Source organism: Bos taurus, chromosome 7, assembly GCF_002263795.3.
Source record: "Bos taurus isolate L1 Dominette 01449 registration number 42190680 breed Hereford chromosome 7, ARS-UCD2.0, whole genome shotgun sequence".
Classification (NCBI taxonomy): domain Eukaryota; kingdom Metazoa; phylum Chordata; class Mammalia; order Artiodactyla; family Bovidae; genus Bos; species Bos taurus.
Window position 1 is genome coordinate 1,133,990 of NC_037334.1, and position 226,456 is coordinate 1,360,445.

Here is a 226,456-nt window from a genome sequence, read left to right on the forward strand (position 1 = left end):
ACCATGTTGAAGATGCACTGATGCATCCTGGCCAGCTCCTGACCACATCAGGCCTCTCAGAGTCCAGACCCGGCTCAGCTGGGACTGGCCTCAGCTGTCTTGGCAGTGTGGCCTTTGGTCCCACCTTGGGGACAAGCAGAGACAAGACAACCAACACCCCAGACGCCTCCCCCAACTCAAAGAACTCTGCCTGATGAACCCAGGACCTCAGCAAGGATCCTGCAGCCTAAAGAGGCATGGGAGTGTGCCTGTTCAACTTGAATGGAATCTGCTCTACTCGAGACCAGCCTACCCCTGTCCATCCGAGACCCCACAGAAGCTGAGGAGTACAGCGGGTAGCAGAGACGATCTGGGTTTCAGTCAGGCCCAGGCTCCCACCCTGTCTCACACCATATCTAAGCTCTCCACAGGGGTGGAGGTGGCGATATGGGGCCAAACCCAAGGGTTCCTGGGGGTCCCAGAAGCTAACTAGAAGCACTTCCTGATCCCCTCAGGCCTGCCCAGCACACTCTCGGTGTCTGGCATCCCCTGGGGCAACACTAGACCAGACTCCTAAAGCCATCAGCAGGGACCATGCATGCGCCCCAGTCGCGCAGAGCACTGCCTGTTGGAGGTCAGGGCAGGTGCACAGAGTGGGTTAGTGGCCTGGAGATGCGATGGCAGGTCCAGGGCTGAGGCCTGGGAAGCTCCAGGAGGCCTCCCCAGGTTATCTCCTTCCCTCCTCCCCAGCCACAGGGAGGCAGGACATGCTAGACGGGGCCCCCAGTTCCACAGGCCCAGGCCTTGCCAGTCACCTGACTCCAGCTCCCTATTCTTGAGCAGCTCAGCTCAGGAGCCTGTGAGGAAACCCCAGAATACTGAGCTTCAGGAAGCAGCAGGAGGTCAAGGAGGCGGGGGCAGCTGGCCACAGTGTGTTTTCTGCCTCATGCAATCCTTCAGCTGGGCCCAGGATTCCAGACCCCAAATTCCTCCCCTCAGCCACACCCCTCAGAGTCCTCTCCATCTCCTACCAGAGGACCACAGCTCCTCCAGGCTGTGGGGAACATGAGGAAAGGATGCTGGAGAAGTAGTACAGGCCTGGAGGTGGAACTCTGGAGGTCAGCTGTGAGGCAGGTCAAGAATGTCACTGCTCATAAAGCCCTGAGGCTGTCTCCTATTTCCTGGTTCTGTGGCCTTGCACTGGGTGTTCCCACCACCCGGCATGCTGTAGCTCAGTTTGTCAATCTAGTAAGAGCTGCAACCTCAGACACTGCGGTCCCCCTTCCGGGGAGGGCCCCTGACGTGCAGCACTCACATCCACAGCTGCTCCCTCCAGCCTGCCAGTCCCTTTGGCCCAGGGCAGAATAAGTGTCAGCTGAGGATGGTGAGGTGAGGCCTGGGCTCATCCCCATCTCGAAGAAATTCCAGGCAATGAGGAGGCAGCCAGCCCCACAGAGAACACACGGCCAAGGGACTCAAGCTGAGGCACTTGTATCTCGGATTTATCCAGGGACCCTGCTCCCTACCTCTGTGAGCAGCTGCTTGATACCAAGCCCCCAATGCCCAGGCCAGGAGGAAGACCTTGACTCAGTAGCTCCACAGGTGGGGATCATTGTACACCTTCTCAAGTGCAGCCTCAGGGCCCAGGGAGGATTGGTACCTGGCTCATGGCCTGTAGATGGTTCCTTCATCACATCCAGGACTCATGGCCCCTCCCTGCAGAGGCCCTGCTGTCCGCCTGTTCTCCTAGCCTCAGTCCCCGTGGCCAGGTCAGATGGCTTACCTGGTGGGGGCAGCAGATGGAGCCCAGGCCTATGGACCAGGTGTCAGCAGCACAGGTGGTGCCCAAGCGTGATGCCCAGAGGCCCAATCTGGTGACGGATGACACAGCTCCCTGCCACACAGCAGGTCTGTGGCACCCAGCTCAGCACACTGCAGGCACCAGGACGCAGGGCTCAGGGGCGACCTTCATCCCCACTGTGCCCAGGAGGCCAGCAAAGGGCAGGGGCTGTGCTCATTCTTTGCGGTCTTGTACTTTTTCTTTAGTCTTCCCCATTCTATTGTTTTCCTCTATTTCTTTGCACTGATCACTAAGACGGGCTTTCTTATATTTCCTCGCTATTCTTTGGAACTCTGCAGTCCTCAGGGATCAGTGCAAAGAAACAGAGGAAAACAATAGAATGGGAAAGACTAGAGATCTCTTTGAGAAAATCAGAGATACCAAGGGAACATTTCATGCAAAGATGAGCACAATAAAGGACAGAAATGGTATGGACCTAACAGAAGCAGAAGATATTAAGAAGAGGTGGCAAGAATACACAGAAGAACTGTACAAAAAAGATCTTCATGACACAGATAATCATGATGGTGTGATCACTCACCTAGAACCAGACATCCTGGAGTGTAAAGTCAAGTGGGCCTTAGAAAGCATCACTACGAACAAAGCCAGTGGAGATGATGGAATTCCAGTTGAGCTATTTCAAATCCTGAAAGATGATGCTGTCAAAGTGCTGCAACTCAATATACCAGCAAATTTGGAAAACTCAGCAGTGACAACAGGACTGGAAAAGGTCAGTTTTCATTCCAGTCCCAAAGGAAGGCAATGCCAAAGAATGCTCAAACTACCACACAATTGCACTCATCTCACATGCTAGTAAAATAATGCTCAAAATTCTCCAAGCCAGGCTTCAGCAATATGTGAACTGTGAACTTCCAGATATTCAAGCTGGATTTAGAAAAGGCAGAGGAACCAGAGATCAAATTGCCAACATCTGTTAGATCATCGAAAAAGCAAGAGAATTCCAGAAAAATATCTATTTCTTCTTTACTGACTATGCCAAAGTCTTTGACTGTGTGGATCACAAAAAAGTGTGAAAAATTCTGAAAGAGATGGGAATACCAAACCACCTGACCTGCCTCTTGAGAAATCTGTGTGCAGGTCAGGAAGCAACAGTTAGAAATGGACATGGAACAACAGACTGGTTCATGGCTATATATTGTCACCCTGCTTATTTAACTTACACGCAGAGTACATCATGAGAAATGCTGGACTGGATGAAGCACAAGCTGGAATCAAGATTGCCAGGAGAATTATCAATAACCTCAGCTATGCAGATGACACCACCCTTACGGCAGAGAGCGAAGAACAAAAGGGCCTCTTGATGAAAGTGAAAGAGGAGAGTGAAAGAGTTGGCTTAAAACTCAACATTCAGAAAACTAAGATCATGTCATCCAGTCCCATCACTTCATGGCAAATGGATGGGGAAACAATGAAAACAGTGACATACTTTATTTTGGGGGGCTCCAAAATCACTGCAGGTTGTAACTGCGGCCATGAAATTAAAAGACACTTATTCCTTGGCAGGAACGTTATCAGCAGCCTAGACAGCATATTAAAAAGCAGAGACATTACTTTGCCAACAAAGGTCCGTCTAGTCAAAGCTATGGTTTTTCCAGTAAGTCATGTCTGGATGTGAGTTGGACTATAAAGAAAGCTGAGCACCGAAGAATTGATGCTTTTAAACTGTGGTGTTGGAGGAGGCTCTTGGGAGTCCCTTGGACTGCAAGGAGATCAAACCAGCCCATCTTAAAGGAGATCAGTCCTGAATATTCATTGGAAGGACTGATGTTGAAGCTGAAACTCCAACACTTTGACCACCTGATGCAAATAGCTGACTCATTTGAAAAAACCCTGATGCTGGGAAAGCTTGAAAGTGGGAGGAGAAGGGGATGACAGAGGATAAGTTGGTTGGGTGGCATCACCGACTCAATAGACATGAGTTTGAGTAAACTCCAGGGATTGGTGATGGACAGGGAGGCCTGGTGTGCTGCAGTCTGTGGGATTGCACAGAGTCGGACACAACTGAGCGACTGAACTGAAGTCAACTTTTTCTCTGAGCCCTCCAGAGAAGGAACAGGGATGTTCGGACGGGAAGACATTCCTGACTGGGGTTTGCCTCAAAGACCCCTGGGCCTGGCTGGGGTTCAGAATCAATTCATCTCATACGGCTAATCCATGGGGGTCCCTGAAACCCCTGCCTCCTCCATTGCTTCCCTACCCACCTAGTTTCTTGGGGCAGGTGACACCACCATGGCCAGTGACTTACCCCAGGAACTCTACCACATCCAGGCTCCTGTGGAGGCCCGTCTATCCCCTGACAGCTCTCCAGGGCAGGACCTCAGAAAATCCCAGGGTGGTTCTCAAAGTTGTGTCCAAAGTTATCCCAGGGGACACCACAGGCCATTTCCCTAACAACCAGAGACAGACAGCCACAAGCGTGACCCCTCGTCCTTCAGATGCCTCAGGCAGGTATCAGACCTAGGGGCACTGCATCCCCTGTGCTGCAGGGCTTATGTGAGTTTCCCAAGGAAGGGGCACCCCACCCACAGAAGCCCCCCAAGCAGTGCCCTTCCCAGTCTCTAACTCCTGACCACTGATATACCCCATCCTTGAGTCAAGGGGGCATGGAGTCAGATAACTCAGTCAAGAGCCACAGTCAGGGTGCGCCTCAACTGGAAGTTCCATTTCACCCCAAAACTCAAATGCTTACAGGCTTTATACACAGCCTAACAAACCCCATGACATGGGTGCTATCACCATCCACCTTGGCAAGTGACAAAATGTGGGCTCAGAAAGGCAAAGCCATTGGCCAAGGACACTGAGCATGCAGGGACAGAGCCTGGCCCCAGTAGAGTCCACCAGGGCTCTGTTGCTAACGGTGCGGAGAAGCCAAGAGGAGTTCTGACTGGTCTCTGGCTCTTCCTACAAGCACAAACACAGTGACACGCATCTTTCCTCCACTCTTGCCCCTTCCTCTTTGGAGGGTTGCTGAGTTCCGCAGTATCCCCTGGGGTTTCAGGTGAGCCTCTACTGTCTCAAGCCTGTGCAAGACAAAACCTCCCAGCTCCCCTACTGCACACACCCCTCTGTGGGCCCTGCTGGGCATAGTCAGGCCACCTCCCTAGCAGCAGAAAACTTCAGGCTTCACTGCATCCCCATCACACTACCGTTTGTCCCCTCATCCACACTGTAAGGTTAACATCCCACTACACAATGTTTTCAGTGAAAATGGCTTCATTTTTCACTTCTAGGATTCAAATGGGAACCCTAGATCCCTAGCCCAGGGTCAGATCCAACAGGGAGACATTGAAACACACACACAAGATGCTTCTCAGCAGAAGCAGGCCCTTGACCTCAGGCTGAGCACAGAGGCTGGCACTGCCTTCGACATCCAACCCTGGGCCCAGGCAGGACCAGAAGGTGGGAAGATTAACTGGGGATGACTAGACCTGAGGCCTAAGCTAGAGCCCCCATTGCTGACCAACAGACCTCCACCAAGCAAGCAAGCAAGCTGGGAGAACAGTTCAGCAGAGAGAGAGGAGACAGGAATTTATCGTGTTGGGGCAGAGTGCAATGGCAGGCAAGACTCTCAGAGGCCAGATTGTGAAAGACCAACACCCCTCCACTGGGACGGGGGAGACCAAGGAGCTTCGAGTTTACCCTGAAGCTCTGGGTTGGGGCAAGAGGGACCCTGAAGAGTTTCAGGAGATGATGTAATTGTTAATTTTATGTGTCAGCTTGACAGGACCACAGGGTCCCCAGATGTTTAATCATGTGAGGGTACTTCTGAGTGAAATTAACCTTTGAGTCCGTGTGCAGTCAGCCATGTCCGACTCTTTGCAACCCCATGGACTGCAGCCCATGAGGCTCCTCTGCCCATGGAATTTTCCAGGCAAGAACACGAGTGGGCTGCCACTTTCTACTCCAGGGGATCTTCCTGACCCAATCTCCTACACTGGCAGGCGGGTTCTTTACCACTGGCACCACCCGGGAAGCCCCTTTGAATCAGTGGACTCGGTAAATCAGATTGTCCTCCCCAACGTGAGGGGGCCGCATCCAATCAGTTGGAGGCCGGAATAGAACAAAAAAATAGAGAAATTGCTGGCTCTCTACTTCCGACCCTGGGACACAATTCTCCTGCATTTGGCCTGAAATTCATACCACTGGCTCTCCTGACTCTCCAGCTTGCGCACAGCAGATCTTGGGACTCTCAGCCACCACAGTTACTTAAACCAATTCCTTATCATCTATCTATCTACAATCCATCTTCTATCACCCATCTATCTGCCATCTCTCTGTCTCTCTTTATCTCTCCTCTTGGTTTCTCTGGAGAACCCAGACTAATACAGGAGGTAACATGGTCAATTTTAGAATGATTTCTTTGATACCTTTGGACACAATCATTCTAATTTTGTAATTTATCTTAAGGAAAACAACTTGACTAGCACAGTATTTGCATAATAGAGAAGTAACTAATGGTTACATTGGTCCTGTTCCTATGACAGCAGGTAGACTGGGCTCCCCAGCCCAGCCCAGAACTAGAAAACCCGCTCTTGCTCAAGAGGCATGGCGGAACCTCTTGGAGCCGCAGTGGGAGACTGGTGCTCCAAGCCTGGCTCTGCTTGCACGCTGATGGGCTGTCTGTGAGGGGCTGAGTCCGCGATAAGGTCAGCACAGCAATACAGAAAGCTCTGCAGCCGGTTTACTTACTCTTACTGCTTTTGTAGACAGTTACATCCCATTTATTTCAATAGTTATTTGTCTTTTTGCATTAAAACATAAATAAAATACACCAGGATAGAGCACAGTTTGGTTTAAATTAAGATCTCTTAACACTTACATATACAACACCTCTGTCTAGGTCTGGCTTTGCAGTTAATCACCGGACCTCACACACTCGGGCATTTTGCAAAGAGACCTGCTAGGAGGCCCTGACAGGACACAGGTGAGAGAAGAAGGGAGGCTCAGCCAGAGCGTGGCAGTGGAGATAGAAAACATGGCCAGGTTTGGGATACATTTTGAAGGTAAAAATTTCAAAAGGTTTACTGATGGCGTATAAGTTTAATGTGAAAGAAAAATAAAGGCCAAAACTGACTCCAAGGTTTTGGGGCCTTAGCAAATAGAGGAATGACACTGCCACTTCCTGAGCTATGGGAAGACTGGGAGAGGAATAGGATTATAGAGGAAAATAAGGAATTTGATTAGAGGAAAACCCATGCTCAGTTTTTATAGGCTTGGTGGGCTGCCGTCTCTGGGGTCGCACAGGGTCGGACACGACTGAAGCGACTTAGCAGCAGGTAGCACTAGTGGGAAAGAACTTGCCTGCCAATGCAGGAGACATAAGAGACATGGGTTTGAACCCTGGGTCGGGAAGATATTCCCTGGAAAAGGGAAGGGCAACCCACTCCAGTATCATTGCCTGGAGAATCCCATGGAGAGAGGAACCTGGGGGGCTATGGTCCATAGGGTTGCAAAGAGTCAGACATGACTGAGTGACTTATCTCACATGCATGCTCAGTTTGAGATGTCCATTAGGCAGCCCTGTGAATATGTCGAGTACAGATTAGACTGACATGATTCTGGGGTTCTGAGGGCAAGTCTGGCCTGTGTATATAAATCTAGGGGGCTTCCTGTGCAGGCTGGTTTACAACCAGGGGCCCAGATAAAGCATATAGAGAGTAGGGCAACTGAGCCCTTTGGGGCATATGAATGCTTAGAGGAAGGGGAAATAAAGCAGATCCAACAAAGGACATTGAGAAAGAGTGCCTAGAAGTTAAGAGGAAAACCAAAGAATAGACAAAAGCTGATAAAGATTCAAGAAGGAAGGAGTGATCAGCTGTGTCCTGTGCTACTGAAAAGTCAAAGACAAGAATCGAGAGCTAACCTTCACAGTGGGCAGCAGAGGTAAACAGCAAAAGGAGGTAACCTCAAAAGGAGGGGTTTCAGGGAAATGCTGGAGGTGAAAAAAAGTGAAAGTTAGTCGAATAGTCGTGTCTGACCCTTTGCAACCCCATGGACTGTAGCCCACCAGGCTCCTCTGTCCATGGAATTTTCCAGGCAAGAATACTGGAGTGGGTTGCCATTTCCTTCTCCAGGGTATCTTCCCAACCCAGGGATCAAACCCAGGTCTCCTATGAAAGTTTGAAGACAATTCAGAAGAAAATGGAAAAACTGACCCTCCAATAGAAAAATGGGCTGAAGATATGAACAGTTTCATAGAAGAAGAAATGCAAATGACTCAAACTTATGAAAAGATGCTTATGGATGACAGAAATATTCAACCTCACTCAAAGAGGACCACATTGGTACGCTGTTTTCACTGCTTAGATTGATAGAAAAATCATTGCAAATTGTGTGGGCAAAACTGGGGAAACAGACACTCCCATGTTGCTCTTCGTGTGTGTCCGTGCTTAGTCGCTATTGTGCCTGACTCTTTGCTACCCCATGGGCTGTAGCCTGCCAGGCTCCTCTGTCCATGGGGATTCAGTAGGTTGCCATGCCCTCCTCCAGGGGATCTTCTCAACCCAGGGATCGAACCCAGGTCTCCTGCATTGCAGGTGGATTCTTTACCACTGAGCCACCAGGGAAGCCCATGTTGCCGCATCTAGTTAATTCCGTTCTATGGAAGTGAATTTGGCGATTTTCATCACATTTGCAAATATGTATCTGCCGTCACATGGTAATTCCATCTCTTGCAATTTATCTTACCATCATGCTTGTACTCCTCCAAATGAATAAGCCTGCATACAGCTAGTCATTGCAGCACCATTTGACAGCAAAAGACTGAAACTAACCCAAATGTCAATAAGTAGGAAATTGGTTAAATCAATCACTGCACAGCTCTACCATAGAATACCATGCAGCTGTAATGAGGATGCTCTTTAGGTATTGATATGAAAAATTATCCACTATATGATACAGGTATATAAAAGCATGTATAATATGTTATCATTTGTGTAAAAAAGGATGAAAAAATATATATTTACATTTGCTTATATTAAATAAAATCTCTTAAAATTTTAAAACATTTTAAAATTCACAAAAGTCTAATAATAGTTAATTTTAGGGACATGTAGGCTGTTGATAGAAAAAGACTTTTTGCTTTTGAACTAAGCAATTCCTGGATTACTAGACAGGATATATATACTATTCATTTCAAAGAATATTGCAATATTACTTTCCAGAATATTTACCAGTCTATACTCCCACCAACAGGATTTAGGAGGCCTCCAAATCCTTGCCAACAGTTAATAGCATCAGAATATGTTCCTGCTGCAAGATATGTATACAAAATAAGGAATCAAATTAGAAAGATGATGAGTGTCAGCAATCATAGGCTACAACACAAGGGGAGAGAACCAGACAGTGTCCAGAGAACACGCAGACCAGACTGGAGTAAGTAAGAGGGCGCGGGTTCCAGGAAAAGCCTGCACTTAGAGGTGGGTGGCAGATGTGGCCATCCTAACTGCCAGTGCTCCTGGGGAGCGGAAGAAGAGATGGGCAATGAAAAAAAGTCAGGATAACTGACCTTTATTACATGCCCTTTAACACTATAAATTATTTTCATGTAGTACTTTGATTTTTTTAATTAACTTTAAAAATAATTTCTAAAGCCAAATTATAAAGTCCCATTCAAGCATTATACAGCAAAAAAATTACAATAAATCACTGTAGAAGGTAGAATGAGGCTCCTAAACCTGAGAGGACTTGTGTACCTAGCATAATGAGCAAAGAAATGAGCAAGAGCAGGGACAGCAAAAGATGGGTTTGTCTCTCAAAGGTTATCTCTTTCCAAAGTAACATGATTCCAAACACATAGAGCTACCAGAGGAGGAAATACCTGGGCATGGGGGATTGCAGGGCCTATTTTGCCAAAAGTTTTAATTTTGTTTCAGGTTCAAAGGACTTGTTAACAAAAGAAAGCACTTGTTAGACACAAACAATTTCAACATTTAGTAGAGGATTTTTTAACTTAATTTCAATGTATAATCATTAAAAGAGAAAGAAGAGTAGCAAAGCAGAACATACATCACTAAATTGAGCTAACAACTGGGCCGACCAACATCCAAACTTAAACAGCACTGGGAAGTCCCTCGTTAACAGCAATCTGGAGTCTCAACTGGGAAAGGGTCCTGGGCAGTGTATCCACTCCATGAGTGAGACCTCAAGCTGTAGTTTCAGGGGCTCCCGCTTATAATTCCAGGTCACAAACTGATATCATCATCAGTTTGTGTGCAAAAATGTGGCTCTGGTTTTACTTTGACCTTTCTACAACAGTGTTCATTTCACCTTGTGAGTTATAGGATTTTGTTAGACTCCAGGAGGTTCTGCCTGACCCTCTGATTGCAGGCAGCCATGGAATCCAGGCAGAATCCAGGCAAGCCAGAAGCAAGGTCAGAGGTCTGCTCTCCTGCTTCTGAAGCTTGAACAAGACTTTCTCCTTTTTATTTCCCTAAAAGGACCAGAAAAGTTTCTCAGGGCAGTGATGATAAAAAGTCTCTTTCGAGCATCAGAAGCAGAAATATCAAAGAGATATTTACTTCTAGAATGGTCATGTAAGGCGGTCCAGGGACCCACTTCCTAGAAAAACAAGCATAAGTGGGTTTTTTAAGTTTCTATAAATTGTCTTAAGAACATAAATAAAATAAATAAATAAATAAAATAAGTGAAAAAATATTTTAAAAGATCTACTGAAACTCAGTAAGAACAATGAAAGTCTGTGGTGTTTGAACCATGACCCACTTCCTCACTCTTAACTCTCAGCTCAACATGATGGACACTACACTCCAGGCAGGTGCAGCCAAGAACACACAGGGCTCCCTCTCCCCCCAGATCCTGGTCAAGGGTCACCCTATCCCTCCAAGGGGGGCATCCTGCCAGTTTGTATCACCCCATCTCCCAGTTCCATGCTGTGCATGTGTGTGCCAAGTCTCTTCAGTCACATCAGATTCTTTGCAACCCCATGGACTGTAGCCCACCAGGCTCCTCTATCCATGGGGTTCTCCAGGCAAGAATACTGGAGAAGGTTGCCATGCCCTTCTGCAGGGTATCTTCCTGACCCAGGGATCAAACCCATGTCTCTTGTGTCTCCTGCATTGACGGGCAGGTTCTTTACCACTCGTGCCACCTGGGAAGCCCCAGTTACATCTTGTAAAGGCTAAATCCTGAGTGAGTATGGATGAGAGGTCAGAGGCTCCCTTCCTCCACCAGCCCCTATTCATACAGTGCAAACTCTACCTCAGGTGCTTTAGTCAGAGAATATTGGAAACCTGATTACCCGCACTCCAGTTCCCTTGTGTGGTGAAGTTTCCATGCTGAGAGAGGCAAGCCAAGAAGACCAAAGGCTATAGCCCCTACCCAGTGCTGTGCTCATAAAGGAAAGATATCACTCTAAGAAATCAGGTCACTGTCCCCATCACCCACGGTGGAACTTTACCCAGAAGAGACAGGCAAGCCGTCAGAACAGAGAACTCTCAAACTTTACCCAGAGGAAATTAGTTTATTTGGAATGTAATGTAGCAAAGTTCAAGCCTAAGGGCACTCTCAAAAACAATAGAGATTTTGGTAGTAAGCAATTAGTAGGAGATTACTAGCTTCATAAGAACTATAAGCTAAACCATGAAAGAGCTAGGTCACCAGAAAGATATGCAGATACACAGATGACATCACCCTTATGGCAGAAAGTGAAGAACCAAAGAGCCTCTTGATGAAAGTAAAACAGGAGAGTGAAAAATTTGACTTAAAGCTCAACATTCAGAAAATTATGATCATGGCATCCAGTCCCATCACTTCATGGCAAATAGATGGGGAAACAATGGAAACAGTGACAGACTTTATTTTCTTGCGCTCCAAAATCATTGCAGATGGTGACTGTGGCCATGAAATTAAAAAGACGCTTGCTCCTTGGAAGAAAAGCTATGATCAACCTAGACAGCATATTAAAAAGCAGAGACATTACTTTGCCAACAGAAGTCCGTCTAGTCAAAGCTACGGTTTTCCAGTAGTCATGTACAGATGTGAGAGTTGGACTATAAAGAAAGCTGAGTGCTGAAGAATTGATGCTTTTGAACTGTGGTGTTGGAGAAGACTCTTGAGAGTCCCTTGGACTGCAAGGAGATTCAACCTGTACATCCTAAAGGAAATCAGTCCTGAATATTCATTGGAAGGACTGATGCCGAAGCTGAAACTCCAATACTTTGGCCACCTGATGCAAAGAGCTGACTCATTTGAAAAGCCCCTGATGCTGCGAAAGATTGAGGACAGGAGGAGAAGGGGACGACAGAGGATGAGATGCTTGGATGGCATCACTGGCTTAATGGACATGAGTTTGAGAAAGCTCTGGGAGTTGGTGATGGACAGGGAGGCCTGGCATGCTGCAGTCCATAGGGTTGCAAAGAGTCGGACATGACTGAACAACTGAAATGAACTGAACTGAACCAGAAAGAACCATGAAAAAAGGCAATAATGAAGAATGAAGGGTCAGAACAAAACTCAAAAATTGGCCTTTAAAAATACCCCTGAACCTAGAGGGGTGGAATGAGGAGGGAGATGTGAGAGAGAGGTTCAAGAGTGAGGGGATGTACTATGGGCTGGTTCATATTGAGGTTTGACAGAAAACAACAAAATTCTGTAAAGCAATTATCCTTCAATTAAAAAATAAATAAATTTTTTTTAAAACTACCCCTGAAAGGGCAGTTGCATTTGATTGGGTCAGACTGTAGAACAGTTTATGTCCCAGGAAATTGTCAAAAACAATAGAAAAATCATCCAAGAATTAGTGGAGCTTAGCAGAGGGTGTGATACCAACAAAGACAGACAGGTAACAGAGAGATAAGGGAAAGAGACAGTCAAAAAGAACCCTGCCAAAGCCACTGTCACCCCAGGGTGACTGTGGACATGCCCAAGACGGCACACTCTGGGGAAAAACATCAAAGGCTTCACACTGCCATCAAAACAGATACGCTTCTCTAAAACAGTCCAGCTAAGTCACCAAACAAATGAACAAGCGAACAACGATTAGCCTGAGGGGGGGTGAAAACCAGTATCCAGATTCACTAACAGATATTTTCTAAAATTTCTAGTTTCCGACAAAAAATTTTAAGATGTGAAAAGAAGCAGGGACATCTGCCCATATATAAGAGGGGGGAAAAAAAAAACAAGCAATGCAAGCCAACTTTGAGAGGACCCTGACGTCTGATGTAATACACAAAAGCTTCAAAGCAGACCATTGTAAATATGTTCTAAGAACCAAAGGAAACAATGCTTAAAGAAATAAAGGATGAAATGAGGGCAATGTTTCATCAGGTAGAGAATATAAGAGATATAAATTACAAGAAGGAAGAAAATGGATATCTGAGGTTGAAAGCATAGTAATTCAAGTAAAGACAATTACTAGAATGGCTCAAGAGTATATCTGAACTGGCATAAGAAAGAAATAGCAAACTAGAAGATATGTTGATACAGATTATTCAACTTGAAGAATAAAGGGAAAAAAATTTTTTTTGAATCTGACTCTATTAATCTCACAAACATATGCATAATGAGAAGATTAGAAGGAGAGGAAAGAGAGAAAGAAACAGAAAAATGTGTTTGAAAAATAATACCTAAAAATTTGTCAAATTTGATGAAAAATATTAATCTATATATCCAAGAAGTTCAATAAACTCCAACCAGGATAAACTCAGACACCCACATACAGACAAATCATAGTAAAAATGCTAAAAGACAACAGAAGAATGTCTGAAAATCTTTGAAGCAGCAAAAGCACACAGCCCATCATGTATAAGAGAACACCATCAGAGACAAAGGTAAGCAGGGAGATGATGTAGTCAAAGTGCTGGAAAAAAAATATGTCAACCAAGTATCTTATCTAGCACAGCTATCTTTCAAAGGATAGGCTGAGCTCTTAGAAGTCTTGTGATTAAATGACAGATATATGAGTGGGGACAGAAAGCAAGCAAAAGGTGGCTAATGTACAGAGGTGGCTAATGCACAGAGAGTTAAGGCTTTTACTCCATAACTCCTTGGGGTTCAAGGGCCACAGTCCCTGACAGGGTCACATTGTTTTCCAGAAATGTGGTCATATAGTCAATGTGCTAGTTGGAAAAGGATTCAGCTGAGGACAAAGAGCCCAGAAAAGAATAGAGAAAGACCATAAGAAGTGAGGGAGAAAAATGTGGCTGGATGAATAATGGGATGGAGCAGAAGTGAGGGGGACAGACAGTGCTAAAGAAGTAGACTGGAGGGAACATGGGAATTGCTTGATTGTGAGGTGGTACTGAGAGAATAGGATGCTGAAGACCAGAGCATGGAGACAATAATAAAGATAGAGCAGAAATAAATAAAATAGAGATAAGAAAAAAAAATAGAAAAGATCAATGAAACCAAAAGTTGGGTTTTTTTGGGAAACATAAAATTAATAAGCCTTTAGCCTGGCTCATTAAGAAAAAGAGAGAGAGGATGCAAAAAAACAAAATAAGAAAGGTAAAAGGAAAAATCACAACAAATAACACATAGATACAATCATAAGAGAAAGCTATGGATGGTTATTTGCCAACAAATTGGCAACCTAGAAGAAATGAAAATTTTTCTAGAAACATATAATCTTCCAAAACTAGATCTGGGAGAAATAGATAACCTGAACAGACCAATGACTAGCTTTGAAATCAAATCAGCAATCAAAAAACACCAAACAAACAAAAGTCCAGGGCCAGATAGCCTCACAGGAGAATTCTACCAAATATATGAAGAAGAGTTAATACCGATCCTCCCCAAACTATTCCAAAAAATCTAAGAGGAAGAAACACTCTCAGATTTGGTCTACAAGACTATCATTGCCCCAATATCAAAACCAGATAAAGACACTGCTGCTGCTGCTGCTAAGCTGCTTTAGTCGTGTCCGACTCTGTGCGACCCCATAGACCGCAGCCCACCAGGCTCTGCCGTCCCTGGGATTCTCCAGGCAAGAACACTGGAGTGGGTTGCCATTTCCTTCTCCAATGCATGAAAGTGAAAAGTGAAAGTGAAGTCGCTCAGTCGTGTCCGACTCTTAGTGACCCCATGGACTGCAGCCCACCAGGCTCCTCCGTCCATGGGATTGTCCAGGCAAGAGTACTGGAGTGGGTTGCCATTGCCTTCTCTGAGATAAAGACACTACAAAAAAATAATAAAATTACAGGCCAATATCTTTGATGAATGTAGATATACAAAAATCCTCAACCAAATACCAGCAAAACTGAATTCAACAATATAGAAAAAAGGATCGTACATAATAAAACCCAGTGGGATTTATTGCAGGAATGCAAGAATGATTCAATATCTGCAACTCAATCAATAGGATATACCACATTAAAACAAAGGATAAAATCACATGATCATTTCAATAGATGCATAAAAATGCTTTTGACAAAATTCAACATTCATTTATGATAAAAAAAAAAAAACCCTCAAAAAGTTGGTATAGAGGGAATATATCTTAGCATAATAAAGGCCGTTTATGCCAAACCTACAGCTAACATCATACTAAGTAGTGAAAAGTGAAAGCTTTTCCCCTAAATTCAGGAACAGGAAAAGGATGCCCACTTTCACCACTTCTATTTAAAATAATATTGGAAGTCCTAGCCACAGCAACCAAACAAGTAAAAGAAATAAAATGCATCCAAATTGGAAGGGAAGAAGTAAACTGTCGCTATTTGCAAATGGCATCACCGACGCAATGGACATGAGTTTGAGTAGGCTCTGGGAGTTGGTGATGGACAGGGAAGCCTGATGTGCTGTAGTCCATGGGGTCACAAAGAGTTGGACATGACTGAGCATCTGAACTGACTGACTAACTGATTTGCAAATGACATGATATATATACAGAAAACTCTAAAGTCTCCACAAAAAACTAGTAAGGTAAATGAATTCAGTAAAGTTGCAGGATACAACTTGTAAGATACAAAGTTGCAAGATTTACAAACAGAAATCTGTTACTATTCCACACACAAAAACAAACTATCAGAAAAAGAAACAAAGAAAACAATCCCATTTATCAGTTCAGTTCAGTTCAGTGGCTCAGTCCTGTCCAGCTCTTTGCTACCCCATGAATCGCAGCACGCCAGGCCTCCCTGTCCATCACCAACACCCAGAGTTCACTCAAACTCATGTCCATCGAGTCGGTGATGCCATCCAGCCATCTCATCCTCTGTCGTCCCCTTCTCCTCCTGCCCCCAATCCCTCCCAGCATCAGAGTCTTTTCCAATGAGTCAACTCTTCTCACGCCAAATAGAATAAAATAACTAGGAATAAACTCAACCAAGGAGGTAAAAGGTCTATACTCTGAAAACTATATTGATGAAGGAAATTGAAGATGTTTCAAATAAATGGAAAGATACCCCATGTTCACGTATTGAAAGAAGTAATATTGTTAAAATGTCCAAACTACCCAAAGCAATCCCTAGATTTAATGCAACCCTTCTGAAAATATCCATGACCTTACAAAACTAGAACAAATTATGCTAAAATTTGTGTGGAACCACAAAAAGCAAACAAGCAAAAACAAATAGCCAAAGGAATCTAGAGGGGGAAAAAAAAAGAATAAAGCTGAAGGTATCAGACTCCTTGACTTCACACTATTCCAAAGCTACAACAATCAAAATAGTATGTTCAGTTCAGTCTCCCAGTCATGTCCGACTCTTTGCAACTGCAGCATGCCAGGCTTCCCTGTCCATCACCAACTCCCAGAGCATGCTCAAACTCGTATCTATCAAGTCAGTGATGCCATCCGACCATCTCATCTTCTGTTATCCCCTTCCCCTCCTACCTTCAATATTTCCCAGCATCAGGGTCTTCTCTAAGGAGTCATTTCTTCATATCAGGTGGCCAAAGTATTGGAGTTTCAATTCAGCATCAGTCCTTCCAATGAATATTCAGGACTGATTTCCTTTAGGATGGACAGGTTGAATCTCGTTGCAGTCCAAGGGACTCTCAAGAATCTTCTCCAACACCACAGTTCAAAAGCATCAATTCTTCAATGCTCAGCTTTTTTATAGTCCAACTCTCACATCCGTACATGACTACTGGAAAAACTATAGCTTTGACTAGATGGACCTTTGTTGGAAAGGTGATGTCTCTGCTTTTTAATATGTTGTCTACATTCACCATAGCTTTTTTCCCAAGGAGCAAGCGTCTTTTAATTTCATGGCTGCAGTCACCATCTGCAGTGATTTTGGAGCCCAAGAAAATAGTCTGTCATTGTTTCCATTGTTTTCCCATCTATTTTCCATGAAGTGATGGGACCAGATGCCATGATCTCAGATTTTTGAATGTTGAGTTTTTAAGCCAGCTTTTTCATTCTCCTCTTTCACCCTCATAAAGAGGTTCTTTAGTTCCTCTCTGCTTTCTGCCACTAGAGTGGTGTCATCTGCATATCTGAGGTAATTATTTCTCCCAGCAATCTTGATTCCAGGTTGTGCTTCATGCAGCCTGGCATTTTGCATGATGTACTCTGCATATAAGTTAAATAAGCAGGGTGACAATATACAGCCATGACATACTTCTTTCCCAATTTGGAACCAGTCCATTGTTCCATGTCTGGTTCTAACTGTTGCTTCTTGATCTGCAGACAGGTTTCTCAGGAGGCAGGTAAGGTGGTCTGGTATTCACATCTCTTCAAGAATTTTCCAGTTTGTTCTGATCTACACAAACACTTTAGAGTAGTCAATGAAGCAGAAGCAGATGTTTTTCTGGAATTCCCTGGCTTTTTCTATGGTCCAATGGATGTTGACAATTTATAGATAATGCTTAATAATCATTAGGACCAGGTAGCCTCTATGCCCCCAAACAAAGATGAAAAGCATCACTGACATATTCCTAGTGCCCATGAGACGATTCACCCATCCACAAATCTTGACTTAGGAATGTATCTCCTTATCCCAGTTGCCCCTTGGTGATATGCTGTGCAACTATAAATACTTCCAACTGTCATCCCTCAATCCCACCCAGTTATAAGCTACCCTAAAGCAAGCTGATCCATGGATTATGTGGAGATATCTGCCTCCTTTTTTGGTCTCCAGATGCCTTCCTTCTCAATTCAGTGGGCACTTTTCATTCCTTCCGTCCTCTAACAAGAATAAAATCCTAAGTCCTACTAGAAATACTGGCTGGACAATAGACCTGGGGCTGAATTCATTTACTCATTTTTTCAGTCAACTTTCACCGAGTATTGAAACCAGTGATCTAAATGAAAGCACAAACAGGGCCTACAGGGCACACAGCGATGACAGGTGGCGAAGGAAGCATACCGTACTTTAGCGTGTTTGGTGTTTCCTTGAATTAGCGGCCTTAACTACAGTCACAAGTCTATACATTAGATCCTCAGAACTTATTTGTCTTATAACTGGAAATTTGTACCCTTTGACCAAAATGTCTTCATTTACTCCACCTCCCACACAGCCATGAGTTCAGCTTTTTTAGATTCCATATAGACAGCCAAACCTCAGAGACATTGTGGGTTTAGTCCTAGACCACCACAGTAAAGCAAGCATTACAATAAAGCAAGTTACACACAATTGTTTTGTTTCTCGGCCCATAAAAAAGTTATATTTACACTATACTGTAGTCTATTAAGTTTGCAATAGCATTAGTCTAAAAAAAAGTGAATATCTTAATTTAAGATGCTGTATTACTAAGAAATGCAAACCATCATCTGAGCCTTCCACAAGTCGTAGCAGCAACATTTTATTATACTGTAAAAATATAATAATAATGAAAAAGCAAAATATTGCAAGAATTACCAAAGTAGGACACAGAGACAACACTGATTAACTTGCCTGATACAGGGTTGCCACAAACCTCTAATTTGTAAAAACTGCAGTATCTGCAAAGTATGGTAAAGAGAAGCATAATAAAACAAGATAAGCCTTTAAATGAGATGATGTGATTTTCCTCTGACTTATTCCATTTAACATAATGCTTTCAAAAGCATCCATGTTGTTCAATAAGGCAAGATTTCCTTCTTTCTATGGTTGAATAATATTCCACTTTTGGTATTGAGTTATATGACTTCCTTATATACTTTGGATACTAACCCTTTATCAGATACACAATTTACAAATATTTTATTCCATTTCATAGGCTGTCTATTCATTTGTTGATTGTTTCTTTTGCTGCACAGAGCTTTTTAATTTGATGGAGACCCACTTGTTTATTTGAGCTTTTGTTACTTGCATTTTTGGTGTCATATCCAACAAATTGTTGCCAAGACCAATATCAAGAAGGCTTTTCCCTTATATTTTCTTCTAGAAGTTTTACAGTTTCAGGTCTTATGTTGAGGTGTTGAATCCATTTTGTGTTAATTTTTGTGAATGCTGTAGGACAGAGGTCCAATTTCATTCTTTTGCATAAGAATTTCCAGTTTACTTTTCCCCCATTGAATATTCTCCCTTGTCATACATTCAGTTCAGTTCAGTTCAGTTCAGTCACTCAGAGTTGTGTCCGACTCTTTGCAACCCCATGAATCACAGCACACCAGGCCTCCCTGTCCATCACCAACTCCTGGAGTTCACTCACACTCACATCCATCGAGTCAGTGATGCCATCCAGCCATCTCATCCTCTGTCATCCCCTTCTCCTCCTGCCCCCAATCCCTCCCAGCATCAGAGTCTTTTCCAATGAGTCAACTCTTCGCATGAGGTGGCCAAAGTACTGGAGTTTCAGCTTTAGCATCATTCCTTCCAAAGAAATCCCGGGGCTGATCTCCTTCAGAATGGACTGGTTGGATCTCCTTGCAGTCCAAGGGACTCTCAAGAGTCTTCTCCAACACCACAGTTCAAAAGCATCAATTCTTCAGCACTCAGCCTTCTCCACAGTCCAACTCTCACATCCATACATGACCACTGGAAAAACCATAGCCTTGACAGGAAGGACCTTTGTTGGCAATGTCTCTGCTTTTTAATATGCTATTTAAGTTGGTCATAACTTTCCTCCCAAGGAGTAAGTGTCTTAATTTCATGGCTGTAATCACCATCTGCAGTGATTTTGGAACCCAAAAACATAAACTCTGACACTGTTTCCACTGTTTCCCCATCTATTTCCCATGAAGTGATGGGACCAGATGCCATGATCTTCGTTTTCTGAATGTTGAGTTTTAAGCCAACTTTTTCACTCTCCTCTTTCACTTTGATCAAGAGGCTCTGTAGTTCCTCTTGCTTTCTGCCATAAGGGTGGTGTCATCTTCATTATCTGAGGTTGTTGATATTTCTCCCGGCAATTTTGATTCCAGCTTGTGCTTCTTCCAGCCCAGCGTTTCTCATGATGTACTCTGCATATAAGTTAAATAAGCAGGGTGACAATGTACAGCCTTGACATACTCCCTTTCCTATTTGGAACCAGTCTGTTGTTCCATGTCCAGTTCTAACTGTTGCTTCCTGACCTGCATATAGGTTTCTCAAGAGGCAGGTCAGGTGGTCTGGTATTCTCATCTCTTTCAGAATTTTCCACAGTATATTGTTATCCACACAGTCAAAGGCTTTGGCATAGTCAATAAAACAGAAATCGATATTTTTCTGGAACTCTCTTGCTCTTTCAATGATCCAGCAGATGTTAGCAATTTGATCTCTGGTTCCTCTGCCTTTTCTAAAACCAGCTTGAACATCTGGAAGTTCATGGTTCATGTACTGCTGAAGCCTGGCTTGGAGAATTTTGAGAATTACTTTACTAGCGTGTGAGATGAGTGCAATTGTGTGGTAGTTTGAGCATTCTTTGGCATTGCCTTTCTTTGGGATTGAAGTGAAAACTGACCTTTTCCAGTCCTGTGGCCACTGCTGAGTTTTCCAAATTTGCTGGCATATTGAGTGCAGCACTTTGACAGCATCATTTTTCAGGATTTGAAATAGCTCAGCTGGAATCCTATCACCTCCACTACTAGCTTTGTTCGTAGTGATGCTTTCTAAGACCCACTTGACTTCACATTCCAGGATGTCTGGCTCTAGGTCAGTGATCACACTATCATGATTATCTGGGTCATGAAGATCTTTTTTGTACAGTTCTTCTGTATATTCTTGCCACCAATTCTTAATTTCTTCTGCTTCTGTTAGATCCATACCATTTCTGTCCTTTATCGAGCCCATCTTTGCATGAAATGTTCCCTTGGTATCTCTAATTTTCTTGAAGAGATCTCTAGTCTTTCCCATTCTGTTATTTTCCTCCATTTCTTTGCACTGATTGCTGAAGAAGGCTTTCTTATCTCTCCTTGCTATTCTTTGGAACTCTGCATTCAGATGTTTATATCTTTCCTTTTCTCCTTTACCTTTCACTTCTCTTCTTTTCACAGCTATTTGTAAGGCTTCCCCAGATAGCCATTTTGCTTTTTTACATTTCTTTTCCATGGGGTTGGTCTTGATCCCTGTCTCCTGGTCACGAACCTCTGTCCATAGTTCATCAGGCATTCTATCAGATCTAGTCCCTTAAATCTATTTCTCATTTCCAGTGTATAATCATAAGGGATTTGATTTAGGTCATAACTGAATGGTCTAGTGGTTTTCCCTACTTTCTTCAATTTAATTCTGAATTTGGCAATAAGGAGTTCATGATCTGAGCCACAGTCAGCTCCCAGGTTTTTTTCGCTGACTGTATAGAGCTTCTCCATCTTTGGCTGCAATGAATATAATCAATCTGATTTTGGTTTCGACCATCTGATGATGTCCATGTGTAGAGTCTTCTCTTGTGTTGTTGGAAGAGGGTGTTTGCTATGACCAGTGCGTTTTCTTGGCAAAACTCTATTAGCCTTTGCCCTGCTTCATTCTGTACTCCAAGGCCAAATTTGCCTGTTACTCCAGGTGTTTCATGACTTCCTTCTTTTGCATTCCAGTCCGCTGTAATGAAAAGGACTTCTTTTTTGGGTGTTAGTTCTAAAAGGTCATACTTATTTGACCATATAAGAGAGATTTTGTTTCAGGGTTTCTTGATTCTGTTCCATTGGTCTGTGTGTCTGTTTTTATGTGTATCATATTGCTTTGATTACTACAGTTTTGTAATATAGTTTGAAATAAGAAATGTGATGCCCCCAGCTTTGTTCTTTTTCAGGACTGCTTAGTCTATTAGAGCTCTTTTGTGGTCCCACACAAATTTTAAAATTGGTGTTACTTTTGCTATGAAAAATCTCATTGGAATTTAGATAGAGATTGTTTGAATATATATATGGCTATATTAGCCATACTTTGGCTAGTATGGACATTTTAACTATATTAGTTCTTCTAATGCATGAAGACAGCATTCAAAGTTTATTCTTATCTTTAGTTTTTATTAGCTTGATTATAACATGTTTTCCTTTGAGTGTGATTTTCTTTGAGTTTATCCTTGAGATTTTACAGATTTTCTTGAATTTGGAAATGTTTGCCTTTCATCAAATTTAGGGATTTTTCAGCCATTATTTCTTTTCTTTTTTTTCCCTATACTAGTCACTTTTTCCTCTCTTTGTGAGACTCCAATGAGTCATAAACATTTTGATATTTTCCCATGATCTCTGAACTCTTCATTTTTTCCACATTTTGTTTGTATTTTTTAAATTGGATAATTTCTAGTGCTCTACCATCATGTCAACTATTTCCTCTGTCATCTCCATTTTCCTATATATCCCATCTCTTGCCTGGAAAATCCCATGGGCAGAGGAGCCTGGTAGGCTACAGTCCATGGGGTCGTAAAGAGTCGGACACGACTGAGCGACTTCACTTTCACTCTTTACTTCCATGCATTGGAGAAGGAAATGGCAACCCACTCCAGTGTTCTTGCCTGGAGAATCCCGGGGATGGTGGAGCCTGGTGGGCTGCCATCTATGGGGTCGCACAGAGTCGGACATGACTAAAGTGACTTAGCAGCAGCAGCCATCCAAGGAATTTTTATTTCAAATATTGGGAAGGGTTATTGTTCTAAAACTTACATTTGTTTGTTTCTATTTCTATGCTGAGAATATTTATCTTTCTTTTTCTTTTAAGAGTGTTACTTTTACCTCCAGAAACATAATTATAATAGCTGCTTCAACATTTGGGTTATCTGGGAGTTGGGATCTTTGTTGATTGTCTTTTTCCCTTAAGAATTAGTCACATTTTCTATATTATTGGTACTTCAAGTAATTTTGGATTCTATCCTAGACATTTTGAATATCATGCTGTGAGGTTTGGAGTATCATTAAAATTTTCTGGAGAATTGATCTTTTTGTTCTTGTGGTGGTTTTAGCAATCAATCAGTCCTGATGAGGTTCAGACTATAAATTCTGTCTTATCTTCTATCTTATCTATCTTATCTTCTATCTGTCTTAGGTCCAATGTCACCTTAGTTTCCAAAGGCTTCGTTTGGCAGAAATGTAAAGTGGCTCCGCTGCTCTGGAAGATATTTTGGCAGTTCCTTATAAACTAGACGTGCACTCACCATGAGACTCAAGAATTTCCCACTTGGGCATTTATATCAGAGAAATTAAAACTTACATTCACACAAAACCTGTCTATGGATGTTCATAGCAATAATAGCTTTATTTATAATAGCCCCAAACTGGAAACAACTCAAATGTCCTTCATCGGGTAAATGGTCAAATGAAGTCTGGCACAACCAACCACACAGTGGAATACTGCTCAATGATAGAAAGGAACAAGCTACTGATACACATCACAACCCGGATGCATCTCATAGGAACTGTGTTAGTGGAGAAAGCCTGTGTCTTCATTTCTATAACATTCTCAAAATGAAGAAACTACGTAAATGGATACCAGGGTAGTGGTCGCCAGAGGACAGGGAGTGGGTGGGTACCACTGCCAAAGGGCAACAGGAGGGGTCTGTTTGGGGGCTGGAGCAGTGCTGTCTTGACTGCGGTTGTTACACAGATCCATACAAAGGATAAGACTGCATAGAACTACACACACACACACACACACACACACATATACAAGAACATATAAAAGCTGATGAAATCTAAACAAATCCTGTATCTAGTTGAAACAATCACAGCAATGTCAGCTTCCTGGTTTTGATGTTGCACGTGTAAGTTATATAAAATGTCTCTGTTGGGGAGATGGGTGAAGGGTACATAGAATTTTTAACCTCCTATGGATTTATGCAAGTGAAAGTCACTCAGTCATGTCCGACTCTTTGCGACCCCATGGACTATACAGTTCATGGAATTCTCCAGGCCAGAATACTGGAGTGGGTAGACTTTCCATTCACCATTGGGTCTTCCCGACCCAGGAATCGAACCAGGGTCTCCTGCAATGCAGGCAGATTCTTTACCAACTGAGCTATCAGGGAAGAATGGATTTATAATTATTTCAAAATGAAATAACTTTTAAGACTTTGCTATGCTACTTTGGGTCTGCTCTGTGCAGGTTGGAGGTGAGCCAGTTCATCCACAGAATTAGGGATTCTTCCTTCAGCTCTAGCCTCTCTGGGATTGCCCTACACTCTGGCTCACATGAGTTTCCCCTTGACGTTTAGGTATTTACACTGCTAGCACAGTAGTGCAGCTTTGCAACTAAGGCTGTCCTCAGGGCAGGAACAGGGTAGGAAAAAAATGGGAAAAATAAAGTGAGCCCAAGGATTTTCCCATACACACTTCATCTTGCAGAGGGCCCTTTCCTAGTTCTCTGGCTAGAGGGATAGTTCCTCTGCACGGTTCTATACTGGCACTGACCTCAATTCAAAACTGGAAAATGAGAGAGGAAAAGACTCTGGGAATTTTGTCCCCATTATGGGTTATTCTTCAAGTTTCAGCTCTTGTCTCCAATTTGCCTGTCATTGCTAACATGTTTAGAGTTATTGTAACTGATGAGATTGATAGAATTCAGTGGTTTTACTCTATCTGGCCAGCTTCAGAACCCTAATGTAAAGTTTAATATTCCAAGTTATTGTGTGAGATCAATATTAATTCTATTTTAAAGATAAAGAAACTGAAAGTGTTAGTTGTTCAGTCAAGTCCAACTCTTTGCCACCCCATGGACTGTAGCCTGCCAGGCTCCTCTGTCCATGGAATTCTCCAGGCAAGAATATCGGAGTGGGTTGCCATTTCTTTCTCCAGGGGATCTTCCCAACCCAGGAATCAAACCCAGGTCCCCTGCATTGTAGGCAGATTCTTTACCGTCTGAGTCACCAGGGAAGCCCTAAACATAAAGAACTTGAGGGTTAATGAGATATAATCTTCTGCCCAAACCCATAGAGTCCATGCTAAGGTGAAATGTATAAACAATTAAAATTAGCTCATGAAATAGGCTGTCGAGTGGAGTCAGAAAGCAGGAGAGGGCAAAAAAAGAAAGATACCATGTTAGAACAGAGTGGTGGGGAGATTAAGGGTGAAAAGGGACGGAAGGAAGGGAGAGAGTAGTGGAGGCAAGGAGGTCTTTTCCTGGTTGCTCAGGGCTGTACCAGGCAACAGCTGCTCTGCATTGAGGGTACTTACCCCAGACTTACCATCTTTACTTGCACCTCCATGGATTTCTTGTGAGCAAACAGGCCAGTCTAAGCAATGATATAATCCTATTCCCTTTCCGGTCAGGGCCCAGGCTTAATCCCAATGCCTTGGCATTTCTTTGTTGACCCCCTCTGTCCAGGGGCACTTAGGCAGGTCACCACAATTGGCTAACGGTGAGGTTTTCATTCTACAGGTGAGAGAAGTCTTTCTCTCTTCCCACCCAACAAGAACAGGGAACTATGGCATACGTCTGCAGCTGGGATAGAAGACAGGCTTGGACAAAGCCCATGCAAGACAGCCTGCCTGGAACATCTGCTTCCTCTAGATTTCCTAACCAAATGTTACTTGCACCCTGAAACATACAAACTGACCCCTCCCAACCTGAGCCACTCCTGGACATGTTCCAGGAGCCACTTAACCCTAGGCTGGTGCTGGAGAACTGGCTGACTCTGAACCCAGGACAAGAGCAAGCCTGCCTCTGAACACAGGTTGGGACTTGAAGTGCACCTCTTAATGTCCCTACCAAGATCTATGTCCTGTAAGCTTGCAAGTGCATCCATGGGGAACCACTCTGCTTTTTTTTTTTTTTTTTTCAATACCAATAACCAACTCTTCAACTGTCCAGACACCAGCCAATTCTGACAACAACTGCGTGTCCTGTAATCCAACTGAACTCTGATACTAACTACTTGGAGTTAACATCAGACTCCACAAGTTAAGGGTTCAGTGCTGCAAGACTGTGGGATGCCAGTTACAAGTGTCAGATATCCAGGTAACCCGTACTTCCGTGCAGCTTGGCCACAAAGCCTAGAGTCCCTACCATGCACACCCTACCACGTGCATGTCCCAAATTTGATGGAATGATTCATACGAGTCAGTAAAAAGATTATTATTACCAGTTCATTATAAAGGATATAAAGGATACAACTCAGGAACAGCCAAATGGAAGAAAAGTATAGGACAAGATATGGGGAAGGAGGGTGGGTGGAGCTTCCATGCCCTCTTAGGGGATGCCACCCTTCCAGTACCTTGATGTGTTCACCAACCTGAGGACTCTCCAAACTCTGTGGTTTAGTAGTCTTGTGGAGGTTCCAATACATATGTATGACTGATGAACTTGATGGCCACTGGTGATTAACTCAATCTCCTCACTGGAGACTGGGGGATGGGGCTAAATATCCCAATCCTCTAATCATGCCTTGGTCTTTCTGGCAATCAGCCTCTATTCCTAAAGCTACCTAAGGACCCCCAGCCATCTCATCTCCTTAGCACACAAAAGACACTATCACTCTGTAGATGGCAGTGGTTTTAGTGGCTATGTGACAGGAACCAGGGACAAATACCAAGTACTTATTTTTACTATACCATACCCCCCATCCTCAGTCTATGGGGCTGGGTCAAGGGGATTCCATGTCTGCCTCCCTGCATGAGCATGTGGTAAGGTTTGGCCAATCAGAACATTTATCCATTTGGTCATAATGGTCATCTTGGTGGTGAACTCATAAAGACAAACCAATAAGACTCAGAATATTGAATGGAAAGTCCATTGAGAAAGAAAAGCACTTTCTCTCCTGCTATGCTCTTCTAGGATTCTGAAAGAACAGAATGTACCCCCCTGGGCCTGCTGGAGCTCATCTCACAGCCACATGGAGAGAGCTTACTTGAGAATGAATGAAGGCAACAAAGAAGAGAGAAAGGCTGAGAGAGCGTCACCAGAGCCCAGCTCTGATGACATCATCTGACCTCTTGATTCACTGGTGCCTAAGCTTACACCATGCCCAGACTTTTCATAAGCGGTCACAAAAAATCTCCTCCACATTGAGCTGGATTTCTGGTATTGCAACTAGAATGGCCCGTTAGTACACACCACCCCATATCCACAGGGCCACCAGTCTGTTTCTGGGCCCCCCCACTCCCCTCTCCCAAAATCCCCACTCCTTCTTCATTCTCACAGATGAGCGCCTTCAGTCAGGAGACCTAATATGAGCATCTTCTAAAATGAACAGAGCAGGGAAGATTTATCTTCAGATGTTAAGACACCCAGAGGCTAGGCATAGAGATTTTATGTGCGCCCACTTTCTCTGTTTATATCAGTCAGGGCTGCTTTCAGATACAAATAATGGGAAGTCTTCTACACAGCATTTTAAACAAATGAGCACGAAAGAGTACAGAAGGACCCAGGCCCCTTTACCCTTGCTTCTCCACCACCTTCACTGTATCGTTTCCATCCTCATGATCCCATGTAGGCAGAAAAAAGGGTAAGATGTGGCAGACCTTCCCTCCCAAGACACTAGCCAGAAATGCATCTTGGCTAGAATGTGTCCTGAGGGAGGGGATCCTTATTTGCTTATATATTCCAAATTCTTAGAACTGCTGCTCAATGGGGGACCTGAATGAATGAGTGAATGGATGAATGAATGGATGGATGTCTGTGCAGGAAAACTGAGTTTTTACCTCCTATAGCCCCTACAGTGGAATCAGGTAAGATGGGAGGGGCTGGAATAACCACTGAGTTATAATAACTCGGTTATAATATAACTGAGTTATAATAACTCACAGCACCTGCCACTCATTCTTCAAGCTGGTGTGCAGTCTCCTGGCATACCCCATGGGTCTTCATCCTCTACCAATAGGATCTGATCTGGATGCCCCACCCCAAACTTTCCTAGGAGGTTCTTACCCACAATGGGGCATACGCTTCACTGGCAGATGTGTTCTCCACCTATTGGTAACTTTTCCCAGGACAAAAAATGATTGGCAGGAAGGACATTCAATTGTGACTCCAGCAGGGTAATGAGCTGATCCACTCCGCCTTCAGCAACAACATTAAAAACCAAACTGGCACAATTCTTGAATAAGGACTTACAGAAATATAGCTTGTATTCATATACCGTGTGGTGCAATCATGTGAGATTTATCTTCAGTAAAGATGCAGAGTCAATAGACCAAAGTTATGTCTATTTTTAAGAGCTGGGTAAAGAATCATTAACTATTTGGACAATATTAAGCCTGTGTAGGAGAATTTGACTGAGGGTCACTGGGAGCCACCAGCCCACAATTCCACCAGCCTAACTTTGTACAATCTCCTTAAACTTGGCTCCACAATCCTTCTTCTAGTAGGTTCCTCAGTGGTCTCATGATGGGTCATAAGAGATAGCTTTTTTTATAATTGCAAAAAGAACACAATGTTTTGAAAACAGAAAAAATGTAAAGTAAAAACAATTACCCATAATCCTCCCAAATAAATCAAACTATTTTCACTTTGCTTTAGCTGAGAGTCAAAGAATTGATGCTTTTGAACTGTGGTGTTGGAGAAGACTCTTGAGAGTCCCTTGGACGTGAGATCCAACCAGTCCATCCTAAAGGAGATCAGTCCTGGGTGTTCACTGGAAGAACTGATGTTGAAGTTGAAACTCCAATACTTTGGCCACCTGATGCAAAGAGTTGACTCATTGGAAAAGACCCTGATGCTGGGAAGATTGAAGGCAGGAGGAGAAGGGGACGCCAGAGGATGAGATGGCTGGATGGCATCACCAACTCGATGGCCATGAGTTTGAGTAAACTCTGGGAGTTGTTGATGGACAGGGAGGCATAGCATGCTGCAGTCCATGGGGTCACAAAGAGTCGGACATGACTGAGGAACTGAACTGGACTGAACTAAACTTTCCTTCTTGGCCATGTTTGCATACATGGACTTAGTCTACAGAGTGACCACTAGAGATTTATTTCGTATTCTGTGTCTGGACTCAACATTACATCATAAGTGTTTATCCCATTACTACAACTTGTTCGATATTGTAATAGCTAAATAGTCATCCTCAAATTTGTACCATAACTTGCTTAATAAATAAATGAGTGTATTTCCAACTTTTTCCCCTATAATAAATCCTGCAATAAACATCCTTGTGTACATAGTTTTAGTTTTCTTGTGTTTCCTGTTGGTTTAAAAGTAGCGTGAAGGGCTGGTGTCAGCTCTGGGCTGACAGTCTGCTTCCACCACTCCACCTTTGGGCTTCCCTGGTGGCTCAGATGGTAAAGTGTCTGCCTGCAGTGCGGGAGACCCGGGTTCAGTCCCTGGGTTGGGAAGATCCCCTGGAGAAGGAAATGGCAACCCACTCCAGTACTCTTGCCTGGAAAATTCCATGGACTGAGGAGGCCTGGTGGGCTACAGTCCATGGGGTCACAAAGAGTCAGACACGACTGAGCGACTTCACTCACTCACTCCACCTAAATCCTCAGGTCAGAGAAAAGCTGATGAGACTCTAATACTAGTCTTGCAGCCAATCACCAAAAAAAAAAAAAAAAGGAAGCAGCATGGCCTCCAGCTGGATGACGCGTGAAGAGACGGACTCCGAACTGCACCTCTGCTTCTGGAAGAGACCAGCGGCATCCACCGGGCAGGAAATGGGACAAGCCTGTGTGGTTTTCCTGTGGCAGACAGAGCCGCCCTGTCTCCTGTGTGTGGCTGTGCCTCCTGTACCTTGTCTCCTTGTCTCCAGTGGCGCTGGGCTATGCCACTCTGGGGGCTATTTCTCCCCCAGTCATGTTCCCTCAGCAGACTGACATAAAGCCACCTTGCGTTTCTAGGATCAAGTGATTCTAGACAAGTCAGATGCTTGATTCCCTGAGGAATGCAATGTTAACTTCGTCCAACAGCTGTGCCTTGATGAAGCCACCTACTCTATTCCCACTGCCCAGGTCTCCAGGGCCGCTGGGTGCTGTCCTTTCTGAGACTGGTCCTGCTGCCTTGCCTTCACCAGACAGCTTTCTAAAACCCTCTCTGTACACATCTCTCCAGCCTGTGAACAGAGAGCCCTTCCAGATACAGCAAAGCACTGTGGCAGGGGACCCTAGGAATTCCAGGGACCACCGCCCAAGGCCAGCCTAAGGACCAGCAGACGCGAGGGCTGCTCTTCCCAAACAAGCTTAGCCCAGCAGGCGTCTCCTTTCTTAGCTCCTGCTGGCACAGTCGTTCATCACTCTGACTAAATGAATCTTGACAAAGGACTTGGCGATGCCTTCGATTCTGCTAAAAAGCTCCCACTCCAGCAGCCTGTGCCCACTCAGCATCGGCCCCAGGCCCCACCCAAATTCCTGGAGAGAGCCTCTGGCTTCCTGGCCTGGGCCAAGTTCAATCAAATCCAGGCATTGTCTGAATCCTTAACCTGGCACTGACCTGCAGGAGTGAAATGAGTGAGGGTCGTGGAGCCAGCCAGGACTGGGCTCCACCCAGGGATATCACCTCATTACCACCGGGGGCAAGGTCACTGCAAAAAAGCTCACTTCTCTGAGCTGGTTCCCTCATATGCAGAATGGCATACAATCCCCATATTTGAGAGTCCTCAGGAAAATCAAATTCCAGCCCAGGACCATGGCCGGTTGCAAATCTGAGCCATTCTGTCTCTCATCAAAGTCCTCCGTCTACAGAGATTTTCACAATAACCACTTGGCCCAACATCAGGCCCACCCTTATGGAGGTGGCCTGTGAACACTGCTGGGCTCAGAGGACCTCCACTGTAGCAGGCCTCCTCGCTCCACGTCCTGCCATTACTTCCCTAATGCCACCCAACCAGGAAAGGGAGAAGGGGCAGCCTTTCCCTTCCTCTGGTGGCCCTTTTGGAGGTGAGAGGACCCTGGGTCACTTCCATTTTTTTGAGGTTTCTGGTATGCTAAAAATGAGGAAAGTTGCAGTCACTGTGGTATAATTTAAGTGTCTACACATAAAAGTATGACACAACAGTATTCACACTATTGACAAGACGATCACAGAAAATGCAATGCATTTTCTGGCGAACTCCAAGTGGTGTATCTCGGGTAGGATACAAGCTCAGGTCTGCAGGACAGTCTTCTGTTTCTTATGATCTGCTGGAACTGGGCCTGTAACCTAAAAGCCTGAATTTTTAGTAAAAGACATAATCAAACCCAGTGCAGAAACTTCATTGGATCCCATTCAAAGAAAACAGTGGGGTGGGGTGGCATTTTTGGATGCTTGGGAACATTTGAATAGGGTAAGATATGGATTATTTTACAGAATTACTACTTAATGTTTTGGTCATAGTAATATAGAAGAACAGGCCAAAGGATCAGAAAAACAATTTTAAAATAAAAGCAATAGATAAAATAAACAAATGTTTAAAAAGGTTGAACCCAAATGATGATATACAAGGGCTTCACTGTGCCAACTCCCAACTTTGTCTTATAACTTGAAGTCTTTAGTTAAGAAAGATTAAGAGTTTTGGACTACCAACATAAATATAGTTAACATTTTTCTAAATAAAATGCTGTTACCTTGTGTCCCTGCTAGCAGTGGGGCTCTGGGTGCCTGAGAATGCAGGACACTGACCAGCCAAGGAACTGTCCATTCAGGACAGTCTGTTCTGATTAATGCTTGTAAGGAGGGCAGAGCTGCAGTCCTCACCTAGGCAGCTATGCGAATCCTGCACAAGTCCCTGTGCCTGTCTGTCTCTGAAGCCCCTTCTCTTTTGTCAGCATTTCCCTCACTTTGATTTTTGCACATCACTTTTACATCACATCCTTGTTCTACCTTATATTTTCTCCCCCCGAGCTGAGAGGTTCGCCAAATCCTAGTTCCTTGCTCAGACACTGAACCCATGCCCCCTGCAGAGGAAGCACAAAGTCCTAACCACTGGACCACCAGGGAATTCTCCTGTTTTTTGTTAAATACTCTTCTCTAAGATACCTCAGTTTTTAAAGACAGGTGATATTACTACCATCGAAAGTGAAATCACTTGCTATAAAAAAGAAGGTAATGTTAAAATGAACATTTAATTGTTAAATCAAAACTGTTCTTTGCACTTGCCCTTTCTGTGTGCTGGTCCAAGTAACCCAGAGGCTACACTCTGGGAAAACGGGGCTTCTCCGCCTGCCCTCTGGAAAGGAGCCTGGCACGTCACTGGGTCTTCCAAAAGGAAGAGGTAGCAAATGTGATGTGAATGTAAAAATGCTCAGACAGTATCCAGAATTGTGTCTTGTACAGTCTTAATGTCTCCACAGGGCTCTTCATCTGCTGCATCTCTTGGGATTTAGGATCGATGAGGAACGCATTGTGAACAGCTTCTCCAGGATGGTCTGTCCCATGGGGATTACACTAGGTTTCCACAATCATCTCACCCATGGCCACAGTTTAGCAGGGGGAGCATGTGATACTCAGCAGCAACAGCAGGGGAAGCTGACATTGACCAAGACCTTGAAGGGACAGAGCCCCAGGCGAGAAACAGAAAAGAAGCTGAGACTAAGAATGAGGGAAATTGAGAGAAGCTTAGAAAAATAGTGCTAGTATCCACCAAAGCTAAATACACGCTTACCCTATGGTGCAGCCATTCCATTCCACAGTGTATACTCTCAGAGAGGCCTACACACGTCCACCAAATGACACAGAGTCTTCGTAACAGCTGTGTTCATAAAAGCCCCAAATGGAAACCAATACAGATGCCTATCAACAACAACAACAACAATAAAACAAATCCACTGTGAAATAGTATACTGCAAAGAAAAAGTAAACTACTTCACTAAATGCAAAAAAAGAAGAGAATCTCAAAGATATACTTTTAGGAAAAAGAAACCAGACACCAAAGAGTACGTATTATACGGTTCTATTTCTATAAAGTTCAAAACAGGCAAACTAATCCCTGGTAACAGAATCAGAACAGTGGGATGCTACTGACTAAGAAGTCCAGGAAGCCCCTGAGGGTGCTAGTAATGTTCTCTATCCCGATCTTGATGGTGGCCACAAAGGTGTTTTCACTTATTAAACATCTGTTGAGCTATACACTAAGATTTGTTCGCATTTTAGTACAAATATGTTGTATTTCAATATAAAATTTAATGTATAAATGTAAGAAACAGGAAAAAACTCTAGCATAATGCTGAGTTAAGAGAGTGAAAAACAGAATGACCCCTATAACCACTACTGTTTAATAATTAAGAAGTGCATATACACTAAAATAACACCACCATTTTGCAAGAACACCAAAGATACATATTAAACATTGCAATGGTTGCCTGTAGGGTAAAGAATGAGAGTGCAGGGTAGTGATAAAAGGGAGCACATAAATTATAGCACTGGGGTCTTGTTAGGACCAGAGAGGATCATGTGCCATTTAAGAAAGAATGGAAGAGAAGAAGGGTGAAGAGGAGGAGGACTGAGATTTTTTCACAATCCTTTCAGGTTTCCAACATTGCCCAGGGAACCCAGCTTGGGCTAGGATCCCTGGAGCATCTCCACAAATATAGTACACACAGGATACCTTTGTTCAGAGGCCTGGGAAGGCAGTTCTGAAGGACTTGAAGCTGGAAGGCTGGCAACTGGGCCCACTGGATCTCTGCAGAGAAGGAGAATTTCAGTTTGGGCTTCCAGGTGACCTGGATCTTATTGCAAAAGCAGGGGTGAGTTATATGTGGTAGAGTCAGAGAAACGGCCCCATAGAGGAGGGAGGCTCATGGGCAGCTCATTCCCAGGCCAGCATGGGCCTGAGTCAGACTTCAGAACGTGTCCTTCACAAAATCTGTGATAGCCAAGTACCACTTGTGCTTTTAATCAACTTACTTCTTTTAATCAACTCACTCTTTTTTTCACTTGAATAAATATTTCAAAGGGTCAGTTCAGTTCAATTCAGTCGCTCAGTCGTGTCCGACTCTTTGCGACCCCATGAATTGCAGCACACCAGGCCTCCCTGTCCATCACCAACTCCAGGAGTTCACCCAAACTCATGTCTATCGAGTCGGTGATGCCATCCAGTCATCTCATCCTCTGTCGTCCCCTTCTCCTCCTGCCCCCAATCCCTCCCAGCATCAGAGTCTTTTCCAATGAGTCAACTCTTCGCATGAGGTGGCCAAAGTACTGGAGTTTCAGCTTTAGCATCATTCCTTCTAAAGAAATCCCAGGGCTGATCTCCTTCAGAATGGACTGCTTGGATCTCCTAGCAGTCCAAGGGACTCTCAAGAGTCTTCTCCAACACCACAGTTCAAAAGCATCAATTCTTCGATGCTCAGCCTTCTTCACAGTCCAACTCTCACATCCATACATGACCACTGGAAAAACCATAGCCTTGACTAGATGGACCTTTGTTGGCAAAGTAATGTCTCTGCTTTTGAATATGCTATCTAGGTTGGTCATAACTTTCCTTCCAAGGAGTAAGTGTCTTTTAATTTCATGGCTGCAATCACCATCTGCAGTGATTTTGGAGCCCCAAAAACTAAACTCTGACACTGTTTCCCCATCTATTTCCCATGAAGTGATGGGACCAGATGCCATGATCTTCATTTTCTGAATGTTGAGCTTTAAGCCAACTTTTTCACTCTCCTCTTTCACTTTCATCAAGAGGCTCTGTAGTTCCTCTTCACTTTCTGCCATAAAGGTGGTGTCATCTGCATATCTTAGGTTATTGATATTTCTCCCAAAAATCTTGATTCCAGCTTGTGCTTCTTCCAGCCCAGCATTTCTCATGATGTACTCTGTATATTAGTTAAATAAGCAGGGTGACAGTATACAGCCTTGACGTACTCCTTCTCCTATTTGAAACCAGTCTGTTGTTCCATGTTCAGTTCTAACTGTTGCTTCCTGACCTGCATATAGGTTTCTCAAGAGGCATTTCAAAGGGTAATTTTGTCCAAAGTGTTGGTGTGAGTGTGGATAAATAGGAAAACTTGTGCATGGTTGGTGGGAATGTAAAATGGTATAGATGCCATGGAAAAGAATATAGCAGTTCCTTAAAAAAAAAAATAGAACTACCGTATGACCTAGCAATCCCAATTCTGGATATCCATGCAAAAGAATGAAAATAAGGATCTCAAAGAGGTATTTGTACTCCATGTTCATTGAAGCATCATTCACAACAGCCAAAAGATGGGAATCAATTCAAGTGGCCATTGACAAACTGATAAACAAAGTATGGTATATACATACAAAGGAATATTATTCATCCTTAAGAAGGAAAGACTCAAAGACACATGCTACAACATGGATGAAGCTAAAAGACATTTTTGTTGTTTAGATGCTAAGTCATGTCCCACTATTCATGACCCCATGGATTGCAGCATGCCAGGCTTCCTGGTCCTTCATGCTCTCCAGGAATTTGCTCAAACTCATGTCCATTGAGTTGCTGATGCTATCTAACCATTTCATCCTCTGTTTCCCTCTTCTCCTTTTGCTTTCAATCTTTCACAGCATCAGGGTCTTTACCAATGAGTTGGCTCTTCACATCAGGTAGCCAAAGTATTGGAGCTTCAGCTTCAGCATCAGTTCTTCCAATGAATATTGAGGACTAATTTCCTTTATAACTGACTGGTTTGATCTCCTTGCTATCTAAGGAACTCTCAAAAGTCTTCTCCAGCACCACAGTTCGAAGGCATCAATTCTTCAGCACTCAGTCTTCTTTATGGTCCAATTCTCACATCCATACATGACTACTGAAAAAACCACAGCTTTGATTATACAGACCTTTGTCGGCAAGGTGATATCTCTACTTTTTAATACACTGTCTGGGTTTGTTACGGTTTTCTTTCCAAGGAGGAAGCATCTTTTAATTTCATGGCTGCAGTCACTGTCACAGTGATTTTTGGAGCCTAAGAAAATAAAATCTGTCACTGTTTCCACTTTTCCCCCTTCTATTTGCCATGAAATGATAGAGACAGATGCCATGATCTTAGTTTTTTGAATGTTGAGTTTTAAGCCAGCTTTTACATTTTCCTCTTTCATCCTCATCAAGAGGCTCTTTAGTTTCTTTTCACTTTCTGCCATCAGAACGGTATCATCTGCATATCAGAGGTTGCTTCTATTTTTCCCAGCACTTTTTCTTTTTTTTACTTTACAATATTGTAGTGGTTTTTGCCATACATCAACATGCATCCGCCACGGGTGTACACATGTTCCCCATCCTGAACCCCCCTCCCACCTCCCTCCCTATACTATCCCTCTGGGTCATCCCAGTGCACCAACCCCAAGCTTCCTGTATCCTGCATCCAACCTGGACTGGTGATTCATTTCTTATATGATATTATACATGTTTTAATGCCATTCTCTCAGCAATCTTGATTCCAGCTTGTGATTCATCCAGCCTGGAATTTTGCATGGTGTACTCTGTATATAAGTTAAATAAGCAGGGTGACAATACAGCCTTTTCCTACTCATTTCCCAATTTTGAACCAATCAGTTGTTTCATGTCTGGCTCTATCTGTTGTTTCTTGACCTGCATACTGATTTCTCAAAAGACAGGTAACATGGTCGGTACTCCCAACACTTTAAGAATTTTCCACAGTTTACTGTGATCCACACAAAGTCTTTAGCTCAGTCAACGAAGCAGATGTTTTCTAGAACTCCCTTGCTTTCTCCATGACCCAGTGAATGTTGGCAATTTGACCTCTGGTTCCTCTACCTTTACTAAACTCAGCTTGTACACCTGGAAGTTCTCAGTTCACATGGTGCTGAAGCCTAGCTTGAAGGATTTAGAGCATAGCTTTGGTAGTATGTGTAATGAGTGCAACTGTACAGTAGTTAGAACATTCTTTGGCATTGCCCTTCTTTGGGATTGGAATGAAAACTGACCTTTTTCATTCCTGTGGCCATTGCTGAGTTTTCCAAATTTGCTGACATATTGGGTGCAGCACTTTAACAGCAGCATCTTTTAGGATTTTAAATCTCAGCTGAAATTCCACCACCTCCACTAGCTTTGTTCATAGTAATGCTTCCTAAGGTCCACTTGACTTCATACTCCAGGACGTCTGGCTCTAGGTAAGTGACCACACCATTGTAGCTATCTGGGTCATTAAGACTTTCTTGTATAGTTATTTTGTGTATTTTTGCCACCTCTTCTTAATCTCTTCTGCTTCTGTTAGATCCTTACCACTTCTGTTCTTTATTGTGCCCTTCCTTGCATGAAATGTTCCCTTGATATCCCCAACTTTCTTGAAGAGATTTCCAGTCTTTCCCATTCCACTGTTTTCCTCTATTTCTTTGCATTGTTCACATTAGAAGGCTTTCTTATGTCTCCTTGCTATTCTCTGGAACTTTGCATTCAGTTGGGTATATCTTTTCCTTTCTCCTTTGCCTTCACTTCTCTTCTTTCTCAGCTAGTTTTTAAACCCTCCTTAGACAACCATTTTGCCTTCCTGCATTTCCTTTTCTTTGGGATGGTTTTGGTCACCACCTCTTGTACAGTGTTGTAAACCTCTGTCCATAGTTCTTCAGGCACTCTCTGCCAGATCTCATCCCTTGAATCTTTTCATCACCTTAATTGCATAATCATAAAGGATTTGATTTAGGTCATACCTGAAAGGCCAACTGGTTTTCCCTACTGTTTTGAACTTAAGCCTGAATTTTGAAATGAGGAGCTGATGATTTGAGCCACAGTCACCTTCAGGTCTTGTTTTTGCTGACTGTATAGAGCTTCTTCATCTTCAGCTGCAAAGAATATAATCAATTTGGTTTTGTTATTGACCATCTGGTGATGTCCATGTGTAGAGTTGTCTCTTGTCTTGTTGGATGAGGCTGTTTGCTATGACCAGTGTGTTCTCTTGACAAAACTGTGTTAGCCTTTGCCTTCTTCATTTTGTACTCCAAGACCAACTTGCCTGTTACTCCAGGTATCTCTTGACTTCCTACTTTTGCATTCCAATCCTCTATGATGAAAAGGACATATTTTGGGGATGTTATTTCCAGGTCTTGTAGGTCTTCATAGAAACAGTCAACTTCAGCTTTTTTGACAATAGTGGTTTGGACAGAGTTGGATTACTGTGATGCTAAAAAACATTATGCTAAGTGATATAAGCTAGTCACAGAAGGACAAATACTGTATTTGTTGCACTTATATGAGTGGAATAGTGAAATTAGTAGAAACAGAAAATAGAATGGTGGGCCCAGGGGCTGGGGGAGGGGGACGTTATTGTTTAATGGGTACAGGGTCTCAGTTTTACAAGATGATAAGAGACTGGAGGTGGATGGTGAAAACGGTTGCACAATAATGTGAGTGTAAACCCCTTGTAGTAGAAGTGGCTAAAGTCACTTGTACCATGCATATATATATATATATATATATATATATGTATATATCTGTTGGGCACCAAAAAAAAAAATGTGAGTGTATTTGATATCACTGAAATGTGCACTTAAAATGGTTAAGATGATAAATTTTATGTTCGGTGTATTTTACAACAATTTCTTAAAAAGATAGCTTTGCATCACTACTTATAAATGAAAAACCTTGGGGGGGGGGGGTGGCGGTCCTAAGATGGTGGAGAAATAGGACAGGGAAACCACTTTCTCACCCATAAATTCATCAAAAGATCATTTGAATGCTAAGGACCTTCCACAAAACAATTTCTGTACGCTGGTGGACACCAGGCACCCAGAAAAGCAGCCCATTCTCTTCGAAAGGAGGTAGGACAAAATACAAAAGACAAAAGAGAGACAAAAGAGCTAAGGATGGAGACCCGTCCTGGGGAGGGAGTCATGAGGGAGAAGTTTCCAAACGGCAGGAAACCCTCTCACCGGTGGGTCTGTGGGGAGTTTTGGAATCTCAGAGGGAAACATAACCAGGAGGAAAAAAAAAAAAAACCCACGGAATACGCGCCTAACCACAACGCCCAGTGAAGAAGTAGCCCAGACGCTCATGTCCCCCACCAGCGAGCAGGGGCTGGACAGGGAGGCGCGGGCTGCATACTTAGGGTAAGGACCAGGCCTGAATGCACTCAGGACAATCTGAGGGACCTAACAGGAGATAGCAACCCAAACTGTGGGATAGCCAGAGAGAGAAAAAAATAAAAGAAGTTTCCTGTGAAAAGCTCTAACCTAAAGTGCAATCCGGTACTCTCACACAACAAAGGATTGAGCAAACACCAAAGGAGAGCTAGCTGGCTGCAGACCAGCCCCTCCCCTCCACCAGAGGCAGACAGGCAGGCATGCGACAGCCAGAGCCAGAAGGCAAAGGGCAATCTCAGCCCCAGAGACAGCGGGCTCCCAGTTGCTAACCAAGTCTTCCTGGGATCCTGGATGGTTGATATCTGCCAGGAGGATCACAGCCTGAGATCAGCTCCCCAGAGGAGACACAGCACACCTGAGACAGTGCTCTCACGGCGCACCCAGGAAATTGAGCTGCCGGGACTGGGGAGGTGATTAAGAAACACGGGATACCTGGGACAGTGTGCTCACCAAGCACCTGGTCGCCTGAGCTGCTTGGAGCTGGGAAGGGCACAAAATGTATGCTCAACCGAGTCTGTGCCTTTGTGGAGTACCCAAGAACCTGAACCCGGGCAGCTTAGACCTGGGAAGTGCACAAAACGCAGTGCCCGCTTTGGACACTATCCCTGCAGAGCAACCTGAAGCCTGAGCAGTGTAGCCCAGGAAAGCACACGTCGCTGTAAGCTGGGGCAAACCCAGTGTGGTCCATATACTGCAAGCACTCCCCACACATGCCAGCGATATTTGTTTGCAGTGTTCCTCCCTCTTCACAACACAACTGAACAAGTGAGCCTAAATAAGTGACCACCTTCACCCCCTTGTGTCAGGGCGGAAATCAGACACTGAAGAGACTTGTAAGCAGAGGAAGTGACAGGTGCTCTGGAAGTGACAGGTGCAACAAAATAAAAGTCTGTAGTTAACACTGACTAAGCATTGGAAGGGGCCTATAGACCTTGAGATGGAGAAGGTGATGGCACCCCACTCAAGTACTCTTGCCTTGGAAAATCCCATGGACGGAGGAGCCTGGTAGGCTGCAGTCCATGGGGTCGCGAAGAGTTGGACACAACTGAGTGACTTCCCTTTCACTTTTCACTTTCATGCACTGGAGAATGAAATGGCAACCCACTCCAGTGCTCTTGCCTGGAGAATCCCAGGGACGGGAGAACCTAGTGGGCTGCCGTCCATGGGGTCACACAGAGTTGGACACGACTGAAGTGACTTAGCAGCAGCAGCAGCAGCATAGACCTTGAGAAGAAGTACAAGCTGGAACAAGGAAGTTTCTGAAACTGAACTGACCCCACACTGCCCACAACAACTCCAGAGAAATTCCTAGATATATTTTTACTACTATCATTTATTTTTTAATTTTTTTTATTTTTAAGTTCTTTATTACTCCTTTAATTTTTATTTTTATAACCTACTATTACCTTGCAAAAAAAAAAGATCCTATTTTTAAAGCAAATTTCATATACATATATATATACTTATAATCTTTGTGATTCGTTTTGTTTTGTATTTTTAATATTGTATTTTGAGAGTCTAACCTCTACTCTAGATTTTTAATCTTTGCTTTTTGGTATTTGTTATCAATTTTGTACCTTTAAGAATCTAATATTCAGTACCCATTTTTACTTAGGAGTGTGATTACTGGCTTGATTACCCTCTCCCCTTTTGACTCTCCCTTTCCTCCCCCAGGTCACCTCTATCTCCTCCTTCCCCTTTCTCTATTTAACTCCACAAACCTCTCTGGGTGTTCCAGACTGTGGAGAGCACATAGGGAATTGATTATTGGCTAAATTGCTCTCTCCCCTTTTGACACCCTCTCTTCTCCTCCTGGTCACCTCTATCTCCCTTCTCCCTCTTCTCTTCTCCATGTAACTCTGTGAACCTCTCTAGGTGTCCCTCGCTATGGAGAATCTTTTCACCGTTAACCTAGATGTTTTATCATCTGTGCTGTATGGATGGAGAAGTCTTGAGGCTACTGAAAGAATAAGACTGAAAGCCAGAGGCAGGAGGCTTAAATCCAAAACTTGGGAACACCAGAAAACTCCTGACTGCAGGGAACATTAATTGACAAGACCTCATCCAAAAGCCTCCATACCTACACTGAAACCAAGCTCCACTCAAGAGCCAATAAGTTCCAGAGCAAGACATACCACACTGATTCTCCAGCAAAGCAGGGACATAGCCCTGAGCATTAAAATACAGGCTGTCCAAAGTCACACCAAACCCATGGACTTCAAAACTCATTACTGGACACTTCATTTCACTCCATGAGAGTGAAATGAAGAGAGAAGACATCCAGCTCCACCCACCAGAACATAGATGCAAGCTTCCCTAATTAAGAAACCTTCACAAGCCACCCATCCAACCCTACCCACAGGGAGCAACCTCCATAATAAAGAGGAACCACGAACTTCCAGCCAGCAGAAATGCCACCCCAAACACAGCAATCTAAACAAAATGAAAAGGCAGAGAAACATTCACAGGTAAAGGAACATGATAAATCCCCACCAAACCAAACCAAAGAGGAGGAGATAGGGAATCTGCCTGAAAAAGAATTCAAAATAATGATAGTAAAGATGATCCAAAATCTTGAAAACAAAATGAAGTTACAGATAAATAGACAAGAGACAAGGATTGAGAAGATGCAAGAAATGTTTAACAAGGACCTAGAAGAAATAAAAAAGAGTTAATCAATAATGAATAATGCAATAACTGAGATCAAAAGCACTCTGGAGGGAACCAACAGTAGAATAACTGAGGCAGAAGATAAGTGAGATAAGTGAGGTGGGAAATAGAATGGTGGAAATAAACGAAGCAGAGAGGAAAAAAGAATTAAAAGAAATGAGGACAACCTCAGAGACCTCTGGGACAATGTTAAATGCCCCAACATTCGAATCATAAGAGTACCAGAAGAAAAAGACAAAAAGAAAGTCCATGAGAAAATACTTGAGGAGATAATAGTTGAAAACTTCCCTAAAATAGGGAAGGAAATAGCCACCCAAGTCCAAGAAAACCAGAGAGTCCCAAACAGGATAAACCCAAGGCAAAACACCCTAAGACACATATTAATCAAATTAACAAAGATCAAACACAAAGAGCAAAATATTAAAAGCAGCAAGGGAAAAGCAACACATAACACACAAGGGGATTCCCATAAGGATAACAGCTGATCTTTCAATAGAAACTCTTCAGGCCAGAAGGGAATTGCAGGACATACTTAAAGGGATGAAAGAGGAAAATGTACAACCCAGATTACTATACCCAGAAAGGATCTCATTCAAATATGAAGGAGAAATCAAAAGCTTTACAGACAAGCAGAAGCTGAGAGAATTCAACACCACCAAATCAGCTCTTCAACAAGTGCTAAAGGATCTTCTCTAAACAGGAAACACAGAAAAGGTTTATAAACTCGTATCCAAAACAACAAAGTAAATGGCAATGGGATCATAGTAGTAGTAGCACTTCAGTCGCTCAGTTGTGTCCAACTCTCTGCGACCCCATGAACCGCAGCAGGCCAGGCTTCCCTGTCCATCACTAATTCCTAGAGTTTACCCAAACTCATGTCCATTGAGTTGGTGATGCCATCCAACCATCTCATCCTCTGTTATCTCCTTCTCCTCCTGCTTTCAATCTTCCCCAACATCAAGGTCTTTTCAAATGAGTCAGCTCTTCACATCAGGTGGCCAAAATATTGGAGTTTCAGCTTCAACATCAGTCCTTCCAATGAACACCCAGGACTGATCTCCTTTAGGATGGACTGGTTGGATCTCCTTGCAGTCCAAGGGACTCTCAAGAGTCTTCTCCAACACCACAGTTCAAAAGCATCAATTCTGCGCTCAGCTTTCTTTATAATCCAACTCTCTTTTTTTTTTTTTTTTTGCCATTCTCCCAAATCTTCCCACCCTCTCCCTCTCCCACAGAGTCCATAAGACTGTTCTATACGTCAGTGTCTCTTTTGCTGTCTCGTATACAGGGTTATCGTTACCATCTTTCTAAATTCCATATATATGCGTTAGTATACTGTATTGGTGTTTTTCCTTCTGGCTTACTTCACTCTGTATAATAGGCTCCAGTTTCATCCACCTCATTAGAACTGATTCAAATGTATTCTTTTTAATGGCTGAGTACTACTCCATTGTGTATATGTACCACTGCTTTCTTATCCATTCATCTGCTGATGGACATCTAGGTTGCTTCCATGTCCTGGCTATTATAAACAGTGCTGCGATGAACACTGGGGTACATGTGTCTCTTTCCCTTCTGGTTTCCTCAGTGTGTATGCCCAGCAGTGGGATTGCTGGATCATAAGGCAGTTCTATTTCCAGTTTTTTAAGGAATCTCCACACTGTTCTCCATAGTGGCTGTACTAGTTTGCATTCCCACCAACAGTGTAAGAGGGTTCCCTTTTCTCCACACCCTCTCCAGCATTTATTATTTGTAGACTTTTGGATTGCAGCCATTCTGACTGGTGTGAAATGGTACCTCATAGTGGTTTTGATTTGCATTTCTCTGATAATGAGTGATGTTGAGCATCTTTTCATGTGTTTGTTAGCCATCTGTATGTCTTCTTTGGAGAAATGTCTATTTAGTTCTTTGGCCCATTTTTTGATTGGGTCATTTATTTTTCTGGAGTTGAGCTGTAGGAGTTGCTTGTATATTTTTGAGATTAGTTGTTTGTCGGTTGCTTCATTTGCTATTATTTTCTCCCATTCTGAAGGCTGTCTTTTCACCTTGCTAATAGTTTCCTTTGATGTGCAGAAGCTTTTAAGTTTAATTAGGTCCCATTTGTTTATTTTTGCTTTTATTTCCAATATTCTGGGAGGTGGGTCATAGAGGATCCTGCTGTGGTGTATGTCAGAGCAACTCTCACATCCATATATAACTACTGGAAAAACCATAGCCTTGACTAGATGGACCTTTGTTGACAAAGTAATGTCTCTGCTTTTTAATATGCTGTCTAGGTTGGTCATAACCTTCCTTCCAAGGTGTAAGTGTCTTTTAATTTCATGGCTGCAATCACCATCTGCAGGGCTTTTGGAGCCCCCAAAATAAAGTCAGTCACTGTTTCCACCTGTTCCCCATCTATTTGCCATGAAGTGATGGGATCATACTTATCAATAATTACCTTAAACATAAATGTGTTGAATGACCTAACCAAAAGACAAAGACTTTGGCTGAATGGATAAAAAAACAAGACCCCTATATATGCTGTCTAGAAGAGACCCACCTCAAACCAAGGTACACGTACAGACTGAAAGTGAAGGGCTGGGAAAAGATATTTCATGCAAATGGAGGCCAAAAGAAAGCAGGAGTAGCAATACTCATATCAGATAAAATAGACTTTGAAACACAGGCTTTGAAAAGAGACAAAGAAGGACACTACATAATGATCAAAGGATCAATCCAAGAAGAAGATATAACAATTATAAATATATATGCACTCAACATAAGAGCACCACAATATGTAAGGCAAATGTTAACAAATATGAAAGGGGAAATTAACAGTAACACAATAATAGTGGGGACTTTAATACCCCACTCACACCTATGGATAGATCAACCAAACAGAAAATTAGCAAGGTAACACAAACTTTAAATGATACAATGGACCAGTAAGACCTAATTGATATTTGTAGGACATTTCACCCCAAAACAATGAATTTCACCATTTTCTCAAGTGCACACAGAACATCCTCCAGGATAGATCACATCCTGGGCCATTAATCAAGCCTCGGTAAATTTTTTTAAAAATTGAAATAATTTCAAGCATCTTTTCTGATCACAATGCAGTAAGATTAGATGTCAACTACAGGAAAAAAAAAACTATTAAAAATATAAACATAAGGAGGCTAAACAACACACTTCTGTATAACCAACAAATCACAGAAGAAATAAAAAAAGAAATAATCATATCCATAGAAACAAATGAAAATGAAAACAGAACAATCCAAAACCTATGGGATTCGGTAAAAGCAGTGCTAAGGGGAAGGTTCATAGCAATACAAGCTTACCTCAAGAAATAAGAGAAAAATCAAATAAGCTAACTGTACACCTAAAGCAACTAGAAAAAGAAGGAATGAAGAACCCCAGGGTTAGTAGAAGGAAAGAAATCATAAAAATTAGGGCAGAAATAAATTAAAAAGAAACAAAGAAGACTACAGCAAAGAACAACAAAACTAAAAGCTGGTTCTTTAAGAAGATATATAAAATAGACAAACCATTAGCCAGACTAATCAAGAAAAAAAGGGAGAAGAATCAAATCAACAGAATTAGAAATGAAAATGGAGAGATCACAACAGACAATACAGAAATACAAAGGATCAAAAGAGACTACCTTCAGCAACTATACGCCAATAAAATGGACAACTGAGAAAAAATGGACAAATTCTTAGAAAAGTATAACCTTCCAAAACTGAACCAGGAAGAAATGGAAATCTTAACAGACTCATCAAAAGCATGGAAATTGAAATTGTAATCAAGAATCTTCCAACAAACAAAATCCCAGGACCAGATGGCTTCACAGGTGAATTCTACCAAAAATTTAGAGAACAGCTAACACCTATCCTACTCAAACTCTTCCAGAAAATTGCAGAGGAAGGTAAACTGCCAAAATCATTCTACGAGGCCACCATCACCCTAATACCAAAACCAGACAAAGATGCCACAAAAAAGGAAACTACAGGCCAATATCACTGATGAACACAGATGTAAAAATCCTCAACAAAATTCTAGCAAACAGAATCCAATGACATGTTAAAAAAATACATCATGACCAAGCGGGCTTTATCTCAGGGATGCAAGGATTCTTCAATATTCACAAATCAATCAATGTGATACACCATATTAACAAATTCAAAGATAAAAAACCATATGATTATCTCAATAGATGCAGGAAAGCTTTTAACAAAATTCAACATCAATTTATGATTAAAAAACAGAAAGCAGGCATAAAAGGAACATATCTCAACATAATAAAAGCCATATATAATAAACCCACAGCAAACATTATCCTTAATTGTGAAAAATTGAAAGTATTTCCTCTAAAGTCAGGAACAAGACAAGGGTGCCCATTCTCACCACTACTATTCAACTTAGTTTTGGAAGTTTTAGCCACAGCAATCAGAGAAGAAAAAGGAATAAAATGAATCCAGATTGAAAAAGAAGAAATAAACCTCTCACTGTTTGCAGATGACATGATCCTCTATATAGAAAACCCTAAATATACCACCAGAAAATTACTAGAGCTAATCAATGAATATAGTAAAGTTGCAGGATATAAAATTAACACACAGAAATCCCTTGCATTCCTATACACTAACAACAAGAAAACAGAAAGAGAAATTAAGGAAACAATTCCATTCACCATTGCAACAAAAAGACTAAAATACTTAGGAATAAATCTACCTAAAGAAACAAAAGAACTATATATAGAGAACTATAAAACACTGATGAAAGAAATCAAAGAGGACACAAATAGATGGAGAAATATACCTTGTTCATGGATCAGAAGAATCAATATAGTGAAAATAAGTATACTACCCAAAGCAATTTATAGATTCAATGCAATCCCTATCAAGCTACCAACAGTATTTGTCACAGAACTAGAACAAATAATTTCACAATTTGTATGGAATTACAAAAAGCCTTGAATAGCCAAAGAAATCTTGAGAAAGAAGACTGGAACTGGAGGAATCAACCTGCCTGACTTCAGATTACACTGCAAAGCTACAGTCATCAAGACAGCATGGTACTGGCACAAAGACAAATACAGATCAATGGAACAAAATAGAAAGCCCAGAGATAAATCCACACACCTATGGACATCTTATCCTTGACAAAGGAGGCAAGAATATACAATGGAGAAAAGACAATCTCTTTAACAAGTGGTGCTGGGAAAACTAGTCAACCACTTTTAAAAGAATGAAACTAGAACACTTTCTAACACCATACACAAAAATAAAGTCAAAATGGATTGAAGTTCTACATGTAAGGCCAGAAACTATAAAACTTCTAGAGGAAAACATAGGCAAAACACTCTCTGACATAAATCACAGAAGGATCCTCTATGACCCGCCTCCCAGAGTAATGGAAATAAAAGCAAAAATAAACAAATGGGACCTAATTAAACTTAAAGTTTTTGCACTATGAAGGAAACTATGAGCAAGGTGAAAAGACTGCCTTCAGAATGGGAGGAAACAATAGCAAATGAAGCAACTTACAAAGAATTAAATCTCAAAAATATACAAGCAGCTCATGTAGCTCAATACCAAAAAAAAAAAAAAGACCCAATCAAAAAATGGGCCAAAGAACTAAATAGACATTTCTCCAAAGAAGTCATACAGATGGCTAACAAACACATGAAAAGATGCTCAACATCACTCATTATCAGAGAAATGCAAATCAAAACCACAATGAGGTACCATCTCACACCAGTCAGAATGGCTGCTATCAAAAAGTCTACAAACATTAACTGCTGGAGAGGGTGTGGAGAAAAGGGAACCCTCTTACACTGTTGGTGGGAATGCAAACTAGTACAGCCACTATGGAGAACAATGTGGAGATTCCTTAAAAAACTGGAAATAGAACTGCCATATGACCCAGCAATCCCAATGATGGGCATACACACTGAGGAAACCAGAATTGAAAGAGACACATGTACCCCAGTGTTCATCGCAGCACTGTTTATAATAGCCAGGACATGGAAGCAACCTAGATGTCCATCAGCAGATGAATGGATAAGAAAGCTGTAGTACATATACACAATGGAATATTACTCAGTTATTAAAAAGAATGCATTTGAATCCATTCTAATGAGGTGGATGAAACTGGAGCCTATTATACAGAGTGAAGTAAGTCAGAAAGAAAAACACCAATACAGTATACTAATGCATACATATGGAATTTAGAAAGATGACCACAATGACCCAATAAGTGATACAGCAAAAGAGACACAGAGATAAAGAACAGACTTTTGGACTCTGTGGAAGAAGGCGAGGGTAGGATGATTTGCTAGAATAGTATTTAAACATGTATATTACCATATATGAAATAGATCGTCAGTGCATGAGACAGGCCGCTCAGGGCCGGTGCACTCGGATGACCCTGAGGGATGGTATGGGGAAGGAGGTAGGAGGGGTGTTCAGGATGGGGGACACATGTACACCCATAGCTGATTCATGTCAATGTATGGCAAAAACCACTACAATATTGCAATTAGCCTCAGGTTAAAATAAATTAGTTTTTTAAAAAATGAAAAAACTCTAACTGAAAAGTTTCCATTAAATTAAAGACAATTACACCCCAAATGCAGGTTGTTTTTAATACTGTTCTAGATGCTGGTTCCTGCTATGGTTGTGTGCAGACCTAATCCCACTTTGTTTGAAAGAGGGATTACGAAGTGCCGGAGAAGTGTTAAAAGCACTTTAGACCCAACTTTCTCCTTGACAAATTTAGAAGGATGGGCCCAAAGAGAGCTTTAAAGAGATGCACTTCTCTCCAACTGATTTAATACGGTGGTTCTGGGTCTCTATAATCATTTCTTGTGCCAGGGGGCATAGGTACCTTACACTTTGAAAGACCTTTGTAAGGACAAGTGAGTAAGGGGCATGAGTTTCTCAAGCAGGGCAGGGCAGGGCAGGGCAGGTTAAGAGACAAGAGCAGAGTAAGAAAACCCTCACTAGAGAAGAGCTCTACCATGTAGGCCCTAAGTGGTCCAGGGCTGTTTGGAAAGGGAATCCTGGCTCTCAGTGCCTGAGCAGGGGTACTTTCAGTCCAAGGACTCCTTGCCCTATGAGAGGGGTCCAGCTGTGAGAGTCTCTTTAAATACAGGGCCTAGGATTGTGACCTGGTTACTTAATTTGTTGTTGTTGGTCAGCTGCTAAGCTCTTTGGGAGCCTTTGGACTGAAGCACACCAGACTTCCCTGTCCTTCACTATCTGCTGGAGTTTGCTCAGATTCATATTCATTGAGTCAGTGATGCCATCTAACCGTCTCATCCTCTGCTGCCTTCTTCTCCTTTCGGCTTCAATCTTTCCCAGCATCAGGGTCTTTCCCAATGAGTCAGTTCTTCCCATCAGGTGGCCAAAGTATTGGAGCTTCAGGTTCAGCATCAGTCCTTTCAATGAATATTCAGGGTTGATTTCCTTTAGGACTGACTGGTTTGATCTCCTTGCAGTTAATTACTGTATGCAAGTAAATAAAATGCAGTCTCAAGACAGAGCATGTACTCGACAAACAAACCTGGTGGGGATGGAAGGGAAGGAACTGGAGGAAGAACTTGTTAAGAATGTTGATAAGGCAGCACCAGTGGACATCTGATGTGTTGGCCTGAACTGCATCTATACCCTTTCACTGGAAACAGCAGCTCACCTTTCCTTTCAGAAGTAGCCTCTCTCTCTGATTCTCAGTACTTTTGGTTGTGCAAGGCTGACTGCATCCCCTTTCCACCATAGGACGCAGGAGATCCAAGCTTGGCTAGTCAGAAGATACCATCCTTCCCGTGCTCAGTTGTGTCTGACTCTTCGTGAGCCCACGGAGTGTAGACCACCAGGCTCCTCTGTGCATGGGCTTTTCCTGGCAAGAATACTGGAGTGGCTTGCCATTGTCTCCTACAGGATCTTCCCAACTCAGGGATCGACTGGCATCTCCTGTGTCTCCTGCACTGGCAGGCATAGTCTTTATCACTGAGCCACCTGGGAATTTCCCTTCTTCTCCACTTCATCGAAATGATGAGCATACTGCCCACTAACATATAAACTCCTGAATTCAGCTGCACCTGAAGCTAGAATCCCCCTTTCTCTTTCATTTACACTTTAGAAAAGTCCATAGCTTAACTGACACGGACTGACAACAGGGTGTGTATCTGTGTGTGTGTGTGTGTAGTGTGTGTGCTGGGGGAGAGGGGGTGGAGGGAGGAGGGAGCCTCACCACAATGCCTGTCTTGTCCAGTGCCTCTGGAGATTTCATCTAGTCTGTAGATGTCCTTTGCAAATAACCCAGATATCCTTAAAGATCCGGGTCTAGTGAGCCCCCGTACTCTTATTGCACAGAAGCATTCCCCACCCTCTCCCGAGATGCCGATTACATGACTTGGAGGTGACCAGCTGAAATGTGAAATCCCATAGACATTTAATTTTAAAAATAGTTTTAAAGTTTTAGCTATTTTTCTTTTGTATCCTCATCTCAAACTCTTCCACAGGCCCTTGGAAAGCCCCCAGACTCCGAGCCAGACGCGCATCCGGCCTGCCGTTCAAACATGGCCGGGTACGCGGCAAGCAGCGATGGGGATTGCAGGGCCCTCGTGCCGGCGGGCGGGAGCTGACAGGGGCTCGTACGCATGCGCAGGGAGGTGGGGCTGAGTCCCAGGCCTGCGCCATGCCACTCCACAGGCAGGGGGCGGGGCGGCGGGGAGCGCGCGCCTGAGGCGGCTGCCGGGCGTTGAGGAGTTGGTGCTCCAGAGACCTTCCTTCGGGTGCATCTTCCCCGCTGGGTGCGTCCTCACGAGGCGCCCCCACTCGGCGGGACCGGGCCAGGGGATGGAGTGGGCCCGCCGACACGGCAGTGGAGGGACCCAGAGGAGACGACCGCGCGAGCCCTGACCCGCTGTCCTCGCCGAAGCGCCCATGGGCGCCTCCCTGCGGGCGGGCCGCGGCTCTGAGGGTGGCGAGCGGCGGGGCCGCGGCGCCGAGGAGGGCTGCGCTCGTGCCCGGCCGCGCACAGGCCGCGCGCGTGCGCTCGCGCTGCAGGGCCGGCCGCGCCCGCCCCTCCTCTCGGCGCCGGCCCGGGAGCCCGGTCCGCGAGCGGCGGCGGCCGGAGGGACGATGAGCGGCGCGGCGCGGGCGGGCCCGGCCCGGCTCGCCGCGTTCGCTCTGCTGACCTGCAGCCTGTGGCCGGCGCGGGCGGACAACGCGAGCCAGGAGTACTACACTGCGCTCATCAACGTGACGGTGCAGGAGCCCGGCCGCGGCGCCCCGCTTACATTCCGCATCGACCGCGGGCGCTACGGACTCGACTCGCCCAAGGCCGAGGTCCGCGGCCAGGTTCTGGCGCCGCTGCCTATCCATGGAGGTGAGTGCCTGGCAGGGAAGAGAGGAGCCGTGGAAGGCGGAGGGGGGCAGGGTTGGTCCTCATCCCCCAGGAGCCACAACCTGGGCACGGAGGCGGCGGATGCGGCGCCCCCACCCCGCCCGGATTGATGCGCCGCTCGGCGGGCGGCCCCAGGGTCGAGGTTCCCGTCGTGTCCTCCCCCGCCTGTTCGCTGCTGGGAATGAGGCTTCAGACGCGTTATTGGGTTCTTCTCTTCTTTTTAAAAAGGCTTTTTTCCCCTGGGTTCAGTTAGCTTGTTTACAGGAAGGCATTGAACTGCGAGTTTGCAGGGACAGCTCAGACAAAGGAGGTGGTGGAAGAGTGCAAAACTAGTTCATGATGGATGAAGTCTCAACCTGTATTTCGGAATCCGCACAGGTTCCTTCCCGAAATCACAGACTGCGCTGTATTGAATCTAGAAGGATGAGGCCCTTTCTACCGTAAAAACGTGCCATTTTTCTTATGTGACAAGTGGAAGGAGAGTGGAGGAGGAAAATGGGCATCTTCCGTGTTGCTTTTGGCTCTTATAGTGCCCTACCAGTTTTACTGTAATTTGACGCCTGAACATCTGACGTTACGACGAATCCGATACCAATTGGAACCTGTAGCCAAGTCTTCAGGTCATGAGAGTCTGCCAGAGGGGAAATAGGTAAAATTTTTGAGAGTTGTCTTTGAAGCCATTTGGCTTAATCTTACGTCTTCCTATCATTTGCTCTTTAATAATTTAGTATAAAGCATATATTTGTACAAATTTCTGGTAGTGTTTAAAAGAAACTTTCCCCACACTGTGGAGTATGGTTTTGTTTTTGGCCCACAGCAGACTTCTTGGAAAAATGTCTACTATCTTCTCCATCTCTACCTACTCTCACCCTGAGAATGCTGAGAGGGGAACTTTTTTTAAAGCTTCTTTTCATGTTAAGATGACCTAAACTAGGCAACCTACACAAGGTGTTTGTTTTTATACTCTATAAACTATTAGAACATCACGCCACTTCTGAGATATGTGTTTGCGAACATGCTAAGCTGTTTTTTTCTTTGAGGCAATCTAGCTAGGGAAGAAGAATCAGGAAGGGCTTTCACCAGCCTTTCCTCAGTTTACACCTTCCTTTCAAACGTTCATTTTTACATCAATAATCGGTTGCTTAGTATGCACTTCTCATCTCCACTTTGTTAAAAAAAAGGCAGTTAGGGTCCTGCCTTGCCCATAGAACAACTTTGGCCTTTGGTTCATTCAGTAAATATTTGCTTGCTTGTTCTGTGCCAGTCACTGTGTTTGGGACACAAAATGTTTCCAAACTGTGGCACTGACAATGGTAGTCTGTTTTCTGGGGTTGAGATCTGTGAGGGTCACGTGGAAGGGGAGGAAGAGGGAGAGGCAAACTGTTCTGGAACAAGAACTGGCCCTGTGCAGTATTTTGAAATCTGTGGTTTGTCTTTAGGTTCCTCTAGGCACCTCGAATCCATGATCCTCACTTTAGATACTTGCCTCATAAGTGATCTGTGTTCTGAAACTACTTGTTTCTTGCTCATCATTCCAAGCAAAGGCCCCATCTTTAGAAAACTTGTTGTAGGTGTTTGTATAGAAGGGTATTGGATACTGATGGGTGGTAAAGGCTGGTCTTGTTCCTCTGTCAGTGGGGAGGTTTCAGTTGTGCTGTTCATAAGCCTTATGTCACTGGCGAAGTACTGTGTGAGTTTAGGAAAGTAATTTGGCCTTTTAGCCTCAATTTTGTCTGCAAAAGGGAATGGTGAAATAGTTATACCTTAAGTTTATTGAGGGGCTTCCCTGGTGGCTTAGATGGTAAAGAATCTGCCTGCAATATGGGGGACATGGGTTCAATTCCTAGATTGGGAAGATCCCCTGGAGGAGGGCATAACAACCCATTCCAGTATTCTGGCCTGGAGAATCCCCATGGACAGAGGAGCCTGGCAATTTGCAAAGGGTTGGACTCGACTGAGCGACTAAGCACAGCACAATACAAGGTTATTGAGAGGCTTAAATGGTGCCTGCGTTCTTACAAGAGGAGATTTGTTAACCTAAATGAATCTCTATAAATTGGTGAAGTTTCAGACATGGCATCAATGTGAATACATTGGAGCAGTCTTGGAAACTTGAGTCTGCAGTCAGTTCCCCTGGGTGTCTATCTTCTCTTCATTTCCTCTGTTCTATAGTGGCTCATTTTGTATCCGAACATCATGAGATTGCTCAAGGTTTTTTCGTGGCTTCGGTGGTGGAATCCTGCAGGTAGTTTGGGTCTAGCTTTCTACTAAGGGATCTGCACACATAGGTTCTTTCAATCCAGCAAATACTAATTGAAAACCTGCTGGTCCCAGCCACCATCCAAGGTACTAGGGAAGAGGGATGGGCCCCAGAAATAAGCAAAACAAATTCTTTCTCTTCTTCCTGAAGCTCAGGGTCTAGTGGCATTTTTATGTCAGTTTACCTATAAACTATTTCTAAGTCAGTGGACTAACATGAAATCTAAGAAGTTTTTGTGCTTTCTCAGCAGGAATTTAGGAATATATTTTGTTTCTTTGTTTTTGTTTCTTCGCTGCTCTATCATTAGCGTGCAGAATCTTTAGTTCCCCCAAACAGGGATCTGGCCCACACCCCCACAGTGGAAATGCAAAGTTCCAACCACTGGACCGCCAGGGAAGTCCTAGGAATGTATTTTAAAAAACAAGAATGGTGATAGAAATCTGTTAAAATTTTTCATTTTTAAGAAAATGGCTTTTATCTATTATGTCAGTGTACTCTAATCACTCAGTCGTGCCTGGATATTTGCAACCACATGGACTGTAGCCCACCAGGCTCCTCTGTCAATGAGATTTCCCAGGCAAAAATACTGGAATGGGTTGCCATTTCCTCCTCCAGGGGATCTTCCTCAGCCAGGGATGGAACATGGGCCTCCTGCATTGCAGGCAGATTCTTTACCATCTGAGCCACCAGGGAAGCCCTTATGTCTATCATACCTCAATTTAAAAAAAGAAAGTAGCTTAAAATTTGAATATTTGGTTATTTCACATTATGATATTCTCGATTTAGTCTCAAATTTTAGTGCTTTTAGGAAAAATAATATATTCTGACTCTTGTGTGCTTGTAATTTTAAGTTGAAGAGAATTCTTAATGTGTTTATTGAAGATTTACTGAGTGTTGACACTAAACAAAGTGATGTTCAAATTACAAAAAAAATTGTTATGAAACAGAATTACTGGCAAAAAAAGAACCAGCTGTGGTCAATAGACGGGAAGTTAATAAAAATTTTGAGGACAAGTGTTTGGTGAATATAAAGACAAAAGTAGTTTTCCTAGAGCTTAACATGATAACTCGTTTTAATTCTTTTACTTGGTTGTGAAAGTAAAAACCTTTCTAATTATTTTGCATTCAGTTCAGTTCAGTTCAGTCATGTCCGACTCTTCGCGACCCCATGAATTGCAGCACGCCAGGCCTCCCTGTCCATCACCAACTCCTGCAGCTCACTCAAACTCATGTCCATCGAGTCAGTGATGCCATCCAGCCATCTCATCCTCTGTCATCCCCTTTTCCTCCTGCCCCCAATCCCTCCCAGCATCAGAGTCTTTTCCAATGAGTCATTATTTCTGTAAATTAGGCATGTATGAATTACTGGACAAGATTTATTTGTCCTATATCTTTAAAGAGCAATTTGGCAATTTCTTCCTAAATGCTTTGGTATTTTAGAAGTACATTTTGGAAAATGTTAAACTTTATAAAATATTTCATAAACAAGTGTTGTACTTTGAAAATACATTCTTTATCATTAGAGTCCATTTTAAATGGAGATTTATTTGGTGATAACAAATTTCATATTTTAACTGTAAAGAATTTATTTTTTGAAGTGAACTTTTGTAGGAACATGCCTTATATTTATTCACAGATACTGGTTGTTGTTCATGGTTGCTTTCTTGTTACTTACTCAAAGGGTGAGCTTAGATCTAGAAACAAATGTAAAATCTAGCTAGCATTTACTGTGGAACAGACGTTGTAGATGTGCTTTGTGTGTGTGCACACTAACTTTTTGTTTGAGCCTGGAGGTGGGGGTTGGGGGAGAGGCCCTGTTGTTGATGATGTCATTTTGTATGCAAATATGCTGGTGGGAAGAATTTGGTAATAGTCATTTTGCATAGAAATTTTCAGAATTGGATGTTTAAGCCTTGGAGAACAATTTTACCAAGTAATAAAATTTTTTGGTCATCTAGTTGACTAAAGGGATGCCATAACATTAAAAAAACCCCCTTAGATTCTTATGTTTTATATATGTGATTTTGTTGGATGAATCCATTAAACCTAAACTTGGTTTTCAAAATTCTGATTTTAGAGTGAAGGCAATCAATGTGGAAACAAGATCTTAGATGAAAAGGGCCATGAAAAGGCAGGGGCTACTGGATATAGAGATTTCCAAAATATTCAGAAGAAAAGTAGGTGTTATCCTGGAATCAGAGACCCTGAAAGGAAAGAGAATTCAGAAGGAGCTGGAGCCTCTAAAAACCAAATTTTGACCTAAAATAGATAACCAAGCAATATATGATAAATTGTATTTGTATTAAATTTTAACAATTTAGAAAATATTTTTACATTTTGTACTTTTCCTTTGCTTTTTGGATGATTCATTAGCATATAAAATTTGAGTATATATTTTTAAACCACCACACCAAATATATACATCCTTCCTCCGTTCCATCTTTCTGTTTCTCTTTATAGCAAAGTGTTGTCTGTACTTTCTGCCTCAGAGTTTTCATCTTGCTGTTCCTCACATTGTGAAGGTCTTTGTTGTGCCAGTGATTTGATAAAGACGTGACATATTTACCTGAAATATTGGACGGCAGGATCCTCAGGATCTCAATGTATGGAATGGTGGGCTGAAACTAAGAGAAAAGTTAATAGAAATTATTGTATAGTCTTGAATTTGGATAAAAAAAAATTAGCTGCAGTGAAAGGAGTTGAGGGGAAATAAGGCTTCAAGCTGCATTTTATAGGACAAAGCCTCTGTTCACTCATTGACCAGCCCATTCTAATCTTGCATGCATTTGAGCATCGTATCCTGGTAACACAGGTCCCACTTCATTATAGGCCAGGCACACTTTTAGCGCATGTTCGTTTCTGAATATGAGTTTTAAGAGATGAACAAACTACAAAGCATTGTTTTGAATATTATAAAAGGGAAATCCTTCATTTGAAGGAGCATTAGATTAGATGGCTTGTAAGATCCCTCCATCTTGAACAAGGTGTAACTGTAAAATAGTAAGACGAACCTTGTTAAACAAAGTGCCAGATATACCCATTAAGAATACTGTTCTTTTAATGCCAGTCACATGGGCGTGTATGTGTTTCTATGTATACATGCATATTTTGCAACAATGAAAAATTTAAACACTTTCAGAATTTGTTTTGTGAGGTTATCTTTTTGATAGAACCATTTGGAAAATACATACAGTTTATCAAATGTCTGTCTTTTCTGAGTAGATTTTAATTTTGATAATTGAAAATTATTTTTGAGGCAGTCTTTTAATGTGCTTGTGAATTCTCTCTTTAGATAATTCTCAAAGAAGTCTGGTAGTGTTTTGGACCATGTCCACACCTCTGGGGTGCATTTCCACCTACCAAATCTTAGAGGCAAACCTTAAAAGGATGAGATTTATTCGAAGTACCTAATCGAACCAATCCTCAGAGTTGGTTCTTTTAAGTAAATAGCAACCTTGACTTATTTACAAAATGAATTAAGTTTTCAGGATCATCATTTGTTTGTTTTATCATCCTTAGAGTATTTTATGCACTAAACATTGATTTCTTTTCCATAAGTCATAGTAAGTGTAGCTTTTTTTTACTGTTGGAAGCAGTTTTGAACAAAATAAAGGGATCCCTTCAAATGCCAAATGAAAGAAATTAAAAAGTCCTTAATAAACTCCTCTGAGCTTGCATTATGCAAGTTCTGTGGTGTGTGTGTGGAAGATATGGTATGCAGTTGCTGCCTAAGAGAACTTGTCGGGATGGCACAAATAGGACATGCCACTGTGGATGGTGCAGGCTGTCTGCAGACACCAGCAAGGGCACCGGCTGCATGTTATTGTAAACAGAGTTTGTTGGAATACAGCCCTGTCCATTCATTCACGTGTCTGTGGCTCTGTGGTGTACTGACAGAGGTGAGCAGTTATTACAGGAGCCTGTATGACTTCCAAGTCTAAACTGCTTGTTCCCTAGCCCTTTAAGAAAACTTTTGACAAGCCACAATCCATGTTCTAAAGTTTCATTTATACCTTAGTTTTTCCCATTAAAACTATGTTATGGATTTATGGGTGAGAAGTTGATTCCTAAGTTGTCCCAGACTGTGAGCTCTTGGAACTTAGGGACAGCGTCTTCTTTGTTTTAACCAAATACCTCAAACTGTGCCTGGCACTAGCAAGCCACTGTAATATGTGGTTGCATTTAACCCTGTGGTGCTTGGTCTGGTAGTGAAACTAATGGCAGGTGTTGCTGGAATCTGTATGATGGGATGGGGATGGTGGGGTGTTGATAGACAAAGTATACTGTAGGGCCTCTGTTACTATGCTAGATCAGTGAATGGTACAAAGATCAGAGAAATGAAAAACTATTTGGACTTGTAGTCTAGAGAGGTTTCATTGAAAATGAGGAAGTTGAAATTAAACTTGATTAGTTCTTCCTCTAGCCATAATGGAACACTAGGCTTACCTTGCCACCTCAAGTGACTGGAAAACCTGACAGTTATGAGACAGCAGTTTTAGAAATAGGTCAGAAAACAGCACAGGACAATGATCCCTGAGAGGAAGGAAATAAACAACAGAGTTCTGTGACTGCCTCAGCTTACCACCTGGAGAGTTTCTAAACTGAAGCTCAGGGAAGGGGGACCCAGAAAGAATCTAGTGGTCTTCCTGAGTTGATGAGACAGAGTTCAGAGCTGAGAGAGGTGAAGGCAGCTTGAGTAGGCTTGAATGCGTGAGGAGCTCAGGTACAGGAGAGGAGGGAGCTGCAAGGGGTTCGTTCACTCAAGCCTTTGATCAAGTACTGTTCTGCTCGTTTTATGGAGACCTGTCAGAAATTAGCAGGTGGAAGAATTCTTGGAGTTCACACAAGGCTGGGAATAGTTCATATTCTCACTAATCAAAGTAGAAAGACCTAATGGATGAGGCATGGAGTAAGGCCCTGGAGAAAAGCCTGTTCTGGACCCACCTACCAAATCTTAGAGGCAAACCTTAAAAGGATGAGATTTATTTGAAGTACCTAATCATGAACAAACCCTAACAATATCTGAAGGGATTACAACAAAGTCCAGCTCCCAAAAACATGAAATCCAATACCAGCATCCAATAAAAAATGTGCAGACAAGCCACGTAGAGAAAATATGACCCATAACCAGACAGAAAAGTCAGCAGAAACAGTCCCAGAAGTGGGACAAATGATGGAATTGCAAATAAAAGTGTTGAAAGAGCTATTATACTCAGTTTGTTCACGAAGGTAAAAGGAAACTTGAACATGACGAGGAGAGAAATGGATCTAAAAATAGACCCACATCAAACTATGAGCAAGGTGAAAAGACAGTCCTCAGAATGGGAGAAAATAATAGCAAATGAAACAACTGACAAAGGATTCATTCCCAAAATATACAAGCAGCTCATACAACTCAATACCAGGAAAACAAACAACCCAATCAAAAAGTGGGGAAAAGACCTAAACAGACATTTCTCCAAAGAAGACATACAGATGGCTAGCAAACACATGAGAAGATGCTCAACATCGCTCATTATTAGAGAAATGCAAATCAAAACTACAATGAGATATCACCTCACACTGGTCAGAATGGCAACATCAAAAAGTCTATAAACAATAAATGCTGGCGAGGGTGTGGAGAAAAGGGAGCCCTCTTGCACTGTTGGTGGGAATGTAAATTGATACAACCACTATGGAAGACAGTATGGAGATTCCTTAAAAAACTAGGAATAAAATCACCATATGACCCAGCAATCCCACTCCTAGGCATATACCCTGAGGAAACCAAAATTGAAAAAGACACATGTATCCCATTGTTCATTGTAGCACTGTTTACAATAGTAGAACATGGAAGCAATCTAGATGTCCATTGACAGATGAATGGATAAAGAATTTGTGGTACATATACACAATGGAATATTACTCAGCCATAAAAAAGAACGCCTTTGAGTCAGTTCTAAGGAGGTGGATGAACCTAGAATCTATTATACAGAGTGAAGTGAGAAAGAGAAAGATAAATACCATATTCTAACACATATATATGGAATCTAGAAAGTGGTACTAAAGATATTTACAGGACAGCAATGGAGAAACAGACATGGAGAATAGACTTATGGATAGAGGGAGAGGGGAGAAGAGGGTGAGATGTATGGAGAGAGTAACATGGAAACTTAAGTGAGTTCAGTTCAGTTCAGTCGCTCAGTCGTGTCCGACTCTTTGAGACCCCACGAACCACAGCACGCCAGGCCTCCCTGTCCATCACCAACTCCTGGAGTCCACCCAAACCCATGTCCATTGAGTTGGAAACTTACTTTACTATATGTAAAATAGGTAGCCAACAGGAATTTGATATATGGCTCAGGAAACTCAAACAAGAGCTCTGTATCAACATAGGGGGTGGGATGGGGAGAGAGGTTCAAAAGGAAGGGGGTATATGTATACCTATGGCTGATTCATGTTGAAGTTTGACAGAAAATAGCAAAATTCTGTAAAGCAATTATCCTTCAATAAAGTAAATAAATTTTTAAAAAGTAGACCCACATCAAACTTCTAGCAGTAAACTCAAACCTGAAAAAGTGTAAGATTTATATTGATAGAGAAAAGAAGAAAGTGTGTACTGAGAGGATGATATTTCCTGCTTTGGTGATCTCTCTTTATCCCAAACAGTGATATAGTTAACATATACTGGGTACATACTCTCTGCCAAGAATGGTGCCAAGTATTGTACATGGAGTATCATTGAATTCTTATAACAGCTCTAGGTGGTACAATATCCTCATTCTGTGGATGGGAATTCAAGGCACTCCAGTCTCTTAGTGTTTTTTATTTTTTCTTTATAGCACTTAATATGGTTGGAAATTGTGTATCTATCTTATTTGCTTCTGAAGGCAGAGATCCTGGTGTCCACTTTTGTATACTCAGTGCTCAGTGTTGAGCCTGGAACATAGGAGGGTGGTACTGGTAATTAGTGATGGACAAATTAAAGTGAGTGAGGTAATCCACCAGCTGAATCCTGTGGTGATTCAGCAGAGTGGATTTGATGTAGGTCTGTCTGACTACAGAGCTCATACTTCCAGCATGTCTTGTACCACTTCTAAAGTGAGTTTAGTAAATTATGAATGATCTACTTCGTGGAATGTTACACAGCCATTAAAGGGGATCATGTGAAAGTTAGGTATATCCTACAAAAGTAATATCTTTACAGTGGACAGGGACTCAATATGCAAAAATAAAAATGGCTGTGTTGTATCTGTTGGGTCATGGGTAACATTTCTCATTTTCTTTTTTCTCATTTTTTTGAAGTTATTTTTAATACAAAACCTTCTTCACAGAGGGAAAGTCATACTCTAAAGGGAACAAGTAAGTGTCTAAAGTTGATTTTTTTTTTTTTTGTAAAGTTTATTCCCTAGCTTCAAGAAAAATTGAGTTAATTCCAAACCATGGTTAGAATGAGTAGAAAACTGAGAGATGACTAGAAATATGCTGAAAAGTGCATGTTTTTCCCCAATAAGAAGAGAGTTAAGACCAAGTATTCTTGTCTTAACAGGAATCAAGCTAAAATGTGGCATCGTTTTTGTTTATTTTTAATTGAAGGATAATTGCTTTACAGTATTGTGTTGGTGTCTGCCATACATCAACATGAATCAGCCATAGGTATACACACGTCCCCTCCCTATTGAACCTCCCTCCCACCTCCCACCCCATCCCACTCTTCATTGGGTTTGAGCTCCCTGAGTCATGCAGCAAATTCCCACTGGCTATCTCTTTTACATACGGTAATGTGTATTCTTCCATACTACTCTTTCCATTTGTCTTACCCTCTCCTTTGCCCCGTGTCCAGAAGTCTGTTCTCTGTGTCTGAGTCTCCATTGCTGCCCTGCAAATAGGTTCATCAGTGCCATCTTGCTAGATTCCATATATATGTGTTAACATACGACACTTGTTCTTCTCTTTTTGACTTACTTTACTCTGTATCATAAGCTCTAGTTCATCTACCTCATTAGAACTGACTCAGATATGTTCCTTTTTTTTGCTGAGTAATATTCCGTTGTATATATGTACCACAACTTTATCCATTCATCTGTCAGTGGACATCTGGGTTGCTTCCATGTCCTAGCTATTATAAATACTGCTGCAATGAACACTGGGGTACATGTGTCTTTTTTCAGTTATGGTTTTCTCAGGGTATATGTGTGGCATCATTGTGGCATCATTTTGAGCAGTTAATGAATCCTAGAAAGGGACAGGACTTTTCTATAATATTTTTATTATGATGATATTAATGCTTTTATTTTATTTTGGTTTTCCCTATTTAAAATCAGTCTGTATTTAAAGCATGAAGACTTAACTATGGGTAATCTCCACTTTTCGAAAGTTCATCTTATGCCATTTTGCTTTTATGAAAGACCTACATTAGTACCTATTTTTGGTAACCAAACGAAACCTCAAGAGGATTTTTGCTTTTAGCAGAAAAAAGGCCAGAATCAAAAATAGCATTCAGCGTTTGTTTTGTAGCAAGGCGAGAGCCATTGTAGAGGCGGCCGCACTGGGAGCAGTGAGAGCAGCCTCCCCAAAGCTCCTTCCCCTGGAACAACACTCAGCATCTAAACATTGAGCTGCCATAGTTGTAAAACATGTCTCTGAGCATCTGTGCTCTCTCTTGATTCATTTTGCAGGTCCATTAGCAAGATGTGTCCTCCAATAATTGTTTCTTCCTTTTTTGACATTTTGGTTTACAGTAAGCTTTTCCTCTTTCCATTTCTCCTGTCACTTCTTCCTATGTCTTTACTTTTAGCCTAGTCTTCTCTGAGCTCTGGATTCATATATTCAACTGCCTACTTGCTATTTTTAACTTAAATTTCCCAAGAACATCTCCAGATTGATAAATGGAGCTTTTGATGTGTGTGTGTGTATATACACACACACACACACACACACACACACACATATATATTCTGTCTACTACCACTGTTTTCAGGGCTTCCCTGGTGGCTCAAATGGCGAAGAATCTGCCTGCAATGCAGGAGACCCAGGTTCAATCCCTGGGTTGGAAAGATCCCCTGGAGAAGGGAATGACTACCCACTCGAGTATTCTTGCCTGGAGAATTCCATGGACAGAGGAGCCTAGTGGGCTGCAGTCCATGGGGTTGCAAAGAGTTGGACACAACTGAGTGACTAATACCTGTTTTCTAGTCTTCCCCATCTCAGCAAATGACATGGCGGTCCACTCTTGTTATTTAAACAAATTTAAGAGTCATCCTAGCTTCTTTTTCTCACATTCCACTTCTGATTTACCCTTCACATTTTACTGTCAGTGTGTATCATATTTATCTGTTGTTTGCCATTTTCACTCCTGTCATCTTAGTACAGACAGTTGCCATCTCTCTGGTCTTCCTGCTTCTTAACTTCTGTCAGTCGTTTCTCCCCAGTAGCCACAGTGATCTTGAAACTTCACCCAGTCTTGTCACTGCTTGCTTAAATTACCCCTCAGTGGCTTCTTCTTATCCTTAGACTGGAAATCTGAACTCCTTACTGTAGTATACAAGGCACCTCCTGATTGGTCTGGTCCCAGCCTTTCCCTCCCTCAGGCCATTCATCTCTCCCTTGCTCACCATGCTGAAGCTACCTGTATTTTGATACTCTCATTCCTAGGGCCTCTATGTTTTCTTTACAATGTGTGCCTTCTTGCTGGTATCCCACTCACCTCTACCTCTTGCTCTTCACATGGTGTTTGCTGTATTAATAGAGCTTTATGATTCTTTGATTTTGTATGCTGCTGCTGCTAAGTCACTTCAGTCGTGTCCGACTCTGTGTGACCCCATAGACGGCAGCCCACCAGGCTCCTCTGTCCCTGGGGTTCTCCAGGCAAGAACACTGGAGTGGGTTCCTATTTCCTTCTCCAATGCATGAAAGTGAAATCGCTCAGTTGTGTCCTACTCTTCGTGACCCCATGGACTACACCCTACCAGGCTGCTTGGTCCATGGGATTTTCCAGGCAAGACTACTGGCATGGGTTGCCATTGCCTTCTCCTTGATTCTGTATAATGGCCAGTTAAAAGGGCCATGGAGATGGAGACATGGGGAAGGAATTGTAGAATCTAAGAACTTAATGGTCATCTGTAATCGTCAAGTCTAGCCACTCATCTGAGGCCTCAGCATTCCTGTCCAGTGGTTTTACAGCTCACACTTGAACAAATGAGTGATGGAAATCTACCACATTCATCTCTGGAAACCAGAATGTTAGAAAGTCTTTTTTTCATCTGCAGAAGAAAAATTGGTTCAAAATTTGTAGACAGTTAATTTCCTCGTCTGATTCAAGTCCTCTAACGCTTAGACTTCATGTTCTTATTTCTGTTCTTAAGAATATAGTATTTTAAACCACAGAATGTGGCATTCCACTTAAAGGATACAGTGAGTTCAGTAAAGTCCCACAAAAATTCATGTCCACCTGGCACTTCAGAATGTGATCTTATTTGCAAATAAGATCTTTGCAGATGTAAGTAGTTAAGGATCAAGATAAGATCATACTAGTTTACTGCTGCTGCTACTGCAGCTGCTGCTACTGCTAAGTCACTTCAGTCGTGTCCGAATCTGTGCAACTCCATAGACGGCAGCCCACCAGGCTCCCCCATCCCTGGGATTCTCCAGGCAAGAGTACTGGAGTGGGGTGCCATTGCCTTCTCCGATACTAGTTTATGGTGGACCCCAAATCCAGTGACTTATAAGGAGAAGAGAGAATACAGAGAAACACACAAAGATAAAGGCCATGGGAAGATAGAAGTTGAAATAGGAGTTATGCTGCCACAGCTAGGGAGTGCCAAGGATTGCTGGCAACCACTGGAGGCTAGGAGAGAAGCATAGGACTGTTTTTCCCTTGGAGTCTCCAGAAGGAGCCAACTGTACCGACACCTTGATCTTGACTTCTGCCCTCCTGAATTAGGAGGAAATACATTTATGTTGTTTTAAGCCACACATGGACAGATGGTCAATACCGAAATGAGACTGATTATATTCTTTGCAGCCAAAGATGGAGAAGCTCTATACAGTCAGCAAAAACAAGACCAGGAGCTGACTGTGGCTCAGATCATGAACTCTTTATTGCCAAGTTCAGACTTAAGTTGAAGAAAGTAGGGGAAACCACTAGACCATTCAGGTATGACCTAAATCAAATCCCTTATGATTATAGAGTGGAAGTGAGAAATAGATTCAAAGAATTAGATCTGACAGAGTGACTGAAGAACTATGGATGGAGGTTCGTGACATTGTACAAGAGACAGGGATCATGACCATCCTCAAGAAAAAGAACTGCAAAAAAGCAAAATGGCTGTCTGAGGAGGTGTTACAAATAGCTGAGAAAAGAAGAGAAGTGAAAAGCAAAGGAGAAAAGGAAAGATACACCCATTTGAATGCAGAGTTCCAAAGAATAGCAAGGAGAGATAAGAAAGCCCTCCTCAGTGATCAGTGCAGAGAAATAGAGGAAAAATATAGAATGGGAAAGACTAAAGATCTTTTCAAGAGAATTAGAGATACCAGGGGAACATTTCATGAAAACATGGGCTCAAAAAAGGACAGAAATGATATGCACCTAACAGAAAAAGATATTAAGAAGAGGTGGCAAGAATACACAGAAGAACTGTACAAAAAAGATCTTCACAACCCAGATAATCATGATGGTGTGATCACTCACCTAGAGCCAGACATCCTGGAATGCAAAGTCAAGTGGGCCTTAGAAAGCATCATTATGAACAAAGTTAGTGGAGGTGATAGAACTCCAGTTGAGCTATTTCAAATCCTGAAAGATGATGCTGTGAAAGTGCTGCACTCAATATGCCAGCAAACTTGGAAAGCTCAGCAGTGGCCACAGGACTGGAAAAGGTCAGTTTTCATTCCAATCCCAAAGAAAGGCAATGCCAAAGAATGCTCAAACTACTGCACAGTTGCACTCATTTCACATGCTAGTAAAGTAATGCTCAAAATTCTCCAAGCCAGGCTTCAGCAGTACATGAACCATGAATTTCCAGATGTTCAAGCTGGATTTTGAAAAGGCAAAGGAACCAGAGATCAAACTGCCAACATCTGTTAGATCATTGAAAAAGCAAGAGAGTTCCAGAAAAACATCTATTTCTGCTTTATTGACTATGCCAAAGCCTTTGACTGTGTGGATCAAAACAAACTCTGGAAAATTCTGAAAGAGGTGGGAATACCAGACCACCTAACCTGCCTCTTGAGAAATCTGTATGCAGGTCAAGAAGCAACAGTTACAGCTGAACATGGAACAACACACTGGTTCCAAATAGGGAAAGGAGTGCGTCAGGCTGTATATTGTCACCCTGCTTATTTAACTTTTATGCAGAGTACATCATGAGAAATGTCAGGCTGGATGAAGCACAAGCTGGAATCAAGATTGCCAGGAGAAATATCAATAACCTCAGATGTGCAGATAATACCACCCTTATGGCAGAAAGCAAAGAACTAAAGAGCCTCTTGATGAAAATAAAAGAGGAGAGTGAAAAAGTTGGCTTAAAACTCAACATTCAGAAAACGAAGATCATGGCATCTGGTCCCATCACTTCATGGCAAGTAGATGTGGAAACAGTGACAGACTTTATTTTGGGGGGCTCCAAAATCACTGCAGATGGTTACTGCAGCCATGAAATTAAAAGACACTTACTCCTTGGGAAAAAAGTTATGACCAACATAGATAACATATTAAAAAGCAGAGACATTACTTTGCCAACAAAGGTCTGTATAGTCAAAGCTATGATTTTTCCAGTAGTCATGTATGGATGTGAGAGTTGGACTATAAAGAAAGCTGAGTGCCAAAGAATTGATGCTTTTGAACTGTGGTGTTGGAGAAGACCTTTGAGAGTCCCTTGGACTGCAAGGAGATCCAACCAGTCCATTGTGAAGGAAATCAGTCCTGAATATTCATTGCAAGGACTGATGCTGAAGCTGAAACTCCAATACTTTGGCCACCTCATGTGAAGAACTGATTCATGTGAAAAGCCCCTGATGCTGGGAAAGATTGAAGGCAGGAGGAGAAGGGAATGACAGAGGATGAGATGGTTGGATGGCATCACTGACTCAATGGACATGAGTTTGAGTAAATTCTTGGAGTTGGTGATGGACAGGGAGGCCTGGTGTGCTGCAGTCCACGGGGTTGCAAAGAGTTGGACGCATCTAAGCGACTGAACTGAACTGACGTAAGCCACAAGGTTTGTAGTCATTTGATATGGCAGCCAGAAGAAATTAATGCAAAGAGAAAGCAAAATTGGACAGCACTGCACTTTGGTTTCACCAGTACAGAAGAGAGGACAACTTTCTTCCTCATCATTCTGAACACATGCCTAGAGTCATATAAGGTTATTTTGGTAGCCTTAACCACTGACTCATACTGAGATTACTGCTGATTAGACTTTCTAGGACTTTTTCATGAGGTCGCCCTAAATCGAGTGATTTTATCTTTTCTGGATTTAGGCTGGTCATCAGCCTTTCATGATACTTTTTGAATCCTGATCTTTACTCTTCGTAGCAGCTGTGTGTCAGCCATGAATGTGATGAGCATACTTTCTGTATCTTCACATAAGTGGTTCTTAACCTTCTGTGGTTGTGGATTCAAGACTTTAATGAAAGCTGTGGACCTTTCTGATGAAAAGTACTTATTTATGTATATATACACCGAGTTTTCAGTAAGAATTAGGATGTTCAGATGCCTCTTGAAGCCTCAAGTGTGGTCCATAGACCCAAAGTTAAGAATACTGATGTAGGTTATTGATAAAAGCATCAAATATCAAAGAGTGTGAATGAACAGACCCTTGTAGTGTGTTCCTAAAAACCTTCTAAGATGGTTGACCTTACTCCATTACTCAACACTTCTGGGGAGTGGAGTGGGCATTTCATAGTTTACTAATTTATTTTACTGACTTTGCATTTAGTATTGTACATATTTCTTTGTCTTATGTCGTAAAAGCCAATCAAGTTCTTTGATTAAAAAAATATATATATATTGTATTTACTTTGTTCCTGATTTGCTGGGAAGGAGAAGAAGTCTTTATGGCTTAACCATAGTATGTTATTTTCTTGTTGCCCCTGTGATCAGTTATCTCAAACCAGGTGACATAAAATAACATAGATTTATTACCTTACAGTTCTGGGAGTAAGAAGTCCTAAATGGGTCTCACTGGGCTAAAATCAAGGTGTTGGGCAAAACTGCATTCCTTATGGAAGGTCTGATGGAGAATCCATTTCCTTGTTTTTTTCTAGCTTCTAGAGACTGCCTCGGAGAGGGCAATGGCACCCCACTCCAATACTCTTGCCTGGAAAATCCCATGGGCAGAGGAGCCTGGTAGGCTACAGTCCATGGGGTCGCTAAGAGCTGGACACAACTGAGCGACTTCACTTTCACTTTTCATTTTCATGCATTGGAGAAGGAAATGGCAACCCACTCCAGTGTTCTTGCCTGGAGAGTCCCAGGGACGGGGGAGCTTGGTGGGCTGCCGTCTATGGGGTCGCACAGAGTCGGACACGACTGAAGTGACTTAGCAGAGACTGCCTGCATTCATTAGCTCATGGCCCCTTCCTCTTCAGAATCAGTAGTGAGCTTTTTTCAGAGCTTTCTGTGACTCTCATCTTCTACCTCTCTTCTACACTTAAGACCCTGTGATCACGTTGGGCCCACCCACATGTAATCTTACATGTGGGCTTCCATGGTGGCTCAGACAGTAAAGGATCTGCCTGTAATGCAGGAGACCTGGGTTCGATTCCTGGGTGGGGAAGTTACCCTGGAGAAGGGAATGGCAACCCACTCCAGTGTTCCAGCCTGGAGAAGTCCTTGGGCAGAGGAGCCTGGTGGGCTACAGTCCATAGGGTGGCAAAAAGTTGGTAATGACTGAGCGATAATCACTTTCACCCACATAATCCAAGGTAATCTCTTTATTTTAAGGTCAGCTAATTACCAACCTTAATTCCCTCTTGTCATGTAACCTAACGTATTCACAGGTCCCAGGGATCAAGATGAAGACATCTCGGGATGGAGAGCATTACTCATCCTTCTGCACATAGTGAACCTGTGTAGGAATCCCATGATTTAAGTGTCTACACGTTATTCCTTTAGTAATTATTTCTGACATTTGCTAAGGATTAATAGGACCCTAAGGAACTCATAACTTCCACAGCCCTTGTTTATCAGTTTATAAACAATGAAATGCTATTTACACAGGTTAGTTTTCTGATACCTTTCTTCTATGATTCCTCAAAGTTCCTTCAGTGATGCAGTTTCTTTTTTGAATGTTGTCACCAGACTGTAGTTCATCTGGATCAGAAATCCCAAACTCATGTGGGATAGCTGCTTCAAATACTCATTCAGCAAATAATTATTAAACACCTAGTATATACCGGGCTTCAAATACCTCAGCAGCGGCCGTGGTGCTGCTGGCGCAGGATGCCCACTGCTGAGGGGTGGCTGGAGCGGAGTCTCTGCGGGGCTAGGCCACTGGACGCTGCAGCCAGTGGTTGGGACTGCGGGCTGCGGCCAGGGCCCTGGCGCGCGGCGATGCGAGGAGGAGCACGTGTTTCTGGAGCAGAGATGGCCACCACGGGATGACATGGTTGTGGCTGCCTGAAGAGGCATTGCTGGCTTGGGAAGCAGCTTCAGAAAGATGAGCCCAGAGACGGAGGTGGGAGTTGGGCAGTGACCAGTGCCCCCAGTTACATGTGTGGAGCCAGGGGTGGTGGCAGATTGGCCCCAGGGTGACCACAGCAGCGGAAAGCTTGGGGTACCCTTGGCCCCTGGTTGGCAGACAGGCTCCGTGACAGACAGCAGCTCCAGGGTGGCCACTGCAGTGGTGAAGCTGGGGTGCCCTCAGCTCCTGGGCCTCATCCTATGTCAGCTTCATGCACTCATTTCACATACCAGCAAATTATGCTCAAAATCCTTCAAGCTAGAAATCAGCAGTATGTGAGCAGTATGTGACCTTCCAGATGTACAAGCTGGGTTTAGAAAAGGCAGAGGAACCAGACATCAAATGCCAACGAATGCTAGATCAGAAAAAACAAGGCAATTCAAAAAAAAAAGAAATGTGCTTCACTGACTAAGCTAAAGCCTTTGACTGTGTGGGTCACAACAAACTGGAAAATTCTCAAGGAAATGGGAATACCAGACCACCTTACCTGCCTCCAGAGAAACCTGTATGCAGGAGAAGAAACAACAGTTAGAACCAGACATGAAACAAACCGATTCAGAATTGGGAAAGGAGTACATCAAGGCTGTATATTGTCACCCTGCTTTATTTAACTTATATGCAGAGTACATCATACGAAATCCCAGAATCAAGATTGCCAGGAGAAATATCAATAACCTCAGATATGCAGGTGATACCACTTTGATGGCAGAAAGTGAAGAGGAACTAAAGAGCCTCTTGATTAAAGTGAAAGAGGACAATGAAAAACTGGCTTAAAACTCAACATTCAAAAAACTAAGATCATGGCATCCAGTCCTGTCACTTCATGGCAAATAGATGGGGGAAATGTGGAGAAAGTGTCATATTTCATTTTCTTGGGCTCCAAAATCAATGCGAATGGTGACTACAGTTACAAAATTAAAAGATACTTGCTCCTTGGAAAAATACCTATGACAAATCTAGACAGTGTATTACAAAGCAGAGACATCACTTTGCCAACAGAGATCCATCTAGTCAAAGCTATGGTTTTTCTAGTGGTTATGTATGGATGTGAGAGTTGGACCATAAAGAAGGCTGAGTGCTGAAGAATTTATGCTTTCAACTGTGGTGTTGGAGAAGACTCTTGAGAGTCCCTTGGACTGCAAGGAGATCAAGCCAGTCAATCCTAAAGGAAAACAGTCCTGAATATTCATTGGAAGGACTGATGGGGAAGCACCAATACTTCACCCACCTGATGAGAGGGGGGCAAGAGGAGAAGCGGGGCAACAGAGGATGAGATGTCTGGATGGCATTACTGACTCAGTGGACATGAGTAGGAGATAGTGATTTACAGAGAAGCCTGGCATGCTGCGGTGCATGGGGTCATAAAGAGTCAGACATGACTTAGCGACTGAACAACAGGAAGTATATAGCAGGCAGAACAAGAAGTTCCTGCATTCTGTCTGGTGCAAGCAGCAAGGTAAGTCAGCCCCTGTGTATTGTGTCGTGGTGAAAACAGACATTAAATAATAACACAAGAATTATTTAATAATAATTCTTGGGGAAAGGATCAAGATGCTGAGAGAGCATAAATGAGAAGATCAACCCAGTCTAGGTTGGTCAGGGAATACTTCTCTGAAGAAATGATGTTTAAGCTGAGGATAAAGCATGAGCAGATATTAAACAAAGAGGGACATGGAATGGAAGACCAGTTCAGGCTAGGAACATATATGAAAACTGAAAGTGATATTTTAAAAAACGACAGCAACCTTGGAATGCTTGAGTTTAGAGAGTAAGGGGGAGAATGGTATATAGCAGAGATGAAAATGTGGGTCAGTACTTTTTAGGCTGTGTTGCAATTTTTTACTTTATCCCAAGAGGAATAGAAAACTGTTGAAGGGTTGGTTGGTTTAATTTCTTTTGGTTTCCCTGAGTCTTTGTTGCCACACTCGGGCTTTCTCTGGTTGCAGTAAGTGGAGACTGCTCTGCTGCAGTGGTTGGGGTTCTTTCTGCAGTGGTTTCTCTTGGTGCGGCGCACAGGCCCTAGGCTCACGGGCTCTGATAGTTGTGACTCACAGACTCATGAGTTGCGGCTCAGGCTCAGTAACTGTGGTGCATGGGTTTGCTTGGTCTGTGGCATGTGGAATCTTTCCAGCCCAGGGATCAAACCCATGTCCCTGCTTTGGCAGGAGGATTCTTATCCACTGTACCACCAGGGAAGTCTCTTACAAGTATGGTAAAATACACATAACATAAAGTCTACCATCTTAACCAACTTACGTGTGGGATATTTTAGTAGTGTTGCATAGATGCGCATTATTATGCAACCAGTCTCCAGAACTGTTTTCATCTTGAAAAACTGAAACTGCATACCCATTAAACAACTAGAATTTCCTTCTCTCCCTGGCCCCTGGAACCCATCTTTCTACTTTCTGTCTCTATGAATTTGATTGCTCTAGAAACCTCATATAAGTGGAGTCATATAGTATTCATTTGCTATAACACATGGGAAAATGTACAGTCAAAAGTCTGCAACTTGATGAATAACTCTAGCAAACACATTGATGTCACTCTAGCAAACACATTGATGTCACTCTGAACCTTGTCAAGAAGTAGAGCGTTAGCAGCTCCATAGAGCTTCCTGGATATCCCCTTTCAATCACTATTTCTCCTCTCTCTTTCCCCGAAAGTAAATACTATTCTGACTGAACACTAGAGATTATGCCTGTTTTTTAACTTATATACATAGAATCGTGGTATGTATTATTTTTCATCTTATGATTAGTTTCTTTTGCTCACTTCATGTTGGTGAGATAAATTCATGTTGTTGCATATAGCAGTAGTTTGTCAGTGATCCAGTGCATGAATATACTGCATTTTACCTATTTTGCTGTGTGGGATGCCCGCTTTTTAGCAGTTAGAGCCAATGCTGTCATAAAGATTGTGTATGTGTCTTTTGTTACATGTGTATAACATTTTATTGAGTATATGCTTGTTGCTGCTAAGTCGCTTCAGTCGTGTCCGACTCAGTGCGACCCCACAGACGGCAGCCCACCAGGCTCCCTCCATCCGTGGGATTTTCCAGGCAAGAGTACTGGAGTGTGTTGCCATTAGGAGTAGAATTATTCTCTCCCTCTCAGTTTTCTTACAAGCCTGATATGTCTATAACAATTCACCTACATAGCCTGATATGTCTATAACAATTCAATCTTTCCTCCAAAAATCTGTTCCTCCTCCAGTGTTTGCTGTTTCAGTCAGCACAGACTTTTACCCCCATATCTAATTAATTACCAACTCCTGTTGATCCATATTCTTTAACATCTCTAAAACATGTCTCCATTCCTCTCCACATCCACTACAACCTTCTAATCTCTTACCTGAACTGTGGCTTCCTAACTGGCTTCCGGTGTCTGCTGGCACTCTCTCGCTGTAGTACCGGGAGGCACACTTTTTTGGTTGTGTGTGTACATTTATCCCCAATATATGTATTATACTTATAAATGTTAAACCACACTACTGGTTTTCTTTGACATAGTACCTTAAAGTGTAACACTTAGGTTAATAGTTAATAATAGCTATAATACGTCTGTATTTCTCATAGTCTTTGGTGATCATTTCCTATTTGACGGTGTTCTTTTCCAAATTGGATTAGTTGGGGTTTTTTTTAAACCTATTATGGTTAGTGAAAAAGGGCTTGTATAGGAATAGAAATGTCAGCTGTGCCAATTTATTTTTGCTTTATTTTGTAGGGACTTTTTTAAGGCATTTGTCCATTTTATGAGAGACGGTTTAGTTAAAAGTAGAGGGTATCATGTGTAACTTGATATAATTGTATACGCTATTTTGTAATAAACTGAAAAACATGTGTGTGAGGGAGTTATGCATCCACTTTACATTTATGGGATCATTCTTCATTCAGGATATCTCGGAATACCATATAAGGTACACAACCATCTGACGTGGATTAAGGAAAGAAGCCAGTGTTAATCCATAATTAAATGTCATTAATTCGTAATTTCTTATTTATTATCACAGTGATTTTGTTGTTGTTGTTGTTGTTGAAGTAAATTTAGAAAGGTCACTAGATACATACACACACACAGTCAATTGTACTTCTGTCTGCCAGAGCAAACAATTAGAAAATGTATTTTTAATATAATTTAAAATGTTATGGGCCCTGAAAACTAAAAAATATTGTCACAGGAAGTTCCAGAAAACCAAATAAATGGAAAAACATCCATGTTCATGGCTCTAAAAACTTAATACTGGTATAGTGGCAGTACTCCCCCAAACTGACCTACAGAGTCAGTATAATCCTAAGAAAATACCAGCTAGCTTTTTTGCAGAAATTGACAAGCAAAATTTATGTGGACCCAGGATTGTCAAAACAATGTTGAAAAAGAAAAATGAAGTGCTATATTTCCTGATTTCAAAGAAGGAAAGAAAGTGAAGTCGCTCAGTCATGTCTGACTCTTTGCAACCCCATGGACTATAGCCTACCAGGTTCCTCCGTCCATGGGATTTTCCAGGCAAGAGTACTGGAGTGGGTTGCCATTTCCTTCTCCAGGGTTTCTCCCCACCCAGGGATCAAACCCAGGTCTTCCGCATTGTAGCCAGATGCTTTACCATCTGAGCCACCAGGGAAGTCCTGATTTCAAAACATACTATAAATCAATGTGGATTGGCATAGACATTTGCCATAGATAGACATATCTGTGGCATAGAACTGAGAACCAGAAATAAACCCTTAATTTATGATGAATGGATTTTGACAAAGGTGCCAACATTGAGGGAAGGAATAGTCTTTTCATCAGAGAGTGCTGAAGCAACTGGATAGCCAGGAAGACAGTGCGGGAGGAGACCAAAGAAGTTTGTATTATCGCAAAAGTTAAGTAGTTAGGTGCCTCTGACACTGCTGAGGAAGATGGAATGCTGAGGAGTGGAAAGTATTCTTTACATTTGTTGATGTAAAGCTAAGTGACTGGAAAATTTGGAAGAAAGCAACTATAACATTTTTAAGTTTACAAATACTGAGGTCAAAGAAGGCTGGGTAATTGCAAATTATTTTCATGAGATGAGAGATTACTTGAAAAATCAGCATGAATACACAACTATGAAAAGCATTTTTACTGAGATGAACTGGGAGACCTATCTTAAGAATATGTTTGCTTCTTAAGAACTTTGAACCCATTTCCGTTGTGCTTTAGCCTTGCTCTGATCATCTTAGTTCTCAGGTTATTTTCCCTTTATAGGGAAACAAAAGCAAAAAAGGTTTTGAGAAATGTTTTCATCCATTGTTGTGTTGGCCCTGAGCTGTGACCTGTTTCTTCTTTCTTTGAAAAAACTTAAACCTTTTGGAAAGGCCCTTCAACTCTCTCTGGGCTTTTTAGTTTTGGGGATAGATTTTATGTCTGTACTGTCATCCTGCATTTGCCTTTGCTTTGTACTAGTCTTCCTTAAAGTTGAATTTATCTGTGCATTCTTGCTGGTTTCTTCATTTTCTTTCTCATCAAGGTGATTTGTAATTACCCAGCTTCTTTGTCCTGGGCTTTGCATACTATAAAATGATAGGTTGCTTTCTTCCAAGTTATTGGTCATGTCACAATCTGGGGATATGTTAGGTTCTGGGTGGCAGTTTCCTCTGGTTAGTGTTAGTCGCTCAGTTGTGCCCAACTCTTTGCAACCCCGTGGACTGCAGCCCACCAGGGTTCTGTGACCATGAGCTTCTCCAGGCAAGGATACTGAAGTGGGTTACCATTTCCTTCTCCAGGGGGTCTTCCTGGCCCAGGGATTGAACCGGGGTCTCCTGCGCTGCAGGCAGATTCTTTACTGACTGAGCTACAAGGGAAGCATCTTCCTCTGGTTATCCATAGTGTTTATTCTGTGGGAGATGAAATGAATGGTAAAGCAGATCAGGAACTGTTAAGATATCCTGCTTTTAGCCGAAGGAGATTTGAACCCCTTTCAGTACTCTTATCTTGTCTGACACTTTTGTGATCTATAACGAACTTTCATATTACTCCATTTGGCCAGTTGACCTTGGTGTTTTGCCCCCATCAAAGTCTCATTTCTATCTCTCAGACATGTTCTGAGTTCTTCTTTTCACTTGGATTTTCTTCAAGGATGTACTCTATCTTGATATAACTGCTTTTCCTTTTTTCCCTCTGAATAATAGTTTCTTAGGTAAAGTATTCTTTTTTATTATTATCAGCCAGTCTTGAGACCCACTTAAACAAATCTCATCGATTATTTTGTATATTTAGGATAAACTTTAATATTTTTGTCATTGTGCTGTGTGCTTAGTCACTCAGTCTTGTTGGACTCTTTGTGACCCCATGGACTGTAGCCTGTCAAACTCCTCTGTCCGTGGGGATTCTCCAGGCGAGAATACTGGAGTGAGTTGCTATGCCCTCCTCCAGGGGATTTACCCGACCCAGGGATCGAACCCAGGTTTCCCGCATTGCAGGTGTATTCTTTACTGTCTGAGCCACCAGGAAAGCCCACTCACACTAACTGCTGAGGAAGGAGGTAGGAGAAGATGGAAAAAAAAAAAAATCATGAAATCAATCCCTATGGAGGACAATTAGGAAGAAAAGCACCATGGTGAGAAGCTATTCACGTGAGAAAACAAATGAGAGAAGTGTGGAGTTTTCATAACCTGAGGTGTTTGTGAACCAAAGTAATGACAAGTCATTCTTTTGTCATTACTTATATTTTTTGTCATGATTGATTTCATGATTTTTTTTTTCATGTTCTCCTAGGTCCTTCCTCAGAAGTTTTGCTTAAAGCCCTTTGATCAGTGGTCAGTCAGCATCTGGACAAATACTTCTCTTGTTAGTGTGAGACTGTTCCTTGCCCATCATTTTTTTTTTTTTCCCATGAAAATGAATCATTTCTTTTAACTCATCATTAATTCAAGGGATAACAACAATCTCATCATACACTTAGCTAGCTCCTGTGAAATGTAAGGAATAGTGGGAAACTATGTAAATAGAAATTTGCATGAAACGAGGACCCTAGATAATTGAATTGTATGAGTTCTTAATATATTTTGCATATTTACCCCATATCAGATGTATGAACTGCAGATATTTCCTCTCTTTCTTTAGGTTGCCTTTTAATTTTGTTGATGCGATCATTTGTTGAGCAGATGCTTTTTAGTTTGATGTGTTCCCAATTGTGTATTTTTGGTTTTGTTGCCTTTGCTTTGGTGTCAAATCCAAAAACTCATTGCCAAGACTAATGTCAGGGAGCTTACTTCCTGTGTATTCTTCTAGGAGTTTTATGGTTTCAGGTCTTATATTCAGATCTTTAATCCATTTTGACTTATTTTTGTGTATGTTGTAAGATAGTGGTCCAGTTTCGATCTTTTGCATGTAGCTGTCCAGTTTTTCCAAAGCTTTCCTTTCCCTATTGTATATTCTTGTTTGCTTTGCAGTAAATGAATTGACTCTGTATGTGTGATTATTTCTGGGGACTCTATTCTGTTCCATTGATCTGTGTGTCTGTTTTTATGCCAGTATCAGACTATTTTGATTATTATAGCTTTATAATATAGTTTGAAATTAGGAAGCATGGTGTGTCTAGCTTTGTTCTTCTTCAAGATTGCTTTGTCTATTTGGGATATTTTGTGATCCCATACAAATGACAGGATTATTTGTTCTGTTTCTGTGGGATATGTCATTGAACTTTTTATAGAAATCACATTGAATCTGTAGATTGCTTTGGGTAAAATGGACATTTTAACAATATTAAATCTTCCAAACTATGAGCATAGAATATCTTTTCATTTATTTGTGTCTTTTTCAGTTTCTTTCATTGGTGTCTTATAGTTTTCATTGTTTGGGTCTTACACCTCCATGGTTAGTTTTATTCCTAGATATTTAATTCTTTTTGATGCAGCTATAAATGGGACTGCTTTCTTAATTTCTCTTTCTGGTAGCTTGTTATCAATATAGAACACAAACACAACTGATTTACATATATTGATTTTATGTCCTGCAATTTTATTGAATTTATTAGTTCAGACAGTTTTTTGTGGAATCTTTGGGGTTTTCTATAAATACAGTATCATGTTATCTACAGATAGTATCTTTTTGGGCTTCCCTGGTGGCTCTGATGGTACACAGTTTGCCTGCAATGCAGGAGACCCAGGTTCAATCCTTGGATCGGGAAGATCCCCTGGAGGAGGAAATGGCAACCCATTCAGTATTCTTGCCTGGAAAATTCCATGGACAGAAGAACTTGATGGGCTACAGTCCACGGGGTTGCAAAGAGTTGGACACAACTGAACGACTTAACACATACATCTACAAATAGAGACAGTTTTACTTCCTTTCAGACTTGGATGCCTTTTATTTATTTTTCTTGCCTGATTGTTATGGCTAGAATTTCCAGTACCGTGTTACATAAATGTAGCAAAATGGGTATCCTTGTCTTTTCCTAATCTTAGAGGAAGAACTTTTAGGTTTTCACTGTTGAGTATGATGTTAACTGTGGGCTTGTCATTATGTTGAGGTACATTTCCTCTCTACCCATTTTACTTTTTTTTATCATAAATGATGCTGAATTTTATCACATGCTTCTCTGCATCTATGGTGATGATCATATGATTTATATTCTTCTTGTTAATGTGGTATAATCACATTGATTCATGAATGTTGAAGCATCCTTGCATCCCTGGAATAAATCTCACTTGATCACAGTGTATTACTCTTTTAATATGTTGTTGAATGCATGATTATAACATTTGAAAATGTGTTTCAGATAGCCCAGTCTTTTTCAACACTGTCATTTTGTCAGAGCCACTAGTACTAAAAGTATTAGTACTAGAAACAAGAAATGATAAATAAAATAGGAGTGCTCCTGCATCTTTTACTTTTCTGCCCAAGAAGTGATAATGTCCTTCAATGTTGTTTACTTTGAGCTATAAAATGAATGTTTTGGGGAAATCTCATGTATAGCATGGTGACTATAGTTAATAATGCTGCATTGTATACTTGAAATTTGGTAAAATAGTAGGTCATCAGTGTTCTCACCACACACCAAAAAATAAAAGTAACTAACTGTATGAGGTAATGGATATGTTAATTGACTTGACTATAATCATTTCACAGTGTATAGGTGTATCAAATCACCGTCTTAAATATATACTTGCTTTGTCGCTCGGTTGTGTCTAACTCTTTGTGACCCCATGGACTGTAGCCCACCAGGCACCTCTGTCCATGGGAATTCTCCAGACAAGAATACTAGAGTGGGTTGCCATGCCCTCCTCCAGGGGCTCTTCCCAACCCAGGGATCGAACCCAGGTCTTCTGTATTGCAGGCAGATTCTTTACTATACTGAGCCACCAGGGAAGCCCCAAATATATATAGTTTTTATTAATAGTTGTCTTAATTATTTTATTAATCATACCTCAGTAAAGCTGGAGTGGCGAGTCATGCCTTCATACACTCCTTTGGGCCTTCAGTGGTGTTCTTACATCTCTCTGTACATTAGCAGGATTTAGTTACAATGAGGTTGTCTAGCTGGTTCTTGATGGCAGCCAAGAAAATTGAACACTATTGATGGAGTGGGTCTCTTTATAGCCACTTACCTGTTTTCAGGAATGCAATGAAAATTTCCACCTTACATGTTTAAGAGTCTTATTGATGATACTATCAGAAAGGAATTCTATGTAGAATGATCACATTTGATTTGGGAAGAGTTTGAAATACTCTGTATTCATGGAGAAATATCTAGCAAGCAGTTGAAAATTAAAGACTAAAGCTCGAGAGAGATTTAGAATTAAGCATTATCTACATATAGGTGATAGTTGAAGCCATGTGAATGGACCCACTGAGAAAAGGGCCTGGGGCAGAGCCTTAGTGAACACACCCGCTGAGAGACTAGCAATGGAAAAATGCGAAAGAGTGCTCAGAGAGCTGGGAGGAAAATGTGATGGGTAGGAGCTAGCAGAAAAGAAAGCCTCAGAAAGAGTTGTACTCAGTGCTCTAATGCTTTTGTGGAATGGGGAGTGATATGGATAAAATAATTAGCATTTCTGTATGTTGTACTGTGATACCATTATCTTACCTTGCAGTGATTTTTTTGGTTATTTTGATTTACAGCATCTCTCTTGCATGAAGTATTTGTTACATCAGTTGTAATAAAAATTGTTTCTGAACATGACTTTCCAGGTTGATTTGTATTAGCCATCATTTAAAATTACTTTAAGATGCTTTTTATTATGTCATGGAGAACATCCAACAGATATATATATAATTTCTAAGGATGTGAAAAATAATCAAAATCCATTTGAGATCTACAGTAACTAAATAATGATAATGGATGGCTATTGACAAACTTGCTGACTGTTCAGCTATGTATGATCTTTTCTGCAATGCTGATGGATATATCCAGCACTCTAGGTGTGCAGAAGATATTTTATTGTTTTCTTTGCCTTTAAAATTCTATATGAAAAGACTGTAGTTTATAGTAAAAGTTTGTTTCTTCAGAATAAAACCAAAAGTAAAAATTGACAGTTAATAGAAAAATAAGAAACACATCTATTTTGCTTCTTAAAAATACTAGATTTGAAAGTAAAAAGTAGGTGGGTAACATTTGAGAACCTACACGGTTAAAATGTTCTTTTCAGCTCCTCTCAGTATAAGAAGAAGAAGACAGTGGAATATTACCTTTAGTGTGCTAACAGAACAATAAAATCTAGACTTTGTACCTTAATTTATCATTCAAGGATGAGAGAAAGTAAAAGAAGTTTTCAGATATGTAAAGACATGTTTACCATGAAAAGCAAGTTTATCCTTAACAGATCTTCATTGAAAGAACTTCTAAAATATGTAGAATAAGTAAGAAGGAGGAAGCACAGAAGTGAGATACGAATAGTACCGTGGTGGTTAATTTTATGTGTCACCTTCACAGGGCCACAAGGTTCCCAGGTATGTAGTCAACATCATTCTGAGTGTTTCTGTTAGGGTGTTTTTAGGTGAGACAAACATATAAATTGGTAGATTGAATAAGGCAGATTAAAGCAGATTGCCCTCTGTTGTGGTTGGACATCATCCAATCAGTTGAAGGTTTGGATGAAACAAAGGCGGTGATTATCCTTCAAATAAGTAAGTTTCTTCTTGCCTGACTGCCTTCAAACTGGTCGTACTGCCTTCAAACTAGTCGTTGGCTTTTTCCTGCCCTTGGAGTTAAACTGAAACATCAGTGCGTCTTGCCAGCCTTGGACTGGAACTCCACCATCAACTCTCCAACTTACTGACTTACCCTGCAGATCCTGGGACTTGTTCAGTTCAGTTGCTCAGTCATGTCTGATTCTTTGCGATCCCCTGGACTGCAATACGCCAGGCTTCCCTGTCCATCACCAACTCCCAGAGCTCGCTCAAGTCATGTCCATTGAGTTGATGATGCCATCCAACCATCTCATCCTCTGTCGTCCCCTCTTCCTCTTGCCTTCAGTCTTTCCCAGCATCAGGGTCTTTTCTAAGGAGTCAGTTCTTTGCATCAGGTGGCCGAAGTATTGAAGCTTCAGCTTCAGCATTAATCCTTCCAATGAATGTTCAGGACAGATTTCCTTTAGGATGGTTTGATCTCCTTGCTGTCCAAGGGACACTCAAAAGCCTTCTATCAACACCGCAACTCAAAAGCATCAGTTGTTCAGTGCTCCGCTTTCTTTATTGTCCTTGATAGCCTCCTTTATGGGACTCATTAGCCTCCATAATTGCATGAGCCAGTTCCTTACGAAATAAATCTCTTTATATACGCAAATATCTTACTGGTCTGTTTCTCTGGAGAACCTTGACTAATATAAGAACGGACAGGCATCTGTAGGTAAAGTTTAACAAACATTGACTGTATGAAGCACTGACTATTAGAGAGGGGATAATTAAAGCAAGGTGGAACTGTATAGTGGACAGTTATGCATAAGATGAGAAGTGGTGATTGGAGTTGCTTTCTAAAGGCAGGGTGAAAGGTAGTCCCCCAGAAGATACATTCATGTCTGATCCCTGGAACGTGTGAACGTGGAAACATTATTTGGGGGATAAAAAGCCTTTGCAGTTGTCATTAATAAAGATCCTTAGATGAGATCATCCTTGATAGCGTAGATAGGTCCTAAATCCAATGAGAAGTGTGTTTGTAAGAGACAGAAGCGAAGGGACACACACAGAGGAGAAGGCCACGTGAAAGCAAAGGTTGGAGTTGCAGCCGCAAACCAAGGTCACGTGGAGCTGCCAGAAGCTAGAACAGGCAAGGAAGGGTTCTTCACTAGGACCTTCAGTAGAAAGATGGCCCTGCCAGCAACCTTGATTTAACACTTCTGGCCTTCAGAATTGTGAGAGAATAATAAATTCCTGTTGTTTAAACAAACATCAAGTTTATAGTACTTTGTTATAGAAGCCTTTTAAGAGCCTTGTGTTATTTAGGAAGAAGATAGAGACATTGATTAAATGTCTGCATTCACAGATGAAGAAAAAGCCAAATTTCATTTAGTGTTTATAGATGATTTCCCTGGCCTCTTGGATTCTACCTTGGATCCTTAGAGAGATCTCTTGCCCTAGATGTTAATCTTTGGGTAAAGCTCTCCTCTCCTGGATAGTTACCCCTCCTCTCAGGTCAGGGAGGATGGCAAAAGATTGGCATCACAGCTGCCTCTCTGTGTCAAAGGACTTTTCCAGGAAGCTTTCTTCTTAGGTTTGATCTTCTTGATGGGCTTGAGTTGCCAAATGTGGATCCTGGTGGATTAAGAGAGCCCCTCATTGCTGCTTGACTCACATGAGAAATGTGAGTGTTCCAAGTGACAAATTCCTGCTTAAGTTGATTTAAATAAGGAAGACATTAATCCTGTGTCAGAACCAGAAGCTCCAAGGCAGGGCAGCTTTCACAGTCCAGGAATTCAGCACTCAGCAGTGTTCCCAAGGATCTTGTCCCTTTCATTGTCCCTTTGCCATTGTATTAATAACTTTGCTGCTGCTGCTGCTAAGTCACTTCAGTCGTGTCTGACTCTGTGCGACCCCATAGACGGCAGCCCACTAGGCTCCTCTGTCCCTGGGATTCTCCAGGCAAGAACACTGGAGTGGGTTGCCATTGCCTTCTCCGATTAATAGCTTTAACTTTATCCTAAGATTTTCCCTTCTCTATCATAAAATGACTGTCAGCAAAAACTTGACTCATGTGTTCTATTACTCACATCCTGTGGAAAGCAGAGAGAAGTCCTGTCATTCATATGTAATGTAACTTCTGTGTGGTAAATCTTAGATTGTCTGTCTACCTCCCAAAGTTTGGGCTCCAGTAGGTGTCACATAAAGCATGTTACTGTGTAGAGGTGATGACCAAATTAAATTAGGTTTCTGTTTCTGGTTTTCATTTGGTGGTAGGTATTTTTGGCAACTAATAGCATCCATTTGAAACCTCAAAGTGATCCCTTGGCCTTGCCTGAAGCTGGGGCAAAATAGCCTGGAAAGAAATAAATTAAAAAGTGACTGTCCATAGACCTGCCTACAAATGCTCTCCCATGCCTCCTTCCATGTGAACCAGCAAAGACATTCAAGAATGTTAGGTCATCAAGGCAGGACCAGTCTCTGCTTGGAATGAGAGGGAATGAATCTCCTTCCTATGTGTAATTATCCATATTCCTCTTCTGATTCTTAGCATTCTGACTTAGTTGTGTATATTGGGAACTGGATTTGTATAAGTAAAATTTGAAAAATAGTTTCTCAGGAAAGAGCTGATTGGCATGAAATGTTAGTAAGCATTGTTGCTCCAGTAAGAAAAAAGCCTACCAGCAATGTAGAGAGAATTCTAGCTGCAGAGGGTCTTAGACCTCCAAGTGGTTTGAGTGCACACATGGAGGGAGAGGAGTCAGTAAAGAAGGTTAGCAAGGAGGGCTCTGAAAGAAAAGGAGGAAGTGGAGAATCAGGAGGATGGGGGTCTTGAAAGCCAAGAGAGTGTAGAGTGCTCAGCTGGGACACTTGTAGCTGTCAGGTCAGTTTGGAAGAGGATCACACATGTCTTGGGTTTTAGCAATGCTGAGGTTATTGATGCCTTTTCAGAGCACTTTTAGTGGAGTGACTGAATGCAGAGATTAAAATGTCATGAGGAGGGACTTGTCTGGTGGCCCACTGGTTGAGAATCTGCCGTGCAGCGCAGGGTATGTGAGTCCAGTCCCTGGTGCGGGAACTAAGATCTCACATGCTGCGGGGCAGCTAAGCCTGTGCACTGCAGTTACTGAACCTGTGTGCTCCAGAGCCAGCTTGCTGCAACTCCTGAGCCCACGTTCCACAACCAGAGAATCCACACACCACAAGAAGAGATCCCACATGGTGCAACAAAGAGCCGACAGCAGCCAAGTAAATACAGGCTTTTAAAATGTGGTGAGAAGTGGGTGGACACTGAGGAGATGAGAATCACAGGTACAGATAGCTCTTGAGAACAGTAGCAGTAAAGGGGAGTCTTTTCAGATACTGTTCTTTCTTCTCCTTTATTTTTACGATGGAAGAAACAAGCAGGTTTAAATGAGAGGAAAAAAGGCAGGGAATGATCATTGATACAAGGTTCCTGAGAAAACAGGAAAGGCTAGGGTCCAAGTTGTTTCTGCAGGCCATTATGATAACAAATCCTACCAGAAAATATATATATATACAACAGAAGTATTGGGGGAGGGATTTAAAAAACTAGATACAAGATTAAGGCAAAAATTAAAATTTACACGTAAGTTAACAAAAAAGTGAAAGAGTAAGCATTTTCAGTGTTTCAGAGACTAAACAACTGATGAAGACGAGTGATAACAGATGGTGCAGGTTTGACAGGAAACAGCAAACTCTGTAAGGCAATTAGTCTGCAACTGAAAAATAAATTAGATTCGAGTGAAATTAGAAATAGTAAGTTTATCCATGGAAGTAATAAAGGGATGAAAGCTAGCTACTTAAGTCCAGTAGCTAAATGTGTAAAATTAAGAAGTTGGGTGAAAAACAGTCCTGTGGTTACCAAAGGGGAAAGGAGGAGGGATAAATTTGGGATTAACAGGTGACACTGCTGTATACAAAAAAAAAACAACAAGAACTACTGCATAGCACAGGGAACGCTATTCAGTATCTTTTAATAACCTACCAGTTCAGTTCAGTCCCTCAGTCGTGTCCGACTCTTTGCGACCCCATGAACCACAGCACGCCAGGCCTCCTGGTCCATCACCAACTCCCAGAGTCCGCCCAAACCCATGTCCATCAAGTCCGTAATGCCATCCAACTGTCTCATTCTCCATTGTCCCCTTCTCCTCCTGCCGTCAATCTTTCCCAACATGAGGGTCTTTTCAAATGAGTCAGCTCTTCACATCAGGTGGCCAAAGTATTGGAGCCTCAGCTTCAGCATCAGTCCTTCCATTGAATATTCAGGACTGATTTCCTTTAGGATGGGCTGGTTGGATCTCCTAGCAGTCCAAGGAACTCTTAAGAGTCTTTTCCAATACCACAGTTCAAAAGCATCAATTTTTCAGCACTCAGCTTTCTTTATAGTCCAACTCTCACATCCATATATGACTACTGGAAAAACCATAACCTTGACTAGACAGACCTTTGTCGGCAAAGTAATGTCTCTGCTTTTTAAAATGCTGTCTAGGTTGGTCATAACTTTTCTTCCAAGGAGCAAGTGTCTTTTAATTTCATGGCTGCAATCACCATCTGCAGTGATTTTGGATCCCCCCAAAATAGAGTCTGCCACTGTTTCCACTCTTTCCCATCTATTTCCCATGAAGTGATGGGACAGGATGACATGATCTTAGTTTTCTGAGTGTTGAGCTTTAAGTCAACCTTTTCACTCTCCTCTTTCAGTTTCATCAAGAGGCTCTTTAGTTCTTCACTTTCTGCCGTAAGCGTGGTGTCATCTGCATATCTGAGGTTATTGATATTTCTCCCAGAAATCTTGATTCCAGCTTGATTCCCCACACGGCATGGCTTAGTTTCATTGAGTTAGACAAGGCTGTGGTCCATGTGATCAGATTGGGTAGTTGTCTGGGATAGTGGTGTCAGTCTGTCTGCCCTCTGACGCCCTCTCTCAGCGCCTACTGTCTTACTTGGGTTTTTCTTACCTTGGACGTGGAATATCTCTTCATGGCTGCTCCAGCAAAGTGCAGCCACTGCTTCTGACCTTGGACGTGGGGTAGTTCATCTCGGCCGCTGTGCCGTGCAGCTGCCGCTCCTGTGCCACGCATTATTATAACCTTTAGTGGAAAATAATTTATAGAAGAATATATGTATATATATACACATATATACACACACACACACACACACACACACACTCATACATATATCTAACTGAATCACTTTGCTGTACATCTGAAACTAATCCAATTATAAATCAATTACACTTCAATTTTCTAAAAAGTTGGGAACAAAAGTAAAGAATTGTATTTTTTATTTGAATCATAAAATTAAATTCAACATTGAAAATAAAGACAAGAAGTAAAAAATCTAAAGATTAAAGAAATTATAATCTAATGTGAAAATAGTGAAAATGGAAACATCTAAATTTAGGGTAACTAGTTAGGTCCATTTTTATTTTTACTTCTTTTACAGAAAACAACTGACAGAATGTTACCCCTGTCAGAACATTACCACATGAAACAGAGTGGTCTTTGGCACAAGCTTTTTCTTTATATCAGGTCTTGCTTAATCTCCCTCTGTTCTTCTCTTGCTCCCGTCTTGATATGAGTTAAGTGTCTGCTGTATGCCAGAGATACTGAAAAAGATGCTAGATATCACGTTCCAGGAGACTCAGAGTGTGATAAATGCTAAAATAAATGGAATCTCAGGGTACCATGGGAACATGAATAAAACACCCAACTCAGCGTTAGGAAATTGGGAAGGCTTTTCAGAGAAGATACTTTAGCATAGTTCTGAGGCTTAGATGGTGGTCAGCAGAGGAGTAGTGGGATTGGCCTTTAAGGTGGAGGAAACAAGACACGCATTCTCTGGAAGCTAGAGTCTCACCAGGGCACCTGTGCTGTGTGCCTAAGGATTCCAGCAGCTGCCCATCCCTAGGCCCACTTGGCTCTTGCAAGTTCTCGGGATGCAGAAGGAAGCATCACCCACACAACAATGTGGATATCACTACTTGGCAGACGGGGTGGTTGCAGTTTTAAGAAATGGGAGTGAAACTAATCAACGTGGAGAACTTTAGGCCGCTCTGAGGTGGGGAAGAGAGTATTTATTTACTTATCTACTCACAGCCTACTTTAAATATTCAAATATTTAATATCTGCCCTTCAGTATATCATTGAAGGGCAGATATTAGAGTAGCCCCTGCTCTCCGCAGTTTGAGAGAATTTGTGCACAATTTGTGTTCCCATGCACACCAGCAACGAAGACCCAGTGCAGCCAAAAATAAATAAAATTTGTTTGATTTTCACAAGAAGTTTAAAAGACAGTCTTTGTTCTGTATGTTTATGCTGGTCGCTTGTGCCCCTCCCCTTTCTGCTTGAACAGTTTTCAAGTGTTTTAGCTTCCAACTTCCACTAAACTTAGACCATTATGTTGCTCTTTTCCTTTCCTAAATTTGTAAGCTCTCTGCGTTGGCATTTTTAACTACTTTGTTGATATTTAATTTCTGTGCCAGGCATGCATCTTCAATCCATTTAGTGGTGCTTTAACATTAAAGACCAAGGTGTTTGGTTCTGTTGTATTTCTCTCTGGTATTTAGTATGTTACTGAGCATTTAAGTTAATATTCGTTGAAGTGAGTATTCCATAATTGTTTCTGTCCAGAATTGTTTGGTTCTTGTTAAGGGATAATTAGTCTCATTACTATTTCTGGGCTCAACAGGAAAGTCCATACAGAAAAAAAATTGAAGTTAAGTTTCTCAATAATGTAAAAATGTTTTCCAAATTTACTGAGATATATTTGACAAATAAAATTGTAAAATACTTTATCATTTTATATCACCTATTATTTCACATTTTCATTATGATTTTTAGTGGAAGTAAATTTAGTGATTCATAGATATTTTATGCCATACTACTGCTTGTCTTTACTTAATAAATTACTTCAAGTATAAATAACTGGGATTAAATTCTGGAGTAGTGCCAGTCAGTCATCAGTCCTCTTGAGAAGTTGTGTTGTAGAGCTGTTGACATTATTTTCATTGTTCATTTGTTAATTAAAGCCAAGCATAGATAAGCATACCATGGTACTAAGTGATTATAAAAATCCCTTATTTTTTTTTTTCTGAACTTCCTTGAATAAGAACGTGAATTTAGGGACTTCCCTGGTGGCTCAGCTGGTAAAGAATCCGCCTGCAATGTGGGAGACCTGGGTTTGATCCGTGTGTTGGGAAGATCTCCAGAGAAGGGAAAGGCTACCCACTCCAGTATTCTGGCCTGGAGAATTCCATGGACTGTATAGTCCATGGGGTCGCAAAGAGTTGGACATGACTGAGCAACTTTCACTTCATTGGTAGTCCAGTGGTTAAGAATCCCCCTGCCAATGCAGAGGACATGGGTTTGATCCCTGGTTCAGGAAGATTCCACGTGTCGAGGGGCGGTTAGAGCCTGCATGCTACAACTACTAGAGCCTGTGCTCTGCAACAAGAGGAACCACTGCAGTGAGAAGCCTGCACACCACAACTGGAGAGTAGCCCCCACTCTGCAATTTGAGAAAGTCCGAGCACACCAACAATAGAGACCCAGTGCAGCCAAGAGCAGATAAAATCTGTTAAATAAGAACTTGAATTTCTTACTATATTTTTATTGATATAAAGGTTTTCAAAGACCCTTAGTGAATAATGATTTGGATAAATTTGGGGGAACAGGAAACTTCTTTTCCACATACAATCTGTTGTTGGAATTTGTATTGATGATGGAGTTGTTCATAGAATCTGTTCTTAGTGGGTGAGGATTCCTTAAGAGGATTTTTAATTTTTCCTTCAGTATGTTTCGTAAATTTTGCTCTTTTGTTGTACCCCTTGGTGTGTCTTTTCAGTCTTAGACTTTGTGACTTACTAGAGAACTGCTGTTCTTCTAAGTGGACAATGATACTGTCAAAGCATCAGAGAGAAAGAATGAAATCAAAGTGGTAGGTATTAGGAGCTAGGAAAATGGGGTGGAGGTGTGCTACTGGGTTGTGGATAGACTTCACACACATCTGTGCAGAAAATACCCATGTTTCATAGAAGACAAACATACAGATCTCTAGGTATTCTTGAAAATTTTCCCAAGACAGTGAGGTTATCATAACACATTGACTAAATGCTTATATTTTTAAGCATGATAATTATGAAACAGACATTATTACCAAAAGTAATATCTGTTTCAAAATTTCAGAGTTTCATGATTTTTTGTGTCTTTCAAAAGTTGACTATTAAAATCATGACATAGGGCTTCCCTGGTGGCTCAGGGTGTAAAAATACTGCCTGCAATGCAGGAGACCTGGGTCGGGAAGATTCCCTGGAAAAGGAAACGCCAACCCACTCCAGTATTCTTGCCTGGAGAATCTTATGGACATATGGACAGAGGAGCCTGGTGGGCTATAGTTCATGGGGTCACAAAGAGTCAGACACGACTGAGAAACTTACACAAAATCATGACATAACCTTTTTTTCTCTCTGTTTGACTGAGAAAGGACTTAAGTTTCAGAGTGTAGAAACTGTTTCAGGAAAAGGTGAGTCATAGTTGTCAACAGTGTCAATCACGACAAATTGTGAAATCATCTGTCTCCCACTTTGTAGTAACAAATATGCTCTCGTTGCTGTTCATCACCAGGATAATAAAAGAATTTAGGGAAAGCTATTATTTAAGAGGGAATGATAGATGTAGCATTTCTCTGAAGTTAGTGACATCTCTACATTTTACATTTTCTCTAAGTAGTGTGAACATTTCATTTCTTTTGCTAAGCAGTGTGCTTCCGGGGCATAGACAGCAACCATTTCCCCCCTGGTGTTGTCTTATTGTACACCTCATTTGTTTAATGTTTAATTTTTCATTGTTTATTTCCTTCTAGTGTTACCCATTTGTGCTGCGCTCCTTTCCTTCCCTCCCTCTCAGCCCTCAGAGTACTGGCAGTGCCAATTCCAGGAAGGCTAGGGCACACCGTTCTCTGGCACTGCATGTCTTCAGAATAAATGTTTGTGACTTTCTTCCTCCTTCTGAACTGCCCTTCCCTTTTCATTTTAACCTGCTATAAAAGTAAGGATGAGAATGGAAAGAGCAGCCAGGGACAGCTTTTTAAGATAGGCAGAGTGCCAGAGATATAATTCCCGTGTTTGCAGAATCAAAAATTGATCAACTTCCCCTGACAAATTTAAATGTACTTGAAAAAACTTCCCTCCAAATCTAGGACAATGACCATGTAATTTATGTCCCAGTGGATAGTTTCGGTGTCTTTGTGTATTTTGTTAGACAAGTAGCTATAATAAGTTAATATATGTATCCTAATGTGAAACTATAGAGACATATTTGCCCATAAATATAAATTAGATGAGGCTTTCCTGGTGACACAGCAGTAGAGAATCCACCTACAATGTGGAAGCCACAGAAGACGTGGGTTTGATCCCTGGGTGGAAAAGATTCCCTGGAGAAGGGCACGGCAGCCCACTCCAATATTCTTCCTTGGATAATCCCATGGACCGAGGAGCCTGGCAGGCTACAGTCCTTAGGGTCACACAGAGTTGGACACAACTGAAGTAGCTTAACACAGCACATAAATTACAGGAATATTTATTCTAGTTTCATGTTATTTTCCGTGATAGTTCAGTTGGTAAAGAATCCTCCTGCAGTGCAGGAGACCCTGGTTCCATTCCTGGGTTGGGAAGATCTGCTGGAAGCTACCCACTCCAATATTCTTGGACTTCCCTTGTGGCTCAGCTGGTAAAGAATTCGCCTGCAGTCTGGGAGACCTGAGTTCGATCCCTGGGTTGGGAAGATCCCCTGGAGAAGGGTAAGGCTACCTACTCCAGTATTCTGGCCTGGAGAATTCCATGGACTGTACAGTCCATGGGGTCACAAAGAGTCAGACACAACTGAGCGACTTTCACTTCACATGTTACTTTAACTAATTTAAACTTTCATATGCAGACCTGAACTTTTCTAATTTTCTTTGACACTTACTGAGAAATTTGTTCAAGGATACTTGAATTTTAACAAGACTGTTAGTAACAGAACCGAAGTTTGGCTTTCTCATTTACGCCAAGCAAAATCAGTCTCCTTGTGGTGATGATGGAGATGGGGTTCAGGAGATAAGTAATGCAAAGAAATAGAGGAAGGCAACAGAATGGGAAAGACTGGAGATCTCGTCAAGAAAATTAGAGATACCAAAGGAACATTTCATGCAAAGATGGGCACAATAAAGGACAGAAATAGTATGGACCTAGCAGAAGCAGAAGATATTAAGAGGTGGCAAGAATACCCAGAAGATCTATACAAAAAAAAAGATCTTCATGACCCAGATAACCACAATGGTGTGATCACTCACCTAAAGCCAGATGAAGTCAAGTGGGCCTTGGAAGCATCATTACCAACAAAGCTAGTGGAGGTGATGGAATTCCAGTTGAGCTATTTCAAATCCTAAAAGATGATGCTGTGAGAGTGTTGCACTCAATATACCAGCAAATTTGGAAAACTCAGCAGTGGCCACAGGATTGGAAAAGGTCTGATTTCATTTCAATCCCAAAGAAAGGCAATGCCAAAGAATGCTCAAACTACCACACAATTGCACTCATCTCACATGCTAGTAAAGTAATGCTCAAAATTCTCCAAGCCAGGCTTCAACAGTATGTGAACCGTGAACTTCCAGATGTTCAAGCTGGATTTAGAAAAGGCAGAGGAACCAGAGATCAAATTGCCAACATCTGCTGGATCATCGAAAAAGCAAGAGAGTTCCCAGAAAAACATTTATTTCTCCTTTATTGACTATGCCAAAGTCTTTGACTGTGTGGATCACAACAAACTGTGGAAAATTCTGAAAGAGATGGGAATACCAGACCACCTGACCTGCCTCTTGAGAAATTTGTATGCAGGTCAGGAAGCAACAGTTAGAACCAAACACGGAACAACAGACTGGTTCCAAATTGGGAAAGGAGTAGGTCAAGGCTGTATATTGTCATCCTGCTTATTTAACTTATATGCAGTGTACATCATGTGAAATGCTGGGCTGGATGAAGCACAAGCTGGAATCAAGATTGCTGGGAGAAATATCAATAACCTCAGATATGCAGATGACACCACCCTTCTGGCAGATAGTAAAGAGGAACTACAGAGCCTCTTGATCAAAGTGAAAGAGGAGAGTGAAAAAGTTGGCTTAAAATTCAACATTCAGAAAACTAAGATCATGGCATCTGACCCCATCATTTCATGGCAAACAGATGGGGAAACCGTGGAAACAATGACAGACTTTATTTTTTGGGTTCCAAAATCACCGCAGATGGTGACTGCAGCCATGAAGTTAAAAGACGCTTGCTCCTTGGAAGAAAAGTTATGACCAACCTAGACAGCGTATTAAAAAGCAGAGATATTACTTGGCTGACAAAGGTTCATCTAGTCAAAGCTATGATTTTTCCATTAGTCATGTATGAATGTGAGAGTTGGAGTATAAAGAAAGCTGAGCACAGAAGAATTGATGCTTTTGAACTGTGGTGTTGGAGAAGACTCTTGAGTCCCTTGGACTGCAAGTAGATCAAACCAGTCAATCCAAAAGGAAATCAGTCCTGAATATTCATGGGAAGGACTGATGCTGAAGCTGAAACTCTTGATAGTTTGGCCATCTGATGCAAAGAACTGACTTAATGGACAAGACCCTGATGCTGGGAAAGATTGAAGGCAGGAGGAGAAGGGGACGATAGAGGATGAGATGGTTAGATGGCATCACCAACTTGATGGATGTGAGTTTGAGCAAGCTCCTGGAGTTAGTGAGGGACAGGGAAGCCTGGCATGCTGCAGTTCATGGCATGGCAAAGAGTCAGACAGGACTGAGCAACTGAACTGAACTGCAGTGAATGAGCAGAAGTCAGGGTAGATCCATCCCTTGGATTGCTGGGGGTTCTGTTTGTCATATCTTCCTCCTCTCTTCACCAACCTACATTAGATATGGTCAGTCTTTAATATTTTGTCAATCTGTGAAGTTAAACAGTCTTTCCCTTCTAATTTCCTTTACAGGTAACGTTTTAATGGAGCATCTCTCTCCCTGAACAGATATGGACTCGGATTCATTGCGTTGTCCTTTGTGGATGTATTTATAGCTCTGCTGGGAGCAAGCTGCTTGAAGTGCTGTGGTATCCAGAGAATAGTTAAGCACTTTGATGAAGACTTGATTGATTTTGTTTCCTTGAGGAAAAAGTTAATATCTCTGGTTGTTTTTTTTCCCTCTTCTCATCTGTCTAGTTGCTGATCATCTGGGCTGTGATCCTCAAACACGGTTCTTTGTCCCTCCTAACATCAAACAGTGGATTGCCTTGCTGCAGAGGGGAAATTGCACCTTTAAAGAGAAAATATCACGGGCTGCTTTCCACAATGCAGTTGCTGTAGTCATCTACAATAATAAATCCAAAGAGGAGCCAGTCACCATGACTCATCCAGGTAAACAAAAAAAGGAAGTTGTAGATTTTGTTTTCCCTCTGGCAAATTATTGCTTTATAGGAAGGCATTCTACCTCTTGCTGAAACCATATCATTTCCAACATAATTCTAGGATTATATTTTTCTTTGGTATTGCCCTTTGTTTGTTGAGATACATTTTTTTTCTTTTAGTTGAACTTTTTCTTACATAACGACAGTAAAACACTGTGAGACTTGCACTCATTAAGGAACTGACTGTGACTGAATCCTTAGTCATTTCACATTTCACTTGATAACTTTGAAAAATAGTATCTTAGATTTAGAATCATTCATCCAGATTATGTCATGCCTTTTATCTTATCAAAATGAATGTTGAAACTAACTTAGTAATTACTTTAATTATAGTAGTAACCATATTTATTCAGTTCTGTGGAAACAGGATATTTCTAATGTGCTTGTTTTAATAACAATGGTGCAATTTATTGAGCACTGCTATATATATGGCAGGCACGATATAGCAGTGAATTTTTTGGTTTTTATTAGACTTTACTTTTTAAAGCAATTTTAGGTTCCCAGCAGAATCTGGACATTTTTCAGACTGGCTTTTTTCACTTAGTTATATGCATTTAGGTTTCCTCCATGTCTTTTCATGACTTGATTGCTCATTATTTTTGAGTGCTGAATATTCCGGTTTCTGGGTGTTCCACAGTTTATTTATCAAGTCACTTACTGAAGGACATCTTGGTTGCTTTCAGATTTGAGCAGTTATGAGTGAAGCCACCATAAACATACGTGCAGGTTTTTGTGTGGACATAAGTTTTCAATTCCCTTGGATAAATACTAAGGAGCCTGATTGCTGAGTTGTACAGTAAGAGGATAGTTTTGTAAGAAACCATCAAACTATTTTCCAGAGTGGCTGTACCACTTTATATATTTCCAGCAGCAGAAAATGAAAATTTCCTGTTACTCCACATCCTCACCAGCATGTCGTGCTGTCAGTTTTTTTTTTTTTCCTTCTTTTTGGTCATTGTAATAGGTTGTTTTAAATTTGTGTTTCTCTGGTGACATGATGTAGAGGAGTCTCTTTTTTACGTATTTTCTTAGACAGTCATGGCCTCATGGCCTCATCATGGCCATGTATGTTATAGGTACTCTCCCACTTACAGACCAAGAGATTGAAGCAAGCAAGGGCCAGCAGAAGAGAGGCTTAGACACAGGTGTTTTGGTGTTTACCTTTCGGTTTACCAATCTATTACAACTAGTTGAAACCTAGATAAACTTTAATTCTGCACTTATAAAAAATGTTAAAGATTAATGACTTATTTAAAGAATTAACTCTTTAATCATAATTAATATTTGCATTATCAATTTTAGACAGTTGTCTTGCAAAGACCTCACCTAATTTAAGATCATTGATACTTTTGTGTATATCTTAATAGAATAACGCAGATTAATTTAAATTTTATTGCTCTAACTTGTTTTATTCCCTTCAAATTAAGCATTTTAGAATTAAAATATATATATTTTTTCTTTCTCCAAAAGTAATTTGTGTTTATTGTAGGAAAACTGAAACTTTTTAAGGAAGGTATAAATAAAATCGAATGTGTGATTTTCACTGTCAGAGATCACTAACACAGCATTGTAAATCAGTTATCCTCAAAAAAAAAAAAATGACAGTGGTTTTTCTGCCTAGGTCTCAGAGCAGATGCCAGTTTGCTCTCATCAGCTGTATTAGAGGGAAGAAAAAAACTTCGAAATTTTGGACCTAATCATTCCTTGCTGTTTTCTTCTTACTGAAAACACAAAGAAAAATGGATAGAGAGAAATTCAACTGAGCAGAATGTATTTTTCTTTTTATGTGATGTTATTTTACATATACAAAACCACTAGAGAGGTAGTGAGAATGAGAATCTTTTAAGTATGTAAAGATCTGGGGATTATAAGAGAGGGAATCAAGTTTGTCTTTTTTTTCTCCCTCAATGATTTTTTGTTTAAAAAGGGAGAGAATTCTTTCTAAATTAACATGGATTTTCCATCTGTGTTCCTTGAAATGTTAAGAGTATCCAAAAATGTTCCATAGATGACCCATGGAGGAAAAAAGGTAAATGATGAAATAAGTTTTAGAAAATGCTTGAAAAATATTTCAATTTTAGAAGCTCCTAATAAACATACTGAAGTCTCTGAGAAGTCTTAAAGACTTGTTTTAATTGATTAACCTGCAGTTTCCCAAATTTATTAACCATGTAACTCTTTTATTACATTTTAGCTGATAACACAAATAAGGAAAATTAGATAGAGTTTGAGGATATATTCTTAGGATATAGAACTTCTGTAAGGCAAATGTAATATAAAAGCAATAAGAAATGGCTTTATAGTGCAAAACTATGGCTTTATAATACACAGAAAATTAGAAAGAACGTGAGACAATGCTTCAGAGACAAATTTAGTACCATCTAATACCATTAAAGAACTCAAACATTGTGATCCAGTAATGTCACATCTAGACAGATGCTCTGGGATACTCCTCATATTTTGATGTATATGTGTATCCTCTGGGAATCTTGTTAAAATGGAGATTTTGATTGAGTAGGTCTGGAGTGTAGCCTGAGACTCTGTTTTTAAGAAGTTTATATGTGACACTAATGCCACTGGTCCACAGTCGTGGCTTTGAGAAATAGGTAAAGATAAGAAAGCTAGGTTTCCTTCTCAGATTTTTCACTGACTTCCTCCGCGTGATGTAGGCCACGTTGCCTCCTCTGTAGGAAGACCTCTTTGGTCTCTCAGTCTCTTTCTCTGGAAGGCCATGAGTCCTTGCTGTGGAGGACAGCAGCATAGACAATCTCTGTGCTCTGAGAACCATTGTTCTCCTGGCTCATTAGTGTGCACTGCTTCTCTCTCCTTCACAGAGCCCTTTCTTCCTGTTTCTGTGTAAGGTTCAAGGACCCTTCTGTCAGAGTAACTAGATACCCCTTGTATCTGTACCTGCAAAGATACCTGGAATATACCTGTAGTTCCACATCTCAAGGGGGAGATCCGTGTTTTAGCCCTCCCCTGCTCACATGTCAATTCTATTATCCACCCTTCATTTGAGAAACAGCACTTTGTGCTGTGCATTGTAATATGAACTAATATGAACTGGTGAGAGTTGATAAAAAGAGCCCTGGGCCACACCCTCAGTGAGTTTACTGTCTGAGGCCCCTTCAGTCTTCATAGCGTCTTTTTTGTAGCTCTGGACGGCACTGTCCTTTTGTTTTCTGTTGTCATCATGTGTATACTTGACTGGCGGTAGAGAGAAGACTGTGGGTTTCTTTAAGTTAAAGTTTGTGTCTTTTTATTTTCTGCAATGGTTAGCAAAATATCTTGAACAAAATAAGTATGTGCTGCATTGAAATGATTTCATGAAGATATTTAGCTTTGTTAAGCTTTCATTTCATTTAAGGATATATTTTATAACTAATTTTAAAATTTCACATTGTTAAGTATTTCATTTTCTTGCCATGTTGACAATGTTTCAAGAGCTTATTCCTGTTTGTTCTAATGAATGCCCTTCATCTGGTGGCTGAAGGACATCTTTTCTGGCACAGTGTCCATGACATCATTGACAGGAAAGACCGCTCAATTTGTGGTTTTATTTGTTACCTCTACTTGGCAGAATAAGTTCTTTGTAATGTAGTTAACAAATATGTGGTAGTATAAAGGGGAAGTTATGGGCACTTGCATAGTTTAAAATAATGCACATTTGTATAAAAGTTAAGGATTTATTTTCCTGGCTTTTAAAAATTAATATAGACTTTATTGCTTAACAGTCATAAATTGTGTCAAATTGTTGTCAAGTCAGAGAGCTCTTTGATAGTTTTATTTGTATGTCTGTAAGAATCTGTGAGCATTTTTTCATTTTAATAGGAAGATGAGGTAATTTAGGTAAACGTTTAACCGAATAATTTACTTTTCTATCTTTATGTCAATTAGCAGTATCGAATGCTTCTTTAGTGTTCCTTTAACTGGTTGAATAGAATCAATCAAATAGCTCTTTACCTTTTCTGCATCATATTCTCTTTTTTAAAAAAGATACATAGCTCTATATTATCTAGCAATGAACAGAAAAAATTACTCTGTAAAATATAGAATATTCTCTTTGTGAATAGGAAAAAAATCACACCTTGTGAAAACAAGTAAAGATAAATCACAAATACATTGTAAAATATCTTTAAATATCCATAATTTGGGCCACTTAATGTAAATCTATTCCTTTATTCTAAAAGCCCATCAAGAAAATAAATAATAGTCATACTGTTGCTTTAACTGTTTAGTTTTTAGGGTCTAATTGAATATGAATTTAATTACTTCAGAACAGATTGAGTTTGCATTTTAAATATTCTCTTTGTGAATAGGAAAAAAATCACACCTTGTGAAAACAAGTAAAGATAAATCACAAATACATTGTAAAATATCTTTAAATATCCATAATTTGGGTCACTTAATGTAAATCTATTCCTTTATTCTAAAAGCCCATCAAGAAAATAAATAATAGTCATACTGTTGCTTTAACTGTTTAGTTTTTAGGGTCTAATTGAATATGAATTTAATTACTTCAGGACAGATTGACTTTGCATTTTAAATTTTACTATACTCTTAATTGTGTCTGTGGCCTGAGTTTGCATATATCTCTTCTGTATCTTCCATATGATCCATACACTTTTTTCAGAAATTCATGATTATCAAGAAAAATTTGAAACTAATATGTAAGCAGTAGCTTTTGAAAAAGAACAACTTTTAAAAAATGACTGCTGATGATTGTTTTAAAACATTCCTGTAAGCTCTGAACTTGTCCTTTATTTCCCTGGAAGTGGAGAGCCCCTCCCTCTGCTAGATACTTAAGACAATTTATCTTCTAGTATTCCTAATTCAGACACTGCAGGCTCAGTATCCTGAGTAAATTGATTGGACTCATCACTTGACTTGTGATTTTATCTTGTTTGTACTTATCCTTTCCTCTCCAGCAGTAGAAGAGGAGGAAGCTGAAATAATGTAAACGATCTGCGTGGGGTTTAGAATACTAGCTTAGAAATCAGTTTCACAGGTTACAGGACAGAAGGCATTTTTTACTTGTTAGCTGTTCATATGACGGTGACCTGGATTTACAGGGACAAGCTCAGAGCTAGTGCCGCAGGCACAGCTGCTAAGGAAAATGGTGCAGCCTTGCTCCATGTGTTAGAGGACTGGTAAAGATTCATTGATACCTTACAATGCTCCTCAGTTCGGATTTTTCAGGAGGTAGGATACTGAAAGTTCTTGGCTCTGTAGAACTGTCCTTTGTATTTACAGAGTGTTTAGCCTCCCAGGCACATGCCTACTAAATGCCCAAAGTACCCCTCCATAGTTTTAACTGTAAAATCCTTCCCCAGAGTTTGTAGATGGACTCTCCCTAGGAGGGCTTTTCTGCCCTTGTAAGACTTACTGTCAAACTCTTAAGTCTGTAGAGCCTTTGGAGGAGGAATGAAAAGAAGTCACTTGTTGGTGAGGGTCAGTTCAGTTCAGTTCAGTCGTTCAGTCGTGTCCGACTCTTTGCGACCCCAATGGGAACAAAAAAACTGATGAAGGGAAAAGTGATAGACTTTTATATTATTTACTCATATGTTGCATTTCTGGTGTTCTTTTTTCCTTTGTATAGTCAGAGATATCTAATGTCATTTCCCTTTCAGTCTAGATAATGTTTTAAATCATTTCTTGCAGCACAGATCTGCTGTGACAAATTCTCTCATCATTCATTTACCCTAAAGTGTCTTTTTCTGCTGTCATTTTTTAAGGACATAGATGTAGAATTCTGGGTTTAAGCACTTTAGAAGTGTTGTTTCTTTGTTTTCTAGTCACTGTTTTTTTTTCCAGATAAGTTCCATTTTATGGCATGACTCTTTAAAATAAACCTTTTAGAACAGATTTACATTCACAGAAAAATTGCAAAGATAGTACAGATAATTCCCATAGACACTGTGCCCAGTTTCTCTTATTATTAACATATTACATTAGCATGGTACATTTGTTGCACTTAATGAACCAATATTGGCATGTTATTATTAACAATTATTAATTGTTCATTAATAATTAATGAATCAATATTGGTATATTGCATGCATGTGTGTGTTAAGTCACTTCAGTCCTGTCCCATCCTTGGTGACCCCATGGACTGTAGCCCACCAGGCTCATCTGTCCATGGTATTCTCCAGGCAAGAATACTAGAGTAGGTTGCCCTGCCCTTCTCGAGGGGATCTTCCTGACCCAGGGATCAAACCCATGTCTCTTATGTCTCCTGCAGACAGATTCTTTACCCACTAAGCCACCAGGGAAACTCTTGGTATGTTATTATTAACTAAAGTCCATATTTTATTCAGTTAGGCTTATCCTTGGGCTTCCCTTGTGGCTCAGCTGGTAAAGAATCTGCCTGCAATGTAGGAGACCTGGATTCGATCCCTGGGCTGGGAAGATCCCCTGGAGAAGGGAAAGGCTACCCACTCCAGTATTCTGTCCTGGAGAATCCAATGGACAGAGGAGTCTGGGAGGCTACACTCTAGTCCATGGGGTCGCAAGAGCTGGACATGACTGAGCGACTTTCACTACACTTCCAATTTTATTCCAGTTTCTTTAGTTTTTATCTGATGTCCTTTGGAGTTCCAGGATCCCATCCAGGATATTACATTACTTTTGGTCATTATATCTGCTAGGCTTCTCTTGGCTATGACAGTTTTTTAGGACTCCTGTTCAGGTATTTTGTGTAATGTCCTTCAGTGGGATTTGTTTGCTTTTTCTTCATGATTAGACTGAGGATAAAGGTTTGAGGGAGGAAGGCCGCAGGGGTAAGGTGTCACTCTCATCGCCTGTCATGCTGTACCAGTGTGAGTGATCACTGTTGGTGTTGCCTTGACTGCCTGGCTGTTGATCAGGCTTCTCCATCATAGCGTTCCTCTTTCCCTCTTCTGTACAGCGCTCTGTAGGAGGCCACTGTGCACAGCCCACACTTCAGGCACTGGGGGTTAGGCTTCCCCTCCTTAGGGCAGAGTATCACATATTTACTTGGAATTATTCCATATGATGGTTTGTCTCTTTTCTGTTGATCTATTCAGTCATTTATATGTATCAGAATGGACTTACGGATATTTATTTTGTACTTTGTATTACAATACAATATTTCTTGGCTTATTTTTTGTTCACATTCCAACTTTGGCCATTGGGAGCTCTTTCAGTTGACTCTTGTGTCCTTTGACATGCTTCCATTACTATGAGTGTTGGGGGTTTTTTTGTTTTGTGTTTTGAGCATTTTCTTCTTTTCTGGCGCTTTAAGATGCTCCAGGTTCATCTTGTATATATTTCCTTTCCCATTCCTAGAATCAAGGATTTCTCCAAGGAACCCTAGTTTCCATTTATTGGAAAATAATACTAGAAATCAAGCTCTGGGTATTAGATGTACTTGTTACTATTAAGGTTTTATTGTTTCTGGACCTTCTCAGTTGACAGAGAAAGGAAATATATATATGTGTATACTAATATCTGTATATGCACATAACTAAATATTTCTATATATAACCATTTGTATCTGTATTAAACTAAGAATGAGTTCATACTTAGGTTTCCAACTTTAATCCATTATATTACATGGATCCTTGTGGTTTTCTGCCTTTGCTTATCTGTAAACTCCCACTCCAAAAGTGAGAAACCTGACTGACACCAACCACCATCCATTTTCTTCAGTTCACTGAGCTCTCAGACTTAGAAGTTTTTAAACATAAAAAGCATATTGTAAGGCCTTTGGAGTGCTGGTGCTTGGTATAAAAGCTATCATAAGTTTTCTTCTCAATTTAAATATTCCCTGGCTGGAATGCCTGTGGACTTAACTTTTCTTTCTCCACTCATTAAAATTTTTTTTTTATCAAAAACTTGTACCTAATCAAATTTGCAAGCTTTTGCACAGCAAAGGAAACCATAAACAAAATGAAAAGACAGCCTACAGACTGGGAGAAGATATTTGCAAGTGGTACAACTGACAAGGGCTTACTTTCCAAAATATACAAACAGCTCATATAGTTCAATAACAGAAAAGCAAACAACCCAATAAAAAAATGGGCAGAAGACCTAAATAGAAAGTTCTCCAAAGAAAACATAACAGGTGACCTATAAACAAATGAAAAGATGCTGATCATCACTTATTATTAGAGAAATGCAAAGCAAAACTATAATGAGTTCACCTCACATGGGTCAGAATTCAGTTCAGTCCAGTTGCTCAGTCGTGTCTGACTCTTTGCTACCCCATGAATCGCAGCATGTCAGGCCTCCCTGTCCATCACCAACTCCCGGAGTTCACTCAAACTCACGTCCGTTGAGTCGGTGATGCCATCCAGCCATCTCATCCTCTGTCGTCCCCTTCTCCTCCTGCCCCCAATGCCTACCAGCATTAGAGTCTTTTCCAATGAGTCAAGTCTTTGCATGAGGTGGCCAAAGTACTGGAGTTTCAGCTTTAGCATCATTCCTTCCAAAGAATACCCAGGACTGATCTCCTTTACGATGGACTGGTTGGATCTCCTTGCAGTCCAAGGGACTCTCAAGAGTCTTCTCCAACACCACAGTTCAAAAGCATCAATTCTTTGGCGCTCAGCTTTCTTCACAGTCCCACTCTCACATCCATACATGACCACTGGAAAAACCATAACCTTGACTAGACGGACTTTTGTTGGCAAAGGAATGTCTCTGCTTTTGAATATGCTATCTAGGTTGGTCATAACTTTCCTTCTAAGGAGTAAGCATCTTTTAATCTCATGGCTGCAATCACCATCTGCAGTGATTTTGGAGCCCCCCAAAATAAAGTCATCCACTGTTTCCACTGTTTCCCCATCTATTTGCCATGAAGTGATGGGACCAGATGCCATGATCTTCGTTTTCTGAATGTTGAGCTTTAAGCCAACTTTTTCACTCTCCTCTTTCACTTTCATCAAGAGGCTTTTTAGTTCCTCTTCACTTTCTGCCGTAAGTGTGGTGTCATCTGCATATCTGAGGTTACTGATATTTCTCCTGGCAATCTTGATTCCAGCTTTAGAAAGTCCACAATTATCAGACATTGAACCTTCAGATTTCCAATTATTTCTGTCTTTACAAAATTCTCTTAATAGAAAAAAATTTCAATTTCTTGGAGGATTATAAAAGGCACCTGAAACAGTTCTTTGCTCAAAGAGAAAAAGTTTTGGAAAATGAAATTTTGAAGTTGCCTGAAAAGTGGCAGAAGGTGGTGGAACAAAACAGTGAAAACACTGTTCAATAAAGTTCTCAGTGGAAATGAAAAATGTGTCTTTTATTTTTCCTTAAAAACCAAAGGAACTCTTTGGCCAACCCAATACGGTGGAATATTACTTAGCCATAAAAAAGAATGAAATAATGCCATTTGCAGCAACATTGATGAACCTAGAGATTATCATACTAAGTAAAGTAAGTCAGAAAGAGAAAGACAAACACCATTTGTTATCACTTACGTGTGGAGTCTAAAATATGGCACATATGAACATATCTACAAAACAGATCAGAGAGAGAGAACAGACTTGTGGTTGCCAAGGGACAAGGGATGTGTAGGAGGGAAAGATGGGGAGCTTAGGTTTAGGAGGTTCAAACTAATACATAGGACGGATAAACAACAGGGTCCGACTGTATAGCATGGGGAACTGTAGTCAGTATCCTGTGATAAGTCATAGTGGAAAAGAATGTGAAAAAGAATATATATATGTCTAATTGAGTCACTTTGCAGTACAGCAGCCATTAACACTGTAAATCAACTATACTTAAATAAGATTTTTTAAAAATGAAACTCATAAGCAAACATAAATATAGGTATCTTAACTTGAAAATGGCACAAAACTAGGTGGGTCTTGGAACATATAACAAAGAAAAGAAAGTATTCATTAGGTCAGCCCACAAATGGTGTAAAAAAAATAGAAACTAGGTTTTGTGGAGAAAGTAACAGTTCAAGTTGAGGACAGCTGGGAACAATAATCAATGTAAGTTCAGCATATGCTAAAATGTAGCATGGTTGCTAAAAAATATATTGAAAGCTTGACCTGTATCCCTGTAAGCATACTATTCAGATGAAGGGAGACATTAGTGTCCTGCTGCTCTTGGTATTGAAGTATTATATTCATTCTTAATTGAAAAAGACATTTAAAAATGTCAAAAAAAGAACAGGATGGAAAAGTTTTATGAACACAATTTGGAATTTTAGCATCAAGTTAATAATGATAGTGTTTTAGACCATTAAGTGAAATAATAACTGTGAATTCATACTGATCTAAAAAGTAAAATAAAGTGAAAGTTTGATGAGGAATGGAATGCTTACCTAGTCTCAAAATACCTCCCTACAGAATACTTAACGATTACTAGGGGAAAGAGTCACTGGAAATGCCTGGAGGACATGACTTTTATGAATGATCAAAGTGAACTTCACTAGTAATGGGTTATATCCAAACTGTGCCACCTGGGCGTATTCACCAGAAAGAGCACAGCATCACTTCTGTGATGTTCCTACCAGAGGTGCGTGACCTGAGTCTTGCCACAAGGAACTACCGGACGCATCCAGAATGAGGGACATTCTACAGAATAAAGACATCAAGGGCGTGAGCGTCAGGCAAAGCCTGAGACTGTTAAATGTAATGCGTGGTTGTGGCGTGGACCACTGTAAAGGACCTTATTGGAGAATTGAGTGAATTGAATGGACTCTCAGATTAGAGAGCAGTAATGTATCAGTGTTAATTTCCTGATTTGGGTGACTGTACTATTTATTTATAAGTGTTTTTTGTTTGTTTATAAAATACACACTGAATGTTTAGGGATGATGTGGCATCATGCCAGTAGCTTACTCTTGAATGGTTTGGGGGAGAAGAAGTTTTTATATTTCCAACTTGTAAACGTTAGATTCTTTTAAAAATCTTTTTTAAAAATGAATAATTTGGGACTTTGGGAATAATTAGTTTGGAGAAAAGACTGAGGTGGAGTTCCAGGAAAGATGTCTTTGACTTCTTCCAAGGGAAGAGGAGTTTTCATCAATTCTTGCAGGTGTTTCTTATATTTGATGGCATCTTATGGTTTCACAGGATTTTTTCTTCATGATACATACAGTAATGATGCACTTTACAGTTTATGGTATTTTACACCATCGATAAGTGAAATACAGTTTATTTGTTCACTGATGCTTCTCCAGAGAAGAGAACCAAGAGCCATGAATGGGCATTCAGGAATCAAGAATTTGGTTATTAAAAGGACCTTTCTGTACTAAAAACTGGGCTTCCCTGGTGGCTCAGTGGTAAAGAATGCACCTGCCAGTGCAGGAGGCACAGGTCCCACCCCTGGTCCGGGAGGATTCCAGTTGTGTGGGGCAACGGAGCCTGTATGCACCACCAGTGTTGAGCTTGTGCTCTAGAGCCCGAGAACCACACCTGCTGAAGCCGCGCACGCTAGAGCCCATGCTCTGCAACAAGAGCAGCCTCTGCAGTGAGAATCTGCACCGCAACTGGAGGGTGACCCCTGCTCTCCCTCACTAGAGAAAAGCCCATGCGGCAATGAAGACCCAGCCCAGCCAAAAGTAAATAGAATTTTTTTTAAAGTAATTTATATGGGGTTCCTGTATTATGTTGAAGATGATCTCTAAGAACTCTTCTAACTAAAAGATTGGATGATATTCTTGGTGTCTGGTGCTGTCCTCCTAATTACCCTCCTACTTCTCTGCCTCTCTATATCAAGGGCAAAAGTGGCTTTTTTTTCCATCTGGTCTTTGCTCCTATTTTTTCTTTATTATGATGTAGAAAATGAGAACAGAAATTACCTGATGAGTACGTATAGGCAGGGGATAGCATGAGAAGAAAAGAAATGACATTGGAGTACTGGGCATCGAGCCCCGGCCCTACTTGTTTGCGGAACTTCCTGCTCAAGGAATAAAAGAACAAGGGTTCTGTAGACCCTTGTTCTTTTTGAGGACAAATTATAGCCGAGAATCATCAGGAATTATCCAGCAACTCTGAAATCGCTTGGTGACTCACACATGGAGCTCTCCTGTATGTCAGCTTTTGGGCAGGTGGTTTAGGTTCAGACTTCAGCACAATTTCAGGTTCATCAGTGTTGTGAACCTTGTGGGCATCAGCCGGATATCACTGGTAATGGCATTTTCTTGAAGCAGTACAGCTGCTTTCACACCAGCACACTTCCACGGTAACAGCTTTACCTTTCATTCTCTTGTTCCACACCGTGCGTCCCTCTTGTATCAGTCATTCATCTCCCTGCCTGTCGCTTCTCAGAGGCCCTGACCCCTGACTTACTCACCCATACATATGTAGCCCTGCCATCATCCTGGCCAACTTCAATATCCATGTGGGGAGTGAACGACCAAACCTAAAATTCTTCTCTGAGATCCTTTGACCGTTCCACCTCATTAGGAACCTGGGCCTCATTATCTCCTGGAATTTTTATGTCTTTTGAGTCTCAGTTCCAGCATCCTGTTCTCTGACTGTTGCTTCTTCTCTTTCCCTCCTTCTGTCATTGGGTTTGTTGAAGCTTTCAGTTCTGTGGGCTCTGTTCTCTCAGATTTATCCTCCTCCACACTTCACCCTTGCATACTACTTATATCATGAGCCACTGTTTCAGTCACTTTGGACAAACGATTTCATTTGGTCAATAAGAAGTGTCTACCATCACATGAGCCTACGCATTGGAAAAGACCCTGCTGCTGGGAAAGATTGACGGCAAAAGGAAATGGGGCAGCAGATAATGAGATGGTTAAATAACATCACTGACTCAGTGGACATGATTTGAGCAAACTTTGGGAGATAGTGAAGGACAGGGAAGCCTGGCATGCTGCAGTCCGTGAGGGTGCAAAGAGCTGGACATGACTTAGCGACTGAACAACAACCATTACACAATGCTCAGTTACATTTAGGTCCACTTGTCTCCTGAAATGCCCTGAATGTCATGGAGTTTGAACTTTATTTAGTTGACAGTAGGGATACATGATACCCCACTCCAGTACTCTTGCCTGGAAAATCCCATGGACGGAGGATCCTGGTAGGCTGCAGTCCATGGGGTCGCTAAGAGTCTGACAAGACTGAGCGACTTCACTTTCACTTTTCACTTTCACGCATTGGAGAAGGAAATGGCAACCCACTCTAGTGTTCTTGTCTGAAGATTCCCAGGGACGGGGGAGCCTGGTGGGCTGCCATCTACGGGGTCGCACAGAGTCAGACATGACTAAAGCAACTTAGCAGCAGCAGCAGGGATACATGAAAGGTTTTGAATAGAGGAATGAAATACAAGTATATGTTTTAGAAAAAAACAGTGACAAATCTCAGCAGGAAATCTATAATATAATCTGTCACCCACAGGGGTATTCATTTTGTGAAAGAATGTAGCATATTTTTTCTCCTTTGAATTCTTTTTTTTTTTTTTTCATTTCCTGTCTTACACTTTGATCCCATAAGCCTTTGTTAGAGACCACTCTCTGTGCAGCTCCAAATCGGAGGGCTCCCAAGTCCCTTAAGAGTGTCTCCCCCTGTCCTAGAGAACAGCTTCTTTGGGACACTCAAGGAGTACGTACAGAGGCCTTTCAAAACTGACTTTAAATGCTCATCAGGGCACTGTGTAAAGAGACGAGGGTGGAAGCGTGTTACATGTGAGTGGGGACTGTGGTGCCCTGATAGAGAAGGGACCCACCCATCGGGGCAGCTAGGGTTCCCCACACCCAACCTGGGATAAGAGAACAGAGTAGAGGCCCTCTCTGAAGGGTCCCAGGGCCACCTGGGAGCCAGCCTTCCCTTCGAGGTAGATAACTGGGGAGAGAACAGAAGAGGCGCTCCCGTGGTGGTGGTGGTAAGTGGTCACTTCCTCCAAGATATTGCTGATAGCTGGGGTAACCTGCAGCCAGGGTACACTCAGGGGGAAGGTGGCTGAGCTCCAGGAATGGGGATGCATTGCAGAACTGCTGGGCCCTGTAGTGAGTTTGGAGGATGCCAGCACCCTCGATGAGGGCCAACGAGATGCACCCCAATCATTGCTGAGTCAGACGTGGCCAGTGGCCACTGTGGGCAGCCAGCACAGTGCTGGTCAGTGCTCCAGGGGTGATGGAGCTCTAGGGGTCTTTGTTGCCCACAGCAGCAACAGACCACAGTTGATGGTGGAAAATGTGTCCCCCCACATCACGAAGATGTCTCCAGTCTGAGGGGCTCAGATCCTCACAGCGTTGACACTGCCTGTCAATTGATGCCGAATTCTAACAGAGCCATTACAGAAGCCCTTAATAGCCTGGAAGACTCCATGCTGATAATACCCATAGTGAAGGTTCCACTACAGTCATCCACATAATTCACCAAGGGCAAGGCTCACCAATGTACTCCTCCATGGCAGCCTCACTTGAATTCTTTTTTTTTAATAAATATATTTTATTGAAGTATAATTGAGTTACAGTGTTTCAGGTGCACAGCAAGGTGATTCAGTTATACAAATATATGTAATATTTTTGAAATTATTTTCCATCATAGGTTATTACAAGACATTGACTATAGTTCCCTGTGCTGTACAGTAAACCTTTGTTGCTTGTTACATATCTATTTTTTAATTAGAAATCTAACATTCTATTCATACTAAGTCAAACAAGTGGAATCAAAATGTCACAATTTTTTTAGTTAGGCAAAAACTCATAAGTTTTTTAAATATATATATTACACATATTTATATATATGTATACAAAAGCATTTCTACTATACTTGATAAAGGCTTGAGAAAGAACATCCCCAAAAAAAGAAGAGATGGAGAAATTGGAGAACATAAACTAAATGAAATGGGAGCACTGAATATGAAATAGAAAAAGTGAAACAAACTAGTAAAAGAGCATCATATAGTTCAGTTGTTTTTCAACATGACTGCTCATTAGAAACACATCTGGAGCTTTGGAGAAAAAAATCAATACTTGAGCATTTGTATTTTCCAGAAAATTTCAGGATAGTTCTGAGATGCATCTGGATTTCAAAAAGTTTTTCTATTAGATCCTAGTTTTGGTGCTATAGATTTATGTTATTTTTCTGTTGACCAAGAGACCTCTGGGACAACATTAAACACACCAACATTCACATTATAGGGGTCCCAGAAGGACAAGACCGAGAGAAAGGACCTGAGAAAATATTTGAAGAAATAATAGCTGAAAACTTCCCAAACGTGGGCAAGGTAATAGTTAACCAAGTCCAAGAAGCGCAGAGAGTCCCAGGCAGGATAAACCTGAGGAGGAACACAGAGAGACACATAGTAATCAAACTGACAAAATTTAAAGACAGATAAAATATTAAAGGAAAAATGACAAATAACATACAAGGGAAGTCCCATCAGGTTGTCACCTACAGAAGGGATAGAAACTCTTCAAGCCAGAAGGGAATGAATGGCATGATATAGTTAAGTGTTGACCAATCATGATACAGTAGTAGTAAGTGAGTAATAGTTACATAATCCCAATAGTAAAAGATGTTTATCAGTTTTCACAATTGATAACCTGAAAAAACAAAAGATAATTACAATTGCAAGTCATAATGGGAACATGATTAACTTAACAGTATAAAATAGTTACATATACAATTTGTATATGACATCATATACAAATGATGATGTCAAGCATAGTGATGTCATAAGTGAAAGTGCATACATGCACATGTCTTCATCCACCCAGTCTGTGTCTTTTGATTAGTTTGATTATTTAATCCATTTACATTTAAGGTCATTTTTGATATGTATAATCCTGTTACCATTTTCTTAATTGTTTTGGGTTTATTTTCTGTAGGTCCTTTCCTTGTGTTTCCTGCCTAGAGAAGTTTGTTTAGTATTTGTTGTAAAGCTGGTTTGGTGGTGCTGAATTTTCTTAACTTTTGCTTGTCTGGAAAGCTTTTGATTTCTCCATCAAATCTGAAGGAGAGTCTTGCTGAGTGGTTTTCTTGATGTGTGCAAAAATCCGAATCTCTCTGCTCATGAGATTCATGGAGACACAAGCACACAGGGCTCAGCCAGGATGTGCAATGTGATTGATGGTGCGATGTGACTGATGGGCCAGCACGGAAAACCCCTGACGTACACCTGCCTGTTCCCTCTGCAACAGCCATTCTAGCTAGACCTTTTGTTGTTCATTCGCTAAGTTGTGTCCACTCTTTGTGATCCCATGGACTGCAGCACGCCAGGCTTCCCTACCCTTCATTATCTACCTGAGTTTGCTCAAACTCATGTCCATTGAGTCAGGTAAGGTGGTCTGGTATTCCTATCTCTTTAAGAAAATTCCTCAGTTTGTTGTGACCCACACAGTCAAAGGCTTTAGCATAGTCAGTGAAGCAGAAGTAGATGTTTTTTAGGAATTCCCTTGCTTTTTCTATGATCCAGTGTATGTTGACAATTTGATCTCTGGTCCCTCTGCCTTTTCTAAATCCAGTTTGTACATCTGGAAGTGCACAGTTCACATACCACTGAAACCTAGCTTGAAGGATCTTGAGCGTAATCTTCCTGGCATGTGACATGAGTGCAATCATATGGTAATTTGAACATCCTTTGGGATTGGAATGAAAACTGATTTTTTCCATTCCTGTGGTCACTGCTGAGTTTTCCAAATTGCTGGCATATTGAGTGCGGCACTTTTAACAGCATCATCTTTTAAGATTTGATATAGCTCAACTGGAATTCCATCACTTCATTAGCTTTGTTCATAGTGATGCTTCCTAAGGCCCACTTGACTTCGCACCCCAGGATGTCTGGCTCTAGGTGAGTGATCACACCATCATGGTTATCTGGGTCATTAAGAGTTTTTTTGCATAGGTCTTATGTGTATTCTCAGAGAAGGCAATGGCACCCCACTCCAGTACTCTTGCCTGGAAAATCCCATGGACGGAGGAGCCTGGTAGGCTGCAGTTCATGGGGTTGCTAAGAGTCAGACATAACTGAGTGACTTCACTTTCACTTTTCACTTTCATGCATTAGAGAAGGAAATGGCAACCCACTCCAGTATTCTTGCCTGGAGAATCCCAGGGACAGAGGAGCCTGGTAGGCTGCCATCTATGGGATCGCACAGAGTTGGACACGACTGAAGCGACTTAGCAGCAGCAGCAGCCTGTGTATTCTTGCCACCTCTTCTTAACATATTCTGCTTCTGTTAGGTCCATACCGTTTCTGTCCTTTACTGTGCCCATCTTTTTATGAAATGTTCCCTTGGTATCTCCAATTTTCTTAAAAAGATGTCTAGTCTTTCCCATTCTGTTGTTTTCCTCTATTTCTTTGCATTGGTCACTTAAGAAAGTTTTCTTAATTTTACTTGCTATTCTCCTGAACTCTGCATTCAGATGGATATATCTTTCCCATTCTTCTTGGCTTCTCTTCTTTTCTCAACTATTTGTAAGGCCTCCTCAGAAAACCGGTTTGCCTTCTTGCATTTCTTTTTCTTGGGGATAGTTTTGGTCATCACATCCTGTGCAATGTTATGAACCTCTGTCCATTGTTCTTCAGACATTCTTAACAGATCTAGTCCCTTGAATCTGTTCGTCACTACATAATCATAAGGGATTTGATTTCGGTCATATCTGAATGGCCTAGTGATTTTCCCTACTTTCTTCAATTTGAGCCTGAATTTCACAATAAGGAGCTGATGATGTGAGCCACAATCAGCTCTCGGTCTTGTTTTTACTGACCATATAGAGCTTCTCCATCTTCTGCTGCAAATAATATAATCAGTCTATTTTCAGTACTGACCATCTGGTGATGTCCATGTGTAAAGTCCTCTCTTGTGTTGTTGGAAGAGAGACCTTTAAAGAAATCTTAATCTCTTTCACTTAAAATATCCAGTGTTCTGCTTTACATATAAAGAGGTCATTGAATTCTTTAGGAATAACTGATGTCACTACCAGAAGTTACTAAAGTGTCTTTGCAGACACTTAATATGGGAATGCAACATTCCTCTGAACTCTTTATATGGGAGATTATTTAAGAGCTTTAAAATTCCTTAGAACATTGGCAACTGATTTGAACTTAGCAAACAAGTTCATCTGTTAAGGCAGAAAACCTGTTAAATGGGATTTTGCACAAGGATGCTGTTTTTTTTGTTGTTGTTTTTTTTTTTTAATAAAACAAACAGGTACGCTTACAGAACAAATGTGGAAAAACTTGCAGTGAAAGCACTTTCTGCACTTGGGGCCTAGTGCCTCAAACAGTTCATTTGCCCCTTTCCGTATCTGCCTTTCTATAGTATCAGCTGCCCAGCTGAATTGGTCTTGCCCTGAGATTCATTCCCAGGAGTGGGGTGACGGAGGCTGTTGAGAGAAGGCTGTTGAGTTTGGTGATTTCTGATACTTGCCAACTGCAGGCACTCCCTGAGCTGAAGTTCAGTCCTCTTGGAAGCCAGGAGGTTTGTGTTGGTCAGCAGATAGTTCTGAGTGTTTCCCATAGTTGTAGGAGAAGTTAAAGAGAAGCAACAGGAGTTCCAAAATTTTGTGGTAGGGACTTTTTGGTTTCCTCTACTTTCTGTGAGTAATAATAATACAAGTAGGATAAGCTGAGTAAACTGTAGATATACTTACTGAGCATCTGCCATGATGCCTGCAAGTAATACCATTTTTTTGCTGACCACATAGAGCTTCTCCATCTTCTGCTGCAAATAATATAATCAGAAAGAAGAGATAGAGGTTCAGAGAGGATAAGTATCATGCTGGAATTCGAGCCTAGACATGAGCCCAAAGGAGCTTAGCTTCATTTGTTGGCCCCCAAATATTGATTTTGTAGTCAGGATTATAGCAGCATTAACATATTTTTCCACATACCTTTGTTTCCCAAAGAAGTGCTAGGTGTTGGGGGAAAAGGGACTCTTTTACAGAAAAGATGCCAACCCAGAAGTTCTATTTATTTAGTAGGAAAAAAAGATAGGTAGAATCATATTGATTACAGAACCACTTTGCAAAAAGTAGAAGATATTAGAAAAGTCACCATTTTACAAATGCTGTTGTAGTAACTGATTCAGGTGGGCATTAGTGGGTACATTAAACGAAGACTTACTGGGGAACTGGATATTCTGAAAGCATCATCTTATAGACTGCCTATTAACTAAAAAGACACAAGTATTTGTTCACAGTAGAGAAAATCTGGCTGATACCAGATTGGCCAAGTGATAAAACTTGCCTTCATCAATAAAGGTAAAACCTGACACATGATGTAGCATGCTAGAAGGACATAGCATCACCTGTGTACCATTCCTACCAAAATATTTACTTTGGAGATATAATGGTGGAAAAACTATCAGACAAATCCAGATGGAGGGACATTTTAAAAATATGTTGCCTGGACTCATCAAAAAGGTCAGTGTTGTGAATGTCCCAAAGTGACCCTGAGGGGTCTGCTTTAAAGCAGAGGAGACTGACAAAGAGACAGCTAAGCACAGCGCCCACAAGACCAGATTAGGTCCTGAGTACTCAGCTAAGCTGAAAGGTCATTGGAAGCAGGCAGAAATAGTTGAATATAGACTGTATATTGCAGAGCAGTGTCATATCAGAGTTCAGTTTCTTGAATGTGATAAATGAATTACATCCATGTTCTTAGGAGATAATACTAAAGTATTTAAGAAGGAAATGTCATGGTGTTTGCAACTTACTGTCAATTGGTTCAGCAGAAACATACAGAAAAGGTGAAGTATTACCTCACTTCAGTTGACAGATCTTTAGTTGACAGATCTAAATAAAAAGTGTGTTTAAGTGTTCATATAGTATTGAAACTACTCTGTAGGCTTGAAAATTCTCAAAATGTAAGAATAGAGTTGTTTATCAAAGTAGCCACGCTCAAGCAGGGGAAACATTCACATTAAAAATGACAAGGGAGAAAGTGTTCAATAAAATAGATGAAAGCAGGGATCACAAGGCTTTTACTTAATTGATATCTCTGGTAAATTAATCCTGGCTACTGAGCATGTTGAAATGAATGGGATTCTGAGGCCATATTCATGATTTATAAGCATTGTTTGCCAAGGGCTTTAATGTGAGAGTGGTGATGAATGTTCCAAATATTTGTCATCTTCCGTTGAATGTCTGTATCATTGCAGTCAAATTAGGTACTTTGCTGTTGTTCAGTTGCTCAGTCATGTCTGACTCTTTGTGACCCCATGGGCTGCACCCTCCAGGCTTCCCTGTCCTGCATCTCCCGGAGCTTGCTCCAACTCACGTCCATTGAGTTAGTGATGCCATCCAAAGGTCTGGTTCTCTGTTGCCCCCTTTTCCTCCTGCCTTCAGTTTTTCCCATCATCAGAGTCTTTTCTGATGAGTTGGCTCTTTGCATCAGATGATCAAAGTGTTGGAGCTTCAGCTTCAGCATCAGTCCTTCCAATGAATATTCAGGACTGATTTCCTTTAGGATGGACTGGTTGGATCTCCTTGCAGTCCAACGGACTCTGAACAGTCTTCTCCAGCAGCACAATTCAAAAGCATCAATTCTTCGGCACTCAGCCTTCTTTATGGTCCAACTCTCACATCCATATATGACTACTGGAAAAACTATAGCTTTGACTAGATGGACCTTTGTTAGCAAAGTAATGTCTCTGCTTTTTAATATGCTGTCTAGGTTGGTCATAGCTTTTGTTCCAAGGAGCAAGCATCTTAATTTCATGGCTGGAGTCACCATCTGCAGTGATCCTGTAGCCCAAGAAAATAAAGTCTGTCGCTGTTTCTATTGGGTCCCCATCTATTTGCCATGAAGTGATGGAACTGGATGCCATGATCTTTGTTCTTTGAATGTTGAATTTTAAACCAGCTTTTTCACTCTCCTCTTTCACCTTCATCCTCTTCCCTTTTTGCCATCAGCGTGGTTTCATCTGCATATTTGAGGTTGTTGATGTTTCTCCTGGCAATCTTGATTCCGGCTTGTGCTTCATTCAGCTCTTATCAGTCATTACTTGATCTAACTGTAATTTTATCCTGAGCTTACATTTTTCCTGCACTGATACTCTCCCCCAAACAGAAACTGGCTTCACAAGTCTTTAAAAGACAGCTTCACAAGTCTTTAAAAGTCAAGTGTCTGAGGCAATCCTTAAATTAGGATCTTTGAGCCGAGATCTCATTTATGGGTGGGGCATGAGGAGGTCATGGACCTCTGCTAAAATTAGAAAGGAGTACACTACCATCAGATTCTCTAAGGGATTTATGAGCTAAAATGGTTGAGAGCCTAGTTCCTTTGCTAGTATTCTGATGATCTGCTATAATTATTTTTCACTTTGTTTGACCAGCGTGTTTTAGTCTCCTTTCCTGTCACTCTTTCCAGGCCCCTGCATTATAGTAGTATTTGGCTCCTCTGTCTAGTCCCTTTAAAGATTCTCCATTGCCCTTTGAGAGCAGTTGTAGTTTTCACGTAATCAAGAGCAGGTGTAAAGGAAAAACCTCCCCTGTGTGTGTCTCCTTTACTACTCACGAAGAAAACTTCACTTCTGACGCTTCTTCCTGGTCACCAAATGTTTGTGGGGTTTTCCCTGTACCAAGTGATTTTCAGCAACTCTAGCTGGGTGTCCTGTAATTCAATTTGATTCTGACAGTATCTGCCTGGTGTTAGCATCAGCTCCCACAGGTGAAGAGCTCAGTCCCACAAGACACCCCAGCCCCCTGGTCACCACTTCAGAAGCCAGTTGGTAGTCTAGTGTTGTCACAAGTACTTCTGACCCACCAGTTGTATGTTGTGGTTCCCTCAACCCCTTCCTTCTGTCCAAAAGTTTGTTAGAATGGCTGATAGAACTCCGGGGGAAATGCAACATTTACTGGTTTATTATAAAGATAAAGGGTAAAAGATACACAGGGCAAAGAGTGTGAGCAGGGGCGCTCTGGCATGCTGTCCTCTACCACTTCTGTGTGTTCACTGGCCTGGACACTCGTGGATCCCCATACCTTTGGGTTTTCATGCAGACTTCACATTTCTAGTCCCTCTTCCTTCCCAAAGGACTGAGAGATGGGGCTGAAAGGTCCAAGCTCCTCATCGCAGTTTGGTCTTTCTGGTGACCAGCCAACGATCCTGCTGCTATCCAGGAGCCCACCAAGATTCACCTCATTAGAACAAAAGACACTACCATCATCCAGGGGATTCCAAGGGATTTAGGGACTCTGTCAGGAACCAAGGTGAGAGACCTAATATTAGAACCAAAGATGCCCCTAGTGCTGTTACTTAGGAAATTGCAAGCGTTTAGGAGCTTTGTCCCAGGAACCAGAAACAGAGACCAATATATATCTTTTCTGTTATTTCACAGCAGAATGTTATTTCCATTTTCTTTGGGAAGTAGACATTAAGGAGCCTTGATGATAGTATATAACTCAATAAATATTGTTGAAAGGATGGTTGAAATAATTAAATATTTCTTTTTCCAAACAGCTTTCCATTGAAATTAGGTGGTGCTCACTTAGTGTTGTTTTAATGAATGAAATTACATGGATCAGTTCCCTTGGCTACCTGTGCAGCTTTCCCAGCTCCTTTTCCAGCTTGAGTCTTCAAGAGGGAGCCTCAGAATTGATTTCTAAAACTGTTTGTACCTGGTGTGATTATAAAGCAATGAGACTGATTGTCATGTGTCGTTTGTGGGATCCGTCTCAGTTACTTTATAGCCATACCTGGTATCTTATACCACAGAATATTGCGTGTTGAACAGCATTTTAAAATTACTTAAGGTTTCTAACTGGAAATTTTAAATGGTTTAGCATCATTTTAGATTTTTTTCTAACTTACTGATCAGAACTCTTATATCTGAAAGATAATTAGATGTTAACTTGTTGCTTTAATTTGCAGTTTCCTTTTTGTTTTAGGGATTTTAATCAGTATTCTGATAAACTGCTTATTGAATTTCTTTTCAGTTGTAAATAGTCTTTGTACATTGTACAAGGATAGTCCTTTCAATTGAATATTATAAATGAAACATATAAACTGGGATGAACAAAAAAGGAACCTTCCCCTAGTCCAATCTACACCTAGGACCTAAGATAGTTTCAGCTGTCACTGATTAAAGATACCCCCATTTGGCATTTTGCTGTTGACACTCTATTATCAAATTTCTGTCCTAAGTCAGTGAAATTATAAAACTGTATATCCTGAGCTTCTGCTTTCTGTTCCTTGTGCTAGTTCTACACACAATAGGTGCTCCATAAATGTTTATAAGAAAAGTTAATGCCAACAAGTACCAACTTGTGTGTTATAAATAACAGTGTTTTTCTCCTTTTCATAAGGAATTGGGGCTCTCTAAAGCACATTTAAGATGGAAAAGGTTTTACAGTGAAACCTGCCGTGATTTTTGTCACATTTCTATTGCCGTGTAATACGATTCCCAGGTGGCTCAATGGTCAATAATCCGCCTGCCAATGCAGGAGATGCGGGTTCGATCCCTGGGTCCGGAAGATTCCGTGGAGTAGGAAATGGCAGCCCACTCCAGTATCCTTGCTAGGGAAAGCCCATGGTCAGAGGAGCCTGGCACTTTTCCTGCTTGGCTACAGTCCACAGGGTCATAAAGAGTTGGACACGACTGAGCAACTGAGCATGATTGCTGTATAATACAATGATTTGCACTATCTCTTGTTACATTTGGCCGATTTAATGGTCTGTCTTTCCAATATAGTTGTAAGACAAATTAATACGGCTTTTACCACTACAGTCATTTTTACGCTTTAAGTGTGTTTGTTTAAATCTTAAGTAGTACACATCAAATTTCTTTTCCCACTTGGTACCAGCATACCCAATTAAAACTTCATTTCATTTGAACCTGCAAAACCTTGCCATTAGCAAAAACTGCAGTAGTTTTTCTAAGTAACATTTTTATATATTTGATATTCTGTAAATTTTAAATGTCACTTGAGTATATATATTTATTTTACATTACAGGCACTGGAGATATTATTGCTGTCATGATTACAGAATTGAGGGGTAAAGATATTTTGAGTTATCTGGAGAAAAACATCTCTGTACAAATGACAATAGCTGTTGGAACTCGAATGCCGCCAAAGAACTTCAGCCGTGGTTCTCTAGTCTTCGTGTCAATATCCTTTATTGTTTTGATGATTATTTCTTCAGCCTGGCTCATATTCTACTTCATTCAGAAGATCAGGTATACAAATGCCCGGGACAGGAACCAGGTGAGCTACCAGTACTCTATAGTGATTAATGCTTACTGGCCGTAATTCATAGACATCTGTTGTAATCATACACAATATGAACATTTTTTCATTAAAAAATGGTCAAAAACATATCTATACAAGTTTTTAAGGCTATTTGAAATACCTAAATGGAGAAATTATTAAGTTTATAGTGATCACTTGGAATATTCCAGGTGAGTGGTTAGCTTAATATCAGAGTGTGATATTCCTAATTCTAGTAATTTGAGAAAATATTGCAAAGTTGCATTTTTAAGCTGGTAACATTTGTTGTCAGTAGCAGGGGAGTTGGAAGGATGAAAGACGGAGACTTTTCACTATATATACTTTTGTTCCATGTGAATTTTTTTCCCATGTGAATTATCTGTCCTGTTTAATCTTAGCCACAAGGCGTTGATGAGGTCAGAAAGGACCAACAGAAGAGATGTATCTGTCTAGTCACCCTGGAAATTATATTGACAAGCACAGCCTAAGTACTGAGTATTAAGATGAATAAAGGCACAGGAAAAACAGTATACTGCCCTGTAGTAAAGGACTTGCAGATGGTTTTCTGTCAGTTTGTTACTTATTAATAGTTTGTTTGATGTGCTATATACAGAATATCTGCCCTGGAGCAGGTGTAGGATGTTAGGTCCCAGTCCTAGGTATTTCTAAGAAACTAAGAAGTAAATACTTTGGCCACCTGATGCGAAGAGCTAACTCATTTGAAAAGACCCTGATGCTGGGAAAGATTGAGGGCAGGAGGAGAAGGGGATGACAGAGGATGAGATGGCTGGATGGCATCACCGACTCAATGGACATGAGTTTGGGTAGGCTCTGGCAGTTGGTGATAGATGGGGAGGCCTGGTGTGCTGCAGCTCACGGGGTTGCAAAGAGTTGGACACGACTGAGAGACTGAACTGAACTGAAGAAGTAAATAGTGTGGAGCATGGTTTGAAGCCAGTTTTTTTTATTATTATTTTTGGCTGCATTGGGTCTTTGTTACTGCACATGGGCTTCCCTTTTGTTGCAGTGAACTGGGGCTACTCTGTAGTTGCAGTCCATGGACTTCCCGTTAGAGTGGCTTCTCTTGTTGAAGAGCACAGGCTCTAGGTACATGGGCTACAGATACATGGGCTCATTAGTTGTGATGCATGGACACGGCATGTCCAGGAAGATTTCACATGGCGTGCCCATGCATCACAACTATTGAGCCCATGTGCCTATATGGTACATGTACACAATGGAATATTACTCGCCTATTAAAAATAATGCATTTGAATCAGTTCTAATGAGGTGGATAAAACTGGAGCCTATTATACAGAGTGAAGTAAGTCAGAAAGAAAAACACCAATACAGTATATTAACGCATATATATGGAATTTAGAAAGATGGTAACGATGACCCTGTATGCAAGACAGCAGATGTAAAGAGACACAGATGTAAAGAACAGACTTTTGGACTCTGTGGGAGAAGGCGAGGGCGGGATGATTTGAGAAAATAGCATTGAAACATGTATATTATCATATGTGAAACAGATCGCCAGTCCAGGTTCGATGCATGACAGGGTGCTCAGGGCTGGTATGCTGGGAGGACCCAGAGGGATGGGATGGGGAGGGAGGTGGGGGGGGGGCGGTTCAGGATGGGGAACACATGTACACCTGTGGCAGATTCATGTGAATGTATGGCAAAAACCACCACAATATTGTAAAGTAATTAGTTTCCAATTAAAATTTTAAAATTAAAAAAATTTTTTATATAACATAATTCTCTATTCAGACAGAGCACCTGTAAATCCCTGTAGGGGATGGTGCAAGGTGGGGGTGTGTAAAATTTTCATCCTTCCTCATTCTAGTGAAAAGAAACATAGACTTTGGTATGGAGTTCAAACCCTGACCTTACTGCCAATTTGCCACAGTCCCTCTTGCAGTTTATATAGCTTCTCAACTTGTTTCTGCATCTGAAAGTATGTATAAAACATCTGAAAAGTATAATTTATTGAACATTTGTGTGCCAGGCTCTGTGCAGCATCCTACATCTTTGAAACTTTTATCATGATAATTTTTATTATTTGTGATTTCAGGCCTACGGAAAGTTGTAAAAATAGTATAAAGTATTTTCTTGCCCAAATTGTCCAGCTGTGAACATTTTACCTTGTTTCCTTTTCTATGTGTATCAGTTCAGTTCAGTTCACTTGCTCAGTTGTGTCCAACTTTTTGCAACCCCGTTGACTGAAGCATGCCAGGCTTCCCTGTCCATCACCAACTCCCGGAGATTGCTCAAACTCATGTCCCTCAAGTCGGTGATGCCATCCAACCATCTCATCCTCTGTCATCCCCTTCTCCTCCTGCCTTCAATCTTCCCCAGCATCAGGGTCTTTTCCAGTGAGTCAGTTCTTCACATCAGGTGGTGAAAGTATTGGAGCTTCAGTTTCAGCATCAGTCCTTCCAAAGAATATTCAGAATTGATTTCCTTTAGGATGGACTGGTTGGATCTCCTTGCACTCCAAGGGACTCTCAAGAGTCTTCTGCAACACCACAGTTCAAAAGCATCAATTCTTCATCACTCAGCTTTCTTTATGGTCCAACTCTAATATCCATACACGACTACTGGAAAAACCATAGCTTTGACTAGATGGACCTTTGTTGGCAAAGTGATATCTCTGCTTTTTAACATGCTGTCTAGGTTGGTCATAGCTTTTCTTCCAAGGAGCAAGTGTCTTTTAATTTCATGGCTTCAGTCACCTTCTGCAGTGATTTTGGAGCACAAGAAAATAAAGTCTGTCACTGTATCCATTGTTTTCCCATCTATATATAATTTTTTAAGAACTGAGAGTAAATTTGGGATAAGATGCCCTTTTACACTTAAATACTTCATTGTATATTTTCTAAAAGCAAGAACATTTTCTTATATAGCCACAGTATGATTATCAAGATAATGAAATTAACACTAATATCATTGTCTGATCTATATACCTTTTCTAAGTTTTGTAAAATTGTCTTAATAATGACCTTTATAGAAAAGAAAACCCTGGATTGGTCCAGTCAAACTGTTTGTTGTATTCAGTTGTCATGTCTCTTTTAACCTGTTCATGACATTGACATTATTGAAGATTATAATCCAGTTGTTTTGGATTTGAGCTTGTCTGATGTCTGTTCCTTCATGATTAGGTTCAGGTTATCTATGTTTTTGTCAGAAATACCTCCCAGGCCTTTACATTTATTAATTTTTCATTTTGAGATAGTTGTAACTTCACATACATTTATAAGAAATAATGCAGAGAGATCCCAAACACGCTTCACCCATTTCCCCCTAGATGTAAAATCTTGCCTAACTATAGTAAATATCACAACCAGGATATTGATGTTGATACTGATAGTCAGATTTTTCCAGTTAAACTTGTGCTGGAATGTGTGTAGTTCTTTGCAATTTCAGGTGACCGCCTCCCAGTCCAGATATAGTCCTGTTATCACAAGGACCCTTTGTGCAAATTCTTTGACAGTCAGCCATAGCCACCTCCCTCTCTCCTGCACTGTGCCTAGCCCCTGACTACACTAGTCTGTTTCTCCACTATAGTTTTGTTGTCTCAAAAATGCTATATTAATGGAATCATAGAGTACTTAACTTCTAGAGTTTGGATTTCTTCATCTAATACATTCCCTTGAGATCGTCCCAGATTGTATGTATCAGTAATTTATTTCTTTTGTTGGTGACTAGTATTCTGTATCTTGGATGTACCATGACTTGGTAACCAAGTTATTTCCCATTTTGGCTATTATAAATAAAGTGACTATGAACATTCGTGTACAGGTTTCTGCATGAGCATGAGTTTTCATTTCCCTGGCATAAATGTTCAGTAGTGGAATTTTTGAGTTACTTTGATAGGTACATATTTAATTTTGTAAGAAATTGCCGTTCTTTTCCCAAGCGGCTGTACTGTTTTACATTCCCACTTCTTCTGCATCCTTGCCAGCATTTGGTGTGGTCACTATCTTTCATTGCCGCCATTCTGATGGGTGTACAGTGACATCTCCTCTGTGATGTTAGTCTGCGTCTCCCGAGTGACTGGTGGTGTCGGCCGTCCTTCACCGCCAGACGCCATCTGCATGTCCTCCACAGTGAGACGGTTTCTCTTTTACCCATTTCTACTGCATCATTTCTTACTGTGGAGTTCTGAGTGTTCTTTATATATTCTAAATACAAGTCTTTTGTCAGAATTATGGTCTGCAAATATTTTCTCTGATGGTCTTTTGAAGAGCAAAATTTTTAATTTTGGTGAAGCTTAATTTATCAGTGTTCCCTTTATGAATTGTGCTTTTTCTGACAAGTGTAAAAATTCTTTGCCTTACCCTGGATACCAAAGATTTTCTAATACTTTTCAAAAAGTTTTACATTTTGTATCTGACCCATTTTAAATTACATTTTATATACAGTGTGAGGCTTAGATTGAGGTTCCTTTTTATACTTATGTCTGTCCAATATTGCACCTTTGTCAAAAAACTCGGGCACATTTGTGTGGGTGTATTTCTGGGTTTTCTGTTTGACCCATCCATTGTCTTGTGTTCATACCACACTGTCTTCTTTCTTAAGCTATATATTATGCCTAACTATTGGGTACAGTGATCCATCCCATTTTATTTTCCTTTTCACGATTGTTTTATCTATTCTAGGTCCTAGAGTCTTTTCATACAAATTTTAGAATAAGTTTGTCTCTGTCTCTACCGAAAAAAAAAAAAAAAAAACTTGCTGAAATTTTGATGTGAATGCATTAAACCTATTGATTATTTGAGGAGAATTTATATATTTATCATGTTAAATCTTTCAGTTCATGAACTTTGTTTTTCCATTTTTTTAGGTCTTTTTTCCCCTTTTAATAGCATTTTATTCTTTTCAGCATACAGATCCTCTCATGTTTTGTTAAGTTTATACCTAAGAATTTTGTTTTGTTTGGAATGACTATAAAAAGTAATGTAATGGCAAATGGACTCTACATGTGTTTTTACTTTCAGGTTCCACATGTTTATTTTAAGAATATCAAATATGATTGAATTTTGTATATCAGTTTTGTGTTCTGCAGCCTTGGTAAACTCATTTATTATTATAAATTGCTTGGGGTTTTCTTGTTATCTGCTGTTTTCTTGTTATCTGCTTCTTATCTGCTGTTTTCTTGTTATCTGCTGCTTGTTATCTGCTGTTTTCTTGTTATCTGCTTCTTATCTGCTGTTTTCTTGTTATCTGCGCTTGTTATATGCTGCTTGTTATCTGCTAGACAATCTTGTTATCTGCTGCTACTGCTGCTGTTGCTAAGTCACTTCAGTCGTGTCCGACTCCGTGCGACCCCATAGACAGCAGCCCACTAGGCTCCTCTGTCCCTGGGATTCTCCAGGCAAGAATACTGGAGTGGGTTGCCATTTCCTTCTCCAATGCATGCATGCATACTAAGTTGCTTCAGTTATGTCCGACTGTGTGACCCCACGGACAGCAGCCCACCAGGCTCCTCTGTCCACAGGATTCTCTACGCAAGAATACTGGAGTGGTTTGCCATTTCTTTCTCCAAATGTTATCTGAAAACAGTAACTATTTAAATTGTTCCTTTCCAGTTTCGGTGCTTTATTTCATTTTCTTGCCTTATTGCAATGGCTAGAACTTTCAGAACTATGCTGAGTAACAGTAAAGGAAAGTGTGGGCATCCTTGCCTGTGCCCAATCTTAGAAGGAAGGATTCAGTCTGTTGTTGTTAAGTAAGTTAATATGTGGATAACTGTCATGTTTCTTACCAAGTTGAGGAAGGGTCTCTCTGTTTCTAGTGTGCTGAGAATTTTTATCACCAGTGGGTGCTTGACTTTGTCACATGCTTTTTATGCATCAGTTGATGTGATCATATGATTTTTTTGTTTTCTTCTTTAGCCTGTGGTGGATTGCATTTGTTGATTTTTGAATGTTGAACAAGCCTTGCATACCTGGAATAAACTGTACTTGGTCTAGTCTTATATACCTGGAATAAATCCCACTAGGTTATGGAATATAATTTTTTGTGCATTGCTGGATTTGATTGGCTAGTACTTGGTTGAGGATTTTGGTATCTTAAGTTCATGAGAGATACCGGTTTGTAGTTTTGAGGGAGAAGCTGTAAAAACTTAATGTCTTTAATGGTTAAAAGAATGTTTAGGTTGTGTTTCATCTTTTTTGGGGATTTTGAGAAATTGGCCCTTTTTTTTATATATTGTCATACTTATGAACGTAAAATTGTTCATAGTACTACTCCCTGTTCTTTTAATGACTGCAGTGTCTGTACTGATAGTTCATGCTCATTACTGATTTTAATTATTTGTATCTTCTCTTTTTATCTTCGTCAGTCTTTTGAGAAATTTCTTTTTTAAAAAATTTATTTATTTTAATAGGAGGCTAATTACTTTATCATTCCAATCCCAAAGAAAGGCAATGCCAAAGAATGCTCAAACTACCACACAATTGCACTCATCTCACACGCTAGTAAAGTAATGCTCAAAATTCTCCAAGCCAGACTTCAGCAATACATGAACCACGAACTTCCAGATGTTCAAGCTGGTTTTAGAAAAGGCAGAGGAACCAGAGATCAAATTGCAAACATCCACTGGATCATGGAAAAATGAAGAGAGTTCCAGAAAAACATCTATTTCTGCTTTATTGACTATGCCAAAGCCTTTGACTGTATGGATCACAATAAACTGTGGAAAATTCTGAAAGAGATGGGAATGCCAGACCACCTGACCTGCCTCTTAAGAAACCTATATGCAGGTCAGGAGGCAACAGTTAGAACTGGACATGGAACAACAGACTGGTTCCAAATAGGAAAAGGAGCACGTCAAGGCTGTATATTGTCACCCTGCTTATTTAACTTCTGTGTAGAGTACATCATGAGAAATGCTGGGCTGGAAGAAGCACAAGCTGGAATCAAGATTTCCGGGAGAAATATCAATAACCTCAGATATGCAGATGACACCACCCTTATGGCAGAAAGTGAAGAGGAACTAAAAAGCCTCTTGTTGAAAGTGAAAGAGGAGAGTGAAAAAGTTGGCTTAAAGCTCAACATTTCAGAAAACGAAGATCATGTCATCCGGTCCCATCATTTCATGGGAAACAGATGGGGAAATAGTGGAAACAGTGTCAGACTTTATTATTTTGGGCTCCAAAATCACTGCAGATGGTGATTGCAGCCATGAAATTAAAAGACACTTACTCCTTGGAAGGAAAGTTATGACCAACCTAGATAGCATATTCAAAAGCAGAGACATTACTTTGCCAACAAAGGTCCGTCTAGTCAAGGCTATGGTTTTTCCTGTGGTCATGTATGGATGTGAGAGTTGGACTCTAAAGAAAGTTGAGCGCTAAAGAAAGCTGAATGCCGAAGAATTGATGCTCTTGAACTGTGGTGTTGGAGAATACTCTTGAGAGTCCCTTGGACTGCAAGGAGATCCAACCAGTCCATCCTAAAGGAGATCCGTCGTGGGTGTTCATTGGAAGGACTGATGCTGAAGCTGAAATTCCCAATACTTTGGCCACCTCATGCAAAGAGTTGACTTGTTGAAAAAGACCCTGATGCTTTTAAGGGAGGGATTGGGGGCAGGAGGAGAAGGGGACGCCAGAGGATGAGGTGGCTGGATGGCATCACCAACTCGATGGACATGAGTTTGAGTGAACTCAGGGAGTTGGTGATGGACAGGGAGGGAGGCCTAGCATGCTGTGATTCATGGGGTCCCAAGGAGTTGGACATGACTGAGCGACTGAACTGAATTACTTTATTGTAGTGGTTTTTGCCATACATTGACATGAATCAGCCATGGGTGTACATGTGTTCCCCATCCTGAGCCCCCCTCCCAGCTCCCTCCCCATCTCATCCCTCTGGATCATCCCAGTGCACCAGCCCTGAGCACCCTGTCTCATGCATTGAACCTGGACTGGCGATCTGTTTCACATATGATAATATACATGTTTCAATGCTATTCTCAAATCATCCCACCCTCACCTTCTTAATTTTATTGATTCTTTTTAAAAACAAGTTTCCTTGAATTTTAAAAGATAGGAACTTGGATTATTTATTTGAAAACTTTTCTCTTTCTCTTGTAAGCATGTACTGTTGTTTTCTCTCATCACTATTTTAACTGTGTCCCATATGCTTTGATATCCTTTATATTCATTCAACTTTATGTAATTTTTTTCTTCTGAGACTTCCTCTTTGACCTGTAATACACACTTATTTAGAAGTGTTTTATTGAGTTTTCTCTTGTTTGAAGATTTTGCTACTGTCTTAGTGTTACTGATTTCTAATTAGATTTCATTATGATCAGAGAAATACTCTGTGATTTCAGTTCTTTTAAATTTGTTGAGGTTTGTTTTATGGTCTAAGATCTAGTCAGTTTGGATGAATGTCTGATGGGTGCTTGGGGAAAAAAATGTATATTCTGCTATGGGGTAGAATGTTTTATAGATGTCGATTAGATCAGTACACTCAGCTTGCTTCTAAGAAGTCAGGGAGAGGGAGGTTCACTTTCCCAGTGGATCCTGCTGAAACCATTGTGGGAAGAGAGGTGCAATTTTTCCATTGGTGTTTTGCTAGAGTAAGATGTGTGTAGCCCACTCTTCCTGGTACTTTAGCTTGGGGAAGCAGGCTCTTTTTTTGGACTAGGGTAGGGGAGGGGATCTGTTCCTGTTGGGAGTACCAGATTGGAGGTTTCTGCAGCATCTTGTGTGAGACATATGAGGCCAGGAAACTCATTACACAGCATTCAAGTCTTAAGGCCCCTAGGCAGCTCACCTTCTCTACCTTTCAGAGACTTACTATGCTGATTTGTTGTGTTTTGTCCAGGGCTTTTTAGGTATAGAGGGGTGCACCTTGGAATAATGGGGCCTGTCTGTCGTAGGAGAACTGAGAGTTCCTATAATATCTCACATGATTTTTGACTTGGATATAGGTGATTTGAAGTGATAAAGGGATATTAGATGAAAGGGTTAACTGATCTAAAACTATGACACTTTCATAGAAAAGATTATTAGATATGCATGTATAAAATAAAGTTTACAGCCTTAAAATAGAATGCACCAATTTGCTGAGATTTTTGACAGAATGAATGCATGCTAAGTCACTTTAGTCGTGTCTGACTGTCTGCGACCCCATGGACTGTAGCCCACCAGGTTCCTCTGTCCATGGGATTCTCCAGGCAGTAATAACTGGAGTGGGTTGCCATTCCCTCCTCCAGGGCATCTTCCCGAGCCAGGAAAGTCTCTTATGTCTCCTGCATTGGCAGGCAGGTTCTTTATCACTAGCGCCACCTGAGAAGCCCTTTTGACAAAGTGAATAGCCATAAAATCGAGTTCTGATGAAATGGAGGGATACATAGTCAGATCAGCACTAACAAGTTGACAGCATTTATTTATTTATCTTCAAAGCACCTGGCAAGAAATTCTATCCAGTGATATTTGAAGAAAATAGAAGTCAGCTGAAGCTCTTCAGCTTCTTTGAAGGGCAGAAGCATAGCACTGAAGTGTTCTTTTACCCACCCTCTTTAACCAGTGATGTTACCTTCTTTTTTAAATTGAAAATTTTAACCAATATAATATATGGACCTGAGTTTTAAGAATAAATGGTACTGCAGAGTTTGGTTCCTTGCCTAGTCTTTTCCTCCTTCTAATTCTTGTTTCTCAGCAACAACTCTTTCTCTCAACTCTTTCTCTCTTCCTTCTGTTACTAACCTAACTAACTAGCATGCTGTACTCCTTTTAAAAAATAAATTTAAAGGTGTCTTTTAAATGTATTATTGCCATTATGGAAAACTAAAAGTAAAATGCTCAAGAGTAGTTCTAAAAGGGTGTTCTCTGCAAGCAAGCCCTATATTGTTGGTTTGAAGGTAGTGCTTCTCAAGGACTTTTGAAAAAAGCAGATTGTTTACCCCAGGAGCCTGCTCTTTAGTAGTACTTTAGTTAGCACCCAGCATGTGACCTGTGTGTAATGAAGGAGTCAGCACAGTCACCATCTGGTGTGCACCGCAAACGGAAACTGGCTTTGTGGCTGACTGCACACAGACTTCCTAAGCATTCTTCCCCAGACTGTATAGCGGGGTCTGGTATTCTGACCTTTGTTCCTCCTTCTGTTTTTTCCTAAGGTTGAGAAGCAAATTTGATGATGTTTCATGTGGCTTGAAAAGCTTAGCTTGTTAAAGTTAAACACAAGCAGTGGCGGCAGCACCTCAACTGGTTGAAACCTTTCATTATTTTAAAAGAGAAACCAGAACTGTTAGCAGAGAACAAAAAGTAAGCTTAGCGAGAGCCTCGTTTTCTCCCACAAACTGTCATCGTGAAGCAGTTCTTTCTATAGAATATGCTCTTTTAAAAAGAAGTAGTTAGATTGTTAAGTGAAATATGAACATTATCTTGATTTCCGAATGGATTACTCTCCTCAGTATCATATAAGTATGATGACACCTGGTGCATGGCAAGTTTTGTACATTGTTTTCAATGTGTTATTGTTATTATCTAAATATTATTGGAGAGAACAGGGAAAGCAGATAAAACCAGTATATAAGCTTGTGATTAAAAAAAAAGAATATGCTACCACAGAGAGCCATATGTTGTAAATAACTTTCTAAGCACAGTGCAGTGTACACAGTTGATGCCGTTTTACATGTGAGATAAGAATCTCATGCTTTGGCTTTTTAGATCGCTTCTAGATACCTGTGGTTGCTCTTCCTGAAAATTAGTTAGAATACATCTGAATACAAACAGATCAGATGATGGCTAATGGTAAACTCAAATGTCACCTTATAATAAGACAGTGATAGTTATTTCACATAAGAGGACAGATATGTGGTATGTTTTATTGAAAGGGTACTTAAACTTTTTCACAATTACATAGTTAATACTGTACCCTTAATCTCAAAGTGGTCGAGTTTGACAAACCAGAACAATAAAACTTTTATTTAACTGTTGAGGAATAAGGTAGATATTAGAAAAAAATTCCATAACCTAGGACTACTGAGTTTAGAAGACCTTCTTATGAAACTCCTGGTGAAAATGCATATGGTTTCCAAGGTACTTAAAACTCATTAAAGCTTCTCACCAAAATGTGTATACAGTATTCTTAGACTTCCTACATATCGCAAGGCTACTGAAGGTGAAACATGCTTTTGTTGCCCATTTTTATCTTGGAAGATAGCTAATTGGAAAATGGACTTGTGTGGGAGAATATGGATGTGTATTGAATATTCTTCAGAGGAAGGCTAGTACTTTGCATGCATAATCTTTGAAAATGGTGGGTTTGAAAAGTCTTTCCCATCTAGATTAGAGGGGGAGAAGTTGCATACTGTCAAGGTTTTTCCCATAGGAATAGATTATGTAGTCAAAAGAGACAGATTTCTTCATTATTGGATGGTAGATTGAATTTTATTATGTTTTTTAGGGACTAATAATTCCAGAAGAACTGGAAAAAGGAAAATAGATCTTTGAACTGAGAATGTATTATTTTACCACTTTTTAAATACATTGCAAGTTACTTTAACTTCTTTTTCATGTCCTGCTATTCTGATCAATTTACGTTGATAAATACCACTTTCCATATTCAGAGACTATATACTTTCTAAATGTTATATCAAAGCTTAAGACTTTGTTTTCCTAGCACAAAATATTCTTTTGAGATCAGAGTGTTTCTGAGACATTCAGTTCTACATCCTTGGCATTTAGCATAGGGCCTGGCATGTCACAGTATCTCAGTAAATGGCTTAAATGAATTAAAGAATAAGAGTGCATTCTATTGGAAAGGCAGACATGTGTAATCAAAATACTTTGTGTTTAAGATTTATTCTTTTGGGGCAGAGTGATATTACTAGAGTGATATCACAGAGAAGGTAGTGACATTTGAGCTGAATTTTAAAGGATAAGACTTCATCAGACAGAAAATGGGCAGAAAGGCAAAGGGATTGTTTTCCACAGAGCTGTGGGGAGCTGACAGGAGAGACAGCAGAGTTGAATCACATCAGAAAAAGGGAGGAGACCTAAGACTGAACCTATCCTGGATGAGCACATTGACTGGAAGATGAAGGGCTTGACTCTCGTGCTGAAAGATTCAGACTTTAGTCTAGAAGCAGTAGGAGTCATCAGCGGGTTTTTGTTTTTGTTTTTTTTCTGTTAAGGACAGGCTTAGGGGAAAGAGTTCCTAAAGAGGAAAATATTGAAGAACAAAGGAAAATAATATTAATAAAACAAAGTTATGTACAGAGCCGGGAGAAGAATTAGGCCACAGACAGGTGGTTACCTTGGAAAAGCATTGGGGATGTTTCTTTTCAGAAAAAAAGGGAAAAGGTAATAGTGATGAGAGAATGAATGAAAGAAGGTGCTTTCAGTTACTTTAATCAGGGAAAAATTATATTTACAGCATCTAGATTTCATCAGTGTCTAAAAGAAGAAAATCCAATTATCTGCTAATGCTGACCTAATTCTGAATCTGTGGGAAAGTTCTGATGATTGAAACAGAAACCTGAGATGAGTCTCATTAAAGTGACCTATCATCAGTCCACTGAGAACCGTCTCATTGTGAACAGATTATTCCTGTTAAGTGAAGCAGTATGAGTTGTTTAAATTGTTTTCTACCAATTTAAACCTTTTGGACACACTGAATCCATATGTAGAATACTGTTCACATTATTACTGATGTCTTTACACAAGTGAAATAAGTAATTATAGCCCTTGATGATCAATATCCCTTCATATTTTATAAATGGGAAATCTTAGGCATTTAGGATGGAAAAATGAACTGGGCTGGAAAGTCAGGAGACCAAAGGTTCTGGTCTCAGCACTTTTACTAGCTTTAGGTAAATCACCTCACTTCTCTCTGGCTTTGGATTTTCTCCTTTGTAAAATAATACATCCCTCTGTGGTTTTGTCCCATTCCATAATATTCCGTATGTGATGAGGTGGAAACTTGAGTAACCTTATTACCTAAAGTACAGAGAATATGAGTGAGTGGGTAGAGGGTTATGGGAAATGCTTTGGAGCTAGGGTTGCTATTTTATACTTAGGTTTTGTGTGTGTGCTCAGTTGCCTGACTCATTGCCCACCAGGACTATAAACCCACCAGGCTCCTCTGTACATGGAATTTTCCAGGCTTGAATACTGGAGTGGGTTGCCATTTCCTACGCCAGGGGATCGTCCTGACCCAGAGATCAAATCTGAGTTTCTTGCATCCTGTGCATTACTGGTAAATTCTTTACCACTGCACCGCCTGGGAAGCCATACTTAGTTTAGTGAGTCTCAAACTGCAGTATACAAAAGAATGGTATGAGGACACTTTTCTCCTCCCCCTCCTCTCCTCCTTTTCCTCCTCCTCCTCCTCCTTCACTTTTAAAAACTGCAAGTTCCAAATACACCTCCCCGCTCCAGCAAAAATACATAGAACTATATCCAAAAAAAGGTCTCAATGACCCAGATAACCACAATGGTGTGGTCATGGACATCCTGGAATGGGAAGTTAAGTGGGCCCTTGGAAGCATTACTATGAACAAAGCTAGTTGAGGTGACGGAATTCTGGGTGAGCCATTTAAAATCCTAAAAGATGATGCTGTTGAAGTGCTGCACTCAGTATATCAGCAAATTTGGAAAACTCAGCAGTGACCACAGGACTGGAAAAGGTCACTTTTCATTCCAGTCCCAAAGAAGGGCAGTGCCAAAGAATGTTCCAACTAAGGACAGTTGAACTCATTTCACATGCTAGGAAGGTTATACTCAAAATTCTTTAAGGTAGGCTTCAGCAGTAGATGAACTGATAACTTAACAGATGTACAAGCTGGGTTTCAAAAAGGCAGAGGAACCAGAGGGCAAATTGCCAACATTCATTGGATCATGGAGAAAGCAAGGGAGTTCCAGAAAAGCATCTACTTCTGCTTTATTGACTACATGAAAGCCTTTGGTTGTGTGGCTCACAACAAACTGTGGAAAATTCAGGAGATGGGAGTACCAGACCACCTTACCTATCTCCTGAGAAACCTGTATGCAGGTCAAGAAACAATAGTTAGAAGCGGACATGGAACAACTGACTGGTTCAGAATTGGGAAAGGAATACAACAAGGCTATATATTGTCACCCTGCTTATTTAACTTCTATGCAGTGTACATCATGTGAAATGCTGAGCTGGGTGAATCACAAGCTGGAATGAAGATTTTCAGGAGAAATATCAACAACCTCAGATATGCATATGATACCACTCTAATGGCAGAAGCAAAGAGGAACTAAAGAGCCTCTTGATGAGGGTGAAAGAGGAGAGTGAAAAAGTTGGCTTGAAACTCAGTATTCAAAAAACTAAGATGGCATCTGGTCCCATCATTTCAGTGATGTATTTTCTTGGGCTCCAAAATTACTGCAAACTGTGACTGCAGCAATAAAATTAAAAGATGCTTACTCCTTGGAAGGAAAGCCATGACACACCTAGGTGGCATATTAAAAAGCAGAGACATCACTTTGCCAACAAAGGTCTATGAAGCTAGTGGAGGTTATGGAATTCCAGCTGAACTTTTCAAATCCTAAAAGATGATGTTGTTTAAGTGTTGCACTCAATATGCTAGCAGATTTGGAAAACTCATCAGTGGCCACAGGACTGAAAAAGGTCAGTTTTCATTCCAATCCCAAAGAAAGGCAATGACAAAGAATGTTCTAACTACTGCACAATTGTACTCATCTCACACACTAGCAAAGTAATGCTCAAAATTGTCCAAGCTAGGCTTAACACATGAACTGAGAACTTTCAGATGGACAAGCTGGATTAAGAAAAGGCAGAAGAACCAGAGATCAGATTGCCAACATCCACTGGATCATAGAAGAAGCAAGAGAATTCCAGAAAAACATCTACTTCTGTTTCATTGACTAAAGCCTTTGACTGTGGGAATCACAACAAACTGTGGAAAAATCTTAAAGAGAGGGGAATACCAGACCACCTTATCTGCCTCCTGAGAAATCTTTATGCAGGTCAGGAAACGACAGTTAAAGCTGGACGTGGAACAATTGACTGGTTCCAAATTGGGAAAGGAGTATGTCAAGGCTGTATATTGACACCCTGCTTATTTCACTTATATGCAGAGTACATCATGAGAAATACTGGGCTGGAGGAAGCACAGGCTGGAATCAAGATTGCCGGGAGAAATATCAATAACCTCAGATATGCAGATGACATCACCCTTATGGCAGAAAGTGAAGAGGAACTAAAAAGCCTCTTGATGAAAGTCAAAGAGGAGAGTGAAAAAGTAGGCTTAAAGCTCAACATTCAGAAAATGAAGATCATGGTATCTGGTCCCATCACTTCATGGAAAATAGATGGGGGAACAGTGGAAACAGTGTCAGACTTTATTTTGGGGGGCTCCAAAATCACTGCAGATGGTGATCGCAACCATGAAATTAAAAGACGCTTACTCCTTGGAAAGAAAGTTATGACCAACCTAGATAAGCATATTGAAAAGCAGAGACATTACTTTGCCAACAAAGGTCCATCTAGTCAAGGCTATGGTTTTTCCAGTGGTCATGTATGAATGTGAGAGTTGGACTGTGAAAAAAGCTGAGTGCCAAAGAATTGATGCTTTTGAACTGTGGTGCTGGAGAAGACTCTTGAAAGTCCATTGGACTGCAAGGAAATCCAACCAGTCCATCCTAAAGGAGACCAGTCCTGGGTGTTCATTGGAAGGACTGATGCTGAAGCTGAAACTCCAATACTTTGGCCACCTCATGTGAAGAGTTGACTCATTGGAAAGGACCCTGATGCTGGGAGGGATTGGGGGCAGGAGGAGAAGGGGACGACAGAGGATGAGATGGCTGGATGGCATCACCAACTCGATGGACATGAGTTTGGGTGAACTCTGGGAGTTGGTGATGGACAGGGAGGCCTGGTGTGCTGTGATTCATGGGGTTGCAAGGGCTCGGACATGACTGAGTGACTGAACTGAAGTGCACTGATGAAGGTGAAAGAGGAGAGTGCAAAAGCTGGCTTAAAACTTAACAAAAAACTAAGATCATGGCATCTGCTCCCATCAGTTCATGGCAAATACATGGGGAAACAATGGAAACAGTGAGAGACTTTATTTTGTGGGGCTCCAAAATCACTGCAGATGGTGACTGCAGCCATGAAATTAAAAGATGCTTGCTCTTTGCAAGAAAAGTTATGACCAACCTAGACAGCATATTAAGAAGCAGAGACATTACTTGGCTGACAAAGTTTCATCTAGTCAAAGCTATGGTTTTTCCAGTAGTCACGTATGAATGTGAGAGTTGGACCGTAAGGAAAGCTGAACGCCGAAGAATTGATGCTTTTGAGCTGTGTGTTGGAGGACTCTTGAGAGTCCCTTGGGCTGCAAGGAGATCAAACCAGTTAATCCTAAAGGAAATTAGTCCTGAATATTCATTAGAAGGACTGACGCTGAAGTTGAAGCTCCAATACTTTGGCCACCTGATTGTAAAGAGCTGACTCATTGGAAAAGACCCTGATGCTGGGAAAGATTGAAGGCAGGAGGAGAAGGGGATGACAGAGGATGAGATGGTTGGATGGCATCATTGACTAGATGAACATGAGTTTGATCAAGCTCCGGGAGTTGGTGATGGACAAAGAAGTATGGCATGCTGCAGTCCATGGGGTCGCAGAGTTGGGCACAATTAAGTGACTGAACTGAACTGATGGTTTTTCCAGTAGTCATGTATGGATGTGAGTGTTGAACCATAAAAATGGCTGAGCAGTGAAGAATTGATGCTTTTGAATTGTATTGCTGGAGAAGACTCTTAAGAGTCCGTTGGACTGTAAGGAGTTCAAACAGTCAGTCCTAAAGGAAATCAGCCCTGAATACTCATTAGAAGGACTGAAGCTGAAACTGAGGCTCCTATGCAGATGACCTTGATGCCGAAAAGATGGAAGGCAAAAGAAGAGGGCAGCAGAGGATGACATGGTGGGATAGCATCACCGACTCAGTGGATGTGAACTTGAGCAAACTCCAGGTGATAGTGGAGTACAGACGAGGCTGGTGTGTCGCAGCCCATGGGGTTGCGAAGAGTTGGACATGACTTTAACATCTCCCCCTCCAGTCTTTTTGGGAAGTCAGGCTAGGACGTACTTAGCAGCTCTCAGTCTGGGCCAGTTACTTAATCTCTCTGTGCTTCAATCTCTTCTTCTATAAAATGAGAATAATGTAATTCTTATAAAATGATCGTGAAGATGTCCTGAATCAGTACATGTGAAGATCTTACCACAGTACCTAGCACATTGTGTGTACTGAATACATCTTACTCACTATATCATCATTATCGTATTGTTATTAAGCATTCAAGGTAGATTTAAAGCATTTGCCCCACAGACAATATCTTAAAAAAACAACCTGGCATTGGTAGTGAGGTGAAGGTAAGGAATCTTAATAAAAAATTATCTTCACAAAAGGAATTTGTGCTTCATCTTAGATATTTGGAAGTCAGCAGGAGTTGAGGTATACGTGTCACAAAGTGATGGGAAATATTGAGGGAGATATTTAAAACTCAAGGGATAATCCAGAAGAAGATAATAACACAGACACCAAATCCACAGAAAAAATATTACAATGAAGATATTTGGCATTATTATCAAACACAAGGAAAAGAGGTTCTGAAAGTTTAGATGTGGAAGTGATGATATAACCAAATATTTATGGGAAATCTCTTAATTTGATGGGCTTCCCTGGTGGCTCAGCTGGTAAAGAATCTGCTTCCAATGCAGGAAACCTGGGTTCGAATCCTTTGTTGGGAAGATCCCCTGGAGAAGGAAATGACTACCCACTCTGGTATTCTGGCCTGGAGAATTCCAGACTGTACAGTACATGGGGTCGCAAAGAGTCGAACACAACTGAGCACCTTTTACTTTCCTGATTTGATACCCTGCACACATTCAGATCAACTTGCTGAAGCCACACTCGTTCTCCCACCAGCACCTGCTCTACTCTTTTCCAGTCTCTCGTCTTCTGTAATGCCTCTCGTGCATAGCCAGTTACTAACTAGGAAGTTGAAATGGCCGTTCTTGACTTCCCTCTCTTTTCATGCCTCCACATTAATCAGTCATTAGGTTCCGTCAGTTTTACCTTCTAAATCTTTCTTCCTTTGTTCTTTCTTCTTGCCTCGCTACTACTTACCTAATTCAGGCCCTTCTTACCTCTTTCAAGTACTGTTTCTACCTGGTCTCTCAGTCTCCAGTCTTTTCTCTGTCACATACATTCTCTGGAGGTCAGATCTGAATTCTCAAAAATTCAGATCTCATCATGGAACTCTTTTGTTTGAAATTCTTCAGTAGAATTCTTATGTGAGCAAAATGAAAGCAGTGGGTGTTTTGTTTATTCTTCCCAAATCTTTGAAGAAGAACTAGGATAGCAAAAGGGAAGCCCCACAGACAGCATCTTCAATGATACCAAAGAGCCAGGGTACCTCCTGGAAAAGGAATGGCAAGCTAAACAACTAGCAGCTGCAAGACCTGCACTGTAGCTCCAAGAAAGGGAGCCAAAAGAAAGAATGGATGGTCCTAAGAACCAAAAATCGGAAGGAAAGGCGTTCACTCAGAGTGGAAACCCCAGCAAACAAATCAGAACAGCTGGTGAAATAGAGAGAGCACCACAGACTCTAATTTGTAAACAATTGAAAAAAAGACCTTGGCAACCCATTAAGGACTTTTAGGGAATACAGAGGGTGGTGGAGCAGCTTTAGCTCTTGAGGCGTTCAGAAGACTCAGCAGCACATACTCTCAGCATGAAAGCCATAAACTCAATGGATAAACGTAGAGATGTTTCAACTAAGTTTAGTTCAGCCGCTCAGTCGTGTCCGACTCTTTAAACCAAAAGTCAAGACAAAACAGAGCTGCATGTGTTCTGCTCTGCTATTAAATTTGTGCTATAGGTAGTGATGTAAGCAGTTAGATAAGGAAAAGCAACAAGATACATGAGTCTTCGAAAAATATCACTGTTTTTAGTTGATCTGAAGGTCGTTCTCAAAATCCCAAAGGAATGAATGGAACAACTACAGCAAATAAGAGAAAAATTCAGTAAAGGAACAAGATGTAAAATTAACAAACAGAAATAATTGAAAGGCAAAATGGGAGGGAACGCGCCATGGATGGACGGATGGATAGATCAATCTAGGTATGAACTTTGTTGTTGCTGTTTAGTTGCTAAGTTGTGTCTGACTCTTTTGCAACCCCATGGATTGTAGCCCACCAGGCTCCTCTGTCCATGGGGTTTTCCAGGCAAGATTACTGAAATGGGTTTCCATTTCCTTCTCCAGGGGATCTTCCCGACCCAGGGATCAAACCCATGTCTCCTGTATTGGCAGGCGAATTCTCTACCACTGAGCCACCAGGAAAGCCCAAGTATGAACTTTCAGTTAGTTCAGTTCAGTCACCAGTTGGGTCCAACTTGCAACCCCATGGACTGCAGCACTCCAGGCCTCCCTGTCCATCACCAACCATTGGAGGTTGCTCAAACTCTTGTCCATCACATTGGTGATGCCATTCAACCACCTCATCTTCTGTCGTCCTCTTCTCCTCCTGCCCTCAATCTTTCCCAGAATCAGGGTCTTTTCCAGTGAGTCAGTTCTTCACATCAGGTGGCCAAAAGATTGGAGTTTCAGCTTCAGCATCAGTCCTTCCAGTGAATATTCAGGACCAATTTCCTTTAGGATGGACTGGTATGAACTTTTAAAACTATATAAAACCTATATGAGAAAAATTACAAAACACTCCTGAAAGACTTAAGTATATACTTAAGCAAATGGAAAGGGCACCTTCCTCCTATTGAACATTGGAGAAGGAAATGGCAACCTACTCCAGTACTCTTGCCTGGAAAATGCAATGGACAGAGGATCCTGGCAGGCTACAGTCCATGGGGTCACAAAGAATCAGACACAACTGAGCAACTTCACTTCATTTCACTTCCTATTGAATATAAATACTCAGTACAATAAATACATCATTTCTTCCTAAGTTTATTCATAAGTTTATCTTCAGATATTTTTCTGGGGTTAAATAAGGTAGTTATAAAACTTATTTAGAAGAATTAAGAAAAAGCTTGAAAAAGAGGCACAATGAAAGGTGGTTAGCCACACTAAGTTTTATAATACATTATAAAACCTCTTATTTAAAAAAAAAAAAGTATTTATCTTGACTGCACCAAGTCTTAGCTGCAGCACACAGAATCTTCAGTCTTCATTGTGGCATGGAAACTCTTAGTTGCAGCATGCAGTATCTTTAGTTGTACCATAAGGAATCTAGTTCCCTGACTTGGGATCAAACTTAGGCCCTTACATGGGGAGTGTGAAGTCTTAGCCACTGGACCACCAGGAAAGTTCCAAAGCCTCTTATTTATTTTTTAAAATAATATTTTGTTTATTGATAATAGAAAAGCCCTTTTAAAAAATTATTTATTTTTATTGAAGTACAGTTGCTGTACAATATTTTTTATATAAATTACAGATGTACATTACAGTCATTACAATTTTTTTTTTTTTGGTTTTATTTTTTTTTTAAATTTTATTTTATTTTTAAACTTTACATAATTGTATTAGTTTTGCTAAATATCAAAATGAATCCGCCACAGGCATACATGTGTTCCCCATCCTGAACCCTCCTCCCTCCTCCCTCCCCACACCATCCCTCTGGGTCGTCCCAGTGCACCAGCCCCAAGCATCCAGTATCGCGCATCGAACCTGGACTGGCAACTCGTTTCTTACTTGATATTCTACATGTTTCAGTGTCACTCTCCCAAATCTTCCCACCCTCTCTCTCTCCCACAGAGTCCATAAGACTGTTCTATACATCAGTGTCTCTTTTGCTGTCTCGTACACCAGGTTATTGTTACCATCTTTCTAATTTCCATATATATGCATTAGTATACTGTATTTATGTTTTTCCTTCTGGCTTACTTCACTCTGTATAATAGGCTCCAGCTTCATCCATCTCATTAGAACTGATTCAAATGTATTCTTTTTAATGGCTGAGTAATACTCCATTGTGTATATGTACCACAGCTTTCTTATCCATTCATCTGCTGATGGACATCTAGGTTGCTTCCATGTCCTGGCTATTATAAACAGTGCTGTGATGAACATTGGGGTACACGTGTCTCTTTCCCTTCTGGTTTCCTCAGTGTGTATGCCCAGCAGTGGGATTGCTGGATCATAAGGCAGTTCTATTTCCAGTTTTTTAAGGAATCTCCACACTGTTCTCCATAGTGGCTGTACTAGTTTGCATTCCCACCAACAGTGTAAGAGGGTTCCCTTTTCTCCACACCCTCTCCAGCATTTATTATTTGTAGACTTTTGGATCGCAGCCATTCTCACTGGTGTGAAATGGTACCTCATGGTGGTTTTGATTTGCATTTCTCTGATAATGAGTGATGTTGAGCATCATTTCATGTGTTTGTTAGCCATCTGTATGTCTTCTTTGGAGAAATGTCTATTTAGTTCTTTGGCCCATTTTTTGATTGGGTCATTTATTTTTCTGGAGGTGAGCTGTAGGAGTTGCTTGTATATTTTTGAGATTAGTTGTTTGTCAGTTGCTTCATTTGCTATTATTTTCTCCCATTCTGAAGGCTGTCTTTTCACCTTGCTAATAGTTTCCTTTGATGTGCAGAAGCTTTTAAGGTTAATTAGGTCCCATTTGTTTAGTCATTACAATTTTAAAGGTTATATTCCATTGTAGTTATTATAAAATATTGGCTATATCCCCTGTGTTGTGCAATATATCCTTGGTTTTTTTTAACTGTTTATTTTGTATCAAGGTATAGCCAGTTAACAAATAATGTGATAGTTTCAGGTGAACAGCAGAGGGACTCAGCCATAAATACACATGTATGCATTCCCCCAAACTCCCTTCCCATCCAGGCTGCCACATAACACTGAGCAGAATTCTATGTGCTATACATTAGGTCCCCGTTGGTTATCCATTTTAAATATAGCAGTGTGTACATGTCCATCCCAAACTCCCTAACTATCCCTTGTGCTCATCCTTTACCCCAGCAACCATAAGATTGTCCTTTAAGTCTGTAAGTCTCTTTCTGTTTTGTAAGTTCATTCACTTGTATCATTTCTCTGGATTCCTCATTAAACAGGTATCATATGATATTTCTCCTTCTCTGACCTACTTCACTCAGCATGACAGTGTCTAGGTCCATCCACATTGCTGCAAGTAGCATTATTTCATTCTTCTTAATGGCTGAGTAATATTCTAGTGTGTATATATATACCACATCTTCTTTCTCCGTTCCTCTGTGGATGGACATTTACGTTGTTTCCAAGTCTTGGCTATTGTAAACAGTGCTGTGGTGAACATTGGGGTGCATGTGTCCTTTTGAATCATGTTTTTCTCCAGATAGATGCCCAGGAGTGGGTCTGCAGGGTCATATGGTAGCTCTGCTTTTAGTTTTTTAGGAACCTCCACACTACTCTCCATAGTGACTGCATCGATTTACATTCCCACCAGCCGTGTAGGCGGGTTCCCTTCTCTCCACACCCTCTCCAGCATTTATTAATAGTTTGTGGATCTTTTGATGATGACCATTCTGGCTGGTCTGAGATGATATCTCACTGTAGTTTTGATTTATAGTTCTCTAATAATTAGTGATGTCGAACATCTTTTCATGTGCCTCTTGGCATCTGTTTGTCTTCTTTGAAGGAATGTCTGTTTAGGTTTTCTGTCCACTTGTTGATGAGTTTGTTTTGATGCTGTTGAGTGTCATAAGCTTTTTGTAAATTTTGGAAACTAATCCATTGTTGGTCACACTAATAGCAAATATTTTCTTGCAGTCTGTAGGTTATCCTTTCGTTTTGTTTATTGTTTCATTTGCTGTGCGAAAGCTTTTGAGTTTAAGTAGGTCCCATTTGTGTATTTTTGTTTTTATTTCCATTATTCTGGGAGATAGATCGAAAAGGATATTGTTGTGATTTATGTCAGAAAGGGTTCTACCTTTGTTTTCCTCTAGGAGTTTTATAGTGTCCAGTCTCACATTTAGGTCTTTAATCAATTTGGAGCTTATTTTTGTGTATGATGTTAAAGAATGATTTCATTTTTTTTGCATGGAACTGTCCAGTGTTCCCAGCACTATTTGTTGAAGATACTATTTTCCCAGCATTATGTAGTCTTGCCTCCTTTGTCATAGATTAATTGACCATAGGTGCATGAGTTTATTTCTGGGTTTTCTATCCTGTATTTCTGTTTTTGTGCTAGTACCATATTGTTTTGTTGACTATAACTTTGTAGGATAGTCTGAAGTCAGGGAACTTAATTCCTCCAACTCCATTGGTCTTTCTCAAGATTACCAAAACCTCTTATTTCAAAGAGTGTTAAGAGTTAATCCATGAATAAACAGCAGTAGAACAAAATGCAAAATCTAAAAATAGACACAGCTGAATATGGAAATTTAATATAAAATATCTCAAATCAGTGGAGAAAGATGAACTTTTTAATAAATTATTTGGGACAACTGGAAAAAGATAAAATTAGATCCATTCCTCAGTTGTACATGAGGATAAATTTCAAATGAGTTAAAGATGTAATTATAAATTATGAAACTACAATTATTAGAAGAAAATGTGGGCTATTTTTTTGATGGAGAATTTGGAAAACTTTGAATTATGGCTCAAAATCCAGTAAAGTGATAAGAATGATAAATTTGACTGTTTTTAAAGAAAAAATATGAGAGGACAATCAAAAAGTGAGTGACAAACTGAAAAGATATTTCCAACTTACATTACAGACAAAGGACTAATGACACTGATTATATAAAGAAGACCTACTCTCTCCCCACCAAAAAGACAGAAAACCTGATAGAAGAAAATGGGCAAAAGCAAAATAGTTGACTAAAAAGAAATGCAAATGGTTTTTAAAATTTTAAAAGATGTTCAGCCACATTCCTAAGTTGAGTATGACTTAAAACCAAACTGAGATACCATTCCTTTTAATCAGTGTGGCAAAGAAAAGAAAAAAATTCTAAGATTTGACAGTATACTTTCCTAATAAGGTTGTAGGGGAAACAAGCATTCTTATACATTGATGATGGGAATACAGAATAGTACAGTTTCTGTGGTGAGGAAGTGGGAATTTGTAATGTCTTGCAAAATGCATATGCACTTATCTTTTGTCTTAGTAATCTAACTGATTGGGAATTAACCTGATGATAAACTTGCAAAAGTATAAAACAAGACATACTTGTTATACAGTTCATTGTGATATTACTTATAATAATAAAAGACTTGAAGTTCTCAAATGTCTCTCAATAGGAGTTTGCTTGAATAAACTAGTACTCCACACATGAAATACTCTAAACGCAGTGGAGTAGTATCAGTATATATTAATAGCTGTAAAAGAGAATGGTTTCTAAAGCTCTCTGGATGCTGCTGTGGGGTGACCTCTTAGTGCAGGATAGTTTCAACATACCAATTTATTGTAAGAAGAGTGGGACCATGAAAACATTAATACATATGGGTATACATATAACATATCTACATGCACATATATGTGCTTTAATTTTCAAAAGAAACAATGTAAGGATAAAGCAAAAGTTAACATAAGAGTTACTTGGGGGGGAGGAGACAGAGATGGATAGAGACTTCCCTGTGCTGCTTTTATGGTTTTGACTTTGGAACCATCTAAGTGTTTTAGATATTTTTTAAAAAGAAAAGAAATCATCAAAATTTGAAAACAAATAGAACCTAAGTATGTTTCAAGATGATGACATAAGCACATAGAGAAATGGCTATTAGCCACTTCTAGCCATGTTTTAGGAGGCTTTTTTTGATAGGACGTTTCTGTTGGGTCACATTCTAAGGAAAAAAAACAGTCTGAACTACATTTAATAGTCTTATTGTTGGTATGTATCTCAAATAGTTCCCATTTGTGTTCTCTTCCATTAGAGGTCATTTCTATGTAAAACCATCAAAATTGCCTTTATAGGTCATGTCCATTTGACGGCCTCTAAACCCTTCAGTTCAGATGGTAAAGCGTCTGCCTGCAATGCGGGAGACCTGGGTCCAATCCCTGGATCGGGAAGATCCCTGGAGAAGGAAATGGCAACCCACTCCAGTATTCTTGCCTGGAGAATCCCATGGACGGAGGAGCCTGGGGGGCTACAGTCCACGGGGTCGCAAAGAGTTGGATATGACTGAGCAACTTCACTCACTCACTCATTGTTCGTAGTATTGATTATTGTTTTGAAACTATTATATGTAGATTGTAAGATAAAGCAAATAAATAGTTGTGTTGATGGTACTAGAAGCCACGAATCAGAATAAGAGAATAAATATTTTAATTAAAGGAATTAAATAATAATCCTTTACTGTTATTATGAGTTGAAAATGGCAGTATGGACTCTTGGTTTATTTTCCTTTTTCTAAAATATACAGAGCTCCTTTGTCCATGGCAATGACAACTCAGTAACAATGAATACCTCTGTTAATAGAAGAATTCCAACTAATAAATACAAAACGAATGACAGAATTAGAAAATTATTTTACATCCTTTATAAAATAATATAGAAACTGAAAGATGAACCAGGTCGGTAGGTGCCCAAAATGCTACTGGATATCAGTGGAGAGATAACTTCAGAAATAATGAAGGGATGAAGCCAAAGCAAAAACAACACCCAGTTGTGGATGTGACTGGTGATAGAAAAAAGGTCCCATGCTGTAAAGAGCAATACTGCATAGGAACCTGGAATATTAGGTCCATGAATCAAGGCAAACTGGAAATGGTCAAACGGGATGGCAAGAGTGAACGTCAACATTCTAGAAATCAGCGAACTGAAATGGACTGGAATGGGTGAATTTAACTCAAATGACCATTATATCTACTACTGTGGGCAGGAATCCCTTAGAAGAAATGGAGTAGCTATCATAGTCAACAAGAGTCCGAAATGCAGTACTTGCATGCAGTCTCAAAGATGACAGAATGATTTCTGTTTGTTTCCAAGGCAAACCATTCAGTATCACGGTAATCCAAGTCTATGCCCCAGCCAGTAATGCTGAAGAAGCTGAAGTTGAACGGTTCTATGAAGACCTACAAGACCTTTTAGAACTAACACCCAAAAAGTGTCCTCATTTTAGGGGACTGGAATGCAAAAGTAGGAAGTCAAGAAACACCTGGAGTAACAGGCAAATTTGGCCTTGGAGTACAGAATGAAGCACGGCAAAGGCTAATAGAGTTTTGCCAAGAGAATGTGCTGGTCGTAGCAAACACCCTCTTCCAACAGCACAAGAGAAGATTCTACACATGGACATCACCATATGGCCAACACCAAAATCAGATTGATTATATTCTTTGCAGCCAAAGATGAAGAAGCTCTATACAGCCAGCAAAAACAAGACTGAGAGTGGGCTGCGGCTCAGATCATAAACTCCTTATTGCCAAATTAAGACTTAAATTGAAGACAGTGGGGAAAACCACTAAACCATTCAGGTATGACATAAATAAAATCCCTTATGATTATACAGTGGAAGTGAAAAATAGATTTAAGGGACTAGATCTGATAGATAGAGTGCCTGATGAACTATGGACTGAGGTTCATGACATTGTACAGGAAACAGGGATCAAGACCATCCCCAAGGAAAACAAATGCAAAAGAGCAAAATGACTGCATGAGGAGGCCTTACAAATAGCTGTGAAAAGAAAAGAAGCGAAAAGCAAAGGAGAAAAGGAAAGATATACCCATTTGAATGCAGAGTTCCAAAGAATAGCAAGGAGAGATAAGAATGCCTTCCTCAGCGATCAATGCAAAGAAATAGAGGAAAACAACAGAATGGGAAAGACTAGAGATCTCTTCAAGAAAATTAGAGATACCAAGGGAACATTTCATGCAAAGATGGGCTCAATAAAGGAAGGCAATGGTATGGACCTAACAGAAGCAGAAGATATTAAGAAGAGGTGGCAAGAATACACAAAAGAACTATACAAAAAAGATCTTCATGACCCAGATAATCACAATGGTATGATCACTCACCTAGAGCCAGACATCCTGGAATGTGAAGTCAAGTGGGCCTGAGGAAGCATCACTACAAACAAAGCTAGTGGATGTGATGAAATTCCAGTTGAGCTATTTCAAATCCTAAAAGATGATGCTGTGAAAGTGCTGCACTCAATATGCCAGCAAATTTGGAAAACTCAGCAGTGGCTACAGGACTGGAAAAGGTCAGTTTTCATTCCAATCCCAAAGAAAGGCAATGCTAAAGAATGCTCAAACTACCGCACAATTGCACTCATCTCAATTGCTAGTAAAGTAATGCTCAAAATTCTCCAAGCCAGGCTTCAGCAATACATGAACCATGAACTTCCTGATGTTCAACCTGGTTTTAGAAAAGGCAGAGGAACCAGAGATCAAATTGGCAACATCCAATGGATCATGGAAAAAGCAAGAGAGTTCCAGAAAAACATCTATTTCTGCTTTATTGACTATGCCAAAGCCTTTGACTGTGTGGATCACAATAAACTGTGGAAAATTCTTCAAGAGATAGGAATACCAGACCACCTAACCTGCCTCTTGAGAAATCTGTATGCAGGTCAGGAAGCAACAGTTAGAACTGGACATGGAACAACAGACTGGTTCCAAATAGGAAAAGGAGTACATCAAGGTTGTATATTGTCACCCTGCTTAATTTAACTTATATGCAGAGTACATCATGAGAAATGCTGGGCTGGAAGAAGCACAAGCTGGAATCAAGATTGCCAGGAGAAACATCAGTAACCTCAGATATGCAGATGATACCACCCTTATGGCAGAAAGTGAAGAGGAACTAAAAAGCCTCTTGATGAAAGTGAAAGAGGAGAGTGGAAAAGTTGGCTTAAAGCTCAACATTCAGAAAATGAAGATCATGGCATCTGGTCCCATTACTTCGTGGGAAATAGATGGGGAAACAGTGGAAACAGTGGCTGACTTTATTTTTGGGGGCTCCAAAATCACTGCAGATGGTGATTGCAGCCATGAAATTAAAAGACTCTTACTCCTTGGAAGGCAAGTTATGACCAACCTAGACAGCATTAAAAAGCAGAGATTACTTTGCCAACAAATGTCCATCTAGTCAAGGCTATGGTTTTTCCAGTAGTCATGTATGGATGTGAGAGTTGGACTTACAAAGAAAGCTGAGTGCCGAAGAATTGATGCTTTTGAACCGTGGTGTTGGAGAAGACTCTTGAGAGTCCCATGTACTGCAAGGAGATCCAACCAGTCCATCCTAAAGGAGACCAGTACTGGGTGTTCATTGCAAGGACTGATGTTGAAGCTGAAACTCGAATACTTTGGCCACCTGATGTGAAGAGCTGACTCATTTGAAAAGCCCCTGATGCTGGGAAAGATTGAGGACAGGAGGAGAAGGGGACGACAAAGGATGAGATGGTTGGATGGCATCACCAACTCAGTGGACATGAGTTTGGGTAGGCTCCGTGAGTTGGTGATGGACAGAGAGGCCTGGCGTGCTGCAGTTTATGGGGTCACAAAGAATTGGACACGACTGAGTGACTGAACTGAACTGAGAATGATGAATCTCTGTTCCCACTGCATTCCACCCTCAGACTGCTTAGGGTTATTTTTAAATATTTCCCAGTCAGAAAAGCTTAGGGATCCTTAGAGAAAAGATATACTGTAGGTTTAGGACAGCAAGTGTATAAGATGAATATTATTCAAGATAGCAAGGAAGCTACTGAATTCTATTACAGCAATACCAGAAGGACCTGGTTACCAGGTTGGTCATATTGGCCATAGATAAGACCATATTCGTCAGAGATAAGACTGAGCATTCAGGGAATAAATATTGCCATTGATTGTAATTCAAAGTAGTTAGAACCAAATAGAAAGTAGTTTTCTGGAAATCAATTTTTAAAAACTGACTTTTTAAAAAATATTTCTTTTTCTGTACAAATTATATTGCATAGTAACCAGCTAGTTGATGAGGGAAACTTCTTTATAGAATAACTCCAACTAATAAATGAATTACGAATTAGAGAAACACCATTTCATAACCCTCAGTGAAATGATAGGTTTATACTGATCATCTCTGAGTGCTAAAAATCAGGTGAAAGACTGATGGGAGCTTCATAGTGAATGGATAAAGCTCTTAGGACTGTCAGAACCTCTTCCCTCCACTACCTTAACACAAATGCTGATTGTGTATCCATAGAATAATGCTGCAGTTGGTGGTCTGACCCCACCTACTTGTAGTCTGGGGTTTATGAGATATTCTTCCACCTGGCTTTGCCAAAGATGTTTGCCAGCTTTTACTTTTTCTCTGCATTTTATGAGGAAATTTGGTAAGATTTAAAAAGCTGCCCTGGCATCACCACCTTGTCCCAGTTGAAGGCCACTCCATTAGGCTTTTCTTCCTTTTCATCCACTGAATGATTATTGTCGAGGGCACCGTGACCTGTGCTTCCCATCTCTAGAAGTCAGTTCTCATGATACTTGACCTCAGACTTCATACACCCAATACTGAACTCTTGATTTCTCCTTCCAAATCTTCTTTTCCTGTATCTTCTTTATGTCATTAAATGGTGATTATATTCTCTGAGCTACTCAGGATCTTTTGACCCATTTCTTTCTCCCATATTCCACATTTAATCTATCCGTTATCTCAGATCTGCCTTCAAAATATGTCCTATATACTAACACTGAACAATCTAAAAAGGAAATTAAGGAAACAATTCCATTTACAACAGCAGTGAAATAAAAGAGTAAAATACTTAAGAATAAACTTAACCAGGACTTCCCTGGTGGTCCAGTTGCTAAGACTCTGAGCTCTCAGTGCAGGGGCTTGGGTTTAATCCCTGGTCAGGGAACTGGATCCCACATGCCACAGCTAAGACCCAGTGCAGCCAAATAAATAGATACTAAAGAAAAGAATAAACTTAACCAAGGAGATAAAAGACTTATATTACACTGAAAACTACCAAATGTTGCTGAAAGAAATTAAAGATACAAATAAATGGAAAGTCATACTGTATTCATGGATTAGAAGACTTAATATTGTTCAGATGATAATAGCACCTAAAGTGATGTACAAAGTCAGTGCACTCCCTATCAAAATTCCCATTACTTTTTTGCAGAGAGAAAAATCTATTTTAAAATTCATATGGAATCTGAAGAGATCCAAATAGCCAAAACAACCTTGAAAAAGTAGAACAAAATTGAAGATCTCAAACTTCTTAATTTAAGAACTTATTGCAGGGACTCCATACTTCCAATGCAGGGGGCCCAGGTTCAGTCTGTGATCAGGGAACTAGATCCCACGTGCTGCAGCTAAGATGCAGCCAAATACATACATACATACATACATATATATGTACACACACACACACACATATATATATATATACACACACACATATATTGGAGAAGGCTATGGCACCCCACTCCAGTACTCTTGCCTGGAAAATCCCATGGGCGGAGGAGCCTAGTGGGCTGCAATCCATGGGGTCGATGAAGGTCGGACACGACTGAGCGACTTCACTTTCAGTTTTCACTTTCATGCATTGGAGAAGGAAGTGGCAACCCACTCCAGTGTTCTTGCCTGGAGAATCCCTGGGATGGGGGAGCCTGGTGGGCTGCTGCCTATGGGGTCACACAGAGTCGGACACGACTGAAGTGACATAGCAGCAGCATATACATATATATATATAAGCAGAAAGTGAAGAGGAACTAAAAAGCCTCTTGATGATAGTGCAAGTGGAGAGTGAAAAAGTTGGCTTAAAGCTCAGCATTCAGAAAACCAAGATCATGGCATCCGGTCCCATCACTTCATGAGAAATAGATGGGGAAACAGTAGAAACAGTGTCAGACTTTATTATTTTGGGCTCCAAAATCACTGCAGATGGTGACTGCAGCCATGAAATTAAAAGACGCTTACTCCTTGGAAGGAAAGTTATGACCAACCTAGATAGCATACTGAAAAGCAGAGACATTACTTTGCCAACAAAAGTCCGTCTAGTCAAGGCTATGGTTTTTCCTGTGGTCATGTATGGATGTGAGAGTTGGACTGTGAAGGAGGCTGAGCACTGAAGAATTGATGTTTTTGAACTGTGGTGTTGGAAAAGACTTTTGAGAGTCCTTTGGACTGCAAGGAGATCCAACCAGTCCATTCTGAAGGAGATCAGCCCTGGGTGTTCTTTGGAAGGAATGATGCTAAAGCTGAAACTCCAGTACTTTGGCCACCTCATGCAAAGAGTTGACTCATTGGAAAAGACTCTAATGCTGGGAGGGATTGGGGGCAGGAGGAGAAGGGGACGACAGAGGATGAGATGGCTGGATGGCATCACTGACTCGATGGACGTGAGCCTCAGTGAACTCCGGGAGTTGGTGTTGGACAGGGAGGCCTGGTGTGCCGCAATTCATGGGGTCGCAAAGAGTCGGACACGACTGAGCGACTGATCTGATCTGATATATATATAAAGAACTTATTACAAAGCTACAGTAATCAAAACAGTATAGTGCTGGCATAAAGACAGACCAGTGGAGTAGAATTGAGAGCCCAGAGATAATCCCTCACATATATGTTCAAATGATTTTTGACATGGTGCCAAGACCATTAATGAGGAACAGACAGTCTTTTCAACAAATGATGCTGGGAAAACTGGATATCCTCATACAAAAGAATGAATTTGGACCATTACCTTACACTGTATACAAAAATTAACTTGAAATAAGTCAGAGACCTTAGCATAAGAGTAAAACTATAAAACAGAGTATGGTTTGATGGTGATTTGTTGGATATGATGTTAAAAGTACAAGTAATAAAAATTATAAATAAATTGGAATATATCAAAATTTAGAATGTGCATCAAAAGTCTGTGCAGTCCCTATCCAAGATATATAAAGAACTACAACTCAGCATCAGCAACAACAACAAAAAAAAACCTGATTTTTTAAATGGAAAAAACTTAAAAAGACATTTCTCAAATAGAGAGATACAGACAGCCAATAACCACGTGAAAAGATATTCAACATGCTAATCATTTGGGAAATGCAAATCAAAACCACAATTGAGGTATTGTTTCACAATCGTTAGAACTAATATTTCAGGAAACAGAAAATAAATATTTCTTGGATGAGGAGAAGTTAGAACCTTTTATATACTGCAAAATGGTACAGCCATGGAGAAGGCAATGGCACCCCACTCCAGTACTCTTGCCTGGAAAATCCCACAGACGGAGGAGCCTGGTATGCTGCAGTCCATGGGGTCGCTGGGAGTCGGACACGACTGAGCGACTTCCCTTTCACTTTCATGCATTGGAGAAGGAAATGGCAACCCACTCCAGTGTTCTTGCCTGGAGAATCCCAGGGACGGGGGAGCCTGGTGGGCTGCAGTCTATGGGGTCGCACAGAGTCGGACACGACTGAAGTGACTTAGCAGCAGCAGCAGTCTGCTCTCCTCACTTAACACAGGTACAGAGCAGTACTTAGTGACCAGCCAAGACCTCAGCCCCTGGCTCTAACAGCCAGGGAGTTTGTAGTTGAGGATGCAGTTTGTGTCCAGAAGAGGGAGGGCACATGCCCAGTAAATATTTGTTAAATGAATTCCATTCAGAGAGAAGGTGCAAATAAAGGTTACCTTTCTTGGGGAAAAAAAAAAAATGGTACAGCCACTTTTAAGACAGTATAGCAGTTCCTCAAAACTTCTAAGTACCATGTGACCTGGCAATTTCATTTTTGGATATTTACCAAAAGAATTTAAAACAGGATCTCAGTGAGATTATTTTGTACCCATGTTCAATAGCAGCATTATTCACAATAACCAAAAGTGGAAGCAGCCTGGGTGTCCATAAACAGATGAATGTATAAAGGAAATATGATGTATACATGCAATATTATTCAGCTTTAAATATTATTAAGCCTTATTCAGCTTTAAAAAAGAAGAAAATTCTGACACATGCTACATTGTGGATGAACCTTGAGGACATTATGGCAAGTGAAACAAACTAGTCATAAAAAAGACAAAATACTGTATGATTCCTCTTATATGAGATATGTAGAGTAATCAAATTCAAAGATAGTAAAATAGTGGTTGCCAGGGACTGGCAGAGGGGTAGGGGGAAGGAAGGAACGTTTAATGGATACAGAGTTTCAGTTTTGTGAGATGAATGTATTTTGGAGATTTGATGCATAAAAATGTGAATTTACTTAACACTAATAAAAGTGTACACTCAGAGATGTTTAGGATGTTAAGTTTTATGTTACATGTTTTTACCACAATTTAAAAATTGTTTACTCTGTAAGATATTTATATGTTTAAAGATATGATAACGTATTATGGAGTTGTATAGGATAAGTGGATGACAACAATAGCACAAAAGCTGAGAGGGATGAAATGAAAGAATACTATTGTAAGCATTAAAGTGTACGATCTAAACACTGAATTAAAAGCAGAGACTTAACAGATTGGACCCAAAAAAAAAAAAAAAATCAATACCCAACCATATGCTCTTTATAAGAAACCTATGTCAAATGGATGAAGAAAGCTACACAATACCAACACAAATCAAAATAAAATTGAAGAGGCTATTAATATCACAGGATTGCAGAGCAAACCTATTGCTAGGGATAAGTCACTTCTTAATAATAAATGGTCAATTTATTATGGTCAGTTAGGAACATTACATTTAAACATTCATGCAGATCCCCTGGAGAAGGGAATGGCACCCACTCCAGTATTCTTCCCTGGAGAATTCCATGGACAGAGGAGCCTGGCGAGTTACAGTCCATGGGGTCACAGAGTTGGACATGACTGAGTGACTAACACACACACAATATCAAAGCTAAAAAAAAATACGAAGTGTAAACCTTCAGTGAGAAGTAAACAAACCTGTAATTATTGTCAGAGATTTGATTACCTCTCTCTCAATAATTAAAAGAATAAGTAGACAGAAAATCATTGCATATATAAAAGACTTGAATCAACTAACTTTACCTGATTGATGTTAATGGAACACTCCATCCAACAAAAGCAGAACATAGATTTTTTTGAAGCACTATAAAACAAGTCTCAATAAATTTTGAAAGAATTCAAGCCATACAAAATACATTCTCTGACCTCTTGGAGTTAAATTAGAAATTAATAACAAAAATCTCTGGAAAACCCCCTAATGTCTAATGTCTAAATGACCCATAAGATGAAGAAATCAAAAGGTAAATTAGAATATCATTTGAACTGAATGAAAATACAATATATCAAAATTTTAAAGATGCCACTACAGCAATTTCTGTATTAGAGAAGAATGTCTAAAATCAATACTCTGAGCTTACACTTCAGTCGGAGAAAGAAGAACAAATTAAACCAAAAGTAGGCAGAAGAAAGGTAATAAGAAAGATCAGAGCAGCAGTTGGCAAACCAGCCAACAGAAAAACAGTAGAGAAAATTACTCAAAGAACTAGAATTGCCAACCCTCTGGCCAAACTGATCAGGAGCAAAAGAGAAGGCACAGATTAACAGTATTAAAAATGAGAGAGATGACATCACTACAGATTATGAAGATAATAAGGAAATCTTATGAACACGTTTTGTGGAGAAGGAAATGAAACCCACTCCAGTGTTCTTGCCTGGGAAATCCCATGGACAGAGGAGTCTGGTGGACTATGGTCCATGGGGTCACAAAGAGTAGGACACAACTTAGCAACCAAAAGAAACAGGTTTATGCCAGTAAATTTGATAACTTCTATGAAATGGACAAATTCCAGATGATTTGATGAATAGCCCTATTTTTATTAACAAAATTGCATTTAAAATTATCCAAAAAAGAAAACTCCAAGTACGATATGGTTTCTGATGAGTTCTAACAAAAATTTAAGGAAGAGATAATAATTCAATACAAACTCCAGAAAATTGAAAAGATGGGTATACTTCCCATTTCATTCTATGAAGCCAGAATCATCCTGATAGCAAAACCAGACGAAAAACATTACAAAACAGAAAAGTACAGGCCAGAATCCCTCTTGAAGCATAGATTCAAAAGTTCTAAACAAATTTTAGCAAATCATATCCAACAATATGTAAAAAGGATAATTCATCATGACCAAGTGGCATTTATCCCAAGAATTCAGGTTGACTTAACACTCAGTATAATTTATCATATTAACAGACCAAAAAAGGGAAAACCTATGATCTCAGTGCATGCTTAGTCCCTCAGTCTTGTCTGACTCTTTGCAACCCCATGGACTGTAGCCTCCCAGGCTCCTCTTGTCCCTGGGATTCTGCAGGCAAGAATATTGGAATGGGTAGCCATTCCCTTCTCCAGGGGATCTTGCCAATCTAGGGATCGAACCTAGGTCTCCTGCATTGCAGACAGATTCTTTACCATCTGAGCCAGTAGATGCAAGAAAATAGCCAAAATCCAGCATGTATTCCTGATTAAAAAGTCTTAGCAAGTTTCTGGGATGATGTAGGGTTCATGGAGGGCAGTGCACAGGGCCTGGAGGACAGCTGGCCAAGAGTTGACAGACTTGCCGTATCCTTGTTTCCCCAGCCCTCACCCAAGACTACCCAAGAGGATGAAGCCTCCCTGATGGCAGGCTCAGCATATGGGAACCACCTATCTGAGACTGTCCTTGTTCCTGAGGCAGACAGAGGGCCTGGTTTCGAGAAAGAGAGACTAATAGTTACGAGAGTCCCTTCCCTTGGGAAGTGACTAGAATCAGGGAGGGTTTTTCCTCCCAGAGCTGACCTCAGGTCTGTTCATTGCATCTGTACTACAGCAAATGATTTCTAATCCTTGATTATCTCCATCTCCACTCTCAGAGGATTTGGGATTCCTCTATTGTTTTTCCATATTACCTACCAGCCTACCAACAGACTTTAAAAAAATGGTCTTGAGCAGACAGCTGTTCATTCCACGGGTTTTTGAGCACCTGCAGTATTTTACAAGCTCTTGTAGAACAGCTAGTACCTCGGTGAGCAGTGAGGCCAAGACCACAGGCACAGGTTTGCCATTAGAATCAAGTGAAAGCAGGTGTTAAGATCTGGCCATACATAAATGTTACTGTTGGTAAACAGCAAATGTCAGTAGGCAAAGCCACTTGATTTACAAGAATTTGACTTCTTAAAGTCAAATTCATTTAAAACCCCTGTTTCAACATATGAGACTTTCTCTCATTTTTGAGAACTAGTATGGACACTGTGGCTTCCCTCATAGCTCAGTTGGTAAAGAATCCGCCTGCAATGCAGGAGACCCCAGTTCTAGTCCTGAGTTGGGAAGATCCACTGGAGAAGGGATAGGCTCCTTACTCCAGTATTCTTGGGCTTCCCTTGTGGCTCAGGTGGTAAAGAATCCACCTGCAATGTGGGAGACCTGGCTTCGATCCCTGCATTGGGAAGATCCCCTGGAGAAGGGAAAGGCTACCCACTCCAGTATTCTGGCATGGAGAATTCCATGGACTATAGAGTCCATGGGGTCACAAAGAGTTGGACTCGACTGAGCGAATTTCATCATCATTCATCATCAGGGACCCTGTGCCTCCTTGGGGGACAAAAGCTACAAAAGAACCATCCTGGTGTCTTTACGACTTGTTTCCAGTACTTACAGGTTATGGATATGTTTTTATGATCATCTTATACACTATTACCATTGTTTTTATTTGTTTTTTTTTTTTTTTTTTACAGTAAAAGTTAAGTGACATTTTTAAAATCTCTTAGCAAAGTAAACATAAAAGGTAACGTCCTTAATAGGACTCTGTGGGAGAGGGAGAGGGTGGGAAGATTTGGGAGAATGGCATTGAAACATGTAAAATATCATGTATGAAACGAGATGCCAGTCCAGGTTCAGTGCACGATACTGGATGCTTGGGGCTAGTGCACTGGGACGACCCAGAGGGATGGTATGGGGAGGGAGGAGGGAGGAGGGTTCAGGATGGGGAACACATGTATACCTGTGGTGGATTCATTTTGATATTTGGCAAAACTAATACAATTATGTAAAGTTTAAAAATAAAATAAAATTAATTAAAAATAAAAAAAATAAATAAAACTTAAAAAAAAAAAAAGGTAACGTCCTTAAACTGATGAGGAACATCTACGAAAAACTGACCCAGGTGGTGCTGGTGGTAAAGAACCACCTGCCAGTGCAGGAGACACAAGAGACACAGGTTCTATTCCTGGGTTTGGACGATCCTCTGGAGGAGCACATGGCAACCCACTCCAGTATTCTTGCCTGGAGAATCCCATGGACAGAGGAGCCTGGTGGGCTACGGTCCATAGCGTTACAGAGTCAAACACAACTGAAGTGACTTAGCACACACGCATGATCATATTTAAAGGAGAAAAACTAAATGGTTTTTCCTTAAATTAGGAGCAAGAGATAGATGTGTGCTCTGAAGACTGTTTCCACACTATACTGGAGGTTCTAGCCAGTTCAGTAAGGAACGAGAAAAGAAATGTATCTGTATTAGAAATGAAGTAAAACTATTCATTTGCAGATAACATTATTATCTGTGAAGAAAATTTGATGGAGCTCATTAAAAAGATACTGGAACTAACAGACGGGTTTAACAAGGTTGCAAAGTATCAGATACATTAATGAATTTTCTGTACAAGCAATGAATGGGAATTGAATGTTTAAAATACCATTCTATTAGCATCAACAAGAAATAGCATAAACAGAGAATTCTTAGAGAGCTCACAAAAGATATGCAAGCCTATACAGTGAAAACTATAGAATATTGTTGAGAGAAATAAAAGTTAAATAGATGGAGAGATATACAGTTTTGGGGGGAAGACTCAGTATTAAAATGTCATTTCTCTCCCAGTTGATCTATACATTTAGAGCAATCTCAGTGTGGATCCCAGAAGGCTTTTGTTTTTAATAGAAACTGATGAGATGAACCTAAAATGATATGGGAAAGCAAAAGATCAACAACAACCAAAAGATATAGGAAAAGAAGAAAAAAGTTGGAGTTGACTTCAGATTTGTTACAATGCTAAGAAATCGTCACCCTGTGGTATTTGCTTAATGATAGACAAATAGATATATGGTACCAAACAGTATTCAGATATCGACCCACACATATATGGTCAACTGATTTTTGCCAAATGTAAAAAGCAGTTCAGTGGAGGAAGGGCAGGTGGGGCTAGAACAATTATGTGTCATATGAAAACAACAAAACCAAAAAAACTTTGATCCATACCTTGATCCATATAAAAAGTACTAAAATGAATCAGCGAGCTTCATATTAAAGGCCTACATATAAACTTCTAGAAAGAAAATAGAGGAAACTCTTGTAACATTGGGATAGGCAAAGATTACTTAGATATGACACCAGAATACAACTGACAAATGTAACATTGATAAACTGACATCATCAAAATTAAAAGTTTCCCTGGTGGCTCAGATGATAAAGAATCTGCCTGCAATGCAAGAGACCCAGCTTCAGTCCCTGGGTCAGGAAGATACCCTGGAGAAGGAAATAGTAACTCACTCCAGTATTCTTTCTTGGAGAACTCCATGGACAGAGAAGCCATGGTGGGCTACAGTCCATGGGGTCACAGAGAGTCTGACATGAGTGAGCAACTAACACTTTCACCAGATTTAGAGAAAATATATGGAAAACGAATTCTATTTAGAGTATGTACAGTAATCTCTAGATAGCTCTGTAGTGCAGTGGATAGCACATTGAACTTTTAGCATATGTAAAATACTCTCAAGCCAATAATAAACAATAAACTCTAGACAAACGGGCCCCTTCATGGATCACAGCCTTGTCATGGCGAAGGGGCTTGTGTAATTCAATGAAGCTATGAGCCATACCATGCAGGGCCACTCAAGACAAATAAGTCATAGTGAAGAGTACTGACAAAATGTGGTCCACTGGAGGAGGAAAGGGCAACCCACTCCAGTATTCTTGCTGCAAGAACCCCCTGAACAGGATAAAAAGCAAAACGACCAGAAACCAGAAGATGAGCCCCCCCAGGCAGAAAGATGTCCAATATAAGTACTTGGGAAGCATGGAGAACAATTACTAATAGCTCCAGAAAGAATGAAGCAGCTGGGCCAAAGAGGAAACGACGCTCAGTTGTGGATGTGTCTGGTGGTGAAAGGAAAGTACAGTGCTGTAAAGAACACTATTGCATAGGAACCGGGAATGTTAGGTCCATGAGTAAACTGGATGTGATCAAGCTGGAGATGGCAAGAGTGGAAACATTGACATCTTAGGAATCAATGAACTAAAATGGACGGAAATGGGCAAATTCAATTCAGATGACCATTATATCTACTACTGTGGGCAAGAATACCTTAGAAGCCATGGAGTAATTAACCCTCATAGTCAACAAAAGAGTCCAAAATATACTACTTGGGTGCAACCTCAGAAACCAGAGAATGACCTCCATTCGTTTCCAAGGCAAATCATTCAGTATCACAGTAATCCAAGTCTGTGCCCCAACCACTAATGCCAAAGAAGCTAAAGTTGACTGGTTCTTTGAAGACCTACAACATCTTCCAGAACTAAGACCAAAAAAAGATGTTCTCTCCATAGGGGATTGGAATGCAAAAGTAGAAAGTTAAGAGATATCCAGAATAACAGGCAGGTTTGACCTTGGAGTACAAAACGAAACAGGACAAAGGCTAACAGAATTTTGTCAAGAGAACATGCTGGTGATAGCAAACACCCTTTTCCAACAATGCAAGAGGTGACTCTGCACATGGACATCACCAGTTGGTCAAACTAAAGTCAGGTTGACTATGTTCTTTGCAGTCAAAGATGGAGAAGCTGTGTACACTCAGCAAAAACAAGACTGAGTGTGACTCGGATCATGAGTTCCTTATTGCAAAATTCAGGTTGCAAAAGTCAGGTTGATTATGTTCTTTGCAGTCAAAGATGGAGAAGCTGTATACACTCAGCAAAAACAGGAGCTGAATGTGACTCAGATCATGAGCTCCTTATTGCAAAATTCAAGCTTAAATTGAAGAAAGTAGAGAAAACCACCTGAATGGTAAGACCTAAATCAAATCTCTTAAATGATTATACAGTGTATCACAACAAACTGTGAAAAGTTCTTAAAGAAATAGGAGTACCAGACCACCTTACCTGCCTCCTGAGAAACCTGTATGCAGGTCAAGAAGCAACAGTTAGAACTGGACATGGAACAACTGACAGGTACAAAATTGGGAAAGGAGTATGACAAAGGTGTATATTGTCACCCTTTTATTTAACTTCTTTGCAGAGTACATCATGCTAAATGCCGGGCTGGATGAAGCTCAAACTGGAATCAAGATTACCAGGAGAAATATCAGTAGCTTCAGATATGCAGATGATAAAGCTCTAATGTGCAGAAAGCAAAGAACTAAAGAGCCTCTTGATGAGGGTGAAAGAGGAGAGTGAAAAAGCTGGCTTAAAGCTCCACATTCAGAAAAATAGGATCATGGCATCCGATCCTATCACTTCATGGCAAATAGATGGGGAAGCAGTGGAGATTATGACAGACTTTATTTTCTTGGGCTCCAAAATCACTGCATACGGTGACTGCAACCATGAAACTAAAAGACACTTGCTCCTTGGAAGGAAAACTATTAACAAACCTGGACAGCATATTAAAAAACAGAGACATCACTTTGCCAACAAAGGTACGTATAGTCAAAGCTATGGTTTTTCCAGTAGTCATATACAGATGAGAGTTGGACCATAAAGAAGGCAGAGTGCCAAAAATTTGATGCTTTTGAACTGTGGTGTTAAGACTCTTGAGAGCCCTTCGACAGCAAGGAGAGCCAACCAGTCAATCCTAAAGGAAATCAGTCCTGAATATTCATTGATAGGACTGATTCTGAAGCTGAAGCTCCAGTACTTTGGCCACCTGATGTGAAGAGATGAGTTATTGGGAAAGACTGTAATACTGGGAAAGACTGAAGACAAAAGGAGAATTGGGCAGCAGAGGATTAAATAGCATCACTGACTCAATGGACATGAATTTGAGAAAACTCTAGGAGATAGTGGAGGACAGAGGAGTTTGGCATGCTGCAGTCCATGGGGTCACAAAGAGTCGGACACCACTTAGCAACTGAACAACAGAAAAATTGACCAAAGATTCTAGCAGACACTTCCCCAGAGAAAATATGCAGGTGGAAAATGACTACATGAAAGGATGCTCAACTTCATTAGTCATTATGGAAATGCAAATTAAAACCTCAATTAGATACCACTGCACACCTGTTAGAATCAAATGAAAAAGACTTGGTGTTGGTGAGGAGGAGGAGAAATTGGGATTTTCATACACTGCTGATGGAAATGTGAAATGGTACACTCACTTTGGAAAACATTTTGTCAGTCTCTTAAAAAGTCAGACATGTGAGACTGGCTCTCCATGCAGCCAAAGCCTGGGGCATCCAGAACTTCTGGAACAACTGCCCCTGAGACTGTAGGAGACACCTTGTGTCCCAGCGAGACTCACCACTGTTCCCCATGCCCTGGACTGCTGCCCACACTGCCACCACCAGAGACCTTGGTGAGCAGGGCTCACTGCCTACCTTGCGCTAGGGAGGGACTCGAGCCCCCTGGGGGCTGAATAGGTATTCAGGAACCCGGAGGCATCAGCGTTGATGTCTTCCCTTCTCAATGGTGTTTCTGGTGTCCACCTCAGGAGTCTCCTTGGCCACTCTTGATACACTTGGAAATTAAACAGAGGATACACTGAATATATTTTTCTTGAAATTTTTCATTGTATATGTTCAGTACTAACATAGTGAAGGACAGGCCAAAAGTACTGCAGTAGGTATGGAGAGGCCATGGAATATCCACCAACCAGATAATCATCGCTGGAGTAACTGGAAGCATCTGAATGTACTGTTAAAAAATAGCGGCTCAACACAAATCACTGCACCAACCTTAGGAGGGCAGAAACCTACAGGAAGAAAGACTTCAACATTGAAGCCTGGGAAAAGAAGAGCTCAAACACAGTAAGTTAAAATAATAATAATAATGAAAAGGCAGAGAAATACTACACAAATGAAGAAGCAAATTAGAAACATAGAAGTCCAAATAAATGAAGAGGAAATAGGCAAACTACATGAAAAAGAATTCAAAATAATGATAGTAAAGATGATCAAAAACCTTGAAAACAAAATGGAAAAAAATGCAAGAATCAATTAGCAAAGACCTAGAAGAATTAAAGAATAAACATACAGAGACAAACAACACAGTTACTGAAATTTAAAATACTCTGGAAGGAATCAATAGCAGAATATCTGAAGCAGAAGAACAAATCAGTGAGCTGGAAGATAGAATGGTGGAAATAACTTGTGAAGAGCAGAATAAACTAAAAAGAATGAAAAGAACTGAGGATAGTCTCAGAGACCTCTGAGACAATGTCAAACACACCAACATTTGAATTAACAGGGGTCCCGGAAGAGGAAGAGAAAAAGGGTATGAGAAAATTTTTGAAGAGATTATAGTTGAAATTTTCCCCAGCATGGAAAAGAAAATAGTCAATCAACTCCAAGAGGCACAAAGAGTCCCATACAGGATAAGCCCAAGAAGAAACACACCAAGACACATACTAATCAAATTAACAAAGACTAAACTCAAAGAAAGAATATTAAAAGCAGCAAGGGAAAAGCAACAAGTAACGTACAAGGGAAACCCCGTACATTTAAGAGCTGATCTTTCAGCAGAAACTCTGCAGGCCAGAAGGGAATGGCTGGATATAATTAAAGTACTGAAAGGGAAAAATCTACAACCAAGATTACTGTACCCAGCAAGGATCTCATTCAAAATTGATGGAGAAATAAAAAGCTTTTCAGACAAGCAAAAGTTAGAGAGAATTCAGTCCTACCAAACCAGCTTTACAACAAATGTTAAAGGGACTTATATAGTCAAGAAATACAAAAGAAGGAAAAAGATCTATAAAATCAACCCCAAACAAGAAAATGGCAATAGGAACATATATATCAATAATTACTTTAAATGTAAATGGATTAAATTCCCCAACCAAAAGACACAGACTGACTGAATGGGTACAAAAACAAGATACATATATATGCTGTCTACAAGAAACCCACTTCAGACCTCAAGACACATACAGACTGAAAGTGAGAGGATGGGAAAATATATTCCATGCAAATGGGAAGCAAAAGAAAGCTGGAGTAGCAATCCTCATATCAGATAAAATAGACCTTAAAGAAGATTACAAGAGATAAGGAAGGGCACTACATAATAATCAAGAGATCAATCCAGGAGGAAGACATAAAAACTGTACATATCTATGCACCCAACATAGGAGCACCTCAATACATAAGACAAACACTAACACATAAAAGGAGAAATTTACAGTAACACAAAAATTGTAGGAGATTTTAACACCCCATTCACACCAATGGACAGATCATCAAAACAGAATATTAATAAGGAAACACAGGTCTTAAATGATACATTAGATGAGATGGATCTCATTGATATTTTCAGGACATTTCACCCAAATGCAGAAGAATATACCTTTTTCTCAAGTGCACATGAAACATTCTCCAGGATAGACCACATCTTGAGTCACAAATCAAACCTCAGTAAGTTTAAGAAAATTGAATTCGTTCAAGCATCTTCTCTGACCACAATGCTATGAGACTAGGTATCAATTACAAGAAAAAAACTGTAAGAAACACAAACACATGGAGATTAAACAATACATCTCTAAATAACCAACAGGTTACTGAAGAAATCAAAAGGGAAATCAAAAAATTTCTCGACTCAAATGACAATGAAAACACAGCAACTCAAAACCTATGGGATGCAGCAAAAGCAGTCCTAAGAGGAAAGTTTACAGCAACACAATCCTACCTCAAGACACAAGAAAAACATCGAACAGACAACCTAACTTTACACCTAAAACAACTGGAAAAAAGAAAAAAAAAAAATTAGTAAAAGGAAAGAAATAATAAATGTCCGAGCAGAAAGAAATGAAAGAAACAATAGTAAAGATTAATAAAAGTAAAAGCTGGTTCTTTGATCAGATAAACAAAATTGACAAACTTTTAGCCAGGATCATTAAGAAAAAAATAGAGAAGAATCAACAAAATTAGAAATGAAAAAGAGGTTACAACAGGCAATGCAAAAATACAGAGGATTATAAGAGACTATTATGAACAACTATATGGCAGTAAAATGGATAACCTGGAAGAAATGGACAGATTCTTAGAAATGTTCGATTTTCCAAGACTGAACCACAAAGAAATAGAAATTATGAACAACTCAGTAACAAGCACTGAAATTGAAGCTGTGGTCAAAAATCTACCAAAATACCAGATGGCTTCACAGGAGAGAATTCTGTCACACATTTAGAGAAGAGCTTTCGAAAAAGTGCAGAGGAAGGAACACTTCCAAACTCATTCTACAAGGCCACCATCACCCTGATACCAACACCAGACAAAGACAACACAAAAAAAGGAAGGCTACAGGCCAATATCATTGATGACCATAGATGCAAAAATCCTCAACAGAATATTAGCAAACAGAATTCAGCAACAAATCAAAAAGTTCAGACACCATGATCAAGTTGGGTTTATTCCAGGGATGGAAGGATTCTTCAATATATGCAAATTAATCAATGTGATACCATATTAAACTGAAAGATAAAAACCGTATGATAATAGATAAAGAAAAAGCCTTTGATAAAATTCAAACCCATTTATGATTCAGTTCATTTCAGTCAGTCGCTCAGTCGTGTCCTACTCTTTGGGACCCTATGGACTGTGGCACGCCAGGCCTTCCTGTCTATCACCTGGAGTTTACTCAAACTCATTTCCATAGAGTCGGTGATGCCATCCAACCATCTCATCCTCTGTCATCCCCTTCTCCCGCCTGCAATCTTTCCCAGCATCAGGGTCTTTTCAAATGAATCAGTTCTTCTCATCAGGTGGCCACAGTATTGGAGTTTCAGCTTCAGCATCAGTCCTTGCAATGAATATTCAGAACTGATTTCTTTTAGATGGACTGGTTGGATCTCCTTGTAGTCCAAGGGACTCTCAAGAGTCTTCTCCAACACCACAGTTCAAAAGCATCAATACTTCAGTGCTCAGCTTTGTTTATGGTCCAACTCTCATATCCATACACAACTACTGGAAAAATCATAGCTTTGACTATACAGACCTTTGTTGGCAAAGTAATGTCTCTGCTTTTTAATATGCTGTCTAGGTTGGTCATAACTTTTCTTCCAAGGAGCAATTATCTTTTAATTTCATGGCTGCAGTCACCATCTGCAGTGACTGCAGATTGGAGCCAAAAAAAATAAAGTCAGCCACTGTTTCCACTCTTTCCCCATCTATTTGCCATGAAATAATGGGACTGGATGCCATAATCTTAGTTTTCTGAATGTTGAGTTTTAAGCCAACTTTTTCACTGTGACTCCTCTTTCACTTTCATCAAGAGGCTCTTTAGTTCTTCTTTGCTTTCTGCTATTAGAGTGGAGTTATCTGCATATCTGAGGTTATTGGTATTTCTCCTGGCAGTCTGGATTCCAGCTTATGCTTCATCCAGTCCAGCATTTCTCATGATGTCCTCTGCATATAAGTTAAATAAGCAGGGTGACAATATATAGCCTTGACACACTCCTTTCCCTGTTTGGAACCAGTCTTTTGTTCCATGTCCAGTTCTAACTGTTGCTTCCTGACCTGCATACAGATTTCTCAAGAGGCAGGTCAGGTGGTGTGGTATTCCCATCTCTTTCAGAATTTTCCACAGTTTATTGTGATCCACACAGTCAAAGGCTTTGGCATAGTCAATAAAGCAGAAATAGATGTTTTTCTGAAACCCTTTTGCTATTTTGATAATCCAATGGATGTTGGCAATTTGACCTCTGGTTCCTCTGCCTTCTCTAAATCCAGCTTGAACATCTGGAAGTTCATGGTTCACATATTGCTAAAGCCTTGCTTGGAGAGTTTTGAGCATTACTTTACTAGCATGTGGAATGAGTGCAATTGTGTGGTAGTTTGAGCATTCTTTGGCATTGCCTTTCTTTGGGATTGGAATGAAAACTGACCTTTTCCTGTCCCGTGGCCACTACTGAGTTTTCCAAATTTGCTGGCATATTGAGTGCAGCACTTTCACATTATCTTTTAGGATTTGAAATAGCTCAACTGAAATTTCATCACCTCCACTAGCTTTGTTTGTAGTGATACTTCCTAAGGCCCACTTGACTTCACAGTCCAAGATTTCTGGCTCGAGGTGAGTGATCATCCCATCATGATTATCTAGGTCGTGAAGATCTTTTTTTGTATAGTTCTTCTGTGTATTCTTGCCACCTCTTCTTAATATCTTCTGCTTCTGTTAGGTCCATACCATTTCTGTCCTTTATTGTGCTCATCTTTGCATGAAATGTTCTCTTGGTATCTCTAATTTCCTTCAAGAGATCTCTAGTCTTTCCCATTCTATTGTTTAAAACTCTTCAAAAAAATGGGAACCTAGAACCTACCTCAACATAGCAAAGGCCATATATGATAAGCCTAGAGCAAACATTATTCTCAATGGTGAAAAACTGAAAGCATTCCCCCTAAGATCAGGAACAAGACAAGGGTGTCCACTTTTACGACTGTTATTCAGCATAGTTCTGGAAGTCCTAGCTATAGCAATCAGAGAAGAAAAATAAATAAAAGGAATCCAAATCAGAAAAGAAGAAGTCAAGCTCTCACTGTTTGAATATGACATGATATTATACATAGAAAACCCTAAAGAAAGTTTCAGAAAGTTACTAGAGCTAATCAGTGAATTTAGCAATGTTGCAGGATACAAAATCAATATGTAGAAATCCCTTGCATTTCTATATACTAACAATGAAAAATCAGAGAAATTAAGGAATCAATCCTTAATCAATTCACCATTGCATCAAAAAGAATTTAATATCTAGGAATAAACTCACCTAAGGAGACAAAAAGAACTGTAAACAGAAAATTATAAGACACTAATGAAAGAAATCAAAGATGACAGAAACAGATGAAGAGATATTCCATGTTCCTGTAGAAAGAATCAATATTGTGAAAATGACTATTTTACCAAATGATACAGATTCAGTGCAATCTCTATCAAATTACCAATGACATTTTCCACAGAACTAGAACAAAAAATTTCACAATTTACATGGAAACACAAGAGACCCCAAATAGCCAAAGCAGTCTTGAGAAAGAAGAGTGAAGCTGAAGGAATCAACCTTCCTGACTTCAGATTATACCATAAAACTACAGTCATCAAGACAGTATGGTACTGGCACAAAAACAGAAATATTGATCAATGAAACAAGATAGAAAGCCCAGAAATAAACCCATGCACCTGTGGGTACCTTATTTTTGACAAAGGAGGCAAGAATATATTATGGGGCAAAGACAGCCCCTTCAGTAAATGGTGCTGGGAACACTGGACAGCTCCATGTAGAAGGATGAAATTAGAACACTTCCTAATGCCATATACAAAGATAGACTCAAAGTGGACTAAAGACCTAAACGTAAGGCCAGAAACTATAAAACTCTGAGAGGAAAACGTAGAACACGTGATGACATATTCAAAGCAAGATCCTCTATGACCCACCTCCTAGTGTAACAGAAGTAAAAACAAAAGTAGACAAGTGGGACCTGATTAAACTTAAAAGCTTTTGCACAGCAAAGGAAACTATAAGCAAGGTGAAAAGACAGCCCTCAGAATGGGAGAAAATAATAGCAAATGAAACAGCTAACAAAGGATTCATTCCCAAGATATACATGCAGCTCATACAACTCAATACCCAAACAACAAACAACCCAATCAAAAAGTGGGAAAAAGACCTAAACAGACATTTCTCCAAAGAAGACATACAGATGGCTAGCAAACACATGAAAAGATGCTCAACATCACTCATTAGAGAAATGCAAATCAAAACTACAATGAGATATCACCTCACACTGGTCAGAATGGCAACATCAAAAAGTCTATAAACAATAAATGCTGGCGAGGGTGTGGAGAAAAGGGAGCCCTCTTGCACTGTTGGTGGGAATGTAAATTGATACAACCACTATGGAAGACAGTATGGAGATTCCTTAAAAAACTAGGAATAAAATCACCATATGACCCAGCAATCCCACTCCTAGGCATATACCCTGAGGAAACCAAAATTGAAAAAGACACATGTATCCCATTGTTCATTGTAGCACTGTTTACAATAGTAGAACATGGAAGCAACCTAGATTTCTATTGACAGATGAATGGATAAAGAAGTTGTGGTATGTATACACAATGGAATATTATTCAGCCATTAAAAGGAACGCCTTTGAGTCAGTTCTAATGAGGTGGATGAACCTAGAACCTATTATACAGAGTGAAGTAAGTCAGAAAGAGAAAGATTAATATCATGTTCTAATGCATATATATGGAATCTAGAAAAATTATAACTGAAGAGTTACTTACAGGGCAGCAGTGGAGAAACAGACATAGAGAACAGACATGGACATGGGGAGAGGGGAGGAGCAGGTGAGGTGTATGGAAAGAGTACCATGGAAACTTACGTTACCATATGTAAAATAGGTAGCCAACGGGAATTTGCTATATGGCTCAGGAAACTCAAACAGGGGCTCTGTATCAACCTAGAGGGTGCGATAGGGAGAGAGGTTCAAAAGGGAGGGGAATATATGTATACCTATGGCTGATTCATGTTGAGGTTTGACAGAAAACAACAAAATTCTGTAAAGCAATTATCCTTCAGTAAGAAAATTAATTAATTTTTAAAAAGTCAGACATGCCTGCCATATTAGCCAGTCTTCCCTGCTGCATAGCTGTTTGACCCAGCAGAAAGGAAGCACAGATCCTTACAAAGACCTGTGTACTGTTTGAATATAAAGTATATTGTTTGTTTTTAGCTTTATTTATTACCACCAAAACTGCCTCATCAACAGGGAAAAGGGTAAATAAGTTGTGGTACAATGGGATACTACATAGCATAAGAAAGAAGTGAACTATTGATGCATGCGGCAACATGGGTTAATCTCAGGGTAATTATGCTGAGTGAACGAAAGCATACAGAAAATAGTATACACTATCATTCCATTTACATAAAACTCCCAAAAATATAAACCATAGTAGCAGAAAGTAAGTCATAGGGGATGAAGTGAAAGGATGGCAGGAAGAAGGAATTAGGAAGAGACACAAGGAAATTTGGGAAGGATGATAGACTGTTGATTATTGTAATGCTTTCATGGGTCAAGTTAAAACTTCAAATTGTACACTTTATGCAATTTAAGTCAGTTATGTTTCCATAAGGCTGTTTTTGAAATATGTGTATGTATGCATGTGTATGTATGAATGCATGTATGTGGTTGAGGGGACTCGTAGATTAAAGGAGACTTGAGAGACATAGCAAGCAAATGCCATGTTTAGACTTTGCTGTATCCTGATTCAAGCAAGCCAACTATAGTATGACATTCTGGAGACACTTGAGGAAATAGTTTGAGTGTTAGATTATGTTGATTAATTATTGTTAATTTTGTTAGGTAAGACAGTAGCACCAAACAAAAGCCCGTATCTGTTAGACATAGTTCACTTGGTATGAGTTTATGGGTGAAAGCATACAGTGTTTGTGATGTGCCTTTGAAATCCTCTAGGACAGTAATGAGAGGGGAATAGATGAAAAATATAGTGAAATATTGATAATTGAAACTCAATGATGAGTACTTTAAAGGTCCATTAAATTCTTTTTTCTTTTGTGTACTTTGAAGTTCGTCCTAAAATTTTCTGTTGTTTTTGTTTCATCAGGATAAAATCCAAGGTCTCCCTCGTTTTAGCCTCTGTCATACCACTACAGCCCCATCATCTGCCTCCTATCACAGTTTAGGATCTGGTTATATGCAAGGTGGGGAGGAGGCCATGGCACCCCACTCCAGTACTCTTGCCTGGAAAATCCCATGGATGGAGGAGCCTGGTGGGCTGCAGTCCATGGGGTCGTGAAGAGTCGGACACGACTGAGCGACTTCACTTTCACTTTTCACTTTCATGCATTGGAGGAGGAAATGGCGGCCCACTCCAGTGTTCTTGCCTGGAGAATCCCAGGGACAGGGGAGCCTGCTGGGCTGCCGTCTCTGGGGTCGCACAGAGTCGGACACGACTGAAGCGACTTAGCAGCAGCAGCAGCAGCATATGCAAGGTGACCATCTGTCCCAGTGTGCCTGCAGTCTCGGTTTGCACCTGTTGTCCCAGTATAATTATTAACAGGGTCCTCTCACTCTCAGAACATTCTAATATGAGTAATAAAATATATGCTCACCATAGTTACAGTTATATCAGTCTGTAATTTCCCTCACATACCTGTGCCTCTTACCTGTTTGTCTTTACTGGACTAGTCCTTGGTCCAGAATCCCCCTTCCTGTCCCAATGCTTTCTTCATCTAACTCCTTCCTACTCTTTTCCAAGCCTTAGAGATTTGCCTGATTTAACTCTCTTAAATAAATGAGAAAAACTCAAACTCAGAAAGGTGAATGTACCTTCCTAAATCGTGGAGCATAGCAGTGGCAGTCAGAAGCAGAGTTCATGACTGCATCCCTTCCCCCACACACTGATCTTGATAAGCAGTTTTAAGGAGTTTTTGAGATATCCTTTCACAAAGACAGAGCTTGTGTGTCTAATAATTAGTGTGTCACCCTTGGAGCAGAAAAAGAAAGCTATTGGAACAGTGGCAGTAGCTCTGACGTGTGTAAGAACTAGATACTGATAATGTTAGAAATGTTTGTTAGATACAAAATGCATTGGTGATTATGACACCTGGCTTTTTTTTTTTTTTAACTATATACACTTTTTTACCAGAATGCTAAATCTGTGGAGAAACTGCCAGTTTTTCTAGCTTTTTAACTGCTTTCTTGGAATCCTTTCATATGATATGACTTTGAAAGTAATGTAGGATAATAGGACTTTATATATTTATTTTAAAATAAAGAATATCATCTAGTGAAGTGAAGTAAAAGTGAAGTCGCTCAGTCGTGTCCGACTCTTTGCAACCCCATGGACTGTCACCTACCAGGCTCCTCCCTCCGTGTATTCTCCAGGCAAGAGTTCTGGAGTGGGGTGCCATATCATCTAGAGTATATCTTAAAAGTTATCACAAGAAGGAAAAAGGTCTGTCTGGTGATGGATATTGAGTTATTGTGATCATTTCAAAACATAATACAAGTATTGGATCATTGTGTTGCATACCTGAAATTAATATAATGCGTATATCTATTATAACTCAGTAAAAATTTTAATAAAGTTTGCTGAAATAAGAAAAATCCAGAGATTTTGCACTTAACATCTGTTTTTCTTTGCTATTTTCATAGCGTCGTCTTGGAGATGCAGCCAAGAAAGCCATCAGCAAATTGACAACCAGAACAGTGAAAAAGGGTGATAAGGTACAGTAATGAAACCTCTTTAGCACTGTAAAAACAGTGAAGTATTTTGCTTTTTATTTGGTAGGTGACAATACATACTGACCATTTGTGTCTCCTCCATTAGATTTTCCTTTTACTTCAAGCATACTATCTAATGCTTTATTGTAAACTAACTTCTCTTGGAAATCTTATTCTTAGTATGCCTGTCATCTGGAGATCCTCCTTACAATTTTCTAATTTCCCTGGACTTTTAATGCTCTTATCATCATTAGCTTCACTGGACTACTTATAATTTCCCTAGCTGTGCTCTTCAACACTTTTCTTCTGCTAAAACCTAGCGTACTTTGGGGTTCTTCTGTAAAGAGCCAGGAATGTGCATTCTCTTCCTGTGCTTTCTAAGACTTTGCATCTCTCTTTTATGTTTTAATTCTTCACAGTTCGTGGAGAACTGGAGACCCACATTCAGGGGGTGGTGGTTAACATGGCACTTCCTGTACAGGTGGCTAAGCAGTTTGAAAGAAGGGCACAGTTTACTAGAGTTGGGCCTGGAAGCTTACAGGGAATAAATCATAGAGGCAGTGATAGAAGCTATCTGTGGCTGAAATTGCTAACCCCAGTTCTTCAGTCAGATCGCAAAACTTGGTGGAGTCCTGCTTCTGCTTTCTGTGGACAAAAATAGCAACTTAATGTGAGACCCTATATTCAATATATTCAAGGCTATCTAGAATTTAAAAATTGTGTCTCTGAAGGCATAAAAACCAAACCTGTCTTCTGCTAAAAACCAACTCTAATTTTTTATCGAAGAACTCTGGAAGGATAATTACAGATAATTCTCCATCCTCTTAAGTTTTACCACTTTCTTGACTTTACTCATTTTTATTCCCACTTCCTTGACACCCTACATCTAGTTTCCCCTGTCACAGCTCCAAACGGTAGAAATATTTTCAGTGAACTTCATGGTACACGAAGGAAAAAATTAAAAATACTTGCAGAAAATATATGCAGCATCTCAACAACTGTACTTCATGCCAGAGGAGTGATTGCCCATATAAATGCTTTTTTGATCTGATAGCCTTCAGCTGCCACATTAATTTGAATTTCTCTGGAGCTCATTCAGCTTATGCATCCTACTTTGTCCCCCATGCTAACCATCTTTCCTTGTTAAAGCCAACACTTTTCACAGTTTGTGTCTCCTACACCTGTCAACAGCTGTCCTGCTGAGTTTCAGTCCAAGGGGCAGTGACGCAACAAACAGTGCTGCCTTTCCTGGTAGTGCTCTGTTTCATGACCGGGCAGGGGAACCCTTCCCCAGTCCAGAGGAGGCAGAGATCAGTTACCCTTGTTGACCAAACACCTGGCAGACTCTTCCTGAACCTTGATCAAGACCTAGTGTAGAGTCAAATCCATGGCTGTTCTCTGTCCCAGATCTCCCATCCTTGGGCCAGGTCTTGTGGTGGCTCACCATCTTTCCTGCCGGTACTTAATTTTGTGGTGAGATGAGTGTCCTGATAAGGAAAACATACTCAGAATACTGACGCAGCCGTAGTGGGGAGAAGATGGTCCAAGGTGATGGCTGGTTTTTATATCTTGAAAAACGTTATTATTCTGATTTCTAAGATATTTCACAAACAGAATTAGTAATAATTGTTATACTGTAGTTTAAAAGCAAAATAGATTGGCCCGCATACAATTTGGGTTGACACAGTTAAGCAGTTGGAAACATACTACGTTTTTTTATAACCTTTCATTCTATAATCGCCTGTTTACCATAGTTGCCACAGGAGAAATTTTAGCTGGATTGTATGTCCTCCATTTAGGTACTTTTAGGAGTAGTGTGTAACTTTTGTTCCCATGCCTTGTGTTTCAGGAAACAGACCCAGACTTCGATCATTGTGCAGTGTGCATAGAAAGCTATAAACAGAATGATGTTGTCCGGATTCTGCCCTGCAAGTATGTCGGCTTTCTTTGTTTAAAAGAGAATGGTACTAATGTGATTTGTGTATCTCCCTTTTGGAGTGGGTATCCATTTGCTTTTGAGAGCCATTCTTACCCACAACTTTTCTGGTGGGAAGAGGCCTGGCTGCACACTGAATGTAGTGGTATACAGAAATAATACGGAAGGACATCTTTACGCTGGCCCTGCCATTTCTGAGTTGTGTGGCCCTGGCAGCTCTACTGCAGACTTCAGCAAGAAGTGATTGCAAACCTTCTCTAGTTAAGAGAAAAATGGGTGGGGTGCATCAGTAGCCTAAAAGCAGTAAGGTCAAGAATTTTTATTTCTGTGCTTTCTGTGGACTTTATTTCTGTAGATTTCAGATCTAGCCACTGATCCTCTCCTTCTCAGACCAAGGGTTCATCACTAGTCTCTCCAGTAACGCCTCAGTCCACTTGGTACTGGGTACCAGAACGCTGCGTTGGCAGGTGGCTTCTTTACCACTAGGCCACATGGCAGAAAGTGAAGAGGAACTAAAGAACCTCTTGATAACGGTTAAGGAGGAAAGTGAAAGAGCCAGCTTAAGACTAAATATTAAGTTAAGATCATGGCATCTGGCTCCATTACCGTATGCCAGATAGGAAGGGAAAAGATGGAAGTAGTGACAGATTTCTCTTCTTGGGCTCCAAAATCACTGCAGATGGTGACTGCAGCCATGAAATCAGAAGACTGTTGCTTCTTGGCAGGAAAGCGATTGACAAACCGAGACAGTGTGTTGAAAAGCAGGGATATTATTCTGCCGACAGGAGTCCGTATAGTCAAAGTTATGGTCTTCCCAGCGGGCAGGTATGATTGTGAAAGCTGGACCGCAAAGAAGGCAGAATGCCAAAGAATTTATGCCTTTGAACTGTGGTGCTGGAAAAGACTCCTGGAAGTTCCTTGGACATCGAGGAAATCAAACCAGTCAATCTTAAGGTAGATCAATCCTGACTATTCACTGGAAAGACTGATGCTAACGCTGAAGCTTCAATATTTTGGTCATCTGATGCACACAGACGACTCATTGGGAAAGTCCCTGATGCTAGGAAAGATCGAGGGCAGAAAGAGACAAGAGCATCAGAGGATGACATGGTTGGATGGCATCACCGATGCAGTGAACATGAGAGATGTGAGAGACGGGAGGCCTGGCATGCTGCAGTTCATGGGGTCACAAAGAGTCAGACGTGAGTGGGCAACTGAGCAACAACCAGAAGTCTAGGGCTTGGGTTAAGTCTTTGACTGGCCTTGGCTGTGTGAAGTGGGGGGACTGCTGTGTGCTGTGTGCCTGCCCCAGGTCAGGCACTCTGCTCTGTGCAGTTTGCATCTGCTGTCTCCCCGCTGTCCAGTGAGGTGTGGGGAAGCCGGTAGTGGAGCTTCCAGGGTCAGGGTCACACGACTCAGAAATGGCAGCGCTGGTGTAAAAATGTCCTTCTGCATTATTTCTGCTCTTTACATAGGGCCACATGCCTCCCTCAGAAAGGAGGATGTTTGCCTGCACTTTGATGCCCACAAAAGAGCGTGTGGATTTCTACCATGGTGCTACGCCAAGCTCGGGAGTATGAAACATTAAGATATACAGTCTGAGCATTGATTGGAAGAAATATGAAGTCACCTACTGAGAAGCCTTAAATCAAAAGCCTTCTCCATTCTCATTTAAAACTGATTCACATAACTCTTACCTTCTAATAATATAGAACATGTGAATGAATAAAATAATCTGTGATGATTGTCTCCATGAGGCTACTGGTGTTAATTTACTTACTCACAAAGGTATACATTTTGAATCCAGAGAGATCTGGGTTTCACTAAATCATAATTTATGAATAATTCCATATATTGAAACGGAAAAACCAGTATTCTGGAAGTCACGTCATTCAGTTTACATATTAAGGAAACTATAAAACTAAATGTCAGCTGTCCTGTAGAAAATTAAATTATCTAATTATAGTTTTTCAGATCTAAAACCATGAAGCTAAAGGAAATACACACACAAACACAGTTGACCCCTGTACAACACAGGTTTGAATTGCACCAGTTGACTTATTTCAATAGTAAATACTGTAGTAATAGGTGATCAGCTGATGGTTGAATGTACAGAACCATCAATACAGAAAAAAAGAAAGTGGAAGTGCTAGTCACTCAGTTGTGTATGACTCTGCAACCCCTTGAACTGTAGCCCGCCAGGCTCCTCTCTCTATGGGATTTCGCAGGAGTGGGTAGCCATTCCCTTGTCCAGGGGATCTTCCCAACCCAGGGATCGAACCTGGGTTTCCTGCATTGCAGACATATTCTTTACCATCTGAGCCAGCAGGGAAGCCCACGAATACAGAGGGCTGACTGTAAGGTTATATGTAAATTTTCAACTTCAGTGGGTGTCAGCACCCCTAACCACTGCCCCTCCACATTTGTTCAAGGATCAGCTATACAAATCAGGGGAAACAGTAATAGGATACTTTATAAAGTATAATCCACTCTTACTTGCTTTTAAAAACTGTTTTTACCTGCACAGGTTTCTTTTGAAACTGGAATAGCCAGGAAGAAGTCAAGTCTTTGCAGATTCTCTGTCTTCCTGTCTCAGTCCAGGGGCCCCTAGGACTGTCTGGGACCTAAGAATGAAGGCTTCCAAAGCTGTTAATGGTAATTAGTAAGATGACAGTGTTTTCCTCAGGGGAGCCTCAGCTGAAACTAGATTGTGCTGGGAAATTTGTTCCATATTCTTTCTGTCCTTCAAGAATTGGCTTTTCCAGAGTTTCATTCCTGGTTCTCTTTTTTCCTTCCAAAGGTCAAGAATCAATGGGGAGTTTTCAGAAATACATACTGAGGGGAGCCCCAGGCTTGTTCGTTTTTATTAAGTGCCAGGGGTGACTCTGATGCTGCAAGGCCACGCCATCTATTGAAATGTAGAGCTGTGCTTGATCTTAGAAATTTCTTAGAATTTGACCTACCACCAAAGGAGGGGATCTCAACCTTTGTATTTGTTGTCTGCTTTCGAGTATTAGAGTTTGACAAACTTAGTGTTTTTTTGCACCTGTGATTAGGACACTGCTCACAGGGTTGTCTTCTATTCCTAGATCCTTGTCTAGATGACACTCCCCCTTTTACTTTGAAGCTGGTTGTAGCTTTCTCTGTGCTGCACGCCTGCTCACAAAACACTTCCTCTAACTGAGATGGTGACAACAGCATGACCCTGCGGTGCAGTAAAACCAACTTTGCAGTCAAGCAACGTTCTGTATGACCCAAGTTGACAGTTTTGACCCAGAGCAAGGTCTTTCCACCTGGGCACTGTTGACATTCGGGACCGGACATTTCTTTGTTGGGCAGGTTTGAGGGGCTCCCCCTGCATTGCGAGTTACTTAGCAGTATCTTTGGCTCCACTTAGTAGGTGCCAGTAACACCCCCTGCACATGGCCATTGACAACCACAAATGCCTGCAGTTGAGGACGCCTGATCTAGAGAATGGCTCCACACAAATACTCATCTTTGTTCCACATCTTCTCCAAGCCTCTGTTTTCCCATGGATCCCTTTCAAGTACCTTTGAATTAACAACTCTTGTGTGCTACTTGCTCTGGTCTCTCTCTCTCAGATACTCTGCCTTCCCTCTGTAGTCTGTGGGTCATTAAAACTGGTCTGATGTGTGACTTGCCTATGTCTTCCTTTAGCTCTGGTCGGACAGCTCTGGTGCCTAGAAGGCTAGCTGGGCCTGAAGCACTGCCCAGAGCCCCTCTTTTTCCCTGGTCATTTCTCCCTTCTCCTCAAGCAGCACATCCAGGGGTATCTATTCTCCTTAAACATCTTCACTCATCCCTTTATTCCTCACTCTCATCAGATACTTCACCATTATCTTCACAGAAACCAAGGCTGTTAGTTGAAATTCTCCTGGCTTACTGATCCTAAGCCTTCACGCGTACCTGCCTCCACACCCACCCTTGCAACCTTGCCTCCCATCAGGACAGAGGACCGCCTCCTTGGTTCTAATGTGCTTTTTCAACCTGGGCCTCTGTGTGCCACCACCTTCCCATCCTTGAGACCTGGCTCTTGACTCTTTGCTCCCTCCAGTTCTTGTTCTTCTGTGTCTGCCCACCAGCATTTCATCACGCTCAAGCATTTCCTCTCCAGTTTTTATAACTCGCTTTTAAACCCAGCTCCGAAGCTGTGCCACCTACAGCTTCTCCCCTTTACAGCCAGATTCTGAAAAGCATCTGCACTCACTGTCTCTTCTTCCCCTGAGTAAGGCAGGAAGAAAGTACAGGTGCCTTTATGTCTGTCTGTCCTTCCTTTTAACATACCTATCCCAAGACTGAACTAAAACTTTCTACAGAGAGCAAACCTCTTGTGGATTGGCTTCTTGCGTGGCCTTTACTCTTTACCTTTGTCACGTTAATTCCCTGAGGACAGATGGCAGTCAGCCCCGCACTGGGACCTCCTCCTTGTGTCAGCTGACCACCGTCGGCCGTCCTCTGGATGGTAGCCAACACAACTTAGAAACTGGAAGACTGGCACCCTGCTTTGCAGCTCTTCTATTTAAAGGTCAGCCACAAAATTTTTAGTGGTTAAAAACACTTTTCAGAAGTAGAGTGCTGCAGCTCAGCTCATTGTATGTCTAAGATGCCACCTTGGAAGCTAAAGTGGGTCAGTCGCCTGGCGGCTGGCAGAGGCACTGCTGTGATGCCCCTCCTCAGAGGGAAAGCCTATTTAAACAGTGTCTACTGCCAGTCCTAGTTCGGGGAAAAGAGGAGTTCTTGTCTCTGACCTTTAGTAATCCTGGATCCTTTTATATTTGCCAGGTTGTTGCACGGCACCAAGAGGCTGCAGAGCTGTGAAAACAACTCGCCTTCAGTGTAGACGCCTCACGCCCCTCCCCAGCCATTGTTCTGATCACTCTAGCTTACAGTGCTTTGGGAAGTAGGAGAGCGGGAAGGCATTGTGTTTTAATGTTACTGGTTTTGTTCCCTTTTCTGTTCTATACTTCCATATATCCCAAAGTACTTCTGTATCCCAAAGTATTTCTAATAGGAATAAAGGACTTTTCTGAAGCTCTGATACACTTGTCCTTTACATGTTTCATTGTTCCCCAACACATCACCCGCTTTCCGTCCGTGTGCACCGCTCAGCCCTAAGTGTGTGGGGCCCTTTTCTGTGTTTGTGTGCGTTTTTATTATTCGGGTCTTTTTAGAACAGTGGGAAGGAGTTCTTTCCAGGTCTGACTGGCCCCACGTGCCCCTCTGAGGTGTCTGTGGATGCCTTTCATACATCTGCAAGCCTGTAAGAGGTCACTCTGGCGCGGGCGTGCAGAGACCTGAGGCAGGCTGAAGTGTTCTGACCGTGTAGCAGGAGTTGTGTGAAATACTGGCATTACTCTGCCTGGTTGTTTGTTTAATAATACCTTTTATTGGCATATCCTTGGTGCCTTTCCTAAGTTTTTCACTTACTGCTCCAAACAGCCTCACGAGGTAGATGGCAGGCAGCCTTCCCCACTGTGCTTCTCCCCCACAGTGTTCAGATGAGACAGCTGGTAGTCAGAAAGGGCTGTTTGTTACGGCTCAGGCTGTGGTAGGAGCAGAACTTTGCCCAGGAGGAAGGGAAGGCCGTGTGGAGTTTGGTAAAACAGTAGACCTGAGGAGACAGAAGCAAGAGGTAAAGAAAACAGGTGACGAAGAAGAGATTGGCGAATACAGGGCAGCTCTTCACGACAGTGCTGTCAGTGGCCTGAGGGAGAGTGACGGCTTGTGTCAGAAGGGCCAGCAGGTGAAGAGAGAGAGCTGTGCTGTGGGAATTAGACTGATGTTTCCTGGGCCAGGTGCAGGAGCTAGACCGTTGTAATCCTGGAAAGAGCGTGACTGGAGGAAGACGTTTGGGAGGGAGCGAGGAAGGGGCAGCTTGCTGGCTGGGGTGGCGACTGAGGGTGGCAAAGCCATAGGCTGGGCAGATAGCCTAAAGGAAAGGGGTTTTCATGGAGAAAAAACAAAAAAGCTTTCTGATTTTGAGTTAGCTAAGGAAGAGAGGCTTTCTTTCCCAGCTTGTCCCTAGAGAACAGTTGGTCTTTGTTTTCCTTCATTACAGTGCTCCACAGGGAACCAGACACTTTGTTTTAGATCGGCAAACCTACAAGGGAACACTTAAGGACCCTGACATAAGAGAAATCCATTTATAACTAAGGTTAAAGGGACAGAGAACACTCAACTTACACAGCTTTAAAAATTACGGGATTAAACCATTTTGTTCATTCCAAATAACCGGTAATAGAAAAGAAAAGCTAGATAATAAGAAAAGAGGAAAGCAGAAACGCTGGTAAGAAGGGAAGGTAAAAGCCAGCAGTGCTGACTTAAACCAGGATTTCCACAGACAGCTGGTTCAGGTCAGCTCCCCAACACCACAGCAGCTGCACCAGAGGTCACACAGCCTTCTGTCACCTGCCAGCTGGCCCAGGTCCCCTGTCCACACTGCATCGAACTGGCTGAGAGCACCTCCCCAGCCCCCCATCTCTGCCAACGCTGACCAAACCCTCACTGGTCCATAGACCTCCCAGAAACATTGCCAAATAAAGGCAGATGCACCCTTGCAGTGAGGAGGAGCTGTCATTTATGTCAGACCTAAAGGGGTCTGTATCTGAAAAAAGGACTGGAGGCCTTGTTCTTATCTTTCTTAGGCCACAGCCAACACCGTCACAGCTGCTGGGGAATAATCCCCACCTCTGAGAATACCCTCAGCGGAATTCTGGGGCAAGCCTTTATCTCCCTTTCAGAGTACACTCCAGATGTAAGGAACAGTAAACAGATGTGACAATGTGTTATGTATACTAAATGAGTTTAGGTCTTGCCTATGGTTCGATGACTTTGACCCTTTAAGTGAAAACCTTCAGGGTTGATGAGGTTCTGATTCATTGCGTTATCTAAGTTTCAGACTGTGTGTACTAAGTCACTTCAGTCGTGTCTGACTGACTGTGACCCTATGGACTGTAGCCCACCAGGCTCTTCTGTCCATGGGATTCTTCAGGCAAGAATACTGGAGTGGGTTGCCAAGCCCTCCTCCAGGGGAGATTCGCAACCCAGGGATGGAATTCGCATCTCATGTCTCCTGCACTGGCGGGCAGGTCCTTTACTACCATTTAGTTGCCAATGTCTTAATTCTTGGGCTTCTCAGGTGACGAAGTGGGTAGAGAATCCGCCTGTCATGCAGGAGATCTGGGCAGAGTTGGACACGGCTAAGCACGCACACACATCTTGATTCTTCCCCCAAAAAGTGGGCACAAGGCTACCGAGTGACGATCGGTTATTTGGGTTGAAACTGTAAGCATGAATGTTTCTTCCAAATCCCAATTAAAATAGTGAATTTTCTAAATCTCTTACTTTTTTAAATTGAAGCTACGTTTTAAAACAGGTATATACATTTTGAAAAGGTATACATAACTACTTATAAGCTAATATATAAAGTACAAATAAACAACATTTAAAAAGCATATGATGGTTCAATTTGGTATCTTTCTCAAAATTTCTTTTATCTTGCCCCGAGACTGTGATTAGATAATGGTGCCTGTCGTGGCCCCTGTCTCTGCCCCTGCCCCATGGGCCAGGACTCGGGGGCTTCCTTGTGGCCTCATTTCAGGCTCTCAGAGCTACCACAGGGAGGCACAGGAGCTTGAGAAATTATTCCAACAGCTCCCTCACTGTCTTTTCCCCTTTCCATAGGGCACAGGGACCTTCTTCAAGAATGCAAAACCCTCCATGACTTATTTCCAGTCACAAGGATGTGACTGTCCACTCTCTGGAATAAAAATCGCCCATCCTCTCTCCCTTCAACATTTCAGCTAAAAACTGCTGGTTAAATGTTATCTGATCCCTAAGCACAGCTCATCCCTAAAAATAGTCCCAACTACCCTGTAACTTTATAAGCGTTTAACTTGGGTTGCTTAGAAGTCTTGTTTTTTTCATTTCATTTACTTATTTTTTTGTTTTTACCTTTGGTTTATTTTTTTTAATTGGAGGAAAATTGCTTTACAATGTTGTGTTGGTTTCTGCTATACAACAACATAAATCAGCCATAATCAGACATATACCACTTCCCTCTTGAGCATCCCTCCCCTCCCCCCCGCCACCCATCTAGGTACTCACAGAGTGCCAGGCTGGGCTCCCTGTCTATCTGTTTTACAAGAACTCTTTAAATAATGTTTTAAACAACGTTTGAACAGAAGTCCATGAAACTAATTATATAGAGTTTAAACTCCTGGTTAATATTTAACTCCTGGTTAGTATTTTTTGAAATTCTATTTTTCTGCTTTAGATATTGGAAACAACTGATCTATAAAATATAGTTATCTTCATTCTTAGTAAATTTCCTACTTTTCCTCAAATCTTTATTTGGGATTTGATGGAATAAAACCAAACAGCCAAATACTACTTATCAGTTCTCATTATACAGTGCTGTTAACATATAAGATTGGATTTAGGAGATTTTCTGCCAGCTCTGTTTTAGTACATCCTCACTATTTGTCTCTTGGGACCAAACAGACTAACTAAAAATTTCATTTCTTTACATTTTGGCCTAAGAGTTTTTCAGGATAAAATTTGTGATATAATTCTCTGTTTTTTTATAGGCATGTTTTCCACAAATCCTGCGTGGATCCCTGGCTTAGTGAACATTGTACCTGTCCTATGTGCAAACTTAATATTTTGAAGGCCCTGGGCATTGTGGTATGTTTCCTATTTTGTTAATACGTCTGTGTCGTTTTACCTCTAAGCATAACATAACATAGGCTTTCTCTGCCAGATAGTCTTGTTGGTCCATTACTACATTTTTCCCACATCACAGTCCAGCCCCCATCGGAGAACTCATGGAAGGGCAGCTGAAGAACTGTGCCAGTCTACTTTAAAGCATGCTTCTGTTGGGTGGTAGGTGTGTGATGAAGAACTAAGGTAGAAAGAAGGATGTGATTTTTCTATATTCCAATATCTTTTTTTTTTTTTTAAGGAGTAGAATGTGGATTTTTAACTGTAGTCCAGTAGTAATTTTTTCTGCATTCAACATGGTATAAAACCGTGTCATTACTTATGTTTCTTCCTCTTGAATTTGGCTTTGCTCTCTTGCTGCTGCTAAGTCACTTCAGTCGTGTCCAACTCTGTGCAACCCCATAGACAGCAGCCCACCAGGCTCCCCCCTCCCCGGGATTCTCCAGGCAAGAACACTGGAGTGGGTTGCCATTTCCTTCTCCAGTGCATGAAAGTGAAAAAAAGTGAAGTCGCTCAGTCGTGTCCAACTCTTAGCGACCCCATGGACTGCAGCCCACCAGGCTCCTCTGCCCATGGGATTTTCCAGGCAAGAGTACTGGAGTGGGATGCCATTCCCTTCTCTGGGCTTTGCTCTCCCAGATGTTGGTTAGTGCAGTCAGTGAGGGTAGGCAGTGCCAGCCCTGAGCAGATCTCTGACAGCTGGGTAGGGGCTTTGGTTGGGTGCCAGCCACATAGAGCACTTCAGCCATAGCCAGGTGAGCCAGCATTGACTACCTGAGGACCCTGGAGTTCTTTCAAGAGTGATTGAATAATCTCCATGTAGAGGAGAAAGTTTATGTTGACCCAACAGATGAATTCCTCATTTTAGCTTTGCAGATCTGATTAATCCTATTTAAAATATGCTATCAGATGACATTTTAGAAGCAATCCAGTTAGGTAGTAGTGCCCCATTTATCCTCCCATCTTCAAAGGTCATGTCAGTGATTTGTAGTTTCTTTACCTCTTAATTTGACACTGGCCTAGATAATCCCTTCTGGTGAGGGCTGTGCTTGAGACTGTCTGGCAGCATCCCTGGCCTTCCATATCCACTATTTAGTGGATGATAGTAGCCTTTAGCCCCACAGCACTCTGTTCCTCTCCCTTAGCATTAGATGCTTAAATTTTGAAACAGGTTTTTTTAGAGTCAGAAGACTTTTCACTGTTGATCTACTCTTGGTTGTATGCTTTATGTTTTAAAGGTGAAATATATTTAAAACCTGACTAGCAAAAGATGAGGTGTTACAGAACAGTTAATAGGGTGAAAGGGATATTTTATGTTATCTGTGTTAACACATGCACCAAAGTGATACACTGCACTGATTGTCAACTTTATAATAATGGTAATGAATCTCTTTGCCTGTGAGCCATGTTCACAAAAAGTTGTCCTTTATAAAGATGAAGTATCCAATTTTCTCAGTTCTACAGTGGATTTTGGCTTTCCTTTGTATCATTTTGGGGAAGAAATCATCTGTTTCTTTTAAATAAAAACTCTTGAACAAGAATGGACAGTGTAAATGGGGCGGGGAGAAATGAGAGGAACTCACATGGAAAAAACTGATAAAATCTTTTCAACAGGATGTCAAGCATTTAGAATTTGATAAAAGGATCTGTTAATCTTACAAGCACTTTTAACCTGGAAATATTTTGCAGCCAAATTTACCGTGTACTGATAATGTAGCATTTGATATGGAAAGGCTCACCAGAACCCAAGCGGTTAACCGAAGATCGGCCCTAGGTGAGCTCGCCAGCGACAACTCCCTTGGCCTTGAGCCACTTCGCACTTCGGGGATCTCGCCTCTTCCTCAGGATGGCGAGCTCACTCCTCGAACAGGAGAGATCAACATCGCAGTAACAAGTAAGTGGGCCCTGTGCCCAGGGCGTGGGACTGGCTTGCTGCTGATATTTGACATGTGGTGAAGAGTTGAGGCGATCGGCCACCGGGGCCAGTGACTTAAGTCTATAACTGAGAAAGTCATGGGTGCTTTTGTTAAAACAGATATTTGTAATCATGAAACTTCCTTTCTAGTAAGAAACTTGTGTATTTTTATTTGAGTAATGATTATAGTTGCCATTTGATGAGCAGTTGATCAGAGGTCTGTCTTAATAGCTGCGTTATCAGCCTGTTTTGAAGTGGTGGTGTTGCACGCAGGGATGTGAGGTGGGACGTCCGCAGTGTCACAGGTGTGCTGTGTAACTGTGAGCCCCAATGGTCTCTAGTTCCTGTGCTGCAGGAAACTTAGTAAAACACTCATCCAGAATTTGAACCTAAAACTCACAACTTTAAGAACAGTTGAGATAGCCAGTTGCTGCTCACTGTATTTTATACTTTTATGAAATTTGGCATCTTTCTTTAATTGTACAAGAGGTGTGAGAAAAGCCATAAGATAATCTACTTTTAAAGAATGTTCTGGGCTAGTTATGAATGTCATGATTGTTGAAATGTTGACAAGAAAAAAAAAAATGCTCTGAATGCTTTGATGGCCTTTCCAAAGTATGAGTGGGCTGGCAGGCGTGTGAGTGGACATTCACCCGGTAACAAGCCAGCTGTTTTCAATCCATTCTTTGTGTTATTCTCTTCTAACAACCTTTCACCCCATCTTCCTCATCACCACTCTGGTGCTGCCTTTTTCAGTGTATGCTGTGCTTGCCTATAGCTTCAAGCCCTAACCCTAATGGGACTCCTCTCAACTTCTGGGAGTCAGTAAAATGGATAAAACTATTACAAAAAGACTTTCCCCTTAAGTTATAAGACTTGGGTGGTCTATTCAATTGATTTATACATGTTTTTAGCCAACCAGAAATTGTTAGAAAATGATTTTGCAGGTTTTATTCTTCATTTGTTTAAACTCAAGGAGAGTTCGTTAAGTTATAGAATCAGTAAAACTATTCTTTGATACATTTTGGCTAATTTCTTACCATTTCCCAGTGGTTTGTTTTAACAGCATTTCATGTTTTCCTGCTTTGACATTTAGGTTTTATGGGCTAGATTTTTTTAAAATGATGTAATAGTAATAAAGGAGACAAAGGTTGCCTGTTTATTAACGAATTATTGGTAGGTCTTTCATTGATCAACATTTATTGAGCACCTACTACTACATTAAGTAATTATTGCATTATATTTTATATAGAAATATCCTCTCAAAATCTTACATTTTGATGATAAAAATATTACTTCATGTGTCAAATTAATCACCTTTAGCAAATTTGTACATGTTAAAATGAAATTCATGTGGTTAAATTAGACCGAAGCTGCTTCTCCTTTAAGCTCAAAGCTCTGTAGTGCCGTAGTAACTACAGTGCGCTCAGCCAGCAGCCACTGTCCGCAAGGCACCGTGCTAAACACACACTGGGGAGGACAGAGCTGACAAGACCCTGCCTGCAGCGGGTCGGTGCTAATGTGCCTCTGGGCCCATCGGGTGTTATTGTGACGGTGTTTACTTCTTTTTGGTTACTAATTTTTATAACTGAAATGCCATGCATGTCTGGATGCTATATTCAAAATTGGAAACATAGATGTAATTGAAGTTAGTGGGCTTATCATGCATAAAAAAGTCTTAAGAAGAAAAAAATAAAGAATGCTATATTAAGCTTCTTGAAATTGATGACCAACATTTATTTTTTCTAATTTAAAATATATGGGGTTAAAAATGGTGGATTTTTGCATGGGTTCTTGAATGTTTGTTATTTTGACTTAAAGAAAAACCTTATAAATTCACTCTGTTGATGAAGAATTTGTATTCCAAGAAGCAGTGGCTGCACTGTTATCTAAAAAGAAAGAGCTGTGCATTTTAATAATGTAAACCAAGATGGGCAGAGAAATGCTTGTAGAACAACTCAGCATTCTGGAATCCTGAAGAACAGTTCTTCTTAACCTTTTGAAGATCACCAGCTTTAAAATTCGATGAAAGTATAATAGCCTTTTTCTAGAAGAATTAGTGGGCACACACAGTGTTGCATAGCTGTAAGATCCATGGGAAGCAGATTAGAAACACCCATGTTACACATAGCTTTCACATGTAAACGTTTGGCATTCCAAGTATAAATTTCTTCTCTCTGCATTATTGCAAATGTATAGGGAATTTTACTGTGTAAAACTTTGTTAAATAGTCCTAGTTTGTGTATACTTTAGGAAATATAGTTAAAACTTTTTAGGAAGTCAGATTGATTCTCAGGTTGTTTTTATGGTTCTCAGTAAATACTGTTTTTGAAATATTACCCTGATGATACAGAGTTTGAAAAGTCAAGAGAAAATATTAACTGATTTCCTAGATCTAGAAAGGGACTAGATAAAAAACCTTTAGAGTTCTGTGTACCAGAGGTTTTCATCTCTTTGATGGGCCAAGTCTCTTGTGAATAAGCTTCCCTTTCTACTTCTGCTTAATAAAGCCTTAACAGCCAGTGCTGCTTCTTAGTGGTGGAGTCGTGAAGGGTAGTCTTCTTCTTTGCAGGAGACACCAATAAGATGTCCTTTTTAAAAAAAGACTCTTAAGTAAACCCACTCATAGACAAAAAGAATATAGATGAGAATGCCATGGAGGCCAGCCTGCGAACTGCTTGGAGTACCCACGAGACCTTTGGGGACCACTGCTCCATCTTTCTAAGCCTTTCTTTAGGAATGAATGACACAAGCATGCAGAAGTGACAGATGAAGAAAAAGAGGTTATAAGTATGGCTGGTCCACTTTACTGTCATTTAAATTAACAATTTTAAAAATGTGTCCGTGTGCCATTTTATATACATCTTTTTTCTGCACACATTTTGGTGGCCACACCTCTCACAGACCTCAGGACCTTAACTGGAAGAAATGTTTGGGCCATGCTTTCCTTTCTCCCTTGCAGCTTTCACCACTACTTCCACTAACCTTCTGCACTTAGTATCTCTCTGGCAAACCTCCTCCTGCTTCATTTCCTTGTGCCAGTCTTGGCTTACACCTTCGTTGACGTCTGCTTCGTTGCATTTGAGGGAAATGTTGACATCGATTTGACTTAAGTCTTCTCCCCAGAGTGATTTCCTCCCTTTCCTTTGTCAACAGAAGAATGGTTTATTATTGCCAGTTTTGGCCTCCTCAGTGCCCTCACACTCTGCTACATGATCATCAGAGCCACAGCTAGCTTGAATGCTAATGAGTAAGTAACAAATTGTTTTTTGGATTGCATGTGCCAAATGATCCCAGGAAAATATGTCATTTTCGTAAAGATCATGAGAATTGGCTTCCACCAATTTCATACTGATCCTGATGGGATCATACCTAACAAAACAGTTTATTTCACAAACAGTAACACTGATTGGGAGTTCACTTTGTTCACTTTAGAAAAGATTTCGGGGCTTTCATTAGCCACAAGGTTAGAATAAATCAACAATGGAACAAATGCCAAGAAAAGCAGTACAGTTGTAGTATGTAGAGAATCCCCACGTCCTGATCATTGATGGGATTAGCCCTGGGGGACGAGCCCCGCGTGCTCATCAAACTTTACCTGGAGTTTTATATACTTAGCTTTCAGTGGAGAACTGGCACGCTGACCTATGGTTACAGGAACATGGACATTTAACCTGCAAGAAAGAAGCAATCAGAAAGATCTGTGACTTCTAAATATTAGAAAGACGATCAGGAAAAAAAAAAAATAAGCATAGACTGTATTTTCATAGGACAAAATGAAGACCAGGTTACAGATAGGCAAAATTTCACCTTGGTAAAAGGAAGAACCAGTGAGATGGTTTGCTGTGGGGGTAGGGAGTGCCCTGGACCAGGAACGCAGGCAGAAGCTGAGTTTTACTTGTCAGAGCTGTTGGGTGGAAAATTTGGGCTGGATAACTGTTGAGGTCCAGTTTGATCCAGTGGTTTTCCAAAAGTAGCTTTCCATGGGGGTAGCTTGTTTCCATGGGGGCGGCTTTATTTGTTTTGCATTAAACTTGGGGCATTTACATTAGGATATTATTCAGTCCTTTCTTTTAAGCAATATTCATGAAAACTTATTCAAGATGAAAGCATCCCTGGAACACTGCTGAAATTTGAACTTGAATTGGTGGAGTTCCTGTGCTTTCTGTATTCTGTTATGTCCTGGCACTTTAGTTGATTCGTAACAACCAACCACGCTCATGTAATTGATTTAATTAAATGCTCATAGTCCAACTGTAGAAACAATGGGCAAGACACTTCCGTTTCCAATGACGTGATGTTATTACTTCTAACCTGATCTTTTGGCTAGATACTTACAAGAAGTACCCTTTGGCATCCTTGACGTATTGCATATTGAGAGGATGTCATGGTCACTTGGCAGTCTTCAGATGAGTAGTCTCAACCTCATCCAGTAGGTCACCAGCTGGCTGCTTCTCTTGGGTCCACCTGATGCAGTTTTACTTCAACATAGCACAGTGTTAATAGCTCAGACTCTAGAGTCACACATACCTGGATATGACTACCTGCTCCTCCATATTTTTCTTGTGAGACCTATATAATATTTATCTGAAGTTCATTTTAGTCATCCATAAAACAAGAATAATGGTAGGAGTACATCATAGGATTGTTGTAAGTATCAGCATATAAAGTGCTTAGCACAGTGCCTCGTACATAATAAGTGCTCAATAAATGTTAGCCAAAACAATTCCTCTGAGATTCTTTCAAAGTTGTATGAATAAGATGGCCATCTGTCTTTATCACTTGGCAAATGAATTTAATTTTCTTCCATGAAATAGAATCATAAGAGCTCACGAGTGCCTGTAATCAACCCTCAGTTTGGAGGGAAATATTTATTTCTCCTGAAGTCACCTCTTTTGCTTACTCCCATACCAACCCATCAGACAAGATGATAATGTAAGCCCACTTCTTAAAATTTCTCAAATGAGCAAAAACCAAGCAAGTAGCTGCACACTGGGTACTTTTAGGGAATTGTTAAGTAATTTAATAGTCACCTTGCTGCCACTCAGAATTGGCCAGGTGCTCAGTTCATGTTTTAGATATTTTAGAGAATGCTCAATAGACAACCTGTTTTAAGGTAGAGTTCCATTCATAAACGCACGCATGACTCAGAATCTGAGTCATAGATCTTAGACCCATGTCTTAGTCCATCCCTTCTCCCATCAGCCTTCGTAGAGGGTTGTTAGTACAGTTATTCATTTGACTATTATTTCTGTGTCTTAGTCAAAACCACTCTCAATGACAATTTCCATAATTCCATTTAGAGAAGTTGAGAGAGAGAGAGTGTGTGTGTGTATGTGTGTGTGTGTGTGTACACACATATGGATGGATAAAAGGATGGTGACCAAATTATTAATGGTGATTTTCTGAATTTAGTAAAATTTTGGATGATGTTTTTCTCTCCTATATGCTTTTCTGTGTTAACTTTTTGTAACAGTACTTAATTTTTTTAAGTCCATTTTAATTCTAGGGGATTGGAAAAAAAGATAATGGTTGGAAATTCCCCAGCAGTCCAGTGGTTAGGACTCCACACTTCCACTGTTGGGGGCCTGGGTTCGATCCCTTGTCTGGAAACTAAGATCTACAAGCCATTCAGTGCAGCCAAAAATAAATAAATAAATACCCACTCTTATTCAATGTCTCCTTCTAAGAATATTGATGAAAAATTCCTATGTGATTTTAATTCTGAAAAGTTTATTTTAGCAAATAAATTTATAATTATTCTTCATTAATTCTTTGAAATCTCTCTTATTTCCCGTTTCATTTTTACCAAAAAATTGCAGTCAAAATGAGATTGCCTTTTCAATTTAATTGCTCTGTTTCAGTTTTTTGGGTACCCTCCTCCATTTCTAAGATGGTCTTCTATATGAGTAGATTCTGTCTTTTCACATGTTAATGATTTGTCTGGATATTACTAGTAAATTCCACCTTATACCATCTACCTACTATTATAGTTTGCTCTTCTAACAGTGTTACACTGAACTTGTGTACTGTGATGTCAGTAAGACTGACCCAGTCTAGCCACTGGTGAGACCCTGTGAGCAAGATCAAGCAGTGAGCAAGATCTGTGTCCAGATACAAAAGCAGAGCTGTGGAACCCAGGCAGGCCCAGGCCTCCATGGGTCATGGACTGCTGCTCACCTGGGGTTGAAAGCACTCTGCCTCCCTTACCACACTCTGCAAGTTCACCCAAGGCTTGACGGTAGTGACTTAAGTTAATCAAAAGTCCATGTATCTGGGAGCACCACCTTCTATTGTGATGAAATACTATATAAGTACTCAATCATGACTAATTGTGCTGTACTTTTTTAATACTATAAGCAGATCTAGTGAATTTTGAAACTTGACAGATATAAACAGGATAATAGTCAAAGAAGGAAATAAATGCATGGTAAATGAATTTTTATATATTAGCTTCCCAAACATTTGTTGTGCCTGAGTAAGGCTCTGAGGAGGCCTTACAAATAGCTGAGAAAAGAAGAGGAGTGAAAGGCAAGGGAGAAAAGGAAAGATATACCCGTTTGAATGCAGAGTTCCAAAGAAGAGCAGGAAGAAATAATAAAGGTATCTTAAGTGAACAATGCAAAGAAACAGAGGAAAGCAATAGAATGGGAAAGACTAGAGATCGCTTCAAGAAAATTAGAGATGCCAAAGGAATATTTCATGCAGAGATGAACACAGTACAGAACAGAAATGATATAAACCTAACAGAAGCAGAAGATACTAAGACAAAGTGGCAGGAATATACAGAAGAGCTATACAAAAAAGATCTTCATGACCCAGATAGCCATGGTGGTGTGATCACTCACCTAGAGCCAGACATCGTGGAGTATGAAGTCGAGTGGCCTTAGGAAGCATCACTAAAAACAAAGCTAGTTGGAGGTATTGGAATTGCAGCTGTGCTACTTCAGATCCTAAAAGATGATGCTATTAAAGTGCTACACTCAATATGCTAGCAAATTTGGAAAAATTTGGAAAACTCAGCTGTGGCTGCAGGACTGGAAAGGGTCAGTTTTCATTCCAATCCCAAAGAAAGGCAATGCCAAAAAATGTTCAGACTACTGCACAATTGCACTCATTTCACATGCTGCTGCTGCTGCTGCTAAGTCACTTCAGTCGTGTCCGACCCTGTGCGACCCCATAGACGGCAGCCCACCAGGCTCCGCCGTCCCTGAGATTCTCCAGGCAAGAACACTGGAGTGGGTTGCCATTTCCTTCTCCAATGCATGAAAGTGAAAAGTGAAAGTGAAGTCGCTCAGTTGTGTCCGACTTTTAGCGACCCCATGGACTGCAGCCTACCAGGTTCCTCCATCCATGGGATTTTCCAGGCAAGAGTACTGGAGTGGGGTGCCATTGCCTTCTCCAATTTCACATGCTAGCAAGCTCAAAATCCTTCAAGATAGACTTCAACAGTACATGAACCGAGAACTTGAAGATGTACAAGTTGGATTTAGAAAAGGCAAAGGAACCAGAGATCAAATTGCCAACATCCATTGGATCATAGAAAAAGCAGGGGAATTACAGAAAAACTTATGCTTCGTTGACTACACTAAAGCCTTTTGACTATGTGGATCACAACAAACAGTGGAAAATTCTTAAAGGGATGGGAATACCAGACCACTTTACCTGCTTCCTGAGAAACCTGTATGCAGGTCAAGAAGCAACAGTTAGAACCAGACATGAAATGATGAACTGGTTCAAATTGGGAAAGGAGTACGTGAAGGCTGTATATTGTCACCTTGCTTCTTTGACTTCTATGCAGAGTACACATCATGGGAAATGCTGGGCTGGATGAATCACAAGCTGGAATCAAGATTTCTGGGAGAAGTGTCAACAGCCTCAGATATGCAGATGATAACCACTCTAATGGCAGAAAGCAAAGAGGAACTAAAGAGCCTCTTGATGAAGGTGAAAGAGGAGAGGGAAAAAACTAGCTTAAAACTCAGCATTCAAAAACTAAGACTATGATGTCTGGTCCCATCGCTTCATGGCAAATAGATAGGGAAAAATTAGAAACAGTGACAGATTTCATTTTCTTTGGCTCCAAAATCACTGGAGACAGTGACTGCAGCCGTGAAATTAAAAAATGCTTGCTACTTGGAAGGAAAGCTATGACAAACCTAGACAGCATATTAAAAAACGTACATCACTTTGCCAACAAAGTTCCCATATAGTCAAAGCTATGGTTTTTCCAGTAATTATGTACAGATATGAGAGTTGGACCATGAAGGTTGAGCACCGAAGAATTGATGGCTTTTGAACTGTGATGCTGGAGAAGACTCTTCAGACTTCCTTGGACTGCAAGGAGATCCAAACAGTGAATCCTAAAGGAAATCAACCCTGACTCTTTATTGGAAGGACTGATGCTGAAGCTAAAGCTCGAATACTTTGGTCACCTGATACGAAGAGCAAATTCATTGGAAAAGATCCTGATGCTAGGAAAGACTGAGGACAGGGGGAGAAGGAGGGGCAGGATGAGATGGTTGGATGGCATCATCAGCTCAATGGACATGGGTTTGAGCAAGCTTCGGGAGATAGTGAAGGACAGGGAAGCCTGCCGTGTTGCAGGCCATGCGTCGCAAAAGTCAGAGACAAGTGAGCAACTGAACAAGTTATATTGAACTTCAATTCCCAAAGTATGTTTTCTGCTAGGTTTTATTTAAGTAAACCTTGTTAAATCTCAACGTTTACCAGCTTACGTTTACATAAATCTATTTTCCCTCAACATAAGTAAATATTTATTTGAAATGTTTTTATTTGAGGAATAAGTTATAAGATGTGGATGATGTAGGAGAGATTTTGAGTTGACTGGGCAGTTCAGCTAGGTATTCTCTACAGCCCTTTCTTAGTTCCTGGATTCTGATGCATAGAAATCATGTTCTGAGATTTGCAGAGGGGTGTAGACTAGCATTTAAGATTCAGACAGTCTCAGCGGGAGGAAATGAATATGATGTGCTTGACTTGTTGAAAGAATGGGAGCAAATTTGAAATCCTGTAGCATAATTGAAGACCAAGAAGTCCTAGCTCTGCAGCAAGTCCATTGGGCTTCAGTGTTCTTTTTGAGCGATCCTCCTCTGAGTTGTTGTGGTAGAAATATATAGGCTAGGTCAAAGGAATTGATGTTTCTGTTTTACTCTCTACTAAGAGTATTTCAGTATTTCTGAATTGTTTTGCTCAAGCTTTTTTAAGAGGAACATTGACATATTTCAATATAAAAGTATCTGAAAACTTAATCATTTCATACTTTGGGGATATTTACCTTAGAAAAGAGGAGACTGAGGTGAAGTAAGAGGTGTTCTCAAGTATTTGCGGGACTTTCAAAGGTGAGAACAGCTACTGTTGATTGTGCGCCTACCAAGACCTTACTCCTTTGTGGGACTCCGTTATTACCCACATTGCCCCCAGTTAATACTTGTAGTAGTCCCAAGGTGACTAACCAGTGCCTACAGAGGGTAATACTTCCTATGTAGCTCTGGAGGCATCTACAGGGAGGTAGGTTTCCATTTAATGTAAGGAAGAACTTCCTGCCAGTAAGAATTTTCCCTCCATGAAAATGAGCTGTCTTAAAAGCTAATGAGCTTGCCAGGAGTTGCTTATTCAGATGGAAACTATAAGGCAGGAGCTGTATGGAGGCAGATCTTGAGTCAGATTGGCAAAGACAGTGGCACTCCAGTACTCTTGCCTGGAAAATCCCACGGACGGAGGAGCCTGGTGGGCTGCAGTCCATGGGGTCGCAAAGAGTCGGGCACGACTGAGCGACTTCACTTTCACTTTTCACTTTCATGCATTGAAGAAGGAAATGGCAACCCACTCCAGTGTTTTTGCCTGGCGAATCCCAGGGACGGCAGAGCCTGGTGGGCTGCCGTCTATGGGGTCAGACACGACTGAAGCGGCTTAGCAGCAGCTGCAGTTTGAGTCAGACAGAAGTTCTAAGACTCCTTCTAGTTCTCAGAGTTCCTCTTGAATTGTCTGTCCTAAATGATCCCTTCCTGGGAGAGATCAAAACAACGGTCTCAGCTGGCTACCCCTTATCGAATCTTCAGGGTCAAGCAGTGTTTTTAAAACTTTTTAAAATCATCTCCTACTGTACGAAATACATTTTCTATTGTGACCCAGTACTCCCACATGTATGACTGAAACAGAAGTTCCACAGTTTTCCTTCTACACACAGATCTTTTCTTCTCTGTGGTTTCTTGTTGTTAATATGGGTCACAAACTCCTGCATTGATTCTATGATCCATTAATGGGTTGCTGCCTGCAATTTGAGAAACACTAAGCTGAAGGATTTTGAATTTTTAGTTCTCAATCTAATAACTTCTTTTTTTTTTTGACTGTGCTAGGTCTTGGTTACTGTGTGCAGGCTTTCTCTAGTCGCAGCAAGCAGGGGCTACTCTCTGACTGTGGTACACAGGCTACTTCTTGCAGCGGCTTTTCTTGTTGCAGAGCACAGGCTTTAGGGCCCAGGCTTCAGTAGTTGTGGCTCCCAGGCTCTAGAGCACAGGCTCAGCAGTTGAGGTGCGTGGACTTAGTTACGCGTGGAATCTTCCCAGCCTGGGGATCAAACCCGTGTCCCCTGCATTGGCAGGCAGATTCTTTTCTTCTTTTTTAATTCTTTTATTTTGCTCTTCCCAGCATCACCTGAGATCTACATTTTTTTACATTGGAAAAGACCCTGTTGCTGGGAAAGACTGAGGGCAGGAGGAGAAGGGGACAACAGAGGATGAGATGGTTGGATGGCATCACCGACTCAGCAGACATGAGTTTGAGCAAACTCTGGGAGATAGTGAAGGACAGGGAAGCCTGGTGTGCTGCAGTCCATGGGGTTGCGAGGAGTTGGACACGACATAGTGACTACACAACAACAGCACATTCCTCTGATGCCAGGGTTGTGGGTTCCCTTTACATTCTGAGCAGGCAGACTTTAACCACTGGACCATCTGGGAAGTCCTCAACCTAATAACTTGCTCACACTGGCACACATATCTGATTGTTTATTTTCCTGAGACAGCTTTTTTTGTAGGAGTGTCAGCAAATACTTGTCCCCAGCCTCACCATGAATACTCTTCTTTCTTTGAGCATTTAGTTCTCCTTTTAGCCACAGTAAGCCCGAGATACGAACACAAAGGAGTAACCTGAGGCCCAGGGGGGCTGAGTGACCTCCAAGAAATGCCATGGGAGGAAGGGCCTGGGATTCCAGCCCAGTACTTCTGGTTCCAAGTCTTTATACTTCTTTTCTTTGACTACTCCAGAGGGCCATTTAAGGGTTCCAAATAATATGGTCGAAAAAGATAAATTTGGTTTTCTAAAAACTCAGTGACAAAAAAGAAGATTAAAGCAGCAGAACCTTTGATTGGGTTTCTGTCTTTGTCGGTCTTTTTATTTTTCAGAAGTGCCTTTAATGTTTGGCTTCGTCGGGTTTTTTTTAAATACTTACATGTGTTAGTCATTCAGTCGTGTCCAACCCTTTGCAACTCCATGGACTGTAGCCCACCCAACTCCTCTGTCCATGAAATTCTCCAGACAAGCATACTGGAGTGAGGTGCCATTCCCTTCTCCAGGGTATCTTCCCAACCCGGGAATGAACCTGGGTCTCCCGCATTGCAGGTAGATTCCTTACTGTCTGAACCACCAGGGAAGCCCCATAATTACTTAGAAAGGTAGCAAAAAAAAATAAGTTTAAAAATCTTGACTCACCCATTAAAAGTCCCTATGCCTACTGAGGAAATATTATAAAAAACAACGTGTCATATTAAATATAAACTGTAATAAACAAGTGTAGAGCCTCATTCACAGTTTCTGTGAATGACCCTAACCCTAAGCCTTCCTTCCATTCGTGAGGCACCATCTCCCAGCTTGAGGCACCAGGCCTGCCCTGCAGGAGCCCTGGGGTGACAGGCTGCAGCGCTCTCTGTACCCAGTGCTGTATCTGTGCCAGGGCAGTATGGCATGAGTACCACACAGAAGCAGAGGAGCTCCCGCTCCTCCCCTGAGGGAGGCAAAAAGGCTTCCTGGAGGAAGTGACTTAGAAACCAGGCCAGGCATCATTAAAACAAAGGTGAGGGGAAAGCACGGCAGGTTCAAGGAGTTGTGTGGTTTGATGTGTCTACTGTAGGTGATGGCGGAAGTAGGCAGACTATGGAACTTGGACTGTGGGTCTTTTTTGTTTTTTGTTTTTTTGGTAACCAGCAGGTTATGTCTAAGGCTTTTCAGTAAAAAGAAAATTGCTAATGACTGAGAAATTGCTTTGGCATGGTAGAGACCAAAAGCAAGAAGGTAGGTTAGGTAAAAATACGGAGCTGAAGGAGAAAGTCAGGACGATGGGGAAGAGATAAAACAGGAAATGCTGGAGAGCTGTATGATGACCAAAGAGTAAGTGATTTGGATCCAGAGTGTGGATCTGGAACTCAACAGGCAGAAAAGAGAGCAGCATTGAAAATAAGGTATATAGAAACCAGAGCAATGATCCAGACTCTAGAAGGGTTGAGGAAGCCAGAGCAGTCCCACACCGCCAGGCTACAGAGGGACAGCTTTAGCCTGAGGGTAATGCAGGACACTTCAGATGTCAAGTACCTTCAGGCACCTGGTTTAGGGGGACACACACACACACACACAAAAAATACATGCACATTAAATCCGTGAGTTCCTGTAAGAAAGCCTTACACCCCTGGGAGTCCGTACTCCTCAAATCTTATTTCAAAATAAATAAAGACATGTTTGTTTGAGGTATAAAGGGAGAGCGTATTTTAAAGACAGCAGCTACAGATCTCAGGGCCTTCGGCGTTTAGAACACGTGTTCAAACCAGGACAAGTTGTAAATTTTATAATTGTCCCCACATTTTTTAAACAAAATGCTATTAACCTGTACTTTCCCCTGCCTTCCTTTTGGAAGTACTAACACACTTTTAAGTGATTGAGCCACTTAACCGCAGATCTGAAGCTGCTGAGTTCAGGAAATGCTGATGGCTTACTGGCTTGACCAAACTGCTCTGGGAAATACTTGGGGACAACCCAGCCCACCATTCAGTTAGAATTACTTTCTGTTTTAAAAATTTGACAAATACCCTTTAACTAATTCTTGACCTCTCTTTTTCTCCTTTTATTCCATAGGGTAGAATGGTTTTGAAGAAAGAAAAACACTGCTTTCTGACTGATTGCCTTGAAGGAAAAAAGAACCTATTTTTGTGCATCATTTACCAATCATGCCACACAAGCATTTATTTTTAGTACATTTTATTTTTTCATAAAATTGCTAATGCCAAAGCTTTGTATTAAAATAAATAAATAATAAAATTAAAAAGCTGTGTTGTCGAGTATTATTCAACCACTTGTGTTTGGAAGGCTGACTGGGAGATCACAGACCCATTTCATTTGTGTGTGTCTCAGAGACAGAAGGTGCTCATACTCTCCAGGGGAGGAACAGCAATGCTATTTCTTTTGATATTTTTATGTTGGCTCCTGCACTTTCCAGATAGGACCCAGGTGTGGGGACACCCTGTGTAGCGATGCCCCCTCGGGCCTTGAAATGACTTACTCCATTTTATTTTCTTCAAGATTGCCATTCACTCTCTGATACTTTCTTAATTGTTTATGGTCGATCTGCCTCCTCCAGCATGTCAGCTCCACAGCCACAGGGACATTCAACTGTGTCTCTTCCCGCTGTAGCCCTGGTACCTAGTAATGTGCTTTGCACATAGTAAGTGCTCAATAAATACTTGATGAGATGAAAGGATGAGTGTACAAAAAATTTTCCGAAATCCGTGCTGTTAGTAATAAATTGTATCTGTCCGAGATTTTTTCCCTAGTTTACGCAGTGTTCTGTGCAGGCGGGCGTGCTGCGCTTCATCTGTGGCTGCACAGTGGCACGCTCTGGTCGTGGTGAGCAGGGACTCGGCGTTGCAGTCCCCGGGCTTCTCACTGCTTTCTTTCTCCTGATGCAGAGCCCAGGCTCTAGATCTCAGGCTCAGTAGTTGTGGCCCACGGCTTAGTTGCTCTGCAGCATGCGGAATCTTCCTGCATCTGGGGTCAAACTTGTGTCCCCTGTTTTGGCTGGCAAATTCTTAACCATTGGACCACTGGGGATGTCCTGTAACAGTAAATTCTAAAGTTGGATGAGAATAATTTTACATGTGTAAATGTAATTTTTTGCATTATTTGTAAGGAAGCTGTTGACATACTTTGTTATATGAATCAATATGATAAACTTGAAGGGATTATCAGGATGTGTAGCTGTTTTGAGCAGTCAGTTCCCAACCTTCCACCTCAGCATACCTCAGTTGAGAGTATTCCCATTAGTTACAGACCCACTAGAGCAGTCATACTTACATCAGTAGGGGGCTGAAGATTCTTTTTTTTATTAAGATGTAATTCACATACCATGAAATTTACCTTTTTAAAGGTAAGCTATTTCCGTGTTTTTTTAGCATAGTCACAAAGTTGTACAACCATCACAACTGTCTTAATTCCAGAACATTTTTATCATCCCAGAAAAAAGCCTCATACCCTTTCACCCCTGACAGCCCAGAAACCACTAATCTACTCTGTCTCTAAGGGTTTGCCTGTTCTAGGCATTTTGTATAAATAGAATCATTCACTATGTGGGTTCAGTATTTGGGTTCTTTCACTTCCTATAATGTTTCAAAGTTCATCCATTTGCAGCATGTATCAATACTTTGTTCTTTTTTGTAACTGAATAATATTCCATTGTGTGAACGTGTTAGTTGCTCAGTCGTGTCCAACCCTTTGTGACCCCATGGACTATAGCCCGCCAGGCTCCTCTGTCCATGGCATTCTCCAGGCAAGTATACTGGAGTGGGTTGCCATTTCCTTCTCCAGGGGATCTTCCCAACACAGGGATGGAACCTGGCTCTCCTGCATTGCAAGCAGATTCTTTACCATCAAGCCACCAGAAAAGCCCCATTTCATTGTGTGGATGAATAGATAGGTAGATAGATACTGCATTTTGTTCATCCATCCATTGATGGATGTTGTGGGTTGTTTCCACATTTGGTCTTTTATGAATGGTTCTATCAATATGTGTACTCAGATTTTCATGTGAATGTACCTTTAATTCTCTTGGATATATCCCTAGGAGTAGAATTGCTGGAGTATATGTTAACTCTAGGTTTAACTTGTTGAAAAACAACCAGACTGACCTCCAGGCAGCTGTATAATCTCACTTTCCTGCCAGCAATATACAGGTGCTCCTGTTTCTCTGCCTCCTCACCAGTGCATATTTTCATTTTTCTAAAAAATTTTGCCATGTCTAGTGGGTTTGAAGTGGCACCTCATTGTGGCTTTGATTTGCATTTTTCTCCCTGGCAAGAATACTGGAGAGTCCCATGGACAGAGGAGCCTAGCGGGCTACAGTCTGTAGGGTCTCAAAGAGTCAGAGACAGCTGAAGTGACTGAGCACGCACGCATGAAAAATTCTAAGGACATTGAACATCTCTCATGTGCCTGTTGGCTACTTGAATATCTTCTTTGGAGAAATGTCTATTCAAGTCCTTTGCCCATTTTTAATTGAATTATTTGTCTTTTTATTATTGTGTTCTAAGAGTTCTTTATAAAATCCAGATCCAAGGCCCTTATCAGGCTTCCCTGCTCAGATGGTAAAGAATCCACCTGCCATGTGGGAGACCTGGGTTCATTCCCTTAGTTGGGAAGATAGATACCCTGGAGGAGGGCATGGCAGCCCACTCTGGTATTCTTGCCTGGAGAATCCCATGGACAGAGGATCCTGGTGGGCTACAGTCCATGGGGTCACAAAGAGTCGCACACGACTGAGTGACTAAGCACAGGCCCTTATCAAATATATGGTTTGCAGATATTTTTCTCCTGTGAGTTCTCTATTCACTTTCTTGATAGTATCTTTTGAAGTACAAGTGTTTTTGTTTTGGGGGTTTCTGTGGGGGACTCCAATCAGTCTATTTTTTGTTTGGTTTGTGTTTTGGGAGTCGTATCTAAGAAACCATTGCCTAATTCAAGGTCACAGAGACTTCCAAGAGTGTTATAGCACTTATATTTAGTTCTCTCATCCTTTTTGAGTTAATATATGTATATGGTGTGAGGTAGAGGTCCAACTTCTTTTTTTTTTTGCATGTTGGATATTTATTGTCCCAGTACCATTTGTTGAAGAGATTATTCTTTTTTCCCAGATGAGTCGAGGCACTCTTGTCAAAAGTCAGTTAAGCGTAATACATGAATTTATTTCTGGACTCTGGGTTCTATTTTATTGGTCCCTATGCCTGTCCTTGTGCCAGGATCACGTGGTATTGATTATTGTTACTTTGCAGTAAGTTAGAAATTGGGAAGTGTGAGTCCTCCAACTTGTTTTCTGTTTTTTTTTCCCCAAGATTGTTTTGGCTGTTCAGAACATTGCATTTCCTTGCATTTTCATATGAATTTACAACAGTTTTTAATATCTGCCAAAAAAAAAAAAAAAAAACCCACCTGGGATGTTGATAGGGATTACCTTAATTTGCAAGTCATTTTCAGGTGGTAGAGTCATCTTAGCCACCTTTATCCTTGCAACCTTGCTAAACTCAGTTACTAGGGCTAATAGTTTTCCAGTGGATGCCTTAGAATTTTCTATGTACAAGATTGTATCTGCAAAGAGAGATCGTTTTAGTTTTTCATTTCCAGTCAGGCTGCCTGTTATTTCGTTTTCTTGTTTAATTGCTCCTGGCTAGAGCCTTCATCAGTGGAATGTTGAGTAGAAGTGATACAAGCAGACATCCGTGTTTTGTTCCTGATCTTAAGGGAAAAGCTTTCACCCTGTCACCGCTGAGGAGGATGTTAGCTGTGGGATTTTCGTTGACATCCTTTTATCAGGTTGAAAAGTTCCCTGTTGCTTCTAGCTTGTTGAATTTTTTTATCATAACATTGATAAACATTAACGTTTTATCATAACATAACACAAGTTTACTTTTCCTATGCCTGTTAAGATGATTGTGTGGGTTTTGTCTTTTATTTTATTAATATGGCATATTACATTAGTTGATTTTCATATGTTGAACCAACCGTACATTCCTGAGATAAATCCCAGCTGGTCGTAATGGGATTATGTTTTTATAAATTTCAGAATTCAAGTTGCTAGTATTTTGCTGAGCATTTTTGTGTCTACATTCAATGAGGGATATTGGTCTGTAATTTTCTTGTGATGTCTTTCTCTGACTTGTTATCAGTGTGATGCTAGCCTTAATTACGAAGTGTTTCCTTCTCTCTTGTTTTTTGAAAGTGTTTGAAAAGAATTGGTGTTAATTCTTAACTGGTAGAATTCACTGGTAAAGCCATCTGATCGTGGTCTTTCCTTTGTGGGAAGTTTTTTCATTACTGATATACTCTCTTCTTTTAGGCCTATTCAGGTGTTCTATTCTCGGTAACTCAGTTTCAGTAATTTGTGTTTCTAGGAATTTGTCCATTTCATCTAGGTTATCTAGATGAAATTAGATTACCTGGCATAAAGTTGTCCATAAGATTCCCTTATAATCCTTTTTATTTCTTCAATGTTGATAGTAATATCAATGTTGATAGTAATGTCACCTCTTTCATTTCTGATTTTAGTAGCTCGAGTTCTTTTTTCCTGGTCAAAAGCATATGCACTGAACATTTATGCATGGTTTAGCTAGTTATGCCTAGATAAAGGTTTGTAAATTTTGATCTTTTCAAGGAACCAACTTTTGGTTTTATTGCTTTGTCTATTTTTCTACTCTATTTTATTAATTTTCACTCACATCTTTATTCTTTTCTCCTTTCTGCTTACTTTGGGCTTAATTTTTTCTTCTCTTAAAGTGAAGATTATGTTATTGATTTCAGATCTTTCCTTTTTAATGTATACATTTTAGCTATAAATTTCTCTGAAGCACAGTTTCACCCATCCATAAGTTTTGGTACGTTTGGCTTGTATATCATTCATCTTAGGAATATTTTCTAGTTTCCATTACGGTTTTTCTTTTGACCCATTGGCTATTTAGGACTGTGTTGTTTAAATCCCACATATTTAGTAATTTCTCAAATTTCCTTCTGTTGTAGAGTTCTAACTTCTTTCATTTTGGTTGGACAACGTATTTTGTATGATTTCAATCATTTTAAGTATATTGAGGCTTGTTTTATAACCTAACATATGGTCTGTCCTGGAGAATGCTGCGTATACACTTGAGAAGAACGTGTATTTTGCTCTTCCTGGGTGCGTGCTCTAGGTCTAGTTGGGAAATAGTTTTATGCAAATCCTCTGTTTCCTTCTCCATCTTCTATCTAGTTGTTCTGTCAGTTATTGAAAGTAAGGTATTAAAGTCTCCAGTGATTACTGTTGAACTGTTTATTTTTCCCTTTGATTGTGTCTAATTTTGCTTCATGTGTTTCAGGGCTCTGATGTTAAGTGCATATGGAGTTAGAAGATTTTTAAAAGCTGCACGCATTATTCATTACATCTTTTTTGTTCATTGAGCTTCACTGGTTCAGTGGTCCTCCTGACATTTCTAGCTAACTCTAAATACTAGAGTGTGTTTGCTGAGTGTGTTTCACCTTACCCTCCAGAATGGGCTCTGTTACCAAGACATTTTCCTCAATACCTACAAAATTGTTTTCACTTAGTAGTATTTTCTTAAATCAATAGTATAGTTTCTCCCCACCTTCCTTTATCCAATGGACATCAAATGAATCGTTCCCTCTCCTCTATTTCCCATTTATGGTGAATTATTTTCCTTCATCAACAATCAGAAGATGTAGGACTGTTTAATGCCAGTGTTACTGTTTTATTACTGTCCTTTCACCCTTTTCACATTATTTCAAGTTCTAGCAGAGAGTAGGACTAAAAAAAGTAGTGCTATTTCGGCCTAATATAAAATTTTTACAAAAGAAACAAAATGAGTGAATTACTAGGATATGGCTTTCCATTAATCTTAGAGAAAATTTGTCATCATCCATTGAAATTTAAACCTGCTGTATTGTGGCTTTGAGATTGAACTGACATCATCAAGTTTTTACGTCTCAAGTATTCATGGTCTCAGTGCTCTTTTTTAAAGCATGGGATCTATTCCTTAGAACCAGAATTAGAATTAGCATCAAAATGCAATTGCTTATGCTTCATGGGCATGGTGCTATCAACTAAGAAATCAACTTTATGGTTAAAACAATGTATGAAATTGAATAATTTCTTGTTTACTGTTTTAAAAATTATTGAGTGATTGGAGATTCAGTTCAGTTCAGTCTCTTCAGTCATGTCTGACTCTTTGCGACCTCATGAATCACAGCACGCCAGGCCTCCCTGTCCATCATCTACTCCCGGAGTTTACTCAAACTCATGTCCATCAAGTCGGTGATGCCATCCAGCCATTTCATCCTTTGTCGTTCCCTTCTCCTCCTGCCCTCAATCTTTCCCAGCATCACGGTCTTTTCCAATGAGTCAACTCTTCACATGAGATGGCCAAAGTATTGAAGTTTCAGCTTCAGCATCAGTCCTTCCAATGAACACCCAGGACCAATCTCCTTTAGGGTGGACTGGTTGGATCTCCTTGCAGTCCAAGGGACTCTCAAGAGTCATCTCCAACACCACAGTTCAAAAGCATCAATTCTTCAGTGCTCAGCTTTCTTCACAGTCCAACTCTCGCATCCATACATGACCACTGGAAAAACCATAGCCTTGACTAGATGGACCTTTGTTGGCTAAGTAATATCTCTGCTTTTAAATTGTGATCTAGGTTGGTCATAACTTGCCTTGCAAGGAGTAAGTGTCTTTTAAAAAATTTCATGGCTGCAGTCACCATCTGCAGTGATTTTGGAGCCTCAAAAAACAAAGTCAGCCACTGTTTCCACTCTTTCCCCATCTATTTCCCATGAAGTGATGGGACCAGATGCCATGATCTTAGTTTTCACTTTCCTCTTTCACTTTCAACAAGAGGCTTTTTAGTTCCTCTTCACTTTCTGCCATAAGAGTGGTGTCATCTGCATATTGAGGTTATTGATATTTCTCCTGGCAATCTTGATTCCAGCTTGTGCTTCTTCCAGCCTAGCATTTCTCATGATGTACTCTGCATAGAAGTTAAATAAGCAGGGTGACAATGTACAGCCTTGACATACTCCTTTTCCTATTTGGAACCAGTCTGTTGTTCCATGTCCAGTTCTAACTGTTGCTTCCTGACCTGCATATAGGTTTCTCAAGAGGCAGATCAGGTGGTCTGGTATTCCCATCTCTTTCAGAATTTTCCACAGTTTATTGTGATCCACACAGTCAAAGGCTTTGGCATAGTCAATAAAGCAGAAATAGATGTTTTTCTGGAACTCTTTTGCTTTTTCCATGATCCAGCAGATGTTGGCAATTTGATCTCTGGTTCCTCTGCCTTTTCTAAATCCAGCTTGAACATCTGGAAGTTCACAGTTCACGTATTGCTGAAGCCTGGCTTGAAGAATTTTGAGCATTACTTTACTAGCGTGTGAGATGAGTGCAATTGTGTGGTAGTTTGAGCATTCTTTGGCATTGCCTTTCTTTGGGATTGGAATGAAAACGGACCTTTTCCAGTCCTGTGGCCACTGCTGAGTTTTCCAAATTTGCTGGCATATTGAGTGCAACACTTTCACAGCATCATCTTTTAGGATTTGAAATAGCTCAACTGGAATTCCGTCACCTCCACTAGCTTTGTTTGTAGTGATGCTTCCTAAGGCCCACTTGACTTCACACTCCAGGATGTCTGGCTCTAGGTGAGTGATCACACCATCGTGATTATCTGGGTTGTGAAGATCTTTTTTGTACAGTTCTTCTGTGTATTCTTGCCACCTCTTCTTAATATCTTCTGCTTCTGTTAGTCTGGAATAAATATGGCATTTCAGAGTTTTTAAACTGTTCTTGGACAGACTTGTAATGTGTGAAGCATGGGTGGTTTCATTTTTTATACACACACACATAGTATTTTTCAGGAGTATTTTATTTCAAGGAAGCCTCAGTGTTTACAATAGACCGTAAGTGGGTAAGAATTTAGTCCAAAGAGCCTCCAACAGGAATGTAGCTGACTTGATCCTACCCAACAACTTCAGTCCTGAAGAAATTAAATCTGATTTCTCTTTGGCCAGCTGGGTTGTAACTTTAAACTTTTTAGTAGTTGAGAAAAAAACTCCTGACGGTTCCTTGACTTTTTATCTACCGAATTATTTGGTTATTCTAAATTCCTTACCAAGACAGTTTAAGAATAGAACTTAATGGCAACAAATCATACAGAGAATCCAGTTGAAATAGAAACTGTCATTCTAGATCTCTGCTGTGAATCCAGATAGGAGAAGACTTAACAATAGCTAGCAGTTCAGATCGCAGGACGTGCCGAATACCATGCTGAATGGTTTAGGTGCGTTATAATTTTCATCTTGGCAGCATCCCAATGAAAGAAAGGATAGCTCTTTTTTGTGTTAGAAATTTTTCTCTTTAAGAAACTGCAGCGTAGAGGTCAAGTGACCAAGATTGCTCACCTATTAAGTGGCAAAGTCAGAAATGAGACCCTGGCAACCCCGGTCATTGTTCCTAGCTGCTGACCACCTCCCCCCTTTAATCCATAATTACACAATAACAATAGCTAACCTGTAGTGCTTACTATGTGACAGGCACTCTTCTAAATATTTTGCATATGTTAACTTATTTAATCCTTGCAACAATCCTACTATTAACCCCATTTTACAGGTGAGGAAAGAAGCTTAGAGAAATCCAACAACTTGCCAAAGCTAAAATGTTAGTATGCAGTTGCAGCAGACAGTCTGGCTCCAGTATCTGTGGGCTAACCCCCTTTCTGTTTTTGTCACTTAGAGAAGCTTGCCAAGTGGAAGGCAGACCACAGGGCGTGCTGACCACTGGACCCGTGTGTGCAAAGTAGGAAAGGCTGAAAAGTGTGATGGGCTTGGATTTGAGACACAAGCAGAACTGGTGCGGGAGGCTTCCTCAAGCTAGATGGTGATGCTCTGCACGGAGTGCGGGCTTTTCAATGGGGAGAGTATGAAAAGGTTTGTGCATTTTAGAAGGTGTGAATTAGATGCAGCCTGGCTCCTGAAGTTAAAATAATGAGGTCACTAAAGAAAGCAGCTAAAGTTGTCGATTTAGAACATTACCAGCTTAGAAACAGCTAGCCGATAAGAAATGGGATGAAAACTGTTGAGTCAGTGATGTGGGGAAGATTCTAGAAGCCTCATAAGTAAAGAGACCTTTAGGAAGAATTCACTCTGTACAGCAGAGCTTTATCAGTGTATATATGCCCTCTCAACAGTACTGCTCAAAGAGAAGTTTTGAAATTGTCTTGGGGAAATACTTTCTTTATTGAGGAGTCTAAAAACAGGTAGTACTTCCCTATAGCTCAAACGGTAAAGAATCTGCCTGCAATGCAGGAGACCAAGGTTCGATCCCTGGGTCGGGAAGATCCTCTGGAGAAGGGAATGGCAGTCCACTCCAGTATTCTTGCCTGGAGAATTCCATGGACAGGGAAGCCTGGCAGGCTACAGTTCATGGGGTCGCAAAGAGTCAGACATGCCTGAGCGACTCACACACACACACACACACACACACACACTAAAAGCAGATGTAAGTATCAGGAGCTAGGGCAGCAGCTGAACCTGAGTTTGGCCTGAGTATAGGTAGGGTAATGGCAAACCCACGTGAGGAAAAGATGCCTAGGATGGGTGTGCTGTATTGGCGGCAACAGCTTGGCCATTCTTTAATGAGGCTTCAGAAAACAGAAGAAATCTAGTAAATCTGTTAAAATTATTCAACTCCTTTACTCTTGTTTTCATTTTTTCTTTTAAGTAATACTTAAAAGTTTTTCATTAAAGTTCCTTTTGGGGAAGTTGTTGGGTGGTCTTTCTCATCCTGAGTGGGGAAGCTAAGGCACCACTGCCCTCTGCCTCCAGGAGGCGCCTGCACCTTCAGGCTGCCGCTAACACTCATGGAGAGGTTGGGCGCCTGGCCAGAGCGGGGCCCACCCTGACCCTTCCTCCAGAAGGCTTCTCTCCTCGTGACCTCCACACAAGCACGCTGCCACACATGACTAAAACAAGAACAACTTACACACACGGACAATGAAGAATCATTCAGAAATCAAGGAGCAGGTGCTTTCATTTTTTTTAACCTTTTATTTTGTATTGAGGTATAGCCAATTAACAAACAGTGTTGTGATAGCTTCAGTTGAACAGCAGAGGGATGCAGCCGTACATATACCTGCGTCCGTTCCCCCCCAAACTCCCCTCCCCATCCAGGCTGGCATGTAACATTGTGCTATACAGTAGGTCCTTTCTGGTTATCCATTTTAAATATAGCAGTGTGTACATTTCCACCCGAAACTCCATAACTATCCCTTCCCCCCACCCTTCCCCCAGCAGCCATAAACTCCTCAAAGTCTGTGAGTCTGTTTTGTAAGTAAGATCATTTGTATCATGTCTTTTTAGACTCCACATAAAACAGATATGACACTTCTCCTCTGACTTACTTCACTCAGTGTGACACTCGGTCCGTCCATGTCACTGCAAGTGGCATTATTCTTCTTAATGTCTGAGTGATATCCCGTTGTATGTACGTACCGCATCTTTATCCGTTCCTCTATTGATGAATGTTTGGTGGCTTGCGTGTCTTGGCTACTTTAAACCGTGCTGCAGTGAACATTGGTATGCCTGTATCTTTTCGGGTCATGTTTTTCTCTGGGTGTATGCCCAGGAAGGTCATATGGTAGCCCTATTTTTAGTTTTATAAGGAACCTCTATGCTGTTCTCCATAGAGACTACCAATTTACATTCCCACCAACAATGTAGGCGGATTCCCTTCTTTCGACACCCTCTTCAGCATTTATTGTTTGTGGATTTACAAATGATTTCATTTCTCTTATGTCCCAGAAAAGAGAGTTTTCTAGGATTTTGCTTCTGGTCACACACATATCATAACTATAATATAGGGAAGTTGTGTCTTAGAGGGTAGGGGTAGTTTATAAAGGCAAAAAAAGTGTCACTCAAACTACCTTTGGGAAAACCTCTCAAATCCCAGTGACATGCTGACAAGGGATACGGAAGATTGAAGCTTACTGAAGAAGCATCAGAGTCCGAGACTCTGTCAGTCTCCCGACGGGCAGACACTCCTGGTGTGGGGTGACAGGCTGACTCATCCCCACTATTAAGTGTTCTCTTCCCCCTTCCTCTTCCCCCTTTCACTTCTGGCATTTTTTGTTGATTGAGTATAAATGCAAGTTGAAACTCAGGCTCCCACTCTCTAAACCGGGCTGGAATCCTCTTCAACAGAAGTATTCGTGTGCATTCTAGGACAGACCGAAAAGGTCACAGCAGCAGAAAATAGTATTTAGGTTCCTGTCCAAGAACAGTGATAAGCTTTGGTTGAAACAGTTTGAATTTTATTGACCTTCTGAGTACTTGACTTTCACAATCAGCTAAGTTAACTGAACACCCAAAGCGCACCTCCTCGGTCCCATGGACTGATGGGATCCACACATTGAAATATGTAGTCAGGCAACTGAGGTGTGAATCCCAGGCCAGCCCCTTTGTGCCTGGGTCAGTCACTTAGCCTCACAGCCTCAGTTTCTCAGCGGGGGAATGGAAGTTACGGTAGCCACACAGGGCTGTGAGAAATAAATTTGTGAACGTGCCTGGCATATAGTGTCACCCAATAATGTGTGTTTCTTCCTTCTTCGTATGGAAAGATGGACTGATCCATAAAAGTCCTTCCTAGTATTGATGATAGGAGGGCCTTGCTCAGGCATCCTTCAGACCAGGAAAGGCCCCACACTCCCGAGGTTTTAGGACTGGTCTTCTCTTCTATGCTTGAGTCCGTCAGGCTCCTCTGCCTCTCCCTCTTGTCCACCCATGGTCATCTTCATCAAAGAACAGGGGCCCCAGGTCCAGGGAGGAACTCATGCAGCCCTCAGAAAGGTCTCTGGGAAAAGCTGTCTCACTTCCAGCAGTGATCTCTGTTTTACACAAGGAAAGCTTTATGTGAAAATTCTGATCATTTGTCATTTTTCAACAGGTACAGCCACCATTAAACCCGGAGCTTTGCTGCTTATGAGCAAATACTTGCATCTGATCTAGAAATGGGGCCCACTGTTAGGCTAGAAATGATACAGATAAAATAGGAGAGAAGGGAAGGCGATTGTAGTAACCCTCATCCACAGTAGCTTACACATCCACAGGCAGTGTAAGCAGTTAGCCTCACTCCCAGTGAACTCTGATGCCTCCAGGTGAGGTAGACTTGAGCATTGACAAGATAAAGTTTGTAGATTACATTGTTACATTATAGGAATGTGAGGTTTCCACAGTGAAAGGGATTCTTAAAACTTGCCAGGTCCTTTAGTTACTTTGTAGTCTGACTCTATTACAGCACTGAGTGCTGAAAACTTGTGCCTTCACTATGTTCTTTTTTTAATTTCTTGAAAGAGAAATAGGAATATTGTACTTTTTAAATCCAAGTTGTTACCAGGGCCTTGGGAAGTTTGTGGAGGCCTTTGTAAAGGCCTTGGGAAGTTTTTGAAGTTTAATTTCAAAATTTTTATAGCCTCAGAAAAACTATACCTTCTCATTTTCTATTGCCGTTTCTTATGCAGCATAAGAAACAAATCAGTTGATGGTGTTGCAACTAGGGATCTTTAAATTTCTTTTAAATATTTTCTGCAGTTTGATCATAATTATATTCTAAGTTATGTTTTAAGAGTACAAAACTGAAAGAAACTTCATTTTGGATTCAGATTTACGTGTATTCAACTTCTAGCTGTATGGTTCTGAGCAAGTTTCTTAATCTCTCTGAGCCTTAGTTTCCCTCTCTATGAAATAAGAATAACTTATCTATCTTGTTAGCTTGTTATGAAATTGTATATAAATGTTGTTTTTCCTTTTATCCCCTATCTCTTGTACTTAGAAATCATCTTAAATTATTTTTCTAAGTAAATATGTACTTGGCTTTTAAGAAGTCGAAAAAGTACAGAAGGGTATAAGGTGAAAAGGGCGTCTCCCTGCCTCCCAGTGCCCCGGGCCTCATCCAAAGGTCTCTGTTGCCTACATGTACAGTTCCAGAGAGAGTTCTGCAGGTAGAAGCCTATTCCTTCACATGTACCTTTTTAAGACAGTTATTAGCATCATATATGCATTGTCCGTCCCCCAAAAATCTCTCCTACACGTAGTTTTAAATACATTATCTATCGGTCACCAATCTGTTAATTTACCTTCAGCCCTGTGCTAGGTCGCTCAGTCGTGTCTGACTCTGTGCCCCCACAGACTGTAGCTCCTCTGTCCACGGATTCTCCAGGCAAGAATACTGGAGTGGGTTGCCATACCCTCCCCAGGGGAGCTTCCCACCTTTAGCCCTAAAGGGAAAAAAAGTACATTTCTAGGGCTTTCTGTCAAACAAAAGAATTCCTATCTTACTTATATCCACAAAAGAGAGTTACATGACAAATTAGCATAGGATGTTTCAAAAATTAAATGTTAACATCCCCAAAGAAAACTTTATACCTTTGAAGTCCAGAAATCTCAGAAAGGGACTCACAAATACTTTCACAAGACTCTCTCATGGTTTCATTCGTAAGCAATTAGGACTTACACTTTCGTGAATGTCTCCTGTCTTCATTTTAATACTTGTAGTGCCCCCTAAATGACTCTACAGGATACTGTTTCATTTTTGCATCTGCCTCAACTATTCCTTAACTATCCGAATTCCTTTTTACAAAAGCTTGCAATGTCAAGGCTATTTGCTAGAACTGAATCAGAAAACATATACTTAAAATTTGAAACCAAAAATATAGGAAACAATATTATATAGGAAACAATCCAGAAAAGATACACAGATCATAAAACTCTTCTCCCCCAATATTTGGAGATTATCCCACATCAGTGCATATAGATCTGACTGCTTTATTTTCTTTAATATGAAAAAGTGCATCGTGTAATGAATCTGTTCTCAACTGATGAACATTTCAGTTACTTAAAATCTTCATAACCTTTATGAATGTCATATAACTGCCAAAAATCAATGATAAACAAATAGCAACTGGTTTAATTTCTGGCTTTTTCATTATTTATTAGTGTGAAGGCCTTCTTTATTTCATGCTGAAATAATTCCAAGTTAAAATTATTTCAACACTAGCCTCAAGCAAAATCTCAAAAATGACAGAATGATTTCTGTTCATTTCTAAGGCAAACCATTCAATGTCACAGTAATCCAAATCTATGCCCCAGCCACTAATGCCAAAGAAGCTGAACAATTCTATGAAGACCGACAAGACCTTCTAGAACTAACACCAAAAACAGATGTCCTAAAAAAAATAAAAGATGTCGTTTTTATAATAGGGGACTGGACAGTTAGAACTAGACATGGAACAACAGACTGGTTCCAAATAGGAAAAAGAGTACGTCAAGGCTGTGTATTGTCACCCTGCTTATTTAACTTCTATGCAGAGTACATCATGAGAAACGCTGGACTGGAAGAAGCACAAGCTGGAATCAAGATTGCCAGGAGAAATATCAATAACCTCAGATACGCAGATGACACCACCCTTACGGCAGAAAGTGAAGAGGAACTAAAAAGCCTCTTGATGAAAGTGAAAGAGGAGAGTGAAAAAGTTGGCTTAAAGCTCAACATTCAGAAAACTAAGATCACGGCATCTGGTCCCATCACTTCATGGGAAATAGATGGGGAAACAGTGTCAGACTTTATTTTTTTGGGCTCCAAAATCACTGCAGATGGTGACTGCAGCCATGAAATTAAAAGACGCTTACTCCTTGGAAAAAAAGTTATGACCAACCTAGATAGCATATTGAAAAGCAGAGACATTACTTTGCCAACAAAGGTCCGTCTAGTCAAGGCTATGGTTTTTCCTGTGGTCATGTATGGATGTGAGAGTTGGAGTATAAAGAAAGCTGAGTGCCAAAGAATTGATGCTTTTGAACTGTGGTGTTGGAGAAGACTCTTGAGAGTCCCTTGAACTGCAAGGAGATCCAACCAGTCCATCCTAAAGGAAATCAGTCCTGGGTGTTCATTGGAAGGACTGATGCTGAGGCTGAAACTCCAATATTCTGGCCACCTGATGCGAAGAACTGACTCATTAGAAAAACCCTGGTGCTGGGAAAGATTGAAGGCTGGAGGAGAAGGGGACAACAGAGGATAAGATGGCTGGATGGCATCACTGACTCAATGGACATGAGCTTGAGCAAGCTCCAGTAGTTGGTGATGGACAGGGAAGCCTGGCGTGCTGCAGTCCGTGCAGTTGCAAAGATTCAGACACGAGCAACTTAACTGAACTGAACCCCCTTCAGGCCATGCCTCAGTGACTCAGGCCTATGCCCCTGTACTAGCCCCTACTTTTCCCTGAAGAACATCCTGGAAACTGAGCTCACCAAGGACCTCTGGAAAAGGAAAGGCCAGCCAAACCATTCTGTTCAAAAGAAACCACAGTCTCAGTACCATAGACAAGCATAAGCAGTGCACAACTCAGACCCCAAGCTTAAGTTATAAAAAGATTTACTTTGAAATTATTTTACTTACCAAAAAAAGCACACATTTCCTATCACCCAGCTTCCTCTAATGTAAAAATCTTATATAATTATAATTCAATTATGTAAACTCAGAAATTAACATTGATACAATACTATTAGCCATTTACAAATCTTATTCAAGTTCCACCCAGTGTCCCACTAAAATATTAATAGTACAAAGACCTCTAAAACATGCAAAATTGTGGCAGACTCAAAACACACATCATTCAATTCTCTTTATATAAAATGTCCAGAAAAGGGAAATCCATGGAAACAGAAAACAGATCACAGTGGCCTAGGGCTGGGACCATGACTGGGATGGTGATGTTCAGTCTCTAAGTCCTCTCTGACTCTTTGCAACCCCATGGACTGCAGCATGTCAGGCTTCCCTGTCCTTCAGTATCTCCTGGACAGTCCATTGAGTCAGTGATGCTATCTAACCATATCATCCTCTGCCACCCTCTTCAACTTTTGTCCTCAATCTTTCCCAGGATCAGGGTCTTTGCCAGTCAGTCAGCTCTTTGCATCAGGTGGCCAAAGTATTGGAGTTTCAGCATCAGTCCTTCCAATGAATATTCAAGGTTGATTTCCTTTAGGATAGACTGGTTTGATTTCCTTGCAGTCCAAGTGACTCTCAAGAGTCTTTTCCAACACCACAGTTCAAAAGCATCAATTCTTCAGCACTCAGCCTTCTTTATGGTCCAACATTCACATCCATACATGACTACTAGCAAAACCATAGCTTTGACTAGACAGAACTTGTCAGCAAAGTGATGTCTCTGCTTTTGAATGCACTGTTTAGGTTTGTCATAGCTCTTTTTCCAAGGAGTGAGCATCTTTTAACTTCATGGCTGCAGTCACCATCTACAGTGGTTTTGGGGCCCACAAAAAGAAAATCTGTCACTGTGTCTATTTTTTCCCTTTCTAATTTCCATGAAGTTATGGGACCAGATGCTATGATCTTAGTTTTTTGTTTTTGGATGTTGGTTTTTTTTTTTTAATGTTGAGCTTAAGCCAGCTTTTTCTCTCTCCTCTTTTACCCTCATCAGGAGGTCTTGAGTTCCTCTTTGCTTTCTGCCATTAGAGTGGTATCACCTGCATATATGAAGTTGTTATTTTTCCTCACAATCTTGATTCCAGCTTGTGATTCATCCAATCCGGCATTTTGCACAAAGTAATCTGGATAGAAGTTAAATAAGCAGGATAACAATATACACCTGTGTCACACTCCTTTCCCACTTTTGAACCAGTCAGTTGTTCCATGTAGGGTTCTAAAAGCTGCTTCCTGACCCACATACAGGAGACAGGTACGGTGGTCTTGTGTTCTCATATCTTTAAGAATTTTCCACAGTTTGCTGTGATCCACACAGATGATGAAAATGTTCTAAAACTGAACTTGGTGAAGTCTGCAAAGTCGGTAAATTTGCCAAAAAGCATTGAATTTCACACTTAAGATGGGTGAATGTTATGGTATGTAAATTACACCTCACTAAAATTGCTTTTAAAAAACAGTACAAAGAGAGGAGCTTCCGGGTGGGCCAGTGGTTTAGACACCACACTTCCGCCACAGGGGGTGCAGGTTCCATCCCTGGTGAGGGAACTAATACCCCACATGGTGCAGCTTGGCCAAAGCATTAAAAAGAAGAGTACAAAGGACGCTTGTAAACGCTTCCCCTAGCTTCTTCAAAAGTTAGCACGTTACACAACAATGGTAATGTGGTTAAATCCAGGAGACTAACGTTGATCTAGAACTGACAATTAATCTACAGACCTTATCCAAGTTTCAGCATGTCGTTCCCTAACATCCTTCTTCTGGACCAGGACCATGTGTCCTCCAGTCTGAGCCAACGGGACGGGTCCTCAGTGTGTGTTCATCTTTTATCACGTCAGCACTGTTGTGGAATGTGAGTTCTTTCGTAGATGACCCTCAGTTTGGACTTTCTGATGTCTTCACATGATTAGACTGAGGTTATTCATTTGGGCAAGAATGCCACAGAAGTGATGTGTGTCCACAGTTCTTACCACAACCCTAAGCTTTACGCACAAAGAAATAACATTCAGGATGATGTCACGTCTTGCTCTTGACTTAACCCACTTGTTCCCAGCTCATGCTCTACACTGAGATTCGTGGCTCACAGTTCATGGCTATGAACTTGGCCCTTCTCAGCATGATTCTGTTTGGGCACCTGGGGTCCCTTAGGCACCCCCAGGGTCTCTGTCACCCTTCCCTGGCAACCCTGTCCCTTTCTGTGTTCCTTGTTGGACTTCCGTCTCCCTACCCTTCCAGGAGTACCTGGGAGGAGATGACTGTCCTCTGCCTGGTCCCCAAGCTCTGCCCACATGATGTAGATGCTCAGAGAAACATAACTAACTATGAATGAGCAAGTGAGTGGCTACCCAGGTGGCCTGGTGGCCTTTCTTTTCTCCCTCTGGAATCCATGGAACTGTCCACCATCTCTGCAGTTTTATCTTTTCCATGCCATGTGATTGGATTCACAGTAGCCTTTTCAGATGGGCTTCTCTCACTTAGTAGTATGCATTTAAAGCTCCTCCATGTCTTTTCATGACTTAATAGCTCACTTATTTTCAGTGCTGAATTATATTCCATCGTCTGGGTGTACCAGTTTATTTATCCACTCACTACTGAAGGACATCTTGGTCGTTTTCAGGTTTCAGCAGTTATGAATAAGGCTGCTGTAAACATCTATGTGCAGGTCTTTGCATAGATGTAAGTTCTCAGCTCATTTTGGTAAATACCAAAGACTGTGATTGCAGGATCGTATGGTAAGAGTCTATTTAGTTTAGTCAGAACCCCGCCAGCTGTTCTCACAGCGGCTGTACCGTTCTGCACGCCCATCACAATGGGCGAGAGCTCCTGTTGCTCCACATCTTGGCCGGTATTCAGTGGTGTCAGCACTCTGGACTTTGGCCATTCCAGAGGATCTGCAGCGGTCTCTTGTCATTTTGATTTGCATTCCCTGATGACATGTGATGTGGAACACCTCTTCATGTGCTTATTTGCCATGTATGCCCTCTGGTGAGGTGTGTGTTAAGGTCTTTTGACCTTTTTTTCAATTGAGTTGCTTTCTTATTGTTGCATTTTAAGTCCTTGGTATACTTTGGGGAATAGCCCTTTATCTGATGTGTCAGATGACCAGCCTTTTCTACAAATGCTGCTGGGACACAGGACATACAGAGGTGCATAAACAAACTTGCATTCATATCTCACACATATCTGAGAAGTAGATCAAAATGGGTCATATTCTTAATTGTAAAGCCTAAAGCAGTAAAAGTTTCTTGAAGAAAACACAAGACAAAGACTTTGAGACCTTGGCTTAGGCAAAAATTTCTTAGAACAAACACCAGTGATCCGTAAGGGGAAAAGAATGAATTAAACTTCATCAAAATTTAAAATTTTTGCTCAAACATACTACTAGAATTAAAAGGCAATCCGTAGACTCAGGGAAAATATTAGCAAACATATGTTTGATGAAGGATCTGTAACCAGAATATATAAAGAACTCTCATGGGATCGCATGTAATGTTTAAAGATACTGAATCACTATGTTAGACCCCCAAAACTAATATAATATTTTGAGTCAATATATTTAGAAGAAAAAAAAAAACTTTCCTATCTTGATAGCAAGAACATTTACTGCCAGGAGCCGGTGAGGCATTCCACTCGTGACAAAGGTCATGAGGAAGGAGGCTCGGCATACGCAAAGGCAGGATCGAGCCTCAGGAGTCTGCCCGGATATTCTCGAGCATCTACCCCCCAAAAAACCAGAGACTGCCTACTTTATTGCTTTGTGCTCTCACCTCTGACTTTACTGGGGGCTGTCCCCTACCACCATCTCGCTCTCTCTCTGTCAAAGAGTTAACTTACAGCTCCAATTAATAAAGTTCCTGGGCAATTAGGAGTGTTTAAATCCATACCTCTCAGATGGCTCTCTAACTCGCCTGACAAGTTTACCCGGACTCCTGCAGCTATGTGTACGATTGTTTACAGTCTCCCAGCCTCAAGAGGCACGGGAAGCTTAAGATATTCAAATAGCTTAGAGCCTCTCAGAGAGTTAGAAACTGTCAGAATAAGACTAGTAAGGGATTTCATTGATGAATCAATGCTTGTTGCCAAGTTTTCACATCCCCTGAATTGTATCCTTGAATGTGTATTAATTAATAGTTGGTATGTAGAAAAACTAAGTAGTGGCCTTGGTGTTAGTAACTTTAGACCCTTAAGGTAATAAATTATTTCCTTTGTTGTAAACCCATTACACATCCACCCTATAGGAATACAATTTTATCTTTGGAAGATGGCGCCAAACCTTAAAATAATTACTCTTAGAGAAAATAAGTCTTTGTTGATAAGTCCTTGTCAAGAGTCATAAAATGTTAATAGGCCTTCTGGCCAGAAGATGATGTAAATCACCTAAACCATTTGTATACGATAAATTTTCAGGAAAGAAACCCTGGTTTTTGATAAGAATCAAAGACTGCTGACTTTGCATCCCCTATTAGCCTCTATGTGTAACTTAGGGTATATAAGCCCCTGTTGAAAATAAAGCTACGGGCCTTGCTCACCAGCGCTTGGTCTCCCCATGTCATTCTTTTCACATTCTGGCTGAAGTCTCCATCTGGAGCACGGAACCCACCACGCTTACTAATTATGCCTGGGCTTCTAAGACCCACTCGAGAAGGTGTCTAGGGTGAGGCACCTTCCGCTATTCGAGAGGGCGCCTGCGGCCTACGTAAGTGGTGCAAACTTCTTGTCTTGAAGTTTTATTGGTCTCCCGCGTAAACCAAGCTACTCAGCCTCTTTTCTCCACTGAATTTTCCTACTGAGCTATCCTCATTCTATTATTCTTTATATCTCTAATTAGCATATAAATAGTCGCCTAGGCCGTCTCTCCTTCGAATACCCTGGATCAGCTGGGGCTGGTCCCCGGCAATTTACCTTGGAAAAATTGGGCAGTTACCTTTTGGCCTTCCCTCATAGCTCAGTTGGTAGAGAATATGCCTGCAATGCGGGAGACCCCAGTTTGATTCCTGGGTTGGGAAGATCCCCTGGAGAAGGGATAGGCTACCCACTCCACTATTCTTGGGCTTCCCTTGTGGCTCAGCTGGTAAAGAATCTGCCTGCAATGCTGGAGACCTGGGTGCAATCCCTGGGTTTGGAAGATCCCCTGGAGAAGGGAAAGGCTACCCACTCCAGTATTTGGCCTGGAAAATTTCATGTACTGTATGGTCTGTGGAGTTGCAAAGAGTCGGACACGACTGAGCAACTTTCACTTTCAGGAAGGATGGAGGAAAGACTAGCCAGGCATTGCAGTTTTCACCAGGGGCCTGGCCTTGACTTCAGTCAGTAGTTTCTGGGTCTGAGAACTAATTAAGGTCTGGAAATGGGATAAGGGATTATGAATTTTCCTGGGGCAGCTAACCTACCTTTCTGCTTGTCCATCTTTCTTGGCTGCAGCTGTCAAGCAGCCCATCTCTCCTGTCACTAGGAACATTGTTCTGTGAGCTGCCCCTCCAGATCCCAGCATCCTGATCTTGCTGACCATCATGGTCATCAGTGACACGTGGTTTCTGACAGTTCTGTGCTGCCATCTAACCACTTTGATTTCTTTTTATTTCAACTAAGCATTTATTTTAAAATTTCTAGCCTCTGTTATTTCTGACTCTTACTACTTCCTTCTTTCCCATGAAGTAAAGTGAAGTCACTCAATCGTGTCTGACTCTGCAACCCCATGGACTGTAGCTGTCAGGTTCCTCCATCCATGGGATTTTCCAGACAAGAATGCTGGAGTGGATTGCCATTCCTTCTCCAGGGGATCTTCCCAACCCAGGGATCAAACCTGGGTCTCCATCACTGCAGGCAGACTCTACCATCTGAGCTACCACCCAGTTCTATAAAGTCACTTCCTGTCCCCCACACAGACTGCAGAAGATGGCCACTATGGGCTTTTGAGCAACGCTTATTTGGCTCAGACGGTAAAGCGTCTGCCCGCAATGTGAGAGACCCCGGTTCGATTCCTGGGTTGGGAAGATCCCCTGGAGAAGGAAATGGCAATCTACTCCAGCACTCTTGCCTGGAAAATCTCATGGACGGAGGAGCCTGATAGGCTACAGTCCATGGGGTCGCAAAGAGTCGGACACAACTGAGCGACTTCACTTTATGCCCCCAGCACTAGTGCATCCATTGTTGCCTTGGTAAATGGCAGGCTCTAAGGAAAGGGGGATACATACTCTTGGGTCTTTGAGGAGAGTGAGACACAGAGCTGATTTAACACTGACATCCAGGGACCTGAAGCACCATCACTGACTTCCTTCTTGGAGCAGGGGGGCAACCTAGGAGTCAGGTGACAATCCAAGCATACTCTGGCTTCCCAAATAGAGCCCCAGCCCGGGTCTTTTTCACATGAACCACTGGGTCCAAGACCCCTGAGTCAATTCCCTGGTTCCTGCATGCTTCATTAGTGTGGTCACATGGGGTGGTTGGCAGTGCGTGAGAAACAGCTAACAGTCCTGAGACTGATGTCCTTGCAACCTGCTTGCAAAGCATCTGGGAACTTAGATTTAGGAGGGTTCCCACCACTGATAAAAATGGCTCACTGTGTCAAAATTGTTTGGGTTTATGGTGAACACCTGCCTTCTTTTTGGGAGCCTGGAATCTTAGTACATGCCAGCAGAGGGCACCTGTGTGACCTGCTGCTAACAAAAACCTTGGTGCTGAGTCTCATGAGTTTCCCCAGGTGGCAGCTTTCCACATGTGTTTGTCATCATTGCTGGGAAAATTAAGCGAATCCTGTGTGTCTCCACTGACAAGGGACTCTTGGCAGCTTGAGTCGTGAGTCCTTATATTGATGACCTGGTGTGAACTGACCTGGTGAGCAGGAAATGTTGAGTACATCAAGGCTTTGGTGAGACGCAGGCACTCCGGAGCATCGGGGGCTTGTCCCCTTGGTGAGGTCACCAGGCAGTGGCATCTCAGACATCCGCTTGGAGCTAAATACAGGCTACTGCACTTTGCACCTCCTATCATGATGAAAGGAAGAGTAAACTGGGTTTTGGAGGCGGCACACTCCATACCTGGGGACCCTGCAGAGACACATACGCCAGGTGACACAGAAGGCTGTGAATAGGGCCATGGGAAGGAAAGGCCTTTGCAGCACGCAAGCAGATGCTGCTTGGCCCACAAGACTCAGCAGGTCCCCGGGACTACAGGATCTGCAGTGGACACAGAGATGTGACGTGTTTCTGGCGAGCCCCAGTAAGAGTCCTAGAGCGTAACCTCTAGCTGTTTAGCCACTAAGTCGTGTCCGACTCCTTTGCAACTCCATGGACTGCAGCCTGCCGTGCTCCCCTGTCCGTGGGATTCTCCAGGCAAGAGTACTGACGTGGGTTGCCATTTCTTTCTCCAGGGAATCCAGGGATCGAACCCATGTCTCCTGCATCGGCAGGAGGATTCTTTACCACTGAGCCACCAGGGAGGCCCATTTTCCTACCTTACCTTATTGTCAAAGTTTGATAACTTTGACACTGACATCTCTAATCCACTTGGAATTAAGTTGCTTTTTATGTCAGTATGGGGTTGCATTTTTGCCCCAAAACTTTTTTTAACATAATTTTATACTTAAAGCTTGCAAGAAGAATATAAAGAATTTCAATATAGCCTTAACCCAGATTTCTATTGTTTTACTATATTTATCTGTCTCTGGTCTCTTTCTCTCCATACCCACAGACACACACAGAGACATACATACACACACACACACATTATCCTTCTGAGGCATTTGAGGATAATTTGCATACAAAATAGCCCTTTGTTCATCAATATTTCTGTGTGTATGAACATTCTCTTGTACAGCTAGAGTACAATGAGCAACCTGTATGCAGGTCAAGAAGCAACAATTAGAACCAGACATGAAACAATGGAATGGTTCTAAACTGGGAAATAGTACATAAAGGCTGTATATTGTCACCCTGCTTATTTAATGAGCCTGGCATGAGAAATGCCAGGCTGGATGAAGCACAAGCTGGAATCAAGATTGCCAGGAAAAACATCAATAACCTCAGATATGCAGATTACACAACCCTATGGCAGAAAGCAAAGAGGAACTAAACAGCCTCTAGATGAGAGTGAAAGAGGATAGTGAAAAAGCTGGCTTAAAACTCAACATTGAAAAAACTAAGATCATGGCATCCGGTCCATCACTTCATGGCAAACAGATGGGGAAACAATGGAAACAGTGAGAGAATTTATTGTCTTGGGCTGCAAAACCACTGCAGATGGTGATTGCAGCCATGAAATTAAAAGACACTTGCTCCTTGGAAGAAAAGCTATGACAAACCTAGACAGTGTATTAAAAAGCAGAGACGTTACTTTGCCAACAAAGGTCCATATAGTCAAAGCTATGGTTTTTCTGGTAGTCACGTATGTATGTGAGAGTTGGACCATAAGAAAGCTCAGCGCCAAAGACTTGATGCTTTTGAACTGTGATGTTGGAGAAGATTCTTGAGAGTCCTCTGGACTACAAGGAGATCCAGCCAGTCCATCCTAAAGGACATCAGTTCTGACTATTCATTGGAAAGACTGATGCTGAGGCTGAAGCTCCAATACTGAGGCCACCTGATGCAAATAACTGACTCATTAGAAAAGACCCTGATGCTGGGAAAGATTGAAGGTGGGAGGAAAAGGGGACGACAGAGGATGAGATGGTTGGATGGCATCACCGACTCAATGGACATGAGTTTGAGCAAGCTCTGGGAGATGGTGATGGACAGGGAAGCCTGGCCTGCTGCAGTCCATGGGGTCGCAAAGAGTCGGATACGACTGAGCAACTGAAAAACAACAACAATTACTGGTTGCTCATTGGAATGGTATACATCCCAATCAACTCAATTTTATAGAGTGTTTAGTGACACAATTTGAAGAGACTGAAACAAGATATATCTTAATTTATATCCAAAAGTAGTTTTATGGTCTAATTGGGGAAGAAAGATAAAACAGCAGCAAGTAGGACAGCACACAGAATCAGGTGCTTATATTTCACAGAGAGCTGCAAACCCTTCTCTTGATTTAAATTGCATTCATCAGTTTCAGGGCTCAAAGGGCTAGAAGGGACTTTAATCCAAGGACTTTAATCTACACTAAGAGAACTTTAAGCCATTGATAATAAATTGATCAGGTTTCCACTTCTGGTAATGTCATACTAGCTTTTTGCAGTCCAACCATCAAACCAAGCACAACCAGAAAATATGGAAAAAACATTTTTAAAACATTGCATTTTAAGACATTGAAGAGCTACCAGTGCAGTGAGGACTTTGGGAGCCACAAGCCCAGAGAAAAGGAAAGTTCAGTACTGGGCATTTGAGGCATTTGCTAATTCACAAACAATAGCTGTGAACTGGCCAAAATGTGGTGGCTGATAAACTAAGATAAGGAGAACTTAAGCAGTCCTGTTGAGTTTGTAGACAAAACTTGGAGTTCAAGACCTACCAAGGAGAATGAGCCATGATAAACACCCTTGGCCTTCCATTAGAATCCCTAAAGGCCTACACTATACAACTAGAGGATGAACCAGAATTTGACTAGCCTTCTCAAAAATTGGAGCCCAGCTTTGCATTTGCTTATTTTCTATTTGGATTCAAGTGATATACCCTTACCCTAAAAGTGATGTTCCCCCCTTCCAAGGCAATAGGAAATACTCTGGATCAAGGTACTGTCAGCAGCAGCCTCAGAGTATCACAGTACTTTTCATATATCTCTAGCAATCCATCAGAAATAGCAGGTATACCAGAAGACCAAATGACCAAAAAGAGAGGGAGAGAAAGAGAAAGAAACAAAGAATAGATCCAGCCAGAAGACCAAATGACCAAAAAGAGAGAAAGAAAGAAAAAAAAAAAAAAAAAAGAAATACATCCATAAGATATATAATTATTGGAAATATAATACATAGATTTTAAAATACCTTTTAAGTATTTTTAGGAAACCAATGACAAGATGGATAATTTCAGCAACTAAATTGAAACAACGTAGCATTACATGGAATGTGAAGACTGAAAACTATAATAGTTGAAAGTAACAACTCAATAGAAGGTTTAATTGAACTTCAGTTCATTCACTCAGTCATGTCCGACTCTGCAACCCCATAGACTGCAGCAGGCCAGGCTTCCCTGTCCCATCACCAACTCCCAAAGTTTACTCAAACTTATGTCCACTGAGTTGGTGATGCCATCCAACCTTCTCATCCTCTGTCGTCCCCTTCTCCTCCCACCTTCAATCTTTCCCAGTATCAGGGTCTTTTCTAATGAGTCAATTCTTCGCATCAGGTGGCCACAGTATTGGAGTTTCAGCTTCAGCATCAGTCCTTCCAATGAATATTCAGGACTGATTTCCTTTAGGACGGACTGGTTGGATCTCCTTGCAGTACAAGGGACTCTCAAGAGTCTTCTGCAACACCACAGTTCAAAAGCATTAATTATTCGGCACTCGGCTTTCTTTATGGTCTGACTCACATACATACATGACTACTGGAAAAACCATAGATTTGACTATATGAACCTTTTTTTGGCAAAGTAATGTCTCTGCTTTTTAATATGCTGTCTAGGCTGCTGATAACGTTCCTGCCAAGGAATAAGTGTCTTTTAATTTCATGGCTACAGTCACCATCTGCAGTGATTTTGGAGCCTCAAAAAACAAAGTCTCTCACTGTTTCCACTGTTTCCCCATCTATTTCCCATGAAGTGATGGGACTGGATGCCATCTTAGTTTTCTGAATGTTGAGCTTTAAGCCAACTTTTTCACTCTTCTCTTTCACTTTCATCAAGACGCTCTTTAGTTCTTCTTCGCTTTCTGCCATAAGGTGGTGTAATCTGCATATCTGAGGTTATTGATCTTTCTCCTGGCAATCTTGATTCCAGCTTGTGCTTCATCCAGTCCAGCATTTCTCATGATGTACTCTGCATATAAGTTAAATAAGCAGGCTGACAATATATAGCCTTGACGTACTCCTTTCCCTGTTTGGAACCAGTCTATTGTTCCATGTCCATTTCTAACTGTTGCTTCCTGACCTGCATACAGATTTCTCAAGAGGCAGGTCAGGTGGTCTGGTAGTCCCATTTATTTCAGAATTTTCCAGAGTTGGTTGTGATCCACACAGTCAAAGGCTTTGGAATAGTCAATAAAGCAGAAATAGATGTTTTTCTGGAACTCTCTTGCTTTTTCCATGATCCAGCGGATGTTGGCAATTTGATCTCTGGTTCCTCTGCCTTTTCTAAATCCAGCTTGAACATCTGAAAGTTCATGGTTCACGTATTGCTGAAGCCTGGCTTGGAGAATTTTGAGCGTTACTTTACTAGCATGTGAAATGAGTGTAATTGTGCGGTAGTTTGAGCATTCTTTGGCATTGCCTTTCTTTGGGATTGGAATGAAAACTGACCTTTTCCAGTCCTGTGGCCACTGCTGAGTTTTCCAAATTTGCTGGCATATTGAGTGCAGCACTTTCACAGCATCATCTTTCAGGATTTGAAATAGCTCAACTGGAATTCCATCACCTCCACTAGCTTTGTTCATAGTGATGCTTTCTAAGGCCCACTTGACTTCACATTCCAGGATGTCTGGCTCTAGGTGAGTGATCACACCATCGTGATTAACTTAGACATCACTGAAGAAGGTATTTATGAACTGAAATACAGATCAGGAGAAAATATTTCAGGCTGCTGCTAACCTGAAACACAAAAAGGCAAAAGAAAAATACATAAAAAGGCATAAAAGAGTTTAGATCATGTTGAAAAAGTCTAATTTACATGTAATTCAAATCATAGAAGGAAAGGATCTAGATTGAGGCAGAGCAATATTTGGGGAGATAATGGCTGGGAATTTTCCAAAACTAACCAAAGACACCAAACCACTGATTCAAGAAAACCACACCAACAGTAAAAGTGAGGGGAAAAGACAAAAAAAAATTTTTTTTAAAGCAGTTAGAGGAATAAAAGTTATCAATACTTCCTTATTGAGAAGAAATTCACATAACATAAAACTAACGATTTTAAAGTGGGCAGTGGCGTTAGTATATTCACGGTGTTGTGTAACCACCATTTCTGTCTGGTTTTTAAAAGCTTTAAACATCCCAAAAGGCAACCCCTACACATTAAGTTCTTGCTCCCTATTCCACTCTCCCTTCAGCCCCTGGTAACCACCTCATCTGTGTTCTATCTCCATGGGTATACCTGATCTGGACATTCATATAAGTTGAATCATACGGAATATGTGACCTTTTGTGTCTAGCTTCTTTTACTTAGCATGTTACAAGGATCCATCCACACCATAGTATGCATGTATCAGTACTTCATGCCTTTTTATGGTTGAATAATAGTATAATAGTCTGTTGTATATATGTATATATGTCACAATTTGTTCATCCGTTCATCTTCTGTTGAACGTTTGGGCTACTTCTACCTTTTGGCTGTTGTAAATAATACTGCTATGAATTGGTATACAAGAATCTGTTTGCAGACTCCCCTGGCCACACAGTGGATAAGAATCTGCCTGCCAATGCAGGGGACACGGTTTCAATCCCTAGTCCTGGAAGACTCCACAGGCCATGAGGCAACTAAGCCCATGTGCCATAGTCACTGAGCCCGTGTTCTAGAGCCTGCCAGCCGCAGCTACCGCACCTGCGTGCCACAAGGACTGAAGCCCGCACACCCGAGAGCTCACATGCCGCGATACGGAGCCTGCATGCTGCACGCCTGCCCCTGAGCCTGTATGCAGAACCTGTTTGCTCTGCAGCAAGAGAAGTTACCACAATGAGAAGCCAGTGCACTTCAAGGAAGAGTAACCCCCACTCGCTGCAACTAGAGACAGCTCGAGCGGAGTAACGAAGACCCGGCACAGCCAAAAATAATAAAGAAAAAAGAACCTGTTTGCGTCCCTCTTTTTTAGTACACTTTTAAAATTGTATTAAATTTTGGCTGTGCTGAGTCTTTGTTGTTGCAGGGGCTTTTCTCTAGTTGCAGAGGGCAAGGGCTGCTCTCTCGTTGCGGTGCCCCAGCGTCTCATGGCAGTGGCTATTGTTGTGGAGCGCAGGCTCCAGGGCACTCGGGCTTCAGGAGCTGTGGCACGTGGGCCCAGTAGTCGCTACTCCCCAGCTCTTCAGCACAGGCTCAATAGTTGTGGCATACAGACGTAGTTGCTCCAAGGCATGTGGGATCTTCCCAGATCAGAGATTGGACCCTGCATTGGCAGATGGATTCTTTACCACTGAGCCACCAGGGAAGCCCTGCACCCCTCCTTTTAATTATTTTAAGTTTGTACCTAGAAGTGGAATAGATGAGTCATATGGTAATTCTATGTTTAATTTTTTGGAGTGAAGTTGCTCAGTCATGTCCCACTCTTTGTGACCCCAGGGACTGTGGCCCGCCAGGCTCCTCTGTCCATGTAACACAACATAGATAAGGTGGCTCACTGGTAAAGAATCCTCTTGCCAATGCAGGAGACGTGAAAGCGGGTTTGATCCCTGGGTTGGGAAGATTCCCTGGAGGAGGAAATGGCAACCCACTCCAGGATTCTTGCTGGGAAAATCCCATGGACAGAGGAGCTTACTGGGCTACAGTCCACGGGGTCACAAAGAGTTGGACACGACTGAAGCGACTTAGCACAAGCACAATACCCTTTAAAATGGCCAAGATGGCAAATTTTATGCTATGTTTTTTACTATAATAAAAAAAATCAATAATAAAAGAGTATCATGGCAACTTGTGGTAATAATCTCTGAAATTTAAATGAACAAGTTCCTTGAAAAATACTAAGTACCAAAACTGACACAGAAGAAACAGGAAATCTGAAACAGGAGATCTAAATTCTCTGAATTTATTACTGCCGATGCTGCTGCTGCTAAGTCGCTTCAGCCATGTCCAACTCTGTATGACCCCATAGACGGTAGCCCACCAGGCTCCTCTCTCCCTGGGATTCTGCAGGCAAGAACACTGGAGTGGGTTGCCATTTCCTTCTCCAGTGCATGCATACATGCTAAATCGCCTGAGTCGTGTCCGACTCTGTGCGACCCCATGGACAGCAGCACACCAGGCTCCTCTGTCCACAGGATTCTCTAGGCAAGAATACTGGAGTGGGTTGCCATTTCCTTCTCCAGAATTTATTACTAAACCTAAGTAATAAAGTCATAGTTTAAACTCTTCCCTCAGAGAAACACTCCAGGGATAAGAGACTAAGAAGTACAAACTGCTATGTATAAACTAAGATACAAGGATATAGCATATGGAACACAAGGAATATAGCCAGCATTTTATAGTAACTTTAAATGGAGTATAATCTATAAAAATATTGAATCACCATGCGGTATACCTAAAACTAATATAATATTATATATATTATATTATGAGTGTTATAATACAGACTATACTTTAATTTTTTTAATGATTTTTTAAAAATTTGAACTCTAGACCTAGATGGTTTCACTGGTGAATTATTTATAGTATCTCATGAAGAAATAAAACAATCCTACACAAATTTATCCAGAGAATAGAAAAAGAGGAACAAACTAAGTTCCTCATTGCAGGGCTCAAGTCCTGCAATGAGACCAGCATAACATTAACACCAAGCATGACTAAGACATTACAAAAAGGAAAATTACAAGTTAATTTATTTTATCAATATAGATACACATATTCCAAATAAAATATTAGCTAAATGAATTGACAATATATAAGTAGGAAAAATTACAGCCAAGTTAAATTTGTTAAAAAATGCAAGGTTGAAAATCAGTGGGATTCAACACATTAACAGAATGAAAGTGAAAAGTCATATTTTTATCGTAATAAATACAGAAAAGGCATTTGCTGAAATTCGACACCCATTCTTCCTTATCTAATAGAGTATTCTTCACTGATAAAAAACTAGATGGTAAGACTTTATAAAGGTATGGTATTTAAGATTGGGAGGTATTGATGCAAGGATGGATGTATAGCTTAATAGTACAGAATATGGTCCCCAAACAACCATGCATTTATGGGCACTTGGTCATGTGAAGGTAGCACTGTATAGTAGTGAGCATGAGAGTGGTCTTTTCAATCAGTGGTTGTCCATCAGCTGAATATCTATAAAGAAAAGCAAAAGTCGCTCAGTCCTGTCTGACTTTTTGAGACCCCATGGACTATACAATCCATGGAATTCTCCAGGCCAGAATACTGGAGTGGGTAGCCTTTCCCTTCTCCAGGGGATCTTCCCAACCCAGGTCTCCCACATTGCAGGCAGATTCTTTACCAGCTGAGCCACCAGGGAAGCCTAGGAATACTGGAGTGGGTATCCTATCCCTTCTCCAGCAGATCTTCCCAACCCAGGAGTTCAACCGGGGTCTCCTGCATTGCAGGCAGATTCTTTACCAACTGAGCTACCAGGGAAACCCTATAACAAGAAAGTGAATCTTAATTCCTACTTTACACCATACTCAAAAATGAATTTGAAGTGGAACATAGATCTAAATGTGGAAAGTAAAACAATGGAGCTTCTGAAAGATAAAACAATATCTTCAAAACCTTGAGATAGGCAATTTCTTACATAGGAGTCAAAAGAGCACCAACCATAAAATAAAAGATAGATAAATTGATCCACACTAAAATTAAGAAATTCTGTCTGTCATAATACACTATTTTAGAAGAAAACCTATAACATTTATAGCAAAGTAATAAATAGTATTTATATATTACTTACATAAAGTCATAACAAAGGACTCACACTCAGAATAAAGGAAAAGACTGACAACCTGATAACAAAATGAGCAAAAGAAACATTTCAGGATGAGCAAGATATACAAATAGCCTAAAAACATATTAAAAAGTGCTCATCCTTTTTAGTCATCTGCTGCTAAGTCACTTCAGTCATGTCCAACTCAGTGCGACCCCATAGACGGCAGCCCACCAGGCTCCCCCGTCCCTGGGATTCTCCAGGCAAGAACACTGGAGTGGGTTGCCATTTCCTTCTCCAATGCATGAAAGTGAAAAGTGAAAGTGAAGTCGCTCAGTCGTGTCCAACTCTTAGCGACCCCATGGACTGCAGCCCACCAGGCTCCTCTGCCCATGGGATTTTCCAGGCAAGAGTACTGGATTGGGGTGCCATTGCCTTCTCCGTTTTAGTCATCAGGGGATATAAATTAAAACCACAATGAAATACCCCTTATATACCCACCAGAACTGCAAAACTTTTTAAGTCAGAAAAACATCAAGAATTAGTGTAGATATAGAGCACCTGGAATTCTCAGCCACTGCTGGGGGTAAAAATTGGTGCAGCCACTTTGGAAAACTGCCAGTATATACATCTACCTAAGACCCAGCCATTTCACCCCTAGATTAAACTGAAGAGAACTGGATCCACATGTGTGCAAGAGATACATAAAAATGTGTGTGTATGTGTGCTAGGTCACTTCAGTCATGTCCAACTCTTTGCAGCTGTATGGACTGCAGCCCTTCAGGCTCCTCTGTCCATAGGATTCTCCAGGCAAGAATACTGGAATGGGTTGTCGTGCCCTCCTCCAGGGGATCTTCCTAACCCATGAAAGTCTTTTACATCTCCTGCATTGGCAGGCAGGTTCTTTACTGCTAGTGTCACCTGGGAAGCCCCCACACAAAAATATTCCTAACAGCAGTATTCATAATAGCTCCCAATGGAAACAATGCTCATGTCCATTAATAGAAGATTGGGGGACTGCCCTGGTGATCTAATGGCTAAGACTCCAAGCCACCAATGCAAGGGCCCAGGTTCAATCCCTGATCAGAGAACTGGATCCCACATGTCACAAATAAAAGATCTCCTGCCACAACTAAAAATCCCACATGCCACAATTCAGGCACAGTGCAGATTAAAGAATAAAAATCTTCTATTTTTATTTTTTTTAAATAGAAGATTAGATAAATAAATTGTGGGGCAGTCATACCATGGAGTATTACACAGCAACAAAAGTGAACAAACTACGTGCTGTATTCAATGACATAGATGAATGTCACAACATAATATTGTCTGAAAAAATCCAGGCATAAAAGAATATATACTCTGTTTCTATTCATGTAGAATTAAAAACAGGCAAAACTAAACCATGGTCTGAAAAGTCTGAATTGTGGTTTCCTTTGGAGGAAAAGAGAAGGTCTGGTGACTGGGATCAGTAGAGGTGCTTGTAGAGTGCTGGGAGGGTTCTGGTTCTTGACCCAGTGATTTCACAGGTATCTCCTCTGTAAAAACTCACCCAGCTGTAAACTTATACACTGTGCACATCTGTATACAGGTTGTACCTCCATTAACAGCTTACCTAGTGACATCATGTCGCCGATAATAAGAATCAATTAATCAGTAAACAAGGTGTTTCCAGGGGTTGA

At 41.0% G+C, this 226,456-nt stretch overlaps 1 protein-coding gene, 1 long non-coding RNA gene, 1 other non-coding gene and 1 pseudogene across 4 annotated transcripts; 3 read left to right on the forward strand and 1 right to left on the reverse strand.

Moving 5' to 3' along the window:
• Window positions 1–50,350: 50,350 nt before the first annotated feature.
• RNF130 (ring finger protein 130) lies at window positions 50,351–193,880 on the forward strand. 2 transcript variants are annotated; one of them, NM_001099708.1, is made up of 9 exons: window positions 50,730–51,015; window positions 92,297–92,491; window positions 116,377–116,627; window positions 167,883–167,954; window positions 169,801–169,883; window positions 178,497–178,593; window positions 180,319–180,523; window positions 183,701–183,794; window positions 193,691–193,880. In NM_001099708.1, the coding sequence occupies exons 1-9, from the start codon at window positions 50,769–50,771 to the stop codon at window positions 193,704–193,706; spliced, it is 1,260 nt and encodes a 419-aa protein (NP_001093178.1). In that variant the 5' UTR covers window positions 50,730–50,768; the 3' UTR covers window positions 193,707–193,880. The 2 variants fall into 2 exon arrangements, with proteins under 2 accessions (XP_059744196.1, NP_001093178.1); XM_059888213.1 differs by lacking the exon at window positions 183,701–183,794 and having other exon boundaries at window positions 50,351–51,015.
• On the reverse strand, window positions 106,046–107,076 carry LOC101902882 (mitochondrial import inner membrane translocase subunit Tim17-B-like; annotated as a pseudogene).
• MIR340 (microRNA mir-340) lies at window positions 115,035–115,129 on the forward strand. Its single transcript, NR_031208.1, has one exon. It is a non-coding gene; the product is annotated as a microRNA mir-340 (primary transcript).
• Window positions 172,549–174,946, forward strand: LOC107132589 (uncharacterized). The gene is made up of 2 exons (XR_001500549.1): window positions 172,549–174,433; window positions 174,691–174,946. It is a non-coding gene; the product is annotated as an uncharacterized lncRNA (long non-coding RNA).
• Window positions 193,881–226,456: the final 32,576 nt, after the last annotated feature.

Bases quoted from the DNA above. Each gene is read 5' to 3' on its own strand.
- RNF130 (XM_059888213.1), top strand. From the start codon at position 50,571: ATGGGCGCCTCCCTGCGGGCGGGCCGCGGCTCTGAGGGTGGCGAGCGG. The intron at 116,628-167,882 runs GTGAGCTACCAG...CTATTTTCATAG, and splicing joins ATGCCCGGGACAGGAACCAG to CGTCGTCTTGGAGATGCAGC. The intron at 167,955-169,800 runs GTACAGTAATGA...CTTGTGTTTCAG, and splicing joins CAGTGAAAAAGGGTGATAAG to GAAACAGACCCAGACTTCGA.